General features: G+C 45.3%; 2 protein-coding genes across 5 annotated transcripts; one reads left to right on the forward strand and one right to left on the reverse strand.

Moving 5' to 3' along the window:
* Positions 1–24,575: 24,575 nt before the first annotated feature.
* On the forward strand, positions 24,576–66,847 carry TMBIM6 (transmembrane BAX inhibitor motif containing 6). Of its 3 annotated transcripts, none has more exons than XM_029594613.1 (10): positions 24,576–24,725; positions 54,908–55,012; positions 55,549–55,657; positions 55,970–56,090; positions 56,523–56,571; positions 56,665–56,762; positions 58,580–58,659; positions 58,915–59,015; positions 62,345–62,420; positions 64,870–66,847. In XM_029594613.1, exons 2-10 carry the CDS (start codon positions 54,957–54,959, stop codon positions 64,891–64,893), a joined length of 714 nt encoding a protein of 237 aa, XP_029450473.1. In that variant the 5' UTR covers positions 24,576–24,725; positions 54,908–54,956; the 3' UTR covers positions 64,894–66,847. The 3 variants fall into 3 exon arrangements, with proteins under 3 accessions (XP_029450473.1, XP_029450474.1, XP_029450475.1); XM_029594614.1 differs by lacking the exon at positions 24,576–24,725 and adding an exon at positions 24,768–24,905; XM_029594615.1 differs by lacking the exon at positions 24,576–24,725 and adding an exon at positions 24,780–24,909.
* A 32,428-nt stretch (positions 66,848–99,275) lies between these two features.
* Positions 99,276–227,266, reverse strand: NCKAP5L (NCK associated protein 5 like). Of its 2 annotated transcripts, none has more exons than XM_029594618.1 (12): positions 227,058–227,266; positions 198,486–198,593; positions 197,817–197,885; positions 165,401–165,439; positions 163,832–163,951; positions 162,077–162,190; positions 156,526–159,782; positions 127,221–127,383; positions 116,060–116,138; positions 115,326–115,619; positions 109,235–109,377; positions 99,276–100,510 (listed from the first exon to the last, which is right to left on the reverse strand). In XM_029594618.1, the coding sequence occupies exons 1-12, from the start codon at positions 227,229–227,231 to the stop codon at positions 100,286–100,288; spliced, it is 4,785 nt and encodes a 1,594-aa protein (XP_029450478.1). In that variant the 5' UTR covers positions 227,232–227,266; the 3' UTR covers positions 99,276–100,285. The 2 variants fall into 2 exon arrangements, with proteins under 2 accessions (XP_029450478.1, XP_029450476.1); XM_029594616.1 differs by having other exon boundaries at positions 116,060–116,141.
* Between the last annotated feature and the right edge of the window lie 19,158 nt (positions 227,267–246,424).

Genomic DNA, 246,424 nt, shown 5'->3' on the forward strand with positions numbered 1-246,424 from the left:
GAGTAAATAACTGATTCACATTTACCCGTTCTAGACCTCTCATGATTTTAAACATCTCTATCATATCCCCCCTCAGCCGTCTCTTCTCCAAGCTAAAAAGTCCTAACCTCTTTAGTCTTTCCTCATAGGGGAGCTGTTCCCATTCCCTTTATCATTTTGGTCGCCCTTCTCAGTATCTTCTCCATTGCAACTACATCTTTTTTGAGATGCTGAGACCAGAATTGTACACAGTATTCAAGGTGTGGTCTCACCATGGATCGATACAGAGGCATTATGACATTTTCCATTTTATTCATATTCCCTTTCTAATAATTCCCAACATTCTGTTTGGTTTTTTGACTGCTGCAGCACACTGAACTGATGATTTCAATGTGTTATCCACTATGACACCTAGATCTCTTTCTTGGGTGGTAGCTCCTAATATGGAACCTAACATTGTGTAACTATAGCATGGGTTATTTTTCCCTATATGCATCACCTTGCACTTATCTGTTGTGAATAAGCTGTTTTAGTGGACCCTTGGGCCGGCCTGCGGGAGACTGGAGAGAGATAGTCTCTGCTTGAGGGCAGGCCGGGAGGCAGATACCAGGCAGGCGATGGACGGTGAGCTTCACCCAGGAAGCTGGTACTCCCCCGGGAGGAGCCCGTAGGAGCCCAGCCGCTTGGGACTTAGGGGATTCACCCTGGAAGCCGGTGCTCCCCCGGGAGGAGCCCATAGGAGCCCGGCCGCAGGGACTTAGGAGATCACGGAGGCTGGAGCTGAAGCAGGTGGGCAGGGATCCGGAATCAGGCAGGAACTGAAGCAGGACAGGTAGGTACTGGATCCAAGCTGGAACTGAAGCAAGACAGGTTACTGGGACCAAGCAGGAACTGAAGCAGGACAGGTACTGGATCCAAGCTGGAACTGAAGCAGGACAGGTTACTGGAACCAGGCAAGAGCAAAGACAGGACTTGGACACAGAAGCGTAGCAAGTCTTAGGCAGGCATGGAGCTGCTAATGCTCCGGGGCTCGGAGCAACTGGGAACCGCAAGGAACCCCGTTGCAAGGCAAAGTTCTGGGCTCCGCAGCAGCCTTACATAGGCCGCAGCGTCTGACCTCAGGGGTAAGGCGGAGCCTTCAGTGGCGGGAAAAGGCCTTCATAAGCGCAGCTCCTGCGCGCGCGCGCCTAAGGAGACGGCATCCAGGAAGGGTTCCTCGGTGACGGCTCCCCTGTGGGGACGCCGCGAAACAGGCCGCAGGCTCTCAGAGACGGAACGGGACCAAGGAGGTGAGGGCCAGGTCGCAACCGGGACCATAACAGTACCTCCCCTCTTACGCCCCCTCTTAGCAGGCCCGGGATTACCTGGGTAGTCTTGATGGAATGTCTTCAACAACTCCTTATCAAGAATGTTGCGGGCAGGCTCCCATGTGTTATCTTCAGGTCCACAGCCTTCCCAGGCAATTAGATACTTCCACCGGCGTTGATGGAATCTTACGTCGAGGACCTCCCAAACTTGATAGGTGGTATCTCCTGGCATGGAAGGATCTGGAGAGCCTGGGGATGGTACCTGGAAAGAATGAGAGGCTTCAAGAGTGACACATGGAAGACGTGCACATGCATCGAGGAGGGTAAGCGCAAGCGATAGGAAACAGCCCCTACACGCTCGGCAATACGGAATGGTCCACAGAATTTGGGGGCGAGTCTGCGGGAGGGAATCTGAAGTTGCAGATTCTTTGTACTTAGCCAAACGCAGTCTCCAGGGAGGTAGACTGGCACTGGCTGGCGACGGCTGTCTGCCCATTTTTTGGCAGACTGGGCAGCTTCTTCTATCTTCTTTTGGATGGACTTCCATAGAGCAACTGGCGGGCGGAAAGATGCACTGCTGGCAGCGCACTAGGTTCAGGCGAAGGCAAGGGTGGCCGCAGCTGTTTCCCATAAACTGCTAGGAAGGGGGAGCGTCCTGTAGCGGAATGTGTATGATTGTTGTAAGAAAACTCCGCCCATGGGAGTAGCTTGGCCCAATCATCTTGTTTTTCATTTACAAAGGATCATAGGAAAGTCTTTAAGGTCCAGTTTGTTCGTTCTGTCTGCCCATTGCTTTGGGGATGAAAGGCAGATGAGAGACTCAGTTGTATATTGGAGCGCTTGCATAAAGCCTTCTAATAGCGGGCGGTGAATTGTGGACCTTGGTCAGATACTATGTCTTGAGGGAGACCATGGAGTCGGAATACGTGTTGAACGAACAGGGTAGCCAAATCGGGAGCTGAGGGCAATTTCGACAAAGGGACAAAATGCGCCATTTTGGAGAACCGGTCCACTATTACCCAGATGACCGTGTTCCCAGCGGATGCTGGAAGGTTTACCACAAAATCAGTGGAAATATGTGTCCACGGCTAAACTGGGATGGGCAAGAGTTGTAGCAGTCCCCTTGGTTTCCCGACGAACAGTTTCTGTAGTGAGCAGGTGGGGCAAGAGTCCACGAAGAGACGAACATCTTGTCTTACCGTCGGCCACCAATAGTACCGGTTAAGGAGGTCTAAAGTCGCGGTGCGGCCTGCATGACCCCCGGTGAGGGATTCATGGGCCCAAAGTAGCACGGCCTTTCGGGAGTGGCGTGGGACGACGATCTTTTCTTCGGAAGACACAGAGGTGGCGGCAAGACACACCTTCTTGGGATCTAAAATATACTGAGGCGTCTCCGGAGTCTCTTCAACCTCGGTGGACCGTGACAGGGCATCTGCGCGTATGTTTTTTGAGCCAGGACGATATCGTAGTGTAAAATCAAACCGGTCAAAGAACAAGGACCACCGAGCTTGCCTCGGGTTCAGGCGCTGAGCTTGGCGTAGAAATGACAGATTCTTATGGTCCGTGTAAATGGTGAAGGGATGGTTGGCTCCCTCCAACCACTGTCTCCATTCTTCCAGGTCAAGTTTTACGGCGAGGAGTTCTTTATCCCCGATACAGTAATTACTCTCGGCCGGGGAAAACTTCCGTGAGTAGTAAGAACACGGGAGAAGTTGTCCTGTGTCGGAGTGTTGGCTCACAACTGCTCCGACTGCCAGGTTCGAGGCGTCGACCTCCACCACGAATGGTCGACTGGGGTCAGGATGGCGGAGGCATGTGTCTAGCAGGAAGGAATTCTTAAGGTCCTCGAAGGCTTGACAGGCTTGGTCAGGCCAGTCCGCCGCATCGGCTCCTTTCCGGGTGAGCGCAGTCAGGGGAGCCACAATACGAGAAAACCCAGGGATAAAGTGCCTGTAGAAGTTAGCAAAGCCGAGGAAGCATTGTAATGCCTTGAGACCCCTCGGTCGTGGCCAGTTCCTGATTGCAGCGACTTTCCGGGTCCATCTGGAAGCCGTTTGCCGAGACAATATAACCCAGGAACGGCAGGGAAGTTTTTTCAAAACTGCATTTCTCAAGTTTAGCATACAGGCTATGCTCCCTGAGTATTTGGAGCACCTGGCAGACATGCTGGCGATGCGTAGGCAGGTCACGGGAGTAAATCAGGACATCGTCGAGGTAGACGATCACACAGGTGTTGAGTAAATCCCATAGCACCTCGTTCATCAGGTGCTGGAAGACCGCCGGGGCATTACAGAGGCCGAAGTGTTAAACGCGGTCTTCCATTCGTCTCCGGGGCGGATTCTCACCAAATTGTAGGCCCCGCGTAGGTCCAGTTTGGTGAAGACTCTCGCGCCTTGCAGCCTATCAAGTAGCTCCGGGATTAGTGGGAGTGGGTAGCGGTCCTGCTTCATAATCGTGTTGAGTCCTCGGTAGTCGATACAGGGTCTCAGGGAGCCATCTTTCTTGCTAACAAAAAAGAAGCCCGCCCCAACGGGCAATTTTGACGGGTGAATGAACCCTTTCGCCAGGTTCTCTGTAATATACTCGGACATTGCCCGAGTCTCTGGCAAGGTCAAGGGATACACTCTACCTCGAGGAGGCATGGTTCCGGGCAGCAAGTCAATAGCACAGTTGTATGGACGGTGCTGCGGGAGAATCTCTGCTTTAGTCTTTGAGAAAACGTCGGTAAAGTCCTCATAAGGAGCTGGAGGTCCCAGGGCAGAGTGCAGAAGTAGGAATGCTGGAGGCTTGGGTACCTTCATACAGTGAGAGAGGCAATAGGGACTCCACTTGGTGATCTGCAGAGTATCCCACTGAATCATAGGCGAGTGCTTCTGGAGCCACGGCAGCCCTTGCACCACGGGGTGGACAACCTTTTCTAGGACCAGAAAGGCTATCTCCTCCAAGTGGATCGCCCCGTTGCGGACAGTGATGGGCGCCGCGGATGTCACAATACGACCTGGAAGGAGCGTTCCCTGAATGGAGGTAATTCGAAGCGGAACCTCTCATTTCTGGGTAGGGATCCGCAGCTGAGAGACCAAGTCTTGCTGGATAAAATTACCCCCAGCTCCGGAATCCAGGAAGGCAAGGGTTTCCAAAGACCCTCCAGGAAATTCCAAGGTAATAGGTATAGTGCTTTAAGGAGCTGTAGCACAACCTAGGAGGAACTTCTCCCGACCTCCTAGGTTCTGGAGTTTTCCGCACGCTCCTGGCAGCGTACTAGGAATTGGCCTTTCTGCCCACAATACAGGCACAGGCCCATCGAGCGGCGACGTTGTCTCTCCTCTGTGGAGAGCGGGGCACGTCCCAACTGCATAGGTTCAGAGGTGGGAACATCAGGACGGGCAGGCCTCGGAGGAGGCGGCGGACATGAGGAACCATGGGCAGGACTGTGTCTCGTTGTGCGTACCTCTCGGGCTCGCTGTTGCAGGCGGCGGTTGATCCGGGCAGCCATGTTGATAGGCGCATTAATATCTTGCGGGAGATCCCAGGCGGCAATCTCATCTTTGATGCGCCCAGACAATCCTTCCAAGAAGATAGCCTTGAGGCTGCCGTCTTGCCAGCCTACTTCCTGAGCGAGAGTTCTAAAGTCCAGTGCGTAGTCCGCCAGGGAACGGGATCCTTGGCGAAGCTGTAGCAACTCAGAGGTAGCTGAGGCCTGGCGGGCCGGTTCATCAAAGGCTTGACGAAAGTTGGAGACAAACTGCTGCAAGTCCTCCAGGGAGGAGTCATTACGCTCCCAAAGGGGAGAGGCCCACACCAGGGCCTTCCCATCTAGCAAGGAGAGAATGTATGCTACTTTAATGGAATCCGTGGGGAACTGTCGAGGCAACATGGAGAAGCATACAAAACACTGGTTCAGGAACCCTCGGCAGGTTCTATTATCTCCAGCGTAGCGAGCGGGTGCCGGCAGCTGAGTCACAGGTGAGGCTGCGTCCATGGGTATCGCGCCCAGAGCAGCCGAAGGACGAGTATCGCTGGCATCCATTCGGGCGGCCAATTGCCCAACGGAGCTGGCCAGAACATCCAGGTAATGCTGTTGCTGTTGTAGCTGCAGAGCCAACCCAGGAAGATCCTGGGGTCCTGGTACCTCGGCCGAGTCCATGGCCTTGCAATCTGTTGTGAATAAGCTGTTTTAGTGGACCCTTGGGCCGGCCTGCGGGAGATTGAAGAGAGATGGGCTATAGTCTCTGCTTGAGGGCAGGCCGGGAGGCAGATACCAGGCAGGCGATGGACAGTGAGCTTCACCCAGGAAGCTGGTACTCCCCCGGGAGGAGCCCGTAGGAGCCCAGCTGCTTGGGACTTAGGGGATTAACCCTGGAAGCCGGTGCTCCCCCGGGAGGAGCCCGTAGGAGCCCGGCCGCTGGGACTTAGGAGATCACGGAGGCTGGAGCTAAAGGAGACGGGCAGGGATCCGGGATCCGGAATCAGGCAGGAACTGAAGCAGGGTAGTTGTTATGAGGTGAGGAGTAATAAGAGTAACAGCGGGAGGAGGGGAAGCGAGAACGCCAAACATCCACCCCTGCTATAAGCGTAATAATGTACTTAAGGGCCTTCCTAGAGCGGATGGAGTCCGAACTATTCCGGGTAGAATTATCTAGGTGCGGGTTGAGTGTTAAATTAAAATCTCTCCCCAGAATTACGCTTCCCTCCACTTTATCCTCCAAAACTGTGTATCATAAAACTCTGCTTTGTGAGAGTTAGGGCCATAAACTGTGCAGAGTGCAAAAGCTTCCCCACCTAGAGTCACATTAAGGAGAAGATAGCAGCCCTGAGGGTCAGGATATGAGCCCCGGAGTTCAAAAGGTACAGTTTTACGTATGAGTATTCCCACCCCTGCATATTTAGAGTCAGTCATTGCCGCCGCCCAATATTGGTTAGGAAAATTAGCAGAGCGCAGGAGACCTTCAAAACGCTTTCTAAGATGAGTTTCTTGCAGGAAAATCACATCAGCAGATAATCTCCCTGTCTCCTGATATAATAGCCGTCTCTTACGACCCGAATTCAAACCCTTCACATTAAGTGAAGTAAATGTGACTGTAGACATGTGTAATGTGACCAGCCCCTTACCCAAGCTCAGTTGCCACTCTGAACCCACTCAAGGCTAAGAGGCCAAGTAGACTGCAACGTAATAATGGGATTTCGAGCCAGCTAACGCCAGGAGTAAACCCTGCAACCCCATAGTGTTGTGTAATCCCCTGAGAATGTCCACCTCCACTACCTTTCCCTATAGCAGAGAAAATACATTTGAGGCAAATCACCCCTCCCCCCAAAATTACCCAGGAAGGAAGTCCTCGTTCCTGGAGAGAATGGGGGGAAAAACATCTAAATGTTTCCCATACCGGGAAACAGGTCCCCCCCCTCCCCAGAGCATGAGAAAGAACAATTATAAACAATAGCTAACATAGCTGAAATTGAGATTACCCACGGAGCAAAACAACCAGTCCGGCCAAGGAGGAGTACGACTCCTACATGTCCCTGCTATGAGCAAGATGATAAATCACCGCTACAGCAGTACTAACAAAGCAGTTCAGGTAGGTGTATCCGCCGCCAGATCGCCACTGACATTTCTGTGCAGTCTACGGCCTCCTTTGGTGACGCGTTGCCAGCGGGGAGCTGCTGGTTTGGAGCTTGTAGTAGCGGCTGCCTTCAAACCTGGTAATTCCACCGACAATCCCACCTCTTTCAAGGCCTGTGCAGCTGCGTCCAGAGTGCGAACCTTGAATGACTGGCCTTCGATTTGAAACCATAAGCTAAAAGGGAACAGCCACCTATAGCGAATAGAAGCTGCAGACAGGGCTGAAGTGATGGGTCGAAATGTGAATCTTTTTCTTAAGGTGCTGGTCGCCAGATCCTCGTAAACAGAGATCTCATGGTCATTCCAGGTCCAGGTTCGGCACTGTCTGGCTGCAGTAGCGATCCGTTCTTTGTAGGCAAATGAGTGAAAACAGACCACAATATCTCGTGGCCGATTGCCACTCCGGGACCCCAAGGTCCGATGCGCTCGTTCAATCTGCGATTCAGTAGTATCGGGCCCTCCAGTACTTTCTGTTTCTCCGAGAATCACTGTGCAAATCTGCTGAATGACGAGGGAGCAATCAGAATATTCTGCTGTTTCGGGCACTCCCTTAAAGCGCAAATTGCACCTCCGGGACCTATTCTCTAGGACCTCAAGCTTATCTTCCAGCTCCGCCTGTGTTACTTGAAGGGCAGTAACCTCTGTATGTTGTTTGAGTCCAGCGCTCCTCGTGGTCATCCAGCCTGGAGTCGGCCTCATCCAGCCTGCGGAAAAGGTCAGCATGGTCCTCCCTCATCTCCTGCAATGTGACTGCAATTTCTTTTTTAAAGGATTTGATGTCTTGCCTGATTTCCATAAACCAGGAGCGCAATTCAGATCGGGAAGGCATCGTCGAGCCCTGGGATCCTGGGTCCTCCTCGTCACACCCTGAGCTCTCCGAGTCATGTGCAGCCGCCATTTTAGTGTCCAGCGGGGCCGGGGCTTCTCCCCCTTTTGTGTAGGAAAATGTTTTAAAGTCGATCGGCTTTTTCCTTGCCGTCATGTGCCCGCTGTCTTCCACCGCCAGAATCGGGGAAAAATGCACCGAATTGCGTGGGTAATCGCGAAAAATTAGCTAAAAAAGCTCCGTGGAACAGGAGCTCCGCTAAAAGGCAGCCGGCATGGGAAGTGACGTCACTTCCTCCGATCAGATCTGAGTGCTTTTAACTCCCTGGTCACTGCTCTGGTCACCTCCCCAGCTAGGAACTGCATCTGGGGGGAAATGAATTGAGATCTGGAGGAGAATAGTTTACCTGAATCAGGCATCTCTGTGGGGTCCTCTAATGAAGGTCAGTGGGGTGATTTTGGGGGGAGGCTGCAGGACAGCCAGTTTTCTTTAGGAGGAAGAATCCTTGGTAATTCCCTCTTTTATTAGGAGAAGTTGCCCTCCCTGGAATCCTTGGGCATAGCAGATAGCCGAGGAGAAGAGAAAAATAGAACGGCAGGAATTCTGATGTTGATGATCTTTCTGCAGCATCTGTTCAGAAAATGCTTGGGATTCATCCCTTTTCTCTCTGCTGTTGGAGGTAGAATGTCCATTTCATTATTTTTATATCTGACATCACTGGTGTTATTAAACATTGATGGAACCCTTAACATTCCATATTCCCTACCTTCAAAACTTTTTTTTTTTTTTTTTTAATAAGGAAAGCTATGTTTTGTGAGCATCTCTGTTAGGGCCAGGCTCCCAGCTAGAAGGCTGAAGGAGGAAGTCCACCTTTTAATTGCTCACATCCCTCTCAACAGAGGACATAGTTGAGCATAGTGGCCATTAAATCCTAAGGCTTTTTAATCAGTGAAGTCTCTCTTTGAGCTTTTCCTTCCTTCGCACATCAAAAAAAAAAAAAGCAGTTTCCACAAATAGCTTACACATACTGTAACCTGAGGTAAGATTACATAAATTTTTAAGAAGAGTATTTGAAGGAGGCCGAGATGGTCTGAGTTAAACTTCTGTTGTGCTGTTTGTGAGGATTGTGTGCTGCTTCAGAAAGTGCCACAGTTTGCGCTGTTTGTGCTTCTTCAAAGGTGGCTTCAGGTGAGCAAACAAAATCAGATCAGACAAAAAAAAACCAAAACTAAAATGGAGCATCTTAAAAGCAGCAAAAAAACAATCTTCCTCAAAATCAGGTAAACCTAAACATGCGGGAGCCGTACTGAATTCAAAACATGTTGTTTCAGTGGGGTAATAGCCTACTTTCACTGACAATATACGGTAGATCCATGGGAGGAGATGCCTGGGCCTAGTGATCTCTGTTCAAGCCAGAAAAGTTCAGGCTTTCAGACCTCAGAATTTTACGATTTCATGCAGTTTGCCTTTAAAACATGACAACATCTAAATGTTTCATAATAGGCTGCAGTGCTGAATAACACAGTGCAATCTGATGCTTGTCCTTTCCACATAGCAAAGCAAGTTGAAAGAGCAAGGTATAAAGCTGATAGTAATTATGTTTTTAAACAAGTAAAAAGCCCAGATACTGACAGCGATTATGATTCCCCAGCCAAAGGAGAATATATTGCAGATCAAGATGAGGAGGCAGTAATTCGTTTATTCCATAAAGATGACATATCAGGTTAATATGTGTCTAGGGCTCGCGGAACAAAAGTCTGAGCTATCAGAGAATTAGAATCCTATTCTTAAAGACATAATAAAGCCTCCAGTTTCCTCTACCTTACATCCACAAACGATTCTGCTAGAGTGGGAGGCACTAGATTCTGGGCTAAAGTGTATTAAACATTTTTCAAAGCTTTACCTGCTATTGGAAGACTACCTGATGGTGCAGCAGGATTTTTATTAACTACTAATAGCCTTTGGATTTTCATTTTTTTTTTTTTTGTATAGTAATGTTTATTCAGGTGACAAACAATTACATGAAACAGTCCCATTGAACACAATAGGATTATGCATCACAACAACGAGGTTTAAGTATACAACCATATATCCCATAAAGATATATAACCTTCATCTTCAGACTACCAACCTATCAACATAAACATACAGAGCTTCATGTGAATTGAGATTGAAATTGAAATCAAAATTGAACACCTTGTTGTTTTAAATGAAGGCCATAGCATCACCGCCCGACCTTCTTTCTCCCTCCCTGGCAACAGAATAACTACTTTTCTGGGTAAGCACGTAGAATTACAGATAACATGTAGGAACTAAAAAAATTAAAGTAAATTAAATTGGAAATGCAATTTAGAGTCAGATGTGTAATAATAAAATGTTCATGGAGATGGATTTTCATTTTTTATGCTCCCCCCAATAAAAGAGAAGGTATTGTTAAAGCTCATGTGTCATGCTCCTGCCTGCGGGACAGGGATGCGAGCCCTTTTTGTTATGCTCCCTACCTCATAGCAGATGAGTCGATGGGTAGAGCATTCTGGTAAGAATTCAGATTTAACAAAGCAAGATAATGAAAATCTGAGCATCTGTAATGGAATTTACTGTGACTAGTTTGAAGACCACAAGCCAACCTTTCTGTGAACTCATATTTACTGTTTTGCACTGTGAAATGCTAAAAAAAAAAAATGCTTATGAGCAAGAATCTGTGAGCTTCACTTATGCCAATAGTTCTACAGTGAGAAAGTAAACAATTAACTGATTCCAAAGTCTAGGAAAGGGAGGATTTACAGAACACACAGTTGTGTTTGGAATTGGTAAGAACACAAACAGGGAGTGGACATTGCTCCTATCCCAAGCAATTGCCAATTTTCAGTGTATAAAAAAGTAAGACTAGCTGAGGGGGAGAGAGATTGCTTCCTGGATGTAATGGAGCAAACTTATAAATACAGTATGTATATATATATATATATATATATATATATATATATATATACATATTTAGATATTCTCTTTAGCATTATCTGATTTTATTAATTCTCTGTTCTAGCCTCTTATTGCTTAAACAAAGCAAACAGAAATACCTGGAATAGTGAAATATTGAGTCAGAGTGTGTGTTTGACTATTTGTGTGGGGAATAAGCTCCAGTGTTCAAGCCCTGGGGTATAATCCCAGTAATTGAGTGTGTGTGCTTACACTGGGTGAGCCCCCAAGGCAGTCCTGTGTGCATGCAGGTCAGAAGCCCTTCAGGTAACTCCCAGTGCAGACCCCAGTGAGATTAGCTCCCGCGTTCAAGCACCAGAGTAGAATGCCAGAGCGCGGTCTGAACCCAGAACAGCATCCAAAGTATGCAAGTTCTTTTCAAGTTATGCTCCTTACCTCATAGCAGAGGATTCGGTAGGGCATTCTGTTAAGAAAAAGCAAAAAGAAGAAAATATGAATTTTCCTTACTCTCTATTTGAGCAGCTGCTTTTGCTGAGTCTGAAGAAAACTTTGCTGATTTAAAAAAAAAATTATATTCTGTACCTTTGCACCTCTTTTGTATATTTTGTACCCTTGCACCTTACTTAACCATGTGTTACTGTTCCTCTCGCTTCTCTCCTTCTCTTTAATTGTTGGGGTCCCCTTCTTCTGACCCCCAGTTTCTTAGTTCTCCCCATCCCCTCCCCCTGTTATTTGTATTTTCTACCTTTTGTTATTATGTAAACCGATATGATGTGTACTTTAATGTCGGTATAGAAAAGCTGTTACATAAAATAAATAAATAAAATAAAGCCATAGCCAGCCACAGCCAGCTATCCATCGGAGCATCAAAACCTTCCTCTTTTAAAGATTTTAACTTCAGTTTCAGAGTTTAGGCTTAAATGAGTACATTTTTTTTTCCATTGAAAATTTTTATTTAAGGTCAAAAACCACAAAACATATTCATGAAATCCAGATAAAAGCACATTGACTGACATTCATTTTTTCTCTTCTCAATATAATCCCATACCAACCCCTCCACCCACAACCTGCGTGGTTCCACCTGGCGCTCGGCGGGCCGCAGAGTGACGCCACCGCCCTACTTCCTCTGGGCTCCAGGTTAGGCGCGCGTGCAACTTGCGCTCTTTTAAAGGGGCCGCGGCGGGAAAGTATGATGATGACATCACTGAGCCTCTGTATAAAAGGCAGGGCCCAGCCACTTGTTCCCTGCCTTGGCAACAGGTCTCCACGATTGCTGGAGAACTAGTTGCTCGTTCCTGGTTCCTGTTCCTGTCATCGTTCCTGTCTTCTGTTCCTGTCATTGCTCCTGGTTCCTATTCCTGCGTGTTCCCTTGTCTACTCCTTATTTCCTCAGACTGATTCTCTGGTATTGACCCCTGCATCGCCTGGACTACACTTGGACTGATTCTCTGGTTTTGACTCCTGCATCACCTGGACTACGCTTGGACTGATTCTCTGGTATTGACCTCAGCTTCATGTTGCGACCGTTGCTGCCCAACGTCTCTACTCCGCCCACCTTACCTCTTTGGCGATTCCCTCTTTGCTTGTTGGATGTTTGGCTGCCATGGCGTCATCTTGCCGACCTCCTCTGGCGTCCCCGGACCAGCTAGACACTGCACTCCGCCATGTTTCCCAGAAGCCTAAGTGTGCGCGTGCGGCGCGGCCCCGACTCAAGTACCAGCAGTGGCGCAAACCTCAGGGGCGTCCCCCTGAGATGACATCATCATCATCGGATATTTAAAGGTCTCTGAAATCGCTAACTAATCGAGTTAACAAGGGCTTCTCCAGGTATTGCTGCAGATGGGATTTGCTCTCTGCATACCTTGCTACTCTGCCTCCTCGGACTTTACCAGGGGTACCCACTCCTCGGGGGCCTCGCTTTCTCTTTTGCCTTTCAGGTCGCAGTCTAGAACCAGTACTTGCTCCTCGAGGGCCCACGTTCTTGGACCTGCTTCTGAATAGAATACCACTTCTGCCAGGAAGTCATCGCTGCCTACAACACCAGTGAGTTACCATCTTTCTCTCAGAGCTTTCCCTGGAACCAGGTACTCGCTCCTTACCTTTGTCGGGGGATTTACGCCTCCCGGAGGGAGACGTAAATCCCCGCGCGCCAGCGGGCCGCTAGCACGCCAGGACGCGACCTGGGGGCGGGTCCGGAGGGCGCGGCCACGCCCCCGGACCTGCCCCCGAAACGCTACGTCCCGCCCCGAAAACGCCGCGCGGATCGGGCCCGCCCCCGACACGCCCCCCTCGGAAAACCCCGGGACTTACGCGAGTCCTGGGTCTCTGTGCGCACCGGTAGGCCTATGTAAAATAGGCGCACCGGCGCGCGGGGCTCTTAAAATCCGCCCCTTAGTTTTTGGGTACTTGCCAGGTTCTTATGGCCTGGATTGGCCACTGTTGGAAACAGGATGCTGGACTTGATGGACCCTTGGTCTGACCCAGTATGGCATGTTCTTATGTTCATGGCCATCATGTAAAACTCCTGTGCCATCTCCAGTTTCCTCTGAGACCGTTACTACATATTGGATTCAAGAAGTACTGGATGTCCGGAGAAGAGGACGCCATTGGAAGTACCTTCTTTTGTGGGAAGGCTATGGACTTGAGGAAAACTCCTGGACAAATGACTCCTTTAGTTCCATCGTGCCCATCCGGGCAAGCCCCAACCTCCAAGAGGGGGGTGTAAAGGGGGGGGGGGGTACTGTTACGTGTCCCGGCTGTGCAAGGCGCACGACCAGGCCTACTCACCCCGGGAGCTCAGCTGCCAGCTCAGGTTCACCTTCGCTCGCGGCGGTGGACAGCCGCCTCCATCCCTGAGTGCCTGCAGCCACTTCTTCCACTTCTGACTCCTGCGCGGTTCCTCCTGGCGCCCAGCGGGCCTCCCCACGCAGGCCGCGGAGTGACGCTGCTGCCCTACTTCCTCTGGGCTTTGGCTTAGGTGCGCAAGCGCGCAACTTGCGCTCTTTTAAAGGGGCTGCGGCGGAAAAGTAGCCCGCGGCCCCAGATGATGACATCACTGGGCCTCTATATAAAAGGCAGGGCCCAGCCACTTGTTCCCTGCCTTGGCAACAGGTCTCCACGATTGCTTGTGTACTTGTTGCTTGTTCCTGTTCCTGTCATTGTTCCTGTCTTCTGTTCCTGTCATTGCTCCTGGTTCCTGTGTGTTCCTTTGTCTGCTTCTCGTTTCCTTGGACTGATTCTCTGGTATTGACCCCTGCATCGCCTAGACTACGCTTGGACTGATTCTCTGGTATTGACCCCTGCATCGCTTGGACTGATTCTCTGGTATTGACCCCTGCATCGCCTGGACTTCGCTTGGACTGATTCTCTGGTATTGACTCCTGCATCGCCTGGACTATGCTTGGCCTGATTCTCTGGTATTGAGCCCTGCTTTGTCTGGACTACGCTTGGACTGATTCTCTGGTATTGACCTCAGCTTCGTCTGGACTATGTCTGATCCATCTCCTGGCTCTGACCTCAGCTCTGCTCCTGGTACTGTGCCTTCCTGCCGCCTGCCCTGACTCCAGCTTGCTTTGGACTCTCCTTATCTCCTACGGACCTGACCTCTCAGGCTTTGGCCTATCTTTACCTGGACGTCCCCTGTCTCCTTTGTTCCTGTTGACGTCTGGGTCTTTGGAACCCTGCCTCGTCTGGACCATCCTCGGCCTTCCAATACCTCTGCTGGTCTCTGGCATACCCTTGTCTACATCATCTGGGAGTTGTCTCACGAAGGCCCGCCTAAGTCCAGCCAACCCCAGCACCCGAGGGCTCAACCTAAGGGGAACGTGGGCTGGTATTGGCAAAGCTCCAGTCGGCCTCCGTCTCCTAGCCTGCTCCGCCACCCAACGGTGGGAACCTGTATGGCTTGCCCTGCGGGTAGCGCCAACCCCACCTCGGGTCAAGGGTCCACCATCAGTGTAACTCTCCAGACATCAAAATGAATAGCAACCGCAAATGACAGAACACCTTCTATCACTGATAATGTTCAGGTAGAAAGTGGAAATGGAAACATCATAGCATGACGTTCCGCAAAACCTAGAATCAAACCGAGGGTGTGTGAGGATAACAGCTTTATCAAATCTAAAATATAGAGTCATTGGATGCCCCCCACTTCATAAATGGCTCCCAAATTTTCTGAATTTACGATGAGAAGCAGTGATGGAGGCCATACGTTAATTAAATCTTAACCACTGTAGGATATTGTTCATGGAGGGGACCTCAGGGCGTTTCTATAGCAATGCTAGCTCACACCAAGCAGTAATACAAACCTGTTGACAGAAATACTGCTTCTCCTCGTCCAGACCTCATCCTTGATTTGCCACCGCTTCTTGATTGCCACCTGCCCTGACTCCAGCTTGCTTTATGACGCCTTGTCAGTCTATGTCCTGGACTTGGCCTATTCAGGCTTCGGCCTGTTCTTGCTCGGGCGCCCCCTGTCTGTCTTTGGTTCTATTGATGCCCGGGTCTCTGGGACTCCACATCATCCAGTACAGACTTTCCAGCTTTGCTGCCTCTGGGCTAACCTCATTACCACTCCATCAACGATGACATATGGAGGCCCAACTAAGCCCAGCTGGCCCCGGTACTCAAAGGCTCAACCTGCAGGGAACGAGGGCTGGTATTGGTGAAGGCCAGCCGGCCTCCATCCATCAGCCCACTCCGCCTGCCGAAGGTGGGGACCCGTAGGATCCCTCCTACGGGTAGCATTAACCCCACCTCGGCCCAAAGGTCCACCTCCGGCGCAGCAAAGGTGAAGATCCAAGGCAGGAACCACGGGTCCAGAGAGACAGGAACAAGCACCAGTGAGGCAAAGGAACTCATTGCCAAGTCAGTTTGCATAGGCCAAAGGAGGTGCTTAAATATCCCAAAGTAATGATGTCATCAGTCAGGGACGGCCCAGAGATTCCCGCCATTGGCCCTTTAAATAGAGAACAGGTGGCGCGCACACTCACCTAGGAAGTGTGGGCCGGCGCACAGGTGGGCGCACACTCACCTAGAGTCGAAGTGTGGGCCGGCGGCGTCCCAGCCGCCATGTGGAGCAAGGAGGGCCAGGAACAGCATGGTGACAATAGCTGGCCAGAGCCGCGAATTCCCCTGGAGAAGAAGGCCAGGCATGGCATGATGTGAGTTGGGTCGGCTGACGGTCATAACACTATGATGTTATGTGAACCAATGTCAGGATGATTGGTCCTCCTTACTTTTATGGGCCGAGATGTGTCATAATAATCATGTTAATCAGACCACAGGAACATCACCCTTTTATCTGGTCTTTGGACAACATCCTCGAGTACCACTGCCTTTTGCTATAATGTCAACATGTCCAGCTGTCAGTCTCGCTACCCAAGAATTTCTTGAATTATGGCAGAATACGCGTCAGCTTCTGGAGAGGGCCATGGCTCATGCTAAAAAACAGGCAGACAGGAAGCGACAATCGGCACCACAATTCCATCCAGGAGAATTGGTATGATTAAGTACCCACAAATCTCCGCTTACAGATGCCCTCATTAAAATTCACTCCTCGATTTGTGGGACCGTTTCCAGTTGAGAGACAAATAGGAAATATCCATATAAACTCAGACTACCTTCCACTCTTTGAATTCACGATGTATTCCATGTATCTTTTCTTAAGCCTACAATTCTGTCTTGGCCAACTAGAAAGCCGAAACAATCTTCACCTACAATATTTGATAATGACACACAGTATGAAGTAGATGATGTTAGGATGTTAGGAAAGGAAGAAAAGAACTACAATATCTGATCTCCTAGAAAGGTTATGGCTCAGAAGAAAACTCTTGGGAGCCTGCCAGTAATATTCAAGCTCCTCAGCTTATTCATGAATTCCATCAATGCTTTCCATTTAAGCCCAAGCCTAGGAGGCAGGGGAAGGGACATTGTGGGGGAGGTGCTGTTATGAAACAATCTGATCCTTGCCCGCCCACAACATTTCCTCAGCATGGCGTTGGCCATCATACAGCATCAGCGGCACTCTCTGAGAGGAGTGCAACGTGAAGCATGCTACATTTTGGCCCTTCCTTCCTGCCATGCTGATCGTCTCTGCCGGAAGTCTCCGCAGAAGAGATCAGAAGCAGTCAGCATTTAAGCGGCAGTTTCCTGCAGTTCTTCGCCTCGGCAACAGGTTCGGTGACTAGGTGTTTCACTGCTTCTGCTGGATTGTGCTGATTGTCCTGCTTCTTGTGTTCCTCCCTGCTACCTGGTCCTGCCTTGAGTTCCTGTTGTGTGTGAGTTCTGTCCTTGGGCTTCCCTTCGCTGCATTGACCCCTTGCTGGATTCTGGACTTGGATTGTTTGCTGCCTGTCTTGACCCACTGCTTGCTCCTGGACTTGGATTGTTTACTGCCTGCCCCGACACTCTGTCTGATTCAGGACGGGATTGGTTGCCGCTTGTCTTGGTCGCCTGTCCGATTCTGATCATTGATCACTTGTCAGTTGTCTTCATTCCAATCTCCGTTCTAAGGTAAAACTGTTAGTGACTTCCGCTGTATCCACAAAATTGTAACACCTGGAAACATTCAATTTCCAGGTGCCCTGAGATTGTTGTGAATTAGGAGGAGGAGGGGGGGTTGTTTGCAAATGTCTCCTTTCTCTCAGTTACACACATATTCTCTCTCTCACTCACATAAGCTCTCAGTCACACAATTACACACATGCTTGCTCTCTCATTTACATAGGCAAAAATCACACAATTACATGCATGCTCTCTCTCTTATACATACAGACTTTTAATCATACATACACATGCTCTCACTTAATCAAACAGGTTCTCAATCACACTTACATTCATACTCTTAAACACACAAACAGGTTCTTAATCACAAACTTACATACATGCTGTCACTCACACACATATATGCTTGCTCACTCACTCACTCTCTCCCCATCGAACTAGCGGCAGCAACAGCCTCCTCCTCTTCCAGCCATCATGGCCTGAGAAAGGAGTCTTATCGGCCACGGGGGCTGACTTTGCTCCTCGTTTTGCTCCGGGCCGATGCTGCTCTTCCTCAGGCCAGTGCTGCTGATCTTCTTCAGGCCAACGCTGATCTTCCCACGTGTGCGGCCTCTGCAATTCACTTCCTCTTCTGGGCCACGGGGGTGGGATGAAGAAACCGTGCTGCGAGTGCCGTTGACTCCAGCTGTCCTGCTGCGTTCCAACCAGGCTTTTAGCCTGGGCGGAGGAAGAGTTCCATTTTGCTGGAGCAGGAGCAGCTGGGCTAGCTGGGGACCGGGAAGTGTGCTTGGCAATACACTGGTGTATTGCAACACACCGGTTGAGAACCGCTGATCTACAGCATTAGTCATGAGTCTCAGGCTTAGTGGATTTTCTATTTTATTATACCATCTCATGTAACAATTTTATCATTCAGTTTTGTATAATGGTTGTTAAGTGTCTTGATTTTATTTATGTACATACATTCTGGAATCCACCCGGAACAAAACTGGATGTGGGTGGAATACAAACAATTTTAAATACATACATACATACATACATACATACATAGATAGATAGATAGATCCTTACACCTGGCTCAAGGAGAGATATAGGGAAAATCCCTGCCTTGGGAAGGATAGGATAGAAAACTTCTGCTGTCTCCATCTCATGCCCAGTGGATATACAGTGGAGACTTACCACCTGGTAGCCCCATGTGGCGCATCCCGTCTGCGCTAGGCCCGCGCCTGGGTCTGCTCACCTTGCTCCTGCGCTAACGGGTCCCGGGCCGTCTTCTCCCACTGCTGCTGCCAGTACCGCCCATCCGCGGCGCACCGCAGCAGTGTCTCCCAGGCCCTCCACTACGGGCCTAGCTCCATGTCGGGGCACAGCGACCTCTCCAGAACCAGTCCCGCCCCTAGGCGCGCGTGCGGAGCGCCCGGCCCTTTAAAGGGCCAAGGCGGGAACCAGCTCCGCAGCGCAGCCCGATGACAACACCTAGTCTCCGTATAAGAGGAGACCCTGTTCCCCATGACCTCGCCTTGGCAATCGGGTCGATACCGTGCTGTAGTAAGCTTGCCTAATCCTGTTCAAGTGTTTCCTTGTTCCAGCGTCTCCTTGCTCCAGCGTCTCCTTGTTCCTAGTCTCCGTGTGTTCCTGCATCCATTCAGGTAGACCCTCCTCGGACTGATCTCTGGTACTGACCTCTGCCTGCCTGACCATCCTCTTCGTCTGCTGCCTGGAACCGACCCTCGCTTGTCTTGACTATGCTCGGACTGACCTTGGTATTGACCCCTGCTTCGGCTAACCTTCACCAAACCTGCTCTGACCCTTGCGATTCACTCAGACATTCTCTTCTGGCCTACTGTGACTACCAGACCAACCTGCTTGGAAACCACCCGTGGCCTTCACCTGACTAGACCTGCAGGCGCTGCCAGTCTCACTCGGAGAACCTTCCTGAACTGTCACCTCCCTGAGGTCTCCGGAGCTTCCAGTTTGGGTCTGGTCCATCCTTTCTGCATCAGCCGCACACCCTTGCTCGTGGTGGGCACACCCCTTCGTTACCTCTCTGGGAGACCCTCTGAGGCCCACCTAAGTCCAGGCAGTCCAGGTACACAAGGGCTCAACCTGCGGAAACCCCGGACTGCTATTGGCGAAGCTCCAGCTAGCCTCTGTTTCCTCATGTGCTCCGCCTCCTGGTGGCAGGTGCTCTCTGGGTCCGACCAGAGGGCAGTACCAAACCTGCACCAGGCCAAAGGTCCACCTCCAGCACAACACCCCAATTGAGTATTTTTGTAAAGTTTTTGCTTTTTTGATTTGGGGAAAAATTTTGCCACAACCCTTTCTGCTCAGAAGTGGAGAAAAAAGAAGTTTTCCCTGCTAAGTGGAGAATATTTCATTTTACCATCTAGAAAGGAGAAGCAAAATTAAGAGTACTGTTTATCTGGAGATCTCCACTGAAGTTTTCACTCTGGGAAGCGGAGAGAGGATTTGGAGCCATGACGTGCTGAAGAATCTTTGGACTTCAGTATTTGTGGGAAGGGGAATTCAACAGAATTAGGAGACCCCTGAGTTTCCATCATTTTACCTGATATCAATGTCAAGGTCACCACTCTGTAGTCATTTGGGTTACCCCTGGAATCCTTTTTTAAAATTAGTGTTACATCTGTTATCCTTCAGTCCTCAGGAATGAAGGCAGATTTGAAAGGAAAATTGGTTCTTACTGTTGGGTTTGAGGCATAGTGTGGACTCTTAGTCACTGTGGCGATGACTCCTCCCATGGGGAGGGGCTCCATGGGAAACCACAGCGATAAGCTAGACTTAGAGAGCAGACACTGGCAATGGAAAGCTTTATTGTACTGCTGTAAATAGTTGGTAATAGTGCAGGAAGAGATGGCACTGAAGTCCAGCAAGGTGCCAATACGTTCATACGACCTCAAATGGTAAGTCTCACCCAGATGTACAAGGTTGGTAGTGTTCTGCAAAGCGGGATAACCCGAACCTGGTGGGTGGAAATGGAGAGCTGGATCATAGAGGTACTCACTGAAGAGTAGTGCAGGAATCCTCCTGGTAGTTGGTGATGGTGGGACCAGCGGTCCGTGATGCAGGATACCACTGAGCTGGATAGGCCCTCGAGCGAGTACCAGGAAGTACAGTTGATCCTGTAAGAGAAGAAAGACCCCCGAGAAGTGGTTGTCTTAGTTATTTATTTATTTATTTATTTAGAATTTTTATATACCGACATTCTTACATTAAAATGCAAATCATACCGGTTTACATAAAACAGAAAAAGCAGGAAAAAATATTTCCATAGTCAGTTAGTAGTAGAAGACCCCGAAGGGTTAGTTGGAAGCGAGAGGCCCCCGAGGAACGGGTGCCCAGAGCTTCTTCAGGAGCAAATACCCTGGAGGGTAGCGAGGAATCTAAGCATGCAGCTTAGAAGTGGTCAGAGTAGCTAAACCGAAGTCCTTGCTAACTCATTCGTTCTGATCAGAGCGGAGGCTTAAATACCCAGAGGTATTAACGTCATGCGGTGGTGTCGCTCCCAAGGTTCCCACCATGACGTGTATATAAGTGTAGGCTACTTGCGCGCGCACGCCCTAGGAGGCCACAGGAAGGAGCATGGCAGACGGGGACGCCCATGCTGAGTTGGAGACGCCGAGGGTTTTGGCACTCGGCACTGGAGGCAGCCATCTTGCCCATGGATGTGGAGAAAGGCAAAAAAGAGGTGAGGTAGAGCGATCGCAGCCATCTGCGACTGACGGATGCAACAGTACCTCCCTTCAAAGGCCCCCCTCCAGGAGCTCTTCCTAGTGGTGTAGGTTTTCGTGGATGAGCAAGGTGGAATTGACGTACCATGTCCTTATCCATGATGTTGGCCAGAGGCTCCCACGAGTTTTCTTCTGGTCCATAGCCTTCCCAGGAGATGAGGTACTCCCATGTCTTGCCTCTCTTATGGACACCCAGGATGTCATCCACGGCATATTCGATATCGTCCTCAGTGTCCAGATTAGTTGGTTCTGGTGTCTTTTTAGAGAACTCGGATAACATCAAGGGTTTTAACAGAGAGACATGGAAGGCATTGTGTATCTTCATTGATGAAGGTAGTTTCAAACTGTATGTCAGATTTCCCAATCGCCGAAGGATAGCAAAGGGTCCTACATAGCGAGGTGCAAAACGTGCTGAGGGTAGTTTAAGACAGAGATACTTGGTACTTAACCAGACTTTGTCTCCAGGCTGAAACCATGGTGCCTCTCAATGGTGAGCATTGTAGATCTTCTTTGCTTTTTGTCCTGCTTTAAGGAGTAGCTCCTTCGTTTGCTTCCAAAGTTGGGATAACTCTGCTGCAGTAGCCTGGGCGGCAGGCAAGGCCACTGATAGTGGAATTGGCACAGGAGGAAGCGGTTGTCGTCCATAGATGAGTTGGATGACCCCGTGGAAGTAGCTGGGGAATGAGAGGGCACAACTCCTCCCTTTTAAATAGGCAAATTACACGACGGTCATCACTATCTGTTCCAGAAGCATCCACAGAATCTGGGTCATCCTTGATGACATCAGGGTCAGGACTCAGACCGCCATCCGGGTCTACCTCCGGGTCCTCCTGCGGCTCATCCGAGTCATCCAGGTCCCTGGGGACACGGTCCAGACAAGGGACCCGTGATCCACAACGCTTAGCTGCACGGCCCAGAGAGCCGGCAGACCCTGAGTGTGGTCTCTTGGACGATCCAGAGAACCTCTTCCTGATTCTCTGAGCACCTGCCTTCCGAGCCAGGAAGGCAGTGTGCATCAGCAAAATAAACTCTGGGGGAAAGCCTCCTGAACCCCCCAAAGCCTGCTCAGGGCTACTGAATGGAAACTCCTTTCTCTCCTCCCGGTCCTCACCGTGTCCCTAGACCGCAGGGAAAGGAGGAGGAGGGCATTCAGCGTTGCTGCGATCTCCCATTTGAGCAGCAGGTGGGGAACAATCCCTCTTGACCCCTGCTGTGGACTCCCCCGATCGAGGCCCTCCTGAGCTTAGGCCCCTTGGAGAGCCCCTCCCCCCACCTCCCAAGGCACAGCCTGTGTATAGAGAGAGGGGTCTCAGGCAGGTGGACCAGGTCCAGCCTGGCAGAAAATTCAATCTCCCTGTTAAGCAGATCCGTTGCTGCGCAAAATGGGCCTCAGATGTGATGGCCGAGCCAACCGGAAGCACTACTGTGGAGCAGCTGTCGGAGTGCAGGAGAAAGAGCACACGAAACACGGGTCTACAGAAAAACCACGGTGTGCTGAAATCGCAATTCCCCCGTCGGGAGAAGGTTCCTGCACCTGCCCACACTGATCCCATTCTCTTACCGGCCCCAACAGTTCCGGAGGCCGGCTGCCCCTGGTACAGCCCCCCCCCCCCCCCCCCCCCAGGCCAATTACCCAAGACTGGAAACTCTCCACAGCCTCTGCAGAAGCAAATGTAGGTTTTTTGGGAGTTTTTTTTAGCTGTACCCACAAAGCGAAAGAAGCAAAAATCCCCAGCGGAGATACTTCCGAGGCGCCAAGAGTGAGCCAGTCCCCTAGTTATCAGGGGCCCTGGAAATAACGAGCTGAAACCGCCAGGGGTATGGCAGTCAAGGGATGGCCTGCCAATCAGAACCTGGCACTTCAGGGAGCTGCACTACTTCACAAACTTCCAGGTCAGTCAGGACTGCAGGTTTGCACCTCTACCATCTGCTGGAGACAGAAAAATACTGAGGTGCCTCAAGGTTTTGTCTTTGCCTCCATCTGCTGGTAGGGAGGTATAAACCCACTGTTCTGGAATGATCTGGGTATGTCCAGGAATGATAGGTTACAGACTACTAGTAGTAGTTCTGTAATTTCATATTTGAGTTCCTTTAGAATTCTGGTGAATACTTTCAGATCCCTGTGATTTGTTACTATATAGAGTTTCATTTAGTAAGCATTTTTCCCATAGGCACAGAATGGAAGAAAAGCCTTAGTAAATCAGGCCCTTAGTTTAATTTGCTCCAGCGACTCTTCTAGATTCACTCTTATTTGATTCAGTTCCTCTGATTCATCCCTTACAATGGTTCAAACATGGGTAACTCATCAAGGTCCTCCTCAATAAAGTTCAAAGCAAAGAATTAATTTAGTTTTCCTGCTATGGACTTATCCTCCCCAGTACCCTTTTAACCCTTAGTCATCTAACAGTACAACTGCCTACCTTACAACTTTCTTGTTTTTAATGAACTTGAAAAAGGTTTTATTATTAGCTTTGCCTGTTAGGCAAGTCTCTTCTCAAATTCTCTCTTGGTCTGCTTTATTAATTTTTATATCTAAATTGGCAGTGCTTATGTGTCTTCCTCTTTTCCGTATTAGTTCCTGCTTTCCATTATTTTTAAGCTGCCTTTTTGACTTTGATGGTCTTACAGTACTGTAACCACTCCTTCAGTACCATTTAGCAAGGCTCTTCTTCTGATTTTTTTAAATTTGTGGAATACATTTTATCTGGGCTTCTATGATGGTGTTTTCAAACTTTTAATTTTTGTAGGTGCTGATTTCACTTTCCTGCTAACTAGTTTACTCCCTTTTGAAATGTATATTTTATTGCAGTAATTTATACATTATATATTTACCCTCCAGTGAATATGTCAAGTTTGATTGCAAAGTTACTGTTCCTTGTGTCCTCCACGTCACTGGGAGGATGAAACTAGGCGCACCTTGTGACGGAGAAACGGGCTAAAGGTAAGCATGCTGTTAACAAAAACATGAAAACTTGGGGTAGGGGGTACAGACACTGTTATGATGAAAATTGCAAGCACTGTCATGGAGAAATAGGCTAACATATATGTGCTGTTAGGGATGAGAGAGACGGGGTTAAAGGTATGCGCGCTGTGTACCAGAGCATTCCGTATTTTATAGAAAGCGCTTGGCTGTTTCTGCTGTTGGCGGGAGTAGAAAGGGGCGAGGCTATGCACATGGAAAGCATTTCCCCCCTCATTCTTGACAAGTACTTCCAACATTATTTCAGTTAAACATAAACGGCAGTGGAAAAGGGAAAAAAAAGCTTAATCACTTTGTATGTTCTAACGACTGACGTGAGTATTTAAAATGACTTCTTTCTGCTAACATCTCTGTTTCAGAGCTTTTCAACATACGTTCCCGGTAAGGGACCCAAAGTAAAGCAAGAACACTTTCCTTCGGGTTCCTTCCCGCTGAGAATAGCGGCAGCGCCTCCTCACGCTGTAACTCTGCGCTTAGGGCACCGACTCCGCAGCCTCCGCCCCCCCTGAGAAAGGCACAGCAAGCCGCTCGGTGACTGTAAACCGAGGCTTCAGGCTCTAGGTGCCGCTGCTCGGTCTCTTTGGGCAAGGACAGCAGTCGGAGGCGGAGACGCTTGCGGATGGCCGTGATTGGTGCGTAGCGTTGCCGTGACGGACGGTGAAGTAGAACAATGGGTACTGGAGATCGAGGCGCGCGCGATGTTCTCGACCAATCAGCAAAGGAGGCCCGAGGCTGAGGGGTGGGGTATTGTGAGGTCAGAACACTCGGGCGCTGGCGGAGCGACTCGTACGGGAAGGGCGAAGCGGAGGAGCGGCGGTAGCGGAAGGTGAGGACAGGGGAACGGGAGTGGGCGTGGGGGTGATTCGCGCTTATGAGGTAAGCGAGTTGTTGGGGGTCTGAAAGCTGCGAGCGCGGGGGGAAGAAACGGACCCAGGCTTTGAGGCCTCTCGTTGCTCCTGAAAGCCAGTACCGATCGACTGCAATAAAGCCCCCGGAGACCTGTGACGTAGGTACAATAATATAACAGGCTCGCGCTAATAGGGTAGGAACACGTACGCCCAAGAATACCGCGAAGATGTGACGCGTGCACACGCCAGATAATACCACAAACGCACGTCCGTATGCAGTACTACTACGAGTACATATATATACTCAGTAAAATGTCCTGTGTGTAGGTTATGGTATGATGTAATACAAATGCCAGTATAAACATGCATTATAGTCTGACAGGCACATATGTGCAAGGATGCACACCCACATGTGTCGAAATCATAGATTGAGATGCAGTTATGCATTTAGTGACATATATGGCTATGCACCGACTCATAATTGCTTGGATAAAGTATTTGCTGACACATGCGTTCACACAGTGAAATATGTACCCTCTCTTCTGACTTAACTGATTCAAAATGAAACAGAAATTAGCTTCATGTTTTGGTTTCCGGGAAGAATGATGGTTTCATTTTGGTTTTTGTTGGGGAGGGGGGTGTTGTGTGTGTGGGGTTTTTTTGTTTGTTTTTTTTAATCCATCAGTTTCCTTCTGCTCCTTTGGGCTGTCAGCTCAGTCAGAACCGGGGTTTGGGATCTGTTGTGATGAGCCTTCATTCACAGCTGACTGGGGAATTTCCCTTATTTTATATCCCCCTTCCAATTCGCTCCAGTTATGGCCGTGTTCGTCTTCAGCCAGGACCATTCACCAAGTGCATCTTGGTTTGGGAGCCTCTGTTCTAGAACTCGGCAATTATGGGCCCTAAATTCAGCCATTAGGTTTTTACTGTTGCATGACTGGGCCTCCTTCCCTCTTATGACTGTTAATGAGCAGAAGCTCTTGAAAACTCAAACCACAGCATAGTGAAAAAAGTTTTAGAAAACTTAGGTGCCATGGAAAAATCTTTTATAACTTTCTTTATCACTTGTGTTTGGTTTCTATCTAATTGTTTTTATATATTCTTTTTTAACTCTTCAACCATAATCTTTTTCCACACCAGTGCTCCCCTCTTCTGCAGTCTAGTAGCTGCTGCTCAGCTTTATATCCCCTGTGGCGATTGCTGCGCCACCCACCCTCTTGCTGGCAGGTGCCAGATTTTAACTGTTAGAGGTTAACTTGGTGTCCAGGCTTTTTCTAGCCCCCTACACCAGGATTTGTTTTGTTGTTTCAGTTAAAGGTATATGCTACACAAAAAATTAAGGTGACCTCTAAATTTCAAAAAGTTCTCATTTTTTACATTGTAACATTTAGAGTAAAATAAAAAAAAAGTACCTAAGTTCATATGTATGCTGCAGTCAAAGGTTCCTTGGTGGCAGGTGGCAAAAAACATTAAAAAAACCCTTCCTATGATGTGATAAGTTTTCAGTAAAAGGTATCCTAGCCTTCAAGATTGGAACAGTAAACCAAACATTTGCCACTGTCCAGGTGGAGATATGGGAATAGCTGCAGTCTGTGTGACGTTTAAACATGGTGGCTGAATTTTAATACTCTTTCCTAGCACAGCTTACACTTGAGCTGGTTCTGTTTGTGCCAAATCATTCTGTGATTGCTCTCCCTTCCTCCCAGTAAGGTCTAGGTCTCCGGAGGATGGAATCTGAGGCAAATTATGGTATATTTATGCTTCTTACAGGAGTGGGGTAGCAGGGGTAATTAAAGTACATTGATTTGAATTTCTTTATATTCTCTTCATTTTACAGTAGCTTTTTCATGTCCTTGACATGTGTAGACTGTTACAGTATATGATAGGGTAAAGAGTGCTGTTGGTGTAAGTGCTCCCATTTCTCCTAATCAGCTTTAAAAGTTCACGTGCTTCTCTGGATGATTTGGTTTAATATTTGCTTTCTGACGTTTTGTAATCTGAATCTATATACAGCTTGAATGTGACACAATAATTGCATATTCATTAAGTAATCATTAAGTAAACTTCTCTTACTTTCTGGAATTCAGGATTTCAGAATATTCAGACTGCATTATGCCCTGTGGAGGCACTTTCTTTTTAGTGATCATTCCGGCATAGCAGTTCCATAGAGTTTTATATGAGTTCTCCAAAGGCCCATAGAGAGTGCCTACCCCGTATTCTGACAGTCTCCTCCTCTAGCAGTTTTGGTGGTGTTTGAGAGTTTTCCTTGAAATTTGCCCTTTGTGGGTTTGTAGTTAATCCTTGGTATGTTTGAATGGGTGAGGAATTTGACCTCTTAGGAGAGATACTTTATTTATTTTTGCCAGGCAGGTTTTTCACACTAGAAATGTTTTATAGATAACATCCTGCATGTTTTCAGCTTGGTATGGGACCGTGTAGGATGCTTGTACTTGTGTATTTGTGATCTATACAAACTCAGCAGTAAGTACTGTCTGATTTGAGAGAGGACAATTCCTTATCTCTTACTGGTTCAATTTTCAGGTTCTGAGTGTGTTCAGTTTTCATTACTTTGGTTTGTTGTTAGTGCTGAGTGTAATTTATGCTGTGCAAGAGTTTTTTGAAATAAAACCTGGTTTCTGCGATCCCAGGTCTAGAATGCTGACAAGCTTTAAAAAAAAATCTTTATATTCCTGCCTCTGGTTTATCCCAAGGTGGAAAGGGCTCACATTCAATACTGGGGCTAAGTGCATGCCACGGTCCAAGGTTTGCTGCAACAATCTGGATGTTAAAATGCTGTGCACTGGATTTCAGCACACAATTTGAATGTTCGGATTAAACATTTTTTAAACTCACGATGCAGCAAGCCAATATTATGTTAATGTAGTTGTTCTCGACCTTTTTTCTATTGAGTCACACTTGGCAGATAATGCTTATAGGCGTGACACACAGAACACTTTACCATCACGGGGCTAAATGTAAAACATATACTCGGTATCCACAGGAGCCTGCCCCCCACCCCTCCAAACAATGGATGCAGAGCAGAACTAGGATATTTCAAATACAACTCGCTATATAAAAAAGATATTCTGATTCTGGTGCTGTCTCAGAAACACAAACTCCCTTACTACCAGGTGCATTGTAAAACACAAAACCTGAAAAAAAAAGCACTCAGCACATGTGTAGCAAACCTTCCATACCATTGCAACACTCATTCCAAGAACTCAAACAGGAATAGCCCTTCCTATGCAGCACCAATAAAACACAACAAAGAAGAGTGATACAAATCCCTGCCTACTAGTAAAATACCTCACCTCAGTCACATATGCAGATCCAACTTTCACCAAATACAGAATAAAAGACCACAAATTACAAATGTGGAGACAAAATCTGGAATGGAAACCTCAAAAAGCCACTCTGCATGCAATGCAAAACTGGAGAGCTAGAAACAAATACTTTCCTAGCATGTAGCAGATGGACTCATTACAAATGGGTATAGTGTGCTCGTGCTAGCAGTTGGAGACGGATCTGACGTCAGCACGTGGTACATATACCCCTGCAGGAAGTGCAGGCGCTCAGTAATTTCCGTCTCCAAAGCAGTTTGGAGCTACCTTACGCTCGCTGAGCGTTTTTCCAAATTCTAACGACTAAATTCTTAGCAGAATCCTACCTGAAGATGAGCCCCGCACTCCTGCGGTGATACCCTCGGGTCCCTCCCCCAGTTGAGTTTCCCCGAGGTGATTTCCGTGGTCCCTCGGAGGTGAGAGCCTCGGTCCGGTGGCCGGATCGCGGCAGGGACCTAGCCCTCGAGTGAGAAGGGCTCGGGCGCGGCGTAGAGGCAGCCTCGGTCCCGATCCGTGCGCGGTGAGGACTTAGCCCCCGAGCGAGACGAGTTCGGGCGCGGCTTAGAGGCAGCGGGTGCACTTCCTCGAGCGTGGCGGTGACGGTACTCACCCACTCCCCCCGCAGCCGGAGACCGCCCGGGTCGCAGCTGGGAAGCGCCGAAGATCAGGTAAGGCGTACATCTTTACTTTGCTGGTCTCCGAGGAAGCGAGGATTAGCGGGGTCTGCCTGCGTGGCAGCCCGCCTAGGAGGTCGCCATTTTGCCTGCCTCTTCGCCGTCACCATCTGCCCTGGTTTGCCGCCTCGCCCTAGCGCTCAGACCGGACTCAGCGCACAGGCGACGGGCGCGTATGTTAGGCGCCCGAAAATAATTGGGCGCACATTGAGAGGCGCACGTTGAGGCGCATATTGATAGGCGCACATCTTTGCGCATATTACAAAGCGCATAGAGATAACAGATGCGATGGAGCATATTAGAGCCCATGCGTCCGCAGAGCCGGCGCCTCCAGAATCAGGTATAAGAGCTCTAGGCCTCTGCTCAACATGCCACCTCAGAGCCACACAGAGCGAGGAAGCAGACTCCCTATGGGCTGGGACCGGCCCTGGGAGTTCCAGGCCAGGGCCGGTCCCAGCCCAGCGTAATTGCTAGTTCCTCAGGGAACACCCCGGACCTAGCAGGCCGCGGTGAGCAGCCAGGGAACCCTAGAGACCTGGTGCCCCTAAGGCTAGAACCTGCTTCGCTCTTATGGGTGGAATTATTCAAGGGGATTCACGCCTTTGTCAAGATGCAGTCTGATCCCCGAACGGACCCATACGTACCGGATGACCCTACCCCTGGACCCTCAAGACCTAGGCACGGCCACCCGGAAGCCCCACTTATGGGGATTCGGATTGCTCTGTGGAAGAACTCCCCGAGGAGGGAGAACTTCCCTCAGGGATAGAGCCGTATCGAACCATGAGACGCTCCTTTCTTAAGGAGGATCTCCCAGACCTGGTCTCTCAATGCCTGTCGGAGCTGGCTATCCCGGGCCACGGCACCCCAAGGAACCTAGAATGAACCCCCTGCTGGAAGGCCTTCGTCAAACGGCCCACCACTTCCCCCTCCTACAAGCAGCGCAGCAGCTAATCGATCTCGAGTGGAATGCGCCGGAGGCCTCATTCAAAGGGGGTCAGGCCTTGTCTGGCATGTACCCCCTGGACCCGGCAACCAAGGAGCTGCTGGCGTGCCCCAAGGTAGACGCCATAGTTTGCGCAATTGTGAAGCGCACCACCATTCCGGTGGAGGGAGGGGCGGCCCTCAAGGATGCACATGACCGGCGCATGGACGCCATTCTGAAACAAGCCTTTGAGGTGGCAGCCATGTCCCTACGAATTGCGTCCTGCTGCACCGTGGTGAAGCGTTCCTGTTTATCACAAGCCAGGAACAACACCCCGGGAGAAGAAATGGAATCAGCTCTCTCGTTCCTCACTGACGCTGCCTCCGACTTAGTCCGTACGGCAGCCAAGGGAGTGTTATCCTCAGTGGCGGCCAGGAGACAGCTCTGGCTACGAAATTGGTCAGCCGACTCCTCCTCCAAGATGCGCCTTACAAGAATGCCCTTTAAGGGATCCCTCCTGTTCGGCACCGACCTCGAGAAACTAGCTAACAAATGGGGCGCCTCTCCATTGCCCCGTCTACCAGAAGACAAGTCAAGGAGGAACCAGCGCCCTTTTCCTAGGCCATCCAGAGGTAGAAGCTCTCAATGCTTCAACCCTTATAGGACTCTCTACCAAGTACCTCGTTCTCAGACCAGGAACCAGTCCTTTCGGACCAGGCACAGCAAGCGGGGAACCGGCTTGGGTTTGGGTCCCGGCCGCACCCCCCAATGAGAATCAGCCGACCCATCTGGGGGACGAAGCCATAGGGGGCAGGCTAACCCTATTCAACCGCAGATGGGTCGAGATTACTTCGGACCAGTGGGTCCTCGCCATTGTCTGGGAAGGGTATTACCTGCACTTCCTTCACCTCCCTCCAGACAAGTTTGTGGAATCTCCTTGTCCGCCCCTCAAGAGGGCGGCGCTGGAAGCTACCTTGGGAAGGCTCCTGTCCCTAAAAGCCATAATCCCAGTGCCTGCATGGGAGATAAATTCTGGGCATTACTCCATTTATTTCATCGTGCCCAAGAAGGGGGGCACCTTCAGACCCGTCCTGGACCTCAAGTCAGTCAACCGGCACTTAAGGGTCCCTGGATTTCGCATGGAAACTCTGAGGTCAGTCTGAAGTGCCATACAGCCAGGGGAGTATCTCACATCCCTGGATCTGTCTGTCAGAAGCTTACTTGCATATCCCAATCCATCGGGATCATCAGCGCTACTTACGCTTCAAAGTCCTGGGACAACACTTTCAGTTCCGGGCTCTACCCTTCGGGTTAGCCACTGCGCCACGGACCTTTACCAAGGTAATAGTAGTGGTGGCGGCGTCACTCAGGAAGGAAGGAATTCTCGCCCATCCCTACCTAGACAATTGGCTGATCAGAGCAAAGTCACCGGAGGAGAGCCACTGGGCAACCAACAGAGTTATATCTCTTCTGGAAAGCCCAGGATGGGTAGTCAACACAAACAAGAGTTCCCTACAGCCTTCGCAGTCGCTGGAATACCTCTGAGTCCGATTCGACACCCAGGGAGACAGTCAGCCTGACCTCCAAGAGGAAATCAAAACTCCGGAATCGTTTGCAGACTTTGCTGAGCGCCACAGCTTGGGATTACCTACAGGTCCTCGGCCTAATGGCCTCCACTCTGGAAGTGGTACCATGGGCGCGGGCTCATATGAGACCGTTACAACGTGCCCTTCTATCTCGGTGGAGCCCACGATTACAGAACTACACCGTGCATCTACCTCTACCAGCCAGAGTACGGCATCAGTTACGGTGGTGGCTGCAGCCCGGCCACATGAGCCGGGGTTCAAAAATGTCCTCTCCAACCTGGACCCTGCTCACTACAGATGCCAGCCTGAGTGGGTGGGGCGCACACTGCGAAGAACTAACCGCCCAAGGGCGGTGGAACAGAGAAGAGTCGGGGTGGAACATCAACCGACTAGAGGCACGGGCAGTCAGGTTAGCCTGCCTGCGATTTGCCCACAGACTTCGCAACAGAGCAGTCAGAGTGATGTCGGACAATGCCATCACGGTGGCATACATCAACCGACAGGGCGGAACCAGAAGCCGACAGGTATCCTTAGAAATAGCTCCCCTGATGGCTTGGGCGGAAGTAAATCTTCAGGACATCTCCGCCGTCCACATCCCTGGGAAGGACAACGCCACGGCAGACTTCCTCAGCAGAGAAAGCCTAAACCCGGGGGAATGGCAGCTGTAGTCCACGGCCTTCCAGATGATCACGGATCAGTGGGGGACGCCGGGCATGGACCTACTAGCGGACAGGTCCAACGCTCAAGTACCCAGATATTTCAGTCTCAGGCGAGATCCTCTATCCCAGGGGATCGACGCCCTGGTACAGCCATGGCCTCAGGGGATCCTGCTATATGCCTTTCCCCCATGGCCCCTGCTGGGTGCCTTTATACACAAGATTCAGCGGCACAGAGGCCTAGTTCTTCTGGTGGCCACAGACTGGCCAAGAAGACCCTGGTACGCAGACATGAGAAGACTACTGGCAGGGGATCCTCTACCCCTGCCTCCTCACAGGGACCTGCTGCGGCAAGGTCCCATCCTCCACGAGGATCCAGCTCAATTCTCTCTTACGGTCTGGCCATTGAGAGGGCTAGACTGAAGAAAAGGGGATACTCGGGGCCGGTAATAGATATACTCCTCCGTGCACGCAAGTTCTCCACATCACTAACTTATATAAGGATCTGGAGAATATTTGAAGCCTGGTGCGAAACTCGCAGCACCAATCCACATGCCGCTAAAATCCCCATCATTTTGGATTTCCTGCAAGATGGTCTCCAGAAGGGTCTGTCCCTCAATTCAATCAAGGTTCAGGTGGCAGCGCTATCCTGCTACGGCCCCAGGAGTGACGGCAACAGCATTGCCACACACCCAGGCGTTTCACGTTTCCTGAAAGGAGTCAAACACATTCGCCCGCCACTGAAGTGGCCAGTGCCCCTGTGGAACCTCAACCTAGTTTTGGAATTCCTAGCGGGACCTGCCTTCAGACCCCTCCGAGGCCTGTCCCTCCGTTTGTTAACCTTGAAGATGGTGTTCTTGCTGGCCGTGTGTTCAGCACGCCGCATCTCAGAGCTACGAGCACTGTCCTGCTGCGATCCGTTTCTCAGGATCATCCCAGGGGCTATCCATCTTCGCACGGTTCCTTCCTTCTTACCCAAAGTAGTCTCACATTTCCACCTCAACCAAACCATATCCTTGCCAACCAAGGAAGGGTTGAAGAAATCGGAAGAAGGTCGAATACTGCGTCATCTCGACATCGGCAGGCTGCTGTCCAGATACCTGGAAATGTCGGAAACAGTACGAAAGACAGACCACCTGTTCGTCCTTCACAGTGGGAAGAGGCAAGGAGAAGCGGCCTCACGAGCGACTATTGCTCGCTGGATCAAAGAAGTTATTAAAGCGGCCTACGTAGAAGTGGGAAAACCACCACCTCTACGAGTCAAGGCTCACTCTACCAGAGCACAAGCGGCCTCCTGGGCAGAAACTAGGATGCTGTCGCCTGCAGAGATATGTAGAGCGGCAAAGTGGTCCTCCATCCATACCTTCTCCAGATTCTACCGTCTGGACGTCCAGGCTAGGGAGGACTCAGCATTTGTAAGGGCAATCCTAAACGTACCTCGGGCAGCCTCCCGCCCAGTCCGGGAGTAGCTTTTGTACATCCCATTTGTAATGAGTCCATCTGCTACACGCTAGGAAATGGTGAGATTACTTACCTGATAATCTCGTTTTCCTTAGTGTAGGCAGATGGACTCAGCATCCCGCCCGGCTGCCAATATTTATGGGGATTCACCGTTTAGAGGTAAGCCATGTTTCCTTACATAGGGCATCCACCCTGCCGGGTGTCGACACCTTCCGGTTGTGAACACTGGCGGTCTCCAGCTACTATCAATCGGTCAGGTTAATCATGTTCAGTGAATTAATCGGTCAGTCACACATATATCCATACAGCTTTTGCAAGGAAGATTACTGAGTGCCTGCACTTCCTGCAGGGGTATATGTACCACGTGCTGACGTCAGATCCATCTCCAACTGCTAGCACGAGCACACTATACCCATTTGTAATGAGTCCATCTGCCTACACTAAGGAAAACGAGATTATCAGGTAAGTAATCTCACCAATATTTATTTATTTATTTTATTTAAATTCTTTTAATATACCGATGCTCGACAAGTCTTATCGTACCGGTTTACAGTAGAACTAGGGGAAACCATTTAACTAAATGAGAGAAAGTTACAATGAACAGGGAGTACAATTCGGGATATTTAAGCGAGAGAAAAAAGTTTAACAAAACGTACCTAATAGTAATGCAGGATAGTACAAATTCAATTGATTAGCATGGAGAGCTAAATTAACATTTAATATAAATAAGTAATTTGAGCATAACAGATTCCTTTAGATACTTGGCTGCAGAGGCATCATACCGGGGCGATGACCTGGTGCAGGAGTGGGGCAGTGGCAGGGGAAGTGGTTATAGGTGAGGAGGAAAGGTAATGGGGGCGGAGTAGGCTACATTGCTAGTTGAGTAGTGTCTCATCAGGAGAATGCTTGTGAGAACAGCCAAGTTTTCAGTTTCTTTCTAAAGGAGAGATGGCATTGTTCCTGGCGTATATCTGGGGGTAATGTGGATGATGGTCAATGACTTGAACAGTATTCTATAGTGGATGGGAAGCCAGTGTAGGTGTTTAAGTATTGGTGTGATGTGGTCCTTGCATCGAGAATTCGTGAGGATCCTGGCTGCGGCATTTTGCAGCATCTGTAGAGGTTTAGTTGTGGAGGAGGGGAGGCCGAGCAGTAGCGCATTGCAGTAGTCAATCTTTGAAAACAGTATGGCTTGGAGGACTGAATGGTAATCATGAAAGTGCAGGAGTGGTCTTAGCTGTTTTAAAATATGTAGCTTATAAAAGCATTCCTTTGTAGTGTTGTTAATGAACTTTTTGACGTTCATTCTGTTGTCCAGAATAGCACAGAGGTCTCTCACCTGGCTTACTGAAGGAATGATTGGGTTGCAGGTGAGGGGGTTGTTATCATTGGGAGTGATGACGAGGAGTTAAGTTTTGGATGTATTAAGAACCAGATTGAGACTGGAAAGTAGGCGGTTGATGGAGTGAAGGCAGCTGTTCCAGAAGTTTAGGGTGTTGGAGAGGGGATCCGTGATGGGGATTAAGATCTGCACATCGTCAGCGTAAATGAAGTGGGTAAGGTTGAGACTTTCTAGAAGCTGGCAGAGGGGTCGCAGGTAGATATTAAACAGGGTAGGGGATAATGAGGAACCCTGGGGTACTCCTTGATTGGAAGGGACGGGGTGGGATTCTTTGTCGTTTATTCTAACTTTGTAGTGCCTATTGTTGAGGAATGATTTGAACCAGGTGAGCGCGGTGCCAGTGATGCCGATTTCAGCCAAACGGTTTATGAGGATTGAATGATTTATTGTGTCGAATGCTGCTGAGATGTCGAGTAGAGCCAGAAGGTAGGATTGGCCTTTGTCGAGACCCATCAGGACATTGTCTGTGAATGAGAGTAAGAGTGATTCAGTGTTTAAAACGTTTCCGAAAGCCGAATTGAGATGGGTAAAGAAAGTTGTGAGAGTCAAGGTAATCTATGAGTCGGTTGTTAACCAGCTTTTCCATTAGCTTGGTGATGAATGGTAAGTTGGTGATGGGGCGGAAGTTTCCCGGGTTGGCTGGGTCCAGGTTAGGTTTTTTTTTAGTAGGGGTTTTAGAGAAGCCATTTTTAATGAGCCCGGGACAGATCCTTGAGAGAGGGAGCAATTTATAATGTCGGCCAGAGGTTTGGCTATGGTGTTAGGGATGGTAAGTAAGAGTTTGGTAGGTATTTGGTCTGTTGGATGTGACGAAGGCTTCATTTTCTTGATTAAAGATTCGATCTCCAGGGAAGAAGTGGTTCCAATGATTCTAGTATTGGTTTATGGATGGCTGGTGAAGGGTGGATATGGTATATAGGATATAGTATAGGATGGTATATATATAGGATAGTTTATAGGATATGGTATATAGGATGGTATAGGATATCCCAGTATATTCTCCTATACCATATCCCAGTATATTTTCCTATACTAAACAAAGTACAAAGATAGAAGAAATATACATTCCCAAAACTGACATATTATGGCTCTTGCACCTCATCACTCCCCTTCTATGCTGCCATTATCCTTCACTTTTCCCATTTACTCCCTTTCAATCATCCACTCACACTCATATCCCTGCCCTGCATTCCTGACCCCACCCCCCACATCCCTGTGCTCCCTCTCTCCCCTGCTTGACTCTCCCTACCCTCTTTATCCCATCTCCCTGTCTGCCCAGCTACTCAGACTCCCTGTTTCCCACTCCTTCCTGCTCAGCAGCCCCCATGCTCCCTCTCCATTCCAGCATCCCCAACTTCCTTTCCCCCCATTCTCCACAGGGTGAAAAGATCAGCAACATCACTCCCAGACTCAGCAGGGAAAAATAAAGTTTGTGTCCCATCAGGCCCAGAATAGTAGGAATTTGTAATGTCTCGCTGTGATCTGGGTGAAAGAAGAAACAGCCTCCCATCAGGCCCAATGTAAGAGAAGTCAACCAACTCCCACCTGGGCTGATAAGGAGGCAGCCATCTGGTGGCCCTGTGATACAACTCCCAGGACTCCCTACACACTTGTTGAGAACCACTGTGTTAATGCATCGGGAGTTTAAAAATAAAAAAAGGCAGGCTGCACAGACTGAACACACATTTTAACTCAGGAAAGGCAGATCGGCTCTGGCTAAGTAGTGGCGAACTGTGCCAGATTGCTAGATGAGTACTAATTGAGCCAGGTAAGTGGCAGTGGCCAATCTTGCCAGATAGCTGGATAAACCAGTACTTATTTGGTTAATTGGCAGTGGCTGCCGCCACTTACCCCGGATAAGTCAGTACTTAACTGCAAAGTGTGTGCGCCCTTTTTTTTTCCCCATGCTTTTCTGGGTTGGTTTGTGGGGTTTTTTTGTAATTTACTGTTTGTTAGCAATAATAGCATAAACAGAATACGACAACAGCAAATTGGATCATAACTAAGACAGCAAAACCACAAGCTGGGCACAAATTATTAGCTCCAACAACATTTTTGGTTACCCCCTATATCACCTCCACACCAAACCCCATCCCACGTCTCCCTGGATTAGATCCTATACATACAAATACTCCAACAGTAGTGGCCTTTAAACTAATGGGTCCCTTAGCTTGAACCTGTGAGAGCCCTCCAAGTTATAAAGGAAGTCCAGGTACTTTCAAACCTTGGACTATCGACATGGATGTGGGCAGTCAACTTGTACATGGTGAAAAGTAGAGACATCCTCGTCTCCAAATGTAATTTCTGTGGGACCTCATTTTTCTGCCGCCAGGCAGCAAGTTCACACTGCGCCCCCACTATAATATACCCAGTGAGATGCCGGAATCGTTTATCTATTTCAAGAAGGCCCAAAGAGAGCAAGAGTAACCCTGGGGATTTTGTAATTTAATGTTGTTATCTCAGCCACAAGTTCGAATACCATATCCTAGTACCCAGAAACTTTAGAACAGGTCCACCAAACATGAAAAAATGATTTCAGTCTCCACAGCTGTGCCAACAAATATCAGAAGTCTCCGGATACATTCTTGCTAGTTTATTTGGGGTAAGGTACCATCTCTATAATTTGTAACCATTCTCCTGAATCTGAGAAGATACAGAGCTTTTCCCCAGTACCTGATAGCACACATAGGGTCTTGAACCTTATATGGAGGGTACATCGTCTTGGAGAACCAGTGGTTCTATTAGCCATACACACAGAAAAGGCATTTGGTAGGGTGCATTGGCCATTTACTTTTCCAGGTTCTGCAGAAGATGGGTTTAGGTTCTCACTTCTTAAAGTTGGTCAGAGCACTCTGTCATCAGTTGAAGGCCTGTATTAGGGTGAATGGAGGGTGTTCGGAGGACTTTAAAGTTGGGAGGGGAACTAGATAAGGGTGCCCGCTGTCCCTCTATTGTTTGCTCTCACATTGGAACCTCTAGTGGAGAAAGTCAGGTGTCATCCCATGGTGAAAGGCATGGGATGTCGGTGGTATTTCATACAAAATGACTTTATTTGCTGATGATTTGCTTTTTACATTCATGGAGCCAGAAACTTTATTGTACTCTCTCTTGGGTGAACTAAGGGTGTACGGTGCTGTATCCGGGTTTAAGGTTAATGAAGACAAATCTGAGGTTCTAAACTTACCGTTGCCCAAAGCAAGGGTGAATAAATTACAAAATCAAACTTCCATTTAAATGCCCAAAGGAGAGCGTGAAATATCTTGGAGTTTGGATTGGGCCTAACCTGATTATGTGCCCTCTGATATTTTTAGGGACTTAGAAATATGGGAGCAACTACAATTGTCTTGGTTAGGTAGAATTTATGCTATTAAAATGAATATTCTCTCCAGATTCTGTTATCTTTCAGACTCTCCTGATTTACATTCCAGATGAGCTGTTAAAAGGGTGAGAGAGGAAACTTTTTTTCGATTTATCTGGAAGAGGAAACCACCTCAGGTGGCTAGTGGGGTTCTCTATCAGCCAAAGCTCCAGGGGGGCCTGGGAGTACACAGGCTTAGTTATTATGTTGCTGCTCAGTTACTTGCAGTTCTGGAATGGCACCGGGGTGCACATGCAAAAACTTTAGATAATTTTGGAGTGTGAATTGCTTGATGTTCCCTCTTTAGAAAAGTTAATAAGGAGGAGTGGATAGGGGTCCTAGGGGGGATCTCCCTTCACCAAATCGACTTTAGATTTGTGGGCAAAATATAGAAAATTGTTGGTGGGGGGATAAATGATATTGGCACAGAACCTCCGTTTTTTTGTTTTTTTTTTCATATGAATTTTGGACCGGGTAATTCTAAAAAGATGGTGGCGCGATAGATGACTTTAAGTCTCGAATAGGCCAAATTTGGGGCGGTCAGAGAATATTTTCATTTGAGGAAATAAGTCAGATGTTCGGTCTGGAAGAGATGGATAGATTTGGTGGCATCCTTTTCTTGCTCAGAAGAGTGGTGGAGGCACTTAAACACAACAAGACTTTGAGCTGTTTCGCGATAGAGCAGATGGGTATCCAAAACAATTAAAAAAAAAAAAATGTACGCCCTATTAGTTGAGGAATTGGAAAATAAACCTAAATTTATTAGCATGAGAAAACGATATTGGGACTCCTTTGGAGAATACAGCGTAGGATATTTTTTCAGTTAACGTGGAGGAGCTCAAGCTCTTCAAATATTGTGGAGAATGGTTATAAACTTTTTATGTAAACAATGTCTGATTCCAGTTAAGTAAGATGTTTCCTTCAGTCTCAGACCGCTGCTGGTTTGGATGTGGAGAGAGGGGTCCCTTTTATCGTTTATGGTAGAAATGACCAAAGGTGGTGGGGTTCTGGGACATGATTCTAGATTTAGTTACTGAGATTTCAGTTCATAGCATAGGAAAGAATCCTAAACTGGCAACTTGGAGAAGAAAGTGAGGCATTTGATACTACATATCATCACAGCAGCAAGATGTGACTTAACTGCATGGTGGAGGAGGGATGAGGTTCCATCCAAGACCGATGTGATATTGAGATTATCCAACGTTTTCCATATTGAAAAACTAACAGCATACATACATGATAGAGTTCCAAAATTTGAAAAATCGTGGGGTCCATAATATGAATGGCTGAGAGCTTTGGAGGCCAAAGATGAGGCTAATGTGTGTCTTCAAAGAAGCACTGCTCACACATGATTTGGAAGTCAGGGGGTTATGGATAGGGGGGTGGGGTACTAGGGGTTATAGTTGGGGGAATTAGGGGGAATTTGTGGGTACTAGGGGATAAGTTTAGGGGGATACCGATTGGGAGAGAGGGATCGTAGCAAGCGATACAGATATGAGGGCTGGCAGTGGTAGTAGTCTCTTTATACTTGCTAATAGGTTTGGGCTGATACTTGAAGTAGTGTGTGGGGAGAGAGGGGTTTAAAAGAAAACTCAGGAATTTGATTTTTCAACTACTGTTTGTTTAAATAATGTTTGTCTCACTTACTGAATTCAAGTTATGGTTTTGTAAAGTTGGGAATGATTGACACTATGTAAATAAACCAAAAGTTGTTTAGTTTTTGCCTCTAACCTGATAATAAAATTTAAATTACAAAGGAAAAAAAAGTTGTGGTTAGGGGAAAATTCATTTCAATTGTGACCTATAAAAAAAAAAAAGAAAATTAGGGTCTCACTAAAATGTTAAATTGATAGGTTTTCTAGTGTATTTGTTTTAGCCTATCAAAATCTGTATTATGATAGTTAACAAAAGCAAGAGATTAACTTATTATGTTAGATACCGATATTATATTGCATCATCTAGAGATGGTCCATGACACATATGGGAAATCGTTAGCATGAAAGTTGAAAAAGGTCAGCATTCAGAACAAAGTGGTTATTAAGATCAAAGGGAATATGGGGGAAATGCTACCAGCAAACAGATATTAGAACTTTTACAATTTTATTCAGTTATGTAGTGCAAATAGTATGATAGAAACAAGAATTAGCAAGATATTTGGATGCTATCAGTTTACTGGAAATATCTGCTGCACATTAGTTGATGCTTGATAGGGAGATTACACAGATATAAATAGCTCAGGTCATTAAGAATCTTAAGCAAGGAAAATCCCCAGGTTTAGATGGCTTTACTGCCTGATTCTATCAACAACTGACCCCCTGCCTGATCATTTTTTAGATAATTAAAGAAACTAAAGACTCCGTTCTCCAGGGGTCCAACATAGCTGGTAGAATTATATTGGCTAAGCACAGCAGGGAGCCCATTGTCTGTGGGTCTTATAGACCAATTTTACTTATTAATCTGGATTTAAAAATTCTGGCCAAAGTTTAAGCAGATTGTTTGTTTGTTTGAATGGCATAATTGCCTCACTAATTTCACCCAAATCAGGCAGGCTTTATACCATTCCATATGGCAGCAGATCATATATGGAAAATAGACATAATGTGGCAGTGAAAAGGGAGAACATCCCATCGCTGTTCTTGATAGTCTATGCTGAGAAGGCATTTGATATGGTCCATTGGACTTTTCTATTTAAAACTTTCGAAAGGATGAAATTTGGGAGATTTTATTCAGTGGCTAGGTAAATTGTATGAATCACTTGAAGCATGCATCAAAGTAAATGGGGGTTATTCAGTGGCATTTACTGTGTGCCGTGGCACGAGGCAAGCGTGCCCCCTTATCTCCATTGCTCTTTGCTATTTTTCTGGAGCCGTTTGCACTTACGGTGCAGATCCCAAGATTGAAAGTGTTCTTATAGGTGTGTTCTCGTTTAAATTATCCCTCTTTGCTGATGATATCCTGTTTACCTTGACAAATTCTGCTAGGGCCTTAGAGGAGATAGTAAAGGAAATGGGGAACTTTAGCCCATGAATCTGGGTTTAAGATAAATTGGGAAAAATCTGAAAATTTGAACATCTCCACTTCATTAGAATAAGAACAGGTAATGCTACAAATCTTTCCCTTCAAATGGACAGGGCATAAAATAAAAATATCTAAGGGTTTATGTGGGAGGATTTATATAATCTTAACTACACACCATTGGTGTCTACCATATTATAGGATTTAGAAAAGTGGGATGGATACCACCTATTCTGGCTAGACAGAATGGCATTGGTAAAAATGAACATATTGCCTAGACTTGGTTATTTCCAGACTTGGCCGGTTCAGGTTCCCAATTATATGCAGAGACATATCTTTGATTGTTTGTGGAGGCAGAGACTACCTAGTGTGGCTCGCAGAATAATGTTCCAACTGAAAGTGAGGGTGGAATGGGGGTACCTAATATTATTATTTGGTACTATGTGGCTTCCCAGCTACGGGCAATAGTGGATTGGCATAAGAGGAGATGAAACAATGCTTGTGTCTTAGAGCAATCTTTGATAATTCATATGCCTCTATCCACCTTGATTTGTAACCTAAGAGAATTGGGGACCTTTTGGAAATATTTCTCCTGCTACGCTCAGTACTTTGAATGTCTGTAACAGGTTAGTGGGCTGTAGAGAATGAGAATATGTTTTCAGCAAGTAAGCTTGGAACATACCTAGGAGAATGGGGGGTGGCATATTGGACTGTGATTCCTTAGCAAGTAGATTTAATTTACCTAAAGAAGAACTTTTGCAGGTTTAACAAAAATTAAGGAGAACTTATCTTTAGGGAAATCTTATTTCGAATGTATATGTTGTAATGCAGATAAAATAAAGGGGATTATTTCAAAGTTTTATGCTTTATTAAATCAAGAACATCAGGAATCTCCTTCGCAAGTTAAGGGTATGGGGGAGGGACTTGGGAGCTGCTGTTTCTGGAGGAGGCGTGGGATGTAGCCTCTTTACATACAGGAAAATTACATGAGATTATCTCTCTAAAACATGCATTGTTGAATATACCTGTCTCCCAAGCAGATAGATTTATAAAATTATACAGCAAACTTTGCTAGCTACTCAGTCAGGTCGATACAGTATCGGCACGTGGAAAATGGGCGCTCAAGATGGAGCTCACGCTCTCCAAACACATGCTGATTGACCTCTCTGGGCCGCCCCATGCAACATGCAAATGAGCTGCCATAGTAAAAGGAGTCGCTAGGGGAAATTGCGTGCCCCTAGCGTCTCCTTGGCAGCGGACGCCCAGGACAGTTGGCTGTCAGCGGGTTAGGAAAACAGATGCTCAATTTTACGAGCGTCCATTTTCCTAACCTGACCGCCGGCACATTTTTTTATTTTTTGGACAGTTATACTTTTTCACTTCGACGTAATATTGCCACGATATTAAGTCAGAAGTACAGAAAAGGTGTTAATTTTGGAGAGTAAAAATGTGCATGTCGGGTGCACTTTTTTTTTTGCATTGGGAGGAAATAGCTAATAGTGCTCATCACATGTAAATTTATGTTGTTGTGAGGCTATTAGCTACGTGCTGTATTGGACATTCGTTCTGGATGCGCTAACCCCCGTTTTGCATCGGAGGTTATGGGCAAGCATCCAGTTGCATGTTGAGCCGTGCGCTGCAGCCAGTGCACGGTATTGCATCGGGAGTGTGAATTAACTCTTTTGGAAGAAGTTGAGTGCTCCTTCAATGTCAGCTTTTCTTAAACAATTGAAACTTTTATATACCATTTGAGCAGGATAGCTGCATTGAGAAGACATGCTTTTGGTAAATTTGAAAAGAGAATGCGGAAAGAGAAGCAAACTGTGGATTAAAGGGGAAGGGTTATCATTTCTTATTGATTGCTTATATCTTTGATTCTGGGGCGTACGATGCTGTTAGTTCCCATGCGATGTGTGGTGGGTAACCTACAGTCTTCCAAGGTTCTCTCAGTACATTTTCAAGAGATTTTGCATAGGACCATATAAGGGGAGGTGGTGGGGGGTGGGTAACTGGAAAATCTGAGTTGATATGTTTATACCTCCGACATAAGTGGTGGTGGCGGTTGTTTTTTTTTTTGCATGTAAACCGTTTGATTTGCATCTAATGTAGGAAGATCAGTATATAAAAACTAAAAATAAATAAATAAATGTATTTCTTTTGCAATGTTACAAACTTTTTAAATAGAAAAAAAAATATTAATTTGCCAATAGATTGGGAGCCAGTGAAACTTAAACACCGAAGTAATAGGAATAGAAATGTTACTTCCAGAAACAACCCAGGCTGCAGCATTCTGTATTACTTACAAAGTCTTTAGTTACCTGAAGAAGGCAGGATATAGAGTGGTGCAGTGGAGGGGGGAGAGGGACCTATTTCTTTTGGTGCAGTTTCAGGCTTTGCTCCTTCAACGGTATTTTCTTCTTTTTTTTTTCTCCAGAAATTTTTACTTTTACTGCATCATACCTTCTGTTAGGGCAGAATGTGGAAACGGGGCCTTTCTTCAGACTTTCTTTGCCTCAGGGTGCTTCTGAGGGCTAGAAGGGAGGAAGACTGGAACCCATAGGAGAAACCCTCCTGGTCTGGCAGGCTGGCATGCTTGTTTAAGGAAGGTCAGTGAGGATGATTTGGAGAAGGTGAAATATTACTCCAGGGAGGAGGATGAATCCTTGGGAAGGAGACACTGCATTTTTTGGTTAAGCCTTGCAGGTCTTGAGCATCATAGAGGAGAAAGGGGAGGGGGGAAATAAGACCACAGGGGTTTCTAGAATGGCAGGCATGAGGAAACCTGTTAAAGCCTTCCTCATGCACCAGGCTGGGGGGGGGGAGTTAATCTCTTCAGAGTGGAGTTCTCCTCATAACAGGTGGGAAGGGCAATGGGACAATTTTTTTTTTACCCTCTGCTCACTGAGTAAGAATTTGAAGGCCTCTGATGCACAGAATTGAAAGATTAAGTCCTTGTTTAAGCAGGTTCTGGACTGGCAGGGCATGCATTTGTTTATCCAGCAGAGCTGTTTGGAGAGTTCTGGGGCAGATTTAGAAAAGGCAGCCCAGCTGGAGCAGAGTTCTGCCTTTTGGCCAATGTCTTGCATGATTTTGTTTGTGCTTTCTGTAATAGTATCAGTTATAAATTTTTTATTATAAAAGCACTGAGTCAACTGATCTGGCATTTCTTATTACCTAAATAGGACCATGCAGTCGCCTTCAATAATTATAGGACCAACCACTTATATTTGCAAAAACATTTTTTAAATAATTTTTTACTTTATGCATATAAAATTGAAAAAAACATTTCCCTTTTGATTCATTGCCCACTGCCTGACATATCATCATGTTTCATGTGTCTGCTTCAGGGGTTATTGTACCACTCATTTGTAAGAATACATCTGAAAGATGTTGCAGGAATTCTATTCAGATACACAAACCTCGCAGGATTGGAGATTTTAAACTGGTTAAACTTGAGGTAACAACATGTACAAAATTCTTCCTTAAGGTAAAGTGTCCAAATATTACTTATTTCCATTGCGCACTCAAGCACATTTAATTTAAAATATCCAACTGTTCTTTTAGGAAGTAATCATTTATTTCTGTTGCCAAAGAAATAAAGATAAGTGGCCGAATTTTAAAAGGCCTGCGTGCATAAATCCCGGGGTTTACACGTGTGGTGGACCTTGCGCACGCTGGGCAAATTTTCAGAGGGGACTGGCCATGCGCATAAACCCTGGTACGCGCACGTTCAGGACCTCGTGAAAGGGGAGGGGGCAGGACGGAGGCCAACTGGGACAGTGGCCATCAATTGCTTTCACGTAAGCAAGTAATGAAAAAAAAAATTCAAGGCAGGTAGGTTAGTTTTAGGGGGTGGGGAAGGAAGGTTAGGTAGGGGGTTAGGGAAGTCCGTTCCTTAATTGGAGCGAACTGGGGAAGGCCCGATTTTTGCGTTGCTGCACGGAGTTTGCAAAAGTACACTCCTGTGCTTGCGGCCACCCAATTTTATAACGTGCGCGCTGTTACTTGCCCCATCCCTCATAAAAAGATAGGGTGATATCATCAAGCGTGCTCATTAAACTTCATCCTCTAGCTCTACAGGGAAAGTTTTATTTATACAATAAAATTGGCTAATGACCATAAAATAATGTAGCCCACTCAATATCCTTATTTAAACCCATTGGAGAAACTGTTTGCATGCAATATATCCATAATTGTTCTTTACGTGGCAAAATCCTAAATCTGTCCTGTCCCCCCCCCTCCCCCGGATCTTCAGGCATGTGCTCCAAAATTGGCCAATTAAAAAGGCTGGCTTGAAAAGCTTTTTTCAAATTAAAGATGTTGACCTCATTAAGATTGCTTTTAATAAAGGAGCTTTTTCGTTCTGTATTGCAGTCTTTGCCTTTTGGGCAGCTGGACTATTGCAATAGTTTGTATATAGGACTGCCCAGGAAGTGTTTATGTGCATTTCTGCCACAATCTGTACTAGCTGCATTATCTTTAGTGGAGTTAGTCTTATGGATCATATGACTACAGTGCTTGTGGGGATGCATTGGCTTCTGTTAAGTCAAAGAGTGCCATTCAAAATTGTGGTGTTGGTACATGTTTTTTTTTTTTTTTGGAGACAACTCTTGTAGTCTCAGAAAGGTTTAAAAAAATAAAATGCCCCAGTTCCCTGCACGTACCCAGAGCAGTCCAGACTCCTGGGTCCCGTCCCCCCCCCCCCCCCCTCTAGCAGATGGAGACAGAAGTTTATCAAACAAAACTCCGCCTTATCTAGGCTGGTGCCACCTATAGTCTGGCAGTATTCTTCTGTCTCCTAGCAAGTAGAGGAAGTGAAAAACCTACAGTCTGTGCTGAGGCCTAGTTTTTCAGTTCTAGATAGTATTATTAGTTGGGTAAAAAGAGAGATAAAGTTAGCATAAGGTATTGGACCGCAGTGGTTTGCCTGCAGGTTCAGTTTCCCGCCTCCCAGGGGGTTGTGAGGTCCTGAGGGGACCATCCACCCTGGTTTCCAAGGCCGCTGAGGTGTGGGGTGCTTTGCCCTCCTGCCAGCTTGAATTCGTGACTGGGGGTGATACTGGGGAGCCCGGCTCTCTCCCCCCAGTTGGTCCAGGACCCCGAGGGATATTGGGCGAGTATATTTCCAAAAAAAAAAAAAGAGAATTTATTTTGTGTGTTCTGTTGGGTCTTGATTCTCCTTCCTTTCCGGTCGCGTTCGGGGTGCTTGCGTGGCGGTTTTGCCACTTTCCAAGTCGAGAGGTGCTCTGTCTTCCAGTTCCCGATATAGGGGAGGTCGGAGGCCTCTGACTTCTCGGGGGCAAGTTTCCTCCTTCCGCCATAGTGCCAACAGGCAGCAGACGTACACTGTCCTTTCACGGGCGCCGGTCAGAATGCGCAGGGTGGAAAGCTCTCAATGTTGTGCAGCCAGTCCATTCCTTGGTACCAGTGGTCGGAGGCAGGTTGTCTCAGTTTTACGAGGAATAGACCAGAATCACATCGGATCAGTGGGTCCTAGATGTGATAAGACTCAGTTACGCGTTAGATTTTGTACGTCTGCCTTGCCAGTGCTTCCTGGTCTTGCCCTGCGGTTTTTTGGCCAAACGCCGGGCAGTAAGAGAGACTCTGAGACATCTTCGCGATCTTGGCGTGATTGTTCTGGTCCTGCCGCCTGAACTTCGCAGGGGCCGTTATTCCATTTACTTCGTGGTTCCAAAAAAAGAAGGAACCTTTCGTCCCATTCTCGACCTAAAAAGGGTCAACAGATGTCTGCAAATACCTCGTTTTCGTATGGAGACCCTGCGGTCCATGATTGCTTTGGTGCAACAGGTGGAAGTGTATCTTCACATCGGGATCTGGGCCAATCACCAGCGATTTCTAAGGTTCTCCGTGTTGGGTCAACATTACCAATTTCAGGCACTGCCGTTCGGCCTTGCCACCGCACCTCGGACTTTCACCAAGATTATGGTGGTGGTAGCGGCGCAGCTTCGCAGAGAAGGTTTTTTTTGGTGCACCCGTACCTGGACGATTGGCTGATTCGCGCAAAATCGGAGTTGCTCTGTCAGGAAGCAATTCGCCGGGTGTTTCAATTGTTGCGAGCTCTCGGCTGGGTAGTCAATGCGTCCAAAAGCCGACTGGTGCCTTCCCAGTCTCTGGAGTTTTGGGGAGCTTTATTTGACACTCGTTGGGGAACGGTGTCTCTCTCACAGTGGAACACATGTACAAGTTACAGGGTCAGGTGTGAAACTTGTTATCCAAGCGAGTTCCGATCATCTGGGATTATCTTCAGGTGTTGGGATCAATGACTTCGACATTGGAATTGGTTCCCTGGGCTTTCGCGCATATGCGGCCTTTACAATCAGTGTTGTTTTCCTGATGGAACCCGGTGTCAGAACAATTTCATCTTCCTTTACCCCTGACGGATTTAGCTCGGTCCAGCTTGGATTGGTGGTTGTGTCAGAGCAACTTACGCCGCGGAGTACCGTTAGTAGTTCCGGCCTGGACAGTGGTCACTATGGATGCCAGCTTGTCCGGTTGGGGAGCGGTTTGTCTGCAGAAGTCGGTGCAGGGGCAATGGTCCCCACAGGAAGCTCGTTGGTCCATCGAACGGCTGGAGACCAGAGCAGTTCGATTGGCGCTACAGACCTTTCTTCCTCTTCTCTGAGGCAAGTCAGTCAGAGTTCTTTCAGACAATGCGACCACGGTGGCTTACATCAATCGGCAGGGGGGAACCAAGAGTCAACCAGTGGAGTTGGAAGCCCGTCAGTTGATCGCATGGGCGGAAAAGAATTTGTGCAGCATAGCAGTCTCTCACATTGCCGGGGTAGAGAACGTTCACGTGGATTTCCTCAGTCGCAATCGTCTAGTCCCAGGAGAGTGGGAACTCGCGGACGCCACGTTTCAGCTCATTTGTGCCCAGTGGGGGACACCCGCTCTGGATCTGATGGCAACATTCAAGAATTCCAAAGCTCCTTGGTTCTTCGCCTGTCGCAGGGAGACGGGAGCGGAAGGCGTGGGCGCTCTGGTGTTACCTTGGCCGACAGATGTTCTACTGTGTGTTTCCTCCGTGGCCACTCATCGGCAGGGTCCTTCGCCGCATAGAGTTACATCCGGAGGTGGTGCTCATAGCTCCCGAATGGCCACGATGTCAATGGTTTGCGGATCTGGTAAATCTGGCATTAGAGGGACCCCTACTGTTTCCGAACATGCCGGATCTACTGCATCAGGGGCCTGTTTGTTTCGACCAGGTCGAACGCTTTTGTCTAGCAGCATGGCTTTTGAGAGTCAGCGGCTGAAATCCAGAGGGTACTCGGATGCTGAGGTAACTACTCTCTTAAGATCCTGCAAGGTTTCTACATCTTTATCTTATGTGTGGTTCTGGAAGGTCTTTGAGGCCTGGTGCCTTGCTCGGGATGTGGTGCCCATTTGTGTGACCGTTCAGGATGTTTTGCATTTTCTTCAGGATGGTTTGGCAAAGGGTCTCTCGTGTAGCTACTTGCGCGTACAAGTGGCGGCGCTAGGTTCTTTGTGCTGTCAGATCCACGGCACGTCTTTGGCATCTCACCCAGATGTTGCTCGTTTCCTTAAAGGGGCAAAACATTTACGCCCGCCATTCCAGCGGCCCTGTCCTTCCAGGAATCTGAATGTGGTTCTTAAGACTTTGTGTAGGGCACCCTTTGAACCTATCCGCAGGGCCACTTTGAAGGATCTCACTCTGAAGGTGGTGTTTTTAGTGGCTATTGCATCGGCAAGGCGGGTGTCAGAACTTCAAGCCCTGTCTTGTCGGGAGCCCTTTTTGCAGATCATGGAGTCCGGGGTGTCTCTGCGAACGGTACCATCATTTTTTCTCCCTAAGGTTGTCGCTTCCTTTCATTTAAATCAGGCGGTGGAGCTTCCGTCGTTTTTGGATTTGGACAGCTCAGATCCTTTGTCTAAGGCAGAGCTTTCCAAACTTTTCATGTTGGTGACACACTTTTTAGACAAACATAATTTCGGGACACAGTAATTCAGTCTACTAGCAAACCAGAGGTTGTATGCAGTGTAACAAAGGAAAAAAGAAACATCACCCATCCTTATAAAACAAATCAAGAAATATAAAATCATCAGCAGTAAAACTGTACTAACAAAAAGAACATATTTCGAAACAGCTGATGAGTGGAATATCCAATAATTAAAAACTTATAAAACATTTCCAGATACCAACAAAATATTTCAAAATAGCAGACACAAAGACCCAGTAATGAAAAATAATAAGGATACAAACATTTTTTTGCACTGCATACCTGGGAACATTTGATATCCAGGTATCCTGAGATTGTTCTGAATTAGCAGGAGGAGGGGTGGTTTGCTTGGAACTTTCTCCTCTCTGTCACATACCAGCGCTCTCTCTCACACTGGCTCTCAATGACACACCTATACACACATGCTCTCAGTACTCACATATACACATGTTTTTTCTCTCTCACTTATATAGGCTCTTAATTACACATTTACACACATGCTGTCTATCTTTTCACGCTTACACACACACACAGGCTTTCAATCACACACATACATGCTGTCTTTTTCTCTCACACACAGACTCTCATTCACATGCTTACAAACATGTCCTCTCTTTCTCTCATTTAAACACAGGCTCTCAATCACATACTCACATGCTCTATCACCTAAACCAGCTCTCAATCACACACACACACATGGTCTCTCTCTCTGATTTAAACACAGGCTCTTAATCATACATACACATGATTTCTCTCACACACAAAGGATTTCAATCATACACACATACTCTTTCACACAAACAGGTTTTCAATCACAAACTTACACATACAGGTTCCCAATGGTAAACTTACATTCATGCTCTCTCTCTCTCACAGACATACTCTCTTTCACATGTACAGGCTCTCAATCATTCACATACATGCAATCTCTCTCTCTCTCACACACACACACTCACTCACACAGGCCCCCCCCCCCCCTGCGGCCCGGAAGAGGAAGTGGAGAGTATCGGGTGCCTGCGCGGCAAGAAGAGGCCACGCTAGTGCGCTCGGCATCGGCCCGAAGAAAAGAAGCTGCAGTGCGGCTCGGAGGAAAATGAAGAGCTTCAACCGCGGCCGATGGGACTCCGCCTCCGCGAGGGCTGAAAATGAAGAGGTTAGCGTTGGGAGGAGGCTGCTGCTGCTGCCGCGAGTTCCCGGGGTGGGAGTGAGAGAGAGTGAATCTGCCCACTCATTCACTCTCTCTCTCCCCCACCCCCACCCCGGGAACTCGCGGCAGCAGCCTCCTCCCAACGCTAACCTCTTCATTTTCAGCCCTCGCGGAGGCGGAGTCCCATCGGCCGCGGTTGAAGCTCTTCATTTTCCTCTGAGCCGCGCTGCAGTCTTCTTTTCTTCGGGCCGATGCTGAGCGCACTAGCGTGGCCTCTTCTTGCCGCGCACGCACCCGATACTCCCCACTTCCTCTTCCGGGCCGCGGGGGGGGGGGGGGGGCGGGAAGAAGAGAGCACGCCGGTGCCGCTGACTCCAGCTGTCCTGCCGCGTTCCGCCCGGGCGGAGGAGGACCGGGGAGCAGCTGGGTCAGCGGGAAAGTGTGGCGACACTTGTCTGCGAGCCAGATGCAGCCCTCAAAAGAGCCATATCTGGCTCGGAGCCATGGGTTCCCGGCCCCTGCACTTGCCGGTGTGTCACGTGCACCGGGCTTGCGCGACACACCGGCACACCTCAGGCGACACAGTAAAGTGTCACGACACACACTTTGGAAAGCTCTGGTCTAAGGACTTGCAGAAATTAGATGTCCGTAGGGCACTGTTGCGCTACCTGGAGGTTACCAACGGGTTCCGTGTATCGGATCACCTGTTCGTACTTTGGAGTGGGCCTAGAAGAGGCAATGCAGCTTCGAAGACTACGATAGCTCGCTGGTTGAAGGAGGCCATAAACTCTGCGTATCTATTGCAGGGACGGTCACTGCCGGTAGGTCTCTGGGCTCATTCTATGCAATCTCAGGCCGCGTCCTGGGCGGAATGCTAACAAATATCTCCAGAGGAGATTTGCAGGGCGGCTACATGGAAGTCCTTACATACTTTTGCCAGGCATTATCGTCTGGACGTTCAGGCTCCAGGGACTGGTGGATTTGGAGAAGGGGTGCTCGGAGCGAGCCTCTCCGGATCCCATCCCATTTAATGGCAGCTCTGGTACATCTCAGGAGTCTGGACTGATTCGGGTACGTACAGGGAAAAGAAAATTGGTTCTTACCTGATAATTTTCGTTCCTGTAGTACCACGGATCAGTCCAGAGTCCCGCCCATCTGTTCTTCCAAGGAAAGGGAGAGTCTGTACTGCTTGTTTTTTTCATTCACAGCTCAATTCTGTATGTCCTGTTATCGATAGCACGGGTTCTGTTCCCATTTGGGGGTTTATTGAGCCAGTTCAAGTTGTTAGGTTACTGTATATAGTTTGGGTGTTTTGAGATCCATTCTGCTTTGACATTAAGTAATACTGCCAGACTGTAGGTGGCACCAACCTAGATAAGGCGGGGGAAGCAAAACCCAGGAGTCCGGACTGATCCGTGGTACTACAGAAATGAAAATTATCAGGTAAGAACCAATTTTCTTGTCAATTGTTGAGGTCACAAAACAAATATTCCTTTGGAAGTCCCTCCTGTGCGAGATTACAGGCCACATGAGCGAGAGATTTTTCATACGCAGCATCTATTCTATGCAATAGTTTACCTAAGGCTCTCAGGTTTATTTTGGATGACCAGCTCTTTAGGAAGCAGGTCAAAACATTATTTTAGTGATGCTTTTAATATATAGATATTGCATATTTTAATTGTTGATTATATGTGTAAATTGTGAATGTTATGTTGTACTCTGCGTCAATCATGAATTGAAGACTGCAGAATATAAAACATGCTAAATAAATATGTCCAAAAAGGAACGATTCTGTACAAAATGTGAAGCTATTGGTGCCTCCAACTTTCGTGTATTGAGACAACTTGTATGCTCTATCAAACACACTCGAATCATGCGTTTTGTCATGCTCACTTAATGTAAGTTACACAGAAACCTTATTCAATAAATAAATGAGGGATTTACAAGAAAAACCCTACCTAAGCTCAAAAGTCTTTCCCTTCGTTAAAACCACAGTTATATTGCAACTTGAGAGACCAGAACACACAGTTCTGGCACAGTGATAAATCCAAAGCTGATTGAGATGTTTGATAATAATCCAATGATGACCTAACCACTTGATCTTCAACATTCCTTCCTCTAGAAAATGCAAACATGGAGATTGCCTCAAAAATTAGTGCTTGCAAGATGTACCAATGTTTTCTTATAATGGCCCATATTTGTGGAGGCATTGTAGTGTTTTAGTACAAACATTTCTCGCTCAGACATATCTCAGTTAACTTGTTTAAACAGAAGGTCACAATTACCTTACAGTGAATGTCTATGCATTCCTTATACAGGATAATGCGTATCCTCTATCCAGGCCTGCCATTTAAATTCCTCCAATTGTGTACATAGGTGGTAAAGGTTTAGAAATTGTCCCACTGGTAAACTTCTCTTAAACTTGACAGGATGGAAGCTATCATATAAAAAATTATTTCGATCATTGTGTTTCCTAAAAATGGATGCCTTCAATAAATGATCTTTTACAATCAAAATATCCAAAAAGGAAATCTCTCTGTCATGGTAATTAGTCCATAAATTAATCATAAATTTTAGACATGAATCCAATGCATTGAGCCAAATGTAAAATTCCAGTGATGAACTTGCTCCCTTTCAGATGATAAAAACATCTCTGTAATGTTTCCAGCAAGCTAACTGGTGTTCCCCATGCACATCCAATATGAGCATGGGGAACACCATATATACTGAGATTCGAAAGCTGCTAAAAACAAAAAATTAATAATAAAAAAAAAAAAATAAAAGGCCAGGTTTGAGACCATTCTGGTACCCATAGCTGTACAAGAGCTGACACAATCCTTGCTGTCAAGATGATTCCCCCCCCCCCACCCCCATCACAGGTTTATTCCATGAGATATCTGTTGCCAGAAACCAGGGCCAGTTTGGCCTGGTCGCTCATGGGGAAGAACCTGGAGGTGGGGGTAGTCCTGGAGGCTTCTATTTAGATAACGGTAATGACAGATGACATTGGCATATTCATTTTGATAACATTATGCAGCCCCACTATGAAAGACAGACTTACCCCAAGTAGTTAGCCAAATGTGCAGCTCGTGTCTTGGGAGTGATATTTACTGCCATATCTTTTAAACAATCCCTAACTGAAGAATGGCAACATGCCTTGGTATGCAGTTCCAGCATGCCTGTTATGATTTGCTGAATTGTTTTTATGTCTCATGTATGTAGTTTGTTACTTATTGAGTGTGTATGTTGTAAACCGCCAAGAATTTTGGATCCATGCAATAGAAATTTTATTAAGTAATTTAACAAAATCTTTCTTTGGGCCCAATATACATTTCTGATGGCTTATTAAATAACCTTAACTCCTGGTATAGAACTAAATTCAGTAACGCTGCTGCCAACCGGGGGTATATAATTTTGCAAAGATAAAATCAAGAGAATGTCACCTGCATACAGTGTTAATTTTATAGGCTGACAGGCTTTTAACGGCCCTGGAGAAGGGTATCTCTCACTCTGTACTGATTCTCCATCCTTTGCATCTGAGCTGATGTATTAGTGCAGACGTACTAACTTCTCTTCAATCCCTGTCTTGCAGTCCTCTGCCGCTGCCGTCGCCTCCCTCTTCTCTCCACTTTCACATGCTGAATTAGCTATTTTAGCCAAGGCACTTTCACTCTGGATCATAATTTTCAGTTGGTAACTCTGAACTCATGATGGACAAACAAAAGGAGACTTCCTTTAGTGACTGCTTGCTTGATTTCAGGCTGTCCTTTATGGTTTTGATGATATTAAACTTGAGAATTTACAGTTCTTCTAGATTTTATTTTTTTAAGCCCTGTCTGGGGATGTCATTAGAGTATAATGGGAGCTTAGTAGTGTGACACTTTCAGGATACAGGCTGCTAACTACCTGAAGGGAGTTACCTGCTCAGTTCTCAGCAGGTACTATAGATATTTGCTTCGCTTCGCCTCGTAAGAGCCTGCAATAATTGCACCATCTAGATCAAGAGGGCCCAGAGCAACAGCCTTAGTGCACAAGGGACATGCTTCTGGAAACTAAGCAGTATGACACAGTTTAAAGTAGTTTATACCAAGCAAAGAGGAGAAGCAAGGAGTGTGAGGAAGCGAATGCCAGCCCCGGCAGAGCTAGAATTAAAGAGCGAGGAGGGACCATTTATTGCTATGCTGTATATTTTTAGACTTTTTATAAAAAAAGACATGCAAGATGCTAGTCTCTGTTGCTGCTTGTAGAATATGAAATCAAAAGAACATTTTTGAATTTCATTGACTCTGGAATTGGACAGTAACTCTTCAGATGAGAGAAGCTGATCTTAAAATTTGTGATCTGATACCTTTATTCTCTTTGCTGGGTGGTCAAGCCCTTTGAGACCCAGGGTAAGGACTAGAAGCCTCAGAATCTATTACTGGGCAAACAGGTAAAAAAAAAAAAGTTTCTAGAAAACTACCTGCTGTAATCCATCGTGGTGGGGTAGGAAGTTGCCTGTCCCCTCATGCCCTGTGTAGACAGGTGCGCAGAGGTGGTATGACTCATGCTTCCTCACCCTGCCAATGCTATTGCTGGTTGTTTTTGACCTTTTTCCCCCCCTTTCTTTTTCCTGCCAGCTTATAGAATTGTCACGTTGTGCCAAGCGGTCTCAGCAACTCCTTCAACATGAATGTCTTTGATCGCAGCATGAACTTTGATGCCCTGCTCAAATTCTCTCAGATGTGAGTGTTTGTTTTTGTGTTCTAATTTTTTCAGATATGGGGGATCTCCCTTCACCTGCTTTTATTTTAAACTGCTGTAATGCACAGAATCCAGTTCAGAGTGTAAAATGTGGTGGGAACAGCTCACTCCTTTGTACTTCATCTGCCGTTTAGGCGCAAGGGCTGTGCATTCCCTGCCAAAGCCTTATTAGACTTTTATCTGTTTGATTTCAATCTCTGTGACAATGGTGTTTTGAGCTGTCAGTGTTCTGTGGCATTTAGGGACATGTTCGGGTTGTAAGTATCTGGAGATGGGCTGTAGGTTTGGAGGCAGTAGAGTAGGCATTAGAAAGCAGCAGTAAGAATTTTTTTCAGCACAAGCAGTGAAAGTAGACACGTATCAGTTGAACATTACATTGTCTCAAGGTAATGCACAGATGATAGTAACCTTTCAACCATGAGCTAAATGGTAGAAAGGTTACTAGGCTAGTGTCTTTGCAAAGTGATTGACCTGAGTATTTTTTGTGTTTCCTCCCACCCCTTTCTCATTATTACAGCTCTGCTTCCACCCAGCAACATCTGAAGAAGGTCTATGCCAGCTTTGCACTCTGTATGTTTGTGGCAGCTGCTGGTGCATATGTGAATGTAGTTGTCCGTCTTCTCCAGGTAAGAGCAATGCAGAGTCCTGCTTCGCTTCTAACCAGTGTCCATCTGGGGGAGGAGAAGGAAAGACTGAAAGACTAGTTTTCCCTTAGCAATACAGTTTTTTGTGCTCTCTTGCCCTTAGTCCCTGTCCATGTTAAGCGAACCATTTAGTACACTGAATCCTGGCTTTATTCATGCTCCTTTTTGTAAGGCACCCCCAGAAATGTGGTAAATCAGCATTGAAGAAGTGATAGACTGAGGCCAGGTGAGCGAGGGGGACTTTTGTATTGCAGTTGCTGCACTCTCTGTAACCTCTTTATTGGGTCCCCTTAGGCTGGCTTCTTATCCTTTGCGGGCTCGCTAGGATTTATGGTTTGGCTGTTGTTCACCCCTCATAGCCAGGAGACAGAGAAAAAGAGGCTCTTGATTTTGTCAGGATTTGCGTTTTTCACAGGTATGTGTAAAAGTGGAAGTATTGAGCAAATGTTTGTGTATGTATCATCCATACTCTGCTATATGATACAAAAAAGATATTTTTGTATAAGGAGTACAGTGAGCTGTTATGCTCTGTAGTTTTGTTCTGTATTTATTGTATTTTATTTTTTATATTGTAATGTATTTTTGTTTTGTTGGGGTTTTTTTTTAAGCTGTTTGGGAAGGGCCGCTTATCAAATCCAAATATGAATGAATAAATAGATGTAGCTTTTGTATTTGTCTTTCTTGTCTTGTGTAACAGATATTGCGTTTCAGGGGTTGGGGGAGGGGCACAGTGCCTGCATTTGGAGTTGTCAAGATGCTTAGAGCTGACGAGATACCTTAGAGATGGATCCAAGGATCCTTGCCTGTCTCTTAATCATACTATCTGTCTGGTTTACGTTTTTACTAGGTGTTGGTTTGGGTCCTGCTTTGGATTTGTGTATTTCCATTAATCCCAGGTATGTATGTTTCATGACATAAGGGGTATTGAATCCTCCTCTGGTGGAGCGCTTTGTCTCTGATACCCCCTCATTCTATGTTCTTTCTTTCAGCATTATCCCGACTGCCTTCCTGGGTACAGCTGTGGTCTTCACTTCTTTCTCACTGAGCGCTCTCTATGCTCAGCGCCGCAGTTTTCTCTTCCTGGGTGGTAAGAAAGGACTTTTGTGATTGGTATGGTGAAGGGTCATATTCCAAGGTGTCGGTGAGAGGTGAATCTACCCATTATTTCCGTCTTGGATCTTCTCCTTTGCTACTCTTGGGGGAATTCTGCACACACAATTTTAAAATTCTGCATACTTCATACTGGTTAAAGTAATGTAATACATTTTTAATTACTCAAAGAGTGATGCATTTAATACAGAAAAGTTATTACTGTTACATTTGCCGGCTTGCACCAGTGCTCAGGATGAAGATGCCATCACCATTAGGGCCTTCCTTTAGGCATGCGCCAGCCTATGAAGGCCCTGCAGCAGGTGCCTACTGATGACATCACACAGCCGGGTATTTAAACCCCGGCCATGCATCACTGCTTCACCTCAACAGCAGGTTGACTACCTAACTGGGTTGTGCAAGTTGCTGTGTTCTTCATCTCTTCAACCGTACCTTCATCTCTCTAGCCTCATTCTCCTCACCTAGCTTACCTCTTTCTCCCTCTCAGATGGATCCCAGGTATTTGACCTTAGCTTGGACTCTTGGTATCCTTGCCTGCTGCCTGCCTCAGACTTCAGTCTGACTTTGAATCCACTCTTCTGCCCTCTTTCCAGAGACTGCCACCTAAGAACTGCTGGTCCCCGGAACCCAAAGGCTCCACCTGAGGGCAAATGGGCTGGTATGGGGAAAACAATTCAGTCTCTGCACCTATCTACTCCACCAGTTAGCAGCGAGGACCCACAGGGCCTCCGCTGTAGGTTGCTTCAAACTCAGCCCAACACAAGGGTCCATAATCCTAACATTTATTACTCAAAGTTGCAGAGTTTTTAAAATATTTTGAGCAGAATTCCCTTAGAAGTACTCTGTCAGAGTATTCCACCCTCTCTTCCTACTCCCCTTGCCAGATCCCTTTTACTTTGCTTTCTCAGACTCCAGCTCCTCCCATCTTCACTCTTTCTCCCCCTCCAGGCTCGACCCCCCTCTCATACAGACCCTCACACAGGCTTCCCCGCCCCTCTTGTTTGCATGCACCCCCCCCCCCCCCCACACACACACACACACAGGCTCCCTCTTGCGTGCGCGCACACACACACACCCCCCTTACACAGACTCCTCTCATACAGGCGGCTCCTCTCTGTCAGGCCTCTTTACTGTGTGTCTTTGGCCGCGGGTGAGATGGGCTCTGCCAGGCCTAACCTTCAGCCACGAGCAGGATGAGCTGTGCTCATGGTCCCCAAGACATCTCTAATCTTCTGCTCCCCTCTCTCACACATGCGTACACACACGCACATACCACCCCTCACACAGGCTCCCTCTTTGTCTCTTGCATACGCTCCCAATCTCTTACTCGCATACACACTCCCTCACATAGGCTCCCGCTCTCTCTCTCTCTCTCTCTCTCTCTCTCTCTCTCATACAAACATACACCCTCGCTTTTTCACATAAGCTCACATGCTGTCATTCTGGGCCTCTCCATCTTTAGCTGCAGGTGAGAGAGAATCCGTCTGCAGCTATCTGGGCCCTCCTATGATCTTTGGCTGGAGCAGCATGGACTCCTCTCACAGCCTGCCAGGCCCCCAGTGATCTTTGACTGCCTTGATCTTCAGCCATGAGCAGGATGGGCTCTCCTTGCAGCCTGCCGGGCCTGTCCAATTTCACTGCCAAATATGCAAATTCTGTGCTGCGCAGAATTCCCCCCAGGAATTATTTACCCATGACTTGTGTAGCTACATCTCTCCTTCTTTTCTGCCCTCTTGTGTGTGTTTATTTTGTTCTGTCCTGCCCATGACTGTGGTTCTTTTCTTCTGTCTGCAGGTATCCTGCTGTCAGGTCTGACATTACTCCTCCTCACTTCACTGGTGAATGTGTTTGTTGGATCTCTTTGGTTTTACAAGGTTGGTTGGTTTGGAAAAGGGGCTGTTTCCTTTTTGTAAATTTAAAACAGTCCATGGCAAACATAGAAAGAAAGGGGAGGGAATAAGAATGACAGGGCAGAGAGGAGAAAGCATAGGCAAGAATAGCTGGAAGAATGGGGGGTGAGGAGAGAGGTGGTAACAACTATAAGGAAGGACAGTTGGGCAAGAACATGGTGATATGGAATTTTCCTATATATAAGGTGCCCACAGATTTCAATATGTTTTCTTCACTAGGCTAGCATGTACGTGGGGCTTGCGATCATGTGTGGCTTTGTCCTGTTCGATACTCAACTCATCATAGAGAAGGCTGAGAATGGAGATAAGGATTACATATGGTGAGTATCGGGTATTTCTCCACTGCTGCTGACCTTTACCTGCACGAGTAAGAGATGTAGTTGCCAGTAAACATAAGTTATCTGCGTTTTATTTGTAATGGTGAATGCACACAGCAACTTTTTATAAATGTTTTATCCTGCTGCTAAACCAGCCATCAATTTAAGGAGTTCCCCTCTTTGCAGCCAATAGAGACAGACCACACCTCCCCAGGTTTTCATGATATGTCAGGACCACTATAAGGGAGGTGTGGTTGGATGCAACCTCTGGTAATTCTCTGTCTCTAGCAGAGGTTGAGGATAAAAGTTCTGCAGGAAACAAAATGCAATGTTGAATCTTTGTGGATAGGGGAATACAATATCAGTGGGGGTGTACTGCCTTCCACCTGTCCAGAATGAACAATAGATAATTAAATGCTGAAAGAAATTAGAGAAGCTAGACAAATCAGCAGCAATTACCCCAGTATTGACAGGGTGAATGTCCCATCAAGGTATGCTAGAGAGGTAAAGTTCATATTTAAAATAAACAACTTCATGGAGTAGCTAGTACAAGAACCAACAAGAGGGGGAAACTATTTTAGTCCTAGTCCTTAGAGGATCACACGATTTGATGCAGGAGGGTAAGTGTTGGAGCCACTTGGCAACAATAATCACAACATGATCAAATTTGACTTAATAACTGGAGGGAGGACACTTTAGAAATCTATGACAGCATTTAACATTCAAAAGAGTGACTGTGATAAAATGAGGAAAATAGGAAAAACTGGAAGGAGCAGCTGCAAAGGTTAAGAGTTTACATCAGGCATGGGCCTTGTTTAAAAATACCATCTTGGAAGCCCAGACTAGCTGTATTCCAGGCATTAGAAAAGACAGAAGGAAGGTTCCCTGTACGTACCAGGATCAGTCCAGACCATGGGTTAAGCCCCCGTTCCAGCAGGTGGAGACAGACCAGAGTTCTGAGGCTGCCCATATAAGGACGGAACCTACCCAGGAACCCTCAGTATTTGTCTGTCTCCAGCAGGTGGAGACAGACCAGAGTTCTGAGGCTGCCCATATAAGGACGGAACCCACCCAGGAACCCTCAGTATTCGTCTGTCTCCAGCAGGTGGAGACAGACCAGAGTTCTGAGGCTGCCCATATAAGGACGGAACCCACCCAGGAACCCTCAGTATTCGTCTGTCTCCAGCAGGTGGAACAGCTCACCCTTTGGTTCCCTGTTTAGCTTGCCCTCTGTAGTCTGTCGTCTTCTTTCTCTGGGGCAAGCTCACGCATGTACATTTTTAGTTTACTTCTTAATTATTATAATAAAAAAATTCTTTTTGTCAGTTTTCTCTGACTAACTGTGTCAGGGCAGACAGTTTTGTCTCCCTCGCTCTTGGGGTTCCTAGGGGGGCTTTGCCCCTTGATTTCTGTCAGCCTAGGTTCCCATCCCGGTGACCTAGTGTGGGTGATACTGGTGGTGCCAGTCCCTCGCCCCACGTTTACTGCTGCCGTGCCCCGAGATGCATATGCCTCGGTTGAGCCTTCAGGGATGACTTTCATGCCCCTGCTTCTGTGAATTATTTATTTACAAAAAATAAATAAAAAAGAAAACTCACTTTCACAGAATATATATTTTATATACTTTATTTAATCAAATAAATAAAAGGCAGCAGTTTATTTTGTGAGGAGGGAGCGGGGTTCAATCTCCCACCCAGCTCCTCAGGGGCTCCCTGCTCAGCTGTTTTTAATTACCTTAGCGGCTGCTTCCCTGCTCTATGCCGCAGCCATCTTGCTGTTTAGCCTGTGGAGAGTCGGCCTCCCGACTCTCCTGCGAAGGGGTACATTCAAGGTGCATTTCAGGGGGTGAGGGCTCCTCTATTGAACTGCCACCTTTTAGACCTCGGGGAAGGGCTCCCTGACGAATTTCAAAGCCGTTCCCCTCCTGGGAACGCGTGTCAGCAGCAGCCATTTTGGGTGCTTCAGATGAAACACTTCCTGCTTCTCCAGGGGCTGGGGATCCGATTCCCCCCCCCCCCCCCCCCCCCCCCCCCCCCCGATTTGAGCCCAGTTCGCTCTCGGGGGGGGGGGGGGGGGTGGCTCAGACCCCCCTTCACCTCTCCAGCCCCCCTCCCCCCCCTTCCACAAAAAAATCAGCACGAATCCGTTTTTCATCGGATTTTGTGCTTTTATTACATGAGTCTTATTTAGCAAGTTTACAAAGGGAGGTAGACCCCCCTCAGTGGTTTCCCTCCCCCCTGTGCAGTCTCCTGATATGGTTCCGGACCCTGTGGGTCCGGTTAGGGTTCAGGTGGTTCCGTGTCCAACTGCTATCAGGAGTACACTATACCCATTGTCCACTATACCCTGAGTCCATCTGTCTACACTAAGGAAAACAAAATTATCAGGTAAGTAATTTCTCCAATAGATCTACTTTTTGGGTTCTGCAAGGTTGTTGCAACCTGGACTGACCATTCTGAGAGGATGCTGAGTATGATCCAGCATGGAATTTCTTATGTAAAAAGATATAGCAGAACTAGAAAAGGTACAGAGAAGAGTGACCAAAATGAGAGGGAGGATGAAATGGCTCCTTTACAAGCAAAGACTAACTAGGTTAGCGTTCTTCAGCCTGAAAAAGAAAGGGCATAAGGGAGGTCTATAAAATCTTGAGTGAGAGAGATTGGGTAAATGGGAAAGGTTATTTATCTTTCCAGATAGTACTGGGGAATACTTCATGAAGCTAATAGTATATTTTAAAACAAATTGGAGAGAGTACTTTTTTTCACTTTGTGCACAATTAAACTATGGAATTTGTTATTGGAGGAAGTAGTGAAAGAAGTTAGTATAGATACGTTTAAAAAAAAAAAAAAAAAAAAAAAAAGGTTTACACAAGTTTCTGGAGGAAAAGTCTATAAACCATTATTAGACATGTAGACTTGGGGAAGCCATTGCTTATCTTTATGAGCAAGAAGGATCGGATCTGTTTGGGATCCTACCAGTTATTTGTCACCTGGATTGGCCACAGTTGGAAACAGGATGCTGGGATTGATGGATGTTTGGTCTGACCCAGTAAGGCAGTTATATTCTTATGTAATGTGAAACAGTGACAGTACAGTGCTATTTTTATGCAAGATTAAGTGTTTTAATTGTGTAATTTTTTATTTTGTGATTTTTGTTTAGTGTGATTTTGTATTATGATACTTTGACTTACAATGTATTTTAATGCTGCTGTTTTTTATGATTTACTGTCTGTTTTTGTAAACTGCCTTAAGCCTGATTGGTGGTTAAGAAATACGAGAAAGAAATGAAAGAAATTGTTGCTCTTGGTGAACCTGCTTTGTTCTCCTTTGCAGGCATTGTGTGGATCTGTTCCTGGACTTCATCACAATTTTCAGGAAACTCATGATAATCCTGGCAATGAATGAGAAGGTGAGTTCTAGGATGCAGAGTCCTTCACCTGCTGCTCCTTTCTTGTTGCCCCTTATTTAATCAGATCACCCTGAAAACTTAAGTACATAATCTGAATTTCATGAATAGTGTAAGAACATTTATGGGGGACCCTGCCAGTTCATATCCCATGACATTCACATTAGACCCTCACATTAATCTGCCTTGGTAAGGAAGTCATCTAGTTTCACCATAGACAACTTGACATCACATCCTGTGTGGCAGTGTTATCTGGCGGCACCAAGTCGGGTCATTTTTATCTCAAAGCACTGAAAGTTTGACGTTTCTGTCTGTTTGCAAAGGCCTTCCTAAACCAGCATCCCTCTGCATGAGTATCCTCAGTCTATTTTCATCTGCTCAGTGAACGGGGAAAAAAATCTCTCGGCAACACCACATAAATCTACAAATGTCTTCAGAGAAGAAGGGCAAAAGCTCTTTAAAAAAAAAAAAAGTAAAGTGTGGACATTCCTTTTACCTAAGATGCTTCATGCCAGATCATGATATCACCAACTGTGACCCCTGAAGACATATGTCCCCAAGGGCACTGGCTTACTGGGAACTCTGACTCAAGTATCAGCAGCTGAGCTGATCAAATTGGAGTAAATTGAAATCCTGCCTAATATCGGATTCACTAGTTCATAAATATGGGGGCCAAGACTTGACAGCGCCCAAGAGATGGTGTTGAACAGTCGGCATCAAAAAGTTGCAGCAGAGAACTATTGGTGCAGAAGAGACACAGTGCTGATCCATTTGTGCCAACACATCTGAGCCAAGATTCACCAGCACCAAAAGGACACAGCACAGGGAAGCACTGGTGCAGGAACAATGTATCTGAGTGCTCAGAGCTCAGCAGTCTACTTATCAGAGAAGAGCAACGCGATAGCTGACAGACTAAGCTGTCAACTACAACAGTGTTTCCCAACTCTCATGGAGGTACACCTAACCAGTTGGGTTTTCACGGTATCTATAATGAATATGCATGAGACTATGAAAATATTCAAACACCTACTTTATCTCATGAATTCTGGACTAAAAAAAATTCCATTAGAGTATATCTGAGAATAATACAACTTGTCACAGCATGGTTGATGGAAAAACAGTCAGCAATGTTGGTGGCTCAATTCATAAAGGATATGTACAACCTAAAACCCCCACTAAAAGAACCAGCACCTCTGAGGGATTTAAATATGATATTGACGCAGCTTATGAAGCCACCATATGAGCCAATGGCCACTATAGAACTGAGGATCCTGGCATGGAAGACACTATAATAGCAGTCCCATTAACCAGAAAAGTAGGACTAGTTGCAGGCATTGATAATCTAAACACCCTATACACAGGTATTCCAAAACAGAGTACACCTCAGAACTTGCCCAAAGTTTCTTCTGAAAGCCATGTCACAATTCCATCTTTATCAAAAAATACTACCAATTTTCTTCTCTAAGCCACATACCATAACTGCTGAGCAAGCGTTACACCCTGGTCTGCAGAAGTGCCATCTTGTTCTACTTAGAATGCAAGCAATCAGGAAATCAACCCTTTTCATATCCTATGATTCATCTACACAAGGATTGGTTGTCAAGAAACACACATTGAGGTGGTTGACACAAGTGTATTTCTCATTGCTATACAGCGAAAGGTTTGAAAATACCACACACAGGCCCATCAAGTACAAGCAATGGCACTTCAGAACTTGTCATCAAATCCAGGTCATCTGGAAGCTTGCCACATAGTCAATTAGACATACTTTTACAAAGCATTACTATATTAGGGACTTGCATAATGACAGATTATTTGGACATATGGTGGTTAAAAATATTTTCAAATCCAAACTTACTGCAAAATACAGGACTGATTGCAGTGAGCCCATTAACTGTCAAACTAAGACAACACAGCCTTCAGTTCTCAGCTGGGGTCCCCCATATTGCATTGCAGTTTATTTTGCTTGCCCAGGGATAGAGTGAAGTAGTTTACCTGCAACAGGTGTGTTCTCCGTGGACTGCAAACAGCCAGCCACACCATCCCACCCTCTTCCCCCTGACATTTGCCTGGCTTGGAAAAAGACTGAGGCTCGCGCGTGAGAACACTAGCTCGGAAAATACTGAACTTTCTGGGCTTTGAGAGAAACACAACCCAACTCGTCTCAGGCTGATGACGTCACCCATCTCGTGTGCCTGGCTGTTACAACTTCACTGTCTCTATCTCCCCTGCTCGCTTCTCTTCATTGCCAAAAGGTAGTTTGTGATATAACTTTTAGGCCAGATCACATTGAAAGGCAATCTGAGTTTCATGGAGTACAACTGTGTATAGCTCTTGTGTGGTAATCTTTGGGAAGATGCAAAAGCACTGTGCGTCATTAGGTAAGCCCATGATGCAGGCAAAATAAATTCCATCCTGACCACAAATGTGATGCTGTTCTTTCCTTTTGCAGGACAAGAAGAAAGAGAAGAAGTAATGCACTTCCTGTAGAAACTTCTCCCAGTTTGCCTGGATTCCATCTCTTTGTTTTTGGGGGTTTCTTTTTGTATACACAGTGGCAGCAGGTGCATCACCTTCTGTAATAATGAAGAGCGTTTGAAATGCTTTAGTACTTGTGATTTTTTTTTTTTTTTGGTCTTTTGAGCTCTTAAATTACAACAGTTTATTAGCTTTTAGCTTGGGATTTGGCTTCACATTTCAAACAGGCAAACAGGTAATATTTGGACTATTATCAGTACATTCTCCCAGCCTTCTTCCATGCACACATTCACTTTCCCATTTTTCCTTCTAACATTCATATTCAGCAGAACCTAACCCAGGGGGCCCATCTAGAGAAAACTCCTTGTAGAGTTAATAGAGCAAGGCTCTGTTCCTGCTATAGTGAACTGTATCCTCCTAGTCTGTGCCAGTAGCCCTGGGTCTTAGGATTCCCCCACAATCTGTGGCAGTCACTAGCCCTTTTCCTCCTCCTCCCCCTGTGAGTTTTGTTGTTTGTTTTTTTCTTTTGCTTATGTGGTGATTTAAAAAAAAAACCAAAACATAAAGCTAAAGGTTTACAAATGCTGAGTGAATTAGAGAACCTGTGAATCTTCCAGTCATGTTGAGGTATGCTCGCTGAGATCTGCTGATTTATATTTCAAAGAGGCTGTTTACTGAGGGATTCAATTCTTGAATGTTATCTGTATATAACAAAAGCAACACACTGGCTTTTCGGTTCTAGTGGATAATTGTGACATTGGAGACATTTTTTTCCATGTCCTGGCTTAGGTGTGTTTCTGCGCTAATCTATCCTGTTGTTCTAAGCCATTGTTCTGTGAAAGGATCATTGTTGGACTAAGGTGGATGCAGGCACCGTTCCCTTTGTTCTCCCTGCTCTTGGGGAAATTGAGAAAATAGGAGCTCCGAAAGAGTTCTTGACTGGAAAATTCACAGCCTCTTCTTTCAAGGCACTTGGTAACTGGCATGTGTACCCGTGCCCTGACCCGCAATGTCCAGAAATCCCTCTGGCTGCAGTGTTTCATCTGAGGTCCCTTCCTGTTCCGATTTTCACAGTGAGTTGTCTTGATGGAAGAGAATTTCATTCCAGTGTGACATACCAGAAAGAGACCTGATACGAGGATAATTAAACTCCAGATTCATCATCCATAATGTTCACTTCTGTTTCATTATGCAGCTGTAGCATAAACTTAACGACATTAACAGTATCATCTGTTCCTACTTTGGCAAAAGAGAAACTTAGTGAATAACAAGTAAAGAGTGTAGAAAATCCATTATGTCTGAGTCCTGAGCTCCGCTCATTCAGCCATGCTGCTTTCATACCAAGCCCTAGCTGCCATTTCTGTGGGGCGGGGGGGGGGGCAAGAGCCAAGATGCTCTCATTGGAGCAGGAGAACCTCATACCTTTCCATTGCTGTGCATATGCAGCTGATGATGCCCCCCCCCCGCCCATAGCTGCAAACCATAGTTTTGGCAGCATTGTGCTGAGTAGTATGTGCATGAGTAATCTCCGCACCCTGTGCTGCACAGAGCTCTGAATCCAGCTTGGATTTTTTTTTTTTCTCAGGCAGAGCTGAACCTATCCCTCTAGCCCAATTCTGAAGCATTACATTAATGTTTGTTCTGAAGAGGGATTAAGTGTTACTCCCTCCATCCCTCCCCTTAATCAGAACTGTGCTTAAAAGAAAGCTAAACTCTTCCTCTGCTCGCTTTTAGAAACTGTGCCAAGAATTACAATAAGCAGCAGCAGCAGAGATCTGTTTGAAGTCTTAACAGGTTCTAATACAGTAATCACTTTATTTTGTAGTCCAGTTTATAATTAAGGCTGTGTTCTAGCATACTGTGAAGACAAAGATGATTTTGATTGAAAAAGATTCTACAGATTTACTTTGTAAAATAAAAATCAGATGATAATAAAGTCCTACTTGAACTTGTATGCTGCTGGCGATTGTCTGGGGATGGGAGTGTGGTGGGTTTTTGGTTGGTTTGTGTTTTTTTGGAAGCAGGGGGAGGGTGCTGGCTCGCAGTTTCTTTCTGCTCCTTTTGGGCTTCTAACTCATTCAAAACCAGGGTTGGGATCCACTGCCATCATCCTTCATACACAGTTCCCCTCCCAGCTCATCCAGGCCAGTTATTGCAGCAACAAGCCTTGGCAGTTGTCTTTCCCTGTACGTACCCGGATCAGTCCAGACAATGGGTTGAGCCTCCTGTCCAGCAGGTGGAGACAGACTAAAACTGTGAGGGTATCCTACACCCCTTCAGTATTCATCTGTCTCCAGCAGGTGCAGGCAGCTGAACCTACGGTTCCCCTTCTTCTTCTCTTAGGTTTCCTGAGGGGATTTTCTTTACTTTTGGTCTGGATCAAGCAAGTATTAAATTCTTGTTTTAAAAAAAAAAAAAAAAGAGGACTTTGAAAGTTTTCTCCCTTTTTTTCCTCACAGAGACAGTTCGGTCTCTCCGCTCTGCTGGGAGCCTGGGGGGGGGGGAGGGGAGCTTGCCCATCCTAGGCCTCTTTTTCCTGGTGACCATAACTGGTGGTCCAGTCCCTCCCCCATTATCTAGCTGTCCACTGTAAAACAGTACCCTCTCAGAGTTTTTCCCCTGGCTTAGCTGAGTAGTTTAGGCTGTATTTGTTACTTTTTAAGAACTGTGGACAGCTCCGGCAGCCTGCAGAGTTCAGTCCCTCCGCTGACAGACTTCAGCCCTGCACAGCTCAGCTGTTTCTACTTTTTTAGCGATTTTTTTTTTTTTTTTTTTTTTTTCCTTCAGCGCTGATGCCCATTCCAGCACCTGTAAAGCATGTGGAGAGTCTGCCACACGTTTTTCCCCGTGGAGGCCTCTGTTCAGGGTGCCTACCGGGTGGGGAGGGTCCCTCATTGGTCCTCTCGCCCGCAGCGACCCGGGTGAGAGTTACCTGCCACGTGTCCAGGCCATTCCCGGCCCGGAAAACCGCGGAAATGGCAGCCATCTTGGAAGCAGGTTCAAATGCAGAATCGGATTGCAGGAGTAAGGTGAGCCTGTTTTTTTTTTTAGTTTCTCCTCCAGATTTGAGCCCCCCCCCCTCCCCGAGGAAGTCTAAGTCTTGTTTGTCCATGAACCCCCCCACCAAAAAACCCGCAAATTTCTCCTCCGCAACCTCCAGAGGGCCAGGGCTCGGTTAGGGTGGTCCCGGGGGTCCCGCCCCTGCCAGTCCCAATTACAGATCCGGATGTTGACCCGCTGCTTCCTAACTCCCCTCTCGAGGGGGACAATCCTCAGGTGTTACGCTTATTTCAAAAGGAGGAACTAGAACCGCTCATTCCCTTCATTTTGCAGGAACTGGGAATTGAGTTGCCCCCGGTGGATATGGTTACGGCTGCAATGCCTGCCAACATGGACCCGGTCCTTGCGGGACTTAGGGCTCTTCCATGTACTTTCCTTTTCACCCTATGCATAAGCTGATGCTCCTTGGGGAATGGGAGTCTCCTGAGGCGAGACTCCAAGTGGGGAGGGCTATGACAAGCTCTACCCCCTTCCTGAGGACTGCTTGAATCTAGTTAAGATGCCCAAGGTAGATTCCTCTGTCACGACAGGTACCAAACACACCACCATCCCGGTGGTTGGGGCTACGGCGCTAAAGGATGTCCAGGACCGCAAGTTGGAAAGAGCATTTTCCATTGCTTCCCCCAAAACTTGGAATACCCTACCCATAGAACTGAGGACCCAGCACATCCAAAAAACATTTAAAAAAGACCTAAAAACATTTTTATTCCGCAAACTGTATTCTAACTATCTGACACATGATCATCCCAGCACTCAACAGAACTCGCAAGCATAATCCTCCTCCTTCATGCTCTCCTGATGTACCCTCCTTTTCTACCCCTCCCTGCTCACTCCCTTGATCCGTTAAGTTCTTTGAAAATGTTCTCCACAATATTCTGTTATTCAACAACTAAGAAAATATGATGATTGTTCACAAAACCCTACTGTTCAACTACTATGTTAACTCCATTTGATTGTAAGATAATTGCATATGTTGGATGATAATTGCAGATTTGTAAACCGTTATGATGGCTCCCCGGTATCACCCCTGCCAGGAGTGATTGCTGGGTTCAAAACCTCCCCAACTCCGGCAGCCTCAAAAACCAGGAGGGATAAGTCCTCCCAGGACTTTGCAACCTCCCGGGAGGCAGTGAAATGGCTGTGAAGAAAAATATATATATATATATATATTTTTTTTTTTTAAATAACTTAAATGAAAAGAACAGGCTCTCTTCAAAAGAAAAAGAAAGTCCGCAAAAAATTAACTCCTAAACTACCTGACTAAAAAATAAACTACCACAGACTGCAGGGGTTAGGAACGTCCACCTCTGCTGGGAGAGAGAAATACTGATTGATTGCAGGTGGTCCTCCAGGGTATACATCAGAGTCATTAGAATGTTTTCTCTGCTTCCCTCTGCTGGATTGGTGACATAACCCAGGGTCTGGACTGATCCAGGTATGTACAGGGAACTCCGTTTACAGTAGAGAATGTATGGGAAGAGCTGGGGAAACAAAGTGGACAAAACCATGGGGCCTGATGAGGTTCATCCAAGGATACTGAGGGATCTCAGAGATGTGCTGGCGGGTCCGCTGTGTGACCTGTTCAATAGATCCCTAGAAATGGGAGTGGTGCAGAGTGATTGGAGAAGAGCGGTGGTGGTCCTGCTTCACAAGAGTGGGAACAGAGAGGAGGCTGGTAACTACAGACCGGTTAGCCTCACTTCGGTGGTGGGAAAAGTAATAGAGTCACTGTTGAAAGAGAGAATAGTGAACTATCTACAGTCCAGAGAATTGCTGGACCAGAGGCAGCATGGATTCACCAGGGGAAGATCCTGTCAGACAAATCTGATTGACTTTTTTGACTGGGTAACCAAAGAATTGGATCAAGGAAGAGCGCTCGATGTCATCTACTTAGATTTCAGCAAAGCTTTTGATACGGTTCCGCACAGAAGACTGGTGAATAAAACGAGAAGCTTGGGGAGTGAGTGCCGAGTTGGTGACCTGGATTGCAAACTGGTTGACGGACAGAAGACAATGTGTGATGGTAAATGGAACTTTCTCTGAAGAGAGAGCGGTTTTAAGTGGTGTACCACAAGGATCGGTGTTGGGACCGGTCCTGTTCAATATCTTTGTGAGCGACATTGCGGACGGGATAGAAGGTAAGATTTGTCTTTTTGCGGACGACACCAAGATCTGCAACAGAGTGGACATGCCGGAAGGAGTGGAGAGAATGAGATGGGATTTAAGGAAACCGAAGAGTGGTCGACGATATGGCAGCTGAGATTCAATGCCAAGAAGTGCAAAGTCATGCATATGGGGAGTGGAAATCCGAATGAACTGTATTCTATGGTGGGGGAAAGGCTGATGTGCACGGAGCAGGAGAGAGACCTAGGGGTTATAGTGTCTAATGATATGAAGTCTGCGAAACAATGCGACAAGGCGATAGCAAAAGCCAGAAGAATGCTGGGCTGCATAGAAAGAGGAATATCGAGTAAGGAAAGGGAAGTGATTATCCCCTTGTACAGGTCCTTGGTGAAGCCCCACCTGGAGTACTGTGTTCAGTTCTGGAGACCGTATCTACAAAGAGACAGAGACAAGATGGAAGCGGTACACAGAAGGGCGACCAGAAAGGTGGAGGGTCTTCATCGGATGTCATACGAGGAGAGATTGAAGAATCTAAATATATACACCCTGGAGGAAAGGAGGAGCAGGGGTGATATGATTCAGACCTTCAGATACTTGAAAAACTTTAACGATCCAAACACAACGACAAACCTTTTCCGTCAGAAAAAAATCAGCAGAACCAGAGGTCACGAGCTGAGGCTCCAGGGAGGAAGACTAAGAACCAATGTCAGGAAGTATTTCTTCACGGAGAGAGTGGTGGATGCCTGGAATGCCCTTCCAGAGGAAATGGTGAAGGACTTCAAAGGGGTGTGGGATAAACACTGTGGATCCATCAGGTCTAGAGGACGTGTATAAAGAGGAGGCAGCAAAACACTGCACGGAGCGGCAATAGCCACAGAGGCATTCACGGAGCGGGATGCCAGTGGTTGGTGTTCCACCTTCACGGAGCGGAAGGATGGAGGGCTGCCATCTCCAAATTAAAAAAAACAAACAAACAGGGGTGGGTAAGAGTATGTAAAATTAACGGAGAGTTCATAGGCTATAGGTATTACCAATTATTAGGCTTATTCAATATTTGTTGATAGTTAATGTGGCTTTCAATGCATATCCAGCATAGCTCTCTGCTTCAACGGCAAGGGAGAAGAAAAACAACCAATAAGGGCTGAATAACATAGTCTGGGTAAACAAATAAGTATGGGTGTAGCTTGCTTGTTGCGGCGGGGCGGGTACTACCCCTAACTAATCAAGCTTGATATTTTACTTGGATGCAGCTACATCACTGCTCTCTACATTATTGGTGGGGGTGAAAGGGAAATAGAACCAAGGGTTGCTAAGAGCCAAGAGAAACAAATAAGTATGAGAGGAAAGAAGTGTGAAGCTTGCTGGGCAGACTGGATGGGCCGATTGGTCTTCTTCTGCCGTCATTTCTATGTTTCTATGCCAATTATGTATGTAGGCAGACTATATAAGAAAAACAAACCTAGGGGTGGGTGAGCAGAAGGGCAGGGAGGGAGGGAGTAAAACAGTTAACTCTTGGTCAAGGTTGTTCTCAGGACCCTGTATTTGCAATTGAGTTTGAAAAGACCCTCCCCCCTGATTAAATAAGTAAGACAAACCTTTTACTTAGCTGGACATGAGAAGCTTTAGTACTTTCTGGCTGAGCACAGCCCACAAAGGATCTGATTGCCTCTGATTATCTCTTGCTGGCTCTGAGTCAGCAGCCCCCAATCTAGTTACAAGCAGGACTTGTTCTGGAATTTTTGTCATTTGCTTTAAATGATTCCACAGCAATTTTATGCCTCAATATTAATCTCTAAACAGAGATTATTAGTGACAGCTAAATCCAAATAAAAAGAGATCTAAAAGTTGTTTTTCTTTTTTCTTGAATCTTAAATAACCCAACAGCAAATTAATAAAACAATGTTAATATCTAGAAAGAGAGAGATAATAATGAAAGCATAGACAGCAATATATTATTCACATAAGTCCTCAAAATTATAAATTAATAAAAGTTATTTCTTAGCTGGTCACTGGACAGTCTGCCTCCTGGCTCATGCACAGCCCACAAAGGATCTGATTGCCTCTGATTATCCCCTGCTGGTTCTGAGTCAGCAGCCCCCAATCTAGTTACAAGCAGGACTTATTCTGAAATTTTTGTCCTTTGCTTTAAATGATTCCACAGCAAACTTATGCCTCAATCAATATTGGAGCCTTCACCTCTAGATAAGCGGTGCCACTCGCCCCTGGAGGACTTACCTTTCACCAGTTTTGTTCGGGCGATGGAGGCGAATGTACCCTTCCAACTTTTAACGGAGGACACCAGCCATAAAATGTTGGAGGTCCTCCAATTTGTGGATGTCCCTAAGGAGGTGGTGGCTGTCCCAGAACACTAGGTTCTCCTAGAGCTCCTCTACTGGTTGTGGGAACATCAAGGCTCCAGTGAACCGGAAGACTGATGCCATTTATTTAGTGCAACAGGCCCTAGGCTTCCAGAAGAGCCAGTTCCCCCCACCAATCCGTGGTGGTAGAGTTGGCTCAGAAGAAGGCCAAGAGGTCTTGCACCCACTCTGCCCCTCCGGGAAAAGATCAAAGAGCCTTGGATGGTCTGGGCCGCAGGGTCTTCCAGGGGGCTATGCTCATTGCCCAAATAGCGGCATATCAGTTTTACATGAATCAGTACAACTGCATCCTATGGAAGCAGTTCCAGGAGCTTGCTGAAAGTCTCCCACAGCAGTTCCAAGAAAACTTGGAGTCTATTGTGCAAAAGGGATTAGAGGCCAGCAAGCATGAAGTGCAAGTAGCCTACGATGTATTTGAGACGGCAGCCAGGGTATCGGCGGTCAGCATTAGTGCCCGGCACTGGACCTGGCTTAAGGCCTTTGACTTCCGCCCTGAGGTCCAGAAGAAGCTGGCCTACCTCCTCTGTACAAGGGAAAACCTGTTCAGGGATAAGGTCCATGATGCAGTGGCCCAGCTTGAAGGATCACCCCTGAGACCCTGCGTCAATTGTCTGCCAGCACCTTGGAGATCCATAGGGTGCCACATAGGGACCCCAGGAAACCTTTCTACAGGCAGCGGAGATACTATTCTCCAGCCTCGTGAGCTCGTGCGCCTTGGACTGCCCCGAAGAGTCATCCACACCAACAATGGGCACCTCGGGCCCAGCCCGACCCTAAGGCGGCTTTTTGACTGGCACAGAGAGAGCAGCAGCCTGGCCCCGGCCCGCCACTTGGGGGCTGGCTAGCCTTGTTTGCAGACCACTGGACCTGCATGACCACTGACCGATAGGTCTTAACAATCGTAAAACAGGGCTACTGCCTAAATCTTCTCCAACCGGACTCCCCTCCCTCCCCCGAGTGGAGACTCATGGAGCACGCGGCGACCCTCGAGTTGGAACTCTCAGCCCTGTTGCGATCCAGAGCTGTCAAACTGGTTCCTCATGCCCAACAGGGCCAGGGGTTCTTCTCCAGATACTTTCTCATTCCAAAAAGAATAGGCAGCCTCCATCCCATCCTCAACCTCCGAGCCTTGAACAGGTTCCTGAGGCGCGAGCGGATCAAAATGGTCTCATTGGGCACCTTAATCCCACTTCTTCACCAGGGAGAAAGGCGTCTTGCAGATTGAGAGAGCACAGCCAATGTGAACATCGCCATATTTCCGCCTCATTGGAAATTCCTGCAGTTTGTGGTAAGCCAGAGGCATTTTCAATAGAGAGTTGTGCCCTTCGGCCTTGCCTCTGCACTTCGAGTCTTCAAGTGCTTGGCAGTGGTGTGGGCACACCTGCACCGCAAGGGAGTGCATATGTTCCTATATCTGGACGACTGGCTCATCAGGAGTTCCTTGAGGGAGGGAGCCCTCCGGTCCATGCATGTGATGGCTGAAGTCTTCCAGTCACTGGGGTTACTTATCAATTACCCAAAATCTCAGCTGATGCTATCCCAGCGGCTCAGTTTCATCGGAGCCGACCTGGATACAACAGTGGCCAGGGCATTCCTCCCCAGCGATTGGATAACTGCCCTGGCAGGCCTGGCCAGATCCATTTGTTGATGGCAGACGGCCTCGCCCCACCTGTTACGGTTGTTGGACCACATGGCGGCTTCAGTGCATGTTGTGCCCCAATGGTCCGACTTGCCATGAGAGTGACACAGTGGACCCTGCGATCCCAGTGGCACCAAGCCTCTTGAACTCTCTGCACTGGTCCAGATAACTGAACTGCTCCAGCTTTCCCTCACCTGGTGGGCACAGGAAGCCAACCTGAGCAAGTGACTACCATGTCAGCCACCTCCGCCTCGGGTGATCCTTACCACAGATGCCTCCACTGTCGGCTGGGGTACCCATGTTGATGGTCTCCGTAGACAGGGTGTGTGGTCGAAGCCTGAGACGAGATGCCGGATAAATTTCCTAGAACTTCAAGCAATGCAGTATGCCCTCTATGCATTCCAGGACCGCCTGTTCCGCAAGGTCGTTTTGAGAAGTGACGGCTGAGGGGGGGATATGATAGAGGTCTTTAAAATCATGAGAGGTCTTGAATGAGTAGATGTGAATCGGTTATTTATACTTTCGAATAATAGAAGGACTAAGGGGCATTCCATGAAGTTAGCAAGTAGCACATTTAAGACTAATTGGAGAAAATTCTCACTCAACACACAATAAAGCTCTGGAATTTGTTGCCAGAGGACGTGGTTAGTGCAGTTAGTGTAGCTGGGTTCAAAAAAGGTTTGGATAAGTTCTTGCAGGAGAAGTTCATTAACTATTTATCAAGTTTACTTAGGGAAAGCCACTGCTATTAATTGCATCAGTAGCATGGGATCTTCTTAGAGTTTGGGTAATTGCCAGGTTCTTGTGGCCTGGTTTGGCCTCTGTTGGAAACAGGATGCTGGGCTTGATGGACCCTTGGTCTGATCCAGCATGGCAATTTCTTATGTTCTTATGATACAGACAGACAACCAAGTGGCCATGTGGTATGTGAACAAATGGGGGCACAAGCTCCTATCTCCTCTGTCCGGAAGCAGTGCAGATTTGGGCCTGGGCCCTGTCACGAGCCATGTTCCAGCAAGCAGTATACCTGGTAGGAATGGCGAATGTGGTGGCGGACCATCTCAGTCGGACGTTCCACCCTCACGAGTAGTCCCTTAACCCATCAGTAGCGGACAAGATCTTCAGGTAGAGTCAGACATGAGTCTCTTCACGTCCTCGCAGAACAACAAAGTGAGTTGCTTCTGCTCTCTGCGCAGGGACAACAGGGAACCAGTCGTGGTTCCCTGTGTACAGGGTCTCCTGTACTCATACCTTCAGATTCCACTCATAGGCAAGACTCTCATGCAGCTACAATAGGACAAAGGCTCCATGATCCTCATGACCCCGCACTGGCTGCGACAGGTCTGGTTTTTGATCCTCTGTGACCTGACAGTCCAGGAGCCCATCCACCTGGACACCTCACCCGATCTCATCACACAGGATCAGGGCAGGCTGCACCACCCGAACCTCCAGTCGTTGGCCCTCACACATGGATGTTGAAAAGCTAATGCTGCAGTCCCTCGACCTTTCGGACAATGTCTCAAGACCTGGTAGCTTCTCGTAAGCCTTCCACGCAGAAGTCCTACCAAGTGAAGTGGAAGAGGTTCTCGGCCTGGTGTGTGGAGCAGGGTCTTGACCCTTTCACTTGTCCCGCACCTCGGCTTTTGGATTATCTCCGGTGTCTCTCGGAGTCTGGGTTGCAGACTACCTCAATCTGAGTATATCTGAGTGCCATCAGCGCCTACAACCACAGAGTGGGTGACACTCCGATCTCGTTGTAGCCCTTACTGGGGTGCTTTATCAGAGGTTTACTTCAATTGAAGCCTCCCCTGCATCCTCCTGTTGTGGCCTGGAACCTCAACATTATGCTAGTGCAGCTCATGCAATCTCCATTTGAGCCTCTACACTCCTGCGAGTTAAAACACCTCAACTGGAAGGTCATCTGCCTGGTGGCAATTACTTCTGCTTGCAGGGTCAGTGAGCTGCAGGCCCTGGTGACCTATCTGCCTTAAATGAGATTCTTCCATGACAGGGTAGTGTTATGCACTCACCTTAAGTTCCTGCCTAAGATGGCGACTGACCCACCTGAATCAGTCTATTGTGTTGCCCACCTTTTTCCTGCAGCCACACTCTCACCAAAGTGAGCGAGCTCTGCACACTTTGGACTGCAAGCATGCTCTCGCTTTTTATCTGGAGCGCACTGCAGGCCACAGGCAGTCCACCCAACTCTTCGTCTCCTTTGAGAAGAATAGACTCGGGGTTGTGGTGGGCAAGTAGACCCTGTCCAATTGGTTGGCAGACTGTATCGCTTTCTGCTATGTGTAAGCAGGCCTTCAGCTCCGAGGCCAAGTGAAAGTGCACTCAGTGAGGACCATGGCAGCAGCAGTGGCTCACTTCCGTGCAGTCCCTATCGCTGAAATATGCAAGACTGCGATGTGGAATTCTCTCCACACCTTCGCAGCCCACTACTGGCTGGACAAAGATGGGTGACAGGACAACATCTTTGGCCAGTCTGTCCTCCATAACCTGTTCCAAGTATGAGAACCCAACTTTCCCTGCCTTGGGCTCAGTGTGTGGTTCAGACAACAGCCAACAGCACTCTTCTTGTTGTGCCTGTTGCAAGTTATTGGGTGTCTGTTGGCCCAGTGTGTTCCAGGGGCAGTTTGGTATTCACCCATCTGGGAGGACTACCATACTGCTTGTTCTGGGAGAAAGCAGAGTTGCTTACCTATAATAAGTGTTCTCCCAGCACCGAAGGATTTTAGTCCTCAACAAGACCCACCCACCACCCTATGGAGTTCAACTCCGTTTTGTTTATTTTTTTCACTTGTTTCTTTATTCTGAAGGAGGACCCTGCATGGTTGCTGGGATAGTGGCATGCAGGGCTCCATCTGATGATGTCACCCATCTGTAAGGACTAACATCTTGCTATCCTGGGAGCACACCTGTTACAGGGAGGCTGTTCTATGTATATGTTACCTATTCTGTAAAGAGATAATTATCTAAGATTACTATTGAGTCTACCCCCTTTCACCTTGGTATGCAGGATCTCACCATAGGTATGAACCATGACTCCCAAGTCCTCCATGTGCAGGCACAGTAGTGTAGATGGTGCTGTCCTGGTAAGGCTTTGATATGTGAAGCAGCAGACTGAGCAAGCTGATAGCAGGAATGGTGCCTGCACCTTGTTTAGATAGGATGTGGCTGTTGCAGACTAGGGAAGGGCTGGAGCTTTACCTACTGATATCTCAGCACCATTTGTTAGCAAGTCCTGTATGAGAGGGAGGTGGTCATTGAGTGAGCACGAAGCAGCATGTGCATTAGAGCAAGTAGGTGTAGCTGTGGCAAGTGTGGGTGTTAGTCAGTGTGTGTACCAATAAAGTTTTTCCTGGAGCTGAAACTCAGTTACATGAGTGTGTGAGTGTCTATCAAAGAGAGAAGCAGTCCAATCAATCACGTTTTGAAAAAAGAAGCAACCTGCTGCTGTGTGTGCTACCCTGGACAGGTTAGCGAGCTGAGCTGCTCTAACTGAATGGTAACTTGCAAGTCCTCCCCCATTCTCTAATATGTAACTTCAAACAAATAGAGAAATTTAGCCTGCTAATTTGCTTTTCTTGACTCCAAGCACATGGTTTAATGCTCCCCTAGCAGCAGCTGGATCACCTTTTTAGGGTCATGTGCTGCCTTCAGCTTGACCGTAGTCAGTGTAACACGCTAAGAAACCACCCCAATTAACTAGGATCTTCTTGGCGAAAACAATCAACTTAAGGTTCCCCATCCAGGGCTGACCAACCGGCAGACTAAGGCCAATTGATAATGTACAGAATCTGAATTGCAGAGCAAATCCACTCTGCATTGCTGAAATCAGAAAGATCAAAGCGCTAGCACTTAAGAAAGATCCTGGGCTGAGCTGACTAGACTCGAGAAAATTGGAATTAGCAGGTAAGATGATGTATTCTGCTTCAGCCAGATCAGTTCAGATACATGGGATGTACCTGTACTATAACTCATCTGGGTGGAGGCCTGCCAGGTCTGTATGTGAGATGCCTGAGCCAAAAGCAATCTCTTTCCTGGCTTGTACCTGAGCTTGTAATGTTTTGAAAATGAATGCAGGAAAACCCAGGTAGCCATTCTGCAAAAGCCACCAGAAAAAAACAAGCGGAGCTCCACACACAATAAAGCCTGTGCCCTGGTAAAATGTGTCCTTGGCCTTTTTGGGTGACGGAAAACTCTGCTATATAAGCCAAATCAATTGCCTCAATCCAGTTCACCATAGAGGCCTTTGAAACTACTTCACCTTTTGCGGTCCCACAGAAATGAACAAAAAAGTGATAGTTTATTAAGGCATTAGTCAACTACAGTTAACAAAGACCCTTCCTGCATGCAGCTGGTGAAGCTGATCATAGCCATCCAGTCAGCTTTTCCTTCACAAAGGAATCATATCTGATTAAGGTGAAACTGTGATACCACCTTAAAAAGGAAGGATGGAACTGTGAAAATAGATTTCACCTCTTCTGAGGACCTCAAGGAAGATTCCATATAAGACAAGGCTTGTAAGTCTTGTCTTGGCTGAATAGACCAACCAAAAACACTGCCTCAAGAGTCAGATCTTTAACCAATGCCTTTTTGAGCGGCTCAAAACAAAAAGCCACTGTGACATTTCAGAACGAAATTTAGATGGGCAGAAGGAACCAGTTCTGGTTGGTTAAATGTGCTTCACTTCCCTTAAAAAGCTTGACAGATTCAGGTGTGACACCAGTAGCCTGCTCTAATAGCTGCTACCTGTTCCTTTGGGGAATGCAGGGCCAAGCCCTTCTCCAAACCTTATTGTAAGAAGGCCAAAATAGATACCTCTGGCACTTCTAATGCAATCAATCCTTTGGAACGTGCTTGAGGCATGGTGTTCAAACGTGCAGGCCCGCAATGTGGAGACGTTGCCGGAACATAAAAGAGTAATTGCTACCCCTTCTGAGCAGCCCTTTTTAATGTGTCCTCTCAAGGCCATGCCATAAGACAAAACTGAGCCAGATCCTCGTGTCATTAAGGAAACTCCACTTGGGATCCTGGATATCAGGGACTCGGGCCAATGGGGGGCACAAGAATAACCAGATTTGGACAACTGGCCATCCTTTGCAAGGTTCTATTTGCCAAGAGCCACAAAAAAAAAAAAGTTAAGTCCCAGCTCTGGCAACTCCTGAATCAGTGCATTGAGGCTGAGTGACTCCTTTTTCTTCCTGCAGCTGAAGAACTTCCTTGCCTTGGCATTTCTGTGGGAGGCATCAAATCCATCTCTGATTTCCGTCATCTGTTTACAAGTGTACAATGCTATCAGCAATGGCTCCTCTCCTGGGTCTAGTGAGTTCTAGCTCAGGCAATCAACTTGAATATTCTCCATTCCTGTTGCTAAGATCACCCTTTTGTGCTTCTCTGCCCACTTTAATAACAGATCTACCGCTTCAGCCACCTGAGGACTTCTGCTTCCTCCTTAGTGATTCACAGACACTACTGCTGTAGCAGTGTCAGAGAATTCAAACTGCCTGAGCTTGATGAAGAGAGGTAAACCTTAGGAGCGCCTTTCTCATTGCTCTTGTTTCCAGCTGATTGATGGACCACTTGAATGGTGTGGGACTCCAGACTATTTGAGCCATCTGAGCCTGATCGTGCGCTCCCAAACAAAACAGACTGACATTAGTCATCACCATTACCCAAACAAGGCTTCCCAATTCCCCCATTTCCAGCTTCTCGACCACTAGCCACCCGTTCAAGCTGGCTCTGGCCTCCTGCAGAAGCCATGACCCATGGCACCAAATCCAGAGCCACTGCCATGGGACCTACTATCTAAAGGTAATTCTCTACCTTAAGCCTCTGAACCAACAACAAGAACCACACTTGCATACATGAAAACCTTTGATTCTCCGTCACCCCAAGATTGTTGCAGGGTGGGGGTGAAAAGTGCACAATCTTTCTCTCACTAACATGTCCACTCACACGCACATACATGCTCATTCTCAGAAACATGCTTACTCTCCTCATTCACCCACTTTCACGTGCACTCTCGTTCACACCTGTCCCTTTTTTCCACACACATACATACATATCCGCTCATGCCTTTCCCTCTTCTACACACGCATGTACTCACATGCCATGCACACTCGTTCATTCTTCTTCCACCCACCTGCATATTTCTCTCCCTCTTCCACAGCCATGCATTGTATCACACATGTACACTCATTCTCTCTCCACTCCTTGATCCCCATTAGCCATTGCACCCTCCTCTTTCTCCTGCAGTGCGGCTGCTGCTGTTCTTTCATTTTCCCTGCACAGCCCTGACACTGCTGCTTTTTCTGCATCTGTTCTCACAGGGGCCGCTGCCCATTTCGTGTTCCCCACGAGGGGGGGGGGGGGGGGCTGACACTCCTGCTCTTCCTACTGCCAAGCGGGGGACGATACTCCTCTTTGTCCTCCTCCTGCCACATGGGCTGATGTTTCTCCTCATTTGGGCCTGCACTTCTTCAGCCACTTTTTATTCTCAGCCACCTTCCTCAGCAGGGTTGGTGTTCAAAATTTTGGAGTCTCTGGGCCAAATCCCAAGAGGTCCCAGGTATACACATTTGACGCTGAAGCTTGCAGATTCTGTCCATCTCCACCTACGTATGACTCTTGTTTGTCTTGAAAAGAGCATCCAGATCCCTCTGGTTCTGGGTAGGAATAAACTTACTTTTGACAAAATTCACCACCAAACCTAACTTCTGCAGCAGGTGCATCACTCAGGCAGACTTTGCTAAAATTAGTCAATCATCTTTATACCAATTGCACCAACACCCTTTCCTATAATAAAGGTGATGGGACCACTACCCTGACTTGGGCAAAGGAACTTTGCACCGTAGCTTGCCCAAAAGATGCGCCTGAAGCTAGAAATGACCTCACAGATTTGCAAACCATAGATGCTGCTATTGCTTCTCCCTTATAGAGACATGGAGCTAGGTTTCTGTCAAATCAAATCAAAGGAAATCAAGAACTGCCCCTGATGAACTGCTACTCTAACTGATCTCAGAATCTCTATTCTGAAAAGCAAAACGTTCCCTGCCTTCATTTATTTATTTTTTATTTTGTAAGTTTCAAGTCCAGAATGGACCAAAAGGTGCCCTCTTTCTAGGAAATTATGAAGTAAATGGAATACCTTTCTTGTCCCAACTGAGAAGCGGGAATGGCACAGCTACCCCCTATGTGCCAAGAACAGTCCTGAGTTACCTTATAGCTGCCTTCTTATGCAGAGCAAGGCAAGGCAACACCATAAAAGTGTTTGAAATAGGGCAGCGCCAAAATTTAGAGCCATCTCTGGTAAAATGCTGATAGCTGATCACGTATCTGTGAATCCAGAACCTGGATCCCTAAACCTTATTTGGAACTTCAGGTACCTCTGCCAGTCCATGAGTTCCCATCTCTACTGCTCCTCTTGAATCCCCAAACGAAATGGAACGTGGGAAAAAAAATCAACCCCATTGTGCAACGGATATTGGCTCCAGCCTCTAGGAGCTGATGCCATAAAGTGCGCTCACCCTAACGCACAAGTTAACCCACAGTTGAACTGGTGCTTTGAATGCCCGAGACTAATACCCAATACAATAAGAGGATTAGTGCGTCCAAAACGTGTGTCCAAACAAACTCGTAGCTAATAGTGCTCATCACATGTAAATGCCATGTTGATGAGGCTATTAGCTATTACCCAATACAAATGATTCGAATAACCTCACTCCTCATCTTGAATTCCAATACCTCTGTAATAAACTTATATCTCATAATTAAGATGTAAATGTAATATTATATGTAAATTGTATACTACTAACTTGTTACTCTCTGAGTTGTTCTCACATTTTTATGTACTTACTTTTCAAGTTTAATCTCTGTTACATGTATGAATTTGTTACAATGTAAACCGGGGTGAAGGCTTTCGGCTATACTTCGGTATATAAAAGAATTTAAATAAATAAATAAAAATAAATGATACTAAGCTCTACTCCTTGCGATGACTAAAAACTATTAAAAAATGAAAGGCTTAATGAAAAAAAAATTGGGGGCACACAATATACAGACCGTGTATATTGTGCTGGTAAATTATCTGTAGCGAGATAAAACAGATGCTTGTTTTGAGTGCCCATTTTCCTAACCTGTGCACAGCCACAACTCCTGGGTGCCCAATGCTTTTGAGCACTAGGGATGCACAATTTATCCCGAGTGTGTCCTTTGTAGCATTACAGCTCATTAGCATATTGCGTCGTGGACCCAGGAGAGGTGGATGTGCATGCATTGAAAAAAATAGGCGCCTAGTTTGGATGCACATTTTTACACACGTGATATTGCTTCGGCCCCATAGTGTCTTGAATCCCTAAAATGACTCCTAAAAGTGACTCTTCAAGAAGCTCCCTTTGAGTTATCCTTGGGCAACCTGAGAGACTGATTCTCCTAGCTCTTTAACCAATATCTCAAGATCTCCAAAAAGAAGTTTCCCTTTAAATAGGAGCTTCGCCAGCCTAGTCTTGGACACTGAATCTGCCAACCAGTTCCGCAACCAGAGCAAGCATCAAGCCGCCACGATTTTGGCCATACTCCAAACCATTGCCCAAACCAGGTCATATGAGGCATCTAAAACGACTGCCCCCCACTTCCAGCTGGTTTGTGTCTTCCATTTCTGTCATGGAACTCTCCAGGTTCCACTGGGACTGTTGTAAGCATGTTCTGGCCACAATGCCACTATAATAGCACAGCCTGCAGATCCAGGTCTGACACCTCAAAGGTCTGTTTGAGCAAGGATTCAATCTTCCTATCCTGCACATCGTTCAGTGCTGTGACCCCCCCTTCAACCAGAATTGCAATCTTCCTGGTGCCTCCAGAAACCAGTGCATGTACTTGAGGCTTGTCACCTTTCCCTTTTCAACCAGTAGGGGGATAAAATTTCTCCATGGTCTTGCTCGCCTTAAGACCACTTCGAAGAGATTAGTTCCAAGATTGCCTTGTGCAGAGGATGAGCTTTTACAGATTTCATTATGCCTGCCCTAATAGAATCCTCTGTAGACTAATCCTCTTCTCATCAAAAAATTCAAAATCAACAAGGACTGAACAATCAAGGAAGACATCGCCACTTTCCCAAATCAACAAATCATGGATGATTCTTTATTTCTTCCTGAAGGAGTATTCCCTGTCCTCCAATTCTTCCCTACTCTTACTCCCCTATGCCCTTCCTTACACAGCAGTACAGTTGCATTAGAAGATTTATCCTCTGGATCCCAGGCCTTTTAACGCACTGAGCCTATGGGTACTGCCATGAGGAGCAGGTTTCTGAAGTGAAACCCTGCACCAAAGCTGTGATCCAAGGAAAAGGTCTGGGTAATCAGTGTAGAAAATCTGAGGGCTAGGTCCACAAAGTCGTGGTTGGATGATGTCAACAATGTGGCTATGTACTATGCTTGTCCAAGGAGAACCTTCTCATGCCTGCAGATTGCACCGGAGGCCCCAACCTGCATGCTCTATATCATACAGCTCCCAGATGACCATCGTTCCCGCCACAGACATCAATGCTCCAGTGGGAACATCTTTAGAGACTGCCATGAATTCCATGTGTCCTTCTCTCTCTCATGCATCACCTGCAAACAGGACCCCACTCATACTATAGAGGCCACCATGCTTAGAGCGCTTGGACTGCTGGACATGCCTTTCTCCCTGCTGGAGCTGCGCCTTTCATGTAGTCTGCACTGTGGGACACCAGCTGCTGGAGCAATTTCTGTTTCTTTCCTCGCTGCTGTACACTGGGCTGCTGCTGCTAGCTGTTTTTCATTTTTATTAAAAAATAAAATTTGTTAGCCTGGGTAGCAATAGCCAGAAACAGAGAGAGCCTGTGGGAGCATGGGGGGTGGAGACCAAAAAAGTAGGAAAGAAAAGCAGGAAAAACATAAATCTGCATGACCACATTTTTCCAAAGGTGGTTTCCTCTCTATTGCTCCCTGAAAGGCCCCTGACTCTGGGCTATGCTCAATTAGGTGTGGATCAGCTCACAGACTGTGGCCGCAGGTGTAGTCAAATCTTCCAGTAGATCTTCTTCTGAACTAGAATAGACTTCAGCTCACAGCCCAGGATGCTCACCTACGATCTGCTGGAAGAGAATACTGGCAGGCTGAGCTCAGCTCGGGACCCATCAAGAGGTGATATCAGCAAACCTATTAATTAGCACGGTTGCAATTTTATGTTCTCTGTGAACCGATGTGAAGTTTCTAAACAAATGTCGGTATATAAAAACTGCAAATAAATAAATAAATAAATAATCTATGTCTGCACCTGCTGGTAGGAGAGCCTAAACTCATGCATAGGAGCTAGATGAAGAGGCTTTTAGTCACTCCATCAGGCCAATACAATATCGTGCGCTGAGTCTAGCACACAGGTTAACAAGCGCCTGGACAGGCATTTTGGATGTGTGTCCATAACCCCCACTGCAATAAACAGATCGGTGTGTCCAAAACGCGTATGGCTAATAGCGCTCATCACATATAAATTTCATGTAGATGACGTTATTAGCTATTACGCTGCAATGCAAAAAATCCCTGTGCACCCGAAGCGCACTTTATCGCCCGTCAAATTTTATGCCTGCCTGGAGCTTTCCTGTAGTTCCTCCTACTTAGTATTGTTGGCAGGCGGTTTCCGATTGGTCCTTTTCACTGACATATGAAAGGGAATGGACCAATCTCGCAGTAAGGGAAGCAGTGAATAAATTAATATTTTGTGCCCTGCGTGTGCAGGTTACCAGAACAGCCGCTCACTTTATGAGTGTCAGTTCTATCCCGCAGGAGCTAATTTAATGGCACAATATACAGACATGGGGCAGATTTTATAACTTGCGCGTGGGCGCAGATTTGTTCTCGCAACCTGGCACAAACAAATCTACGCACGATTTTATGACATGCGTGCGCAGCCACGCGCATGTCGTAAAATCCAGAGTCGGCGCGCGCAAGGGGGTGCACAATTGTGCAATTTGCGCATGCGCCGAGCCACGCAGCCTGCCTCCGTTCCTTCCACCCCCCCCCCCCTTTCCTTTGTTGAAGTTACGCGTGCCTGCCGATGGCTGGCCCGGGAGGCTCAGGCCACTCCACGCCTTGCCCCCCCCGGACCGCCCACGCTCTGCCCCTTTTTGCAAGCACTGGGAAATACGCGCATCCCGGGGCTTGCGCAGGCAGGGGCAGCTTTTCGGGGGTTACGCGCGTATCAGTCTTTTTTCATCCATCGAAAAGAAAACAGTGTTCAGCAGCAGCTCCTCCCTTAAGAGAAAACCTGAGGGAACATGTTATTATTGCCTCAGTTTTCTTCCAAATCATCTTCTTTTTTCCAGTTACCTTTCTCTCCGAAAATATTTCTAAATTATTCTAATTTGGCAGAAGCCCTTTTCAGAACCATAACTGAGAAAAAGGGTTCAGCTTGTGATTGAAAACCATTGCTCACAAGCATATACAATATAGCTGGGGCCTGGCAGTGGGCCATGATCCAGTGAGTTGTTCAGAGTGTTCACTCAGGTCTCTCACAATTTTAAACAGAGAAGGTTCACCTGCAAGAACTGTTTATACACATTGCTGGAACCGTTCTCATTAGCCGTGTCAAATCACAAGCGTTTGGATGCAAAAGGGCCAGCTGAGGGTGCGAGTAAAATAAAGCCAAACGTCACCTGCTCTCTAACCACTAACCATAAGCAAGCAAATAGAGAGTGTTAGTGGCAAGCTCTGAGCAAGGCCCCTACATCTCAGCCCACTGGACTTGTACGATGGCCTTAAGGATGAGGTCCAGGAGATTTACTCTGCAAAGAAGGCTGGACCAGACCACCTGGAACCCATAGAGTCCAAAGCCTGACATCCTGAAAATTTCCTAAGAAGACCAGCTGGGAGGATGAGCTGTTGATGCCATGAAGCTTTAACAGCAGACACAAAAAAAGGGATGGAATTAGCATACGTTTGAAAATTATGAGCAGTAGCGCCAATCGTCAAGGTTTTAACCCTGGCTCCAGTCCTTTCACATAGCTTCACATTCACTCATAATTCAATCATCTTTTTTTGTTTAAATCTATCTAAAATGAAGAGTATAACAAAGCACATTTACTGACCTCAAGCCTGGATCACAAAGGGCTGGCCAGTATGCAGGCTGAAACGGTTAATTAAATATCAATAAGCAAACAGTTTATTAGTGGATATGACTATCCAGGGGAAGGCTGGGGGAGGAGCATGCTTCTGTTACCATGTGTCCAATATATGCGCGCACACTTTTCTATGGCGCTCTGTCATCAATACCAACAAAATTAAGTCACGGGATAGGAGGCTATGTTCTATTGTTGGTTGGTAATTGGTTAAAAGGTAGGAAACACAGAGCAGAGCTAAATGATCAATTTTCCCAGTGGTGAAAGGTGAATAGTCGAGTATGCTAGGGACATGTGGTGGGACCTGTACTGTTTAACATTGACATACATAAAATGATCTGGAAAAGGAAGCTATGACTGTGGTGGTCAAATCTGTATGTAACTCAAAATTATTCAAAGATGTTGAACAAAAGCAGAGCGTGAGAAACTGCAGAAGGACTTTGCCAAATTGGGGAACTGGGCACCTAACTGGCAGTTGAAATTTAACGTGGACCTGTGCAAACTGATGCATAAGGAGAAATAATCCTAACTACAGGTACACACTGTTGGGTACCATATTAGGAGCCCTGGGGCGGTTTAAGGCAATCTGCTGCCTGGGTGATGAAAGAGATGACACCCGCACCCCACCCTCCTCCAAGGCCTGGCACAGGTCAAATCAGGGAGAGAGCAAAAAGAGGCATGGTTCGCCTTGGCGTCTTCCCTTTTGGCTATTTGAAATGCTGTGGAAGGGGTGATGTGAGGTCAGGACTCCCAGAGAAGTAGCAGAGTGCTAATGATATTTTTAGGAAGCTAGCAACTATGTCACACTCCCAAGAGCCCTACCGTCTGCCTCCCCAACATTTGTCCCCTGGTAAATGGGAGATGGGTCAATGGGGGTAACAACACACAAGCTGCAGCAGCCGCCACCTTTCACTCATTCATTCACTCCCTTCCCTTCCCTCTCACTTAACCTCTTCCATTTCCTACCCTTTCCCCACTCACCCCTTTCTCTCCCACACCTCTTTTCAGTCAAAACCCACTCCTTTCCTTTCCTGCTCACTCACTCACCTCCATCCCTTCACTCTAAGGGAGAGCATGGAGGATAGGGAGGCTGAGCTGATGGAAGGGGACGTTCTCATTCACTCACCCTCCCCTTTTCTTTCACTGCCTGCCTCTTAGACCTGCCAAGCAAATCTTCCTGCCCGGGAGGGGTGGGAACACCTTAGGCATGACATCAAGACCACTCCACTGTGGTTCTCTGTTTCTTACCTTTGGGGTTCTCACCCCCCCTCCCCCAGGCATATCATAAGTACGCGCTGCTGGTGTTATATAAGGAGGTGGCTATTGCAGGAGTACGTTGAAGGGATGGCACTTTTTCCTGCCCAAAAGTTTGCTGCTTGAGGTGGCGACCTCACCCTGCTTAATGATAGAACTGCCCCTGAGGAGCACCCACCCAGGAAAAGGATCCTGGAGTCCTTGTGGATAATACAATATGTTGATATCCTCAGCTCAATTTGCGACGGCAGTCTAAAAAGCAAATAGAACGCTAGGAATTATTCGGAAAGGAATGGAGAATAATACTGAGAATGACAAAATACCTCTGTATCAATCCATGGATGCAACCGCACCTTCAATAGTATGTACAGTTCTGGCCACCCTCATCTCAAGAAAATCTAACCAGAACTAGAAAAGGTACAGAGAAAGGAAGCAAACATGATAAAAGGGATGGAAAGGTTCTCCTTAGGAAGAATGGCGAAACAGATTAGGGCTCATCAGCTTGGAGGAGAAATGATTGGGAAGGGATATAACAGAGGTTTGTAAAATCATGAGTATGGTGGAACAAATAAATAGGAAATGGTTATATACCCGTTTGACAGGACTAAGATTAGAGGACACTCCTTAAAACTAACCAGTATCAGATTTAAAACAAAGCGGGGGAAATCATTTTTTTTCATTCAATGCACAATCAACCTGTGTAATTTTTGTTGCCAGAAGATGTGGTCCAGGCATCTGAGATAGCTAAGTTTAAAAGGGGTTTGGACAAGTTCCTAGAGGAAAAGTTCATAAACCATTATTAGCCACTCAGACCTGGGAAAGCCACCACTTACCCATGGAGTGAGCAACAAGGAATGGATTTACTCAATATTTCCTAGTGATGGCCACTGTCAGGAGGAGGATGCTGGACCTATAGTCTGACCAAATATGGCACAATTTATGTTAAGCGTATCTAACATGTCTATTCCAAGGATACCGCTAGGCATTTGCCCTAAGGCTGTAAAATATTAAACAGTTAACCGGTAAGAATAATCTTACCCGGGTGGTGGGATCATCATGGCTCTGACACAGCTCTGCCAGGCTAGACAAGATCCAATTGCTGATGCTGCTTCTCCTTCTCTGTCTCATATTGTCTGACAGCTGTCACCCTGCCACCAGCACCACACCCTCGTTTCCCGTTCCATGCTTGTTAACAGTTAAATAGTTAACATAATTTCAAGAGTTTAAACTGATAATAATTTTTTAAAACAATATTTACATCCCTGATTGGAAATTGATATCCCTCCAGTCCTGCTTCATCAGTGCCTCTGCTGATTAAGTCCCCCCGACGGATTCCACCTGTATCAGGAGCTTCCAACACTACCTTTGGATTTTCCTTTGTGTTGGGTATCCTTCATCTCTCTCTCCAGCGTAGATGCCAATGTGGGACTATCTTCTATTTTCAGCCTGGTGAAAGCATTCTGTTGTGGTATCACTGAGGAGCTAGGATGGGGCGGAGGAGCCTGTCTGACTCACAGGGCTTATCCTTCCGTAGTGCAACATAACCCATCTACTCCTTGTCCTTTTGATCCTTTGCAGGAGTGAGAGCAGATTTGGGGGATTCTGGATATAGGGGAGGCGTCTTTAATTCTGACTAATTTTACCCAGAGTTGAGCCTTCCTCAGTCCAGATTGCTGCATATAGGTAGGGCAGCACTGAAGCTCCTGAAGGTCTCTTTTAAGACTAAAGTCCACAATTATTACATTGCACAGCTCCCATGATACCTACTCTTTTATTTGTGTTTAGATTTTTTTTTTTTTAATTTAAAGGTTTTCCAAATTTCCTTTTGCTAGCTTCCCCTTATTATCTCTCAGAATTGAGCACAGAGACCACTTTATCTAATTGAGTAAAGTTACAAAAAATTATGTCCTTAGCATTTCGAAGGTTGTATACAAGAAAAACAGGAAGAGAGGGCAACCATCTTAAATCAGAGCAAAGTAAAATTTAATTTAATCACAGAGCTACAATAAGAAACAACCAATTACAAATACATATTGAAATTTGAACCCACAGCCAGCTAAAAATTAAAATGTCTATAATGCAGCTGGTACTGTCCATCCTACTATGTGTTCATGTGGTTGCCACTGGCAGGTGCCTGAGCTCCCTATCTTTCTTTCTCTCAGAAGAGTAAAACCCTCCAGCTGCTATTTCTCCTTTGTGTGAGTAATGGGGGCATTAGCACATTTTTTTTTGTATTTGTTTTTTGTTGCTCATTCTCCCTGCTTGGCTTCGCTTCTTGATGTTGGAGACTCAGTGGGCGCTGTGTTTCTTGAGCATATCACATAGTGTGTTTTGTGTGTTACGGTTTGGGATGTGAGACAAGCTAAGCTAATGCATTGGAAGTTAAAATGTCGTATGATGGATGCATTAAAACGTGCATTCAGCACAAACTGAATACACATTTTAATGCAGGGGTGGAGCCCTTCCTTGAAACATGCATCACCGAAATCGCCAAGAGGGCTTCACAGAGCAGGAAAAACTTCTTGTTTTAAGAGTTAGCACAACTGTGTTGGAAACTTTACTCCACCTCTGACCAGGAATAAAATGTCCAGCTTTCAGAAAATGCCAGTTAAATCAGCGTTACCTGTCTGCATCGGTGGGGGGGCGGGGTGGCGGTGTTGCTGCTTAAGGAGAAATTACTACTTACCTGATCATTTTCTTTCCTCTAACGAGGGAAGGTCAATCCCCAGCAGTGAGCTATGCACCTCTGCCAGCAGATGGAGACAGACTTGGGGGGAGAATTAATAACCCTGTTCCCTGTGATCGCAACGTACGTGAACGTTCATATCTCTGAAAGTTCTTTTGGTCACGGCGCAACTATTTTCTGAGAGTAACAACCAGCACAACGAAGACAAAATTTAAATTGTGAACGACTCTTTACTGGCAGCCAACACAATTTCTTCAAGACCATACAGCCTCTTCCTAGTAATCAATCTAGCAGTGGTATGCTGCACCAGTTGGAGGGCCCATAACAAGTGGTCTGGTAATCCCACCAATATGCTTTTTGCAGTAATCCAACTGCCCTATCCCAAGAGTCTGGAGAACAGTTCTCAGCAAAGAAGAAGATGCTAAAGCATTTATAGGTTTCAGCAGTTTGAGTTTAAGAAAGCTGTCTTGGCTACCAGCCTAACGTGGGACTGCAGAGGTGACCTCAAGTTCTTCACTAGGTCCTAAATTTCTGTTTTCTAGTTATATTGGTAACAGAGTTCCTTTGCAGTCAATTTATAAGTTTGCTTGGGGCAATATTTTGCCTATCCACAGTAGCTTCATTTTAGCAATATTTAATGACAGCCTATGCAATCCCAGCCAGTTCTTTGCTCCATCCAGACAACTAAACAGAAATGAGTGGCAAAGAGAGAGCCATCAACCTCATGTGGGAGCTCATTTTCAGGTACATTTAAAAGGTGCATGCATGGGTTTTGGAGGGAGCAGCGTTACAAGAGTCTACAGCCCCTTGCGCCCTAGGCAGACCAATGTAACACCGCCCTCCCCCAAATCCACCGAGTTGAAAGTGGGAGATATATAAGCATGTCTGATTGGCCCTTTAAAAAGAGTCTCGCTCTCTCACGCTGCCCCTTTTCTGCCTCCTTATTCTTGACGCGCATAATTCACGGCCCACTTATGTGTATGGGGCTATTTTTGCACAAGCAATGCTTTTAAAATCTGATAGTGAGTATAAAACTTCTTTCTGCATCAGCAGTAAGATTTATGCTCACCAAATGTGTGTTCAAGTGCAGTTAAAACCGTACATGTGGCTGAGTGCACCTTCCTCCATCGGCCAGACAGTGTGGGACGGATGTTACAGCTTGAGGGGGGGGGGAATGGAAGAAAGCATGACCAAGACTAAAGCTGGCTGCAGTTTAGTGTGTCCTAACAGGACTCGTCAGACCTTTCCATTTATGCTGACATTTTAACGAGTGCCACCCGAACTTCCTCAAAGACTGATCCATCTTAGAGGAATTAAGAAAGCACACATGGGGCCAAGCGAGCCAGATCCTGAGCAGCACACTGCTGGCAGCGATGATCTGTGCCAGAAAGAGTTCAGCAGAGCCTGCAGTGCCAGGGCAGACGCCGGGCATAGAGGGGTGTCACAGCGACCGACAGAAAGAAAGACAGCTTTTCCCCGGGGAGCAGAAATCCCGATACCCTGCAGTGGCACAGATGAGGAAGGGAGAGGGGAAGAGAGGCACAGGACTGTCAGTGCAATGACCCCCTGTAACTGGAAGAGAGAGAGATTAGTGAGCGCCCTCACAGAGTAATGTGAGCAGCTTAAAGGTTCTACTAGCAGCTTAGATTAATTGCATAAGTGACTTGAAGAACCAGTTTTGGGTCTGGTTTTAGTGCAAACCACAATTCTTAAATGTTTATTCATTTGCGTGTCTTTCCTTCTTCTCCATTTCCTTCATAATTAATCACCCATGACAAGAATGGCCAGTTTGTTTGTTTGGACTGCTACATCAGAAGCAGCTCTGGCCATTTATTATTTCATCTGCTGTGCTTCCTCCTCAGTTTCTCAACTTATAAAATGACCGTGTTCCTATTAAAGACATTTCTATAGGATTTGCGAGCATTCAGTGAGGGAATGTGTTATGGATGCCAGGCAGTTTGGGTGGGGAGGGGAGGTGTCCTAGCTCAAGAGCTGGGAATTTCATCGTCTTAACACTGCAGACCAGGCTGGTGTCATTGATATTCAAAATGAATATGTAAGAGAAGGTTATGTACAGGAAAGTTAGCACTCTATAGCACTGCGTGTAGAAGTGACGTTAACTTCTAAACAACATGGCCCCCCGCTTATCTCTCCCTGCTTTCACTCCCACAAGGGAACGTCGTGTCTCCTAAATGGGCCCTCCTTCCCTTTCCACCTCTGGCTTCCCCCAGATTAACTTGCACGCAGCTTTGTTTGCCTCAAAACCATGGAACAAGATCCCACCACCCCCTATGCTTTGAGACATCACACTCCACCTTCAGGAAGAGAGTTAAGGCTTGGCTCTTGAACCAGGCCTTTTCCTTATAAATTCCACTTAAAAACAGGGGAGACCCTGGCAATGACAGCAATAGACATTCCCCCCTTTTCGTGCTCATCTGCCGCTCTTTAAGATGCCTTTCTTTCTCGTTTGTCTCTTCTCATCGTAAATGGAGATGCAAATGGAAGCGGAATATCACGTTTATGAATACCCACCAGCACCTTTTAATACTGGCGAGCTGGCCGCAGTAAGATCCCACACCATGGAGCTGTCATCCTCAAGCAATGGGCAGAGCAACGGCGTTGCTTGCTCTGCCTCCATTTTGGCTCTTGACCTGCCGCCAGGTGCTTAGGCTCCTTCAGGTGGTCCCACTCCTCCTGCACCGGTACAGAAGGTTGCTCAGGAGCTTTGATCCCCATACCGATCCCCCAAGTCGTGCCTGTGGCATCTCCTCACGGGTTGTCATAGGTCTGGAATTAATTTCCCCTTTGGGCACGCTGCACTAGCACATGTTTTTTTTGGCAATGATGTGACTGTCCATGGTTAATGAAGTAGCCAGCTGTGGCAAATGTCTTTCAAATCAAAGGTGTTTAAGCAGTTGGCACATCTCTGGCTGGCAGCGACACAGCACGCACGAGAGCAGTGGCATCTTTAGTGCAGAAACGTAAGCAAGGCTGGCCCATGGTGCGCCCGCGCATCCTTCTCACAGTGGTTCTGGATGTTAGGGGTACAGTTAACTGAGGGAGAGAACAGTCATCACCATCAAAAATTCTTCGCAGAAAACTGTGAGAGTCAAGAGAGCAATTAATATAGCATTACCGCCTCTCCTCCCCATATATACACTGGCAACCACATCTGCACAGCGACCCCTGATTGTAAGGGAAAGGCAAGTAACACAGAACCTCCCGCTTGCCCTCACACTGGCACCACTGCAACTAAAAAACGCAACTCTGAGGCAGGGTGCGTATACACATTTATGGGACAGGTTAAACTGGACAGTTGCAAGTTTAAAGGGAATATATTGAACAGGATTGTTTCTAGTTTAAAAGGAGATAACTGTAATGGGATAGTTTCAAGAGTGTGATAGGATTGAATATCACGTGGTATATATTTTATTTGTACAATAACTTGAGTGGATGTTATTGGAGGTGAATGAGCTTAGTTGGTTTAAATGAGACCTCTGGTGAGTGCTGGTGTGTTTTTATATAAGACCTGCGATGGGATATTTTGCTGTTTTTTGTTTTTTTTAATGTAAATTGTATAAAAATTAGGTCAAAGATGTTTATTGTAAATTATCCTTTGATATCAAATACATTTTTTTGTAACATTGTAAATTAAGAGATATGTATGTTTATAATTTGATTCCTTCTTGGTAATAAACATTGATGTGTGACACGGATGAAGTATCCATCATATTTATCAGGCTGCAACATGTACCAAATTTTTTTAAATGAAAAAATTAGGAAACAATAGTTGAGTGCATCTTTCTAATCCGGCACATCCTAATTCATTCTTTGGTGGTTAGCGAGATGGGCTCAGCCAGCCATGAGCGAGTGCTACTGGTGCAACCGAGGTTGGGTTTTGATTTATCAGGCCTGCCCCCCAACCATCAGATGCAGGCTTATTTAGTAACTTTTTGGGATAAAAGTAAATTATACCTTATGGTCCAATAAATAAGATACATACCTGTATCTGTATATGCATCTGGATCAAAGCATATAAATACAGTATATTTATATGTACACTCATACATTTGTACATGTGCTATGTGTGCATACAGAATATGGAACTTAGGCACTTTTTTTGTGTTGACTCATGCAAGTCAGGCATATCTAGGTAAGAGGATTTTTCGGTTCTTGACAATATGTGTAAGCCTAGCTGAGGCCCTAGGCAAACCGTTGGCCTTTCACCTCCTCCCCAACTTGTCGATTCACACCAGTTCCAGCACAAGCACTGGCTCCTGGCCGCAGTGGCTCCAGCACAGTTCTCTCTTCTATGGCAGGATTGGGTTTAGTATGGCAGGATTCTGCTGCCCCCAAAATCTTGGCATTCTTGGCAACCCCCCTAGTTTGCCTAATGGAAGCACCATGTCCACATAAAAGAGAGGCATTTAGGAGGTGTTATGAAAACTACATCCATACATTTCATAAAATTAAAAAACTACAGAAGCTCTCGGCATGCAGCTAGCATGCTTAACTTAAGCCATTGTCATGAAGAGTGTAGGTGTACACCTATGCTTTTAGCCATAAAACCAGTTGATAAAACCAGCAGGGGAGGAAATTTTTGACAATTCACGCATATCCAGCATAGCCCTCTGCTTCAAAGGCAGGGGAGCAAGACTGATACTTCACTTTCAATGCATAGCCAGCATGGCTCTCTGCTTCAACGGCAGGGGGGAATGAAGAAAGGTGGATCTATATTCAGGCAACAATCAACAAGGACTGAATTACATAGTCTGAACAAACAGATAAGCATGGGTGTAGCTTGCTTATTGCGGTGGTTAATACCCCTAACTAAATTAAGCTATTTCACTTAGATGCAGGTCCAACACTGCTCTCTACATTAATGGCGGGGGTGGAAGGGAAATAGAATAAAAAAAGGTTACTAAGAGCCAAGAGAAACATAAGTATGTGAGAGAAAAAAAGTGCGAAAGCTTGCTGGGCAGACTGGATGGGCCGTTCGGTCTAAAACTGTGAAGGACTTCAAAGGGGTGTGGGATAAACACTGTGGGTCCATCAAGTCTAGAGGACGTGAATAAAGAGGCGGCAGCAAAACACTGTACGGAGCGGCAGTAGCCACAGAGGCATTCACGGAGCGGGATGCCAGTGGTTGGTGTTCCACCTTCACGGAGCGGAAGGATGAAGGGCTGCCATCTCCAAAACAAAAAAAAGCCAGGGGTGGGTAAGAGTATGGGGCAGGGGTGTGGCCTGCTTGTTGCTGCGGTTTTGCTGCCTCCTCTTTATTCACGTCCTCTAGACTTGATGGACCCACAGTGTTTATCCCACGCCCCTTTGAAGTCCTTCACAGTTTTAGACTTCACCACTTCCTCCGGAAGGGCATTCCAGGCATCCACCACCCTTTCCGTGAAGAAATACTTCCTGACATTGGTTCTTAGTCTTCCTCCCTGGAGCCTCAGCTTGTGACCTCTGGTTCTGCTGATTTTTTTCTGATGGAAAAGGTTTGTCGTAGTCTTTGGATCGTTAAAGTTTTTCAAGTATCTGAAGGTCTGAATCATATCACCCCTGCTCCTCCTTTCCTCCAGGGAGTACATATTTAGATTCTTCAATCTCTCCTCGTATGTCATCCGATGAAGACCCTCCACCTTCCTGGTCGCCCTTCTCTGTACCGCTTCCATCTTGTCTTTGTCTCTTTGTAGATACGGTCTCCAGAACTGAACACAGTACTCCAGGTGAGGCCTCACCAAGGACCTGTACAAGTGGATAATCACTTCCCTTTTCTTACTCGATATTCCTCTCTCTATGCAGCCCAGCATTCTTCTGGCTTTTGCTATCGCCTTGTCGCATTGTTTCGCAGACTTCATATCATTAGACACTATCACCCCAAGGTCTCTCTCCTGCTCCGTGCACATCAGCCTTTCCCCCCACCCCATCGAATACAGTCCATTCGATTTCCACTCCCCATATGCATGACTTTGCACTTCTTGGCATTGAATCTCAGCTGCCATATCTTCGACCACTCTTCCAGTTTCCTTAAATCCCATCTCATTCTCTCCACTCCTTCCGGCGTGTCCACTCTGTTGCAGATCTTAGTGTCATCTGCAAAAAGACAAACCTTACCTTCTATCCCGTCCGCAATGTCGCTCACAAAGATATTGAACAGGACTGGTCCCAACACAGATCCTTGCGGTACACCACTTAAAACCGCTCTCTCTTCAGAGAAAGTTCCATTTACCATCACACATTGTCTTCTGTCCGTCAACCAGTTTGCAATCCAGGTCACCACCTCGGCACTCACTCCTAAGCTTCTCGTTTTATTCACCAGTCTCCTGTACACAGGCACTTTCTGGTTGAAAATCAGCTTGTTTTATTTGGGTTTACAAGTATGCTTGTACCTTTGCAACTAGGCATCCTATTGAAAGTGTATTCTTGTATATGTACACATGTATAACTGTAAAATAAATCTCTGTATATCCTGATGAGACAGCATACACACACTTCTCCTGAATTGTGGGCAGTTGGCCACAAAAGGACTTGCTAATCACCCTAGAGAAGCTGATAGCACTCTTGGGCAAAGCCTGCTGGGAGATGTAGTTTTAAAGGAATTGGGTTTGGGAAGCCAAAAGGGATGCAACAGCTACAAAGGATTCATATTTTCTGAATGGGAGGAGTCTCCTCATGCATAGTATTTTCTGACTTTGGCGGCTCCCTCATGGCAGGTTTTTGTTTTTTTTTTTGGGGGGGGGGGGGGGGGGGGGTTTGTTGTTTTGTTTTTTTTTAAACACTGCCTTAAATATCGGAAGCCAAAAGGCAGTAATTTATGAAACTGAAAGTTAGACAGAAATGGGCTAGGATGTTATCAGAAGGACAAGTTTCAGGCTCTGGCCCAGATGGCTCAAAAGGCAAAATGCTGGAAGTAAATGTCTATTTAAGACACCCGGCCAGCCAGTAGTTAAGGGTTTTAAGAACTTTGCCAGTACATAAAAGCATACCTTGCATTTTTACTCATGATTGAGCACCCGCTTTCCTAATGTGCAGCCAGCCATCTTCCCTGGGCATGAAATACATAATTTAAATGGGGGGGGGGGGGGGGCGCACAAAAAAAAAAAAAAAAAAGGCATTAGGGAAAATTGTGCGTCCCTAGCACCACTTCGGCATCGGGTGCACAGAAGAGGTGGCTCTCAGTGTAGACTGGGAAAACGGATGCTCAATATGAATGTCCGTTTTCTCCCGCCACAAGATACGCAGGGATGTGTCTATATTGGGTGCCCAGAATTTTATTTTTTCCTGAGACTTTCTTTTTACAGAAAGCAGGAATTTTTTTGTTTTCTACTGAACATTGAGCACGGCCTATCCTCTATGCCAGCCCTAGCCCTGCTACGCCCTCATCTTTGCTGCATGGCCCCGCGGCTCCTCTGCTTCTTAACTACATGGTAGGTTGGGAAATGCCACCTGGTGGTGCCAGCAGCTCACGCATCTTGGTTGTGGCTCAGTCCTCCGACCCCTCCAGGTCACGGCCCTGTTCACCCCTTCAAAAAAAGAAATTAGCAGCAGATTTGTGAGGCAAAACTTACCTTGAGTAAATCCATGCTGGCTGTATCCCACTACACCAAGTCTATCTATATGTTCTGCGATTTTATTCTTTATAATAGTTTCCATGATTTTTCCGGCACTAAAGTCTGGCTCACTGATCTATAGTTTCGTGGATCACCTCTGGATCCCTTTTAAAATATTGGGGTTACATGGCCATCTTCTAGTCTTCAGGTACAATGGATGATTTTAATGAGAGGTTACAAATTACTTGCAATAGGTCTGAAATTTCATTTTTCAGTTCTTTCAGAACCCTGCAGAGTATACAATCCGGTCCAGGTGATTTGCTACTTTTCAGTTTATCAATCTGGCCTTCTATATCTTCCAGGTTCACCATGATTTGGTTTAGTTCATCTGAATCACTCTTGAAAACAGTCTACGGAACGGATATCTCCCCAACATCCTTTTCAGTAAACACCGAAGCAAAAAATTAATTTAGTTTTTCCTCAATGGCCTTATTTTCCCTAAGTGCCCTTTTAACCCTTGATCATCTAACAGTCCAACCAATTCCCTCGTAGGCTTCCCTTTTTGGATATATTTAATAAAGTTTTTATTATGCGTTTTTGCCTCTATGGCCAACTTTTCAAATTTTCTTAGCCTGTTAACTCACCTCGATCAATACATTCCCATTGGCAGATATTACAAATTATTCCTGGCAAAAGCCTTCTTGCTTGTGAAGAAATGTATTATTTTTAATTGGTTGAACAAATCAATCTTTACTCTACGAGACTGGATCACATATTTTGCAGACTTCGTTGACATGAAATATCGTTCAGTTCTTCTGAGATCCTCCAAGAACTATGCTGTATTTTGTCAGATTTGGGACTTGTATATAAAAACCTTGCTGCATGATTATTGAAAACTGACTAGAGAGCAGAGTTGTTCTAACTGGAATACAGCCTTCTGGAGTACCGGTATTATCTCTAAGTTTTTACTCATCTGACTTCTTCCTTTGGTTTGATTGGTTTATTTAAAATTTATTTACCATTGTTATATGATTCTGTTGAATTGTTGATCATTGTAGGACTAAACTGGGACTATTTCATTGACAATCTATTTCTCTTTATATTCATTGTGTGAATTTACATTTTAGACAACCAACAATTAAAAAAAAAAAAGTTGAACCCTTAAGAATAACAACAGCACTAACAATTCCTTTAAGTTATTTCTGATATAAAGTAAGGAACACATGGCATAAGCTACTATATCCAAAGATCTAATTTGATTTGAAGATGAATTATTGTCTCTTGTCTCAGACATTAGTATTTTATTCTGTGATGTTGCTGCTTCAACTGAGAGAACGTGACTTGAATTCTACTCTTCATCCTTACTGTGTGTTTGGAATTCCTACATTACTTATCACAAATATTAAAATGTGAAATCCACAATTTAAATTGGAGGCAGATTCATTGCAAATGTTACATAACTACAGAAAAGATGCGGTTTAATATGGAGTTCACTTTAATTCCTGTTTAAAAGGGAAAAAAAAAAAAAAAGACAACTGGTGGTTTCACAATAACTTAGATAAATAAAAAAAAAAAAGAGCATCCGTAAAAACAAATACAAACAAATTTAAGAGTTTAAAAGCTTAAAGTCTTGGCCAGATTTATGAACAGCTTTTTTCCATAGGCACAAAATAGGAGAAAAACAGTTTATAAACGAAGCTGTGTGTTTCAGATAGCACCATACAAAGAGCCTCAGGAGGACAGAGATCCTCACCACTAGCACCCAAGTGACAGAGCCGCAGTGCTTGTGTGCAACAAAATCGGATCTCGGGCCACAGACAAGTGGCACCTAAGAGACAGAAGATAAATCCATTCAAATCCTCCACCACCTCTGGGAAAGGAGGCAGAAAAGGCCTGAGGTAAATGCAAAATAATTCCTTATGGGGAACAGCACCGGGTAAGGGAGAGGCAGGCTGGTGCCCACAGCACATCCTGTCCCTAGTGAAAGAGGCAGGCAAGGAACAGCTGGCTCTGACAGAGCATCCCACCAGCGTTGGCCTCTGAGGTTTGACTGGAGTCCAGCAGTTAGAGCAGATTTCTCGGCTGTGTTTCAACCAGGAGCCTTTCCACTGAGAAATCTCTTGCCGAGAGGAATAAATCTCACCGTCATCCCACCGGCAGTAAATCAAGTGCTATCACATGCCTGGTGCGGTATTGCCAATATCATCAACAAGCCTGCGAAACTGATACCGCACTGTTTAAAAAAAAAATAGTGAAATTTAAAAATGAAAAAGGTTAGCCTATGGAACGGAAACATACTTCCACCTGTTTCTTTACAGGACGACTTACTCTGATCGGTGTTAAATGCCAATGCTATCCTCATCTTGATATTCAATAAGACCCCCTCAGAGGAGGAACAGATGCTGCCAAGGCAAAAGGTCCCCCCAACAGCCACAGCATTACATGGACCAGGTCTTCGGTTTTCATCCCTGAACCATAGACGGCGGGGCCTTTGATAGTGACAAGGTCTGGGATGCGGCGTCCAAAGTTTCAGGAGAGAAACAGCCGAGGCGCATTAGCCTTGGCTCCCACAAGATGAGAGACTGTCATACAGAGAGTCGCTTAAGGATTCAGAGTTCTCCAACCCAGCTTGTCCCTGTCCCGTGTCTGCGGACCTCACGTCGGTGCCTCCCTCTTCCCCGACATCGGATGTGCTGGGGGTCCTGCTGCCGGGGAAATGGTGGGGTAAGTGCAACAGGTCACTGGACCTCTTCACCTCTGATGGACTTCCTTTAGTGCTCTGATGGGGGAAAAACAAAAACACAAAAAACAGTTAGAGAGGTTTCAGCTACAGAACAAAAGGTTTGTTCTGCTCCCATCACTATCTGCCCCTTTTATTTTACTGATTTTTTTTAATCTGGAAAATTATTGTGCTGGGCAAAAAATGGTTAGGGCTACCATAATCATTCCAGATCCAAGCCCATACACAGCCATGTTTAATCCAGCTCTAATGAACCACAGCATTTTCATAATGAAGAACAATGCTAAATTTAGAATAAGCTGACAGCACCAGAGTCCTTCAGTTGGGCTTTTGAAGATTTATAGACCTACTCGAATTCTAAGGTGCTCAGGCCTGAATCTTTTGGATGTACTTGATGTGAAATACAATGTTTCCAACAGTCCTGAAAATAAGAAGTGAACCACCTCAGGAGAACATCAGAAATGCCCGTGCTGGGGGCGCTACTGAGCAGCGCTGCAAGATGGCCGCATAAAGACTGCGCTCCCTCCTAAAGCTCTTCATTTGGCTTCAATTAGACTCTATCTGGGCAGGTTTCGATCTTGCGACCCACGGGACTTATGGCAGATTCGGCTAAACAGACTGCGAAAAAGAGAACAGCCGATTTAAAGCGCTTCTCTTTCAGTAAAGTTGTCGATGACTTACCTCCGGAGGAGGGAGGTGAGCAAGGCCTGCAGCAGGGGGAAGAATTAGAGGAGACGGCCGTGATGGATACCGGCTCTGAAGGCATGAACGATCGGGCAATGGGGGGCCTGCACCCGGATATCCCCACTCGATCCGAAATCAGATCCTGGTTCTGTGAAATTAGATCGGATCTGAAAAATTATAAGGCGGATCTTCTAGCTAGCATGGCCGATTTGAGGGAAGATTTCAACTCTCTTGGACGCCGTGTGGACGAAATGGACACGAGGATGGACGGCCACAGTGCTAATTTGGAATCGCTCAATGGACATACACAACAGACATCACTCACCGTGGACTCGCTTCAGGAAAAAATCGAGGATCTGGAGAATCGAGCAAGGCGCTCTAATCTTCGCATTCGTGGCGTGCCGGAAACGGATTTGTTCCTGGACTGCATGCATACGGCGGCGGCCATTTGCACAGCCCTCATTTCGGAGCATAAATCTCCCCTGGCGGTATCGCAGTCGGAGCCCAATATCGTGCTTGAGCGCGCGCATCGGGCCTTAGGCCAAAGACGGGATAACCAGCCGCGGGACATCGTGCTCAAATTTTTAAATTATCAACAGAAAGAGGAGGTTGTCTCGCTGGCACGGGCTCACCCCGACTGGACCTGGCAAGGCTGTGCTGTTGCATTCTTTAACGACCTGGCGCCTTCTACGCTACAGAAGCGATTTCAGCTCCGAGAAGCCACGGCGGTATTGCGCAAAGCAGAAATCAGGTATCGCTGGGCATTTCCTTTTGCCCTCTTATTTCAGCATAATGGGATCTCCTATAGAATTAAATCTATGGCGGATGCGGCGCACCACTTTAAAGAGGCAGGCCTGGATCACTCGTTTCCTACTGCAGCCCCTGCAGCCAAGCTGAATTTCCCAGATGCGACCCCAAGATGGCGCCGACCGGGAGCTGGCAGGGGACGACTGAGGAGACAATCCACTCCAGTCAACAAGCAACCTTCTGAGCACGGATGAATGGTTTGTGGGGGACTGTTGGACTATTGTTGCTCCTGGTTTTTGCTAAATGGTTTTTTACCTGTTTAGCTGGTTTTTGGCTCCCTTTTTTCAGATTGTGGGCCTTTGAACTGTGTTCATTTTTATTGCGCTAGCAATTGTTCTTATTCCCTATAACCATGGGCTCCTATATCCAGATAGCAGTTCAGCATGTTTATTACTGTTTCTTCTTAAATTGTCTCGCTTTTCTGCGCAGAGCTTTGGGGGGGGGGGGGGCTGGGAGTTGGCCTCCGGCGTTGTTTTTTGGTACCCCCTGGGTAGAGGTCCGCGTGCCAATCAGCGGATGCTCTTTGTCACATACCCACTAGGGACAGGGTTTCTCTCTATGTGCTTACAGGTACACGGCTCATTCCGATCCCCAACAGAAGCTCAGAGCATTCACAGTACAGTCACCTTATTCTCACCCTATTATCTTATGGTAAGGTTAGTCAGAGTACCTTTATGTGCGGTTCTATGTATCTGCAATATACCTTATGGTTAGATTAGTCACAATTAATGTGAAGGGGTTAAACACCTATAGGAAGCGACTCCTACTCAAGCAGGAATTACAACGCCAAAAGGCGGATATCGTCTATGTGCAGGAAACCCACTTGCGGAACCATCACAGTCATTTATTGGAACATAAATCTTTCCCAGCCGTGTATCATGCGGGATGTCCCAGGGGTGCTAAATACACAGGGACGGGGATAATGCTTTCGGCTTCATTGGTTTATGAATACTTATCCCATGTCGCCGACCCCAACGGCCGTTATCTATTATTAAAGCTTAAGTTAGGCTCCCAGGTATATTCTCTGGTAAATATCTATGCCCCAAATACGGCACATGGGCCCTTTTTGAAAGAAATACAGGAGCTACTGGCAACTCAAGCTGAGGGTTCTATTATCATTGGCGGAGACTTTAACATTACACTGCAACAGGGATTAGATTCCTCAACGGCCCGCTCTTATACGCCCCACGCTACTCGAAAGAAATTGAAAGCATTGATGGAGGATTGGTCTCTAATTGATATATGGAGGGTTCGTCACCCCCAGTCAAGATCCTATTCCTATTATTCTCCTCCGCACAACAGCTACTCTAGAATAGATTATTTCCTAGTAGACAAACAGCTGGGCAACAAGGTTATTAAAACCGACTATGACACTATTTCCTGGTCAGATCATGCACCTGTGTTTCTGGACATAGACATAACCAATGAAGACCGGGGGGATTGTTTCTGGAGACTTAATGAATCGCTCCTGGCAGACCCCACCTATGTTCAGCAGCTGGAAGCACAACTCTCTGAGTATTTCCAGCTTAATGCCACCCCAGAGGTTAATCCTGGCATAATTTGGGACTGTTCTAAGGCGTTTGCTCGAGGGCTGTTGCTCTCCAGAGCGGCAACCTGCAAACGTCAGCGGCAACAAGCTAGAGAGGATTTGCTGCACAAAATTAGTTTCCTCTCCCAAGAACATATGAGGACTTTCTCCTCCAGGTGTTATCAAAAACTGCTGGCTGTCAAGTCGGAGCTCTATAAGCTTGACAATGCCCAGCTCCTCCATACCCTGGAGATCACAAAGCAGGCTTATTACGAGGGAGGTGATAAAGCTGGGCGATTGCTGGCTCGCAGCCTAAAAGCCAAAATGGCTCGTAACAACATAGCCAAAGTTAAGGATTCTAGGGGCGCCATGCTAACTGCCTCTAAGGGCATTCGGGAAGCTTTCACGAGCTTTTATGGCCAACTGTATCAGCCGAACGGCGAGATAAGCCTGGACCACATTAGCCAATACCTACATACGGTCACGCTACCGAGCCTTAACGCGGACCAACAGCAAGCTTTAGAGGCCCCCATAAGGGAGGAGGAGGTTTCATTAGTAATTAAGTCCCTCAAGCCGGGCAAGGCGCCTGGTCTAGATGGTTTTTCAGGTGTCTATTATAAGAAGTGTGCTCTCACTATCACTGGGCCTTTAACGAAATTTTTTAACAGTTTACGTGAGGAGGGTGAACTTGCACCTCAAGCTAATGTGGCGGGTATTACAGTTTTACCGAAGCCGGGCCGTGATCCGACACAGTGCTCATCTTATAGGCCCATATCATTAATTAATGTGGATCTCAAAATCCTAGCCCGGATTCTGGCCCTTCGACTCAATAGATTCCTCCCCTCCCTTGTACACAGTGACCAGGTGGGCTTCGTGCCTCATCGCATGGCCGCTGATAATATTCGTAAAGTTTCTAGACTTGCTGTGGTGGGCACACAGGACCAAGATACCTGCAGCATTACTTTCATTAGATGCCGAAAAGGCATTTGATTTGGTACATTGGCCCTTTTTATTTTCTACCTTGCAAAAAATGGCCTTTGGTCCTTTTTTCCTCCAGTGGCTTCAGCGGCTTTATTCCCACCCCCAAGCGAGGGTTAAGGTAAACAATGGTTACGGACCTCCCTTTGATATCGGTAGAGGCACCAGACAGGGTTGTCCACTCTCGCCATTATTGTTTGCCCTTTATCTGGAACCCTTCACTGTTAAAATCCGTGAGTCTTTGGAGATACAGGGTCTAGAAGTGGGGGACCACAGGTATAAACTGTCCTTATTTGCGGATGATGTTTTGCTTTTTCTAACTGATCCACTGTCATCTCTGACGGGGGTTAGGCGGGAATTGGAGGCTTTCAGTGGTGTGTCGGGTTTACGGGTCAATCTCGATAAATCGGAGCTCTTAATATCAACTTAGACACAGAGATGGTGCAGCGAATAAAGGACCTTTTTCCTTTTAAGTGGGCGAAATCTCATATTAAATACCTGGGGGTGCGAATATCTTCCCAATTGTCAGATTTATTTCAGATCAACTATGTGCCCCTGGTTGACAAGATTACCACTGACATGAGCCGCTGGAATAGGGGCCCGTACTCGTGGCTGGGCAGAATTGCCGTTGTTAAAATGAGTATTTTGCCAAAGTTTCTGTACTTATTTTCCTCCCTACCAGTATACATTCCTGCCGCTATTCTCCGTAATTGGCAACGCAGGATTTTTGATTTTATCTGGCGCCGGCGGCCACCCAGGTTACCTCGTGCTCTTCTATTTCTGCCAAGGCAACAAGGGGGCCTGGGGATCCCTTGCCTAACGAGGTATTACCGGGCGGCTCAACTTCGAGCTCTCCTAGACCTTAACCGTACCACATTTCCTAAACAATGGGCTCAACTTGAACAGGATATGGTAGGGCAGATGGCCATCGTAGCCATGCCATGGCTCCCGCGAGATGTCTGGAGACCCGTATCATGCATCCCTTGGGCTCTGGAGACTACACTGCGGCTATGGGGGCAGACCCGCAAACAGCTCCTAGGTGACTTCCCTTATTTCTATCAATCATCCCTGGCTTTTAATGACCGGTTTGTTCCTGGCCATACCTCCCCTCTCTTTCACGCATGGCGGGGAGAAGGGGATTTTTACCATAGGGCACTTCATTTCTCAAGGGTCCTTACAGTCTGCGGCGCATCTAGCTCTTAAATATGGTCTCCCTACTTTAAGTTTTTTAGCTTATGCTCAAATTACCCATTTTATACGCACTTTGCAACGTACAGGCTCACTCAGACCAGGTAGGTCTATCTTTGAGTCTTATTTTCTAAGCTGTGATTTCCTGAAGGGGATCATCTCCAAGCTTTATCAGCTTTTTTTCCCTTATGGCTTGGAACAGTGTACATTTGTCAAGCAATGGGAGACTGATTTGCATATGCAGCTGGGGCCGCAGACTTGGAGTGTCCTCTTGACACGGGCCAGAAAATGCTCGATTTCCGCCAGGCTCCAGGAAAACTGCTTCAAAATGGTATACCGGTGGTACCATACTCCGGCCAAATTACATAGATTCTTCCCCCTTATGGGCGATGAATGTTGGCGTGGTTGTGGTGCGGTGGGTACGTACTTACATATTTGGTGGCACTGTCCGACAGTTGCCTCTTTATGGAAGGCAGTTTTCGACTGGCTGGGTAATTTATTAGCATTGAATATTGACCCTAGTGCTCGGGTGGCCCTATTACACGATTTCCCCTCCATGGTGCCTGAGAAGTTCCACCGAGCATGTATGCAACTGTTTATTGCTACTCGTAGTCTCATAGCGGCCAACTGGAAATCTGGGAGGGTTCCATCGCTTAAGGAGGTTAAAGCGAAATTCTCTTCATATTATCACCTGGCTCATTTGACTGCAGTACGGTATCGCCGTCTGGCTGCCTTTAACTCTTCTTGGAAACCCTTTGTGGCTGCCTTGGGATTGGGATAGCTAGCACTCGGTTGGATCTGGCATTGGGAGGATGTTGCACTAACCAGCTGGGTCGATCTTTCTAAGGTGTAGGCATTTTAGGACACAAACCTTTCTTACCGCTATCTGGGTATTATCTGAGGTACTCTGAGTCATCTCTGATGTTTTGTTATTCTAATAACTAAACTGTGGCTGTGTGTGTTTCTTGTTTCTTTTTTGCTCCTTCTGCGTACCTGTGGGGGTGGATGGACAGTGTCTAACGGCTATGTCACTCTGTCATGGGGAGGGGGTGGGGAGGGGGGAGGGGGGAGGGTGGTTATGGTTCAGGGTTGCTAGGGGGACTGATTCAATCTGATGTTTCGGACTTTTCACTGTTGCTTATTCAAGCTGCTGTTTGTTACATATTGTGAATAAAAATTGTCAAATTCAAAAAAAAAAAAGAAATGCCCGTGCTTTCACATTGCACTTGTAAAATACGATAATCAAGCGTATCAAAGATACGTATGCTGAGATGTCAAGAAATACTGGGATGTGTTTAGTGCCTGCATCAAAACCATGTTGAAAGACATGGTCTCTCAGTATTGTGCCTGGCGTGGAATTGAAATTGGAAACGATCTGCAGTATGGTTGGTGTCTAGATTCTTGCAGTTGTTTCAAGACTGCCTTCTCAAATTTGCAACAAACGGCAAAGATAAAAATGGGACAATAGAGGGAATAGTGGGATCAAACTATACCTTCTTCAGGATAGGATAGACAGCAGCTTGTTTGAGGAGGAGTAGGCATAACACCATCCAGAAGAGGCATTGATGATCCTCGTAAGGAAAGTTGCTGTGTCTGTATGGGGGCCTTCATTATTACAGGGGCACAGGCATAAAACAGGACACAGAATCAGTGACCACTGCAAAACAATTGCAGCCATCCAGATCAGGATCAACTGGAAGCACGTCCAAAACAACTTCAGCTGAGAAAGTGGCGCAGATATTATCCATGTTTTATTTTTAAAAACTCTCATAGCTAATGGGGGGGGGGGGGAGAATCTGAGGAGGCTTCTCCCAATAGTGAGTTAACAGTCCAAAAACAATTCATTTGGCCTGCTAATGCAGTTTTAATACGGGTAGCGTAATTTTTTTTTTTTTTGCTCATTCAAATAGTAAGGCAATTTCATAGAGATAGGAGTTATAATGAACTCTTATTTTCAGCATTCTTCCATTTTCTCCAGCGTTGCTCAGCACAATGTAGTAAACATTTATCTGCTCTAGTCCACAGAGGAAAACCAAGCTGCAGATCATGAACGTCACCTACTACAGTATTTAAGTGAGGAATATTGTCTGGAACCTCTAAGCGAGGCCTGCTGTAAAGCTAACCTGAATCAATCCCATCAACCAACCCACACTCAAAAATGTTTACTATTTTTCTATTGTTTATAACTTGTTTCAATTTCCAATTTTTTTCTTATAATTAACTGAATTAATCTCACTTGTATATCCTATTCAAGCATTTACAAAAATTTGAAAAAAATGTATAAAAGATGTAAAGTGATGCTTCATAGAACTCAGGGACACTATCCAGTGAACCTTACTTGGTTTCTTGTTTAATCATCAGCACCACCATCCACCCTATAATCCTTTAATTATTTTTTCAAAAAACTTTTCTGTTATTCAACTATTTTTCAAAATTTAAAAGCTTTTTTTTTATGTTTATATTCAAGAAACTTCCTTGATACAAGTGTGACCAAACAGTTTAGAACAGAGAAACTCAGGTCGCCCACTCGTCATTCAAAAAACGGAGCCGGCTTTAAATGTCACTTATCTCAAATTCAAACCCTCAGGCTTCGGTGTAATCCTTAGCGGTGTGTAAGTGACATTTAAAGGTGGCTCCATTTTTTGAATGACGAGTGGGCGACCTGAGTTTCTCTGTTCTAAACTGTTTGGTCACACTTGTATCAAGGAAGTTTCTTAAATATAAACATAAAAAAAAGATTTTAAATTTTGAAAAATAGTTGAAAAAATAATTAAAGGATTATAGGGTGGATGGTGGTGCTGATGATTAAACAAGAAACCAAGTAAGGTTCACTGGATAGTGTCCCTGAGTTCTATGAAGCATCATTTTACATCTTTTATACATTTTTTCAAATTTTTGTAAATGCTTGAGTACGATATACAAGTGAGATTAATTCAGTTAATTATAAGAAAAAATTGGAAATTGAAACAAGTTATAAACAAAAGAAAAATAGTAAACATTTTTGAGTGTGGGTTAGTTGATGGGATTGATGTTATAATTGCCCCCACTGTGGTGGATTGGTAGTAGTTGAGTGTAAAGCTAACCTGGGCAATCGCTGCCATGACTTCTCGTCAAATGTGATTTGAAGTGTCCTGTGTGGGCCTGCTCTTGAAAGGTTTGGGGATTCCTGCTCTATTCTTTTCTGTAGCCACTGTTGCCACTCAGTAGATCTAGCTTTCCTTAGAAAGTTTATTTATGCCAGTCCTATCAAACATTTTATTCATCTATTGCATTTACTATTACATATTCAATAAAATGTTTACATTAATATAATTTTCAAATAAACAAATGTATCATATGTATGATACCAGCCATACTCTGTTTTGTTACACTAAAACATTTGCAATTAAAAAAAAAAAAAGTTTAAAATAAAGATGTGGCTTCCAAAACTCAAGCTCCTACAATAAGTGTTCATTTACAGTAATGTTTTTCAGAAAAAGCGTGCTGCCATCTCCCTTTAAGCTCACTGTATCGATATAGTGTGTCATTTTCCAGGAAGTATCCCGCTGTCCCACCCATCCGCTGTGCTACGCTCTTACCCCCAGAGAGCTGTGCAGCACCTCCACGTCTCTAGTGCTGGACAAGAACGCATCCGGGGAACCGGCTGAGGCCTTCAGGTTGGGGAAAGTCCAGTTGTTGCTGTGCTGGATGCGCTTGGGTTGTGCGGGATTTCTGCTGCAGTCTGTCTCACAAATACAAGCAGTTAAATTGTTAATGGCAAACTCACAGCATACACGGCAGACACTCATCTCAGGAGCTTCCATAATGTGAAGGGTGGGGCAAGAAACAGAAAACACAGGGAAAGAGAAAAAGATGAGAAAGAGAGGGACTGATGATCTGCATCCTATGCTTCTGAAATAACTCAAAAATTTAATTTCAGATCAATTAGTTAAAATTTGTAACCTGTCATTAAAATCATCCATTGTACCCGAAGACTGGAGGGTGGCCAATGTAACCCCAATATTTAAAAAGGGCTCCAGGGGTGATCTGGGAAACTACAGACTGGTGTGCCTGACTTCAGTGCCAGGAAAAATAGTGGAAACTATTCTCAAGATCAAAATCGTAGAGCAGATAGAAAGACATGGTTTAATGGGACACACTCAACATGGATTTACCCAAGGGAAATCTTGCCTCACAAATCTGCTTCACTTTTTTGAGTGGGGTTAATAAACATGTGGATAAAGGTGAACCGGTAGATGTGGTGTACTTGGATTTTCAGAAGGCGTTTGACAAAGTCCCTCATGAGAGGCTTCTAAGAAAACTAAAAAATCATGGGATAGGAGGCAATGTCCTTTTGTGGATTACAAACTGGTTAAAAGACAGGAAACAGAGTAGGATTAAATGGTCCATTTTCAGAGTGGGAAAAGGTAAACAGTGGATTGCCTCAGAGATCTGTACTTGCACCAGTGCGTTTCAATATATTTATAAATGATTTGGAAAATAATATGATGAGTGAGGTAATAAGTTACAAAATTATTCAGAATAGTTAAATCACAAGCAGATTGTGATAAATTGCAGGAGTACCTTGCAAGACTGGAAGATTGGGCATCCAAATGGCAGATGAAATTTAATGTGGACAAGTGTAAGGTGATGCATATAGGGAAAAATAACCCATGCTATAGTTACACAATGTTAGGTTCCATATTAGGTGCTATCACCCAAGAAAGAGATCTGGGCATCATAGTGGATAACATATTGAAATCGTCTGTTCAGTGTGCTGCAGCAGTCAAAAAAGCAAACAGAATGTTAGGAATTATTAGGAAGGGAATGGTGAATAAAACGGAAAATATCATAATGCCTCTGTATCGCTCCATGGTGAAACCGCACCTTGAATACTGTGTACAATTCTGGTCACCGCATCTCAAAAAAGATATAGTTGCACTGGAGAAGGTACAGAGAAGGGCGACCAAAATGATAAAGGGAATGGAAGAGCTCCCCTCTGAGGAAAGACTAAAGAGGTTAGGACTGTTCAGCTTGGAGAAGAGGAAGCTGATAGGGGACATGATAGAGGTGTTTTAAAATCATGAGAGGTCTAGAACGGGTCAATGTGAATCAGTTATTTACTCTTTTGGATAATAGAAGGACTACGGGTCACTCCATGATTTGAGCAAGTAGTACATTTAAAACAAAATTATAGAAAATTATTTCACTCAACGCACAATTAAGCTCTGGAATTTGTTGCCAGATGTGGTTAGCGTAGTTAGTGTAGTTGGGTTTAAAAAAAGGTTGGATACGTTTTTGGAGAAGTCCATTAGCTGCTATTAATCAAGTTGACTTAGGGAATAGCCACTGTTATTACTGGCATTAGTAGCATGGGGTCTACTTAATGTTTTGGGTACTTGCCAGGTACTTGTAACCTGGATTGGAAACAGGATGCTGGGCTTGATGGACCCCAGGTCTGACCCACTATAGCTACTTTTTAATGTTCTTATGTACTTATGACAGGAGATAAAGGAAAACAGCATGAGAGAATTAAAAAGGGAGTTGGAGAGAGGACCGAAAAAAACAAATCCATACAACAATTAACATTCAGATTACACTTTGAACCAACTACATCTAAATGCTTACGAATGTTTGCATGTGAATACTAGCAAACCAGAAATTCTACAGGTAGGGAAGAGATGCCCCAGGCCAAGGCATACAGCTCATCATGGATGGGACTCCTTTGCTTGTTAACACAAAGGTCCACAACTTAAGGGTTTGCCATAGATGATCTACTGGACTTGGAATGGGCCACTTGATGACATTCACTTTCTTCTTGCTGAGCCACACTATCATTGCTTCTGCTTTGTGTTTAGGATCATTGTCTTGCTGAAAGGTGAATCTTCTCCTCAATCTCAGGTCTATAGCTTCTTCCACTCCTCGATTCTCTGTCCCTGCTGCTGCAAAGCATCCTCACAACATAACGCTGCCACCACTATGTTTTACTGCAGGGACGGTGTGATCAGGGTGACGAGCTGTGTGTGTGTTTTACATCACACATTGCTTAGCATGGAGTCAAAAAAGTTCCACTTTGGTCTCATCAGCTCACAAAATCTTCTCCCACATTCAGTAACCCCCAAGTGTTTATTTGCAAATGCTATGCAGCTTATTATTTGGCTTTTCTTCATCAGTGGCTTCCTTCTTGCCACCCTCCCATACATGCCATGTTTGAGGCGTAATCTTGAAGTAGCTGAATAGTTAACATTTTCCCCTGACTCAGCCCGAGACCCTGTAGTTCCTTTAAAGTAATCTCTGGTCTCACAGTGGCCTTCCACTGTAGGTTTCCTTAACCCACGGCTACTGACTTTGGAGGGATGGCCAGATCATGGCAGTGTCTTTGTGGTATAAAACTGTTTCCGCTTTGCAATGATGGACCTGACAGTGTCCCAAGAGATATTCAAACACACAAATTCTTATAGCCTTCCCCCAGTCTGTACCTTTGAACAATGTTATCCCAGAGTTCTCTTGACATCTCCTTTCTGGCATGTTTTGGCCTTTGCTTTAAATTTACTTCATACAATAGAAACAACTTGATTCTTCATCCACATCAGTGACTGGGCACAGATGGGCTCTATTTAACTTATAGGTCTTAAGGCAATTTTTGAACAGGAGCTATTTTGGGTTTACTATAATAAAAGATGTGAAGACTTATGCAATCAAAACATTTTGTATTTTGATTTGTAATAGACAGGTGAATGTGAAAAAAATGTACAAGGGTTCAAAGACTTTTACAAGGCACTGTAGACATAATAGGAATCTCAGCTATGTGGTGAAGGAAGGATAACCAATGGCAGGGTGATTCTATAGGCAAAGGATGGCATAGAGTCAAGCAAAATAAAAGTCCTGCCTGAACCAAAATGCACTGTGGCATCCTTATGGATAGAAATTCCCACGTGTAAAGAGTAAGAGTGTGTATGCTAGCAGAAATTAGAAAGGCACATTTGGCAAAGCAATAATGGGATACTTCAATAACCCTGGTACTGTTTGGGTCAATACTCTTCAGGTCATGCCAGAGAGATTAAGTTTCTAGATACCATAAATGACTGCTTCATGGAGCAGCTGGTCCTAGAACCAATGAGAAGGGCAGCTGCTTTAGATTGAGTCCTCAGTGGAACGCACGACCCGGTGCAAAGGGTAACAGTGGTGGGGTCATTTAGCAATAGCAAGGAGAATGCAATCAAATTTGACAACCACTAGCTGGAGAACATTAAGTAGAACTACTGCAGTAGCATATAACTTTAAAAGGGAGACCATGATAGAATGAGGAAATAAGTTAGGAAAAAATAAATAAAAAGGAATAGTTTTAAAGGTTAAGTTTGCATGAGGTGTGGACATTGTTTAAAAATATCTTGGAAGCCCAGATAAAATGTATTCTATCCATTAAAAAAGGTCAACGAAGACCAAACAACTGCCAGCATGGTTTAATGGCGATTTAAAAAAGAGGCAGTTAAATACAGAAGGGCATCTTTCAACAAAATGGAAACCAGAGCCAAATGAGGAAAACAGGCAAGAGCGAAGACATGCCAAGAAAGAATTTGAAACCAAACAACGATGCACTATCTATATTTTATAGAGGGATATAAATACTCAATCTCAATAATACACTATATCACCTCCTATTTAAGTTTTCAAATCTTCAATGTGTTGATATAAATCAACTCGTACAGCAAGTGTATCAAATCATTGATTAATCTATATGAATCCAATTTAAACTAGAAAAATTTTTTTTAAATGGAGAAAATCTTTAAGGAAAGAAGAGGAAGGTTTCCTATAAGTTCATATGTCACCACATCCAATGGTGTATGTAATTCTAATCATAAACAGACCTCCTCCCGCCAGTGTTTTTTGTATATTTATGTTTTAGCATGAAATATATTAAGGCAGTTAATGGCTATAATTAGAAGATATTCTTGATTCAACACAACAAGCGATTTTAAACATTATAGTTATATAAATAAAAATATATTTTAATATATTTCACGCTAAAACATAAATATACAAAAAACACTGGCGGGAGGAGGTCGGTTTATGATTAGAATCACATACACCATTGGATGTGGTGACATATGAACTTATATGAAACCTTCCTCTTCTTTCCTTAAAGATTTTCTCCATTTAAAAATGTTTTTCTAGTTTAAATTGGATTCATATAGATTAATCAATGATTTGATACACTTGCTGTACGAGTTGACTTAAATAGGAGGTGATATCGTGTATTATTAAGAAAGAATTTGAGACACTAGCCACAGAGGGAAAAAACAAACAAAAACCTCTCGCAAGTACATTTGAAGCAAAAAGCCTTGAGAGAACTGTTTGGTCCACTACATGACCAAGGGGTTACAGGGTTTTCTGGAAGAACAAGGAAACAGAAAAACTGAATGAATTTTCCGCCTTGGTCTTTACTGAGGGGGATATTGGGAATATAGCAATGCTGGAAACATTATTTGGTGGTGGTGATTCTGAGCAACTAAAAGCAAATTTGTGTGATAATGGAAGATATAATAGATCAAATTGACAAACGGTAATAAACTGCCAGGACTAGGATACAATCCACCCCCGAGTTCTGAAAGAACTCAAACATGAAACTGCAAACCTGTTACTGGCAACCTGTAATGAATCATTTAAAACAGCCATAATACCTGAAGATTGGAAGATGGCCAACATAACACTAGTTTTTGAAAAGGGATCCAGGAAACTAGAGACTAGTGAACCTGACACATTGGTGCCAGGCAAAATGGTAGAAGCCAACCTTAAAAGCAAAATTACTGGCCATATAGACGGACATGGCTTAAGAAGAAAGAGAAGATACAAAAAGAAAAAAAATGGACAGCCCTAAATCCTGACAAAGCAAGCACCAAAAAACTATTAGAAAAAGAATAGAAAAAAAGGAACAGAGCTGCAAAAAAAAACAAACAAAAAAAAACCCAATCACTGGCAGTATAGAGAAAGGAAAATACATTCTAGTATGACAGCAGAAGGAAAATGACTGAGGCGGCTTGTGTGGTGCTGGTGTATGGGATATTATTCACCCATGTCCATAAACACTTCTTTCTGAGCTCTGAGGCGGTCAACCACTTGGTGTGGCTGAATTTTGTCCTGCTTGCCCATGAAGAACTAATTACGTGTATCCAGGATGAATCGTGCTTGGATTCCTTTGCTTTTCTTTTTTTTTTTTTCTTTCCCCTTTTCTTAATATCACCTACGTTTCATTTCCTCCTGTGGGTAAGTTTGAGGACTAACAATGTCTTCTGATAACATTCAAATGATTTCATTCTATTTTCTTATTTCCTTTGGTGATCTGCAGACCATATTTTCTTTAAATTTATTTTAATTTTATTTCACTGAAAAAAAAAAAAAAACCACCCACAAATAAATGAAATATATTATTTTATCCTGGCTTTATAGCCACGATTAATTTTACTGACTGACATTTATGCTTAGATTCTCTTCTGAGAATGCTGTTCATTGCTTTGGGCTAACTGTAAATCTAACAGCATGAAATGAATAAGCTGGGTGCGCACTGCTGTACAACACAGAAGAAATCTAGTTCAGCAGCAGGCCAAAATATTTATTAAACACACACACACACACGAGACATAAGTACATAAAAAAAAACGCAACCCAGAATCCTCTAGCAGGGATACAAACCTTCTTTGCGGACTCTGCTCCCTAGAGTGGTCTCTGGACTGGCCAGCAGCGCGTGAAATGCCGGCACGCTCTGATGCTGCCCCGCTGTCAACGTTTCCTCCATACTGGGCACCTCCCTCTCCAAGGTCCTAGCCTTCCAGGGGGCCTTGGGAAGCACCGGAAGCTTCTCGGCAGACGGCGGCTCCACTCTGGGTTTCAGCTTGGGCGCGTTTTTACTGGGAGTCCCACCGCAGTAATCTGGAGGGGGGAAGGTTCCCATGCCGCTATCCAGAGTGCGTGTCAGGGAACCACAGGCTGGAAAGAGGAAAAAAACAGGCTGCTTTTGCTGGGCGGAGCTTCCTGCACAAATCTTTCCATGTCAGTGCAATAAGGCTATATAAATAGCAGTTGCATTTCATAGTGGGATGCGGGGGGGATGAGAGAGGGCCCAACACTACTAATATAACAACATCCCAGAACTAGTTCAACACCACAGTAGTAACCAGGAAACAGATCACACACTTGGTTAATTTCCCCAAACCATATTCTTTGAAAGTCATATCATTTTATTTCTGACTGGGAATCAACAACCGCATTTTTCCTGCCGAAGTTCCATGCAGAGCACAAGCCCAGCTCCAAAATAACTTTGGGCAGTGTTAAGTGTACAGTTTGGCAGAGATTACGATTCAGACAGTAACTCAGGACGTATACCACTGGCAGTCCAACAGCCACCCTCGCTGGCAGAGTGTCCCTACCTGGGAAATGCTGGGATGTGACAGATTCAACAAGATTTTCATCAGAAGGCACTTCCCCTCTCATCACCACATCTTTATTCTGCTAACAAGGAAAAAGGTTTTAGAAGAGAGGTCACACCACAATGCAAACAGGGTCTTTGGATTCTCCCGTTTCAATCCCGTTCCCATTTGTTCCCTACCCTATTTGCTTTTTTGACCCATCACTGAAATTCTCAGCTCGGTGCACAAAGTATTGTCCATACAGACTCCAAGGTCCTTTTCCTGGGTAGTGACTCCCCTTACAGAATCCAGCAGTGCGTACCTCTAGTTGGGATTATTTTTTCCTATGTGCATCACACTGCACTTTTCTACATTAAAATTTCACCTGCCATTCAGATGCCTATTCTCCTAGTCTCACAAGGTCCCTCTGCAGTACCTCACAACGTGTTGCCATTTTAACAATTTGAAGAATTTTTTTTTTTTGCCATCTGCAGATTTGATCGCCTCACTAATCATTCCCTTATCCAGGGCATTTATGAATGCATTAAACAGCACAGGTCCAAAAACAGACTCCTAGGGCACTCCACTAGTAACTTTTGGGAAAACTGAGCATTTAGTCCTGCCCTCTGCACACCTCAAAAATAGGGTTTACACTACAAATCTACACCAAGGTTAATTATCTTGTAAACAACTCTATCACTGTAATTCAGCCACCTTGCTAGAGATGGTTTCAAAGATGGTAATAGTCTTGCCTTCCAATGTGCAAAACAAATTGCTTAGGGTTATGAATTTGCTGAGTTCTTGGCAAATAAACCTTTAATGATATTTATAGATCTAATGTACACATGGGGACCCTTCCTTCACAGTTTATATTTTTTTTTCTGGTAATTTCTGTGCTTGTTATAATGAACAAAAATGGGAGAAAAATCAGTGGAATAAAAAAAAAAGTCGTCTTTTTCCCCCTACTGATTTTCTCCTGTTTTTGTCTGTAGTAATAAATATTGAGAAACTCCCAGGAAAAATAAAAACTGAAAATGAAGGTCCCTATATATGCAGTTGCTTTTTCTTTGCATTAATAGGATGGGACTAAATGCAGGCAATACAAATTTTACAAAACATGTGAAAATAAGACTGGACTAGGAAAAAAGGAGAGCACAGCCCTTAGTATTCCTTTGTTTGAGAACTATAGATTATAGTTGTGATGCTGCCTCTTTTGGCTGAATAAATTGCAATAAAAAATTCTGGTTTTAATTATAAGGAAAAAAAAAGTGGGAGGGGTGGTGGAGTTTAAAAACTTAGACCCCAGAGCCAAGATAGTTTTCGAACAGTTAGGAACGGAGAGCCTAGATGCGTTAATAAATAAGATGGATATCTGGGTAACAATAATTCCCTTCCACATATGGGACTTTGATGGCCAAAATGGTCGCTATGTGGACAATAAGGGTAGATACTGTTTCACAGCCTCAATTTTGGATAAAGCAGAGTTGCTTACCTGTAACAGATGTTCTCCGAAGACAGCAGGATGTTAGTCCTCACACATGAGTGGTATCATCAGATGGAGCCCCGGATGTGGAAAACTTATGTCAAAGTTTCTAGGCACATTTAGGGGCCGATGCAATAGAGTGCAGTCAGACACGGGTTAAATAGGCGCTAATCCACCCCCTAATGCAATAAGGGGATTGGCGCCTATTTAACGTGCGTCCAACGCGGAGTGAACGAGATAGCGCTCTTCACATGCAAATGCATGTGAATGAGACTTTTACTCATTCACTCCAAATGTGAAAAAATAAATGTGTGTCTCAGACGCACATTTATCGCTCAGCTATTAACGCCTGCCTGGAGCAGGCGTTAATAGCTGAGCGCATTGAAAAGAAATACAGAAAAGCAGAAAAAACTGCTTTCTGTACTTCTTTAATAGTTAAAAAAAAAAATAACAAAAAACTTCAGCCGGCTGCATTGAAGACAGACACCGATAAACTCTGCGTCGGTTTTCATAACTGACAGACTGCCAGTATCTGCGGGATCGCGTTAGCAAGGAGGCACTAAGGTCGTGCAAGTGACCCTAGCGCCTCCTTGCTAGCGCGACCCCCTAATTTGCTTATAGCATGATGCCCCCCCCCCTTGCTGGCACCATGTGCATGTTAAGAAAGCGGGCGCTAACTTTTCAGCGCCCGCTTTCCGCGTTTTTTTTATAGCATCGGCTCTGAGCATGCCCTATACCATGCGTTCATGCAGGGTCCCTCTCTAATCTTGTAACATAGAATTATAATTAAAACAAAACATAGGAGAAACCCAACCATGCGGGGTGGCAGGCAGGTTTCGTGATGACCAACATCCTGCTGTCCTCGGAGAACACCTGTTACAGGTAAGCAACTCTGTTTTCTCCAAAGACAAGCAGGATGGTAGTCCTCACACATGGGCGAATCCCTAGCTAAAGGCTGCTCCCCAACACAAAAAGGGGATCAACAGACCCCTAATCAGGTGCCAATGGGCACAGCAATGGTGCTGTTCGTAACAGAGGGGGAGACAACCTGAACCCAAACTATGGGCCCTAGGCCGGAAGAATTGGGTTCTATACCTCAAACAGGTTCCAAAGGATAGACTGGCCGAACTTACTGTCACGTCGGCTATCTCTATCCAGACAATAGTGAGATATGAATGTGTGGAGAGAACTCCACGTTCCAGCCTTGCAGATCTCCTTCATGGGAACTGCTCGTGAGTGGGCCACCGATGCTGCCATGGCACTGACAGAATGAGCCTTGACATGACCCTCCAAGATGCAGTCCAGCCTGGACATAACAGAAGGAGATGCAATCTGCTAGCCAACTGGATAGTGTCTGTTTGGCAATGGCAATAGCTAACATATTCCTATCAAAAGAAATAAAAAGCTGGGTGGACTATCTATGGGCTTCTGTCTGCTCCAAATAGAAGGCTAAGGCTCGCTTGCAGTCCAAACTGTGAGGTGCTCATTCACCTTGGTGTGAACGGGGCCTGGGAAAGAATGTTGGTAGGATGATGGACTGGTTAAGTTGGAAGTCTATCACTTCCTTAGGCAGGAACTTAGGATGCATACGCAAGAACACCCTATCATGATAAAACTTAGTGTAAGGTGGATAAGTCACTAAGGCCTGGAGCTCGCTGACCCTGCATGCTGAGGTGATAGTCACCAAAAATATGACCTTCCAGGTCACGTACTTCAGGTCACAGGTGCGCAGTGGCTCAAAAGGAGCTTTCATCAGCTGAGCTAACACCACGCTGAGGTCCCAAGGCACAGCGGAAGGCCTTAGGGGAGGCTTCAACTGAAGCAGGCCCCGCATGAATCGTGCAACTATAGGCTGTACATAAATGGGCGTACCATCTAAACCTTGGTGGTATGCATCAATTGCACTGAGAGGAACCCTAATAGAGCTGGGTTTTAAGCCAGCTTCAGATAGGTGTAGAAGGTAAGCAGGCAATTTTTGTGTGGGGCAGGAGAACAGACCTAGGACCTTCGGCTCATACCACACAGAAAACCTCCACCACTTCAGTCCATAGGACTTTCTAGTGGAAAGCTTTCTAGAAGCTTCAGAACCAGAGACACATCCTCAGAGAGATTGAGTGGTTGTAGGATTAACCTCGCAACATCCAGGCTGGGAGAGACAGGGCCTGGAGGGTTGGGATGTCGATCTTACGTGATAAGATCTGGGGAAGTCCAGAGGCTGATCGGTCTCCAGATGGACAACTCCCATAGGAGTGGAAACAAGACCTGTCTCGGCCAATGGGGGGCTATGAGGATCATAGTCCCCTTGCCTCGCAAAGCTTCAAGAGAGTCTTCACCACTAAGGGAATTGGAGAATATGCAGAGGACCCTTGCCCCAGTGATGGGCAAGGGCATCCTAGACTGTTTGCCATCTGACCTATACAGGGAGCAGAACAGAGGCACCTTCCTGTTGCAAGGGGATGTGAACAGATCTACATCTGGGCTCTCCCAGAGGTGAAATATCCAATTCGCTACCCCCCTGGTCCAGGGATTACTCATGGAGTCTGAAGGCTTGACTCATGCTGTCTGCTACCACATTCTCTGTACCGGCCAGGTACATGGCCCTTAGCACTATCCCGTGGGATAGGACCCATGACCAGATCTGGACCACTTCCTGACACAGGAGGTACAATCCCATGCCTCCCTGCTTGTCGACAAATCACATGGCTTCCTGGTTATAGGTTTGGATCAAGGCAACTTTGTTGGACAGCCAATCTCTGAAAGCCTATAGCATGTACCTGATCGCCCAAAGCTCCAGGAAGTTGATTTCATAAGAGCATTCCTGAGTGGACCAGAGACCCTGGGTACTAAGCCCATCCACATGGGCTCCCCACCCCAGGATGGACGCATCTGTGGTTAGGACAATTTGGGTAGGGGGACTTCAAAAAGAGATTCCCCACTCAAGATTTAAAAGTACCCGCCACCAGGACAATGAGTCCTGGAGAGATGGGGTGACGAATGCAGTCCTGGAGGCTCTGACTGGTCTGGCACCACTACAACCTCAGGGTCCATTGGTTCTGCGCATGTATAAATGCGACAAGGGAGTGATATGGACGGTTGCAGCCATGTGGCCCAACAGCTTCAACACATGCCAGGCTGACACCTGCTGGCTCTGCTGAATCTCTGCCGCTATGGTTGTCAAGGTGACTGCTCTTTGATAAGGCAAAAGAAGGCCTTGGCCTGAGTCATGTCTAGCAGGACTCCTGTGAAGTCCAATTGAAGTGATGAGCTGAGATGGGATTTCGGGTAGTTAATGAACAACTATAGTGACTAACACCTGGATGGTCAAGCGCATGGACATAGCAGCCCTTGCCTGTGATGTGCTCTTAACCAGCCAATTGTCCATATAAGGGAAAACATGCACTCCCAGCCTGCGAAGCTGTGCCACTACCATGGCCAGGCATTTTGTGAAGACTTGCGGGGCTGAACCTAGCCCCAATGGCAAAACCCAGTACTGGAAATGCTGTTTTCCCACCACAAATTGGAGATTCTTACTGTGCCCGGGGAATATCTCAATATGAATATATATATCCTTTAGATCGAGGGAGCATAGCCAATCCCCTCTTTTGTAAAATGGGAATCAAGGTGCCCAGGGAAACCATCTTGAACTTTTAATTTTTTTAGAAACTTGTTCAAGGCCCTTAGGTCTAGGATGGAACTGAGTCCTCCTGTCCTCTTTGGAATCAGGAAGTACTTTGATTAGAATCCCTGCCCTCTTTCCTCTGGTGGTATGGCTGTTGAGAGAGAGAGGAGAGCTCTGCTAGCAGTACCTGCTGATGTGCTAGTGGCCCCCAAAATGGACACGGAGGGCAATTTGTCAGGACACCCAATAGGTTCAATTGATACCCTTGACAGACGATGGAAAGAGCCCACTGGACAGAGGTTATACTGGGCCACTGGTTCACGAAGAACCGCAGCCTGCCCCTGACCGGAGGGTCCATCATTCTGGGTAGGGCCTACGCTCCCTACAACCCAGTCAAAACCCAGTCCCTGGAATTGACTGAGGCACCAGCTGGGGCGGTGGATCTCTGCTGCCTAGGACAGCCGTGGAAGCCCTGATGGTGTTGACGGGAGTGAGGGGTCAGAGGATAGTACTTCCTTTGCCAAAAGAAAGAATTCCTCTGTTCCTGTCTCGCCGGCCTCCTAGAAGAGGACGACGGGTCAGGCGTGCCTGCGGAGAGTTGTTGGAGGGTTTCATGGTGGTCCAAAAGTTGGGTCATGGCGTCCCTCATCCTCTCCCTGAAGAGATTCTCCCCAGTACACGGCATGTCTGTGAGTCATTCTTGTACCTCTGGTCAAAGATCCAAGGTCCGCAGCCATGCCATTCTGCGGGCACAGATTCCTGCTGCAGAAATTCTAGATGCCATCTCAAAAACATTGTAGGTCACTCGGACCTCATGTTTTCTGCACTTCAGGCCCTTATGCACCAGCGCCCTGAAGATATCCTGTTCTTGAGGCAGCTGCTTGGCCACTTCCCGCACCTGCTTCTAGATGTTCTGCAAGTACTGGTTCATGTAGAGCTGGTAGGCAGCAATCAGGCAGTTGATCATGGCATCTTGAAACAAACATCTTCCTCCCAAGAGTGTCCATCACTCTGTGGTCCTTCCCCAGAATCACCGAGGAATGAGTCTGAGAATGCTTGGCCCTCAAGGGCGGATTTGACACCACCAACTGATGGAGCAGCTGCCGCTTATCAAATCCAGCACCCTTCTAGATTAGGAAAACCCCATCTGCCTTATTAACGTGAAGCACTGTGAGGGGGTGTTCCCATATCCTCAGCAGCAGCTCCTTAAGGATCTCGTGCATCAGGACTGCCATGATCTCCTTAGGAGGTTCCATGAACTGGAGGATCTCAAGCATTTTGTGCCTGACATCCTTCTCCATTAACAACTGAAACGGGATGGCTTCTGCCATCAACCTCACAAACCCTGCGAAGGTCAAGTCCTCAGGCAGAGACTTCCTTCACTCCTCTGGAGAAGGGACTGATGGGAGACCCTTGTCGGAGGACTCCTAAGCATCATCCCCTCCAGGGTCATAGGGGTCCTCATCCTCACTGTGAGCTACAGTGGACGGGGCCCTAGGTGCTCAGCCTTCATCCACAGGTGCAGGCACCGGTAAAACTGAACGGGAGACTGCAGGCCTTGACATCTCTGCCGGCCCAGGTGGAGCTTCCTTCGCAGAGGAAACGGCAACAGCCACCGTATTAGAAGGGGGAGGCCTCAGTGCCCCACCAGGCACCAATGCTCTCTCGGGAACCAACACCAGCTGGGTTGGTAATGCACCGATAAGTACGTTGAGCTTCTCTTGTGGCAGTATAAAAATGGGTGGCACTGGGTCCAGTGCAGTTGGTGCCACAGGACCGAAGCCCTGCAGTGCCCGCTCCACTGCCAGCTGGACTCTGCGCTCCAGCTTCTCCTCAAATGTTGCTGATGCCAACAATGACCGAGAAGGAAGGAGGGGTGGCCAGATCTTCTTCAGTGACTGGCATCAGGACTGGTGGAGACAGTCACGGACCCTCAGCACCGATGGAGGACTGGCACTCCTCACAGCAGGGGTCAATTTGGGGGCATCGCAGCATGAGCCAGTGCATCCCCGTGCAAGGACATGGACTGATGCCAATGCTTCTTCGGCTTCTCTCGATGCTCATCCTGGTCTTTTCCTGGTGCTGAGATCAATGAGGAGGAACCTGATGTCCTCAGCCTGCAGGAGATTGACAGTCCCGCCAATGTTGATGGCTTGGTGTCTGTGTGGCTCCCTGGGCCATCAATGCCAATGCCGCCGATGACTCAGACTTCTTCGACCCGAAGAGCTCTTCCATCTTGTCGAGTTGAAGTTGACACCCTTCGGGGTCATCTAGGTGCATAAGCAGCAACCCGACATCATGCGATGACTCCAGGCAGAGGACAAATATATCATGCGGATCAGTGATGGCACAGAGGCATCGCCAAAAACCGGATGTGGCCATGTTGGATGAAACAAAAGGGGTGCAATGCAAAAATGATGGTGGTGGGCAGCGATGGCTGGTGGGCCCCGATGCACAGTCGCCACGGGGAATCAACCGCAAAAGCAAACCTACCATAATCACCGAAAACCCTAACTAGGAACACTACAGGAAGGCATTGAGACGGATCCGGTGACCAAATAACGCCAAAAACCTGCAAAAAACACGAGAAAAGGAAAATTTTCCACAAGGCCAAAACAGCCAAAAGTGAGCTCACTCACACTGTGAGGTTTACAGCTCCATGGAAAGAGAGACTGGAGAAGGACCCCATGTGGATGCAGGATACAGGGCATGCTAGGCATGATCAGTGTTTTCCACATCGGGGCTCCATCTGATGATATCATCTATGTGTGAGGGCTACCATCTTGCTTGTACTCAGAGAAAAAAAAATCCAGAATTGGCTGGGCTTGTGCTTTTAAAGGGTCTATTTTTTTTTTGTCTTGCACTAATAAGAAAAGTTTTGCTCATATGGAATAGGCAGCCTTGTTAGTAGATTGTTTCCTCAACTTCAGTAGACTGCTTTGGTTGACTATAAAATCCCTTTTTTTCTTGACTATGCTCTGAACCTCCATGCCATTAGGCTTAGTAATGCTGGGCCTGTATAAAGAATTGGTCTTTGGCTGATGTTGATGAGTGAAGTCTTAAAATACTTCTTTTGCTAGCTCTTCTACCCTGGGGAAAACCAGGACCTCCTTTTTCAATATGGGGCTATGATACTGAATCCTTTCCACCTTGGTAGTGTCCTCTGAATCCGAGAATATGGAAGCACACATCAAGAAACATAGCAGATTACTGAATCTTCCAAAAATTTTGTTCCCTTGCAGATCATGTAGGGTTTTGATTATCCAGGGGACCAGGCAGTAGAAATGAGTAAATTTGAGGGTGGTAGTGGTACCTGAAGCAAAATAATGACTTAGTTTGAAAGCTTTTCTTTTATCACTTATAATGGCAGGGTTTAAGGTCTGAATCAGTGGGACGTACAGGTTTGTTCTGTACCTTGTTTCCTGAAGTTACTGATGAACTTGGGGGAGATGATTCATCTTGCTGTTCAGGTACTTCCTTGCCCTTGGCTTTGAATTCTCTTTTTTTTTTTGCCAGTGTGTTGTCAGTAAAAATGCCTGGATAGTCCCCTCAGCTAAAGAGACCAATCCAGCAAACTGGGGGCTAGGAATCTGAAGTAACAGACTCTGCATTGACTGCTTGTTGTTCTCCACCCCACCCAAAAAAGAAAAAATAGAAAAGCAAGCCACAACTTCAGAGAGTCCCAAAAGGTAAGAAGCAATCCAAATTCCTCAACCAAATAGCTGGTAACTGTAACAGCTTAGGTCCCGCCAGATGTAGACAGTAACTTATCGAGTAAGCAGAAGGAACGCAATAGCATTCTTAGAGGACTCCCTACCGTGGGGGCCAATGTAACAAGCTGCACTGACCCTACCACAGGTTTTAATTCCTGTTTTCAGCACAGGTTTTTTTGGGGGTTTTTTTTTTTTTTTTTAGTGCCAACTTAACCCAGGTAGAAGACACTCAAAACAGGCTGGGCTGGAGCAGAACTCCTCCATCCTCCCGAACCCCTTTCTACCCAGTAGAGATCATTCCATCCGGACTGGGTCGAAGCAGAACTCCCTCACCCTCCTAAATCCCCCCCTCCTATCCATTTACACAGCCCAAACCTTCCAAATTCCTCCCATTCCTAGGCAACCCCAGTCAAAGAAGAACTTGCCTCCTCCGGGAGGGCTGCTGCCTCTACTGGTAGCCGATTGGTGCTTCCACTGTCAGGTCCAATCCCCTTTCAGAATTCTGAGAGGACTACCTTCTTAAAGGTAGTCCTCCAGCATAGCTCTCTACTTCAACGGCAGGGGGGAAGAAAAACTGATACTACACGCATATCCAGCATAGCTCCCTGCTTCAACGGCAGGGGAGAAGAAAAACAACCAATAAGGGCTGAATAACACAGTCTGGGTAAAACAAACATGGGTGTAGCTTGCTTATTGCGGCGGTTACTACCCCTACTACCCCTAACTAATCAAGCTTGATATTTCACTTGGTTGCAGCTCCATCACTGCTCTCTACATTAATGGTGGGGGTGGAAGGGAAATAGAACCAAAGAGCTAAGAGAAACAGATAAGTATGAGAGAAAAATGTGAAGCTTGCTGGGCAGACTGGATGGGCCGTTTGGTCTTCTTCTGCCGTCATTTCTATGTTTCTATGTTTCTATGTTTTGAAGGGGATTGGTCCTTTCACCAATAGCTGACTGTGGAGGTCCAATCAAAGGTCCAATCCTCTTTTCAGAATTCTGAGAGGACTACCTTCTTAAAGGGGATTGGTCCTTTCACCAATAGCTGACTGTGGAGGACCAAGCAGCAGACAGTGAAGGAGTGAATGTTAAGTGCCAGTAAGAGGTTATGTCCTTCTAGGGATGGGGGAAATTTGGAGGGCTCAGGCTATATAGATGGGTAGCAGAGGGTTTGGGAGGGTGGGGCAATTTCGCTTTGGCCCAGCCTAGGCTGTTTGGTGGGTTCTCTACTGGGTTGCAGGGGGTTCTGCTCTGGCCCTGCTAGTTTGTTTTAGCATGGGAGGAGGATCAATCTGCTTGGGAGGGGAGGAAGGACTTGTCCAGCTGGGCTTGGCATCGGGTCATAGTAGGAGGGAAGAAGATGTAAAATAATCAGGGAACTTTTCTTTCCCTTTTTTTGGTATAGATTTTCTGATTTAATGCAAAATGGCTGTTGAGTAAAAAAAAAAAAAGCTGTTTAGCTTTTTTTTTTTTTTTTTTTTATACACACTCCTGGTCTATTTGCATGTTATTAGATTTCTGGATCCTGAAGGGCCCACTTATTTTAACGCACACTTTAAATCAAACCCCTGCTAAAATCTAACTCAGATTTTAGTGCGGGTTTTATTACAATCAGCCCTGTGATAAATTGTGGAAGTCTTGGGGAAAAAACAGCCTTGGCTGGTAAGGACTGGATCCTTGGTAGGCTGCTGGCGTTGCCGTCACGATTTGGGGCAGGCAAGCTGAAAATGGGCACTAGAACTGCTGCTAAGTGAGTGCTCTTGCCACTGCAAGCAGACAGCCTGGCCAAGAGTCCTTGGGCTCCAGAAATGGAAGCAGCCAGACGAGTGGCGCCGTTGTAGTCCTCCAATGGCACCTGCATGGCTTCTGCCATCTGAAGTGCTGACTCCCAGGCATTGATCAGGTTCCAGGTAACTTAATTTCTGCAATGCTTGCTCTGTTTGCAGATTGGCTTAATAGCCACAGCTATAGCTGTTCCCCTCATCTGAGCTGGGGGGGGGGGGGGGGGGGGGGAGGGAGTGCTACAGAGGTTTGGGTTGTTTTTTTTTTAAACCTTTCTAAAATCTGGGATCCTAAGACAATCCTAGATACGGAGAAGCGGAGGAGCTAAGATTAAAGCAGCCGATTGGTCTGTCCTGTCCAGCCCGATTTAAGAAGAATGTAACTGAATCCTTTCTAAAAGGAACAGCGCACTAATGTTTGAGGCAGAGGATAGTGTGGACACGGGGTCCTTCCGTGACTGGTGTCTACATTCTGAAGAGAAAAACTCAACTGGCCTGTGCCACTGACGATACCCAAAGGATGGCTGGAGGTAAAAAAAAAAAAAAAAAGCACAAAGTAAGGTTAGATTCTTCTCGTGCATGCATACCTGCTCTGGGTTTTCTTCACAGCTCTGCAGATGGCTCATGATGCCATTTCTGGGAGTGAGGCAGGTCTTTGTGCTCTTGCTGTCTTGCGCTGTCTTCTGCAAATCTCTCTGCTCGTTGCGAGGCTCTGGCCTGCCCTCAGAAGAGATCTCCTTCCCATCCACCCTGAGGAAGAGATTCAGAGCAGTTAGCAAGCAGCCACCAGCCTGCCTTCCCCTCTAGCACAGATAGAAGGGGCTGCAAGTGAGTATCTGTAAAACAAAACAAAAAAAAGCGCCAGGAAAGTTGTGTCAGATGCCACTAAAACAGAACAAATGTTGGGAGGCTGAGACGACCCAGGAGGTTGGCACTTGGATTCGGAGCACCCTCGTAATGTTTATTACTAATCGAAAATGTTTCAAGGCGCTTGCAGCTGCCATGTTAACATTTATCCATAACCCTTCTCTAAAGTGATGAAACTTTGGTGAACTGAAGTTTTCCAGCAGCATGGCAGGCAAGGGCCTCGGTTGCCCGCAGTGACTTGTGGGTGGATTCGGCTGCAAATGTGTACAAGCCAAACTGTTTTATTGGAATAAAGTTGCCTCCAGTCTCTCACATCTGAATCATTTTCCTCCCCTTTCTAATTAAATTCTCACTTTTCCTCCCCTCCCAATTCCTTTCCTCTCTTCTTGCAGGATAGATTTACCCCCTACCCCCTTTTCAAAAGTCCTTTTTTTCTCAGACTCCTCTACTTCCTCCTCCCTTGAGATGCTGCTGGGGTGGGGGGAAGGGTTTTCTTGAAAGCCCCATGGTGACAGCAAGGAGCAGTTACAGCTGGCACGGCACTTCCCGCTACCCCAGCAGCAGGGCCAGAATGGAGTGGGAGGCAGCATCCCGAGGATATAAAGCTGCAGGCCGGGAGACGTAGCTGGGCCTGCACCAGCATGAGGAAGCAGGTGATGGCCCCCAGGCAGATCCTGCAGGAGAATGGGGGCCCAGATTATAGATAACTTGGCAGAGCAGAGAACTGTCATTAGTTCCTAAAACTCAGATCAGACCAGATGGACTAAATATTTTTCCATATAGTCAAAATGAGAAGAGCCCCTTTAGTACATCTGGCCCTTTGTGCAATATGAGAAAATCTAATGTGCAGTGAGACGCTGTTTTCACAGGGATAACAGGCAGTGAGTTATCAGAGCCTTGATGCAATCCAGTACCCTCCTCCTCCTCTCGACTATGAAATAACTTAATTAAGCACTGAATTACGCATTCATTTCATGGTTATGTTTTCTAGTTAAGAAACAAATATTCTGATGGTGGGGAGGAAGTGACGTCACGGAGGCAGATGGCAGTCTGGACGAGGAGCTCCGGCCCCGATCACCCTGAAAATAGCTCTCTGCAGAGCAAAACGCAGAATAAAAGCACCTTAAATGCTGCCACCGATACCCCTAAGCCTGAAGATGTCGGTGAGAAAAAAAAAAAAAGCCAGACTTGAATCAATTTTCATATGAGATTTCGGCTATGAAAGGACTCTGGGAACAGGAGGAGGGGGAAGACAGAAAATGGCGGCGTTTCAGACACTCAGGCAGTGGGAGACGCAGCACCACGCTCAAGCAAACTTAGAGCGGAGGACTCCCTCTCCAGGGAGGACTTTTAGAAACGGTTCGGTGATCTTCGTGCAGATATGGGCCAGCTAAAGCAGGAACTTAAAGATATAGTTTCAGAATTGAGAGCTGAATACACCGAGCTGGGTAATGGCGTGGAAGCACTTGAACAACGACAGGAGGAGCAGGACACAATGACTGAGGGATTTCAGCAAGACCTACAACACTTAAATGATGAGAACAGCAAGTTGAGGGACTAGGTAGAGGACCTGGCGAATCGATCTAGAAGGGGGAACTTGCGCTTCAGACGGGTTCCAGAAGAACCAGCGTACGCAGACTGCCAAAAGGTAGTGCTGGATATATGCAGCCAGATATTGTACCCTGATGCAACATTGGAGGAACCCGGTACAGTAAAATTGGTGAGGGCTCACAGAGCATTAGCCATATCGTGCAATGGACAACCCCATTATATCGTGGTATGCTTTCCGTGAGTATGCAGTGAAGGAACGTATCATGACTCGGGCGCGGCAACTTCGAGATATCCAATGGCATGGTCACAGAACTGAACTGTTTCAAGATCTATCCCCGGTGACGATAAAGAAAAGAAGGGATTTCCATGAGGTGCTGCAGGCGCTGAGATCCGGGAACCATAAATATAAGTGGCTGTTTCCATTTGGATTACATTTCACGATTAATGGTATCTCAAAGAGTGCGAACGGTGGAAGAAGAGAGGATAATTATGAGAGTAGCAGGCCTACAGGTGGGCCTTAACACAAAAATGCGATCTTCCAGTGTTTCATCAAAACAAAGATCCCAGCACTCATTGGCAGAGGGTCACCCAAGGAGGAAAGAGACTACACAGGCAAGCAGATGAAGCAATACACAATGGGACAGTGAGAGCTGAAGCCTTAATGGAAGGCTGAGCTGAGCCCTCGAGTTTACAGAAAAATGTGCTGGCTTTGAGGCTGGTAAACCCAAGTTTTAATGGCTGTAAATCTCTTTCAGTGTGAAAATATCGTTCACTGTAATGCTCATATGATCTAAATTACCCCGCTCGCAGAGGGGGTCAGTTTGTTATCATGCTAATGGGTGGGGGCTGGAACTCTTCGTGGGCCGAGGGAGTACCGGTGTCCTCATTCCTCTAGGAAGAGGAGAGTATATCAGAAGGAGGGTGGGAGGGCAGGGGGGTATCAGGAGAGGGCTAAATAAGCAGGAAATTAAAGGTACTATATATCCATACATCTCTATGACCAGCCATCTTATAGGTAACGGGTCACAAACCCTTAATGTAATCTCGATGGTTAGCAAAATTTATTTATTTATTTAAATTCTTTTAATATACCGATGCTCAAGACCAGGTCTTATCGTACCGGTTTACAGTAAACTAGGGGGAACCAGTTAACAGAGCAAACAAAAAATAAAAAAAAAAAAATGGTGGAACATGCTTGTACTAGGGAAAAAAGGGTTGCAAATGATAAGATGGGCTCCTTAAATATCTTGTCATGGAATGTTAAAGGTTTAAACACGCATGTTAAGCGTAAGAAACTGTTACAAGATGCGGTTAGAGTGAAGGCAGATATTCTCGTGTGTCAAGAAACCCACTTAAGAAAACAACATGAGCGGCTGATGACATCTCACCAGTTCCCAGGGCAATATTTTGTATCTGCCTCCAAATCATCCAAATATATGGGAGTGGGGGACACTTTTTTCACGAAATGTGGTAGTGGAGATGTGCTCTGTCATACGGGATGAGGAAGGAAAATACTTACTGGTGAAATTTAAATTGGGAAAGGACACGTACATGTTAGTCAACATCTATGCACCTAATACAAATCAGGGGACCTTTTTTGAGAAATTGTCAATCCTGAAACAGTGGGCGGAAGGTTTCCTTATACTGGCAGGAGATTTTAATATCACAAACTACCCATATCTGGATAACAGTGGGAGTGCGGGAGGGCCTACTAAGCTAAGCAGGAGGGCTTTGAAGGCTCTCTTGGTTGATTGTGACCTTATTGATGTCTGGAGGCTGTTCCACCCCACGGAGAGAAATTATACTTTTTTCTCAAAAGCGCATAATGTATATTCTCGACTCAGCTTTTTCTTAGTGGATAAGTCTTTGGTCAACAAAGTGTCCTCCTCTGGGATAAATGAGATCACTTGTTCTGATCACGCAGTAGTTGGATATCTTTGGCCAGCTTAGGGAGTCCCCCGGAGCAGAGGACCTGGAGATTGAATGAAAGCATTCTGGATGATGACACCTATTGCTCTAGACTGGTCCGGGAAATGGAAGACTACTTGAAGGATAATGATAATGGGGAAGTATCAAAGGGTGTACTTTGGAATTGTTTTAAAGCAGTCGCCAGAGGCAAACTAATGGCGAGGGCCTCGTACTTGAAAAAAGTTAAGAAAGAACGTAGGTCACAAATCCTGATGAGTATAGCAAGGTTAGAGATAAGACATAAAAGACAAGTTGATACCTGGGTGGGAATCAAATTGGATAAACTTAGGGATGAGTTAAAGAAGCTAGATATGGAAAATATTGTGTTCAGATTAGAGGGAGTAAAACAAGAGTTCTTTGAGGGAGGAAATAAGGCTAGTAAACTTCTTGCTAGAAAATTAAAGAAAAGGTGCACTCAAAATCAGACACTTAAAATTAAGGGTAGGCATGGGGAAATCTTATCTGACAGCGAGGTAATTCGGGCCCGCTTCTCTCAATTTTACAAGGAGTTATATGCCACTAGACAAGATATCAGTAAAGCCGATATAGAACATTATCTGAAAGATTTAAATATTCCCCAATTACAACAGAATCAACAAGACGCTCCTAACAGGGAGATATCAGAGATAGAAGTTCTCCAGGTCATTAAGGAGCTGAAAGTGGGCAAGGCACAGCCTCTCTCTCAGGCCTTTAATAATTTGTTAGCCTCCGGCAATATTGCTGCTGAAGCTAAAGCCAGAAGAATGCTGGGCTGCATAGAAAGAGGAATATCAAGTAAGAAAAGGGAAGTGATTATCCCCTTGTACAGGTCCTTGGTGAGGCCTCACCTGGAGTACTGTGTTCAGTTCTGGAGACTGTATCTCCAAAGAGACAGACAAGATGGAGGCGGTCCAGAGAAGGGCGACCAGAAAGGTGGAGGGTCTTCATCAAATGACTTATGAGGAGAGATTGAAGAATCTAAATATGTATACCCTGGAGGAAAGGAGAAGCAGAGGTGATATGATACAGACTTTCAGATACTTGAAAGGTTTTAATTATCCAAAGACGACAAACCTTTTCCGTCGGAAACAAAATCAGCAGAACAAGGGTTACGAGTTGAAGCTCCAGGGAGGAAGACTCAGATCCAATGTCAGGAAGTATTTCTTCACAGAGAGGGTGGTGGATGCCTGGAATGTCCTTCCGGAGGAAGTGGTGAAGACCAGAACTGTGAAGGACTTCAAAGGGGTGTGGGATAAAAACTGTGGATCCAAAAAGTCTAGAGGACGTGAATGAAGAGTGGGTGGCTTGCGGGAAAGACGGCTACTGCCTGGAGATAATATCCTTATTCAATAAACACACACGGTTAATGCGACTCCAACAATGCTCTAAGCTTCAACGACAAGAGGAAATGTGGAAAAAGATTTGCATTCACAAAAAGCAGGGAGTAGCTTGCTTGTTACGGCGGTTACTACCCCAAACCAAATAAGCCTGATACTTCACTTTCAATACATATCCAGCATAGCTCTCTGCTTCAACGGCAGGGGAGAAAAACCGATACTTCACGCATATCCAGCATAGCTCTCTGCTTCAACGGCAGGTGAGAAAGACAGATAATTCACGCATATCCAGCATAGCTCTCTGCTTCAACGGCAGGAGGAATGAAGAATAGTGGATCTATATACAGACAACAACCAACAAGGACTGAATTACATGGTCTGGGTACACAATAAGCATGGGTGTAGCTTGCTTATTGTGGCGGTTACTACCCCTAACTAATTAAGCTAGATATTCACTTTGATGCAGTTCTAACACTGCTCTCTACATTAATGGTGGGGGTGGAAGGGAAATAGAACCAAAAGGTTACTAAGAGCCAAGACTAACAGAAGTATAAGGAAAAAATAAAAAATAAAAAGCTTACTGGGCAGACTGGATGGGCCGTTTGGTCTTCTTCTGCTGTTTTATATATATATATATATATATATATATTTTTTTTTTTTTTTTTTTTTTTTTCCCCTATGTATCACAGTCTTACCAAAGCCGGGACGAGATGAGACTATGTAATTCATACAGACCAATTTCCCTTATTAATCTGGATCTCAAGTTATTAGCAAAAATTTTTGCTAACAGAATAAAGGGGGCAGTCAGTGCTTTAATACACCCTGACCAAACAGGGTTCATGCCGGGTCGTTTAGCAGTGGATAATGTCAGACGGGTGATTAATCTCATATGAAAGAAGCAGAACACCAAAACCTCATCAGCTTTACTTACTGTGGATGCGGAGAAAGCCTTCGATATGGTCCACTGGGACTATTTATTCCTGTTATTGGAAAAACTGGGGCGAAACTTCTCCACATGGATTAGTAAGCTTTACAGTAATCCTAGTGTAATATCCCTACCTCATAAGGGCTATTCATCATTGCTTTAAGCACAATGACTGGCATTGATTTTCTCCAATTAAACCCCTGCTTCTTTTCTACGATCCAAGTTATATTACTCCCCTGTTTTATTGTAACTGCATTCCTTAGCCTCCTCTTGTTTAATGTTTTATTACTACTATTATTATCATTATTCTATTATTGCTAAGATCAATGTTATTTGTTGCCTCTTGTTCCTTATCCACTTGTTAATTGTAAACCGACATGATGCAATATTTATTGTGAATGCCGGTATAGAAAAACTTAAAATAAATAAATAAATAAATAAATAAATAAATAGTGCTCGCATAAGAGTCAATGGTGGATATTCAGAGGCTTTCCAAATCGGACATGGAATGAGGTAGGGCTGCCAACTTTCGCCTTTACTTTTTGCCCTATACCTTGAACCCCTGGCTATTAAAATCCGGGATAACGTGGGGATTCAGGGTATAACTTTGGATGATCAAGAGTATAAACTATCTATGTTCGTGGATGATGTGCTATTCACAGAGGCCGACCCGCTCTCCTCCCTTCCGCATTTAATGGAAGAAATAGCACACACAGTTCAGCCGCGTGTCGGGTTACCAGTTAAATGCAGGAAAATCAGAATTTTTAAATACTTCTGTGTCTGAAGAAGAGGTGCGAGAAGTGAAGGAGAAATTCCCATTTAAAATCCAAAGATCTGAAGTAAAGTACTTGGGAATGAAAATAGGCCCAGATTTAAATAAGCTATTTGGTATGAATTACAATGATCTGTGGCATAAAGTCACAGAAGACCTGATGAGATGGGAGAGATCAGACTTGTCCTGGTTAGGCAGAATAGCAGCCATAAAGATGAATGTTTTGCCGAAGCTAAATTAACTTTTTCAGACCTTGCCCATTGAAGTCCCGGACGTCTGTGTAGACATGTGGCAAAGGAAACTTCTCCTTTATTTGGAAGAGACGCCCATCTAGGGTGAGCCGCCAAGTGTTATTTTTACCTAAAGACAGAGGGGCACTGGGAGTTCCATGCTTACGCTGGTATTATGTAGCAGCGCAACTTAAATTTATTCTAGACTGGCATAGCAGAAGTCCAACCAAGCGCTGGATAGGGTTGGAAAGGGCTTTATTGAACTTTGTACATATGGATAACCTGGTCTGGCTCCCACACAGGTTAAGAATTATGCCAGGTTTAGTTCCACCCACAGTAGCTTTAACGCTAAAGCTTTGGGACAAGTGGAAACTGGAATTGGTAGGAGACGAATCCTATTTTCATCGATCCCCTATATCTTGAATAAGGCCTTTCCTCCAGGGTGCTCTAACATCGAAGCAAGAAAGTGGGAAGAGAAGGGGTGCTGTAGAATGGAGCATTTTATTTGGGGGTGGGGTTGAGATCGTTCCAGGACATGAAGGAGATTTATAATCTGAGCCCTTCTGACCATTACTTCTATCTGCAGGTAGCGTATTTTCTGTCACAAAAAGAGGTAGCGGTGAACCTGCGGCTTGGTAAAACATTGTTTGAAGGATATTGGCGAAGGCACCCTGGTTAAGAAAAGTCTGTCAAGAATATACAGACTTTTGAATAAGGATCTTACACCAAAGCCCTTGCATATTACACATTGGGAACAAGATCTGGGATCTGTATTGAATGATGACCAATGGGACCTGTGCTTTCTGGGGGTTAGAAAGTGCTCTATTTCAGCAGCAATCGTAGAAAATGGTTACAAAATATTATATAGGTGGTATCTTACACCAGTCGGACTGAATCGTATGATTGCGAAGGCAGTGGTGGTGGGAAAAGTATTAGAGTCGCTGCTGAAGGAAAGAATAGTGAACTATCTACAAGCTGCAGAATTGCTGGACCAGAGGCAGCATGGTTTCACCAAGGGAAGGTCCTGTCAGACAAATCTGATAGACTTTTTTGATTGGGTGACTAAAGAATTGGATCAAGGAAGAATGTTTGATGTCATCTACTTGGATTTTAGCAAAGCTTTTGATACGGTCCCACGCAGGAGGCTTGTGAATAAAACAAAAAGCTTGGGAGTGAGTGCCAAGGTGGTGGCATGGATAACAAACTGGTTGAAGGACAGAATACAATGTGTGATGGTAAATGGAACTTACTAGAATGAGATAGCAGTGATGCGCGGAGTGCCGCAAGGGTCGGTGTTGGGACCGGTCCTGTTCAATATCTTCGTGAACAACATCGCAGATGGGATAGAAGGTAAGGTTTGTCTATTTGCAGATGATACTAATATCTACAACAGAGTGAACACGCCAGAAGGAGTGGAGAGAATGAGACGGGATTTAAGGAAGCTGGAAGGCTGGAAGGCTGGTCGAAGATATGGCAGCTGAGATTCAATGCCAAGAAGTGCAGAGTCATGCATTTGGGGTGTGGACATCCAAAATGGAGAGATTACTTACCTGATAATCTCGTTTTCCTTAGTGTAGGCAGATGGACTCAGAACGAATGGGTATAGTGTGCTCGTGCTAGCAGTTGGAGACGGATCTGACGTCAGCACGTAGTACATATACCCCTGCAGGAAGTGCAGAAGCTCAGTAATCTTCCTTGCAAAAGCATTATGGATATATTATGTGTGACTGACTGATTGATTAACTGAACATGATTAACCTGACCGATTGACAGTAGCTGGAGACCTCCAGTGTTCTCAACCGGAAGGTGTCGACACCCGGCAGGGTGGATGCCCTATGTAAGGAAACATGGCTTACCTTGAAACGATGAATCCCCATATATATCGGCAGCCAGGCGGGATGCTGAGTCCATCTGCCTACACTAAGGAAAACGAGATTATCAGGTAAGTAATCTTTCCATTTCCTAGCGTGTAGCAGATGGACTCAGAACGAATGGGATGTACAAAAGCTACTCCCGGACTGGGTGGGAGGCTGCCCGAGGTCCGCTTAGGATTGCCCTTGCAAATGCTGTGTCCTCCCTGGCCTGGACGTCCAGACGGTAGAATCTGGAGAAGGTATGGATAGAGGACCACGTTGCCGCTCTACATATCTCTGCAGGCGACAGCATCCTAGTTTCTGCCCAGGAGGCCGCTTGTGCTCTGGTAGAGTGAGCCTTGACTCGTAGAGGTGGTGGTTTTCCCGCTTCTATATAGGCCGCCTTGATAACTTCTTTGATCCAGCGAGCAATAGTCGCCCGTGAGGCCGTTTCTCCTTGCCTCTTCCCACTGTGAAGGATGAACAGGTGGTCCGTCTTTCGTACTGTTTCCGACATTTCCAGGTATCTGGACAGCAGCCTGCCGATGTCGAGATGACGCAGTATTCGACCTGCTTCCGATTTCTTCAACCCTTCCATGGTTGGCAAGGATATGGTTTGGTTGAGGTGGAAGTGTGAGACTACTCTGGGTAAGAAGGAAGGATCTGTGTGAAGATGGATAGCCCCTGGGGTGATTCTGAGAAACGGATCGCGGCAGGACAGCGCTTGTAGCTCTGAGATGCAGCGTGCTGAGCATACGGCCAGCAAGAACACCATCTTCAAGGTTAACAAACGGAGGGACAGGCCTCTGAGGGGTCTGAAGGTGGGTCCCGCTAGGAATTCCAAAACTAGGTTGAGGTTCCACAGGGGCACTGGCCATTTTAGTGGCGGGCGAATGTGTTTGACTCCTTTCAGGAAACGTGAAACGTCTGGGTGTGTGGCACTGGCAATGCTGTTGCCGTCACACCTGGGGCCGTAGCAGAATAGCGCTGCCACCTGAACTTTGATTGAATTGAGGAACAGACCCTTCTGAAGCCCATCTTGCAGGAAATCCAAAATGATGGGGATTTTAGCGGCATGTGGATTTGTGCTGCGAGTTTCGCACCAGGCTTCAAATACTCTCCAGATCCTTATATAAGTTAGTGATGTGGAGAACTTGCGTGCTCGGAGGAGTGTATCTATTACCGACCCCGAGTATCCCCTTTTCCTCAGTCGAGCCCTCTCAATGGCCAGACCGTAAGAGAATTGAGCTGGATTCTCGTGGAGGATGGGACCTTGTCGCAGCAGGTCCCTGTGAGGGGGCAGGGGTAGAGGGTCCCCTGCCAGTAGTCTTCTCATGTCTGCGTACCAGGGTCTTCTTGGCCAGTCCGGGGCCACTAGAAGAACTAGGCCTTTGTGCCGCTGAATCTCATGTATAATGGCACCCAGCAGGGGCCATGGGGGAAAGGCATATAGCAGGATCCCCGGAGGCCATGGCTGCACCAGGGCGTCGATCCCGTGGGATAGAGGATCTCGCCTGCGACTGAAGTATCTGGGTACTTGAGCGTTGGACCTGTCCGCTAGTAGGTCCATGCCCGGAGTCCCCCACTGATCCACAATCATCTGGAAGGCCGTGGATGACAGCTGCCATTCCCCCGGGTTTAGGCTTTCTCTGCTGAGGAAGTCTGCCGTGGTGTTGTCCTTCCCGGCGATGTGGACGGCGGAGATGTCCTGGAGATTTGCTTCTGCCCAAGCCATCAGGGGGGCTATTTCTAAGGATACCTGTCGGCTTCTGGTTCCGCCCTGTCGGTTGATGTATGCCACCGTGGTGGCATTGTCCGACATCACTCTGACTGCTCTGTTTCGAAGTCTGTGGGCAAATCGCAGGCAGGCTAACCTGACTGCCCGTGCTTCCAGTCGGTTGATGTTCCACCCCGACTCTTCTCTGTTCCACCGCCCTTGGGCGGTTAGCTCTTCGCAGTGTGCTCCCCAGCCGCTCAGGCTGGCATCTGTAGTGAGCAGGGTCCAGGTTGGGGAGGACATTTTTGACCCCCGGCTCGTGTGGCCGGGCTGCAGCCACCACCGTAACTGATTCCGTACTCTGGCCGGTAGAGGTAGATGCACGGTTTAGTTCTGTAATCGTGGGCTCCACCGAGATAGGAGGGCGCGTTGTAATGGTCTCATATGAGCCCGTGCCCATGGTACCACTTCCAGAGTGGACGCCATTAGGCTGAGGACCTATAGGTAATCCCAAGCTGTGGGCCGGGTGGTGCTCAGCAGAGTCTGTAAACTATTCCGGAGTTTTGATCTCCTCTTGGGGGTCAGGCTGACTTTGTCTCCCCGGGTGTCGAATCGGACTCCTAGGTATTCCAGCGACTGCGAAGGCTGTAGGGAACTCTTGTTTGTGTTGACTACCCATCCTAGGCTTTCCAGAAGAGATATAACTGTTGGTTGCCCGGTGGCTCTCCTCCGGTGACTTTGCCCTGATCAGCCAATCGTCTAGGTAAGGATGGACGAGAATTCCTTCCTGAGTGACGCCGCCACCACTACTATTACCTTGGTAAAGGTCCGCGGCGCGGTGGCTAACCCAAAGGGTAAAGCCTGGAACTGAAAGTGTTGTTTCAGGACTTTGAAGCGTAAGTAGCACTGGTGATCCCGATGGATTGGGATATGCAAGTAGGCCTCTGACAGATCCAGGGATGTGAGATACTCCCCTGGCTGTATTGCACTTCGGACTGACCACAGAGTTTCCATGCGAAATCCTGGGACCCTTAAGTGCCGGTTGACTGACTTGAGGTCCAGGACAGGTCTGAAGGTGCCCCCCTTCTTGGGTACGATGAAATAAATGGAGTAATGCCCAGAATTTATCTCCCATGCAGGCACTGGGATTATGGCTTTTAGGGACAGGACACTCCACAAGGTAGCTTCCAGTGCCGCCCTCTTGAGAGGTGGACAAGGAGATTCCACAAACTTGTCCGGAGGGGGATGAAGGAAGTCCAGGTAATACCCTTCTCGGATGATGGCGAGGACCCACTGGTCCGAAGTAATCTCGACCCATCTGCGGTAGAATAGGGTTAGCTTGCCCCCTATGGCTTCTTCCCCCAGATGGGTCGGCTGATTCTCATTGTGGGGTGCGGCCGGGACCCGAACCCGAGCCGGTTCCCCTCTTGTTGTGCCTGGTCCGAAAGGACTGGTTCCTGGTCTGAGAACGAGGTGCTTGGTAGCTAGTCCTGTAGGGGTTGAAGCGTTGAGAGCTTCTACCTCTGGATGGCCTAGGAAAAGGGCGCTGGTTCCTCCTTGACTTGTCTTCTGGTAGTCGGGGTAATGGAGAGGCACCCCATTTGTTAGCCAGTTTCTCGAGGTTGCTGCCGAACAGGAGGGATCCCTTAAAGGGCATTCTTGTAAGGCACGTCTTGGAGGAGGAGTCGGCAGACCAATTTCGTAGCCAGAGCTGTCTCCTGGCTGCCACTGAGGATGACACTCCCTCGGCTGCCGTACGAACTAAGTCGGAGGCAGCGTCAGTGAGGAACGAGAGAGCCGATTCCATTTCTTCTCCCGGGGTGGTGTTCCTGGCTTGTGATAAACAGGAACGCGTCACCACGGTGCAGCAGGTCGCGATTTGTAGGGACATGGCTGCCACCTCGAAGGCTCGTTTCAGAATGGCGTCCATGCGCCGGTCATGCGCATCCTTGAGGGCCGCCCCTCCTTCACTGGAATAGTGGTGCGCTTCACAATTGCGCAAACTATGGCGTCTAACTTGGGGCACGCCAGCAGCTCCTTGGTTGCCGGGTCCAGGGGGTACATGCTAGACAAGGCCCGACCCCCTTTGAATGAGGCCTCCGGCGCATTCCACTCCAGATCGATTAGCTGCTGTGCTGCTTGAAGGAGGGGAAAATGGTGAGCCATTTGGCGAAGGCCCTCTAGCAGGGGGTTCATTCTAGGTTCCCCTGGGGTGCCTTGGCCCGGGATAGCCAGCTCCGATAGGCATTGAGAGACCAGGTCTGGGAGATCCTCAAGAAAGAAGCGTCTCATGGTTCGATACGGTTCTATCCCCGAGGGAAGTTCTCCCTGCTCGGGGAGCTCGCCTTCTTCCTCAGAGCAATCTGAATCCCCATAAGTGGGGCTTCCGGGTGGCGGGTGGCCGTGCCTAGGTCTAGAGGGTCCAGGGGCAGGGTCATCCAGTACATATGGGTCCGTTCGGGGATCAGACTGCATTTTGACAAAGGCGTGAATCCCCTTGAATAATTCCACCCAGGAGAGCGAAGCAGGTTCTAGCCTTAGGGGCACCAGGTCTCTAGGGTTCCCCGGCTGCTCACCTCGGCCTGCTAGGTCCGGGGTGTTCCCTGAGGAACTGGCAATTAATCTGAGCTGGGACCGGCCCTGGCCTGGAACTCCCAGGGCCTCCTCACATTGGGCACATAGGGAGTCTGCTTCCTCGCTCTGTGTGGCTCTGAGGTGGCATGCTGAGCAGAGGCCTAGAGCTCTTACGCCTGATTCTGGAGGTGCCGGCTCTGTGGACGCATGGGCTCTCATACGCTCCATTGCGTCTTATCTCTATGTGCCGGTGCGCTCCCAGCCGCCTTGCAATATGCGTGAAAGATGTGCGCCGATTAATGTGCGCCCATCAACGTGCGCCTAAACAATATAATATGCGCCCAATTACTTTCGGGCGCCTAACATACGTGCCCGTTGCCTGTGCCCTTAGTCTGTACACTAGATCGAGGCGGTGAACCAGGGCAGATGGCGACGGCGAGCAGGCAGGCAAAATGGCGGGCTTCCACGTAGGCAGACACCGCTAATCCTCGCTCTTCGGAGACCAGCAAAAGTAAAGATGTACGCCTTACCTGATTTTCGGCACTTCCCAGCTGCGACCCGGGCGGTCTCTGGCTGCGGGGGGAGAGGGTGATTACCGTCACCACCGCGCTCGAGGAAGTGCACCAGCTGCCTCTAAACCGCGCCCGAACTCGTCTCGCTCGGGGGCCAAGTCCTCACCGCGAAAGGATCGGGACCGAGGCTGCCTCTATGCCGCGCCCGAGCCCTTCTCACTCGGGGGCTAGGTCCCTGCCGCGATTCGGCCACCGGACCGAGGCTCTTACCTCCGAGGGACCACGGAAATCACCTCGGGGAAACTCAACTGGGGGAGGGACCTGAGGGTATCACCGCAGGAGTGCGGGGCTCGTCTTCAGGTAGGATTCTTCTATGAATTTAATAGTTAGAATTTGGAAGAACGCTCAGAGAGCGTGAGGTAGCTCCAAACTGCTTTGGAGATGGAAATTACTGAGCTTCTGCACTTCCTGCAGGGGTATACGTACTACGTGCTGATGTCAGATCCGTCTCCAACTGCTAGCACGAGCACACGATACCCATTCGTTCTGAGTCCATCTGCTACACGCTAGGAAATATAGTATTGATGATCGTGAACTTCTGGCTGTTAAATTAGCCTTAGAGGAATGACACCACCTTCTCAAAGGGGTTCAGCACCAAGCCACCATATACATGGACCATAAGAATCTAGAATACCTGCACCAAATACAGCAGCTTAACCCCCGACAGGTCCATGGGTCCCTCTTCTTCGCTCCCTTTGACTTCGAATTACAGTAATGCCCGGCTTGCAAGAACCAACAAGCTAACATGCTGTCCCATTCCTTTCAAACTGAAGATCAGCCAGAAGCTCTCAGACATATCATTGATGTAGCCAAGATTCTCCTGGCCACGATACTTGTTCCTTCGGGGAAGACCATGGTATCCTCTAGGTTGCGTAACAGTGTTAAAATGGGCCCATGACTCCTGGGTCACAAGACATCTTGGCATGGCACAAACCCTTGAATTCTCCAGTGCCATTACTGGTGGCCGCAAGTTAAGCATGATGTTCAGAACTATGCAAACTCATGCCCCACCTGCACCCAGCAAAAACCTTTGCATGGATGACCCTGGAAGTTGTTTTAGCCATTGCCAGGCCCCAAGGAACCCTGGACTTACTTGCCCACAGATTTTGTCTATCTTCCTCTCTCTCATGGCACCACTGTAATATGGTTATAATTGACCATTTCTCCAAGATAGCACACTTTATCCCTTTACCTGGCCTTCCTTCTTCACCCAGATTTGCATGGCTTTTCACACACCACCACACACTCTCTCAGACAGGGGTGTCCAGTTTACTGCTCGCTATTGGCAAGGCCTCTGTAAGAAGTTTGGGATCATTAAGGATTACATCACTGCATACCATCCCAAGGCAATGGCCAAGCAGAATGCACTACCAGGACACTCAAAACCTCTTTGCTCTTTTGTGGATGAACACCAGGACTGCTGGCCTTCCCTGCTCCCATGGGCCAAGTTTTCTCATAATAATCATGTAAATACCACCACTGGTTTTTCCACCTTCCAAATTGTTTATGGGAAACAGCCTCAGATTCCCATACAACTTCCGCTAACAGTATTCTCCCCTGCAACTCTAATCTCTGCTGAAGAACTTCGCCGTCTATGGGAACTCATCAACCGGCTGATTGACAAGGCAGCCTTGAGAGCTAAGAAAGTCGCCAATACCAGGAGACCAGCTCCCCAATTCAAAGTGGGAGACAAACTGGCTGAACACTAAACACCTATGCCTCCACATCCCCTCTTTATGATTGGTAACTCGCTTCATAGGACCTTTTCCAGTGGTACGTCAACTGTGTCCTGTCACTTACCAGCTAAAACTTCCATCCACTCTCAAGATTAACATGTTTCATGTCTCCCCACTCAAGCCTCTAGTACTATCTTGGCCTACGAGAGCACCACCAGAACCCATGGAAATCGCCTCCTAGGAAGATGCAGTATATGAATTCCTAGATTCTCGCAAAAAAGGCAAAAAGGTAGAATACTTGATCTCTTGGAAAAACTAAGGTCCCAAAGAGAACTTGTGGAAGCCATCATCCAATATACTAGACCCCCAACCTGTTGAAAGAATTCCACCAGTGGTACCCCTCAAAACCCAAAGCTTCAGGGGGGTGGCTTAAGAATGAGTACCTCCCACGAGCTGAGCTATTAAGCCCTGACGCCGGACTTCATGGCTCTCCATTCTGCAGCAGGGCACCACCACAGCTGCTTCCTCCTTGTGGGTCTCCGGTGAGTGCAGCCCAACAACCCGACATTGAAAAGGCCCGCGGTGCGAAAATGCCAAGGCGCCCAATGATGACATTGCTGACTTAGGCCCTATATAAGGGCCTCCCAGTCAGCCTCTCCTCGCCTCAGCAACAGGTCCAGTTACTTCCGTAATATGTTTTGTCAGCGTGTTCCTGCCTCATTAATCCAGCCTTCCTGTCCTGCTCCTAGGACTAATATCTGGTTTTGACCTTTACTTGGACTTCCGTTTTTACCTGACTGCTGCCTGCCACAGACATCTTGCTTGGATTTCCAGTTTTGCTTGTCTGCTGCCCACCTTCAACCCTTAACCTGGCCCTGGACTCTTCTGTTTCGTCTTCACCCAAAGACCCTCGTCTAAGTCCTGCTGGCCCCAGCACCCGAAGGCTCAACCTGAGGGGAACGAGGAATGGTATAGGTGAAGCCTCCACTCTGTCTTTGTCTCAAAAGGGTCCACCTGATGGCAGTGGGAACCTGAAGAGCTCCTCCCCATAAGTAGAGCCAATCTCACTCCAGCCTAAGGGTCCACAGACAACTGTTTGAATGGGTCTGGTGCAAGGGTATTAGACACACTAGGTGAACCTTCAATCCTGCACCCTGCCCCAGGAACGGTCCTATGAGGCGATGGTATCAGTCGGAAGAATTCTGAGACAGCAAAAAAATGCCCCTCTCGAAATACCCCTGTGGCGTCTGCCTCATACTGCTTTGCTGCCCTCAGTTTTTGCAAACTTGCACACATCTAATGATCCTTAAAAAAAAAAAAAAAAAAAAAAAAAGGGCAGCATCCCATCCTGCTGATTGCACTCTTTGGTGGTGCTTGTGTAATGCTTAGTTGCTTTCTGTTTTGTGGCGTTTGGTTACCACATGGCTGCCATAATACCTGCCTCTAAAATAAAGAATGTAAAAAAAAAAAACAAACAGCAGCAATGCCGGCAAGCAATGCTGAGCCTTGATTCCCGTATCTGCCTACTTGGCCACTCGTCTCGGCAGCCCATGGGAGGAGAGGTGGCCAGGCGGGGACTCATGATGTGGGGGGAAAAAAAAAAAAAAAAAGCTAAGTCTGCCAAAGGTCCTGAATGTCAGTGAGGGGGCCTGCGAGGTCACTCATGTGCTCTCATATATGTTTAATCATATATCCAACCTGCAGCAGAGCCAGTTTTGAAGGCAGTGGCAGACTGGCAGCTCTTACACACAAACACTATGGAGTCTGACTGAAGCAGGACAGGGTGGCAGCTGGGAAGGGGAGCAGAACAGGAGATCTAGTAGGAAGGCTGCAGGCCTTACTCTTCAGTAGCAGCGCTGCCTGCAGTAACACTCCTGCTGGAACCTACTGAATATGAAGTGGCTCCTCCCTACTCCTGGAGAAAGAAACACTGGTCTTGGGGTGGGGTATGACAGTAAATGGTTTTGGGACAGTTTATATTGACTGGTAAGTGACTGCTGAGAGACAGAGCGAGAGACTGGTTTTGAGAAGGGAGCAGGTGACCATGATGAGAGAGACTTCTGGGGAGAGAGGTGACAGTGGCTGTGAGAGAAAGACTGGAGAGCGAGCAGTGAGCCTTTGGGTAGGACATGCTGGATGGTCACCCTGGGCACCACCAGCACCACTTATCCTGTCGTGACCCAAAGAGAATCCTGGTGCGGCCGCGACAGACACCATCCCGATGTGGCTTGAAGAGACAGGGAGGCCTTGAGAGTGTATGTATATGAGAGAGTGAGAGCCAGTGTGCATGTGTGTGTATGCGTGTGAGAGTTTGAGCCTATGTGCATATGTGTGCTAGAGAATGAGACTGTGTATGTGTACGAGAGAGTGAGAGCCTGTATGTGTGCATGGGTATGTGCACACATGGCGTCTATGTGCAGGTGTGTGTGGTATGGGTGTGCATGCGAACCTGCATGCATGAGTGCGCCTGTGTGCATGTGTGAGTGTGGTATGTGGGGTTTGATGTGCACAAAAGCGAGTGTGTAAATTTGTGTGGTCCCCTCCCCCCAGTCCTGGCACTGACCTTTAAAAAGGAAATACAGCAGTTTTTAAACTAGAGCAAAGAGGAAAGCCGACAGTCGTCCAGCAGCGCATGGTTCGGTGGGAGATTGCGAAGGATACTAATGAAGTAGGAGAGTTAGGGTATCCCAACAGAGAGGTTTTAATAAAAGCAAAAAGTGTTCCATGTGCCTATAAGTAAAGAATCACATGAGCTAAAAGATTCCAAATTATCCCTGTCAACTAAAAAGCAAGTTAATACAAAAAAAAATACTTTGAAATATCTGTATGCCAATGCCAGACGTCTAAGAAGATGGGAAAGTTAGAGTGTATAGCAGTGCATGATGAGAGACTTAATTGGATCTCAGAGACATGGTGGATGGAGGATAACCAATGGGATAGTGCCATACCAGGGTGCAAATTATCTCTCAATGATAGGGAGGAGCAACTTGGTCGGGGGATGGTGCTTTATGTCTGGGATGGCTTAGAGTCCAACAAGATAAGGATCCTGCACGAGACTAATTGCAATTCTTCTATGGATTACAAACTGGTTAAAATACAGGAAACACAGTAGAATTAAATGGTCTGTTTTCATAGTGGAATGCCTCAGAGATCTGTACTTGGAGTGGTGCTTTTAATATATTTATAAATGATCTGGAAAGAGGTACAAGTGAGGTGATCAAATTTGTAGATAACAGAATTATTCAGAGTAGTTAAATCACAAGCAGAATGTGATAAATTGCAGGAGGAGGATTTTGCGAGGCTGGAAGACTGGGTATCCATATGGCAGATTAAATTTAACGTGGAGAAGTACAAGGTGATGAATACAGAGAAAAATAACCTATGCTGTAACTACATGATGTTAGGTTCCATTTTAGGCGCTACCATCAGGAAAGAAATCTGGGTGATAGTTGATAGTACATCAAAATCATCTTCTCAGTGCACTGCGGCAGTCAAACAAGCAAACAATGTTAGGAATTATTAGGAAGAGAATGGTAAATAAAATGGAGAATGTCATAATGCCTCTGTATCACTCAATGGTTAGACTGCACCTTGAATACTGTGTGCAATTCTGGTCGCCACATCTCAAAAAAAGATATAGTTGAACTGGTGAAAGTACAGAGAAGGGTGATCAAAATGATGAAGGGCATGGAACGGCTCCCCTATGAGGAAAGGCTAAAGAGATTAGGGCTGTTCAGCTTGGAGAAGAGATGGCTGAGGGGGAATATGATAGAAGTCTTCAAAATCATGAAAAGACTTTAACACATACATGGGAAATGGTTATTTACCCTTTTGGGGGCACTCCATGAAGTTAGCAAGTAGCAAATTTAAAACAAATCTGAGATTTTTTTTTTTTCACTCAACATATACTTAAGCTCTGGAATTTCTTGCCAGAGGATGTGGTTAAGGCAGCTAGTGTAGCTGGGTTTAAAAATGGGTTGGATAAGTTCCTAGAAGAGAAGTCCATAAACAGCTATTAATCAATAGGGAATAGCCACTGATTGTTACCAGCATTAGCAGCATGGGATGTAATTAATGTTTGGGTACTTGCCAGGTACTTGTAACATGGATTGGCCACTGTTGAAACAGGATGCTGGGTTTGATGGACTCTTGGTTTTTAAGAACTTGTTCCATCTATCTCCAAAACACTTGTAGCTTTACACCTTGACCATTATATCAAAATCATTCTGTTTGGGTAGGTGCCCACTTGAGCACCAGAAATCAAACAGAGATGCTTGTGGGTTCCACCTTGAAGAGAATTCAAGATCTCTCTACTTCCCACTGGAGTCTGCCAATGTGAATCGCCAAGTAACATCCAGCAGGTTAAATCCTCCCAACACCACCACTTCCCCCTTCATTCCCACCTTTGGACAGATCTTTATCCAGTTCCTCCACCTGGTTTGGTGGTGTGTACACCACATCAGTGCAGATGGAAGTTCCATCACTCCTTTCCAATATGGACCATATCATGTCTTCCTTTCCACAAGCTCCCTGCAATTCAATCACTTTGATCATCTTTTTCATAGAGCACTACTCCTCCCACTTTTCTATCACACCTATCCTTCATAAACAAATTATAACCTGTATTCCATTCATGGGAGTCACTGAACCATGTCTGTGGCAGCAACACTGTCCAGATCTGCCAGCTCCATGAGGGCTTGCATATCAGGAAACGAATTGCTTAGACTATGGGCATTTGTGTTCATAGCCCTCCAGTTATTTTTTCCTAGCTTGTTTGTCCTCTGCACTGCCTCAACTTCTACAAAAGATTTTCCAACCCATTTTTTTTTGTTTTGTTTTTTAGTTTAGTTTATCCACAGCCTCTCTTACCTCATTTTTATATAAACCCTGTTTCCTACCTCTTCAACTGCTATGTAATTAAATTACATATTAATTCCTTTTATTTGGAAGACTATCTTTTGTGGTTCACTATACCTCTACCTTTTCTTCTGTATTTAGGATGATTTCAGATTGCCAACTTCCTTGTTATTAGATCTGCACCCATCTTTATATACATAAGTGGTATGTATGCCTTTTGGTTTCCTGCTATCTAAATTATGTCAGAAGCTTTTTGTCTGTGCTCTATTTATTCACATTTTATAAGTTATTTTTTTTATATTCCTTTTGGAATAGTACAATGTACATGGCATAACCATAATATCTCTTATTTGGGTATGTATTCATTATCCTATGCTTTTTGCCATGTGTTATGGTCCTTTATATATTTATATTTAATGTTATGTTTGTGTTTTTTCAGAATTCACTTCCAACCCTACATGAATTTCTACTCTTATGTAAACTGTCCCTCCCAATGCAGCCCATGCGAAACACGGTTCAGTGTCAGGGGACAGAGTCCATAATAAATTATTACGTACAAGCCCTGAAGGCACTTATTGCTTATTCATTCTAAGGTTGTTGGAGCATTTGTGAACACTATTGCAACACCCGTTTCCTTGCTATTCAGCCTAATGTGTTTGCTCATCTTTCCACATTTTTTGTGTGCGTTCTTTAAAAATACTATCTTGGAAGCCCAGGCCAGTTGTATTCCATGCTTTAAAAAAGGTAGAAGGAATGAAATAGGAAGGCCAAATGGCTGCCTACGTAGTTAAAAAGTGAGGTGAGAGGCTATTCTAGCCAAAAGCACATCTTTACAAAGATGGAAAAAGTGATCCAAATAAATAAAAATATGAAACAGCATAAGCTTTGGCACATTAGATGCAAAGCACATATAAAAGGAAAACAAAGACAGAATTTGAAAAGAAAATTGTTGTGGTAACAAACATTCATAATAAAAACGTTTTCTTGGACATTCAAAGCAAAAAGCCTGCAAGAGAATCAGTTGAACCATTAGATGATCAAGGGGCACTAAGAGGACAAGGTCACAGCAGAGGGATTAAATTAATTCTTTAATTCAGACTTTACTGAAGAAGAAGTAAGGCAGATACCCATGCCAAAAGTAATATCTAAAAAGGATGATTCAGAGGAAATGAAACAAGTCTCAACTTTGAAGATACAATAGGGAAAATTGATAAACTAAAGAATAGCAAATCATCTGGCTGGTATTCATCCCAGAATGCTGGAAACTGAATTTCCAGACCTGCTATTAGTAATCTGTAAACTATCATTAAAATCAGCTCCAGTACCTGAAGATTGGATGGTGGCCAATGTTACTCTAGTTTAAAAAAAAAAAAAAAAAAAAAGGATTCTGGGGTGATACAAGAAACTACAGACCAGGAGCCTGACACTGGTGACAGGAAAAATGGTTGAAAAGAACAAAATTACTGAATATATATAGTCATTTTAATTGACAAAGCCAATATGGATTTAGCCAAGGGAAATCTTGTTTCACAAATCTACTACATTTTTTTAAGGTGTGAATAAGCATTTGGATAAAGTGAGCCAGTTGATATAGTGTCTCTCAATTTTCAGAAAGTACTTGAAAAAGTATCTCTATTTATTTAATGGGATTTATTTCCCACACTCTCCCATCAATTGAGGCGGGCTACAAAAAGAGCATTCATAAGCTAAAACAACTATCAAATAAAAATTACAAGAAAAGCAATCATTCAAAACTATTAATGAAATCAAAACTATTGATGAAATTAAAAAGTCAAGGGATAGTAGGCAATGTTCTACTGTGAACTGAGAACTAGTTGAAGAAGGAACACCGAATAGAGCTAAATGATCAATTTTTTCATTGGAGAAAGTTGAATAATGGAGTGCCCTGGGAATCTGTATTGGGACCAGTGCTTTTTAACATTTATAAATAACCTAGCTATGGGAACAATGCGTAAAGTGATCAAATTTGCTGATACAAAATTATTCAAAGTTGTTAGATCACAAGAGGATTATCAGAAATTGCAAGAGGACATTGAGAGATTGGGAAAATGAGCATCCAAATGGAAGTTAGCATTTAATATAGACAAATGCAAACTGACATACATAGGGAAAAGCGACCAAACTATATCTACACAATGCAAGTTTCCACATACGGAATCACCATCCATGAAAAAAGGAATTAGTTTTCATAGTGGATATGTTGAAATCCTCTGCTCAGGGTATGGCAGCTGCCAAGAAAGCAAATAGAATCCTACAAATTATTAGGAAAGGAATGGAGAATAAAACAGAATGCAATAATGCCTCTTATCACTCTATGGTGCAATCCTGGTCACCGCATCTCAACAAAAAGATATAGCAGGATTAGAAAATGTACAACCAAAAGGGGATGGAACAATTCCCCTATGAGAAGTGCTAAAGAGGTTAGGTTAGGGTTCTTAAGCTGAGGGGAGTGTATATATGAATTTGTTGTTTACTCTTTCAAAAAATACACAGACTAGGGAACACACAATGAAGTTACTAGGTAATATATTTATTTAAGTCACATAGGAGAAAACATGTTTTACTCAATACATAATTAAAATCTGGAATTTGTTATTGGAGAATATAGTAAAAGCTGTTAATGTAGCTGGGTTTAAAAAAAAAAAAAAAAAAAAAGGTTTGGACAAATTCCTGGTAGAAAGCAGAGTTGCTTACCCGTAACAGGTGTTCTCCGCAGATAGCAGGATGTTAGTACTCAGTACTCACACATGGGTGACATCAGATGGAGCCCCAATGCAGAAAACATATGTCAAAGTTTCTAGGCACACTGAGCATGCCCAGCATGCCCTACACCACCTGTCCATGTGAGGCCCCTCTCCAGTCTTGTAACAGAATTATAATTAGAACAAAATATAAGAGAAACCCAACTCCGCAGGGTGGCGGGCAGGTTTTGTGAGGACAAAAATCCTGCTGTCCTCAGAGAACACCTGTTACAGGTAAGCTATTCTGCTTTCTCTGAGGACAAGCAGGATAGTAGTCTTCACATATGGGTGAATCCCTAGCTATAAGCATCTATACCTTGGTGGTATGCACCAATTGCACCGAGATGGACTCTAACAGAGATGGTTTTTAAGACAGCTTCCGATAGGTATAGAAGGTAATCAAACAGTTTCTGTGTGGGGCAGGAGAATGGATTTAGGACCTTTTGCTCACACCACAAAGAAAACCTCCTCCACTTCAGTCTATAGGGCGGCTTTCTAAAAGCCACCTGGACCAGAGACACATTCTTTCAACATCCAGGCTTTGAGCAACAGGGGCTGGAAATTGGGATGCCGCAAACCGCCTTGATCTTGCTTGATGAAAGCTGGAGAAATCCCTAGACTGATCGGTCTCCGGATGGACAACTCCTGTAGAAGTGAAAACCAGGCCTGTCCCAACCAGTGAGGGGCTATGAGGATCATAGTCCCTTTGTCCTCGCAAAGCTTCGACAGTTTTCACCACTAAGGGAATTGGAGGATACACGTAAAGAAGACCATTGCCCCAATGACGGGCAAGGGTGACAGAGGCTGGTTTGGTGACTAACCTGTACAAGGAGCAGAACCGAGGCACCTTCCTGTTGCAAGGGCACACAAACAGAACTATGTCCTTTTTGTTTGCCCAGAGGCGGAATATCCAATTCACTATCCCCTGGCCCAGAGACCATTTCTAGTGTCTGAAGACTTGACTGAGCCTGTCTGCTACCACATTCTCTGTCCTGGCCAGACACATGGCCCTGAGCACCATCCCATGGGACAGGGCCCACGACCAGATCTGGACTGCTTCCTGACACAGGAGGTACGATCCCGTGGCTCCCTGCTTTTGACATATCACATGGCTACCTGGTTATAGGCTTGGATCAGGACAACTTTGTTGGACAGCAGATCTCTGAAACCCCATAGCATGTACCCGACTGCCCGAAGCTCCAGGATGTTGATTTGACAAGCGCATTCCTCAGCGGACCAGAAACCTTGGGTACTGAGCCCATCTACATGAGCTCATCATCCCAGGGTGGATGCATCTGTGGTTAGAACAATTTGGGTAGAGGGATATCGAAAAGAGATCCCCCGTTTCAATTTTAAAATACCTGCCACCAGGACAATGGGTCTCGGAGAGATTGGTTGACTCAGATGCAATCCTGGAGGTCCTGAGAGGTCTGGCGCCAATGCGACCTCAGGGTCCATTGGGATCTGTGCATGTGTAAATATGCCAAACGAGTGACATGGACAGTTACGGCCATATGGCCCAACATGTGCCAGGCTGACACCTACTGGCTCTGTTGAATCTCTGCTGCGATGATAGTCAAGATGACGGCCCTCTGACGAGACAGAAAAGCCTTGGCCTGAGCTGTGTCTAGCAGGGCTCCTTTGAAGTCCAACTGAAGTGACAGACTTAGAGTAGTTGATAACGAACCCTAGTGACTCCTGAAATGTGCTCTTGACCAGCCATTCGTCCAGATACAGGAAAATATGCACTCTGAGGCTGTGGAGGTCCATCACCACAACCAAGCATTTTGTGAAGGCTTGTAGGGCTGATGCTAGCCCAAATGGCAACACCTAGTACTGGAAGTGCTATTTCCCCACCACAAATCAGAGATACTTCCTGTGACTGGGGAAGATCGCGATGTGAGAGCATGCGTCCTTTAGATTGAGGGAGCATAGCCAGTCCTCGTCTTGTAAAAGGGGGATCAAGGTGCCCAGGGAAACCATCTTGAAATTTTCTTTTAGAAACTTGTTCAAGGCCTTTAGGTCTAGGATGGGAGTTCTCCTGTTCTCTTTGGAATCAGTAAGAGTAGAATCCCCACCCTCTTTGCCCTGGTAGTACAGGCTCAACCACCCTGGCCATTAAGAGGGAGGAGAGCTCAGCTAGCAGTTCCTCCTGATACATTACCCCAAAACAGGCCTTGGGGGCAATTTTTTTAATTCTTTATTTATTCAAATTTAAATTATAACAAAGAATTCCACTTTGTAAAGGAAACAGATGTGAAAACCAAATACAAGAGTAATAATTTTAAAAGAAACATCTGTATTAGTCCTCAAATAAAAAAAACATGGGGGGAGGACAAAGAATATGTATCAAAAACATTAGGAAATGACATAGCAGGACTGCGAGAGCCCCACTTGAATGACACTGGCACTGAAATTGCCGGCATCTGAATCCTGGATGTCCAAACGGTAGTGTCTGGAAAAGGTGTGTAGAGACTTCCAGGTAGCCGTCCTGCAGATCTCCTGCGGGGAGACCAGCTGACATTCTGCATATGAGGCCGCCTGCGCCCTGGAGGAGTGAGCTTTTAGCCCATCCGGGACTGATCGACCATGACATATATATGCCGACGAAATAGCCTCCTTCAGCCAATGAGCGATAGTAGTTTTGGTCACCTTCTGGCCTCTCTTCGGACCGTGCCACAGCACAAACAGGTGATCTGACAATTGGAAACCATTGGTAGCCTCTAGATAGAGCAACAAGGCCCTGCGAACATCCAGCCGCCTCAGCTCCTTCACCTGAGGATCCTTCAGTTGTGTGTCCGAAAAGGCTAGAAGCTCCATGGATAGGTTCAGATGAAAAGCTGAGACCACCTTAGGTAAAAAGGATGGAACTGTGAGTAGCGAAACTCCAGAATCAGAGATGTGGAGAAAAGGCTCCCTGCAGGATAAGGCCTGAAGCTCCAACACCCTCCTGGCAGAGCAAATAGCCCAAAAAAAACTTTCAGTGGTAGATCTTTCAAAGTGGCTTTCTTCAGGGGCTCGAACAGGGATTTGTACAATGCACAGAGCACCAAGTTTAGATTCCATGAGGGACAGAGACCGAGTTGGTGGGCACAAGTGTTTGACTCCTCTGAGGAAGCACACCACATCCAGATGAGTCACCAGGGAAGAACCCTGGATAGGGCCCCTCAAACATCCCAGAGCCAAAACCTGAACCTTCAGGGAATTGTAAGACAGCCCTTTGTCAAGGCCATCCTGCAGAAAGGAAAGAACGAGGGTCACCAATGCTCGTCAAGGATGTACCCTCTGAGGTTGACACCAGGACTTGGAAGACCTTCCAGACACGAGCATATGCTTGTGACATTGTTGATTTCAGAGCCCGCAGCAGGGTAGATATAACTGCCTCTGGGTAGCCCTTCTTCCTTAACTGTTTCCTCTCAAAAGCCAAGGCGCAAGACAAAAGCGATCCGCCTGATCGAAAAATACAGGGCCCTGCTGCAGGAGATTGGGAAGATGGCCCAGCCGCAGGGGCTCATCCAAAGCCAGATTCATGAGGTCCACGAACCAAGGCCTTCGAGGCCACTTGGGAGCCACGAGAATCACTCATTCTGGGTGAAGCTCTATCCTCCGGATTATCTTGTCCACTAGCAGCCAAGGAGGAAACACGTAGAGGAGAATGTCAACTGGCCAAGGGACCACCAAGGCGTTGACTCCCTCCATGCCGTAATGCCTTCTGCGACTGAAGAAGTATGGAGCTTTGGCATTTGAGTGGGTTGCCATCAGGTCCACGAGGTTCACCCCATCTGCTACAGATCAGATGCATGGCCATTTCAGACAGCTCCCATTCTCCTGGGTCTAACTGCTGTCAGCTGAGGAAGTCCGCTTACACATTGGCCAATCCCGCTATGTGAGAAGCCGCCAACATCTAAAAATTCTATTCCGCCCAGGACAATAGCATCGCCGCTTCGAGAGCTACAGGATGACTCTTGGTGCCTCCTTGCCTGTTGATATAGGCCACGGTCATCGCATTGTCCAACAATACCATGACTGCCTGATTGCGCAGTAGGGGGAGGAAGCTCTCCAACACCCGATCAGCCCTTGCCTCTAGGTGATTGATCAACCAAGTCATCTCCACCAGTGACTACCAGCCCTGAACCGCTCGGGACTAACACACTGCCCCCCAGCCAGACAGACTGGCGGTCATCACCACCATCCACCGGGGGACCTCCAGACTCACCCCGCGCTCTAGATGGCCGTGGGCAAGCCACCACGACAGACTGGACTGGCATGGCATGGCTGTAAGCGGTAGTGGAAGATGGAACTGTTCCGACAGCAGATTCCAGCAGGCTATCAACGCGGCTTGCAGAGGTCTCATATGCGTAAAGACCCACGGGACTAGCTCCAAGGTAGCACACCAGGTTATGAGAGGGCACTCTCAAAGTTCTTCTCTGTCTCCATCTGCTGGAAGGGAGGCAAAACCCAGCTGTCTGGATTGATCTGGGTACGTTCAGGGAACTGAAAATGATGGCGGAGAGTGTCGACAACCAGTGGGCATTGAGGCACTGCCACTACGGGCAATAGACCATGAAAGGAAACAACCCAGAATCGCCGAAAACCCTGAATGGGAACATTATGGGAAGGCACTGAGAGGGACCCGGTGACAGAATAACATGGAAAACACCCGCAAAAACGTGAGAAAAAGGAAGTTTCCACAAGACCAAAAATAGTCAAAAGTGAGTTCACTACACACCGTGAGGCTTACAGCTCCATAGAAAATGACTGGAGAGGGACCCCGTGTGGACATGTGGTATAGGGCATGCTCAGTGTGCCTAGTCAAAGTTCTACAAACTTTGACATAAGTTTTCCATCTGATGATGCCATCCGTGTGTGATGACTAGCATCCTGCTTGTCCTTGGAGGAAAAAGTCCATAAATCATTATTAAGGTGGATTTAGGGAAATCCACTGTTTACCCCTGGGATAAGAATCAGAGTCTATCAACCTGTTGGGATCCTGCCAAGCACTTGTGACCTGGATTGGCCACTGCTGGAAACAGGATACTGGGCTTGATGGACCTTTGGTCTGACCTAGTATGCAAATCTTATGTTCTTATGGGCTGGTCCTAGGCCAAGTATGGTAACACTGGCAAGCAGGTTTGTAAAGGAGCCCAAGCTGGGAAGTGAGCCAGCTTCCATATATTTCCTGGTCCATATGAGCCAGCACTGCCCCTGATCTCCTTGCCCCTCTTGTAGTTGCTGTTCCTGCCATCACTGTCTCTCCCAGAAGTACAGCCTTTTACACTTATTTTTCTTCTCTCTCGTGGACTCTGTGATAGCTTCACAGACCCCAGGATGGGATCTAATTTGTCATTCACTGCAGCAACTACTTTAGAGGAAGAGAGATTGGGACACTTTTGCTGGGACAAATCCAAGGAGCTGACCAAGGCTTTCCACTCCCGGTTCTGATGCTAGGAAAGAGTCTGCCATTTGGGCAAGACAGGAGGCAATTTAAGAGGAAAGATTTTATGCAGAGTGGTTCAGATGCATATTATGCTGTGCAATTGGTTCTAACCACTTCAGAAAATATTTAAAAATAAAGCCAGATAAGTTACTGGATGTTACAGCCATCACTGGTTACTCAAATCTGATGAAATTAGAAAAATCTCAGAGTCTAGGTGACTTAGATTACCTTCCAGGGATCCAGAAAATGTTTTTAACTCAATGAATATAATTTACTGAAGTTCAATAGATATTTTTTAACCTTCCTTTTCCATAAACAAATTGCCCCAATGTGGCAGCTTCCCAAACAATCAAACCTGAAGGATTAATAATCTTTTGACAGAACAGAAGGTAAGCTAAATAAAACTAACACACAAAATACAGCATTTCAATAGTGATACCAAATTTCTTTTTAGTATATATAGCTAAATCTCACAGAGCAATCTGAAAAAGCCTTCTCATTCTGAAAAAGTGAAATCATTTGGGTCTTTTTTTCATCTTTCTGCAGTCAAACCCCAGCTGTGCTGTGCTAGCTTTCCTACAACATCTCTCCATCATTCCTAATGATCTTTTCCTAACCAGTGTTTTCCCACTCCTGGGTATCCCACTCAACTCAACTTCCACTTCCCACTGAACAGAAATGCTTCCTAACAACCCATCACAAGGTATCCCCCTCTCCTTTAGAAATCACACAGGAACAGTAAGGTAAAGACTTAACCTTTTAAACCAAATGCCACCGCTTCTCTCTCTAGTGGTTGAGGAGACTGCTGTTCTCACCTGTTCAGAAGCTGCTGCATGAAGCTGTCCGGCCTTGCTTCTTTGGAGTATGTAACTCTGAGCTCATTTTGCGTCTGTTCCACATCACACGTGATCCCCCGGGATTTCTCTCGAGAAATGCCATTCATATAAGCCTTCTCTTCCTCAAGCGCCTTGCGCAAGTCCTCTGCCTTTTCCATCAGCATGGAGATATTCAAGCTTTCTGCCTCCATCTTCTTGGTGGCCATCTTGACTTCTTTTCTTAAGGGTGATGCACCTACACTCCACTCCCTTTTCTCATCTTTGGTTTTGAAGACATCAGGCCGCCGGCTTAGTGCGGGCAGTTTACTTTTCTTGAGTCCAAACCAGCTGGCGATGCTACTGGAGGCCTTCTGCTTCCCTTCAGTCACTGGTACCTTGTCTTGCTCCTGCAGCCTTAACATGTTTTCCTTGATACCCTTCATCACCTTCTCTTCTATGGCAGAGTGAAGCATAGAGCTCAAAGGCACGTTTTCTGTATTCTTAGCTTTGGGCGATGTCCTGGAAAAGCCTTGACAAGAGTACTCTGAGCAGATAGCACTTTTTCTGCTAGTATTTGGCTGCTGTACCTTCAACTTCTCTTCCTGGGTGGAAGGAGGCATGGGCCCTCCTGTTCGCGTGCAGGACCTCATCTCATCACTCAGAGGCCGGGACACACCACCCTTGACTGAAGCCTTGGTGGGAGATTTAGAGGGCAATTTAGTAGGGCTTCCATGAGGGCTTTTAGGGTTCTTGCAAAAGCTGGGAGTAGCTGGAAACTTGGCAGATGTGCGAGATACTTGGGACCCAGGTGAGCAGAAGGCCCCAGTTATCTTGTTTCTAGATGACTCCCCTTTGACAATGTAGATTTTCGAAGAGTAATTCTCTGTCTCTAACTTGGACCCAACAGAGTTTGAGTGGTAGCATTTCACCCCAATGTCTCCAGAGAAGCAGCGCTCCTGATGCTTCAGGCTATTCACACCTGGTGACCATTTGGGGGGCTCTCTAGTCTCAGATGCTTCAGAGTTTAAGAGCATGCTAGCTACATATCCTTCATTAATTTCGCATTGCTTCACACTGACCCGGTTTCTCTCCAAATTCGTTTTCACTGGAGACACCTCTTTCTCTCCACATGGGGTTTCCTTTCGCTCTGCACCTTGGAGGGGGCTTTCTGAGCTTTTCAGTTTCCCTAATGCTGTAAGGCGTTCTCTGAAAGGGAGGTGTCCAGGAGGCTCCCCCTGCTTCTTTCCCGTAATGCCTCCCAGCTTTTTGGGTGTTGAGGCACTCCCACTACTCCTCTGTAGTACTTGAGGAGACTCAAAGCTCTTCTCCTTCGGCTCTGAAGTGAACTTTTCCTTCTGTTTATCTTTTGTGTTAGAATATAAACAGAGAGCCTGAGAACAGCTAGAGCTTGCACCATCTGAAAGCAAGGTGGTCTGGGGCGGTGCCCCTATGCCTGCTGCCCTTGAGTGGCACACAGACTCCATCAGCTCAGAAGCGTCTACTTTATCTTGAGATGTCTGATTTCCTGCATGAGCTGGGAGCAGAAAATGCTTAGATGGATCCAGCTCAGCTGATGAATGGATTGAATCAATGGCATAACAGACATTCTCATAATTAGGTGCTTTTTGGAAACTCTGGGCTTCTTGGCCAAAGGACCTCAAGTCATGTGCTCCAGCATTGGCAATCTCAGATACCGAGTGCCTGTTAACTTTGCCAGAGGAACTGTTGCTGTTTCCAAAGCCAACCTCTGAATGCACTGGAACAAGCAGCGATGGGATTCCATAAAGAGACTCGTTCTTGCTTGTCCCCTCTGGAACCTGCTCGGTCACTGCTGCCTTTCTGCGCAGCAAGGGTGAGTGATAAACCTCATAGTTGTTTCTACATGGTATCTTGGAACTTCTTGTGAGCTGGGGGCTAAGTCGAAGATGGTTTGGACTCTGGGTTCTCTCCCCCCCAGTGGGGATTTTGAGCAGTTTCAGGAATTTGGATGGTGAAGGAATCTGAGGGGCCCTGCGGTCTTCAGAGTCCACTATGGAGCTAGGACTCATCTGCAGCTCATTCTTGACCTGAGAAGAGCACACAGGAAAACTATGCACAGTTTTCTCTGTGATATTTGTTGAGGTGGATTCCCCTACTTCCTGCTGTGCATTTAAAGAATCACTCGAAACGTACAGGCTAAAAAGAGTCTGTCTGTCCATGGATGACTGAGCAAGAGCATTAACCCTGCATTTCGCTGTAGGGCTACAGTCTGAGGTAGAGTCAAGTACAGTTTTCTCTGCATCCTTCCAAACATCAAAGTCCTCACTAGTGGCCATTTCCTGTACTTTATCTTCAGTGTTATGGTGCAATAACTCCTCAGCACTCTGGCTATAACAGTCGGCTGTCCTGCTGTGCTTGTATTTCTCCGCTTGAGATGTCTCTCTCAGCATCTCTCCCCCTAGTGACTCACTCACTGGAGCTGATCCTGGCTCTGTAAGTCCAACTTTCGGAACCCCTTTGTCAGGCCCCCTCTTCCCACCAAAGCCTTGACTCTCCTCACACAAGATGGAGATGGCCTGGTCCCCATTCCTTTCTTTCATGACAGAGTACAGATACGACTCCGTGTCCTGCAGGAGCTGGCCAAAGGCCATCTTCTCCTCTGCAATCATGCTCAGAAGCGAATCGGGAGGGCATTTTTCCAAGAGGTTTGCTTCTCCTACTTCACAGTTGTCATCAGAAGAGGAGGAGGAGCTGCCAGTAGACTTCCCCTGGCAGCAGCGGGAAGACAACAGCTCCGCCTCAGCCCCATCCAGATCCCTGCAGCCTTCCTGCACGAGAGCCATGGTCTCTTCCAGGTCCTCCTCCTCTCGGAAGGCGCCCGAAGAGTCACTGCAGGCAGGCTTCCACTTCAAAAGGTCTTCCAAGCCACTCTGTGCCAACAGGAGACAGGCAGTCCACGGCTCATACTCTGGAACCTGAATCCCTGCTGGTAGGAAGCCCTCCCCATTAAGGCACTCCGGGGAGCCAGGTTCATGCCTTGTGCCTCCATCTTGTTTATATTTCAGGGAGCAACTGTTCCTGATGCTCTGACAGTTGTGTGCTGAAAAGCACTGGCCAGGGTTGGACCGGGGGCAGACCACAAGAGGATCCATCTCCTCCAGCTTCCGTAAGACCGCCAGGATTTGTGCTTTCTTTTTAAGGAAGGGAGACAGAGCTTCCATGGACGGAGATGGGGTGTTCACGCTCACAGTGCCCATTTGCTGCCTCTCGGGACTCACCTATGAAAAAAAAAAAAAAAAAAAAAAAAATGAATATGGTAAGATAGTCAGGACAGAGGAGGATAATGAGACTACAGGGCATGGAAGGGAAGAAAAAAACAAAACAGAGGCCCAAGGAACTTGAATTGAGAAAGAGAGCATGATGGTGTGCTAGGTTGGTGGGTGTATTCAGTAGTATGGGAGAGCATGCACAGTCCCAAATTACAAATTCTGATCTCTATCTTCCTGTATTAATCTTTTCCAGTTGTCACCTACTCTGAGGCCCAGCTGATTTTTCTATAGGGCCAGGACCAACAGAGAATACCATTTCACAGCCGGTAGTAAACAGTCTGTCTGACCCACTGCACACAAGTCAGGAAGCCATTGCCCTTTCCTCAGACTCTCCCTCCACGCAGGCTTCTGGTCGTTTCCCTTTTGTGAAGCTGGGACGGTCTCATACTACTGCGAAACCCCCAGCACGCTTTCACCTCTTCACCACCTCTGAGAGAGGGCTGAGACTTATCAGCACATCTCACGATCCATTCTGGCAAGTACTGGTGGCTCAGTGGCAGGGCCAAGTTTCTGCTTCCTGGGCCAGCCGGTGTTTGCAACCCCTGGGAGAGAGGTTCCCTTTCAAGGGTTTGACATGTCTTGTATGGCCCCCTTGGTTAGCCAAAGTTCAAAATGTAAACAACAAATGCTATACTTTCCTTTTTTTTTTCTCTACCTTAATTGTAAGGATTCCCCCCACCCCCTTCTTCCTGGTCTCTCCTCTGCTTTCATCTTGTTTTCTAACTTACTGTGTTGGTTCTCCTTACCATTTTCTCTTTCCTTCTATGCTAGCCTCCCTTCATTCATCTCTCTAGTTGCATTCCATCACATCTCTCTCTCTGCTTTACCCCAAGGAGGAATCCCTTTCAGACCATAAGGATTCTTACACTTCCCACCATTCATCTCTTCTCCAGTTGACCCCCACCTGAGCTCTGCTCTGGGTTCTTTTTGCTGGTTCCCAGCCCTCCCTCAATCTTCCTTTCCAATTCAATTATTTTCCCCTACGCCCCTCAGTATTCCACTTCCCTTTCCCCCTACCTCTTTCCCCCCTCACACCTCCCCCCATCCTTCTGTCTTCCCTTTCTATTGTTTCTCCCCATCATTCCTTTCACCTCCTAATCTCCCCCCCATTAACCAACCTTTCACATTCCCCTTCTCTTGAGCTCGTTCCCACTTCTTCCCGCATCACCCCTTTCTTCTCCATCTCCACTCTCTGCTCCCCATCTCCTTAGTCTCGGCCTCTCTCCCATGACAACTGGAGAGAAGAATACAGCAGGCCACGAGCATGGAAGCAGCGAGACTCGGGAGAAGTAGTCGGCCTCAAGACTAAGAGCAGAGAGGGTCTGGCGCCACGGGAAAACAGCGAATGCGCTGTGCTTCCTTGGGGGCCCTCCACCCCCCACACACACACACACACACACACACACAGCTGCCGCCTCTTCTTCCTTCCCCCGTGTAAGCTTCATTTCCAATTAGGAAGCCTGTGTGATAAGCCATGAGGAAGAAGATGAGACAGATGTATGGCTAGGGAGCAAAGTGCTTTTACTGTTCTCTGCGGTGCCGGCTTTACTTCCTCAACCAGCCTCGGGCTTCCCTTTCTCCCGTGCGGCAGCAGCGATGCGGCAAGGTCCTTTATTTTATTCCTCCAGTTTAGAACCCGGCAGCTAACAGGAAGCCCAGGACCCTCCCCCGCTTGAGGTTTTACCACTCCGTGCGTTGGGATCGAGTGGCTCCTTTGCCCAGTTTGAGCTCCCCTCTTCCATACGGCGGTCCTAGTTGTGTGTATCCCTAGTAGTTGGATTTTAGAGCCCATGACTGCAGAGTTCTGGAAGGAGCCCTGAAAGGGAATGCAGGGGGGCGGGGAGTGCGTGATGAAAGCAACCCTTTTCTTTCGTGCAGTGACCGTCCTTTGGATCTGGGGGACCAAAGATTTCATGGTGACAGAAAATTAAAAAAAAAAAAAAAAGGGAAAAATGTTCAGATTATAAGATTAAAATAAAGAAATTACTTGAACTTGTTGAAAACCATGTGAATAGCAGATTATTAAGACATGATCACATGGGTGGAAGAATGAATTATTGCTCTCCAAAGAGGAGAATAAATAGCATAAAAAATCTCCAGCTTAAAATGCTGTTAACATTTGCCTGGACACAGCCGTTTCCATACCCCTGAAGAGTCAAGTACCTGGCAATGCAGCTGAGCATTTGAGGAAGGTAGGGACAGAGGCAAACATCTGTCACTCATTGTAGGAAGGCACACACTACCTGTTTCTGCATTACACATTGCCCCAGGGGGAAAGAGGTAGAGTGTTTCTCCACTGTGCCCAGATGGGGGACCAAAGACAAGTTAGACAGAACCTGGAAAGGATGAACTGGGAGCTGAAATAAAAAAAAATATATATATATATATAAAAAGTTGGCAACACATACACAGAGCCAGTACAGCTTATAACTAGATAGCAAACGTTTCCCCCCACCGCAGTCAGTTCTATTAACACCATCACAGACTTATACAAGGAGGGTGAGGTTTTTTTCTCTTTTAAATGGGTAATCTTGCCTTCCTTCCCTCATCCTTGTTTCCACCCCTCCAACTCCTCATCTCATTCTCCTTCCTAATCTTGTTCGCCTTTCTTTTAGGCACTTACCCCCTTGCCTTCGTTTCCCCTTTCTCAAGCCCATCTACCCCTCTACATCCAGCCCTTCTCTCAGAGCCGCAGTGCTCTATCCCACCTCCCCCAGAAACCTTAAGCATCCTTTCCATCATCTTTACCTCAGCAAGCAGACCAAGCCAGAGAGTCTCTTGGAGAAGCGGTACCCGAGACGACGTGATGCCAAAACCAACCAACCAGCAGCACGACCATGGCGATGCTGAAAATGCATGTGTGCTTGATTGCCCTGTGGTGGTCCTTTTCCTGTGCTTCCTTCCCACTACACTGCCTGCATAGGTTTCCCCCGCCTGAACTGGAAAGCAGGTGCCATGGGGAGGGACCAGCCACCCCCGGGGCCACCGAGCACCTAACATTCTTTCCAAGGGCCTGCGGCCTGCCAGCACCGGGCCCTCTCCAGGTACCGCTGCTTCAGGAGCCTCAACCAGTGGGGGTCCGAGAAGTAGGAAGTCAGCTCTAGAATCTCTCAGAAGAGCCGACAGAGATGGAGTGCCTGCAGCAGTCTACAGGATCACTTGACTTATGAAGATAAGCAGGCATGCACCAGTCTGTAGCACTGTATATAATACACACATTCTTGTCAGCGCCACTTACCATGCAACAGAGGGATATACATAGGAATGCTCACACTGGCACCCTCCCTCCCCCCCCTTCTTTATGCTTATCAAGATAATGCCCCCAGCAGCACCCTAGACAAATACACAGTAACGTCTTAAACCCCAGGGTGCTTACAGAGACTGTCCCACCAGCAAGATGGGCAGATGCTGCCCTCAAACCGCCCACCCACCATGCCCCTCCAAAACCTGTCTTGCCTCCTCTATCTTCTTTCCATATCACTGTGCTCAGAATTTTGAAATATTTAAAATACTTTTTTCAGAGCAATTACAGAAATCCCAGAAACACAAACAAATCTGTACAAGCAGTTCTAACCTCACCCCGGGCCCAGAGACATTAGCACTGTGTGTCAGCATCCCATCCTATCACCAACTGATAAACAAAATCCTCTTCATCACAGGAAGCTAATTTTCTGCCTTTGTCATATTTATAGGACATTCCACTGCTGCGAGGTCCCACTGTGGTGCTGTGAGTCAAGTGGCCTGCTCCAGGCCTGTGTGCCACAATTACTCTGCCACTTGGCGGCCTGCAATCCCAATTTAAAGCATGGATTTCCATTCATGTCTCGGTAATAAAAGGTCTGACCTTTTGAGATGTTGCTGTGCAGGAATTTCAGGTGAAGAAAAAGCAAAAGGAGAGCAGCTGTGAATAAAGCAGCTTACGTCCTTCCACCTCAGACACAAGGGACGGGAAAAAAACAAAACAAAACGCACAAACAGTACAAGAGGCAGAGCCCTACCTGAGGGAGCGATCCAGAAGCGATCTGTAGCTTCTGATGAAAAAGGTCGCTCAGGGTCCGGTTCTGCCGCTCCAGTTCGTATACCCTCTTTTTTAGTTTGAGGCATTCTTCTCGCAGGTCCTGGAGGTACAGGAAAGGCTGTTATAGAACAGTGCTATCGCTTTTTAAATAATCAGAAGCTCCTCGGACATCCAGCTTCCTGTTACTTTCCATCTCTTGGAACCACTGAAAGATTCCTATTGCAACCTCTCTACTGCCTTCCAGGAATGGAAGTCTGCTACTCCCAGACAGTCAGGAGGTGGACTGGGTGAATCTCCCAATAGATATAGTGACTGATTTAGGTTTCTGCTGCCATCAGGCACTGTTGGTGCCGCCGCCCTCTTCGTTCCTAGAAAGACTGATCACGGCCGAGGGTGGGAACTCATGGTTGTGCCTTGGTAGGATGGGCCCTTGCCTGTGTTGCCGTCTGCTGTGCTGTGAAGGTCCTAGAGAAAGTGGGTGGGTGGGATGATATTTCAAAAGGAGTTTCCTATCCATGTCCGCAGGGCCAGTTTTGGGGGTGTGCGACTGCACAAGTCACTATGCCCCGAGGGAGAGCCATCACGCTGGCGGTACCCCTCAGGCACAGAATTAAGGCTGTAGCCGCTAGTTCACGGGACAGCAGCATCTGCACAGGAGAACGTGAGAGATACATGCAGGCAGCAGAGCTGTTCTTCTGTCGCCACTTCAGACTCGGGAGGGGGGTTGGGGGGAACAGAAGCACAAAGAAGCCCTTTGTTGCAGCCCTGCCTATGAGCCACCGCCAGTGGAGAAACTCAGGCTGGGAGATAGTGACTGTCCTATGACAATCAGCCTGCTGGGAAGAAGGACGGGTGGGGAGATGAAGTTGCTTTTTTTGCTGGTTAGATGGTGGGTTGGTGGGAGAGGAGAGAGGTACAGAGATTGGAAGGAGAGAGAAGGGGGAAGCTGTTAAGCACTGTGGGCAGGAGGGAAATTAAGATGGACTCAGGGGAGATCCTGGTGTTGGACAGAGAGAGAGAGAGATGGGAGGTGCCAACTTAAGTAATTGCACAGGGCGTTGGTTGGCCTAGAACTGGCCCTGCATGCATGGAGCACCAGATTCTGTGAAACTCGGCTTCCCTTGATGAGATGCGGAACAGCTCCTCAAAAGGTCAGGTGACAGAATGTTGATGGCCCACATCCACCGCTAAATTCTGCAACCTTTGGAGTTTTTCTGCCTCCAGAATTGTGTCACCCTAGGCCTAAACAGGTATGGGGTTTGGGGGGGGGGGGGGGGGCATGTATTCACTTCTATCCCTATACCAAGGAAAGGACTCCATCCTCAATACTAAGGACAGGTCCCTATCTCCCAGTGTGCCCCCTGTACATCCATACCAAGGATGCCACACCCTGTACATCTAGGAAATGATGAATCTCTTACACATCCCACATGTCTCCAAGAGTCATTTTTGGGGAGATCCAACAATGCCAAACACAAGGGACGGGGCAGATCCCTCCCAACTCAGCCTGTGGAAAGTGCACAGAAGAGCCCTTGGAAGTTTTACATACCTTCTGGTTCAAAAGGGCCTGGACCACATGATTGGCAACCTGGAAAAACAGAAAGATAATGTGTTCACTATTAGGCTCTATAAACGTCTCTATGCAGCTATCTCCTAAATACACCAAAATGTTTAATGCTGTTGAGGAATAAGTTCCATTACCTAAAAACAATGCCAAGTGTGGAGATTTCAGCCATTCATAAAACAGGTAAAAGATTTGCAGGAAGCCAATCTCCTTATTAAAACAATGAAGCTAAAGCCCTGGTCAAGATCCTAGCTAGACAGTTAGATTCATATTTCCCCCAAAGGGATCTAACAGGTTTCATTCCAGGAAAACAAGAAACGGATACCTCGAGATGAACTCTGGACCCTATTTTATTTATATAGACAACCGTGCTTTTGGAGGCCCTACACCACCCCTGCCATGACCTTTTTAGGTCCTGTCTTCCCTTCCATTCGGCCTGGGGCTGAATAAAAAGCCTTTGCTGCACCTCCTCCAAGAAACACCATCATTGCTCTTCTCCACTCCATTGGAGCCAAGGAGAGACAACACCGTCCCCTTTTGCAGCCCAGTCAGCAGAATGTAGAGGTCAATCTGCTGATTTGACCAGCATACGAAAGAGGAGCCAGCAGTTACATGAGCAGTTAGAAGCATTAGAGGGCCAGCACTGCCCTCCTGCTGATCAAGCCAGGAAGACCTCTACTAGGAGGCTGGAGGCGCAGTCAAGCTGTGGACTCCAGGATTGAGGAAGAAGGGAGTGGGTATTGAGGGATGAAGTTGTGGGGAGAATGGAATCAGAGATAGGATCGGGAAGCAGAGCAAGAGCGGGACAAATTGGTGCAAATACCCCCGACAACACTTCAGGAGGTGCCCGCAGACTTCAGGTATGATGAGGCCCCTCCCAAGCTCCAGAGGGGAGGGGGAAAAGGACAGGACCCACCCTTCCCCCAGCCAAATCAACCTCAGCAGGAAAGGGAAGGGAGTAAAGAGTCCTGCTCTGGCTAATTTGTCCTAAGCCCTGCATGGTCAGCCCTGGGTATAGAAGCGAGCCAAAGTGCTGTAAATTGGGTGTGGAATTGGTTGAATGGCAGGACACAAAGAGTGGTAGTTAATGGAGTCCAATCTGCTGAAGATAAAAGTGATCAGTGGGGTTCCTCGGGGCTTGGTACTGGGACCATTTCTTTTCAATATCTATTACTATCATTGCTGAGGGACTTGAAGAAAGAAATGCTTGTTTGCAGATGATGCTAAGATTTTCAAAAAAAGAGTAGACACCAGAAAAAATGAGAAAGAGGACTTAAAAAAAAAATAGAATGGTTAAGGGTTTTGAAAATTAAATTCACTGTGAAAGAATAAAATCACACAGCTGAGATGCAAAACTCCATTAGCCAAGGATATAGGTAACCAATGCAAAGATGGGAGGATGGGTGCAATATGTTCATGGTGAGTAGAATTTGCTATGCGAGCAGCTGCATTCTGAATTAATTGAAGTGGTCTAATTGAATTGGTTGGGAGGCCTATATAAAGGGCATTACAGTAATCTAGGCCAGTGAGAATCAGAGCTTGTAAGACTAACTGAAAGTCATCTATCAAAAAACGGCTTTAGCCATTTCAATAAATGAATTTTGCAGAATGAGGATTTAACAACTGTGGATGTGTGATAGGTCATGGATTGCTCTGCATCTAATGTTACACCAAGGTTTCTGGCTTTTTGGATGACTGAGATAGAATGGACATCAACTTTCAATATACTAGGAGGGCAATATGATGAATTTGGAATGATAGTTAAATATATAATTTCAGTTTTTGTACTGGTCTCCACGGAGAAGAGGCCATCTGGGTTATGTGTCTTAGGAAATGGGCACTGGAATTTTCTGATGTAGAGAGGCACTCTCGAATTGGGAGCCACAATCTCTGTGCCAACAGCTGGAGGCTTTCGCATGGATGATGCAGAGCGCATCAGGAGCATTGATGATGCAGATGTATAAACACCAAAGTTGCTGATGCCTCACTGGTGCGGAATTATAGAGAGAGCACCAATTGTGCAGATTCATCAATGCCTTCAAGTGCACCATGCATCAGATGCATTGAGTTGGTGCGGAGAGACCAATCATGATGGGACGCGCCTACATATGAAGGTGCTAGTTGACGATATTGCTTCTCAGCACAACTCCAAAACATGGAGGGGGATCCTTGTGTGAGGAACTCCTGCTCAATTCAGATGCATGATAGGAGACTGTCAGACACAGATTCAAGATCTTTGAAAAATAAGTTATATTTTTACATTTTTTATTTTTTTAAACAATGTTAAATGTTAGTGTAAGCAGCATTAAAAATGTAAAAAAAAAAAATTTTAAAAACCCACACCCCCCTCCAAAGGCCCTATGGCCAATATACAACATGATTTCATGAGAGAGGGTTAATTTCATGTCCATGCTACAGCACGGACAAAAACGTCTGAAGTGCTTACAAGGTACATGGTCAGTAGCAAAAGCTCTACTGAACTAAAGAGATGGGTCCGTTTGGTGCCATCAGATGACATCACCCACATATCATGGGTGATTCAGCCCTGCTTGTCAACGGAAAAAGCCAACACTATTCTTGGTTGCATAAGTAGCAGTATTTACTAGCAGGAAAAAGGAAGGATTGTTGACTCTGTATAGGTCACTTATCAGCACTGCCCCCCATCCTGAATTTGAATTTGAAAAGAAGTTGGCTGTAGAGGCAAAAACTCACAGTAAAAACTTTTTTAAATATATCCGAAGCAGAAAGCCTGTGAGGGAGTCAGTTGGACCGTTAGATGATCGAGGGGTTAAAGGGGCACTTAGAGAAGATAAGGCCATCGCGGAAAGATTAAATGATTTCTTTGCTTCGGTGTTTACTGAAGAGGATGTTGGGGAGGTACCCGTAATGGAGAAGGTTTTCATGGGTAATGATTCAGATGGACTGAATCAAATCACGGTGAACCTAGAAGATGTGGTAGGCCTGATTGACAAACTGAAGAGTAGTAAATCACCTGGACCGGATGGTATACACCCCAGAGTTCTGAAGGAACTAAAAAATGAAATTTCAGACCTATTAGTAAAAATTTGTAACTTATCATTAAAATCATCCATTGTACCTGAAGACTGGAGGATAGCAAATGTAACCCCAATATTTAAAAAGGGCTCCAGGGGCGATCCGGGAAACTACAGACCGGTTAGCCTGACTTCAGTGCCAGGAAAAATAGTGGAAAGTGTTATAAACATCAAAATCACAGAACATATAGAAAGACATGGTTTAATGGAACAAAGTCAGCATGGCTTTACCCAGGGCAAGTCTTGCCTCACAAATCTGCTTCACTTTTTTGAAGGAGTTAATAAACATGTGGATAAAGGTGAACCGGTAGATATAGTATACTTGGATTTTCAGAAGGCGTTTGACAAAGTTCCTCATGAGAGGCTTCTAGGAAAAGTAAAAAGTCATGGGATAGGTGGCGATGTCCTTTCGTGGATTGCAAACTGGCTAAAAGACAGGAAACAGAGAGTAGGATTAAATGGGCAATTTTCTCAGTGGAAGGGAGTGGACAGTGGAGTACCTCAGGGTTCTGTGTTGGGACCCTTACTGTTCAATATATTTATAAATGATCTGGAAAGAAATACGACGAGTGAGATAATCAAATTTGCAGATGACACAAAATTGTGCAGAGTAGTTAAATCACAAGCAGATTGTGATAAATTGCAGGAAGACCTTGTGAGACTGGAAAATTGGGCATCCAAATGGCAGATGAAATTTAATGTGGATAAGTGCAAGGTGATGCATATAGGGAAAAATAACCCATGCTATAATTACACGATGTTGGGTTCCATATTAGGTGCTACAACCCAAGAAAGAGATCTAGGTGTCATAGTGGATAACACATTGAAATCGTCGGTTCAGTGTGCTGCGGCAGTCAAAAAAGCAAACAGAATGTTGGGAATTATTAGAAAAGGAATGATGAATAAAACGGAAAATGTCATAATGCCTCTGTATCACTCCATGGTGAGACCGCACCTTGAATACTGTGTACAATTCTGGTCGCCACATCTCAAAAAAGATATAATTGCGATGGAGAAGGTACAGAGAAGGGCTACCAAAATGATAAGGGGAATGGAACAACTCCCCTATGAGGAAAGACTAAAGAGGTTAGGACTTTTCAGCTTGGAGAAGAGACGACTGAGGGGGGATATGATAGAGGTGTTTAAAATCATGAGAGGTCTAGAACGGGTAGATGTGAATCGGTTATTTACTCTTTCGGATAGTAGAAGGACTAGGGGACACTCCATGAAGTTAGCATGGGGCACATTTAAAACTAATCGGAGAAAGTTCTTTTTTACTCAACGCACAATTAAACTCTGGAATTTGTTGCCAGAGAATGTGGTTCGTGCAGTTAGTATAGCTGTGTTTAAAAAAGGATTGGATAAGTTCTTGGAGGAGAAGTCCATTACCTGCTATTAAGTTCACTTAGAGAATAGCCACTGCCATTAGCAATGGTTACATGGAATAGACTTAGTTTTTGGGTACTTGCCAGGTTCTTATGGCCTGGATTGGCCACTGTTGGAAACAGGATGCTGGGCTTGATGGACCCTTGGTCTGACCCAGTATGGCATTTTCTTATGTTCTTATGTTCTTACTATGTTCCATTCTTCAGGTCGCATCTTTGCAAGTACATTGAAAGTATACAGGCAGTTAAAAAAAAAAAAAAAAAAAAAAAAAAAGGGGGTCCTAAAAAGGATATAAAGCTTAAAAAGAGAGGCTTAAGATGCTTGCAATGTATTCACAAGATGAGAGGGGACATGACAGAAATTGTCAAATATTGAACCTCCAACAAAATATGATATAGCACAGAATAGGGATCTTTCTGTCTGCTCAGATTTTGTATTTTATAACCTTGTTTTTGCCTCAGTACGGCCTCCTTTCCTTGCAATTCTCAAACTAACAGGAAGATGGGCAACCTAACTCTTGCTATGCTCTGCAGTTTCTTGTAGCTAGGACTTGACAGAATTTGCATGAATATCCCAAAGTAAAGCTTGGAATGATGCTTCCTTAGTTTCCACAAAGTGGTGGGATGTTGGTCAGGAAGCTGGTGCATTGGTTGTACAGTACCAGCTCCAGAATGACAGCCCAAAATGTGCTACAAATCTCAGTAATAGCTGTGGAGTGCAGAAGAGCCAGATCTGTTTCAGTTCTACCCATCCTTGTGATGGCAGCCTGACCTGAACATCCCCAGGCACTGGCTAAGTCCAGTGAAACTTGTCCAGTTAGCATTATCTGTATGAATCCTTATTTTACCTGTTTACAAATTAATTTTTTTTCATTCACTCAACCAGTTTTTCAGTCACTGTTAATAAACTCTAATTTCTTAGCTCTATCCTGTGACTGACTGATGATCCCACTATGTATTTGTATGTGATCTGTAGTTACATGTCTAGGAACTGTGTGAACCCTGTGTCGTGTGGTGTCTTCAAGTCCCTAGAAACTACCAGGGGATAGCTTGGTGTGGGATACTTGTCCAAAGACAAGCAGAAACCGAACTGGTAGGTGTTGGGGCATGTGCACAAGTGCAGGCAGGCCTGGGCAGTGCTTTGCAGGACCTCTGAGCGTTCACTGGGTTAATCCCGGGTTAGGAGTAGTGCCAAGGTGCTACGCGACACATGGGAAGGTGAAAATTTCCATATAAAGAAGGAATTCAAGGAGAAAGAATCATCATGTGAAGTTGCAGACAGGAAGGTGTAACGCGAATAAGCAAACACTTTACAGAGAAAGCAGTCAATGCTTACAACAGCCTACATTTTAATAAAAAGATTGGGGTTATTTTTTGTTGTACTTATAAAATAGGTAGTAGCAACCAAAATAGTGACAGAATTTTAAAATGCACAGATACATGGCTGTAAAAGGTTGGTGATGGGTAACAGGTAAAAGAAATGAAAGGCGGACATCCTTGAGACAGTTATGGTAGGGTTAACAGGATGGGTGCTGGTTTGGTCAATGGAAATTTCTATGCTCATCTAGCTAAGAAGGCAGCATATCAGAGAGGAAGAATCTCAATCTGGGCAGACTAGATGGGCCAATTGATCTTTCTACTCCATTATTAACTGTGTTGCTGTATTACTATATATATTGCTGATCTCATCACTTTTTTCCAACTTTTGATGACAGCGATTAGAGAGATGGGCAAGATACAAAATTAATGCCTCAAAGTCTGAGAGATACTTCCTCTCAATACTTTCAGGGGTAGAACAATTTCCCTTTAGATGGAATAAGGAGAAATTTTTACCTGAATTTATTTTACATGAATCCTGCTACACCAGTCTAGATTATCTCCCCTTACCAGCAGATGAAGCAGAGCACACTAACTTTTCTCATGACATTGCCACAGAGGTGGTGCAGCTGAAAAAGATCTGGTATTCTCATGACAAAGCAGTAAAAAAAAATAATAAATAAATAAATCCAGATTAACCGTCAAATGTGAAAATAACAGAAACAAAAAACCCCCCCAGAAACAAGTAAAACCCCCAGAAACAAGTTTAGGGAGAAAATCCTCCAATATTCAGATACTTGTCCCCAAGAAAAGAAAAGTAAATAACCACAAAGAGCAGGACAGAAGAAGACAAGAGCAGAGACCCAGAGCTTGTGCCCTAGAATACACAGAAAATGTAACCAAAATCCAATTGACTCAGCTTCCATGAACAAAAAAGGCTCAATTTCCCAGGAGAATCAGAGTAGTGTAGCAGGATTCATGGAAAGAATGTTATCAGGTAAGAATTTCTTCTTCCATTTCATCCTGCTGCACTAGTCCAGTCCTTACAGGTGGGAAGCACCAAAGCCCCACCAATGGAGGGAGGGAGTCAGGGTCACCCTGAGAACTCCAGCTTTCATACACTGCATCCCCATTGGCAAAAACATCCAATTTTCAGTGTTTTATAAAACAAAGTAGGGATGACCAATTTGCTGCCTGCTAATGACTGCACCCTCGTAGAATGAGTATGAAAAAATTCTGGGGTCCTATTGGCCCCTGTGTAAACATGTTGATGCACTTGTGTTCTTAAGCCATCTAGCCAAAGTTGCCACAGAGGTTGCTTCATCTTTACACGGCTCTCCAAACATCAGGAATAGTTTATCCATTTTACGGAAAGGATTAGACACCTTAAAATACTGGATAAACGCTTTCTAGCATTCAGCTGAGGGAAGGGACCACCAGAGACATGGAAGTAAAAGATGCTCAATCTGCCTCTCCTGGGGGAAGGTTAAAGGAACTACTCTGAGATAGTAGTCTCCAGCCTGCAGACCTCGACTCCAATACTGAACCTTTTCTGAAGAAAAAGGTTTGGGTTTTATTAACTCCTTTAAGACCCCTTTAAGACCCCTTTCCGGGGGACTCCACTGCAGAATACAGGGGATAGCTTTGCAAAATTGCAGACTGTTCAATAATAGGAACCCAAGCCAAATCCTCCTCAAGCGCAGCATCCGCTATACTGTGACAGGGAAAGCTATGCAGAAATCGCATCCCTCTGAAAAAAGCCATAACACAAAGTCATCTGCTCTGTCTGCAGGCACTTCACCATCCTCTATGCAAGCATCACTAACAATTACACCGATCCTCCAGAGCTCACTGGAACTCCTCCTAAGAAGAAATGGGGAATATGTTAAGGAGCTAATGGGGTCTCAGGGCCAAGAGAAGGGAATAAGCCATATCCGGCGCATAGACAGTTCTGGATGGCACAGAAGACCTGGGAAGAAAAAAAAAAAAAAAAAAAGTGGCAGCTTTGGAACATTCCTGAGAGACAGTCTGAACCGAGTGGCCCCCACCTAAGAAGCAGTGCAGCAATAGCTCTAAGCAATGCAGCAGCAGCAGCAGCCACACTCAGACTTCCCTAGGAAACCTTCAGAGGCAGAAGCAACTGAGAACACCACGACAGGATATCTCCCTACCCCCCTTGCAGGCATTTACGTACTCCTTGGGAACAGATCCCTTGTTCAGCTGCTGTCTCGCTTCAGCCAAGGGTGCAGGTCTTATAAAAAAATATAGCCTGTTCCTACATACCTTGATTTCTCTCCCACTTATCTTTTTTTCTTGAGAAACCTCAGGGCACCTGCAGATGAATGAGAGGAGTAGAGGGTTGGGGGGGGGGGGGGGGGGAGAACAACAGAAGCAATCTCTCACAGCACAGAGCTGGAGGATAAAAAGAAATCAAACTCTTCCCCCCCCCCCCCCAGGCTCTTTGGGACTGGAAACCCCCTAAATAGGCTTACACTGCTGGATGAAACAGTGGCCTGGCCTTAAACCTGCACCACTGCTAGTCCAAATCCTGCTGCACCACCGCGTCCTACAATCTGCTGGAGGCACAGAATACTGGATATTTCTCGGCTGCAACCATCGTTATCTGGTGGCAATGACGTCACGAGAACAGTTAGTGTGATCTGCCTCAATCTGCTGGTAGGGGGGAAATAATCCACCTGGACTGGACTAATGTAGCAGGATGAGATGGAATCATGCTGTTAAAATACCTGGGGAGTATTTGTCACAAGGAGTCTATCACTATTTTCACCAGTAAAAAAATGCAGAGTTGCTTAGTTTTATTATTTTTCTCATATTTAAGTATTATATTAGAAAGACAGTATAAACATATGATTACGCTAACAATCATAAATGGTAACCACACCCATTCCCCATTTAGAGTATATTATTGAACTATGTAACCGTATAATACTGGCACTTTTTTGGATAATTTAGAAACCAAACATATTTGTGCCTAACTGTAAACCATTGTGATGGTGCTCTACTAAACGACGGTATAGAAAAGTTTTAAAATAAAAATTAAAAATATTTGAAAAAAAAAATTAAAACAGGATTTTGAGATGGCGGCAGAATAGCCACAAATAAGATGAATGCTCTCCTGCAGTGAATTTCTTTTTTCCAGTTAATCTCTAAGATGATATTTTTCGGGGCACTTAATAAAAGTCTATCAACAACTCCATCTGGGATGACTGCAAACCTACAGACTGATGCAGTAATCTGGGCATTAAAAATGTGCACTGAAAAATCAGTGCATGGTTTAACACCCAGATTACAAATATTTATTTATTTATTTTAAACTCCCAATGCAGTAAGTTAATGCTATGCTAATGTATCAGGAGTTAAAATAGAGGCTTATAAAAACATTCTTTTGCCAGCTGCCGCCACCACTTAGCTGGATAAATATTGATTTATCCATCTATCTGGCAGTGGAAGTGGCTGCTAAATAGCTGGATAAGTATTTTTAATCCGGCTAAGCAGCAGTGACACCCATCAGATTGCTGGGTAAGTACTGACTTTTCCATAGTGCTGGAAACTTAACTCCAGCCCTGACCAGATCCAGTCTTTCTGCATTGGGGAATTACTGCTTAATGCCCTCAATTTGTATGGGATTTCCACGTGAGGGCACTGAGCAGTACTCCTGTTTGGGGCTATTGCTGCATTGGCAGCAAGTTTTGCGCCCCAGAAAATGTGCGTTCCAAGTGGAGAGAGAAAGGTGCATTCAACTGAATGCACCGTTCTGCATCAGCCCGCTAGAGTGGCCAGAATTACTTTGGGCAGGTTACAAAAAAAAAAAAAAAAAAGTGGTGGTGTAGCACACCAGACTTAAAAACCTACTGCATGGTCTCCCAACATAGGGCTGCAGTAGGCAGGATCCAAGACAAGCTGGAAAAATATTGGGTGGCCCTAGAGAACGGTTCTATCTATAGGGCTTCCTTTAAGTGATCTTATGGGTGCCTGGGAGACAGCAGAAATACATATTTTTCCTACTTGATCACGGATTTTCACGTGTCCTCAATTTGGGATGAGAGTTTTTTCAAAAACCAAACACAGCCGTTTAGGACTTTCTCCCTTCCCTTAGCTCCCCTAGGGAATATGTCCAACTTCCTTTCTGTATTTACTGGTAAAACATTTTGCCCGATGGGGCCTGGAAGAGGGAGGGAAGAGGTTCCACAACTGGGCTTAAGTTATTTGACTACATTTGCCCTAGGATTTAGGGAGCCGGCAAGATAAATTGGAACTTAGGAACCCTTCCGTTTTTTTAAATTTCTCCAGACAAAAAAGGACTCCTCTCTGCACAAAATCTTAAAAGGAAAAGGGGACTAGACAACTCAGATTTTGAAAAATTATTTGGAGGGGGGTATTAAGCCTAACGGCCCATACTCTAAGCTTACATATTTTGATGCGAAAATATGAAATTAAATGGATGACTGGGAAAGCAAGTGTAGGCTGCTGTAAGCCAGCTGAGCAAAGGAAGCAAACTGAGCACACAGTATCTAAGACAAATTCGATTTGTGCCCAAGATCAAGAGAATGTATTGAAGATTCTATATAGATGGTGCTAGATACCAAAGATTAAAATAAATAAATAAATAAATAAAAAGCATCCTGGTTTCACAGTTTTGTTGGAGAAACTGGCTATATTGGGTCATTTTTTTCTATTTGATGGGCCTAGCCTATTGTTCAAATGAACTGAAAAGGTAATGCCTCCTGGGTATTAAGGATGACAGGAACAATGCTTCCTACAGACTTCCTTATCCATCCTTGCTGGGTCTCCCCAGACCTAAGGATTTATCTGTTGGAAGAGACCATGTAGTGACTTCACTTGCTTACAGAGGCTTGCCAAGTTGTGGCAAGGTTTCAGAAGAAAGCCACTTTTATCCATACCCGCTTAGCAAGTACATCTTTCCTTTGCAGAATGGTTAGCCAGCCTATGGAACAGCCTGGAGGCCACTCCCACAACCTGTCGAGAGTGGCTTGATGGGTGTGCGTACACCACACACGTTATTATTTAGCCTTCTCTATGCGCCGGCAGCAGAAGTAGTTGGGAAAGTAGGCTGTTATATTTTTTTTTTTTGGGGGTGGGGAGGGTTAGAATTCTTTATTTATACAACAGGAAATAAAATACAAAACAGTATATAGACAAGATGTACTTGCACAGTAGATAACATCACGGGAGAAAAAAACCCTCCCTTTTAAACATTAAACAGTTCAGACAACTATGGACAACTGGCTTAGGAAGCCAAGTATAAGAAATATAAAAACACAAGCAGGAAAACAAAAAGCATAAGAGCTTAATGTTATGTAAATAATGAAAGTCAAAGGTAATGAAGCAAAAGCCTGGGGGTAGGCTGGTTTTTGAATTTATTGTAGAACTGCCAGAAGGCACTAGCTGTGTCAGATTTGTATAGTTTAGTGACCTTTTAGTTTGTGAGCGGACGTAGAACAAAGTAAAGGGGAGGGGAGGATCTCTCTCTCTACACACACTATAGATAGGTATTTACTCATAACAGTTCTGGTTGTGGCCCTAAGCAAGATAGGCAGAGATGATGACTAAACATGGGAAATGTTTCCATTTTTCCCCCTCATGCTTTTTATCTGTAGATTTTCATATGCATCCTTTGACTTTACACAGGCTTTGTATCACTTTGTCCTGCTCAGACTCCATCATAAAAAAAAAAATTAAAAGAACAAAATAAGACCTGCCAAACTGGGTCACACCAAAATGTTCCATCTAGTCCGACATCTTGTCTCAGAGTAGAAAGCAGCAGATAGGCCACCACACTGAAGAGATTAAATCTGATTAACCTCTTGTACCAAATCTCAGGCAATAGCAGCAGCTCAGTTATCAGCTTAACAAAAGCATTAACTGCCCTAGATGCATGCCAGAACAGCAATTCAGGGAACACAGGAGAGAAGGGGGAGATTTCTCTAGAGAATGAGGAAGAGGATGGCAGTCATATGATGCCTAGCAATGTGAGTGCCTAGCTTACCAGGTTCCTCTCAGCTTTTTTTTTTTTAAACAGCTGATACACAATTTTATAACGCCTAAAGAACTCTCAGAATGTTCTATCTCCAGCGTGTGGGCTGAAAAAGCAACCAAATCCCAACAATTGTCAGAAACACAAGTGGGTGAAAAGCACACCTCTGAAGAGAGTGGCCATGCCTCTACATCAGAGAGGGAAGACTGGACATCCTCTGCTCCACTTCTGAAATCTCCGTATCTATTAAAAAGGTATTTTGATTGATTCTTGGATAAAGTTACAAAAAGCATTAACGCAAAGTTAGAAACTGTAGAGGAGAAAGTTGCCAGTTTAGTTGCTTTGGTACGAAGATCATGAGGGGCACTTTAACTCTGGAATCGAGGACCTGCAGTCTTGGGAGTAAAAGTGACCAATTCAAAAGTAAAAAGGTTCTCTCTCTTGAAGATAAGTGCGATACGGAGAATCGTAGTCGCAGCAACAAGATACAGGTAGTGGGCCTACCTGAGAAGAATGGAAGAAAGACGCCATTAGTTTTATCTCAAAATGGCTGCCAGAACTCCTAAGCCTTGAAGCCCGGCAAGGGCTTGTCAAGGTAGACTGCACTCATAGGGCACTTGCTCCAACACTTGATAACAATGGAAGACCATGGGCGCTCATTGTTCATCTTCATCATTTTCCTGACAAGTAGAGCATAACAACTACTGCCCATTTGAGGGGGTTATTTGAATGACCAGAAAAGAAGAATTTTTGGTACATGTGCAAAAGCAAAGACAAAGCTTTCTAGAAGTCAAGTACCAACTAAAGCACCACAGGGTTACTTATTCCATAGTTTACACAGGAAAACTGTGGATCCTGCATAAGCAGCCTAGTCTCTTTGCAACCCCCGATGCTGCTAACTTGGGTAGTACTGCATCAATAAACTGGACTCTGTAAAATGACACTGTGATTTTGCATGCATGGATCGGGTGGGACAATGGCTTAGTAACCTCACGTGGCTTCCTTTTCGTGTGTTTTTTTGTGTGAATATTCTTTATTATTAACAGCTTGTAAGATACAGTAACACAAACTCGTGAAACACCAGCTGAAAACAATAGACTCCAGAAGAAATACAACATAGAATACAGAACTGTATAACCAATTGTAAAGTGGATGGACCTACGGAAAGCTGGTGTACATCAAGGAGCTATGTTTTGCACTGTTAATTTCCAATTTTAACTTGAACGTTAACTTGAAGGTTCCCTTCCCCCCCCCCTCCCTTTATTCTCCGAGGCACTTACAAATTGTCTAATTTTAGGGGCTGTTGTCTTTCTCTACGCAAGCTATTCACTCGCCTTGAGTTCAGGAACACTGATTCATCTGAATATGCAACATTTACATAGATACACATACAGATAAGGGCAGGTAAAGTTACAGAGATTTAAACATAGAAAGAAAACGGCTCAAGGGCTCCCTGTATCAGATTTAGGTTCATCTATCAGAAGGTCAAATACATACACAACAAGGTTTTAACACAGGAAATACTAGCAGTAGGCAATATCTCAAACACAAAACCTGTGTATATATAGTATTTTATCAATTTTTATTTTAACAATATCAAAAGAGACAATTCATTAAAAGCCATTAGTATAATGTCTTATAAAATACAACAATACCCACAAATCATTCACTCACCATTCATACTCATCATAAAGACATTACAAAAACAAATTTCACATTTTACAAATAACAAACCAATTAAAACACAATCTCTAATTATCCACTTTTTTTATGGTGGTGTAATCCTTTCAATTCACTATCTTCAACTGTATCTATTTCATTTATTAAATTAGATTTTCCTGCCCATTGAATTCTTCTTCCCCACAAGAGACTCCCGTTTCACCACATGGTTTCATCAGGGGATGTAACATCTACTTCACACCAAATCACCACTAGTGTTCCAAGAGATTACTCATTCCAAATATTCATATCTAAAAAATATGAATATCTTTCACAATATTATTTCTAAAACACTCTCTCTCTCTCTATAGAAAAACCTGTGGAGAAACTATATATATCCACAGGTTTTTATATATATATATATATATATATATATATATATATATATATATATATATATAGTAAGAAGTATGGGGTGTCTGGGATTAATATCCGATCTTGTGATATATTGTGACCAGAGAGCATATTTATATTTAAACAAATGGGAGTGTTATATATAGAGTGTTTTAGAAATAATATTGTGAAGGATATTTGTATTTTTTAGATATGAATATTTGGAATGAGTAATCTCTTGGAACACTAGTGGTGGTTTGGTGTGAAGTAGATGTTACATCCCCTGATGAAACCATGTGGTGAAACAAACTCCCATTTGTTTAAATATAAATATGCTCTCTGGTCACAATATATCACAAGATCGGATATATATATATAGTGATTTTGAAAAAAGGGTAGAAAAACCTGTGGAGATTTTTTCCTAGCTGTGGAAATGTGGAGTTAAGGTTGAGAAAATTTGCTGGTAAGTGGGGTTATTGTTAAGAGGTATGAAGAGTAGATGTGTCTATTATGATTGTAAGTTGTTTTTTCTTTTTAGTCGTCGTGTTGTGAAATATCTCAGGTCATTCGTTATTTGGTGGCAACTGTTGAAAAATTCCTTTGTTCAAGTAAGAAGTATGGAGTGTCTGGGATTAATAGTCGATCTTGTGATATATTGTGTCCGGAGAGCATATTTATATTTAAACAAATGGGAGTGTTATATATAGAGTGTTTTAGAAATAATATTGTGAAGGATATTTGTATTTTTTTAGATATGAATTTTTGGAATGAGTAATCTCTTGGAACACTAATGGTGGTTTGGTGTGAAGTAGATGTTACATCCCCTGATGAAACCATGTGGTGAAACAAGAGTCTCTTATCGGGAAGAATTCAATGGGAAGGAAAACCTAATTTAATAAATGAAATAGATACAGTTGAAGATAGCAAATTGAAAGGATTACACCAACGTAAAAAAAAGAAGAAAAGAAGAAATGGATAATTAGAGATTGTGTTTTAATTGGTTTGTTATTTGTAAAATGTGAAATTTGTTTTTTGTAATGTCTTTATGAGGAGTATGAATGGTGAGTGAATGATTTGTGGGTATTGTTGTATTTTGTATGACATTATACTAACAGTTTTTAATGAATTGACTTTTGATATTGTTAAAATAAAAATTGATAAAATATTATATATACACACACAGGTTTTGTGTTTGATATATTGTCTCATCTATCAGAAGGCCATAAACATATTTCGTGTTGCAGAGGGAAGACTTGGACCAAGTTTATCGCAGTTTATCGAAGATTCTCGATACCAATGGGCTCTTTTTGATGTACTTCAAAGGTGTAAGAAGTGCAGGGTTTCCACTGGTAGAGAGTTCATATAGTCCCCCCAAAATTAGCTGCATCTTCATATATTGCTTGTCCGTCCCTTTTTTCGCTGTGAGATATTCCATATGTAATAACTTGTGGAATTGTTGCTTCCAAGTTACCATTAGGAGAGGGGTTGGTACCATCCACTGAGATAGGATAGCAGACTTAGCTGTAAGCGTTATCTTGTACAACAGGCGCAACTGGGGCTCAGTTAAAACCAACTAAGTGTTATCAATTAGCCCGAATAACCAGATGTTGGGATGCAAGGGTATAGATTGATTCCATAACTATGATACCATGTTTTGTAGGTTACCCCAGAACTTCTGTAATATAGGGCAAGACCAGAAGAAATGGATGAAATCTGGGGTCATGCCAGAGCATCGCAAGCAGTTTATGACAGAGACTGCACCCATATAATAGGCTCTTTGTTATGCACAACACAACACACCCCCCACACAGGCATCTCTCCCCCCCCCATACCTCCCTGACACTCCCTTCCTCCCACCCATCCCTCTCCTCACTCCCTTCCTCCCTCCTCTCAACCCTTCCTCCTATCATTAATCCCAAATTATTTTATCAACAAGTCATTCATGTACATATGTTATATACTATATATTTGTATATATGTTATATACTATAATCTATTGTTCCATGTACTTCTGTTATATCTGTTATAACTTATAATTGTTACCATGTTATAATGTAAAATAGGGCTGATCTCTCCCTATTCTCTTAGTTATCTGGAAACCGATATGATATCTCGATTGAATGTCGGTATATAAAATAAATAAATAATTTTTTCAATTCTTTGTTAATGTCTATAATGTCTCCCTTTTTTAACCAGATGGGAAGAATATTTAAGACATAACCATTTTGACATTTCCATCATTTTTAACAATAACATTTTACCTGAGAAAGATAAGGGTAAATTACGCCAAGACTGTAAATTTTTCATCAGTTTCTTTTTTAGGGGAGTGATGTTCAGCTTTTACAATTGCTTTGGATTAGCTGAAATATAGATCCCCAAATATTTAAGTTCCGAGGAGACCCATTTTAAAGGGAAGTGACCCAGCCAAAAACAGCACAGCACCCCTGTAACATCTAGAGCCTGAGATTTTTCCCTGTTAATCTTTAGCCTGGCGAAACGCCCAAAGGCTTGTTGTAGTTACAAAACATAAAGGCAAAGATTTTATGGGATTGGTTAGAAATATTAACATATCATCCGCAACTGCTGCTACAGTAAAGGTACTGTGATTGTATGTAAAGTCCCTTATCATAGGTGAATTAGCTAACTTTCGGAGTAATGGATCTAAGGATAATATATATAGGATCGGTGATAACGGGCATCCCTGACGCACCCTTCGCTGAATTTGAATAGCCTCCGAAATAGTATCATTCGCTACAATATGGAAAGTAGGACTTTGATAAAGTATAGATATAGATTTTAAAATTGGACCAGTAAACCCAAATCTTCCCAAAACAGAAAACATACTCCCAGGACATTATCAAAGGCTTTCTCGGAATCGAAGCTCACCACCAGAGTAGGGGCCTTTGTCAGATGTGAGGCCTCGATTGCTGAGATAAGCCTGATAACATGAGTCCCCGCATTCCGGTGTTTGACAAACCCTGCTTGATTTGGGGAGATAAGAGTCGGGATAATAGAACTTAAGCATATTGCCAGAATGTGAGTGTATAGTTTTAAATCGCAATTTAACTGGGATATCTGCCTGTATGAGGCCTGGAGTGGGTCTTTCCCTGGTTTTGGTAAAACTGTTATATGAGCTTTATTGAAAGTGGAAGGGAAACTCCCTTTAGCGCAGGCATCTCTGAAGAAAAGACTCAGGTGGCCAGTTAAAAGTGGGCACATGATCTTATAGTATTCTGTTAACCCATCGGACCCCGGCACTTGTTACACTTACTAGATTTAATCACCCCCTGGAGCTCAACCTCTGAAATGGGTTGGTTTAAAATATCAAGCTGAGTAGCAGAAAGTTTGGGCAATTTTAAATCTTGAAAAAAATACTGCCTCATCCTCATTATTGTCATCTCTATCTTCTTTGTAGAGTGTTTCGTAAAATCGACGAAGCACTTCACAAATATCAGAATTTTTTGTAACTAAAGTCCCATTAGTCGTTTTTAAGCCACTTATAAACATCTTCCTTCTCTTGGCAGCCACCAGGCGAGCCAGGCATTTACCTGATTTATTACCATAAACGGTAAAGGTTGTGCTATAAGGCCCTTAACGCTTTTTGGGCACGGAGATGTAGGTAAGAGTTAAGAGTATTTAAACAAGCCCAATAAGAGTCTTTACGTGCTGGAGATGGATTTTCAGCTAAAAGTTTCTTAGCTAGTTGAAGTTGGGATTCCAAGGCTAATATTGAACTATTTAACTGCTTATTCTTTCTAATTGTATATGCTATAATGTCCCCCCAGAGGACTACCTTACTGGTCTCCCAGAATAAGGAGGGGCTTTCTAGATGTTGACTATTGTTTTGATAAAAGTCCTCCCACTTTTTCCTAATATATTGATGAAAGTTTTTATTGTCATTTAATTGACTAGGAAATCTAAGTTTTTGGGGAAACTCTTTCAGAGGAAATCCAAATCTCTGCCCATACTGGTGCATGATCCGCTAAAATTATGGTACCTATGTCCACTGTTTCTATTCTGGCAAATAATTTGTTTGCTAAGAGAATGTAATCTATTCTCGACAGCGTTTTATGGGTTCTGGAAACAAATCTATTCTCGACAGCGTTTTATGGGTTCTGGAAACATAAGTATACTCCCTTACCTCAGGGTGTAATACCCGCCATATATCTAGGAGTGCACTGTTACCCTGGGTTTGGATGCACGTTTTTGATGCGCTAGCTTTACCTTTTATACAGTAAGGGGTAATAGCGAATCAAAAACGTGCGTCCACCCCCCCCCGAAACTAATAGCGCAAGCAACATGCAAATGCATGTTGATGGCACTATTAGTTATTAGTGGCACTATTAGTTATTGGCACTATTAGTTATTAGTAAAATGTGCAGCCAAGCCGCACATTTTACTTTCAGAAATTAACGCCTGCCCAAAGGCTGGCGTTAATTTCTGCCGGCACCAGGAAAGTGTACAGAAAAGCAGAAAAAAAACAACTGCTTTTCTGTACACCCTCCGACTTAATATCATAGCGATATTAAGTCGAAGGCCCCAAAATTAAAAAAAAAAAAATCAAAATTTAAAAAACAAAAAATTTTAAATCGGCCAGCAGCCCGCGGGTTGGAAGACAGATGCTCTAATTTGCATCTTCTTCCCCCCTGAATCGCGCGTACAGGCGCCCGCTCTCCCGCGACTTTTACTGAATCGGCCCGCTTGTGAATTAGTTAAATTGGTGAAGAACGCTTGATCAAACACATTTGGAGCATAAATGTTGCATAGGGTCACATTTACCCGCCAACATGCCTACAATTATAACATATCTCCCTTCGGAGTCCTTTATTTCCTTTGTAACTGTTAAGGGGGTGTTTTTGTTCATCAGTATGGCTACTCCTCCCTTTTTCCCCTTGGCAGGGGAAAAGTAACATGCAGCAGCCCAATCTCTGCACAATTTAAGACTTTCCAAATCATTCAAGTGGGTCTCTTGGATGCAAGCGAGATTCACCTTAAGATGCTGTAAATGTTGAAATACCTTTTTTTGTTTGATGGGGGAACCTAGCCCATCTATATACCATGAAATAAATCTATACTTACCCCCCAAGATTAAATATAAAAGGGATAGAACATTGGAACAGCTGTTTTGGCATGAAATAAGGGGTAGGCTCCCAGCCTGGCCCTCCCCCTGGGAAACTGGTTCTCTGTTCCCAGCATTTCGTTCTCTCTGCCATACCTGTATGTGGACATTGTAATCCCCATAGATAAACCTGAAGATTACACTGAAATTATATAAGTGTCTTGAACCCCTCAGAAATCCCCTTTTCCTCCCCCAACAGTAACCGTAAATCCCCAAGGACTCGATGAGTCCCCATTGGAGATCATTCTGAAGTGTGTCTGGGTAATGCACCCCTCCCCCACCACCTTGAACATGGGTTACTCAAGCCATATGAAAAGGAGCTATGCCACTTATTTAACTCATCCAGTAACTGGTTTGCTGCTTCCAGTGCATCATAAGTAGACCATTTACCCCCGAAGTTCACCGAGTTTCGCTGGAAATTGTAGAGAAAAACTAATTGGTTTCTCAATCAACTTGCTGTATAATGGGGGAAATGCTCTCCACAGAGACGTCACTCTCGCCGAGTAATCTGGTGCCAGCCGAACCGGAGATCCCTGAAACTGTAAATTGGAATTTTTTCGTGCGGCCTGTAAGATGCCCTGTTTATGATGATAATTTAGGGTCTTAGCAATGACAATTCGGGTTTTGATGCGGCTGCATTTCACACTCAGTCAATGGGCCCTTTCAATTTCCAGCTCTGATTTTAGCTCTGGGAGGCCTAACGCATCCGGTAGCCACTCCAGCAGTAGGTTACGCAATGCACTTTCCTCTATTGTCTCTGGGATTCCAATAAACTGGATTTTCAACCTTTGCGATCGGTTTTCGAGATAGACTATTTTATCCAAATGCTCTTTGAGGGATTTTTTTTAATATATAGACCCTGTTAGTGCAGTCACGTTGTCCTCCAAAAAGGATGTTCTCCCTTCCACTTGATCAAGTTGCGGCACGTATTTGGCTATGGTGGCCTGGAGGGAGGTTAATTGCTCCAAAATGCCCGATAATTTACCTTCTAGGGCTGTGATGACCAACTCCTTAATTTCCACCGTGGTCGGGTGTAGGTGCATGCCAGATCCCGGGCTCTCGCTGCTCTGGGCCTCCGCCGCCATTTTGCCTTCTGCCGCACGCGGTTTCTCTCTCTCCCTTTTAGCGAGTTTCGCCGGCATTACGGAGGACGATTTTTGCATGAAATTTGGCAATTGACATATGCTTCGACAGAAGAGCAGGTTTACTGAATCCTAAATTGGCTTAATCTTAAGGATGGTGGTGGAGGAAGGGATGCGGCACCCAGAGCTAGCCCAGACGCGTCTGTTCCAGCTCACCACATCACGTGATCTGTTTTGGTTTTTATATTGTTTTAATCATTGATGACTGCAATGATATGGGAATATTATTTTCTGTTTATTGTGAATGTTCCTTGGACTTTTCTAATTTTCAAGACTGCCAAAATACAAGGCCCACTATTTTCCATATTTATGAGATTCCTATGCATCATTTTCAGGCTTGTGGCATCAAGAAGCAGTAAGAGGATGGTGGCTGGCTCAATGGGTGACATTTTTCTCTCTACCTTAAGGATTATATTGGCCCGGCACGGGTTTCTCTTTTTCTTCTTCCTATTGGGATTTTCAGCAGTCTGGAGTTTCTCCTATTGACCTGGGACTTCTCAAAGTGAAGGGACTGTTCTTCTCTGCAGTTTTTTCCTGTTATGGTTATATTGTGTGCATAGGGGGTTACTGTTGATTTGGTTCTGTTTTGGAAAGAGGCACTAATTATTACCTGCTGCAATCCTACACAGATGAGCTCTGCTTTTGGTATGCTTTTCTGCTCAACTTTCACTTTCATCAGTTCAATTTTCAAATGCTGATGTATCTTCAGGATATTTACATTTCTTCTTGCTTATGAGTTCCAAGGTAAAGTCTGTATCTTTAAATGTTAGGGACATCTCTTCTTTCATAAAACATATGCATAATTTGCAGTTTTGTAAATGACAAAGCACTAGTATAGTGTGTTCGCAATATCCCTCCAATATCGATTTGCCTTTCACTAAATCAGTAATTACCTTTTTGCGCTGCATAAAATGTGTTACTTACAGATAAGGGAAAAAAGCCCTTCTGTGCTAATTAGAATTTGCTCCGCAGAACCTCGGTTTATCATCCCATAGCTGTTCCATCCTTGACAAACCTGCTTCTTTCCAGGTGTGAAAGGCCACAGTGGTAAATCCCAGAACAAAATCCATAACACTCTGATTGGAAGACCTAAAGAAATATCTCTCACCCACCAGTAGATGCTTCCATTGCAATGTAAATTGGGAAATCAATGACAACCCCAGGCTAGAAGGTCTGACCTGTTTGGGTATCCAAGTCAATATTTTCCAACTTAACCCATCTTTTTGTCTCAGCCTCTCTTTGCCAAACTATCACTGCACGGGTCTGAGAAGCAATGTAGTACCATTGTAATCTCTGTTCTCCCAAACCTCCCCTCTCCCTTGTCTTGCCACCCTAGGTGGCTTTTGTCTCCAGATAAAAAAAATGAAATAATTTCCTTTGCCATATATTCAGTATTCCCTTGGAAATAGGTATTGGGAGAGCCTGAAACAGGTAACTAAACTTAGGTAGTATGTTCATTTTAATCAACACTATTCTCCCCAGCCAAGAAATATTAAATCTTTCCCATCTTCTTAAATCTGGGGAAATAGCTTTACCCAAGGGATCACAATTCATCTTAAATAATTTCTCTCTCTCCCTGCCCCAATTTGTACCCCCAGATAGAGTACCCCCCCCCCTTTAGCCCATTTGCAAACAAAAAGACATGTCATCTCCTACACCAGCCCAGTTGGTAAATTTATATTAAAAAACTTAGATGTTTTGGCATTCATCTTAAATCCAGACACTACTAAAATTCGCCATTTCATGCAGTCAGGGTCCTAATGGTGTTTACTGGATCCGATAGCATGAACAAGATGTCATTAGCGAATAAAAACTTGTGTGTTTATTACTGTACCTCCAACACCATCAGAGTACCTAATGGCCCCTACTAAAAGTTCTAGTGATAAAGCAAAGAGCAACGGTGATAAGGTACAGTCCTGTCGGGTTTCCCTTCTCACAGGGAAACTCTTGGAATATTCTCCATTAATTTTGATACACGCTGAAGGGTTACATAAGAACATGCCATACTGGGTCAGACCAAGGGTCCATCAAGCCCAGCATCCTGTTTCCAACAGTGGCCAATCCAGGCCATAAGAACCTGGCAAGTACCCAAAAACTAAGTCTATTCCATGTTCCCGTTGCTAGTAATAGCAGTGGTTATTATCTAAGTCAACTTAATTAATACTACATAGTCTTTTTACCCAAGCAAGAAAATTACCCTTCAGCCCCATCTTATCTAGTACCCTAAAGAGAAAAGGTCAATGAACTCTGTCGAACGCCTTTTCAGTGTTGCCTGCTTTATCTCCTGAGGCACAGGAGACTGGCAGTGCTCAGAGAGATTTCAATTTTGCAGGCTGTTATGAGACTGGTGCCTAGAAAGAGTCCAGGCCCTGATGAGTTCCAGTTAGAATTCTATATACAATTTCAATTTGTCTATATTCCCCTTAATGTGTCAGCTGTTTAAACTCAATGGGTAACAATGACACTAAAAGCATCCAGCCATAGCCCTAGAGACGTGAGACAGAGAAGCGGTAACTTACAAATTTCTGTAGACACACCCCTTTTTGATAACACATGCATTATTAGCTTTTTTTTTTGATGAATGATAGGGCGAGTTGCTCCTTTTACCATCTCCAGCTCCCCTTTGTCCTTTCCCTCAACAGCTGCATCCTCTTCTGCTCTTGAAAACCCCTCATCTCCAAATCCTTTTATTCACCTCCTCCCTCGCTCATCTTCCAACCATTCATACCTTCCCCTCTTCCCTAAGGCTGGTGTATAGGTAGACCCTAGGTGAAGCTTATAGCCTTGCATCCACTTCCTCCCCAGTTGCACCGTCCCCATACTCAATTCAAAATTGTGCATTTATAGTAACAAATTTTACATGAGAAAGGACTTTGAGGTAAAAAAAAAGTTAGTTACTTATAGCATGTATATTATATGTACATGTACTGCTGTGGTGCCAACCAGAAACTCTGCAAATAAATAAAAGATACTTGAAACCCATATGATATTAGGCCTATGCTACCCTGTTTCCCCGAAAATAAGACAGTGTCTTATATTAATTTTTGCTACCAAAGATGCACTAGGCCTTATTTTCAGGGGATGTCTTATTTTTCCATGAAGAAGAATTCACATATATTGTTGAACAAAAAAATGAACATTTATTATATTCTGAATAGTTGTCTGGTTATGCTGGTTTGTGATGACAACTAACTGTGAATCCTGCAGGGTGAAAAAATCACAGCTGCATGCTCTGGTGTTCTGTGCGACGGGCATGCTCCCAAATAAAAACTTTGCTAGGTCTTACTTTCGGGGGAGGTCTTATATTTAGCAATTCAGCAAAACCTCTACTAGGTCTTATTTTTGGGGGATGTCTTATTTTTGGGGAAACAGGGTAATGCATGTTGGGTGTGGGTTTGGCCCTGGGAAAGCCATGTATTGAATTGCTATTACAATATTGTAAATCTCCCATATCAAAACAGCTCTAACTGCCAGCACTCAAACAGTAAGTGTCCTACTTATGAAAAGGCAACACTGTAAATATTGCACCAGGTCCTAAAAACACCAATATACCTCCTATTAGGAAGACAAAACAAGCCAGGCTGCTGTAGATCCCTACACAGAAAATACACGCTAGCAGAATACTTCACTTCTGTCACATGTATAGAACATAGACAGACCTCACTAAATACAGAATGAAGAGACCATAAATTATAGATAGAAATGTACAGACAAATACTGAACTGGAAAATGCGAAAAGCCAGACTATATGCAGTGCAACAAGAGAAAAACAGAAACATTGCCATTCCATATAAAATATCAAATAAAATAAAGAAATATAAAACAATCATAATAGTAAAACCATACTAATAAAAAGAAATATTTCAAAACAGCTGACAAATAGAACAGCATCCAATAATTAAAAACGTATATAAAACTTTTCCATATGGCAATAAAATACTTAAAACAAAACACAGCTACATTAAATAATACCCAGTAATTATAACTAAGAGGGATTAATAAATCTCATGTTTTCCATACCTGGGAACTTTTGATTTCCAGATGCTCTACGATTATCATGGATTAATGGGATGTGGGAGGAGCTGTTTGTTGCATACAAAAGTTCTCCCCTCTAACACACACAAGCTTGTTCGCTCTCATGTTCAGTCATATACACACGCTTATTTGCGCTCATATGCTCACACACACAGGCTCATTCACTTACATACTCAATTATACACACATTCGTTCACCCTCACATGCTCAGTCAAACACGTACATACTCGCTTGTGCTCTCTCACATGCTCATACGCATTCTTTGCTCTCTCTCATAAGCTCAATTATAAACACACGCTTGTTCACTCAAACAATTTCACATACATGCTCGCTCACTCATATGCACAATCATACACTTGCTTGTTTTCTCCTTTACAAATATAATTATACACACACACAAATGCTTGTTTGCTCTCACACATGCTCAGTCATGCACACAGACACACACGCTCATTCGCTCGCTCACAAGCATGCTCCTATGCTGTCTCGTACACACGATCAACCATACATACATATGCTCATTTGCTCTCTCACAAATACTCAGTCACAAACACACATGCTCTCTTTCTCTCACACAAATGCACACATGTTGCTTCTCTCTATCTTTCTTTTTGCAGGCATGCTTCTTCTGATTGTAGGGACAGAATGGGAGAGTTTTTTTCAGCCCACAGGGCACGCTCTTCTTAAATGCTAGGGAGGTGAAGGGGGGGTCTATGTTACTTCATGGGCTGGCTCCTCCAAACTTCCAGGGATATGGGGAGGTGGATACTGCTTTTGTTGCACTGTGGGCCACACTCATTCTGACTGCTGAGGCAGGGTGGGAAGTCAATGCAGCTCCAAAGGCAGTACCATCTTCAGGCTGCGGAGGCGGGGTGACAGGCCGATGTTTTGTTTTAGTAGTTCACGCTCTCCCTAAATGCAGTGGAGGAGGCTGACGCTGCTTGGCAGAGTGTGCGCTCCTGACTTCCGGGAGTGGAAGGCAGATGCTGCTTCTTGCAGCTCCGTGGGCCCCTCTGCACCTGACTAAGCATGGGCAGGGGGCAGCGTTTGTGATTTATTTTGTCCCGATATGGGGGCCACTGCCACTTCCCCACCCCGACCCCAGAAGCTGGCACAGCAGCTCTTCTCCCCCTGGCAGCTGAGCTCTTGAAGCACCAAAACTATCAGTAGGAGGAGGCCAGCGGATTGTCTATCAAATTTTGAAAGTGATGGCGCCCCTTAAGGTTGGCACCTATGGCCAAGGCCATATCAACCATAGGCTAGCTACAGCTCTGAGGGGAGGAAATGTTTCCCTGAGAAAAAGAGATGGCTTGGAACATGCTCTTCTTCAGAAAGGTTCTAGGAAATACATTTCCGGGTATATTTTTATATGAAGGATGCCATAACATTAGATATTTGTGACGCTAATTACTAGGTAGAACAATGACCTTGATATACAATTAGACTCAGAAGCCTGGCACACTAGCTGGTGTTCCATTTTAAAGCTTTTTATCTTAAAGAGAGTGTGATGTCCTTGGAGCGGTCTATGGCTGGGATAGGCCGCAAAACAGACCAGGCTGGAGAATGGTCTGCTTTTCATCAGTTTATTTTCAAAAGTACATAACAGAAGAGGAGCAAATGGCTGCTTACCTCAGCAGACTGACAAGCAACGAAAATGTCCAGAACAAACACAGCATTGGCTTACAGCTTCCTTCTTCTCCCTGGGGCCTCTCTAACTCTCTCAGGGCCTCACCTTTGTATCCCTTACCTCAGGGAAACGCCACCACCCGAGGATCCCTTGCTTGTCTGTCTTAAAGTGGACTGGGCCAGATAGCTGGAGCTGATCTGTTAAGGCAGTCTGAGGCTTTCTATCATATACTCTATCACATTCCCTCCCCCTCAGCTCAATCTTCCTTAGTTGAGCGCCTGCCTGTACAAGGGAGACTTCCCTAGAAAGGAAGTCTGCATTTATATTCGCCTTCCCTGCTCTGTTTCGAACTTTAAAGTCAAATGGTTGGAGGGCCAGAAACCACCTCATTACTCGTCCATTGGACTCCTTATTCCGAGAGACCCAGACAAAGGGTTGGTGATCTGTTACCAGCATGAACTGGCAGCCCAGTGGATAATAACAAAAAGCCTCCAAGGCCCATTTGACAGCTAAGGCCTCTTTTTCTAACTATGAATAGTCTCTCTCTCGGGGTAGTAGCTTCCTGCTAATGAAGACTACTGGATGTTCTTAGTCTTCTTTCTCTTGGGTGATTTCGGCTCCTAAACCCACCTCTGATGCATCTGTCTGTACTATAAAGGGCTTAGTAAAGTCCAGACTTAGCAGAACAGGTTCCGAGCATGTGTCTTTCTTTAAACCCTGGAAGGCTCCTCCACTTCTGCAGACCATCTAACCTTTCTCTGGGGCTCTCTTCTGTAATAGGTATGTGAGGGGCTCCGCTTTTTCTGAAAAGTTTGGTATGAACCATCGTTAGTAACCGATGAGACCCAAAAAGGCTCACCTTACTCTGTCTGTGGAACCGGGACTTGGGTAATTGCTTCTATTTTCCGCGCCTGTGGGTGGACTTTTCCTCTCCCAAGGGAGTATCCCAGATATTGTACTTCTTGACCCCCTAATTTACATTGCTTGGGGTTGGCTGTCAGTCCTGCCTTTTGTAGACTTGTAAGTACTGCCTATAATTGCCTTAAGTGTGTCTCCCAGTCTCCACTGTAAATGATGATGTCGTCAAGATAGGCCACTGCATAACCCTGATGTGGGCGTAGCAAGCTGCCTACCAAGCGCTGGAAGGTAGCCAGAGCCCCATGAAGTCCGAACGGCAGGACCGTAAAATGGAAGTGTCCTTCCGGTGTTAAGAAAGCAGTCTTCTCCTTCGCAGTTGGTGCCAGGGGAACTTGCCAGTATCCCTTTGTCAAATCAAGCGTGAAGATGAACTGGGCAGTTCCCAAGCGTTCAATGAGTTCATCCACGCGGGGCATCGGGTATGCGTCTAGCTTCGAAGCCTCATTGACCTTCCGGAAGTCAATACAGAACCAGATACTACCATCCGGTTTAGGTACCAGTACAATGGGCGAGGACCAATCGCTATTGGATTCCTCTATGACCCCAAGTCAAAGCATTTCTTTCAGCTCAGCATCTACAACCTGCCTCCTGGCTTCAGGAATCCGGTAGGGTCGTTGTTTAATTATTACTCCTGGGTTTATAATAATGTCGTGACACGCTAAGCGAGTTCTCCCGGACATAGTCGAGAAGACATCTTTATTCTAAGTCACCAGTTTATCTAGGTCCACTTTCTGCGTTGTGGAGAGTTGGTCCCCCATATGGGATCATCTGGGGCCTGGAAGTTTGCGAAACGTCTGGACCAAAGTCTTCTTCTTGGACCAGACTGCAAGTCAGAGCAACCCATTTTTTTTTTTAGTAGATTCACGTGGAATATCTGGGCTTTCTTCCGTTTGTCGGGTTGGGACACTTTATAATCCACCGGGCCCATCTTCTCCAGTGCCTCATACGGACCTTGCCAACCGGACAGTAATTTACTTTCTGAAATTGTTAACACTAGTACGCAGTCTCCCAGCTGGAAGACCCGATGAACAACGGGCTGGTTGTATTGCAGGGCTTGGGTAGCCTGGGCCTTTTCCAGGCATAATCTGGCAACCTCCCCTGCCCTCCATAGTCTATCCTGCATCTGGATCACATAGTCGGCCAAATTCCATCCAGAGTTGGGTGCCTCCTCCCAGGTCTCTCGTACTACATCCAGGATTCCCCCATGGTCTTCTTCCATACAATAATTCGAATGGGGAAAATCCGGTCGAACTTTGAGGGACTTCTCAAATGCCTACAATATATATGGCAAGAATAAGTCCCAATTCTTGCCATCTTCCGCGATGAACTTCCTCAATATCTGCTTGAGAGTTTTGTTAAAACACTCCATGAGCCCATCAGTTTGTGGATGGTAAACTGATGTCCACAGGGTTTTTATCTGCAATAATGTGCAAACTTGCTTCATCACTTTAGAGGCAAACGGGGTCCCTTGGTCGGTTAATATCTCTTTGGGTAACCCCACCCGGGAAATCACCTCCACCAAGGCCGTGGCTATTGTTCAAATCTTCATATCTCGTAGGGGAATAGCTTCTGGATACCTGGTTGCATAGTCGAGAATGACCAGGATATATTTGTTTCCGCGGCTAGACCTTTCTAAGGGTCCACCAAGTCCATAGCAACCCTCTCAAAAGGTGTCTCTATAATTGGCATGGGCACTAGGGGAGCTACGTGCGTTGCTGCCGGTCTGGTCAGCTGACAGGTAGGGCAGGACTGACAGTAGTCCTGAACGTGTCGATACAAGCCAGGCTAATAGAACTGGGCTAGAATCTATTCTCGTGTTTTCTCTTCCCCTAGGTGGCCCCCCAAAAGATGATTATGGGCGAGCCGTAACACTTGCTGATGATACTGCTGGGGAACCAAAAGCTGCTCAACCGTTTCGCCCTCCAGATTCCCCTTTGCTACTCTGTATACTAGATTTTTCTTGAGTACAAAAAAAGGGGGGCTGGCTTTTGACCCTCCACCCCAGAGACTAATTCCCCATCTATCATCTGTATATTCTCCCAGGCCCCTTTTAGTGTCCAATCTTCTTGTTGGGCCCGCCTAAAATTCCCAGGGTTTCCCTCGCCTATCCAGTCTGAGCCCCCTCTAACTCCACGACTGCCTCTAAACCTTGGGAATAATTATACTTTTCTATCCTATGTTGTCTATGAGGCTTGGGTGTCTTAGAAGACCTGGACTTGGATGTTAATAATCCTAACAGAAAGACCTCCGGAAATGAGGTCTTTTCCTCACTGAAGTCATCTGGGCCCCTCATGAGCCAGGCCCAAAGAGTCCCAAAGTCTGGATAATCTCGTCCCAGTATCACTGGATATGGTATCCAGGAGAGCACTCTCACTTCTACTGTAGCTTGTCCCACTGGAGTCAACAGGACCTGACTGGTTGGGTATTGTCTCTGGTCTCCATGTATGCAAGCGAGGGTCACTGTCTGTTCATAATCAGTGTTCTTTTGACCAGTTCCCTCCGAATGAGAGAGTTTTTACACTTCCCGAGTCTACTAAGGCTTGGGTCGGGTCGCCATCTAGCTCCACTGGAACCACGAAAGTTGTAAACCCTGAGCAGGGAATGTCCACAAACAAGCAGGAGTGAGGGGCCACCAAACTGATGTCCATAAATTCATCCTCCACTCGATAGCAGTCCTGGGCAAAGTGCCCCCTCTCTCCACAGTTTAAGCAGGTCCCTTTTGGCGTCACTGCTTCTGGGTGTTTACTCGTTCCGCCCTCAGGCCCCTCTAAGGCGTTATCGGGGTCTCATGAGGTAGGGAGACTCTTCACTTCTCGGTCGATATAACGGCTTAGGGTTCCACCCATCGATTCCCTCCTTCCTTTCTCCAAGCCCTTTGTTCGTGAATTCTTCTCTGCTGGAGTAAGCACACGGCCTGTGTCTGTAGCTTCCAAATAACGCTCTACTAGAGAAACCACATCCTTCAGGGTCACCGCTGTCTGGCGCCACACCCATTTACGCACTCGGGAGGGGAGAACGTCCACAAACTGTTCTGCCAGACAGTCTCCAGAACTTCAACGCCCCTTTTATTATCGGGGTCTAGCCACCGCCAGCACTGGTCCTTTAATTTCTGAGCCAGAACCCGGGGTCTCTCTCCTGGTGTAAAGGTTAAGCCCCGGAAACTTTTCCGATAAGACTCCTTAGTCAGTCCCAGTCTATCGAGTATGGCAGCCTTGACCTCCTGATAGTCTTGGGCTTGCTGGTTGTCAAGGGCCCGGTATGCGGCTTGGGCCTCACCCTTTAAATGTGGGGCCACTCATGGCCCACTGGGACCTAGGCCAGGCCATGGCTTCCCCTACCCAACGGTGACCAGGAATGCTTCTGGGTCATCTTGGGGCCCCATCTTTGTCAGCCGGATTTCCAGTGTTGGTGGGGGTGGACTCTGTTCCGTTCCAGTGTGTACCCAGCGGTCCCTGGCGCTGGTATCCTTCGTAGTAATTGGTTGTTAAACCGTACTTGGGCTTCCAGGTGTTGCTGCAATTGTTGCAGTAGCTGTTGGTGCTGCGCATACTGGGTCTTAACAGCTGCCTGGAGCTGTTGCTGTCCCTCCACCAGGGCTTGCAATAACTGTTCCATTTCTCAGGGAGGTTCCTTCCAAGGCTATTCTGAGCTCCTGCTCCTTCAAGGCCGGAAACCTTTCCCCTTCTTTCAAGAAAATGACCAAATAAAAGAAAAGCCTGCTTCTCCAGTTCTGACTCACTTCTTCTGTTCCCTCCCTCCGGTGGAGCTTCTCTCCTAGCCGGTACCAATAAACAACAAAAAAAATCCTGTGTGGCTGCATTTGCAGCTAGGCCCCCCTCTCTAGTGTGGGTCCCTGTCTGTGCAGACGCTTAGAACAGGTAATCCCGCTTCTGCCACCATATGTGATACCCTTGGAACGGTCTATGGCTGGGATAGGCCGCAGATCAGACCAGGCTGGAGAATGGTCTGCTTTTCATCAGTTTATTTTCAAAAGTACATAACAGAAGAGGAGCAAATGGCTGCTTACCTCAGCAGACGGACAAGCAAAGAAAAAAACACAGCATTGGATTACAGCTTCCTTCTTCTCCCTGGGGCCTCTCTCTCTCTCAGGGCCTCACCTTAGGAAAACGCCCCCACCCGAGCATCCCTTTCCTGTCTGCTTAAGGTGGACCAGGCCAGATAGCTAAAGCAGGTCCCTTAAGGCAGTCTGAGGCTACCATATACTCTATCACAGAGAGATAATGTATAAGCTACTGCATTATACAGATATCCTAAGTATTTTGCAAAATTCATTGCTTCCAGTCCTCTATGTTGGAGGGGATGTGGTAGAAATGTCTCACATTCACATGTGGTGGGAATGTCAACTAGTAGCAGTCTTCTGATCTGCAGTACACAAGACTGCTTAAATAATTATGGGTTTTACTTGATGTTTTTAGCTCTGCTACGTTTGTTAAATAGATGAGAATGGGATATAGGATCGGCCACTCTGTGTCATGGTCAAGCAGGCTGGAATCAGGTATTACCAGGGGCAGATTGGCTTATCGAGGGATCGGGCATCCCCCGGTGGGCCGGTCACGCTAGTCACGTGGTCTGCTGAGCGCGGCCGTGACAGAGCCGCGCTCGGCAGACCACGTGGTATCTCCTGGGCCGGCCTGGGCAGCGAATCCCCGGGCCGGTCTTCATCGGGAATCCACCGCCGGGTATTACCCCTACAGGAGCAGCAAAGGACTGCATGACAGACTAGAGACAGTCTTCTGCCTGGACCAGCTACCTCCTCCTTGGGTTGAGCCCTCAGGTTTTGGTGGCCAGAAGTACTTAGCTGGGTCTTGTAAGCAGGCAAAGCTGGATACAGGCAGGACTAGAGACACAGGTTGGAACCAAGAACAAGGCCTAGGACTACAGATAGGGCCAGTACTGAAGGCAATGCGAACAAGTGTTTGACTGGGCAAGTCAGGACGAGGACTGGACAAGAACAGGACTAGAACAAGCAAACAAGAAAGCCAAAACAGACCACAAGGCTGGGCTAGGCGAACCTAGAAGGCCCAAGAGCCACAAGGCAGGACAGGAAGGCCAAGGAGATCACTGAGCAAGACAGGAAGGCCAGGCAAGATGGGCCAATGCAAAGAGTCACAGTGGCTTGATGAAGAGGCAAGGAGTGCTTGGAGAGGCTGAGCTAAATAGGTCTGGAACTTGTGTCATGTGATCAGCAAGGAGGCAGCTGGCATGGCTTGAGCGAGGCTCACCGTTGACCTCTGCTGGTGAGGGTGCTGCATTGCAAGCAGGATCATGACACACTGCAGACATTAGTGTCACATTCTGCACGCAGGCAGAATAAGAATAGCCTTTCATTAGAAAACCATATACTTTATTTGGAGCATTGAAAGGTTGCATTGGCAGAGATTGTATCAATGGGAAAAATCACCTACCTTCTTAAAGAAAATTCTGAAAGATGTAATCAAATGAAGGGACCTTATTGGTCCTGGCATAGAGCCATGGATAGTTGTTAAGTACTGTGTTCTGCAAAGTACAGCTCTTCCATGAGTTTTATTTTCTTGTGACTAGTCTCAAGTGTCCCCTTGTTATTATACCAATTTGCTTTTTGGGCTGTACTGTATTTTGTTTTTATCACCTATGCTGTGCTCCTCTACATTTTACATATCTCAGTACCTTATGTTTGTGTGGCTCTTTGTGAAGTTTAAAGAAAATTACAAGGCATGTGCTGAGAGGAAATCTTTACCTCATCCAGGCAGCGCTCGTACGTTTCTCTCTGGTTCTCGTTGGCTTGAGCAAGCGCTGAATTTTCTGCCTGCAAGAGAGTGAGAGAGAAATTGGAAACTCGTGTATGTAACGGAATAATCCCATGACAGGAAGCAGATTGTTGATGAGCTGATGAACCAACAGTGGTGGAAGGAGGGGAGGGGAGAGTAGAACAGGATTTTAATTCCTCAGTAATCCTGTGCTTGCATTTCCCTACTGCCCTCATGTGGCCTGTGCTGAAAAACTTACCAGAAACACACACCAAAAAAAAAAAAAAAAAGATTTCCTTCCCTCTTCTAAACACAGAAAAATAATTCCAGCATATGACCTGAAAGAAAGCTCTTACTCGTTCCAAACATTTATACAGCACTATGGGGTGTATGCAGTGCTGTACAGACACAAAAGAGAGTCCCTTCTCTATAGAGCTTACAGTCTAGTCAGACAGACACTGAGGACAGATTATTATTTTTTTTTATTAATATTAATCTTGATACAACACTTAAACCATATCCAAGTGGAGAATGAAGTTCTAATGACATTTTAGTGGATCAGGGATCTTTGGTCTTCAAGATCTACGTGAGAGAACACTAGAGAAGTTGTCAGACACACAACAGGTGCTCTGCGCTCTCGCTGTACACACAGCACTTACCTCCAGAGCTCGAAGCCTCTCCAGCAGCTCGTGGCTCACGCCTGGGTCGGCGGTGCTTTCTTCCAGCACTGGGTGCATGCTCAGCTCTTCTGTGGCCTCCGACATGTTCTACAAAACAGGGGGGAAAAAAAAAAACACACAGCCTTTACTTTTCCTCAGGAATTGCTCACTTCAACTGTTTGGAGGAGCCTTTGGCAAGAGCAAGGGGAAAGGAGGCCAAGGGAGGGAAATAGGAAACTGGTAGAATCTGGCTACAGTCCTGACCTCACTGTGGGCCTTATTTACTAAGCTTTTAGTTTTTTCTTTACAGATGCAGACCGGGGGAGGAGAGGGGGGGGGGGGGGGGGGAAGAGTCTTAGAAAATCAGGGCCTGTATCTGGTAGAAGCAGGTGGGGCTGAGATTTTTCAGCACAAGCTTCTGGCCGTGAACAAAAGCAACATCCTTGTCACCGGGGTGCTTTCCCAATTCCTTTGTGGTCTATCTCCCTGTTCCTGATACTCTTCAGATTTGAGCAATGAATCCTTTCAAGCTAACATACAGGCAGTGCTCAACTCCCCAGTGTATAGGTTTGTGTATATTTTATATATATAGTAACAAAAATTAAAGGTAGGAAAAAAAAAACTCTATAAAGTGTTCATAAAATAAAATATCCAACTAACCTGTAAAGAACCCTCATGTATACATTTATCAAAAATATTAACCGCGTAAATTTATCCCAAAACAGCTTGAAAAAATTCATTGTTATATCTGTCACACACACACACTGAAGAGTTTATAAACCTCTATAGAGAGATAGACAGATTGAGAGAACAGACAAACAGGAAGTTCTAGAACCAGATGTCATGAGGTGAGAGGCTCAAGAGAGAGCCTGGAGTAACATCAAGAAATATTTCTTCACAGAAAGCATGGAATGGACTCCCAGTGGAAGTGGTGGACACAAAGAGTAACAAAACTAAAGAAAGCACATGATAAGCCAAGAGGAGCCTTAGATGAGAGGAAATTAAAGCCAGAAATCCAGTAGACACTGCCATTTTGCAATAGGAAAGGTGCTGGGCAGACTAGATGGGCCCTGTTGTTATATTCTAATGTGCAGGCTCTGAATCAGTAAATTCATCCCATAATCCCTTGAAGTCCTCATGTAAAATAAATGGAATACAACAGGACAACCGTATCAGTAGCCTCCTGTCACATGCAAGCCAATCCTCTCCATCCTAGACCTCAGCCAATCCTCTCCATCCTAGACCTCAGCTTCTGACAGCTCTGGGATCTTGGTAGCCAGATATTTTGCTGATGCTTCAGTCTTGGTTATTAAGCCCTCATTCTCCCTCTTCTAGGGCTCCCACCAATATTGCTCTCAGCTAAATAGCAGTTGCTGCCTCTAGCTTTTTTCACATCCTTCCAGTTAGAGATATGAAGGGGTTTCACTCAGGCTCATGTTACAACCCGATCTCCATAGTTCCAGAGCACCGGATCCGGGCTCCTTCCAAGCTTCATCTCCAAAGAGTTTACTGTCCATCAGAGCTCAGGGAGTTTAAGTGACTTGCTGGAGAAGGGACTAATCACTATATTATAATAAAACTTTAAGAATTTTTTTTTTTTTTTTTAACTGCAAGTACTTGAAGAGCCATTAACTGTTCCCAAACCTTTCAATGACAGCCCGATGCTGTTTTCCCTCATTCACCCACAAAACAGCCCTCGGAGGTATAGATCTGCTTCTCACACCCTTGGGCCTATCCTCAGTTTTTCTGAGAACACAAAATTTTTACTCTCTCAGATGAAAACTGATATTTTTAATGTAATTTAAAAACTCCTGTCCGGCACCTCATTCCTGCTGTCCAAGGAGTTTATGGAAAGAGGACTGACTGGGAGATAACCAAACTGCCTCACCAAGGCCGTTTTATCTGTACGGAAAATGGGGCACTCGCCCAGGCCCCAAACCTTTAGAAGAGCCCAGCTTGATCCCCCCCCCCAAAAAAAATTAAAGAAAGAATAAAATGGTTAAAAAAAAAAAAAAAAAAAAGAGAAGAGAAGGTAAAAGGTAACTAACATGCCGTATCTTCTTTAGGTCTTAATAAAGATCGGCCGAGTCCATGGTTTGGAAATTATGCAAACATTTTAGGGTCAGTTTTCAAAAACGCAGGTGTTTCCGTGCGTGTGAAGTTTCCGGCGTGCGCACGTGGACGCGGCTATTGTATAACATGCGTGTGTCGCCGCGCACGTTACAAGATACGATTCCTCTGCCCGCATTTGTGGGCGGGTATTGTCTAACACGCGCAAGGGGGGGCGGGGGGATTAAAAAAATAAATAAATGGTGACGCAAGTGGGGCCTTTCCCGGTTCCCTATCCCCTTAACCTACCCTTCCTGCCTTTCCCCCCTCTCCTCCCTGACCCTTAACCCCTACCCATCTTTCCAAAATTTTTTTGTTTTATACCTTACTGCTCCTTTGGAGCAGAAGTAACTTCCGCATGCCCGGCCAGTTGCCGGCACACACTTCCCCAGGGCAGCATCTAACGGTGCCGACGCGGCCAGCCCCCTGCCCCTTTTTGATCTGCCAGCACTTCTGCGCGTACCGGCAGATACACGCATGGCCGGACTGTTTTTTAAAAAGCCCTGGGCGCGCACTCGGCCCCAGCCACGAGGGTATCGCCCGGATTTTACACGTGCCGGGCTTCGAAAGTTTCGGCAGGGCCCCACCCCCTAGTGAGGTTTGCCCAGGGCCTCAGAGGCTTAAAAACAATCCTGTCCCTGCCTCACACCCCATGCTCTGCTTCAGGACATCACAGAGCTGAGCTGCCCCAGTCCAGAAAGCAGCAGGAATTTTACAGCCAGACAGCTGGTGCTGCCCCAGGGAGCCCCAGAGGAGGCCTCCCAGAGATTGTAAATCTGCAGCCCTTTCTTTGCAGGTCTCTGAGAAACAGCTCCTTAGTTGCGCTCTTTAGTCATCAGGGTTATTCAATCCAGGCATTCATTTTTTGGGGTTTGTTTTTTTTTGGCAGGGGGGGAGGGGGGGTGTCAGATCAAGTAGTCCCAGTATAAATTCAAGGTTTATGCCCTCCATCTGGACATCAAAGGTGCAAAGGGACGGGCAAGCAGGTAATAATAGATCCCACACCTGGCCTAAGGGTTTCTTCAGCCTGTGCCTATGTCGTCCCCGCATCCTTGGAGAAAGGCTAGGAGAGAATTCAAATATACTAAGCTGAGGATTTCAATATAATACCCACCACGACTCTACGATTCTTTTCCTGGGTGGAACTCCTAATACATAACCCAGCATTTTGTACGTTATAGTTGGGATTGTTTTTCCTTACGTGTATTACTTTACGCTCATCCGCATTAAATATCATCTGCCACATAGATGCCTAGTTCCCCAGTCTCACATGGTGCTCCTGCAACTTCTTAAGTCTGCTCATATCTTAACCAATTTGAATAATTTTCTGTCACCTGCAAAATTTGATCACCTCGCTCACTGTTCCCTTTTCCAGATCATTAACAAACAAGTTAAAAACACGGATACCTGTACAGATTCCAGGGGGATTCCACTATTTTACCTTTCCCCTTTGGGGAAAAATGACCAACCAAAGAAAGCAGAAGCACTGGCAAGTTAGATGCAAAGCACGGATAAGGCAGGCAAAAAGAGAATCCGAGAAGAAGCTGCAACAGTTTCTACATTGCGATCTACTACGACTGCTAATATCAAAGACAATTTGAGCTTGCATTATAAGTGTTGGTTACTGGAGAATAAGAATCTTTGGTTATTGAATTTTCCTAAAACTAGATTACTTTCAGGATGTGAATTTAGAAAATATATCTTATTGAAGTTTTGCAATTTTCTCTGAGATTTCCAACTTCTTATTTCCCTGAAATGAAAAGGGCTCCTAAATACAGGAGAAGGAATATCTGATATGTTCACGCCTTTTGAGTGTTCCCATTTATCTGTATTTCTTCAAAGTTTGCAAGACAAAATTACAACTAGAGCTACTCTTATTACATTCATCTTAGAGTCTAATAAGGATTTGGTTTTCCAGCAGCATTTTAAACACAGAGAAGAATATTTTTGTGGTCAGAAGACACAAATCTTTCCAGATGTGGCTTAAGAAACCCAAGTAAGGAGGCTTTTTCTCCAATATAAATAGCAAATTCTTGACTTGGGTGCTTCTTTTCTTTTTAAAATGTCCTGGTAAAATGCCTGATGGTCCATCATAGAAATAAAGTTTATTTTTCCTGACCCTCTTAATTTGGAGAATTTTCTTTCTGATGTTCACGCTTGGGCAGTATTTGTAATTCCGATTATTTTTTCTTTTTTGTTATTGGTAACCTCCATTTCGTGAACTTGGGATGGGTTATAAATATATTTTGCTTATAATAATTAGGTTTTATTTTCCATTATAAAACTTTTAAATTCATGTATTTGATTTAAAATCTATTAAAAATAAAAGTTTAAAAAAAAAAAAAAAAAAAAAGACACCAGCTGTGGAGGCAAAAGCTCAAAATAAAAAACTTTCAAATATCTGAAGAAGGAAGCCTGAGAGGGAGTTGGTTGAACTGAAGGGGTTAAAGGGGCACTTGGGGAAAACAAGGCCATAGTGGAAAGAATAAATGAATTTTTTGCTTTGTTGTTTACTGAGCAGGATGGTGAGGAGATACTCCTGCTGGAAACTATTTAAAAGGTAATGATTCAGAGGTTCACCAAGGGAGACTGGCAAACTAAAGAGTAGCAGATCACCTGGACCAGATAGCATACACCCCAGAGTTCTGAATGAACTCAAAAATGAACCTGCAGATCTATTATTAGTCATTTGGAACCTATCATTAAAATCATCTGTTGTACCTGGAAGGTGGCCAATGTAACTACAATCTTTAAAAAAGGGCTCCAGGAAACTATAAACCAGTGAGCCTGACTTCAGTGCTGGGAAAAATCTTGGAAACTATCCTAAAGAACAAAATCACAGAGCATATAGAAAGACTTGGTTTAATGGACACAGCCTGTTTGTTGCACAGGCTTCCTAATACGTAAACCCATGCGAAGGGTAGGGTTTGTCAAAGAGTCTGAGCATGTGACCTCTCACAAATAGGACCCACAATTACTATTTGTTTGTGCTTCTTTCTGCAAGCTCACCGTTCGACTCCCACCCCTTCTCCTCATCTGGCACTATTGCAGGGGAAAGTGATAAGAAAATGGGGTGACAACATTCCCCCTTTATGTATTTATTTAAAAAAAGGGGGGGGGGGGGGCAGGCCATTTGCCACCCTTTAAGCCCCTGTGATGATGCCACCGATACTGCTCATTAAATTGCCACACTCTGGGGAAAAAGAGCCATGCATGATTACAAACGTATTCAAAAAGGAATTCCTACAAGTTTGACAGCCACCACTAGTATCTCTTGTTGCTGCAAGATGCAGGCCTGGATCTGACCATCAGGCAGTGCTGATTTTTCCACAGTACACCTGATTAGGTCTGAAGGCACACTGGTTGGGAATCACTCATCCAGCAAACCTAAAGACAGAACAAGCAATGGGACTGAATGGGATACTTAGGGAAGTTAGGAGATTCTGACAGCTCTGCTGTTTGACCTTTTCAATGCTTTTTCAGTCAGAAGCGATTCCAAGGAACTGCATATACGCAGAGGAGACTCCTTTTCACAAAACGGGAAGTAAGGGGGCGGCTGGGAATTAAAGTCTAGCTGGCCTGACCTTGGTGGTGAGTACATTGATGGAATTGTTGCAGTTTCTGTAATCCAATTGATTGGAAGATCTGAGGCAGCATGGTTTAACCTGAGATAGGTCTTTTCAGACAAATCTAATCAATTTCTTTGACTGAATCACCAGAGAGTTAGCTCAGGGGAGATAAGCAGATATAGATATAATGTACTTGGATTTCAGCAAGGCCTTCGACGCAGTTCCACAGACAAACTTATAAATAAACAAACAGAGTGCCCTAGATATGGACCCTAAAGTGAGTGACTGGGTTAGAAATTGGTCAAGTGGGAGGCAACAAAGGGTAATGATAAACTGAATTCACTCCATAGGAAAGGGGGGGGGGGGGGTTACCACAGAGATCAGTCCGTAGTCCGATTCTGTTTAACTTTAAGCAATATTGGGGAAGGGTTATTGGGAAAGATTTACCGAAATCTGCAACAGAGTAGACACACAAGAAGCTGTGGAAAACATAAGGAGGACATCTAGTGAAGCTTGAGGAACGTCCAGAGTCTGGCAGCTAAGATTAATGCTATAAAAAAAGATGCAGTCATGCATTTGGGTTGCAAAAAAAACCAAAACAAAACACTGAAGGAAGGAGTACAGTAGAGGGGTGAAGTTGTTCTGTGCACAAAACAAAAGTGGATTCTGGGGGTGATCATATCTGATGATCTTAAGGTGGCGGCCAAACAGGTACTATAGGTAAAGTGATGAAAAAAAGGATGCATGGGCACATAGGGAAAGGAACAGCAGGCAGGAAAGGGGAAGAGATATTACCTCTGTATCAATTTTGTCAAACTTAATTTGGAATACTGGGTACAGTTCTGGAGACTGCACCATCAAAAGGATATAAGTCAAACAGCCTTGATCCAGAGGCTAGCTACTAAAATTAACTGTCTTCATAATAAAGTGTATGGTAAAGATCAAAGATATAGTCCTTGGAGAAAAGGAGATGTGCGAGTCATTTAAATGTCTTCAAGAAATAAATGCACAGGAGGTGGACATAAGAACATGCCATACTGGGTCAGACCAAGGGTCCATCAAGACCAGCATCCTGTTTCCAACAGTGGCCAATCCAGGCCATAAGAACCTGGCAAGTACCAAAAAACTAAGTCTATTCCATGTTACCATTGCTAGGAATAGCAGTGGCTATTTTCTAAGTCAACTTGATTAATAGCAGGTAATGGACTTCTCGTCCAAGAATCTTTCCAATCCTTTTTTAAAACACAGCTACACTAATTGCACTAACCACATCCTCTGGCAACAAATTCCAGAGTTTAATTGTGCGTTGAGTGAAAAAGAACTTTCTCCAATTAGTTTTAAATGTGCCACATGCTAACTTCATGAAGTGCCCCCTAGTCTATTATCCGAAAGAGTAAAAAATACGATTCACATCTACCCATTCTAGACCTCTTCATGATTTTTTTTTTTTTTTACAATTTATCATTTATTAAAATTTTTAACAGATACAAACATCACAAGAAAACTCTTTATACAGTACAGAAGTATAAAGTCAAAACCAATACAGATACAATGCTCGTCTGTACATTACATAGTACAATCTGATTCTCTCCCCCCCCCCAACTACCCCATATAGTGGAGCCACATTAATCTGCAAAAGCCTAAGAATTTTACTATATACTGCCAATTACAGTAAATACAATCACATGAGATCAGAAAGAACAAGAAAATTAAGTTTCAGAAAGATCGAGCGGAGCTAATTTCAGGCAGAAGCATGGGCTAGGAAATGAGCAACATTACTGACTTAGCAGGTAATCGGAAAAAGGTTTCCAGGACTTTTGAAAGGAAGCCTCTAAGTGATATTTCGTTGCAGTTAAAGCCGCTAATGTATAATATGATTGCAGCTTGGCTAATACAGCCTGTAAAGTAGGTATTTGAGTCGTCTTCCAATGACAAGCCACCAATGATCTGGCCACTATGAATACATGTACACAAAATCTATGATACTTTGGTTCTAGACTATCTGGGAAGACAAGCAGGAGAGCCATCTCTCCACAGACACCATTAACAGATGTGATAGAATCTTGCCCAGCCATTCAAAGAGGGATTGCCAGAAAGGCACAATCACAGGACAGTCCCACCAGATATGTAACTAAGAGCCACGTGACCCACAGGCTCTCCAACGTAAGTCAGATAAAATCGGGTAACACCTATGTAGCTTAACTGAAGTAAGGTACCACCTATAAATCATCTTAAAACAATTCTCTTGTAAATTAGCTGAAATCAAACTAGTGCGTGCCTTCAGAAATACCTGTCCCCATGTGCCTCCTCCCAGGGATTTGCCCAAATCTGATTCCCACTGAGCGAGGAATCCACAGGGACGTGATGGAGTCGGTATGAGTAACAAATAGAGTTTAGAAACTACTCCTTTAGGAGGAAGTGACGTCATCCCAGCAGATGGCAGCTTAAACCCGAGTCTCCTTCGGCAACAGACACCAGCTCCTAGCATCAAGCACTCCAGCCGGCCAAACTCGGTGTCAAACATTCTCCTAGGTAGACTGAACCCTAACAGATGTCGAATCGGCGAAAAGCTATCGATTTTAAGAAGTATTCCTATCATAAATTAGCTCTGGAAGGGAAACCACCGGGAACCAGCATGGCGGACGCAAACACGGAGTTAGCGGATTCGGCTGATGATGCGGCAGAATCGCCAGTGGAAAATGCTGAATTACCCACAAAGGCTGAAATGAAAGGATGGTTCGACGAGCTGAAAAAAGAAATAGCAGCAAATACCACCGATATCATGACCTTGATCGAGGAACTTAAAGGGGATATAGCGGAGAATGGCCGCCGAATTTTTGAAGTGGAGACTAGGGCAGAAGCAAACAGTGAAGAGATTAAAGCAACCCGAGACAACCTGACCCTTATGCAAACTGAAGTGGAACGTCTCCAGGAAAAAGTAGAAGACCTCGAAAATAGGTCTAGACGGCACAATCTCTGTTTTCGGGGCATACCAGAGCTGCCCGAATACTCAGACTGCGCAGCAGTAGTGTCACAGATCAGCGCCATGTTGCTATCAGAAGGCATGGCTGCAAAGACATCGGCGCCGGATGAAGAGGTAAAAATAGCGCGAGCCCATAGAGTGCTGGGCCCTTGGGTTAATAATCTACATAAAGACATTATAGCCTGTTACCATGAATTTGCCATCAAAGAAAAAATTGCTGGGATAGCGAGAAAACAAACTACGTGGCACTGGCAAGGGCACGAGATCATGATCTTTATTGATCTTTCTCCGATAACAATTAAGAAACGAAGAGATTTTAAACCCATCACAGAACTCCTCAGAAAGGAAGATATTCGATACAGATGGCTGTTCCCCTTCGGGATAAGTTTCACAGTGAAAGGGGCTATCCATTGTGTGAAAACCCCCGCGGAGGCCTCCCAAGTCTTAAGGGAGGCAGGTTACCTCGACATTGCAGAACTACCAGTGCTCCCCAAGCCATCTGCACGTAAAGACCCTCCCAGATAGCAAAGAGTAAATAGAGGGGATAAGAGGCTGCGACGGCATCCTGATAAAGCTCCTCAGGGATGAGAGCTAATAGGACAAGAGAATCTATGCAACTACATGTCCCTTACAGGTAGAATGTGAGCTGCAAGCACTTCGCGAGGACGGAGCTGCAAATAAATGACTTTATGACTAAAATTATTAGTTGATGACAGGCAGGGCTGCTTAACCATGTTTTTTTCTTTTTTGTTCGTGCTTTGATTCTGTCTTAATATACCAGCAATACTATGACATCAAGTTAGGGGTTGCCTCAGAAGTAAATAAGGAGTGTTTATGAATGTTTTAGGTTACAAGATGTCGGGTGGGAAAGATACTGCTGGGATAATTGTTTCCTCCCCTATACAGACAGTATGGGCCTTGGACAAGGAGCATGCTATGGGAGGGGTGGGAAAATACTACTTTTCTTTCCATATAGGGGAAAGTCTAGGCTTTTCATCACGTAGGCAGGCACGTCCTATAGAACAGCTGGGTTAAATGGTTTCTCTCAAATTTGTTAAATTTTATGTTGCCATGACGAATATAAACATATGGTCCCTCAATGTTAAGGGGCTGAATAAGCCTTTAAAGAGGCAATCTCTTTTCTCCGAATTGACTCAGCGTCACGTAATGATTGCTATGGTTCAGGAAACGCACTTAAAGAAGAGATATGAGCGCTTACTCAAGCATAATAGCTATCCTAGGCAATATTGGGCTGCAAGGCCACTGCCACACAAATACTTGGGAGTAGGCATATTAATCCATAAAGATTTAATGTACGAAAGATATAGCGTGTTATCCAGACCCAGAGGGTAGATATCTCCTCGTGATCATTGCTATTGATGGAGAGAAATATTCATTGTTAAGTTCCCTCGCCCCAAATAGTGCTCAAGGCCCTTATTTGGCCCGCCTATCTCAGATTATTGATCAATGCGCTGAGGGTCATTTGATACTGGGGGGTGATTTCAATATGACCACCAATACTAGATTGGATAATTCACATGGGAGCACTCAAACCAAGAGGAAAGATTGCCAGAGCTTTCATAGCTTTGTACGACGTTATAGCTTAATTGATACTTGGAGAGTCTGGCATCCAAAATTAAGGAACTACACCTTCTTTTCCAGAGCCCATAAAACATATTCTAGAATTGACTACCTCTTTGTCGCTAAAAGTTGCTCTAACCAGGTTGCCCATCCGTCCATAGGGGCCATTACATGGTCAGATCATAGCCCAGTCTTTCTGCAGCTAACTATATCAGCGTACAATAAAGGGACTACGCTATTGGAAGCTCAATGATAGCCTCCTAGAAGACGAGGAATTCTGTTTACATTTACATTCAGTTATTCAGGAATATTTGCAAATAAATGACAATCCCGATACCTCTCCTACCATATTATGGGACTGTCTTAAAGCTGTACTCAGGGGTAAATTTATAGCTAAAGGGGCTTATATGAAGAAGCAAAAACAGCAGGATAAGTTAGCTACAATTCAACAATTGCAAAGGATACGGCTTGTACATTCTAATACAGGGGATAACCGCCTTCTGGTACAAAAGGATAAATTGAGTCTCCATTTGGTAGAAATTGAAGCTGCACAGATAGCCCATCAATTAGAGCGTACCAAACAGCTCTTCTATGAGGGAGGGAATAAGGTCGGTCGACACTTGGCCCGTAAGTTAAAGGCTAGACAATCCCAACTTAACATTGTAAAGTTAAAGGATGAACAGGGGAAGATACTAACCTCCAATGCGGATATAAGGCAAAGATTTATGCACTTTTACTCTGATCTCTACACATCTAACCCTAACATTAGCCAAACTGAGATAGAAGAATATTCACAAATAACGCACCTCCCACAGATATCCCCTGAAGCACAAAAACGTTTAGTTCGGGACATTACAGCTGCAGAGGTTATGTGGGCTATAAGATCTCTAAAAACGGGCAAGTCGCCAGGGCTGGACGGTTTCACAGCCTCTTTTTATAAAAAATTTGCCACTTTATTACTGCCACCCCTGGTTACTTTATTTAATTCCCTGCAGGGCCAGTGCTCACTTTCCAAAGAGGCTAATCTGGCTGGGGTGACCCTCCTTGCCAAGCCAGGATGTGATCCAACGGTGTGCGGATCGTACCACCCTATATCCTTAATAAATTTGGACATGAAAATTTTAGCAAAAATACTGGCTCATAGGCTTAACACATCTCTTCCGGGGCTGGTACATATTGACCAATCTGGCTTCATTCCTGCTGGAATGGCCTTGGACAATGTCCGGAAAGCGGTTGATGCCATGTGGTGGGCACGCTCCCAGAATATCCCCATGACACTTTTAGCCATAGACGCCGAATAGGCTTTAGATTATGTACATTGGCCATTTTTATTTCAGACTATGAGGCAATTTAATCTTGGGGATAAATTCATAACGTGGATCCAAAAATTATATGAGGCACCCACAGCCTGCCTAAAAATTAATGGGGAGTATTCTCCATCGTTTGCAGTTAGGAGAGGGACCAGGCAGGGTTGTCCCCTCTCTCCTTTATTATTTGCTCTCTTTTTGGAACCTTTCACCCAAAGAATTAGGCATAATAAGTTAATTGCAGGTATACAGGTTGGTGACTTCTCTTCTAAATTATCCCTTTTTGCGGATGACATTTTGTTTACCATTACGGAGCCCATACAATCGTTACGAGCAGTCAAAAAGGAAATTAATGCTTTTAGCTCAGTCTCTGGTTTCACTATCAATTGGGAAAAATCTGAATTATTGAATGTCTCTTTATCCTCTGATACTGTAGCCCGGATTAAACAAGCCTATCCTTTTAAATGGGCAAAGCAAAAATTAAAATACTTGGGGGTGAACTTAGGTGTGCGAGATGATCTGTTTCAATTAAATTACCCACCATTAATGGCTAAAATATATAAAGATCTTGAGGAATGGGACCGCTATCACATCTCCTGGCTGGGGAGACTGGCAGTTGTAAAAATGAATGTTATGCCTCGAATTCTTTATCTGTTACAAACTTTGCCAATTGTGGTTCCCATAAAGATTCTAGATAAATGGCAAAAAAGATTGAATAAATACTTATGGAAGGGTAAAAGATCTAGGATAGCAAAAGAGACACTGTATTTACCCCGCTTACAGGGTGGCCTGGGGATGCCTAATCTTGCCCGATATCAAGGAGCTGCTCAGCTTAAAGCAGCAGTAGAATGGCATAGCATTAAACATTGCAAGCCTTGGGTACAGCTGGAGCAGATGATAATAGGGAATTTACCTGTAAGTGCATTGCTGTGGCAAAAACGGGCTACTTGGCTTCCGTTGGTGAACCTACCTGAGACTGTGGAGTCTACCTTATTGGCTTGGGAACAATGGAAGAAAACCTTAGTGGGCCCACAAAACTTCTTTTCATAGTACACATTTATTTCATCATAAAGCTTTCAGGCCTGTGGGCCACCCATAAGCCTTTTCACACTGGATCACTAACGGAGTAACACAACTAGCCCATGTGTGGGCACCAGGAGGGTTGATCCCATTCGCTACACTCCGTGAAAGGTACCAATTACAATCAACTGACATGTTTAAATACTTGCAAGTTAGACACTTTTTTCTCGGCAACCAGGTTGAATGCGATTTAACTAAGGGTATTTCCTCCTTTGAAAGCATGTGTAGACATGCCGACAAGGTTGACAAACATATTTCTAACATATATGGACTACTGTGTGGTAGTTTTAACATGTCTGCGCCTCATATAAAAGCTTGGCAATCGGATTTACAATGTGACTGGACTGTGGAGGACTGGAAACGAGTGTTTCAAGGCCTGAGGAAAGGATTAATATCGGCGTTGCATATCGAAAATGGATATAAACTGTTTTTCAGATGGTATATCACACCCGTTCATATACAACATATCGTGCCGAGCTCAACGGGACTGTGCTGGAAACAATGTCAGGAAAAAGGAACCTTCTTCCACTTATGGTGGTCATGCCCCAAAATCTACCAGCTTTGGAGCATGGTTTCCGCATGGATTACAACAGTACTGAACACCAACATTCTGCTCACTCCGGCACAAGCATTGTTGAATGATGAACTCAAAGACAGTTGTAAATTTCATAATTACTTTATTAAGTATGTGGTGACAGCAACGCGATGCCTCATTGCACAATATTGGAAAGACACAAGGGTACCCACCCTATAGATGGTGCAGGCCTCGGTCAGGAATATGCACAGTCTTGGGCGGATAATTGCATATAAGAATAAACCGATCCATAATTTTCATAAAATATGGGGACGTTATGACCGATGGTTAAAAATTATTTCAGGTTAAACTTTAGCTTAGCAGTTCCGGTACGCTAATTTAGCTCGACGTACTGGTAAAGCCTAGGCATCTTCAGGGAATTCAGCTATATTAGGCGGTTCTGTGGAATCTGTATCGGGCCTGGTACGGCGTGCCTCACATCTATGACTATTTTATTTTATTGTAATTTTCTTTCCCTTTACAGCAACTTTTGTGTTGGTATAAGTTGTACACCTCTAAGGGGGGGGGGGGGGTTTCAAGGGAATCCATACTTAGAATGGCGTTTACCATTATTAATGTGTACTTGCAATATCAGTTCATGTATACTCTCAGTTGAATGTTTACAGTGGAATGCATAAAGGTTGTTCACCTACTTGCCAATAAAAGTTATAAATGGGAAAAAAAAAACAAAAAACGAAACTACTCCTTTAATGGCATCACAGTGCTGGATGTAAGACTCCATCAAAGACCGACCCGGTCTCAAATATGAGAATCTGTAGAGGTGAAAAGTGCAACATCTGAGCATACCTCTCATGATTTTAAACACCTCTATCATATCCCCCCCTCAGCTGTCTCTTCTCCATGTTGAAAAGTCCTAACCATTCCCTTTATCATTTTGGTTTTCCTTCTCTGTATCTTCTCCATCGCAACTATAGCTTTTTTTAAATGCGGCGACCAGAATTGTACACAGTATTCAAGGTGTGGTTTCATCATGGAGCGATACAGAGGCATTATGACATTTTCCGTTTTATTAACCATTCCCTTCCTAATTCCCAACATTCTGTTTTCCTTTTTGACTGCCGCAGCACAATGAACCGACGATTTCAATGTGTTATCCACTATGACGCCTAGATCTCTTTCTTGGGTGGTAGCTCCTAATATGGAACCTAACATTGTGTAATTATATCATGGGTTATTTTTCCCTATATGCATCACCTTGCACTTATCCACATTAAATTTCATCTGCCATTTGGATGCCCAGTTTTCCAGTCTCACAAGCTCTTCCTGCAACTTTTCACAGTCTGGTTGTGATTTAAGTACTCTGAACAATTTTGTATCATCTGCATAAACAAAGGTAAGTACAACATGAATGACAAGAGCAGAACCAAACACAGTAAAAAAGATGCACATAACTCAATAAAAAATAGCAATCTGATACAAGTAACAAGAACCACCAAAGAAAACAAAGCAATTCTAAATAACCTACTAATGATTACATTTATACTAGTGAATGCACAATCAATCTCAAAAAATTCCCAATCATATTGGACTTACTATACGACAACAAACCCAACTTTATTGCAATAACAGAATCATGGTTAAAAAAATCTGATGTAGTATTAAAAAATCAAATAGCTCACAAAAACTATGAGGTCTTCTCAGTCCCCAGAATAAACAAACGAGGAGGGGGCTTACTTCTGATCATCGAAAAAGCCCTGAAATGTAAACCAATCCCAATAACACCACCACCAAAATCATGAAATTGCCATCTTTAATACAAACAATATACAAATTTGCCTAATATACTGTCCCCCTAGTTTACTGGATCTAAATATATCACCTATGATTGAGTTCCTTACAACACAACTGAATACTTCAAAACAAACTATAGTGTTAGGCGATTTTAATCTACATATGGATACCCATCCCCCATCTAACACTTGCCAAACCTTAATGGTGCCATGACAGCACTTGAGTTCACACTAATTACAGATAAACCAACACACAGAGCCGGACACTCTCTAGACCTAACTTTCATAAACAATAAATACATCGAGCACCTAACTAGCTATACTCAAATCCCTTGGTCTGACCATTTCCTGATCCAAACATTAAAATTCGACACCCTCAGACCATAATAAAACAAACCCCCATTGAACTTACATATCAACCACCCTACAACTGCGAAGAACTAAAGGACAAATTAGAAGACGAACTAACCAACATACCACCTACAGACTGTTGCCTAGCTACAGATCGTTGGTTAGAATCAACAAAAAAAATAGCCAATGCGGTAAACTCCATGAAACACTACATATCAAAGAAAAAACAAAATAACCAATGGCATAATACGAAAATAAAGGATGCAAAAAGAAAACTCAGAAAATTCGAAAAAAACATGGAGAAAAAACAAAACAATTGAAAACCTAACCAAATTCAGGAAACACCTAGCTTACTACAAAAAACTAATCTTGAATACTAAAAAAGAATACTATAGTAACAAAATAGAAAAATTCGCCAACAACCCAAGGACCCTCTTTGCTATAGTATCAAATCTTACAACCGACAAGCAAGAGTCACCTCAAAGCATACCTGAATCAAAATGTAATGAAATAGCCCAATTCTTTAGTGATAAAATATCAAACCTAAGAAATAAGCTCCCAAATAACACCAAACAAGCTATCATAATGCAAAAGAGAGATGTTAACCCATGGTCAGCTTTTGAAGAAATATCACAACTAGAAGTAGAATCAATGATAAAAAATACAAACCCCACCCCCCCATATGATTGATACCATACCCACAACAGAGATAAAAAAGATCACCAAGGTAGTAGCCCCAACCTTAACGAACATCATAAACCTATCCCTAACAGAAGGAATAATGCCAGACATATTGAAAGGGGCAATCATAAAACCAATAATAAAAACAGTGACCCCCTAATTCTCAACAACTACCGTCCAGTCTCTAACCTCCCATTAATAGCCAAATTAATAGAGAAAGCAGTGCAAAAACAATTAGCTGAACACCTAGATGAAAACATACTGTACCCTTCGCAACACGGTTTCCGTAAACACTACAGCACTGAAACATTACTTCTCTCATTAACCGACAACATCTTAAGAGGTTTCGATAACAGCAAACACTACATCCTTATCCGCAGCTTTTGATACGGTAAACCACCAAACATTACTTAAAAGACTAGAAGAAATAGGATTATGCGACAAAACGATTAACTGGTTTAAATCTTACCTCAGCAATAGATTCTTCCAAGTTATGATAAAAAACACTCTTTCAAAAAAACTTAAACTCAAAACCAGAGTACCTCAGGGTTCAGCTCTGTCTGCCACCCTCTTCAATATATATATGCTGCCCCTTTGTCATCTATTAGCAGGACTAGGGATAATTCATTACATTTACGCTGACGACATTCAGCTAATTCTACCAATAGAGGACTCCATTGATAAAACACTAGGATTAGCAAATATGTACCTTGGCATAATAAAACAACTTCTAACCCAAATGGAGCTGGTTATTAACATTGATAAAACCGAATTCCTACACCTTGAACGAAAAACTGAAATTGTCAAAACACCAATAACGCTAGGAAATAACCAGAAAATAGAACTGGCCGAAAAAGTAAGAAATCTGGGAGTAATAATGGATCAAGAAATCAATTTAAAACAACACATATCCTTAAAAGTAAGGGAAGGTTACGCAAAACTCATGATCCTTAAAAGATTGAAACCATTACTCACACCTGCCCACTTCAGAACAATCCTACAAACACTTGTTTTCGCCAGTACTGATTACTGCAATGCACTCTAGGTCTCCCCAGCTCAATCAGACCACTACAAATACTTCAAAATACTGCAGCCAGAATACTAACAGGAAAAAAAAGAAGGGACCATATAACAGAAACTCTAGCAGAACTACATTGGCTACCAATTGAATACAGGATCAAGTACAAAGCCTTATGCACAATTCACAAACTAATATATGATAAAGAAGCAGACTGGCTAAATACAGCTCTAAGAGTCCATGTCCCACAAAGGAACCTTCGTTCGGCTAACAAGGCACTACTAACAATCCCTACAGTAAAATCAGCAAAACTAACCCAAGTAAGAGAAAGGGCCTTATCACTGGCTGGGTCCTTTCTATGGAACACAATGCCCATTGAACTCAGATTACAGAGTGACATCAAATCCTTTAAGAAAACCTTAAAGACATGGCTATTTAAGCAAGCCTTTCCAAAAGAAACAGTGGGGTAGAGAGGGAGAGAGAATGAAAAATACAGAAAAACGCAGCTAAGAATAAATGGCATCACAATATTATAAATACATAATACGGCAGAGAAATAGACCGAAATAAAGTACCTCAATAAACTTTCCCAGACTAATCCATCACTACCCAAAATTTTAACTTTATGAATGATATTGTAACCGTTTTTAGTTGGCACTTGTTAGAATGTACGATACCTACCTATATATAATGGTTCAGATTATATAGGTAGGTACGATACCTACCTATATATAGAATGGTTCAGATCTTTCCTTCATAATAGGACTTTCAAGGTCAGAATCAGCAACAAGGATTCCCACCCGGTCAAGTCCACTTTTGGAGTTCCTCAAGGATCCTCCCTCTCCCCTACCCTTTTTAACATCTATCTTCTCCCCTTATGCCATCTGCTCTCAAGTCTTAAGGTCACTCACTTCATATACGCAGATGATGTCCAGATTCTGCTGCCAATCACTGACTCCATCTCCAGCACCATCAACTTCTGGAACAAATGTCTACAGTCTATAAACTCTCTCCTCTCTAGCCTTAACCTAGTACTTAACACGTCAAAAACGGAACTTCTGCTAATCACTCCAGACGAGAACCTTCAGCCTACCAACAATCTAATCACACCTCTAAAGATCAATTCCTCACAAGTAAGAGACCTTGGTGTTACCTTAGACAATAGGCTGAACCTCAAAGAATTTGTCAAGAACACAACGAAAGAATGCTATCACAAACTACACGTTCTGAAAAAGTTGAAACCTCTCCTACATTTTCAGGACTTTAGAACTGTCCTCCAAACAATTCTATTTTCTAAAATCGATTACTGCAACTCTCTTCTTATTGACCTCCCAGCCACCACCACTAAACCTCTACAAATGTTGCAGAACTCCGCCGCCAGGATTCTTACTAACACTAGCAGAGGTGAACACAACACCTATACTAAAAAACTTACATTGGCTCCCTATCAGATCCAGAATCATCTTCAAATTACTATCCACAACCCACAAGACCATCCATTCCCAAACGTCGCTAGATCTAAGCTGCCCACTTCGTCCACATGCATCAGCAAGACCTATCAGAACGAGTTACTTAGGCACCTTACACGTACCTTCAGCCAAGTCCTCACTCAAGAAACGTGCATTCTCGTCTGCCAGCCCCATCCACTGGAATGCCCTTCCCACGGACATTCGTCTTGAAACCTGTACTCGAACATTCAAAAAAACTCAAAACCTGGCTCTTCACAAAAGCCTACACTTAAAGTTCTGCACTCAGAGCCATGTCCCAGGACTAGTCTCATTTATGCATTCCATAATCACTTTAACCAGATGTCTGATGCCGCAACTATTAACCATATTTCTTTGTATTAGATCCCCAACCATATCTCTTTATCGCTTATACCCAACCATTAAATGTACAGCTTGCTACACCCATACCTTTTTAAGTCTGTTGTAACCTTAGTCTTGAAGACTACAAACCCTGAAGATGTAAACCTTAGTTTTTTGCAGATTTTAACCTTTTGAAGATGCAATCCTTAGATTTGTAGACTGTAATTTATAAGCATTTATACTTATTGTTTAGCTATTTACATTGATCTATAACAACTTTGTCTTGTTCCTGTTCTCTCCTTTACCTTAAGCTCTAAGTTCCTACAAAGTTAACCTTGTTATTTTATACCCACTTGTTTGATGTAATTTTCCAACTTCCAATTTTTGGTTCTATGTAAACCGAAGCGGTATGTACGAGTACATGAACTCCGGTATATAAAAGCCTTTAAATAAATAAATATAAGTATTTGTGCCTATTTGTAAACCGTTGCGATGGTACATAACTTAGCGACGGTATAGAAAAGTTTTTAAATAAAAAAAATAAATAAAATAAATTTTAAATCTGCAAATTTGATTACCTCGTCATATTTCTTACCAGATTATTTATAAATATATTGAAAAGTACAGGTCCCAATACAGATCCCTGAGGCACTCCACTGCCCACTCCCTTCCATTGAGAAAATTGACCATTTAATCCTACTCTCTGTTTCCTGTCTTTTAACCAGTTTGTAATCCACGAAAGGACATCGCCACCTATCCCATGACTTTTTACTTTTCCTAGAAGCCTCTCATGAGGAACTTTGTCAAATGCCTTCTGAAAATAAAAATACATTACATCTACCGGTTCACCTTTATCTACATGTTTATTAACTCTTTCAAAAAAGTGAAGCAGATTGGCGAGGCAAGACTTGCCTTGGGTAAAGCCATGCTGACTTTGTTCCATTAAACCATGACTTTCTATATGTTCTGTGATTTTGATATTTAGAACACTTTCCACTATTTTTCCTGGCACTGAAGTCAGGCTAACTGGTCTGTAGTTTCCCGTATCACTCCTGGAGCCCTTTTTAAATATTGGAATAGAATTTACTCTTAAGAGAGGGATTCCTAGAGAATTAAGGGAAAATGTTGATTAGGTATACCTGTGTAAGATTCAAGAATGTTATAGCTTGAATTGTTAATATGTAAAATTATATAAATTAAAAATTAAAAAAAAATATTGCAGTTACATTAGCCACCCTCCAGTCTTCAGGTACAATGGATGATTTTAATGATAGTTTACAAATTTTTACTGATAGGTCTGAAATTTAAATTTTTGAGTTCCTTCAGAACCCTGGGGTGTAAACCATCCGGTCCAGGTGATTTACTACTCTTCAGTTTGTCAATCAGGTCTACCACATCTAGGTTCACCGTAATTTGGTTCAGTCCATCTGAATCATTACCCATGAAAACCTTCTCCAGTACGGGTATCTCCCCAACATCCTCTTCAGTAAACACCAAAGAAAAATCATTTAATCCATCCGCGATGGCCTTATCTTTAAGTGCCCCTTTAACCCCTTGATCATCTATCAGTCCAACTGACTCCCTCACAGACTTTCTGCTTCGAATATATTTTAAAAAGTTTTTACTGTGAGTTTTTGCCTCTACGGCCAACTTCTTTTCAAATTCTCTCTTAGCCTGTCTTACATTTAACTTGCCATCGCTTATGTATTATCCTTTCTTCTGTTGGATCCTTCTTCCAATTTTTGAATGAAGATCATTTGGCTAAAATAGCTTCTTTCACCTCCCCTTTTAACCATGCTGGTTATCGTTTTGCCTTCCTTCCACCTTTCTTAGTGTGGAATACATCTGGCCTGTGCTTCCAGGATGGTTGGGTTTTTTTTTTTTGTTTTTTTAACAATGACCACACCTCTTGCACACTTTTTACCATTGTAGCTGCTCCTATCAGGGTTTTTTTTTTCTATTTTTCTCATTTTATCAAAGTTTCCCTTTTGAAAGTTTAGCACGAGAGCTGTGGATTTGCTCACTGTCTGAAAAAGATTCTGATTTTTTTGGGAGACTGCATCCATTTGATTCGGATGACTTGAACCAATCGAAAAAATTTACTCATTCAGATCTGAATGCACATCCCTACTCACCATACAAAAAAATTCAAATTTTGTTGACACCTCGGTAATAGTAAAACCCTTTTCATTACCAGGCATTTTTTGGGAAATTAACACAAGACCTTTCAAAAACAGTCACTCAGCCTATATAATAAACCTGCCATATCAAATCAGCACTAACTCCCACAATTTCAAACAACCTCATCTATGAAACAGCACTGTAAATATTACAACAGGACCTAGAACACCACTACTACTATTAAACATTTAAACAGTGCTAGAAAATGTATGCAGCGCTATACGGATACACAAGACAGTGCCCACTTCAAAGAGCTTACAATCTAGTCAAGACAGATAGACAAGACAAAATGAGTGTTTGGGAAGAATAAGGGAAAATATTTAAAGTCTCAAAAGATGCAGGGAGCATTTTATCTTAATACCAGGCACTCTTTAAAGAAACACAAAATGCTGCAAAAATTATACTCTGTACACACTGTATGTAGCACATGTCCTATTGGGAAAATGGAAAAAAAAAACAGACTGCTACAAATCCCAACATAGAAACTATACATTAGCAGAACCCTTCACCTCAGACACACATGCAAAACACGGATCTTCACCAAAGACAGACAAACTAAAAAGCAGAAATACAGATAAAGAGTGCATCATTCTTTGCTCTGCTGTCCATTCCATCTTCACCACCTGTTCCCTGCAACTGCCTGGGAGGGAAGGCGAAGGGCTGGATTAGGGAACAGAGAAGCTCTTCTCTATTGTCTGCTCCAGCCTCAACCCCTCCCTTCCTGTTCTCTGCACCACAGCTAAACCCTGAGAACAAAGCTGAAAGCTCAAGTTCTTTCACTGGTATAGACACAAAGTGATCCAAGCACTTAAAAAAAAAATTATAAAACCTGAAACTTAAACTAAGCAAAGCCATGGTGAAAGGCAGTATTTGGTATGGCTGTTTGTGCACCTAAAAGATGTGAAGTCAAAATTAAAAGCACCGATGGCTCTGTTAGTTTATGTGGCTGAGCTACTGTTTTGTGGTTCTTTGTTGCCCCCCCCAAAAGATGGTGCCCTAGGCGATCACCTATTCTGCCTAATGGTTAAGCCGGCCCTGGTCTAATTTGTTTCAACCCTAACGAACGGGCCGATACAGAAAACCTCACTGGGAGAGCCGAGTGCCCGCTCTCCCGACGCATGCCCAGGCCACTCTCCTGGGTGCGCGATTCAGGAAGCCAAGTTATGCAAATTAGGGCCCGCGGTAAAAAGGAGGCGCCTCCTTTTTGACAGAAGCGGCGGCTGTCAGCGGGTTCGACAGTCGACGCTTAATTTTACCGGCGTCAGTTGTTGAACCTGCTGACAGCCACGGGTTCGGAAAATGGTCGCCAGAAAATTGAGCATCCGTTTTCCAGGCCGCGGGCCGATTTTTTTTTTTTTTTTTTTTTGGGGCCTCTGACTTAATATCGCTATGATATTAAGTCAGAGGCTGTACAGAAAAGCAGTTTTTTCTACTTGTGTGCACTTTCCCGGTGCCGGATAAAATTATCGCCGAACTTTGGGTAGGCGCTAATTTCTGAAAGTAAAATGTGCGATACTTTCTGTATCGCGCGGGAATAACTAACAGGCCCATCAACATGCATTTGCATGTTGCGGGTGCTATTAGTTTCGGGGGGGGGGGGGGGTGTTGGCCGCGCGTTTTCCACGGACTATTACCCCTTGCAGTATAAGGGGTAAAAATAGCGCGACGAAAACGCGCGGCCAAACGGGGGCTAAACGGTGCACTCGACCTGAGCGCACTTTACTGTATCGGCCCAAAAGCTAGCAAGACCACTTAAGTCTTAACTTTGAATTCAAGTTAGTAATTCTCAGTCCTTATTTTAACCCTAGGGTTTAAGTTTAAGAAAAAAAAAATTCCTCCTTTCTCTCTCTGGCTTCTCAATCTCCTCCCAAACTGATGCTGCAATTACTCAGGAAGGGAAACGGTGCAGATTGAAAGGGTACTGCAGGAGAGCTTTCTGTGTTTAGAAGTTGTGTAATTGTCCTTACAGCTCTGGGTCATCACCATCCTGGCAGGCAGGTAGGCTGTTTCCCCAGTGAGTGACAGGCTCGCAGAGGTTGTTCCAAGGAAGCATGCAAACTTTTCCCATGACACGATGGAGGCTCTGCAGAAGGACCGAGTGCAAATGAGTACACACTATGCTTGCAGATCTCTAAGCATTTCCATGTGTGCGGATACAAATGCTTACATACTTACACACAAAGCCCATTTTCTTGTTCTGGGATATATTACTGCCAGTGACTGCAACTACAAACACTTTGATTTGCGTGTTCATGAAAATGAAATAATCCAGTTAGGACGACAGGGGAAAAAAAAAAAAAAGAATAATTTTAGGAAATATTCCTGAAAGTTGTTGGCTGGGAAAGTTATTCTTTCAGAAGCTTCCTAAACCAACTTCCATCAGAGGACTGAAGGAAAATGAGGAAACCAGCACATGAAAAGTTCCCCAGGCTTCTTCAGAAGAGAGATAAAATAGCCAACATGAGCTCATGCAGAAGCTAACTGGAGCCGGAGATCCTGCTTAGACACAACATGAAGTAAAAATAGTCACTAGTTATGAGAGAGGAAATCCATGACGATTTATAAATACACCAGTCACTGAAATTCTGTAAACAAAGAGTGAAAAGCAAAGCAACAGCCAGGCCTGGCCAGCCGTGCCATCTACAGCTGTCTGTACAGGACCTATAGGAGGGGGGGGGGGGGGGAAGAGCCCTATAACTCTCACTACTGGACACAGAGCTTATAGCTTCATCCAGCACACAGCCTACATACAAAAGCTATCACTCTTAATACCCAGTGGGACTAGTTCTGAGTTAATTGTTCAGCTTGCTCAGGCCTCAATTCCACCTATAACCCATCTGGTTTACTTCTTCCCAATCATGGCCTCACTACTTTAACATAAAGCCTCTTACTTGTTTTTTGTCCGAGTCTCCTGACTAGACAAATGAGCAGGGACTGTCTCTTAAGGGTCTCTGTATAGTGCTGCACGCACCTGGTAGCACTATATCAACAATTTAGAATAAAATCAGACGTGTCAGCTAAGGATTTCTAGTTTCTCACACAAACAGCAATGCATCAAATCCTAAACATGAAATACAGGTCACCCTGTGTGTATGTTGGGGGAGGAGGGGTGGAGGAAGAGTGGCAGAAGGTCCTGAGGCTACCAAGGCCTGCAGTATGGGAGTCGTGAAGGGCTTCTGGAGTCTGAATGTCCTGTTGGACAGAGGAAGGACAGATGGTGTTACAAGTTTCAGGGTAGCACCACACAAGTTTGTTCTTTCCTTAACTTCCCTCCCCCACCACCTTCCCTCTGAAAGGCAACAGGAAAAAGCAGAGGAAAGGGCACCAAACCAAGATGCCATTATCGCATCATGAGGCAGGAAACAAGAGGATGTCTGGAGGGGAAGTGAAAACTACAAGCCATGCTTGCCAACCCCATAAAAAAAAGTCGAAGAGGGGAGGCCTAATTAGTTATCTATAATCCAAGAGTCATATACTACTCCTAGCTCTATAGTGAGCCCCCCCTCCCACACAGAGGCATCACTAGTTCCAGTGAGCAATAAGCTACCTTACTCCTAGGGAAATTCTGCACAAAAAAATATAAAATTCTGCAAACTTTATATTGGTCAAAATAACAATTTACTTGACAGTCTTTAAGTAATTACATTTTAAATTAATACAGAAAAAAGTTATTACTTAGAGATGCAGAATTTTAAATATTTTGAGCAGAATTTCCCTAGAAATTCACTGTATGAGTGTCCCTACTCCCCTGGCCACTTTGCACTCTCAGGCCCCAACTCCTCCACCTGCCAGTAGCTCTCCCCTCCACCTCTAGGCTCAAGCCCTTCCACTATCACCAGTCCCAGAGTTTGACCCCGTTCTCAGTACTGCCCCTCACACAGGCTCCCTCTGTCCCACCCTCTCTCACATACATGCTTCCTCTCTCTAGTACACATACACACTCCCTCATACAGGGTCCCTCTCTTGCATACACACCCACCCAAGCTCCCTTTCTCTCTCACATATACATCCTCACACAAACTACCTATATTTCTCTCTCATGCACCCCTTCACACAGGCTCTGTCTCACACATACACAATCCCTTCACACAGGCTAGCACCCTCGCACACACACAATCCCTCATACAGGGTCCCTCTCTCTTGCATACGCACCCACACAAGCTCCCTTTCTCTCTCACACAGGCTACCTATGTCTCTCTCTCATGCACCCCTTCACACAGGCTCTGTCTCACACATACACAATCCCTTCACACAGGCTAGCACCCTCACATACACACGAGCTCCCAATCTCTTCCACACATACACACTCCTTCATAATCTCTTCATATAGGCTCCCTCTCTCTGGTACCCACACTAAAGCATCCCCCCCCCCCCCCCCGTTCTCTCACCTCCCATGCTCTCTCACACCCTCCTGCTCACCCTTTCCCCGCTCAAACACACACATTCACTCTCATCTTCGCTGCAAGTGGAGCATACTCTGTGGCACATGGGGGGCTTTCATCTTCACTGTAAACGGCACACCGGGGCCTTCATCATCGCTGCGAGCGGAGCGCATCCCACAGCACATGGGGCCTTCATCTTTGCGTGCTCCGTTCGCGGCATACTGGGGTCTCCTCTGCCATTTTCTATGCAGAAAATGGCAATTCCCCCAGGACTAGCTACCTGCATAGGAGTGTCCCACTTCACAGTGCAGGCCAAGTTAACCCAGCTCCCATTATATATTAATAGAGCAGAGCCCCCAGTTAGTCCCAGCATTTGAAACATAATATTAAAGTGGAGTACAATGCAATGGAAGAGGGTCAGAATCATGGCTAAGATCCCAGATCCTATCTACTCAGCCACGGGTTATTTTTCTAGTGGTGGGACATGGGCCTGCCCGAGGGCCATGGTACCCAAAGTGCACTCAGCACTGGTCACATCTGACAATGGTGCACTACCATTAAAAGCAGCAGCTGCAACTGCCCCGGTTAAACACCATTCCTTGTAGGAAAGGCTTTAGTATAACAGACAGAGGAGAAGAAGGCCATGAGCTAATCCTAAAAAGCTGCAGAATTCGTTTGAAGCTTGAATGCAACCTTCACAACACAGGCAGGGGGATGCAATACCGGACGCTGGCCACAGTGCACGGCTCAACGCAAGACTGGACGCACATCCATGACCCCCGATGCAAAACGGTTAGCGCATCCAAAATGCGTGTCCAATTGCACGCGTAGGTAACATAGCTCATCACATGTAGGTAACATAGCTCATCACATGTAAATGACTGTTAATAAGGCTATTATGTTCTCTCTCGATGCAAAAAAAAAAAAAAAGTGCACTCGACGAGCACATTTTTAACTTTCCAAAATTAACACCTACCCCAAAAATGCGTTAATCTGAGGAGACCAATATCAAGTTGTGGCAATATTAAATCGGAGGAACTAAAAAATTAGAAATGACCCCCCCAAAATAAGGGTACCCACGGTCAGATTAGGAAAAGGGCTGCTCAATTAATGAGCACCCATTTTCCCTAACCGGCTGAGAGCCACCTCTCCTGGATGCCCGCTGCCGAGGCGGCGCTAGGGGTGTGCAATTTCCCCTGGCGACTCCTTTTTTACTGAGGCACCGATTTAAATATTGGATCTGGCACCCAGGAGAGGTGGATAGGCGCTCAATCATGAGCACCCGTTTAACGCACGCCCAATATTGCATTGGCTTGAGGGTGTTTTCATTTAGGAGTAGCGCCTTAGGCAAATGCGTTAACCAGCCATACTACAGCTTCTGACCAAGCCAATGCCAACAATAACCAAAAAGGACATGTGGAGAGAAGCACCAAATCATGAGAATCTAACAAACCCTTCCATCCCAATATTACATGTTGTTAGTGACTCAAAGTGTCAGCACTGACAGGCAGGTGGCATTTGCAAGTGAAACCACTTCCAGGTTCACATGCCCCTCTTCCACTACAAACTGAAAATGTCATTTCCCTATGCTCAAGCTTAGCATATAAGCTCTTGGAGGAATAAGCCTGACACCACGCAGCTTCTCCTCTACTAGCAGGAGTCCAGTCAGAGGTTTCAAAATCCTCAGGTTTGTACTCCAGGCCATGCCGGGATTTCTCAGCAAAGGGAGTGCAAAGGTAGCCAGAAGCAAGACTAAATTTGCACACCAGCAGGAAAATGTGGCACATATATTGCTGAGTCAAAAGACACAGAAGTAGTTTCTTCAGGGGTAGGGTCTCTACATGGGTTTGTTTTGCATGTACCATAACAGGAATGAACCTCACTCATAAGCCAGGGTATAAGCTCAATTGCTTAAATTTACTTTAAAAACAGCAAGTTTCCAAAGCTGAGTTTCTTTTTTTTTTTTTTTGTTCCCTAGAACGGAGTATAATTATAACACTAAGTACCAGTTATACTGCCTACCCCTCTATTTCTGTCACCTTACAGGCTTGTTTTCTGCCCAGTACTTTGTCATGTCACACTGCATCCACTTCCAACTACATTAAGTACAGGCAAAACCACCAGTATCAAGTTAAGCAATTACCAAGTTTAGCTGAAAGAGGAGCTCAGGTTAGTGCCAAGGCGAGTGAGGCTTGAGCCAGTCAGGTCTAGTCTGCTCATGAGAGGAATTCTAAGTATTAAAAATAAACATTTAGAGTGGATCCCATCCAAGACTTGGGAAAACTGAAAAACACCAACCAAGCCTTTCACCTTATTCTCTGGACGAGTTCCCTTTCTGTGGAGAAAGAACTGAAGCAGCATAACTTCCATTAAAACGGTGCAAGAAAGAAATTCGCAGCTGGGAGAGGATCAGAAGCAAAACGGGTAAGGGTCCAGGATAATGGGAAATCTCATCACCACCCCCCCCAAACATACAAACACACACTTCTCCCAATCAGCACAAGTTAAAGATTTAAACAGGTAAACACTGGAAGAGAAGATGTATTAAAGGCAAGTATTATTCAGTAGAAAGGAGTTACCAGATGTGAGGCTGAAAAGAGGTAGATTCAGGAGTAAAATAAGGCAGGCTGGTAAATACATGAAACAGTCTCTTACTCGAGATGGTGGGGGGCAAAATGGTAGCAATTCAAGAAAGCCTGGAGACAAGCATGGAGGGTCCTCACTGATGGAGAAGTAGGGTCTGTTGTATTGTAACAGGAAGGGAAGAGAGGCACATGAGATGGGTCTTGCTGGTTTTATCTGCCCTGGTAGATTCTTTCTAATCGCCAGACTTTTATAACACAGCCAACCATATCTTCAAATTTGCTAAGCCGCAAAACACCAAAGTACTCCATACCTACGACTGCAGAAAGTCTCTAAAAACCACCTCAAGCATCCTCAAATGCCCCCAAAATCCAATGTTTAACCCCTCCTAACTAAACCAGTCCACGCAAGCAAACAGAAACCACACAACTCCTTCATATCCGAATCCTTCCATACCAGGTCCCCAATCTCCTCCCAGACCCCAACGCTAAAATATCCAACCGCCTCCCCCCCCCCCCCGCGCCACCCCCCGCGCCACTCAGTCCGCTTTTTCTCTGCATCCTCCCACACCCCTCTCCCACGCAGATCCCCCCCAAACCCACCGCTCTCCTCACCCCAGCCAGTGCCCTCAGGCTCGGCGACGGCTGCACTGCTCTGTCCTGCACGGGGGGCGCACAAAGGCCGGACCCTGGGCGGGTGGGGGGCAGCCTCTCAGCAGCAGCAGCAGCAGCAGCGCTCCATCCCCGGACGCGCAAACCCAGACAGCGCGTGACGTCACGCCCTGGCATGGCGGGCCCCGCCCCACTCGGCCGCCTCCAGCCAATCCCCGGCCGGTCCAGCTCGGGCGCTCCCCAGATGTTCCCCATTTGTAGGGCTCAGCATCCTGCGCGCGCACCCGACCGCAGCAGATCTTCAGGGGCAGCTGCTGGTGCCCTGGAGCCCCCTCCTCCCATCCCCCACCCCCAGGCGCTGAGCTCGGCTCATTCGGGGCTTCCTGGCGAAAGAGACCATCCGATCCTGGCGTAGAAATAACCTCCCACCACCCCTTTAAAAAAAACAAACAAACAAAAACACAACAACATAAAAACCCAATCCTGTTGTGGAGCGTGTGGATTTGAATAGCGCTCCTTCTAGTCAGGATGAAACAAAGCCAAAGCCATGAATCTCAGAAACGGAAGGGAACAATGCATGCAGCAATGCAGAGGCCCAAGACCGGAGGCCACCGCTGCTGCTAATTGAAAGGGAGACATAGAGGACCGCTTTAGATTCTGTGAGAGCGTGGATTACTTACCGCACAGCAGCATCAAAAGCAAATTTCCAGGCTTCCCCCGCGGTACGGTACAGGAGAACAATCGGGAATCTCCGTCACCGGCACAAGAATATTTTCACTCGTGCTCACAGCCACGTCCACCACCACTTTAGCATTTATAATAGATGAAACAAAATTTCCCTACCCCTTCCCTTTGGTTATTTAAAATAGAGAAAGCATGTGCGAGTATTTCTGTCGGTACTGACTAGAATTCCCTTCCTCATCACCCCTGACACGAAGCTGTTACTGCAGTAGCCCATATCACAGCACTCTAACCAGGATCCGTCTGCACCAAAACTCAGTACCCTTACCGCCCTATGACAGCACCCATCTGCTGCAGTGGAAAAAGGACTGCATTCTAATCCGTGCAGCATTCCACCAGCAGCCTGGACCCTCCAACCTAAGACTTATAACGCAGCAGCACCACCGTACGTCTCTCACACAGAGACACGACTCCCTTATCTACATTAGATTTTCTCAAAGCTTTCACAGATCTCATGCAGTGAAACTCCACTGTCGGCGTTGGATACTGCTGTAATTTAACAATGACCTCCGCTAGGCTTTAGCCATCCGGCTTTTCTTCGGGGGGGGGGGGGGGGGGGGGGAAGTAATTTTAACAATACAACTGTCTTTCGAAGAGGCTAATTACCTATATCATACATTACTAAACACACACCTTAAAACTTCACCTAATATTGTTCTCCAAATAAAATCCCATTCCTAAAATATCACACGTAGGTTAAATCATTGGATTAAGGAATATATCCAAAATCCCCCCATCCTTAAAAACAGAAACTGAATCAAACACCCTAATAGAAGAACAGCTTATAAGTGTGAAAAAGTTTTATTGAGCTCCTCCTAATAAAACTATTTTTATGAACAACCAGCTCCATCTGAGCCAGCCTGCACGAAAAAAAATAAATTACGGAAGCAGCAATGCTATTAACGGAAGGAACCCACCCCCTCCACACCAGATTCAGCTCAGTTCTGTAGTCACCTAGTGGGGGCACAGTCAACTGCTCGGTTCGGCTCCAGATGGACCAAACCTGTCTTGAAATTGTCTTCTTTCCAGACTGGGGACAAATTGGTCAATAGTATCAGAAAAATGCTTGGAAAACAAACCCGAGCCTCTGACCTGAGCTAAATACATGGAAGAGACTGGTGAAAAACTGCTTATTTCATCTTCAAGTACATATGACAGCATATCAGACAACAATTCTACATACATAGGTGTGGGAAGGACACAATACCATAAGTATGCACAAGAGGGCAAGCACATTATAGAAGAGAGCATGATAAGGGTACAGCATGGTATAGATGTGCATGGAAAGGACACCAAAATAATTTAGGAGAGTGAAGTAGCCTAGTGGTTAGAGCAGCAAATTGATAACTAGAGAAGCCAAGGTTCAAACCCTGCTTCTCCCACTGATGTGGCTTGTGACCTTGGATAAGTCATTTCCCCCTCTCTTAGCACACGTGAAAACTTGTAAGGCCCCTGGGCCAGGGAAATACCTATTATGTACCTGAATTTGTAACTCCTTTTGAGCTTGGCCTTGGAAAGGCGAATAATAAGATCAAATCTAGATATACACAAGAGGAAAATGTAAGAAAAAAAAGTAAAAAAAAAATCACAGCACAAAAAAAAAAAAAATACCCCAAAACCCTATATACTGACCACAGCAAAGGAAAGTGGATGTCCTAACATCCGGTTAAATGAAAAACAAAAAGCAGCTCTTCAATGGATTAAAAAAAAATATGCGGTAGATATTTATTTACATGCCAAATAACAATGCAAAGAATTATCAGGGTGAGGCTGCTTTTGTTTAACATGCACAAAACAGCTGAAACTTGCTTTTCTTGTATTATGCCACATTTGCTAAATAAACTCACAGAACAGCTCATTCCACACTGGCAAACAGGACTGTAACATCTGGGTCAAATTTATCACTCAGTTAAATCTAAGGGAGTTATATACCCCCTCAACTTCTACTTCTGTTTACAATATTGGAGTGGTTTGCCTCAGTTCCAGCTGCGGAAATGGAGTTACTGCACTCAAGCAGCTTTCTTAAATCTGCAGCAGCTGCAGACTGAGGGGCTCTTATGTTCAAACAAAGACCAACTCAGACCCTAATGGCACACATTTGAAACATTACACATACACTGGTACTGGGTGAAATTCTTTTACTAAGGGTATGTTTTATCTCACAGCAAAATGGGTTTCACTGGTCAAGCCAAATTCCCAACTTTACAGATTGGTAATAGCCCCTCTGTACTGATTATTACGGGAATGTGGAAACACATTGCTGCAAGGTGAGCTCAGGAAGGAGGAAGCAATGTTAACATTACACCCTTCCTCCCCCCCCCCCATGTCTCAGGCTACACTTTTTATTTAGATTGCAAACAGAATTGGTTTGTGTAGAAATCTGGCCTAGATTTTGAAAGACCAAGTGCAGATGTAGCCAGAGCATTGCTGTGAACTCAAGATGGGATCAGTCTGCTAGCAACCTCACCAGTGCAGCTCTGCTCAAGGTACAAGCCACTGTGCCTCCTGGAATTCAATACTCATCACGGAGTTTCTTTTCCCAAACTTTAATCCATCTATTTCTCCCCATCTTTTCTCTTACATAAGATTTCATTACAGAACAGCTGAGAATGTGAGAAGAGTTCAGAGAAAGCAACATTTCTTACCTGCCAAAGGGTAGCACTCTGCACCAGAGATAGTTATTAACCCACTACAAGCCCAATACAACACCTAGTCCTCCTGTATCATAGCATAAATCTTCATGAGATCAAAAAAAGAACTACTCCCCTTTCCTTAAAAGGGGTAGGATTTTTGGCAGCATTTTCATCTTGAACTTCTCCTTGTTGAGGGCCTTGAGTCTAAGATGGGGCACAGGTCTCCCTTCATCTTTGGAATTAGGAATTAAAATAAAATCTGCTGCCTCCTCCCAAGGGGGGGGGGGGCAGGGACATGCTCCATCACTTTTGCTCCAGGAGAGATGAGATTTCTTTCTCCAGCAGTAGCTGCTCCTGACCCATTAGAAGACAGAACCTAACTTCAAGGGCATTTGCACTGTTCACTATAGGGAGTCAAAGGCAGTTTAGACTGAATTGTTAAGTCCCATTTTTGAGGGTGTGTCTCTCAACCTCTGCTACTGAGATTGTTCAGTGTGTCCCTGAGAAACAGATCTCCCATTATAATAATAAATTTGAACTTTCTAGAGAGCAGCACCTTCTGTCTGCTGGTGGGTGATCTTTGTTATAGAGGACTGTATGCACAGCATGGAACATGGTCCTTGCAGTCTACAATTTATTTAACCTTACTGACAAAAAAACTTCTTCCCCATGCAAGACCTGAAGTCCTAGGCCAAGCCATTTAGATGATGGCAAGTCCAGAAAGTCATACTTGTTGGACTCTAGGCCCATGAAATCATAGTACACCTCTCACCAGTGCTGATTTGGAATCAGTCCTTAGAAGAGAGGAAAGAGTATATACAAGCCTGTTTCATTTCAGGCAAGTCCCTCAAAAAAAAAAAAAAAAGCTTTCAAAGATGTGGAGAAGACGAGTCATCTCAGAAGTCTAGCTGAACTAGAATGATAGAGTAAGGAATGGGTCTCCCTAGAAAGCGAAGGGATTTCACCACGTGATGTGAATTAAGGATAGACACTTACCTTATCGGGGTGCCCTTCTCTAATATGGGTAGCCAGGACCTATTCATCTCCCAGCACCCACCCTCTCACAATCAATAACAAACAATGACTTAGGCAATAAATGGGGAATAAACAGGCCGTAGCTTTATTATACAACAATCATCCAAAAGATGGGAAAGAAGGGAGAAGTGGTGATCATTGGAGACTTTAATTTGCCAGATATAGACTGGAGAATCCCATCGGCAGAATCTAACAATAGTAAAGAAATAGTGGATGCCCTGCAAGGAGCTTTGTTCAAACAAATGGTAATGGAACCCACAAGAGAGGGGCTATACCCGATTTAGTGCACACTAATGGAGATAATTTATTTATTTATTTATTTAAAGTCTCTTCTATACCGATAGCCGTTCGCACATCGTATCGGTTTACATCAAACAAAAAACTTTTGGGCAGGGCCCTTACAAGTAACAGTCGAAGAAAGTTAACTAATGACAAGGTAACTAAATAAGGAGTATCATATGCAATTATAGTAACAGAAACTATTGATAAACTGATTGGCAGAAATAACTAAGTAAAAATAAATAAATAGGAAAACTATAATAAAATAACTACAATGTACATTATTTTTACAGCATTCTTAATCATATTCGACGGAGGGGTAACAGGTCAGCTACTCGAATTGTTACTCGCTTGCTGTTGGGGATTTTTATGTGTGGGAGGGGGTGAAAGGGGGTAAGCTTGTTGGAACAGCCACGTTTTAAGTTTTTTTTAAATTTGGGAGTAGAGGTCTCAATATGTAATTCAGGCGGCAAGGAGTTCCAAATAGTGGGGCCAGCTAGGGAAAAAGCTCTGCTCATGGTAGATGAGAGTTTGATAGATTTGATTGAATGATTACAGAGGGTTCCTTGTAGAGCTGGGCGAGTAGGTCTATTAGAAGTACGAGGGAGGAGGGGGGGGGGGGGTTGATCCAGTTGAGGTTAGTATTTAACAGACTTATGTATGAGGGAGAGCACTTTGTAGAGTATTCGAGAGGGTATTGGGAGCCAATGGAGCTCAGTAAGTATGGGGGTAATGTGGTCTTTTTTTTTTTTTTTTTTTTTTTTTTTTTTTTTTTTTTTTTTTAGAGTTTGTCAGTATGCGTGCTGCAGCGTTTTGTAAAAGTTGTAATGGTTTGGTATGTGTTGAAGGGATGCCAAGGAGGAGGGTGTTACAGTAGTCTATTTTAGACAGGATAATAGACTGAAGAACTGTGAAAGTCAGAAAAGTGAAGTAATGGTCTGAGTTTTTTTTATCGTTTGTAGCTTAAAGTAGCAATCCTTTATGATAGAGTTAATAAATGGTTTAAAAGTGAGATAGTTATCAATAAGGACACCTAGGTTGCAGTGTGTGCGGAGAAAGATGTAGATGCGTATGAGGGTGGAATAGCTGGGAGAGGCTGCTTAGAGATGATTAGCAGTTCAGTTTTGTTGGGATTTAGGGCCAAGTGCATGTCTGTGAGGAGTTGGTTAATGGCGGAAAGGCAGGATTCCCATTTTTGTAGGGCAGTTTGGAGGGAGTCAGAAAAGGGGAAGAGAATCTGCACATCGTCTGCATAGATGAAATGCTTGATGTGAAGGTTTGTAAGAAGAGTGGTAAGGGGAAGCATGTAGATATTAAAGAGGGTAGATGAGAGGGAGGAGCCCTGGGGAACACCTTGAGGGAGACTGATAGGTTCAGATTCATTGTTATCAACTAGGACAGTGAAAAAGCGATTTTGGAGATAGGATTGTATCCAGGAGAGTGCTTTACCAGAGATCCCAATATTTCTGAGGATGTTGAGGAGGATAGAGTGATTGACAGTGTCAAACGCAGCAGAAATGTCTAGCATGGCAATCAGATAAGAGGATCCTGAGTCTGTTCCTCTGATAAGTGTCAGAAAGAGAGAGTAGCAGGGTTTCGGTACTTAAATGCTTCCTGAAACCATGTTGGGTTGGTGGGAGAAAGTTATGTTGTTCAAGGTGAAGAGAGAGGCGAGAGTTCACTAGTTTTTCAAGAATTTTGGCAAGTAGGGGTAGATTGGAAACAGGTCTGTAGTTAGACAATGTGGCAGGATCCAGATTGGGTTTTTTGAGTAGCGGTTTTACTACTGCTTGTTTGAGAAAGTTAGGGACTGTGCCTTGCTCTAGGGAGCAGTTGCATATGTTGGATAGAGGTTTGGCGATAACTTTGGGTATAGATAGTAGAAGCTTAGAGGGGATGGTCTCAGAGGGATGAGAGGAGGGTTTCATCTTTTTTAGGATGTTCTCAATTTCCAGGGAGGAAGACGAGTCAAAAGAGGAAAGAGTAGCTGAGGTGCTGATAATAGGAAGAAGAACATTGTTGTTATTGTGGGAAAAGTGTGCCGTGATGGATGCAACTTTATCTCTGAAGAAGTGTGCTAAATCGTTGCATCGGTTCTTGGAGGAGGTTGCTAGTTGTTGCGTGTGAGAGGGAGTGGTAAGGTCTGCAACCATAGAAAAAAGGGCCTTGGGGTTATGTTGTAGACCGTGTATTTTTCTGGCATAGTAGTCGCGTTTAGTATGGAGGATGGAGTTTCTATATTCGTGCATGCGTTGGTAATAGTTGGTCTTGGCTGCAGGGGAGTGGTGCTTGCGCCAACCCCTTTCGGCAGCTCGAAGCTGAGTTTTACGAATTTTGAGATCGTGAGTGTACCAGGGTTTTCTATTTCTACGGTTCGGATTGAGGGTTTTTGTTGTTATTGGGCAATGCTTGTTGGCAATGCTACGTGTGATGTTGTCCCAAGAGGAGAAGGCATTGTCTGGGGAAGAGAGGTCAATTTGACTGTCTATGTCAGAGCATGCTTGCGTGATAGTATCCACAGTGCAAGTTTTGCGGTATTTAAAGGATATGGGCTGGCAAGGTAGTGTAGGGGAAATTTGTGGAAGAGTAAGGTTAGTACGAATCAAAGAGTGATCAGACCAAGGTACTGCCAGGCATGATGGAGGATTGCTTATGTTGAAGGGGGAGTTGATGAAGATCAGATCTAGGGTGTGTCCAGCTTTGTGTGTAGGGGAGTGAACAATTTGATTGAAACCCATAGCTTCGAGGGCGGACATGAATGCTTCACAGGCCGGGGATTGTGGGCAGGCATCCACGTGTAAGTTAAAGTCTCCAAGGAGAATCGTGGGTATGTCAGCAGAAAGGGAATTAGCAAAGAATTCAATCAGGGGGGATGAGTCTTTCTCTAGTAGACCTGGGGGGGTGTAAATGAGACAGATTTGCAGCGACTTAGATTTGAAAAAGCCTACTTCGTACTGGTTTGGGAGATCGCACTTCTGGGAAAGAAGTTGGAGATCCTTTTTTTACAGCTAAAAGTAGGCCACCGCCTCTTTTCTTTTTATGTGGGATTGAGAACACGTCGTAGTTGTCTATGGGCAGTTGGTTGATGAGGGGAGTGTCATGTTGTTTAAACCAGGTTTCAGTGACAGCGCATATTTCTGGTTTAGTCAGTTAGAATGTCATGTAGGAGATGGGTTTTCTTTTGGAGGGATTGGGCGTTGACCAAAATGATGGAAATGAGTGAGAGACTGATGGCTTGTATGCGAGTGAGAGTGGGGATCAGAATAAGCCTTCTTTTATTGTGTGTGGTCTTGTGGTGTGTGGTCTGGTGGAATATTAAGGGAGGAATTTTTGAGTGGTTTCCGAGTTGATAGGATAAGGAGCAGTCGCAGATTAAAGGAGGCATTATTGACTGGTGGATTAGACCAATCTCAAAGATGGAATCCATCTTTGATGTCCATCTCAAAGATGGACATCAGAGATGGATGTCTCTGATGTCCAGGTGGGCACCCACCTCAGCACCAGTGATCATCATACGGTATGGTTTAATATCACAAACAGGATACGGAAAAGAAGCACAAAGACCCAAGTTTTGCAGTTCAAAAACACCGACTGATGAAATGGGGAAGTACCTGGAGGAAGAACTAGTAGGCTGGGAGAACATGAGAGATGTGGAACAACAGTGGATCAAACTAAAAGGAGCAATTAGCAAGGCCACTAATCTATATGTTAGAAAAGTAAAGAAAAGCAAAAGAAAAATGAAACCTATCTGGTTCTCAAAGGAGGTGGCTGACAAAATAAAGGCTAAAAGAACAGCGTTCAAGAAATATAAAAGATCCCAAAGGGAGGAGCACAAGGAAGAATATCTGGCAGAACTAAGGGAGACAAAGTAATCAAGACAGCAAAAAGTCAAGCAGAAGAAAGGATTGCCAAAGAGGTAAAGAGAGGTGACAAAACATTTTTCAGATACATCAGTGAAAGGAGAAAAGTCCAAAGTGGTATAGTGAAATTGAAAGATGAAAAGGACCAATGTGTGGAGAGAGACGAAGAAATGGCAGAAATATTAAACAAATACTTCAGTTAGGTGTTCACTAAAGAGGACCCTGGAGAAGGACCATCACTAGTTAACAAGAAACTGGAGGGGAATGGAGTAGATGTAGAGAATGTATGGGAAGAGCTGGGGAAACTGAAAGTGGACAAAGCCATGGGACCTGATGAGGTTCATCCCAGGATACTGAGGGAGCTCAGAGATGTGCTGGCGGGTCCGCTGTGTGACCTGTTCAATAGATCCTTAGAAACAGGAGTGGTGCAGAGTGATTGTAGAAGAGCGGTGGTGGTCCCGCTTCACAAGAGTGGGAACAGAGAGGAGCCTGGTAACTACAGATGGTCAGTCTCACCTCGGTGGTGGGAAAAGTAATGGAGTCACTGTTGAAAGAAAGAATAGTGAACTATCTACAGTCGGGAGAATTGCTGGACCAGAGGCAGCATAGATTCACCAGGGGAAGATCTTGTCACAAATCTGATTGACTTTTTTGACTGGGTAACCAAGGAATTGGATCAAGGAAGAGCACTCGATGTCATCTACTTGGATTTCAGCAAGGCTTTTGATACAGTCCCGCACAGGAGACTGGTGAATAAAATGAGAAGCTTAGGAGTGAGTGCCGAGGTGGTGGCCTGGATTGCAAACTGGTTGACGGACAGAAAACGTGTGATGGTAAATGGAACTTACTCTGAAGAAAGAGCGGTGTTAAGCGGAGTGCCGCAGGGATCAGTGTTGGGACAGGTCCTGTTCAATATCTTTGTGAGCGACATTGCGGATGGGATAGAAGGTAAGGTTTGTCTTTTTGCGGATGACACTAAGATCTGCAACAGAGTGGACACGCCGGAAGGAGTAGAGAGAATGAGATGGGATTTAAGGAAGCTGGAAGAGTGGTCAAAGATATGGCAGCTGTGATTCAATGCCAAGAAGTGCAGAGTCATGCAAATGGGGTGTGGAAATCCGAAAACTGTATTTGATGGGGGGAGAAGGGCTGATATGTACGGAGCAGGAGAGAGACCTTGGGGTGATAGTCTCTAATAATCTGAAGTCAGCAAAACAATGTGACAAGGCGATAGCTAAAGCCAGAAGAATGCTGGGCTGCATAGAGAGAGGAATATCAAATAAGAAAAGGGAAGTGATAATCCCCTTATACAGGTCCTTGGTGAAGCCCTCACCTGGAGTACGGTGTTCAGTTCTGAAGACCGTATCTCCAAAGGGACAGAGACAGGATGGAGGCGGTCCAGAGAAGGGCAACCAAAAAGGTGGATGGTCTTCATCGAATGTCTTATGAGGAGAGATTGAAGATTCTAAATATGTACACCCTGGAGGAAAGGAGGAGCGGGGGTGATATGATTCAAACTTTCAGATACTTGAAAGGTTTTAATGATCCAAAGATGACAAACCTTTTCCGTTGCAAAAAAAATCAGCAGAACCAGGGGTCACAATTTAAAACTCCAGGGAGGAAGACTCAGAACCAATGTCAGGAAGTATTTCTTCACGGAGAGGGTGGTGGATGCCTGGAATGCCCTTCCGGAGGAAGTGGTGAAGACCAAAACTGAAGGATTTCAAAGGGGCGTGGGATAAACACTGTGGATACATAAAATCTACAGGATGTGAATGAAGAGAAGAGGCACGGGGGTGGCTTGCTTGCAGGAATGACGGCTACTACCTGGAGATTAATATCCTTATTCAATAAACATACACACAGTTAATGTGACTCCAACATTGCTCTATGCTTCAACGGCAAGAGGAAATGTGGAAAAAAGGATTTGCATCCACAAAAAACAGGGGAGTAGCTTGCTTGTTATGGCAGTTACTACCCCAAACCAAATAAGCCTGATACTTTACTTTCAATGCATATCCAACATAGCTCTCTGCTTCAACGGCAGGGAGAATGAAGAAAAGATGATTTATATTCAGACAACAACCATCAAGGAATGAACTACATAGTCTGGGTAAACAAATAAGCATGGATGTAGCTTGCTTGTTATGGCGGTTACTATCCCGAATCAATTAAGCCTAATACTTCACTTGGAATACATATCCAGCGCAGCTCACTGCTTCAACGGCAGGGGGGAGTGAAGTAAAGAGGATTTATATTCAGACAACCAACAAGGACTGAATTGCACTGGCAGGGTAAACAAGCATGGGAGTAGCTTGCTTATTACGGCGGTTACCACCCCAAACCAATTAGCTAGATACTTCATTTAGATGCAGCTCCAGCACTGCTGTCTGCATCGATGGTGGGGGTGGAAGGGAATTGGAACCAAAAAGTTACTTATAAGGGCCAAGAGTAACAGATAAGTATGAAAACAAATAGGTGTGAAAGCTTGCTGGGCAGACTGGCTGGGCCGTTTGGTCTTCTTCTGCCGTCACTTCTATGCTATCTATGCTATGTAATCAGGTGCCCGAGCCAGGAATTTACTTAGGCCTCACTTTGCACCCGCCACCAAGGTGCATTTTCTGGCTGAGGATGGCCCTTCTGAGGGACTAGCAGATAGCTGCTGGAGGGTGTCGTGATGGTCCTTCAGCTGTGCCATAGCATCCTGGACCTTGGCCTGTACAGGGGAGATCAGCGAGCCGATCCTGGACCTCCGGCCAGAGGTCTGAGACCCTGAGCCAAGTCACGCGTCTGGTGCAGATGCCTACGGTGGCAAAGCAGGCTGCAGTTTCAAGAGCATCGTAAGTGGAGCGCAGCTTGTGTTTCCCTGCTTCTAGACCTAGCGAGACAATGGCTGCAAGCACTTCCTGCTGCTGCTGGGGGAGGCCCTCTGCAAAATCATGGACTTGCTTCCAGAGATTACGATTATATTGAGTCATGTAAAGCTGATAAGCCGCAATGCGGGTGGACCAGCATGGCTCCTTGGAAGATCTTTCTTATGGCATCGAGCTCCCCTATGCTCATGTCCCGGAGAAGCAGAGGCATGGGTGCGGGAGTGCTGGGCCTTCTTGAGGGTGGACTCTACCACAGACTGGTGGGGGGGAGCTGCCTCCTCTCGAACCCCAGGGCCTGTTGCACCAGGTAGGTGGCATCAGCCTTCCTACTAACTGGGGAGATGGAAATGGGGTGCTCCTACATGCGGAGAAGTTCCTTAAAATTTTCGTGGATCAGAACTACCACGATCTCTTTAGAAGCGTCAATGAACTTGAGTACTTCCAGCATCTTGTGGCACGCATCCTCCTCTGTAAGGAGTTGAAAGGGGATGGCCTCAGCCATGGCCCTAACAAATCCCGCAAATGACAGGTCCTCAGGTGGTGACCATCTCCACTCCTCTAGGGGCAAGGGCTCAGACAGCAGGTCAGAGTACTCGGAGGATGAGTCTGTGGAGTCATCACCCCAAGGGTCATAAGGACCCTCTTCCTCATTTCGGCCAGGGCACTGAGGGCGAGGGCCATGAGGGGATATCGACCCTGGGCTCCAAAGACTGCGGAGGGTGCAGGGGCACCGGCGGCACCGATGGAACCCCAGCATCAAGGGGGGTCATCGGCTGTGACAAGCCAGAAGGGCCCAGCAGCAGCTCGGGAAACCTTGGGCAAGGCCACCCGGCTCCGGAGGCCTCATCCTCCTCAGAGGAATCGCTCCAATGGAGGGCATCGTGGCTGGCAGGGCATCGAAGGCCACTCGGGCACCGGCTGCATCAGTAGGGCACTAAGGCTGACATCCAGATGCTCCAGCAGGGGTGCCAGCATTGGGGGCCGGTGGCGCCAATATCTCCTCCTGGAAGTCGAGTGGTCAGGACTGATGGAGGGGGACGAGGCATCACTGGCTCACCCTCTGGTCCCCAAGGTGGCACAGCGCCTGACACTGGTGTGGTGGGGAATGCCTCGGGCTACTGGGGGCACCAAAGGATGGGGCCTGCAGTGGCCTGTGCTGCTTCGATGGCGGCTTGGTGACTGCTGATGCTGCTCCAGAACCAGAACCATGTCAGGACTGTGACCAGTGCCTTCCGGGAACACTTCCAATGCTCAGCCCGGTCTTTCCCCGGTGCCGACGACATTGATGACCCTGAGGTCTGGGGGAGGGGAGAAACCACAGAGGATCGATCTCCCTCTCCCCAATCCTTTGGGGTGGACACCAAAGGGACCGCGAGAAACTAAGATGGGGACAGCTCTCCATGATCCTTGGGCATCAAAGCAACCGACGCAGGAGTGGAGGATTTTGGGGTCCCGAAAAGCTGCTCCATTTTGTTGAGGCATGCACGACGCCCCTTGGGTGTCATCTGATCGCACAGAAGGCACCCATGGACATCGTGCGAGGCTCCCAGGCAGAGGATACAAACCTCATGCGGGTCTATGATGGACAGTCTGCAGGCACTGGTCGACGCCATAAAAGAGACCTGGCATATTGGGGTGGGGGGGGGGGGGTTTGGGAATCAACCGTAAGATCGAGAAAAAAGGCTAAGAAAGGACCTACCATACTGAGAGGGCACCAACCGAAGGGGGACCCCACGAGGAGAGAAAAGGCAACTCAAAAAATAAAGGAAAAAAATTTGAAAACAGTGGAGCTCCACGGACCGCGAGGTAACTGCACCACAGAAGAGAAGAGACTGAAGGGGGACCGAGCGTGTTTAGTAGTAGCTGGGCATACTCAGTCTGCTGGCCAAAGTTTCTAGAAGTTTTCTGTGCTGGGTTCCATCAGATGTCACCCACATGTGAGGACTATTTTCCTGCTTGTCCTAGGACAGTATGCCCTCTAATATAGAGCAAAAAATTAATTAATCCAGTGAAGGACTGTGTGCCTGGTTGAACAATCAGGATTTTAGCATTTTTCAAAATAAGAGCAGCTCCTCTGCAACTTTAATCTCACTGGGGAGATTATTCCAAAGAATGGGTACAAAGCAGGGAAGTGTTCTCTTACGAGTTGCTGCTGATACAACAGATCACATTCTGTGATCTCAGGATGCAAGCTTGAATATCTCAGCAGAGCTTGTCCCAAACCCATCCCAGGCCTTAAATTCAGTATGCCTTGCAATTGGCAGCCAGTTCAGCTGCTCAAGAGGAGAGGAGATGCGATTCCTTGGGCTGTATTGATCTAGCACATGTGGTGCCATGTTCTGAACAAACTTCCTTCAGGTCTTAGGCAACTTTACCAACAGGGTGTTGCACTAGTCCAGGTATGATGTCAGGTGGGCATAGGTATGAATAGCTAAATCAGACGTTGAAAATTAGATTGCAGATTTATTTTTAATCTGTCAAAGTTGCCAAACACAGCTCTAGACAGACACTCTAATGTGCAACTATTGTTAAAAATTGTCCTCTAAATGAATTCCTAAATTACACACTTTTTTGTACGGTGAGCAGGGAACCCCATCAGGATTTAATTTCAGCCCATTTTCCACTACCCAAATAGATCTCAAATACGTATTAATATTCTCAAGAATTCTGGTGTATGTCAAAAAAAATTATATAATTGAATATCATTTGCTTAAATGTGAAAACCTACCCTGGTCCTCCTAATTAGTTACCCCAGGATCTTAAAAAGTTGTTAAGAAATGGGGGAAAAACAGCATGCAGTAGAGAAAAAGGGGTGAAATTGATAGCCTAGAAACATCTGTGAGAAATGAGGTAAAACCATTTATGGACGTGTCCTTGTTTAAACTTCCAGATTTTAACAGTTTATCCAGTAAAATTTGGTGATCAGTTAGATCAAAGCTGATGAAAAGTCTATCAGAATCAGAATGGAGGGGAAAAGAAACAGAAATGATGACAGAAAAGGACCAAACGGTCCAACGAGACTGCCCAGCAAGCTTATGGTATTGGCTGTGCTGTGAAGGTTACCGCATGCTTATCAGTTTCCCACACCATAAAAGTCATGGCCCTCCTTGGTTGCAGTTTGAATCCAATTGCCCGTTATGCCTTACTGTTGATGCAGAGAGCAATGTTTGAGTTGCATCAACGTATCAGTCTTATTGGTCAAGGGTAGTAAACGCTGCATCAGCAAGTTACTCCAAGCACCCTTTTCTTCATTTACTTCCTATAGCCTTTAGGGATACACAGTATTTATCCCATGCCCTTTTGAATTCTTTCACTGTTTTGATTTTCATCACCTCTTCCAGAAGGGCATTTTCTCCATGAAGAAATATTTTGTGATGTTGGTTCTGGGATGTCCTTCCTGGAGTTTAATTTCATGACTCCTAGTTCTACTGATTTCTTTCCAACGGAAAAGGTTTGATATTTGTAATCTTTAAAACCTTTTAGGTATCTGAAGGTCTGTATCATATCACCCCTTTGCCTCCTCTCTTCCAGGGTATACATATTCATATCCTTCACTCTTTCTTCATAGATTTTCTGATACTAACCCCACACCATTTTGGTAGCCCTTCTCTGGACCGCCTCCATCCTGACTCTATCCCTTTTGAGATAATGGCACCAGAACTGAACACAGTACTCTAGGTGAGGCCTTACCAAGGACCTGTACAAGTGCATCACTATCTCCATTTTCTTACTGGTTATTCTTCTTGCTATGCAGCCCAACATTCTTCTGGCTTTAGCTATCGCCTTGTCTCATTGCTTCGCCATCTTCAGATTACCAGAGACTATCACTCCAAGATCTCGCTCTTGATCTATGCATATCAGCTTTCTGCCCCCCCCCCCCACCCTCCCCTCTGCAGCTCTTTTGGATTTCTGCATTCCAGATGCATGACTCTGCACTTCTTGACATTGAATTCCAGCTGCCAAATCTTCAACCACTCCTCACGCTTTCATAAATCACTTTTCATTCTCTACTCCTTCAGGCGTGTCCACTCTGTTGCAGATCTTGGTATCATCTGCAAATAGACAAATTTTACCTTCTATCTCTTCTGCAATGTCGCTCACAAAGATATTGAACAGAATTTGTCTCAATACCGATGCCTGTGGCATTCCACTTAACATGCTCTCTCTTCAGAGTAGGTTCCATTTACCATTACACGCTGTCTCTTAGACAACCTGATTGTAATCCATGCCACCACCTTGGTGCTCACCCCGAAGCTTCTCATTTTGTTCACAAGCCTCCTATGTGGGATGGAATCAAAAGCTTTGCTGAAATCAGAGTAGATGACATCAAGTGCACTTCCTCGATCCAATTTTCTAGTCACCCAATCAAAAAAAGTAAATCAGATTTGTCTGACAGGACCTTCCTCTGGTGAATCCATGCTGCCTTGTATCCAGCAACTTACTGGATTGTAGATAGTTCAGTATCCTTTCTTTCAGCAGTGTCTCCATTAATTTTCCCATCACAGAGGTGAGGCTAACTGGTCTGCAGTTTCCAGCCTCCTCTCTGCTACCACTCTTATGAAGTGGGACCACAACTGCCCTTCTCAAATCTTGTGGCACCTTTCCGGTTTCCAGAAATCTATTGAACGGGTCATTTAGCAGACCCCGCCAGAACATTAGAGTTTTCATAGTATCCTAGCATGTACCTCATCCGACCTTATGGACTTGTGTACATTCAATTTTCCTAGCTTTTCCTATACATACTATTCTGTAAAAGGAGTTGTGTCTAGCCCATTCCCTTCTATGGTCTTGTCAACCAGCAATGGTCCTTTCTCCAGGGTCTTCTTTAGTGAACATCGAAATGAAGTATTTGTTTAATATTTCTGCCATTTCCTTGTTGGTCTTGACACACTGCTTGTCAGCTTTCAATTTCACTATACCACTTTGGGCTTTACTTCTTTCTCTTACATATTTGAAAAAGGTTTTGTCACTTCTCTTCTATCTCTTAGGCAATCCTTTCTTCTACTTGACCTTTTGCTCTTCTGGTAGGGAGCAGAACAGCCATTGTTTGCTCCACAGTTTCTCATCTAGGCTAATCCCTACTCCTAATCCTGAACCACAAGAGGGGAATTGCTGATTAGGGAACAGAGTAGCTATTGTTTGCTCTGTTCTGTGCTCTATCTGCTCCAACTCATCCCCTCTCTTCCTGTTCCCTGCATGCTGCCTGGGAGAGGAGGGGCTGGAGCTGGAAGCAGAGGATCGTTCTTTGCTGCCTGAGTTTTAGGGCACTGGTCAGTATAGTCATGAAGCAGAGCTCCATGTGCTCATGCAATGGGCCCCCTGCTGTGGAGGGCCTGGGATGTCAATGACTGAACTGCTGTCTGTACAAGTTATGCAGATCTCCAAGTACTTGTAGCTTTTGTGTTATTATTCACTGAAGATAGACCATTGCTGAAGACAATGATGGCACAGCATCTCCAACATCTCCAGAAACAAGGCCAAGTGGAAAAGTTCCAAGACATAGCCCAGCATAGACATTCCCCCCTCCCTCATCTGTCACCTGCAACTGACCTGTATAAAAACTGCAGCCATAGATGACATACAGCTGAGGGGTATATGCCATACTTTTCAGAAATTTCTCCCTGGTTATAGGTGGTGATTAGCTGGCAATGTGTCTGTGGACACTTGGGCCGAGGCAAGATTGGCTCTATCTACAGGGAGGAGCCCTGCAGATTCTTGCTGTCGGCAGGTGGACCCAGGCAAAGCAGAGACCGGTCAGGCCCTTCACCTTTTCCATCCCATTTTCCCTTCGGGTTGAACCTTTGGGTGCCAGGGCCGGCAGGACTTAGGTGTGGTCTCTGCTGACAATAAGAGAGATGATCCCAGGCCAGGCAGTGGTCCAAAGTGTCGAGGATATAGGCAGTGATCAATTGTATCCAGAATCCAGTCAGAGGTAGGCAGCGATCAAGCATATCCAGAATACAGGCTAAGGTCAAAACCAGGTATCCGTCCAAAGAAGAGGAAGAGGGATGGATAGGGTTGGAACAGGCAGGCAAGAAGATTGGAACAAACAAATGAGGACTGGAACAAGCAGGAACAAAGACTGGAACAGCTGGGAAGCAACACACACTATGCTGGGTAGTTGGACCTGTTGCTGAGGCAAGGAAGGGCTGTTGGTGAGTTCCTTAAATAGATCTCAGGTTGGGACATATTCGGACACTGCGTCCTTTTCCTGTCGCGGGCCCTTTAAAGATTGGGCCATTCGGTGCACATGCACCTAAAGAGGCTGCAGGGACATGGCGGTGTCCTGCTGTGCGACGAAGAGGAGAGAGGCCTATCATTGAACTGAGTAGCAAGGCTGGGGGGTGCCTCCCGTGAGCTGCGAATGCAACAGGAAGGGGAAAATGCTGGGTTACTTCTCTGAACCTTTCCACTCTCTGTCATAACTGGGGCAGCTGCCCCTTTTGCCTATAGAAATAAGAATTGCTAAACTGGGTCAGACGGAGGTCCTTCAAGCCTAGTATCCTGTTTCCAATAGTGGCCAATCCAGTTCAAAAGTACCTGGGCAGGATCACAAAGTAGATAGATCCCATGCTGGTAGTGCCCAATGATAAGTAGTGGATTTTCCCAAGTCTATCTGGTTAATAACTTCTCCAAACAGTTTTTAAATCCAACTATGCTAACTGCCTTTACCACATCCTCTGGCAATGAATTCCAGATCTTAATTGTGCGTTGAGTGAAAACTTTTCTCCAATTTGTTTTAAATGTGCTACTAAAACTTCATGGAGTGTCCCCTTGTTTTTGTATTATTTAAAATGGTAAATAACCGATTCACATATACTCATTCTATTATATCATGATTTTATAGACATCCACCATATCCCTTTCTCAGTTGTCTCTCGAAGCTGAACAGTCCTAACCTCTTTAGCCTTTCCTCATAAGTGAGCCATTCCATCTAATGTGCACGGACTGGGAGAGCGGCCTTGGGGCGTTAGTGTCTGGCAATCTGAAGGCAGCAAAGCAATGTGACAAGGTGATAGCTAAAGCCAGATTAATGTTGGGCTGCATAAGAACATAAATTGCCATACTGGGTCAGACCAAGGGTCCATCCAGCCCAGCATCCTGTTTCCAACAGAGGCCAAACCAGGCCACAAGAACCTGGCAAGTACCCAAACACTAAAGATCCCATGCTACTGATGCCAGTAATAGAGGCCATTCCCTAAGTGAACTTGATTAATAGCAGTTAATGGACGTCTCCTCCAAGAACTTATCCAAACCTTTTTTAAACCCAGCTATACTAACTGCACTAACCACATCCTCTGGCAACAAATTCCAGAGCTTAATTGTACATTGAGTGAAAAAGAATTTTCTCTGATTAGTTTTAAATGTGCTACTTGATTCCTTCATGGAATGCCCCCTAGTCCTATTATCCAAAAGTGTAAATAACCGATTTACATCTACCCGTTCTAGAACTCTCATGATTTTAAAGACCTCTATCATATCCCCCCTCAGCCGTCTCTTCTCCAAGCTGAACAGCCCTAACCTCTTTAGCCTTTCCTCATAGGGGAGCTGTTCCATTCCCTTTATCATTTTGGTCACCCTTCTCTGTACCTTCTCCAGTGCAACTATATCTTTGAGATGCAGTGATCAGAACTGTACACAATATTCAAGGTGCGGTCTCCCTATGGAGCGATAGAGGCATTATGACATTTTCTGTTTTATTAACCATTCCCTTCCTAATAATTCCTAACATTGTTTGCTTTGACTGCTGCAGCACACAGAGCTGACAATTTCAATGTATTATCCACTATGATGCCTAGATCTTTTTCCTGGGTGGTAGCTCCTAATATGAAACCTATTATTGTGTAACATCTGCATGGGTTATTTTTCCCTATATGCAACATCTTGCACTTGTCCACATTAAATTTAATCTATCATTTAGATGCCTAATCTTTCAGTCTCGCAAGGTC

The sequence above is a fragment of the Rhinatrema bivittatum genome, chromosome 3, assembly GCF_901001135.1.
Source record: "Rhinatrema bivittatum chromosome 3, aRhiBiv1.1, whole genome shotgun sequence".
In the NCBI taxonomy this organism is placed as follows: domain Eukaryota; kingdom Metazoa; phylum Chordata; class Amphibia; order Gymnophiona; family Rhinatrematidae; genus Rhinatrema; species Rhinatrema bivittatum.

What these genes read in the sequence shown, in the direction of transcription:
- TMBIM6 (XM_029594613.1), top strand. Translation starts at nt 54,957, where the DNA reads ATGAATGTCTTTGATCGCAGCATGAACTTTGATGCCCTGCTCAAATTC. An exon ending in AGGATTTGCGTTTTTCACAG is followed by an intron (nt 56,091 to 56,522) that starts GTATGTGTAAAA and finishes CGTTTTTACTAG; the next exon opens with GTGTTGGTTTGGGTCCTGCT. An exon ending in GATCTCTTTGGTTTTACAAG is followed by an intron (nt 58,660 to 58,914) that starts GTTGGTTGGTTT and finishes TTTCTTCACTAG; the next exon opens with GCTAGCATGTACGTGGGGCT.
- NCKAP5L (XM_029594616.1), bottom strand. Translation starts at nt 227,231, where the DNA reads ATGCCAGGGCGTGACGTCACGCGCTGTCTGGGTTTGCGCGTCCGGGGA. An exon ending in AGGCCCTTTTGAACCAGAAG is followed by an intron (nt 163,952 to 165,400) that starts GTATGTAAAACT and finishes CTGTACCTCCAG; the next exon opens with GACCTGCGAGAAGAATGCCT. An exon ending in ATGCAGCAGCTTCTGAACAG is followed by an intron (nt 127,384 to 156,525) that starts GTGAGAACAGCA and finishes TCTCTTCCTCAG; the next exon opens with GGTGGATGGGAAGGAGATCT.